General features: G+C 40.1%; 13 protein-coding genes across 18 annotated transcripts; 9 read left to right on the top strand and 4 right to left on the bottom strand.

The window, feature by feature from the left end:
* The first annotated feature begins 49,700 nt into the window (after positions 1–49,700).
* LOC134671197 (interferon regulatory factor 2-binding protein-like A) lies at positions 49,701–57,051 on the top strand. Its single transcript, XM_063528986.1, has 4 exons — positions 49,701–50,688; positions 53,553–53,786; positions 54,129–54,370; positions 54,475–57,051. The coding sequence occupies exons 1-4, from the start codon at positions 50,019–50,021 to the stop codon at positions 54,598–54,600; spliced, it is 1,272 nt and encodes a 423-aa protein (XP_063385056.1). The 5' UTR covers positions 49,701–50,018; the 3' UTR covers positions 54,601–57,051.
* A 10,050-nt stretch (positions 57,052–67,101) lies between these two features.
* LOC134671071 (uncharacterized) lies at positions 67,102–69,806 on the bottom strand. Its single transcript, XM_063528854.1, has 4 exons — positions 69,697–69,806; positions 69,060–69,224; positions 68,656–68,793; positions 67,102–67,269 (listed from the first exon to the last, which is right to left on the bottom strand). The coding sequence occupies exons 1-4, from the start codon at positions 69,757–69,759 to the stop codon at positions 67,165–67,167; spliced, it is 471 nt and encodes a 156-aa protein (XP_063384924.1). The 5' UTR covers positions 69,760–69,806; the 3' UTR covers positions 67,102–67,164.
* A 4,185-nt stretch (positions 69,807–73,991) lies between these two features.
* On the top strand, positions 73,992–83,414 carry LOC134671528 (uncharacterized). The gene is made up of 6 exons (XM_063529386.1): positions 73,992–74,143; positions 77,245–77,343; positions 78,272–78,422; positions 78,998–79,750; positions 81,601–81,801; positions 83,203–83,414. The coding sequence occupies exons 1-6, from the start codon at positions 74,135–74,137 to the stop codon at positions 83,412–83,414; spliced, it is 1,425 nt and encodes a 474-aa protein (XP_063385456.1). The 5' UTR covers positions 73,992–74,134.
* Positions 83,415–86,289: 2,875 nt separating this feature from the next.
* LOC134671072 (WAS/WASL-interacting protein family member 3-like) lies at positions 86,290–90,645 on the top strand. Its single transcript, XM_063528855.1, has 7 exons — positions 86,290–86,473; positions 87,097–87,163; positions 87,443–87,491; positions 87,988–88,025; positions 88,362–88,571; positions 89,278–89,336; positions 90,430–90,645. The coding sequence occupies exons 3-7, from the start codon at positions 87,484–87,486 to the stop codon at positions 90,547–90,549; spliced, it is 435 nt and encodes a 144-aa protein (XP_063384925.1). The 5' UTR covers positions 86,290–86,473; positions 87,097–87,163; positions 87,443–87,483; the 3' UTR covers positions 90,550–90,645.
* Positions 90,646–97,462: 6,817 nt separating this feature from the next.
* LOC134671198 (potassium voltage-gated channel protein eag) lies at positions 97,463–124,805 on the top strand. 2 transcript variants are annotated; one of them, XM_063528987.1, is made up of 9 exons: positions 97,466–98,412; positions 111,897–112,029; positions 115,108–115,208; positions 115,538–115,670; positions 121,151–121,282; positions 121,983–122,095; positions 122,708–123,103; positions 123,199–123,622; positions 124,597–124,805. In XM_063528987.1, the coding sequence occupies exons 2-9, from the start codon at positions 111,951–111,953 to the stop codon at positions 124,803–124,805; spliced, it is 1,587 nt and encodes a 528-aa protein (XP_063385057.1). In that variant the 5' UTR covers positions 97,466–98,412; positions 111,897–111,950. The 2 variants fall into 2 exon arrangements, with proteins under 2 accessions (XP_063385058.1, XP_063385057.1); XM_063528988.1 differs by lacking the exon at positions 124,597–124,805 and having other exon boundaries at positions 97,463–98,412; positions 121,983–122,116; positions 123,199–124,587.
* Positions 124,806–124,824: 19 nt separating this feature from the next.
* LOC134671200 (potassium voltage-gated channel protein eag-like) lies at positions 124,825–135,619 on the top strand. The gene is made up of 6 exons (XM_063528989.1): positions 124,825–125,137; positions 125,788–125,999; positions 126,172–126,606; positions 128,238–128,507; positions 128,885–129,001; positions 132,054–135,619. The coding sequence occupies exons 1-6, from the start codon at positions 124,909–124,911 to the stop codon at positions 132,213–132,215; spliced, it is 1,425 nt and encodes a 474-aa protein (XP_063385059.1). The 5' UTR covers positions 124,825–124,908; the 3' UTR covers positions 132,216–135,619.
* A 4,354-nt stretch (positions 135,620–139,973) lies between these two features.
* Positions 139,974–158,712, bottom strand: LOC134671237 (RAC serine/threonine-protein kinase). The gene is made up of 7 exons (XM_063529035.1): positions 158,132–158,712; positions 152,213–152,354; positions 148,738–148,935; positions 146,773–147,027; positions 145,677–145,850; positions 142,813–143,031; positions 139,974–141,498 (listed from the first exon to the last, which is right to left on the bottom strand). Exons 1-7 carry the CDS (start codon positions 158,443–158,445, stop codon positions 141,265–141,267), a joined length of 1,536 nt encoding a protein of 511 aa, XP_063385105.1. The 5' UTR covers positions 158,446–158,712; the 3' UTR covers positions 139,974–141,264.
* Positions 145,994–229,753, bottom strand: LOC134671260 (large ribosomal subunit protein uL14m). Of its 2 annotated transcripts, XR_010099199.1 has the most exons (3): positions 229,513–229,753; positions 228,475–228,793; positions 145,994–146,008 (listed from the first exon to the last, which is right to left on the bottom strand). XR_010099199.1 is itself a non-coding variant. In XM_063529073.1 (2 exons), the coding sequence occupies exons 1-2, from the start codon at positions 229,694–229,696 to the stop codon at positions 228,525–228,527; spliced, it is 453 nt and encodes a 150-aa protein (XP_063385143.1). In that variant the 5' UTR covers positions 229,697–229,753; the 3' UTR covers positions 228,471–228,524. The 2 variants fall into 2 exon arrangements, 1 of the variants encoding a protein (XP_063385143.1); XM_063529073.1 differs by lacking the exon at positions 145,994–146,008 and having other exon boundaries at positions 228,471–228,793.
* Positions 163,148–166,395, top strand: LOC134671202 (protein stoned-A). Of its 2 annotated transcripts, none has more exons than XM_063528993.1 (2): positions 163,148–163,374; positions 164,056–166,395. In XM_063528993.1, the coding sequence occupies exon 2, from the start codon at positions 164,087–164,089 to the stop codon at positions 166,367–166,369; it is 2,283 nt and encodes a 760-aa protein (XP_063385063.1). In that variant the 5' UTR covers positions 163,148–163,374; positions 164,056–164,086; the 3' UTR covers positions 166,370–166,395. The 2 variants fall into 2 exon arrangements, with proteins under 2 accessions (XP_063385063.1, XP_063385064.1); XM_063528994.1 differs by having other exon boundaries at positions 163,148–163,317.
* On the top strand, positions 166,401–177,647 carry LOC134671201 (protein stoned-B). Its single transcript, XM_063528990.1, has 13 exons — positions 166,401–168,018; positions 168,311–168,479; positions 168,746–168,891; positions 169,246–169,414; positions 170,172–170,387; positions 170,814–170,958; positions 171,141–171,375; positions 171,934–172,102; positions 172,715–172,829; positions 173,312–173,475; positions 174,480–174,634; positions 176,671–176,881; positions 177,365–177,647. The coding sequence occupies exons 1-13, from the start codon at positions 166,401–166,403 to the stop codon at positions 177,501–177,503; spliced, it is 3,651 nt and encodes a 1,216-aa protein (XP_063385060.1). The 3' UTR covers positions 177,504–177,647.
* Positions 184,740–198,605, top strand: LOC134671203 (serine/arginine repetitive matrix protein 1-like). Of its 2 annotated transcripts, none has more exons than XM_063528995.1 (5): positions 184,740–185,364; positions 185,589–188,268; positions 188,632–188,869; positions 189,604–189,700; positions 194,290–198,605. In XM_063528995.1, exons 1-5 carry the CDS (start codon positions 185,260–185,262, stop codon positions 194,323–194,325), a joined length of 3,156 nt encoding a protein of 1,051 aa, XP_063385065.1. In that variant the 5' UTR covers positions 184,740–185,259; the 3' UTR covers positions 194,326–198,605. The 2 variants fall into 2 exon arrangements, with proteins under 2 accessions (XP_063385065.1, XP_063385066.1); XM_063528996.1 differs by having other exon boundaries at positions 184,740–185,352.
* On the bottom strand, positions 199,717–211,767 carry LOC134671242 (elongation factor 1-gamma). Its single transcript, XM_063529046.1, has 9 exons — positions 211,656–211,767; positions 211,390–211,539; positions 211,231–211,297; positions 209,636–209,919; positions 208,555–208,725; positions 207,662–207,801; positions 202,841–203,010; positions 201,077–201,288; positions 199,717–199,887 (listed from the first exon to the last, which is right to left on the bottom strand). The coding sequence occupies exons 1-9, from the start codon at positions 211,665–211,667 to the stop codon at positions 199,819–199,821; spliced, it is 1,275 nt and encodes a 424-aa protein (XP_063385116.1). The 5' UTR covers positions 211,668–211,767; the 3' UTR covers positions 199,717–199,818.
* Positions 212,060–227,806, top strand: LOC134671204 (calcineurin subunit B type 2). Of its 2 annotated transcripts, XM_063528997.1 has the most exons (6): positions 212,060–212,255; positions 212,550–212,589; positions 212,850–212,885; positions 215,671–215,834; positions 219,031–219,165; positions 220,506–227,806. In XM_063528997.1, exons 1-6 carry the CDS (start codon positions 212,253–212,255, stop codon positions 220,674–220,676), a joined length of 549 nt encoding a protein of 182 aa, XP_063385067.1. In that variant the 5' UTR covers positions 212,060–212,252; the 3' UTR covers positions 220,677–227,806. The 2 variants fall into 2 exon arrangements, with proteins under 2 accessions (XP_063385067.1, XP_063385068.1); XM_063528998.1 differs by lacking the exon at positions 212,850–212,885 and having other exon boundaries at positions 212,066–212,255.
* Positions 229,754–288,358: the final 58,605 nt, after the last annotated feature.

Genomic DNA, 288,358 nt, shown 5'->3' on the forward strand with positions numbered 1-288,358 from the left:
GAATATTCCGATACAATGTCTTGAGTGCTATAAAATTATGAGCACCGTCTTGTTTTTATTCTGTAGGTATATTAGCCAAAACATTAAAAACTTTTTCTTGACGCTAGCCTATTTTGTGCATCGCTTCCTCCCTTCGACAATCAACAGTTCCACTTAGTACATCTACCCGTACAGATTAGATTTAATTGGCTGCGCTATATTAAGACTGAAGACTCATACATTGAACCTCCCACGTCAATAAGACCTGACCTTGCTAACCAGTCGATACATGACTCAATTGAAGATGTGGAGATTGAGCCGGAGCGGAGCTAGACTCTCGATATGCCTTATGTTTTGGTAATAAGATTTACAAATGATCAATAAAAAGTTAAGATAGTGCCTATCAAGATAATAAAGAACATGATTGGCTTAAATTGTGTGTCAGTAACCTTTGTACTGGTTATTAAATTAGAAAGGTTTGTTATCCGCTTTATCAAAATCAAGCAGACGTTAATGACATGAACGGAGATAATACAATGATTAGAGGATATCAATAAGTAATTAAGGGCACGTTAGGCACGTTTAGGCCCAAGTAGGCTAATTAGCTACATTTTAAGATTTTTAAGTACAAGTAACAGATATACAATACAACTTTTATCATGAATTTGATCAAATTTTATCTGTACAGAGTCACAGAGTAAGCATGATATTATAAAACTTAAGTCCAGGGTCATAAGATGGGGATAGTAGAATAATACATTCCCTCTCGTCCACATATGTGAATAGGAGTAGAAAGTATATAGGCTAGGAACGTAGATGATAATAATGAAAACAAAACACATAATTACCACTCACTTAAACAAATTTTCCTCTGCGATTACGATAAGAAAATTAGAAATAGTTTCCGAATAGGAAGGTAGGTGGTAAATAATGAAATCCCTAAGGAAGTGAATAATCGTAGTTTAGCATAACGCGAGTCTAATCAAATGCAAGGCTTATCACCGTTAAGTAATGGGAACAGTCAGTAGAGCTGCAACCTGCAGCAGTGACGTGCGGCACGCGAGGGTCCCAGCCATAACACGCCACGGCTTCTGGACTGCTTTAGACACGCTACAAGATGATGGGATTGATGAGGCATTTTAAAGAGATTATTTATAAAAGAAAATCCAAAAAAACATAAAGTAGGTTTAAACCCAAACGCCCATATTTGGAATATAGAAAAGCTCAAAATATTTATCTCAGCTATGCTATTTAAACGAATAGAATATTAATTTGCACTAGACTCGAAAGCTTAAGTGTGTAGATGTCAAAAAGACAAGACAAGACAAATTATTTATTTGTAAACATATGTAACAACGTAAGATTTAGCATTCAAGGATAAAATAAAAGTGTTGTTTGTTTTTAGCGGTTGAATAATAGTCTGCTTTTCTTTCAGCTAACAACAAAAAAGCTAACCGTACTGTTACCGATTTCAGTTCTAAAATAGACGACGTAAATAACGCTCGTAACGGTACTAACGCACGAACATCCGCAAGAAATGTCACGGAAGATCAAAAAGAACAACACTCACACCTTACAAAAATAAAACTATGAACACCGTTAGCATATTCAGGTTTCGGGACCATAAACGAAGATAATGTAACTCTTTCAACTAAAATGGTAATTTCAACAAAAGTAAAAGCTTGTTTCATGCCCGTTTATAGCGTTTTAACGCCTCGGCTATTGTTAGTATCACCATCTCGAGTTTAGCTTCAAACTGACAGTACCGTTCAAAAACGCCTAACTGTTAACTTTTTAGACTAGATTGTGAGACCACCCAAATTTCAACACCTTTTGTTTTGCGTGTAAGAACAATGTAATGTTTTTTTGGTATGAAGAGAATAACTGTGCTGACTGACCTTTTCTAATACGTTGAAACCTATTGTTGGATTATCCTATTGCTTTTGTTGGATCGTAATGATCTTTATTCTTGTAAGTGTTATTTTCTTGTCTTATCTTAGTATAATCCTCTATGAAATCTACGAGTATGTATTCGTTTTTATCATTTCGATATTGTATATTTTTTCTTTTATTGGAATTCGAGTTGTTATTACGTACCAACAGGTTTCTCGAATAATCCGACCGGATTTAGAGTATTATAGTAGGTATTCAAAAAATAAATCGCTTAATTTATAGTTTGGTTTGTCTATCATACCTTGACCGGTTTCGTTTCCTTTTTTAATGAAATAAATTTTCATGACTAAAAAGAAGCGAATAGAATATCCTAAAAATAAATTTACCGAACCGAAAATAACCGACATTGTTTAGGATTGTTCACTCGGTTATTTTCGTTGTACTTATTATACTTGATTGAATTTGTTACTGTATTCTTAATTGTATTAACTTTTTTTTAACTCTCCTTGTCTTTTGTTTCAGGTAATGGAGGAAGCCCTTGCGTTTTCTCACCCTTTTCAACTTGCCGCCCCAAATCTATTCCCGTCCTCACGTGGCTTTTTAGATACCATTTTAAATCGCGATTCTTGGAAGTGTCTTGAGTGATATGTTCCGACGTAGCTTTTACGGAGTTGACAATTTGTTTGAAAAGATATGACTAGTTGTCACAAAGAGATAATTTTGGTCTACGAGATGATACAGTGCCTTTGTAATCGCGGAGTTGACGTTTTCTTTAGAATCGAAATCAGTGTCAGGAGTATAGTCAACTTTTATTGTGACTTTCAACCGGGTCATAAGTAGCAGTACTTATACTGCAGTATCTACATGCAGATGTAGAATTTGAAAGAAAGCGACAGTACCATAAAGTATTAGGTAGCTCTTCCTATCATTGCAAATTTGCCATGCAGTTGAGTTTGGTAACTTTTAGCTGGAGTTACCATCAAAACAGACCTGCAGATAATTCTACCTACATCATTTTGTTATTAAACAAAATAGATTCGGCCCCCGCGATGATACATCAGCAAAGCTCGAACAATGGCAATAATGGCGAACCAAATCCTGCCTACAAACCGTAAACAGCTACATAAAAACTATTCGTAACGTTCACATCGTGGCGTAACGTCACGTTCCGCGCGGTCACGTTCTTTTATATTTTTCTACATCACCAAATACAATAACTTAGATCCAAAAAGCCATATCTATACATGAGTTTCATAGTGTTTTAAGGCTTTTTGGTTTGGACGGTTAGTAGAGATGTGTGCTTTGTCCGAAACTGGGCGGTGAAGGCCGGCCACTATCGCGACTCGCTCGATAGATCACGTTGTTGAAACTATCTACACAAAGGTTAGATCAAGTTTTTGTGCAAAACAGTCTCACATGCGAACGCTTGGTCGCAGATTACATAATAATTATTAGCTAAAACACCGCGCTCTCGAGAAAGACACGCAAATATTAACGCACAGTCGTTTAAACTCCGAAGCTACTGGTTGGGGGCTTCAGCGGTGATAGGCCTTCTAGATTTAGATTTCGAATTTCGAAGCTTATCATTAAGAATATGATATTTAGAATAAACAATTTAGAATTTTGATTGAAATCAGCGCTTTATATTAAAATGACACCGGGCGGTGGCAATATGTAATCTGCGGCTTGTTTCGTGTAAATATGTTTTAAGTTTCCTTGGAAAATATGCGGAATTCTAATTTTGACTTCATGTTTTTTGTCTCTGGTACATGTTCTATTTAAAAGTGGACTCAGCTTTGTTTTCAAGACTAATTGCAAACATTCAGAAATCAGAATCAAACAGGCTGTGCAATTAAATAATTTTCAGTTATAATTTGATACTCAATAAGCTCGCTTCCAACCGGTACGAATGGGGGTCCAAGGGGGAGGCCTATGTTCAGCAGTGGACGTCTTATGGCTGAGATGATGATGATGATGAAGCTCAAACAAACAACTCGGCGTCTGTAGGTACCTTCTGCATGCCGATGTCGTTCTAGATAAAAAGTGCCCCTCTAAAACAGGAAAAAAACATGTTTTTCAGTCCGTGTATGACCCAAATAGTATAAAACAGTGTCGTGACAATCATGTAAGAATCGCAACATAACGGGCACCCAACGATAAGCTGGATCGAATAAAATTAATAAACATGCTGGTATTTTTCCATATACTTATAGAAAATTGCCTTCTATGATATCTCGATACGTTACAACTGGTTTGTCAGGAGGCAAATTCGACTTGTTTATTGACAGGGGATTATTATAGCTAGATTGACCACTTTTTAGGTGAGGTAAATTCTATTATTAGAGGTGATTCTTCTTCATTTGGTGTTGTTTGCGCAAATGGATGATAGTTATGCTTACTAGCAATTTCCACCTCGACGCAGCAACCCTCTATTGAGCTGCCTTATCCAAGTCGATGTTGCGGTTTTGTAATATTTTTGGGAGAAATTTTCGCGAGTATACTGACTTTGTTCTTTAGGCTCCGATCAATAGTAGGTACCGCCTAGTCCTCCGACATATTGGCTGAATGATCTCTTGAATTTTCCACCTCCAACTATGACTCATAGTACAAACAGCAACACTCCTAACTGTACATCGGTGGACCTTATTACTAAAAGCATAAGGTCCACCGATATATTAACAGTGTGGGCGATAGTACTATTCTTATTTTATCGATCAAGTGATACACAACGTATCATTCTTATTTTTATAACTATAATACATAGAACAAGCAGGTTTTCCAGGACAAAGGTCAAGTAGGCATAATGGCATTTACTTAGTGATACCTGTCATGATGTCATGAATCATGGATCACTATTTGCAATAGCATAAAATGAAGTCGAGGACTTCAGTATAAAAAATTAGGTATCGCCCACACTTTTTCACTGTACATCGGTAGACCTTATGTCTTTTGTAATAAGGTCCACCGATGTACAATTAGGAGTGTTGCTGTTTATACTTTCGAAAATAGCTTAGCACTCACATCAATCTGGTTCTAAAACACGATTCGAAACAGGTTTATACTTTGTAACGAACACTGGAGCCAAAAATACACTGGCAAATACGGCACTTTGAATTATCAATTTAATTTGGAATTCCGGATTCAGGTTATACAACACAATATTATGGGCACTGGCGTCGCCTTATGAACATCAAAATGTTTCGGTTATTTCCGTTTATTGACTATGTTCTCAATTCTTATGGGGTAGATGTATAGTTTATTTTTTTAGCATTAGGAAGAACTTCGCAGAAGTAAGCTTGTGGTTCCAAATCCGACACTTATAGCGGTAATAATTTGAAGTAATTATATGTATTGACCATGCTACATTAGATAATTCAATAGTTATTAACAATTAAAGAGCCTGATAAAAACTGCACGCTTTCTTCTGTGGAGTTCTTTCTAATGCTAAAAAAACGAACTATAGTGAATGTGCCCCTAATTAGTGCGTCTTTAAATTAGTGTAAAAACTGTGCTTGATATGAGCTCAACTGTAAGCCCCCAAGGGGCATTTTCATTCGTTTGAGTGCTCGACTAGGCTGCAGTGGTGCGCTGGTGCGTTTGGAACCATAACCCAAGTTCGCGTGTACAGTGCAACCGGTTTCGTCATACAAAAAGTATCCTGAGAGCCTAGGGACGGTGGGAACCTTCTCACGGCGCACTGTTCCACCCCACTTCCTAACTAACCTACCATTACTCCTGTCTCACTAGAATGACGATGACTTATGGTATGGGTTAGAATTTAGAACTTAATTTGAATGTACACAGCAATCGTGGAAATGTTTCACAGTTTACCCTTCCTATTATTTCCTTATAGCACTTGCGATGTGTCATGAGTGTTATGACATAACACGAGTCCGACTTCTGAAGTAGGGTATTAATGGGCTGAGGCGTCCGGTTCTCTAAAATACCTTAAATTTTAGTTGCAACTTGCGATAATTTAATCTGTTATATATTTTAACGGGAGCGGAACGTAGTGATTTGAATCAGATCCAGTTGTATATATATATAATGTGTATTCAATTTTATTTTCCCGAAGCCACTTAGCAATATCAATACAACGTATTATCCGTATCACCTATCTGGTCGGTTTTGTGCAATACAGCCCAACTATGATAGTGGCGATAAAAGTAAAGCCTAACCTGGTTCGTTTCGGCTAATTGACGTAAATTTCCAGCCGACTTGTTTCTCACAATAGTCGGGGAACGGCGTAACATTTAACACAATCGGCTTGCGTGACGTGAGAAATCATTTAGATCACCCATTCTAATGGGTGGTTGGGTCATGCTTGTGGGATCTTCGAGCAAACTCAACTAACGACTGGTTGGGCTCTAGCCGCTCTAACGGGTCATCTGATTTGACGATGACGATGAGACGATGCTTTATCCAGACCAGATGTCGCCAAATTTGGCCCTTATAGATTCGTGCTCGGACCAGGCTTTTTCGTATACTTCCCACTTGTTGAATTGGAAGTGTTGTGACTGGAAGTACATGCGCAAGAGATGATGCGTCATTAAGACATGGTTCAGAAGTGGGATAGGCCTGCAGTTTCAGAGGCCTTATCACCATTGCCTCAGTTAGGCGACAATTGCTGCTGCTGTTACCGGATTGTTGTCGCTTAAATCAGTTTGCATGCAAGTTGCAGTCATATCTGTCGAATGTCTTCGCTCTGCAAGGATAACGGACAACCGCAACGTAAAACTGATGTCAAAATCTGCTGCTCTCAAAACGTTATCTACAATCGCGCAAGCAGACTAACAGGTACTATAACATCTCCATATATTTTAAGTTAGTCATTTTTAAATGATTCTACTGTGATTCAGATTTTACTTGGCATTGCTGTCGCATGGTTGTTGTCACACCATTCACAATAGCTGACACGTTTATAGTGTCTATGTTTATGGAAATTAATCATTTTTATTAATGGTCTACACCTATTCTGTCATAGTGGTTCATATACCTAACGGCTCTCTGCCTTGTTATTAGTACGTTACATCTGTTATTTGCCAGGTCGTCTATTCTGATTGGCTGCGCGAGCGCATGGTCCTGTCATAATTCTAACCAGTATAGTGTGACCTCAAGATCCTTAACAACTTCACTCAATCGCAAAGCGTTCTTATACTGGCAACCTTAGTAATTCTTACTCGTACTCGGCATATTTATTAGAATTACACTCCCTACTATTATTGTGTTTCAGTTATTTGAGTAACCGTTAGTTCCGCTTCATTATTCGTATTGTTGACGCCACCCGTATTCTGACGTCATCAACACACTCAAATATCAACGCCTACTCCACGCCTCTCATCAGGTGCTTGCCCCGTACTTTTGCGTATTGAATTATCAGAAGTTTTGCTATCAGCAGCCTGTAGTTTGTAGGTACTGCAATACTGTACTGAATAATGGCAAATTATCGTCGATATCATCCTACTCAGAGTACACTGAGAGAAAAATCATCACCAGGAATTAAAAAACAGTTCTGTACTGGGGAAAAAAATGAAGTTTTAGTAGTAATCATGGAAGTTTCACTATTTCTGTAAAATTTATTTATTTCTACAAACAGCTCAGTAATACTAAATCTAATTTCAGCAAACAGACTTTAGTAAATGGAGCATTAAACAAAGTTCAGTATTTGTTACAATCCATTTTTATTACTACTAAAATTCTCCGATTTTTACTAGTAAAGTTTGCGATTTTTGGAAAAAAGCATCTGTGATTTCAAGTTATGATTTTAGTAAATGTCTCACTTACATAGTTTTGTAATATCTAAAAAACGAGTTCGCGGGAATAACATTACCCCATTTAAAATAACAAGTCAGTTGTTACTATAGCGACATTACAAAGTTTACTGGTATTTAGTAGATAGACTTGTTGTATTTATGTTCATTGTTGTACCAATCACTAAACGAGTTTTGTAATACCAACACAGCGAAACGAATGTTAGTGATTTTAGTAAAATTTACTACTTGCTACGTTCATTTGGTTAGAGTTAGTATTGTGTCGGATGTCGGGCGGGCGTGTCTCGTGTCATCTTTGTTTAAAACATACAGTTAAATAATAAATTTAGGATATATTGTGGGCCATGGACATATTAACCCGCGATCTACTGTGTAGTTGAATATATTGTTCTGCTACTTCGAGCTAGCTGTTGTTATTCTAGTGATAATGACATCATAGGTAAATCTAAACTGTTTGCAATTCCAACCTCCCTAGCACAGGTGCGCCGCGAGAGCATGTTGCGCGCGTAATAACTACTAGTCTCTTTCTGACTGTATGAATAAGAGAGGAATGGGTAGAATATCTCGACAGGCTTTTATAGTGCCTCTTTAGTACAGAGATATACTACCAAATGCTTTTTTATTCATACATACAGAAATAGAGACGGGTAGCTACCACGCGCGTGACACGCTCTCGCGGCGCCCCTTTGCTAGGGGCGGTGGAATTGCAAACAGTTTAGTTTTTGCCTGTGACGTCATTATCTCTAGAATAACAACAGCTAGCTTGGAATCGCAGTACAGTTTAGTAAAACCTATGACGTCATCGTCTCCGATATTGCTAAAGCACGCTTAGAATTACAAAACAGTTAGTTTTCACCCATGACGTCATCACCTCCGATATTGCTAAAGCACCTCTCGGAATAACAAAACCAAATTTCTGAAATTACTCTAGCATACTTCAAATTACAAATAAGGTCAGGTGGGGTAAGAGAAACATACTTTACTTGTTGTTACTTATAAAACGATTTTACTCAGTTCTAAAGCATATTTTCGTTTTTTAATTAAGTGTTTCATAATGGTATAATATTAAGCTTAACGTACCCTTTCATCTAAATTTCCACATGCACTGTATAAAGCTGAAATTACCAAGTAAACCACATAGACCCAATTAGTTTCTCTTTCCCTTGTTTTGGGGTAAGAGAAACTGTTTTTATTACTTACCAATCTTTAGCGATAGCAGAATATCTCGTGGAACAACATTTTAAGGATAATTATCTTAGTCCAAAATATTACTTACTGCATTGATATAGGATCTAGTTTCCCTACCAGAGGTGACATTACCAAAATGGGGCAAGTGAAACATATAGGTCACAATCAGTCGTTTACAACAGTTGGTAGTGTTTTTTATAAATAAATAGTTGAAGTCCTTATTTAGAAATATATTACGAGAAATAACGATTGATTTTGCAAATCAGGGTAAAGATAAATAATTAACGCAATTATTTTTGTGAAAATACACCTGTATTACGTTTTTATCATTAGGTTATTATAGTAAGTACTTACGTAGTTACTTTAATCGTCATCTTACGGAGAGTAATTGGTATGCAACATGTAATTTTTTTTAAACATTCTGAATTCATACTTGCATACTTAATGGGAAATAAGTTTTATTTTAAATACTTTATAGGTTTTATGTCGATAACAAATACTAATATCAAAATAACGGTACATTATTGAATGTTATATGTATCAAAAGACATTTTGAAAATTATTTGTCCCCGACGACCAATATCTGGTTTTGGCAGTTTGATAATTATGTCTTCTGCATGACGAACTTCAGATATGTCATCTACATTAGGAAAAGTAAACACATTGTCGTATATATTTTTTGTCATAAAATATCCATAAGCTCAAAAATATTGAATCTCTTTAAATTAATGTTGCTACCATTATAATTTCTAAATTATTACGATTTGATTATAACAGATTTAAAATTTATTATAATTTTTTACAGGCAATGAAAATGTTTGTTACATCTGATACAGGGAAAGTGGGACATATGTTTCTCTTGACCCGGTATTACTAGACCCACTTCCCCTACTTGATATATCATAGGTTATATTTTTTCCACTATCAATAAAACTACAAATCAACGGTATTTCAATAAAATAACGCCAAGGAAACGGAACACTAACTATAACGTTGCACTTACCTTTAAAATCAGCTCCTAAGCACTTTTATTTATTATATTTACAGCAGCAGGAATATTTGTTCGACAACTCGATGTTAGACGGGCAGCTGACTGATTTTTTTGGCATACCCTCCTTTCTCACATATGTGATCTACCCTCATATTTTTCAGAAAAAATGTATCCAGCCTATAAGTACTATCTTACCGACTGGGTAACATCACGCTACAATGTTTAGTTTTTGATTTCTGACGTATAGGTTCACTTATCCCGTAGACCCAGTTACCCCACCTTAGGTTCACTTATCCCGTAGACCCAGTTACCCCACCTGACCTTATAGAAGTTGTATTTTCTACTAAATGGAAATTGCAAAAGTCAATTTGTTCCTATTAGTTGACTCTCCTTGTCCCCGGATTAAGTTTTATTTTTGTAATTCTAAGTGTGTTTTTGTTAGTTTTTTGTCTCAGTGTAAATACGTGCTACCCTTAAAAAATCCAAATGGATAGGTAAAAGTACCAATCATTTCGTCGTATGTCAATAATATTCGAGAGATTACATCATTCCAGCATAAGATTAGAGTTCTGACAAAAAATAGGTACTTTTGAGACCTCTGAGGTCACACGTACGTACGCAATTTTTGATAACATTGAACAGTAGGTTGAACTCATATTTTTTTGGATGTCCATCCACAATAACAATGACAGCATCGCTAGTATTTGAGTACCTGATTTAATTACGTAGAATATTACTATGTATGCGGATGATGTTCAGATGTACTACTCGGCCCGTCCTTGTGACTTTCCTGACTCAATTAATAAAATTAATGAAGACCTCGAAAGTATCTCCGCTTGGGCTGAACAAAACAGTCTGTTGCTAAACCCTATTAAGTCAAAGTTTATGATTTTGGGTAGTAAAACTCAAATTTCTCGAATCTTAGATGGTAGCCCTCAACTAAATATTAGAGGCTCATTAATAGAGCGAGTAGAGGAGGCCAGAAACCTGGGTATAATAATAGACAACCAGTTAAGGTTTGAAAAGCACATAGCGGAGCTAGCCAAATCATGTTTCTTTAGATTGAAAGTATTGTATCAAGTAAGAAACCTTCTAGATGAAAAAGTTCGCTTGACATTATGCGAATCGCTCGTATTGTCTAAGTTGAACTACGGCGATCTGGTGGACGGGCCTCGTCTGCAACAAAAGACTCGTCGATTAATACAACGAGTTCAAAACGCGTGTTATCGATATTGCTACAAAGTTCCTCCAAGGAGCCATATCACACCGTTTTTGAACAAATCTTCGACTCTGAATATGGCATCACGTAGACATTTACATCTTGCTTGTCTTCTCTTTGGCGTTATAAATTGCAAGTCACCCGAATATCTATTCTCTAAAATAAATATTTCTTCTTTTCACAACCGACATGCCACGAGATCTACTCGACGTTGCATTTTAGAAGTACACCCTCATAGGACGATTGCCTTTACCGGTTTTCCGTTATCTCGCGACCAAATGCTGGAATGATATCCCTCCGCCTTTAAGACAACTTAAATCCAAAAAAACATTTAAAAACCACTTTAAAAAACTTCTCCTTGAAAAACAAACCGCTGGGATTCCATTCGGCTATTTGGTTGCAGATTTTAGGATATAACATGGTGAGGCTGGTGTCACACAACTGGGAGACTTACACAGTACACACGGGTCGATTTTACCTACTAACTAAGTATTTTATCAAAAAATTATCACACGACATGCACATATCACACTTACACTGTACGATTGTTTCCGACGTACGTAAATACTTCTACATAAATATAATATTTGTTGTGACCTGGGTTCCGGCAGAAAATCAGTGCTTTGCTCGAAAGAGCGAAGCGTACCACTGAGCCGTGACCCTTTTGTCCTGCTGCAACGCACACAGTTTGTACTACCTACTTACCTACTTTTATAAAATTTTACTTTTGTACCTACTCATTTCTATGCTATTTTCTTTGTAACTCAATTTTCTTTGTTAGTGTAATAATTATTGTTTTTTCTTTCTGTTATGATGTGTTTAAAATTATATTGTGTGTCATTGCAGCTGTCAAATAAATGATTTATCTATCTATCTATCTACTAACACTAGTGTTAGTAATGAGAGCTAGTCATCCCAATGCATGTTTACTTGTATGACAAGTCAGGTCGTGGTTCTTGACGTTCCCTTGTCAACGTCTAGAACTAGATAAAGTGAGATAGGTCAATTAATTAATAAAAATGACAACCCGACTGACCAAGCTTACAGCTGGTTGGCAATTTAAATGATAAATGGTTGTAGGAAACGAGTCGTTTTTTCTGAGCTAAAAGATGAAAGTTTTTATAATAAAATAAGTACATAGGCATTGTACCAGCATCACTAGCATAAAAACACTTGTGCCTATTGAGTGTAGGTAATTAGGTATACACTGGAACATTATAGATCTATCTGTTGTGTCGTTCTATAAATGTAGTAACTGCTTTTGCCCCTTTTTACTATAATATTGCGTATAGTATAATAAAATAGTCGTGACGGTCAAAATCATTTCCCAATCAAATTCACCTTTCTAATCCTTTTCACGCTCAGCTTTCTAACGACACATCGTTTCTTAAACAATGAAGAACCACAATAAATCTCTCTCCCAGATAGTCTCGTACAGCGCCAATGAATGAAATTTCGCATCGATTGTCGTTTTGCCGCGCCGAATTAGCCCTTGCGGTGTCGCGTTACGGTCGCGGGTCGCGCGGCTCGTGACGTCACGCTGCGCACGGCAAATGGCGGCTGTGACGTAATGTGCGTTTCCTTTCGCGTTGCCTTCACCTTGACATTTGAATTTGATTCTCGGACGTGTCGCGCCGCTCGTCGCTTGTTATATAATTATTTGGGCGCATTTCCACATTGTATTTTGACAGCTTAGCTTAGACAGCAGTGACATTACAAATCCCCATGGTCCATGGACCTCTATGAGTTCTATGACACGTAAAATGCCAAATTTTCATTTCAGGTGCTGTGAATTTTGCATCTATACTTCGTTTTTTTAGCATTAGAAATTAAGTAAACAATCTTGATGTGTCTTTTAATTGAAAAACACATTTTAAAAATAAGTTACGGCAAATATGTAACAATTATGAATCTAATAAGTACGATCATTGATATTCTTCTGCTTTCATAAGTAATCGTTTTTGATTTTTAAAAAGCGTTTTTCAATTAAAAGACATGTCAAGATCGCTTACCTTCTTGCAAGTTCTTTCTAATGCTAAAAAAACGAACTATAGTAAGAGTTTGTTTGCGTCTAACCTAACTCTGCACCGACTTTGAAGGGAAAAAATGCCTGGAAGTGCCTGTGAAGTCATATTTTCATAGAAATTTGACTCTCACTGCAAATTATGATCAGAGTTAGCTTGCCCTGACTCTATTTTCCTAATATCTGTCATCACTTATCATTACCGCCATACATTCGACAGTTTGAGTTGGGTCAAAATACTCGTATAAATCAGATAGTAACACTGGCTCTGTATACAGTGGTTAATTAATCGCTAGTTAGTCATGACTCGACATGAAAACAAGTCGAGTTTTTTCTGTATGTGCTTGTTTGCTACAATTGAATCGACCCCCCGCGAGGGCTACACGCTACACTTGATTCGAGTAGATTTTTTATCATCTACAATAAATTAGTTTTTACCTACATTTTTTGTAGTGTTTGGCACTGGCAGGATACGCAAATGCTATTAATTTCATTAAGTTAAGCAAGGCTAATACTTTCAATAATATGACAGGTGTGTATATATTATCCGCTTCAACTAGCTTTGAGTTCATACTGTTCATAGGTACCTACATAAATCATATGTACTTATTAGTAATATAAATAATAATGTTCATGACATACCTTTGATTGATGGCATTTATCTCAGCATAGGCATATTATGTTTGCAGAGTAAACGATGCTATGAATTTTTTTATACTACACCAGCCCATCGACACCCCATACTTTGATAAATTATGAAAGCCCTTGTTACCAACATTGAGGCATAGAAATAATCTTATCGAATTAAAATGACTGCTGTTGCATTTTAGTGGCACATACCATACTTGCTTTTAACATAGACGTATTATACTTACTTTTCTTTAGGTTGGTATGATTGGTAGTAAAACGTCAAACGTCATTTGAATTGTCGTGAACGTGAAAATACGTGGTTATTTTTTATTGTAATTGGTAAAATAACTTTAGCTGTTATTTAAATGGGGGCCAAATCTTTAAGGAAATGTGAAGTTTGTAGTGGGTGTGTAAGAAGACTAACTACTGACGCATTTTTGGCCAAATTTCCAACTTGATCCGAACAGGTCGGTAAACTGATGTTTGTATGCAATATTTTCATTTTTTACTTTGAGTCGTTAACAGTTACTAATTTAATTAGTTTTAGTCGTGTACAATCCATGATTAAAACGAAAATATTTTGTGAATAAAGTATTTTTAAGTAAAAACTAAGTAACCTATGACACGAATAGTGTACGACCAATTTTATCGATAATCTCTTTATTTCAGATGTCGATTATGGGCAAAGCTGAGGAAAAGTAAATGAGGATTTGGCGTATTTATTTACCTATTCAAAAGCTGAATGGAAACAAGTTCATTTGTGGAAATCATTCTCCATCCAGTGCCTTCAATAAAAAGGGACCAGATTAAAAAAGAATGCGCGCGAATTCAGCATATTGTAATATGCCTACTTGAATAATAAACTATGTTATTTTTATCATGTAAAATAAAATTGTTTATATATATATAATGTTCTTTTATTTTATTAATAGGTAGTACAGTAGGTAAATACAGCAGCACGTATCGCACATTTATCGATATCGATAAACAGTAGGTACTGGAAGTGTCGAGCCCTAGCGTTGTTTTTTTGTGTTGGTAGTATTGTGTGGTTTTTCTTTTTTTAACAATTATGGCCTGGATGCGAGATCTTTAAGCCTGTATTTGGTGTGTTGGGATATGTACGTTCATAATTCGGTTCGAGGATTGTTCGAGAGTGCCGACTCTTAAAACGTAGTGATTATATGCTCTTTGTACTACACTACAAGTATAATACACAATTACATACGTCACTATCAATATTAATATTATTGACGGAAATGTTTTGTCATTAAGTAAATAATATATTTGATGTGCATGCATTTATTAGGACTATAAAATACTACGAAGTGTTCCATTTGTCGAGGGTAGGTCTGTCCTACACTGTGACCCTGTGGTCACCACAAAGATGACGGAAGGTTAACTGGCTAAGACTAGGTCCAGATCATCAGACAATATATAGCACAGATGTGATGCGGGGAGGAAGAGGATTAAATTAAAGGAAACTACCTAGCTATATCAACTAAAATTAAGGTTTATCATCCATCAGATGGAGATGTATAACGTAAACAGTATAGAAGCTGATATGTCAGATAATATCATGATCCCAGATCCGTGTGGCAATATCAATAGCAAACGAAACGATATCGATACAACGGGTCAGTTCTAAATAAAGGCCTACCTAGTATCAGCTGATAATTGGGATCTAGATAACATTCAGGTGATCCGTATGACGCAAATGGAGATTATGCTATCGTTTCGTGCGTCTGAAAACGAAAACATGACAAAGCCAAATGCTGAGATAGTCGCGATAATGCCAGTTTCAGCCTTCACCTATGCCGGTATTATATCAATTACCTTGTCATCTTGTCAACTTAAATACGCTTACTGGTTTTCTATGGATGGGCGTACTTCCTTTACATAACCTGTTATAGGAAAATGTGCATCAACTTACAAAATTAGTTGAATTTTTAAGGATGACAGACTTTTCCTGCAAAACACTTGCTCTGCATCATGTGACTTAAGTTAAACTTCTTCGGATCGGAGTCGCCAGAGACATTTGGCTCTTTTTAAAATATAATATAATCAATGGTTGCTAACGTTTTGGCAGTGGGTCTGCTATTGCCTTTGCCACTTTGAAACGCTATTGTAATATAAACCACCATGTTGTGTATAATATAGGTAAGTATAAGTGTTTCAACAAAATGTAATTCCACCCACGCAATTTGATGTCACTAGACTTACTTACTGGTTTTTATTTTACTTTCTTGTCTCAACAAAAGTTTTAGTTTTCATTCGAAGCAACTAACCGTTCCAGCAGCTTTCTCATGATCCCACATAATATTATCTCTTATTACACATCAAATATCCCCAGTTAAGGTACGAATTTTCCTTAATCAATCACAAACTAAAATCCTATCTTTTGCCGCAAAATATTCAAATTGTGTTGGAAAATTCAAATCGCAAAACGAAACAGGAAAAGCGAACCACATACTGCAGAACACAATTTTATTACTAATAACACTACACTGATCTGCAGAATAAGGAAGAGTAAGCTGACCGCAGGTTGAAAAGTTGAAAAGTTTATAAAAGTCCATGTCTTAAGTAAACTTAATAAGTAGCTAATAAAATAAGTCATAATCATTACAAGTTACATTTAATAACGATTTTTGCGCGGCCTACAATACTTCAGAGTTTCTTAAATGGATATAACCTGCACTTTTTTATAATTTTCATAAAAATAGTTATGCTAACAATTATAAAAAAAATACTTAGCGAATAAAGCCGTCGTAATTTGGGACAATGCTTAACCAATGAAATGACTTATAAAGAATATAAATATATTCTAGTTTAATTTTACTATAGAAAATGTTGTAGAGACGATTAGATTCAGTTGACATGCATCAGATAGTGATTTAGTGACATCGTATGATCGTTGGTATCATCAACTTTAATCAATATTTGGATAACGGACACATCAATCATCGGTGTGATAATACTGATAATGATTCCACTAACCCTATCTTTCTCACTGATCAAATTAATAAACTGCATTAATTATACTGATTTGAAACATTATGAACAAATAAAATTTAATGCTCGTAACCATGACAGGGGAAATATTTATCTAGTCTATAGCGATAAGACCATGCCTAATAATTTTAAGATTTGTTTGTGACAATTGTGCCCCTTGTGTCTTTTATTAAGGGTTGCAATTGAGAAACATTAAGTAAATTTCACCTGTGCCTTTGAATGCCGAAAAAATTATAAAAGTGCCAACCCTAAAAGAAACTGGAAGAAGTATAGAAAAACAAGAGGAGATGCAATGGAAGGGCACTCATTACCAAATTACCATCTATGGACTTTACTTCTTTACAATAAAATAAAGTAAAGAAAAGTAAACGAATATAAAGTTTACGAATTGAGAGTACGGCTGCCATTCCACTGAGGCGGAGATAAGAGGAGACGTGCGGGAATCGACCAATCGCATTGGTTGTAATTCAGGGCGAGGAGAAGAGTTGAATCTCGGACACATCCTTACAGTGTGTACGAGTAAGAGGGTGTTTGATGTGCTTTATCGTTCTATGCTATAACGCTGGGTGTGGTAATTACTGGGAACAAGCTCCTCACTGTGGCAAAACAACCATAACTCACGTAAAACACTGACGTGCATCCACGTGCTCTTATCGGTGCGATACGCAGTAGGTACCGTGCCAGGTATGCTCTTACACAAACAACTGATAACCCGATAACGATATCACAATCTGTATTAGATAGCGGCTGACACCCATTCGCTCGTGGAATGTTGAAAAATAACAAAAAACACTCACAGTTTTGAATGATTCACGCGTTAGTTTCACTAGACTTGCATGTAACTGCGTCGAAATATCGGGAGCTCGAAAACTATACCTACAATAAGGTAATCAACTAATCACGCGGTCTATATCCCGGTCGATGATAAGGCTAGTTAAAAGACAGTCAGCCAGTTTTGTGGTCTGTGGACATAACGCACAATGACTATTTTTGTTAAGACCTACTTGAATGGAGTTAAATTGAAATATTTTAAGGCAACTAAGCATAGAGCCAATGCAATAAGATAATAGAAAATACGTATATACTTTACTTTATATGTAATTGTATTCTGGCGACATATACCGATGTGTCTCCATTGCATTGCATCAGCTGCAACCGCTGATACATGATGTCCTTCTGCCAATACATAGACAAAGGCCGTATTCTCGACATCATCGTCTGCAGTGGCAGAGTGCACAGAATTCGATGTCGCACGTGCAAGTAAAAGAACTTTATTTTGGAGACACTTAAGATTTCTTTATTTAAGAGGCACACTACGCGCTTTTGACTGAGTAACTTACACCCAGGCACATACAATGTTCAATTGATATATGTACTTGTAATCATTTATTACTCATTACCAACCAATAGCACTGGTTTCTTATGGAAAAGTACACCAGGACTTTCGATTTTTTTCCGGAAGCAATGACTTATGATGGATAACATTGATTGATGGAACGATGGACAGTAAATAAATATGACTTATACGTGTCCCAATCAATCTTAAAGCTTTGCTAATTACTGATAGTACTATGAAACATTGGTACTCTGGTTATTTTTAAACAGTAGTAATCTATAATTAACATTAATGATGTTCCATTAAGTGTGGTCATTATAACTAGGTATCTACTTATTATCGATTCTCATTATTATAATATTTGGTCAACAGTGCCTCCTGTCTCACGTTATCACCGTTTCGTCATATAATAACTGGTCGTAAACAAGAAAATTTTAATTAACGCGGCTGACCCGTCCGCGCTCATTACGACTATTTTTAGTCGTGTTCGCCTCTTTGAGCTGATTAAGACGAAAAATATTGCTAGTAAACAGTTACGTTTTGTGGAACCGAATACCTACAATAACAAATTTGATACACATTTATTAACAATTCTGTCTTTTTGCCGCCAAACGTACCAATTTAAACTTATATTTTTTTGCAGCTTCAGTTTCAGCTTCAGTTGAAATAGTGAAATGCAGGCAGATGCAGCAGAATTTATAGCAGTCAAAAATTTGAGGTTTTTACCGACCGGCAGTATTGAAGATGTGTCGGAAGACCAAGGTCTGGCAAAGTTAGTCCATCTATAGGTCCGTGACTCATTTTACTTAACAAAATTGAATGAAAACTGGTCAACGCGATGGTTTTCTAAATTTAAATGATATATTAAAGGATCGTGTTATCTTTTTATAGCTCAATGCTCGTCACATTCATTGTGCAGTGAAGACATCTAAAAATCGTGTCTACTTCATCTACAAGTTGCATAGTGTAACGTAATATTTATCTTAAATTAACCAGACAGTTCAATGTGTGTGCAATTTATCTACTTAGCGTGATACACACGAATGCAACACGCGACTATTGCGTAGTATTCATTATTTATATTACCTACACAAACACATACATTATTCACACATCGCACAAGTTCTAGAAACGAAGGCGGTTTTGTAAATATTGTGATAAGACTTGTTATCGCTACTCGATTATTGAGTCTTTTAACCAGAGAGTCTACCGCGAAAATCGAAATTTCGTTATCTGCCTCTCTACCGCTCGAACATGCAAGAGTGATAGAGAGGCAGACAACAAAATTTCGATTTACTCGGTAGTCCCTCTGGAGGCAATGGCGGCTGTACACGTCGATATCATAGTTCACATATTTCTTAATGCAGTAATTCAACTATTAGGGCTTTCACGACCGTTTAAAAAGGCCATTAGACGTCTAGAATCATCGAAAGGTTTAGGACCTAATTGAAATGTTGTTTATGTTAGTGGTATTTACCAAGAACTAAACTATGTCTGTTTTAGTATGTAGAGTCGGACCAAGCTAACTCTGAACATACTTTGTAATGAAGGCGTGGAAATGTCACCATGCATAAACGTATTTTTTTAATGAAAATATGACTTTTCACTCGGCAATTCCACGCTTTGTCAAGTTAAAGTCTGTGCAAGTTAGCGTGAGTCTAATAGGGTAAACGCGCACTAAGTCGTAGTACAATCTTTCCTGTTTTAATAGTAACTGTTACCACGAAAGTGATTTTAAATACTCGTATGGGGCTATTCATAAATTAGAGAGGGGCAGGGGGGGGGGTCTGGACATCGGATGATGTTAGCATGTCGTAGGAGGAAACGGGGTCATTCGAAGCATGATTTTAGGGATGGGGGGGGTCAAAAATCGTCAAAAATCGATGACGTAGCCCCTATTCTCTACTTGACTACCCAATCGCAAACGCGCCAGCTAGCCTGTGAAAGGATATTGTAAATGTACAGGAATGTTTGTGTACAGTTGGGTTACTGCTTTAAGCTCCATATAAAAGGTATCGACACGTAGGTAAACAATTAAAATATTCACAAATATTATCTGTCTGCTGGCCTTGACTTTACATCGAGCGAGCATTCGCCTGACTTAATTATAATCATAATGATTTTATTTACAAGACCAGTAAGTATTTGTGTTCACTTCATTGTAGATATATCTTATTTATTGTAAATAGGTATCATTTGAATGATACGAAATAAACGATCATCAAGTTAATACACAATTATATCGTACCTATTACATAATGTTATGTGACATAAGACGACGCACGACGAAAACATAATAATATGTTTACCTACATGGAACTTATAATGAGCGTCGATGAGATGAGCAAGTCTGTAGGTGCAGACTATAATTTTAAGTAGAGGTCCTCCATATGCGGAAATCGTCAGTGCATAGTAAGGACATGTGAATACTTACATCACGACTCCAAGTCATGAAGGAACGAAGAAAACTGTAGGGCTAGGCTACCTTCAACAGCTCGCCACGTTCCGCAGAATGAGCAGTCTGAGCGTCAATAACATTTGAACAACGCTCTTGTCCCGGTGAAAGACCGATGATCATTTAGTTGGATCAAGAAATAAAAACGAGAAGAGACTTAAACCGAGCACCTAATTACAGATCTGCTAGAGCTGAAGGTACCTTTCAGCTGGAATTATTATTATTAAGAGTTTGTTGTGTCCCACTGCTGGGCAAAGACCATCCCCCACTTTTTCCAGTTTTCTTCGGCCATTCCTTTAAAATGCTAGCGTGTCTCAGACGTGCCAAATCTCTTTTTTGAGCACTCTAATGCGACGATCTTAGCCCACAGCTCTTCGGCATGTGGCAGACATGACCAGCAGTCAGTGAAACAAACTGCATACTTACTAAACTCCTTTTTCTTGCAGAATTGCACTGCAAACAAGTCTTCTACTCGAAGTGAGTAGGTACTCATCGAGCTTTGTTAGTAGTTGAAGTCTATCCGGTTCGATTACGGACATGTAAATGTAAACAATGTTATCAACGCCCACGTACGCCGCTATCTGTATTACGCTCATTATGTTGATGTATCCATGCGGACTGTCATTACACATACATAAACATCAGTAAACATATCGTGGTACTAAAATAAACAGTCGATCACTACCTACTTTAAATTGTGACGTTTTCAGGCTCTAGCGACTACACTGTCCGCTCTAGAATGATGTACTCTAACTCACCCTTGCTTGGTAGGACGGGCATTGCAGATTAACTACCCCATAGTCCGCATACTAACGGTATTATGGTCTCCTTAAGAGGATGCATTAGACGCCTAGAATTCTAGAGGAACTTAGCATCAGGGATGTTGCGAATATTCGCATCCGCATCTACATCCGCATATTGATGCGGAGCATCCGTATGATGCGGATGTCGACCAAGTCGGTAACAGGAACGTATTAGCGGCAGCGCTGGTGGCGTAAGTGCTAGGTAATTTCGTCATTACATATATAACGAAATCGTCTAGATCACGAAAAGTCGGCCAAGTTACTGTTTATTAAATAAAACGCACCTCATATATTCTTGCTCAAATACTAAACGTTTCGTTTTTTTTTAAATAAAAAATGCTAAAAATATAATATTTGACGCTTTTTAAGTACCAAATCTTGACATCCGCATCCGCGGATGTGAGGCTTTAAATATCCGCATCCGCATCCGCGGATGTCAAAAAATCTGCATCCGCAACATCCCTGCTTAGCATCATCAAACGTCTCCAACGCATTTTCGTTCCTCGTTACATTCTCTATTAGTACCTCTCCTTATTAGTCTCCAATTTGTCACATTAGTAGATAAACAACGTTTATCGCTCGTTATCTGTCACAAACATCGGGTCAGTAAAATCACACTGTAGCCAGTTTAAAACATGATATGCGGTGGAAAGTTCCGCGAGATAGGTTATCGCGCATGCGAGCCTGGCGTGCGTCGGCGTCAAACCGTGTAGGATAATGCATTCAAGCTGTAACTGAACTGCTTATTACCATTTTCCTTTTGTGATATACCTACAGGTAAAAATGATCCTTGGGCTTGGAAACAATCAATATTACAGTTGGAATCAAGCCTTGAGTCTCAGGTTACATCCGGAAACATTGGGATATTTAAATACTCGAGCGCGAGAGACACAGAAAGATAAAATGAGTTTCTCGAACTAAGTTCTTAATTCTCTCATAAGTCTCATTATAACCAACTCTCTTGCAGAAATATATAATATTGGAAGAATCCAGAAGATTTCCTAATGACTTTTTTTTGACATTCGTCTCTAAATTCGTTTTATACATAATTTCAAAATCTACATAATATTATTATTAAACAGATTCTATAACCGAATATATCGAAGTTACCAAACGACGTGACCAGCCTCAAGTTTCTTTTCTGCGAAAATTGCGTCAAACGAATCAACGGCAGCATTTAGTTCATGGATCTAAGAGGTGTGGTATAAAACGGTGGAGCATCTCAAAAGGAACTGCTGCTTTCCTGAGTTGGAGTCTTTAGGCAAGTGCCATAGCCTTCTGCTACAAAGAGATCTGCCAACCCTGGTGATCCTTCTGTAGCCCATCAGTAGACAGTAGACAAAGTGACTACAGTTGACTGGGCCGACTAACTCGTGTCGCTGCTGTCATCAAAGTCCGTATAGCTTTTCTATTATGTATAAATGCAGTTAAAGTCGTCGGAAGAGATACTGAGTAGTTTCCTCAACCATCACTAGGCCTAACATCTTGACGATGATTTACGCAGCGTCTGTAAGCGAGGAACAACGTCTCTCATGGCTGTATAAGCCAATGCGGGACCGGGATGAGACATTAGTAACTCTTTAGTTAAACCTAAGCTATAGCGGCACATAAAACATCATCAGCATATTCAACATCACCAACATTTCTGGTAATATTGTAAGTAGAAAAGGATAGCCTTTCTGGCATAACGGAGTCGCTCAATATGTCGACCCGCTGGCTGACTCGATGACGATGTTTCACTCTTCTAATTCAACTAATAGAATCACGTGAAATTTGATTAGATAGTGCCGGTAGAATTAGCACGATTTCGCGAATCATGTTTATAACTATCGTAACTCGTGTTATGTGTCCGCTATCATCGTACTGGAATCAGTTATGTAACGCTGCCATACATGACCCAAAAATTTTTTATCAAGCTATGAGCTTCATCACATCTGATATTTGAGTAATTCTAAGCATTTCTAGCCTGAAGTGGGGGGGAGGGTGGGGTACAAAGACGGCCGCCACCCGTCATCTTAAAAAAAAATCTATTCTGATCCTGGTGGGTACTAGGGCAAGTTTGGTATCATTTTCGTATAAACCAAAGACGTAGAATTCATTGCTGATATTTGTTTTTTTCAGTTTCATAGTAATTTTACAAGAAAAACGTAAAAAGGTGAAAAATTTGGTTGGAGATTTTTGCTACGCGGAGCCGAAACTACAAAAGATAGAAAGTTGAAATTTGCACACTAGATTACATTTATAAAGTTTACAAGAGATAAGAAGCGATTTTGAGAAATTCAACCCCTAAGGGGGTTAAAAAGGGGATGAAAGTTTGTATGGGGTTCAAGTTTTATTTTAAGCTAGGAATTTGAAACTTCGTAAAACGATATATTATTAAAATACAAGAAAACTAATTTCAGCGTTTTTGAAAATTCATCCCCTAAGGTGGTGAAAAAGGAGTTGAAAGTTTGTATGGATATCAAAAAAATTTTGGAACGCGGGACTTGAATCTTTGTATTTGGGGATATTATTAAAAGACAGGAAAAGTAATTTCAGCGTTTTGTAAAATTCATCCCCTAACAGGGTTAAAAAGGGGCTGAAAGTTTGAATCCATTACAAATCCGAGTAGACACACATTTCTTATTGCCTCCCAGGCTTGAAATGCTTAGAATTACTCAAGGAACATATGTGATGAAGCTCATAGCTTAATAAAAAATTTTTGGGTCAACTTTATAACTGCTTCCGCTATCGCGGTTACATGTCCGGTTATCATTGTCACATGACACATTAGCATATGGTTTTTGTACACAACTATTAGGGATATGACACCATCAATTCCTTATATTATAGTGGACAAACATATCGTAAAACTGCGAAAAAAACTAACGGTTAAATACTATTTATAATTGTTACAAGTTTCTGAGACATAATGCATAGAGTCTACAAAGAACATGCTGGCATTTATAATTTTAATGTGCTGTTTACCACAAAAATGTGAAGAGTAATGATAAAATCGCAAAAAACAATGTCAACATCCCTATTAAATGCAGTGTCTGGTTACATCACATGATTTATTCATTTAGCGTGAACATTTGCTGATTCGTGGCCGTTACGTAGCCTGTTTTTATGTAGTTTTATAATTATCGTAAATTGACACTGAGTAACACGTTTGTACAAACATACTAAAATAATCATGATAGGTACCTATTCTCAGAAAATTGATGATGTTTGAATTGAAGTATACCTATTTATGTCGTTGCGTAATGTCGATATGAAATGAAACATAGTATTACCGATAAGACGTAGTGTACATAATACCTACCGTTAAATTGATGTTAGATATTATTAGTTTCTAACGTTGCTGATAAACTAATGACACGCCAATGAAAATAGATGTCGTGTCTCGATCCATGTTTCAATACGAAAATACCAACATGATTGATATTTCTTGTTTCTTATGTTTGATAATTGACATTTGAAATTAGACCTCGTTAGCATATGATGAGGTGTAAATTTTTATATTAAATGGAAATGGAAAAATTCTCCGCTTCGGGCACGATTCGAACTTGCGACCTTATGAAACACTCGGTCCAATCGCTCTCAACCATCTGAGCTACCCAAGTTTACCAAAAGGGTGCGAATTTTTTCATTCCTTCCTTTTTTTACACGCCTTAGGCAGGAAAATTCGAGTTTTGCCCGAAGCTATGATTCTTTCCTTTAGTTTAAAAATTTGTTGTTTCATTTGCCTATCTGCTTGATAAAAGATAAGGTAAGGCTATAAGGTGTAGTTTCTAAAAAATTCTAGGTGCTTTCTTCTTCATCTAACCTAGCTGCCCTTGCACTTCTAGTCTTGCTGTTGGTTTTAACTCTCAAATCTTGGACAGTGGCTACAGGGTTATCGAGTTACCGTAATTTCCCAAAATTTAGGCATCCCAGTCACATGTTTCGATTTCCATAACACCTTTAAACTTCCAAAGTTTTATATAGTTGTTACGAAACTAGATGATAACTACACAATTACACATATCTATGAAATATTTTCATTGCACAATAGAGTCATTAGAGACCAACAACTTAGGTTATCAATCGCCGGCGTGCCCTTGAGCAAAGCCATCTGAGTCGATAAGTCGGACCACTCATAAAGTAGTGTAATGCTTAGTTGTTTACCCTTGTGCCTTATTCACGAGCAAAACACGTTCATATGGTACCGGCCGACGCTAGATCATAAGCCTAGTCAACTGTATACTGTATGGGGCGTGCCCGCTAAAAGAACCATAGAACGCAGTAGAATGTCTGTATTCTACTCTTTGTTACGTCTATTTTGCTATTAATTATTGAAAACTTTGCATACCTAGTGCATATTCACTGTGAATTTGCTTTGTGGTGGCGTCTTTTCAACCAATTCATTCTTCTTTACTCTCCAGAATTTATTTGACATACTTCGTATCTTCGTATAGTATTCGTGATAATTCGTATCTTTACAATGTGCTTAAACTCTATTGGCGATTCTTCATAAACGCGCTACAAGCCTCAATCAGCTACATATTAATTGTTTGTCTTGATGTTTCATTCGACGTAAATAAGTACTTATGTATTTGTAAGAAAGTAAAACATAAAGTAACTAATTCGGGCTTGTAAAGTTTTATGAATACGAGACAATGTATGTTGTTAAATGTTCAATACATACGCAAATACCTCAGACACGTTGTATGGGGAAATCATCTCTTAAAAACAATTACCTACATTTGGAAATATCATACTTTAGCACCTGATGTTGACCAAGTGCGAATGTTCGTTTCAGAATACATATGAATAAAGCCCCTTGTGTCATGTAGGTATGTGTATAGTTCTTTATGTAATGTTTACCCACATTGCTTGCATGGTGTTATTGGTGATTGCGTTAGGTTACGCGGTTATCACACTGATATGGATCCGCAGGCCGTTCCGAAGTATAAGCGAGAGAGCGCTGTGTAAGTGGCTGCCTTTCCACTGTGGCGGGGATGCGCGGAGATGGGAGAAGAGTGCGGCAATTAACTAGTAGAATTGTATTTCAGATTTCAGTAGGTTGTATTTCAGCGGAGCAGTGAAGAGGTTACAGCTGGAGATGCATAGAGTATATTGAATATTAGGTATAGAGTTATCAGTCAAGGTTTTCGAATGCAGCGCCATCTATTGATAGTTCACTGCAACTTTTCAAATGTGTATATATCCATACCTATTAATACAGCTATACAAGCAGTGGCAGGCTTTTTAAATAGCTAAGGTTTGACGTTTGCGTTCTGAGTCCGTGCAAACGGAACCAGATCACATCAAGTGTGAACCTTCATTGTAGTCCTCGCCAGGAAACCGCTAACGAAGATCACACAATGATGTGACCTCGTTCAGTTTGCCCAGACCAGTAATTGAAAAACAATAAATGTGATTACAGTTTTATTTTTACATTACAAAATCAATGCTAATTGACAATATTCATTCATAATCATCGCTTTTAAGACAAGCTATCTATTAAAAGTATAGAAATAAGTAAAAACTTCTATCAAATTAGACTACACTCATATGGAAAAACTTATTTAGCTCACTGTTCATCGATTGGAGCATTTCCTTCGTTTTAAATAATAGTTCCTCGTTATTTCTCGCATTCTGTCTTCTGTAACGTCGGGTTGTTGCTTCTTGCACCATGGCTTCTCACACAACCAAAAAAGTTTTCAAGAGGACTCCACCAACAGAGTAAATCCAAGTACGAAACCGAGCAGCCTCATTAATTGGGCAGGGAAATTTCTGAAGAATCACATTATATAATCCTGAAAAAAAAAGAAATGTATATGTATAATTACAGTAACACTAGTACAGACTTAAGTAGGTAGGTACACTATCAGAATGATCTTTAGATGTTCAATGAATGTCTATATTAACTTAAATAAGTTAAATAATATCACATATGAAACTGCACTTAAGTCAAGGTAAGAAATGATAAAAACCTAGTGTTGATATTGTGTTTTTTAACAATGCTAAAGAAAAGCCTTTGAAGGACCCGGTCCTTAATAGGAAAATACTTCTACTCTATATAACTTATAACACTTATTTTGAAAAATACCCAGACTGCGTATATACTGATAGTGTTATATGTATTAAAGAAATATAATCTAAGTATTATTACAAGTCAATAAAATACCACGCAGTGCTAATAAATCATGACAATTTTGTCAAAGTTATATTCGAAAACGCCAAGTTATATTGCACATGAAGTAGGCCTTACTGGGGTCATAGTTCCATATTTATATTTCAGGGTTAAATATTATTGCCCCACACTTGAAAATGAAAAATATTCATATGAATACTTACGCGTTTTACCGCAATTAGGTACACAACACATCGCACTGTTTCGAACCATTGTCGCAAATAACCAATCCAAGCAGCAAATCAGAGTCCGTTGAACACACCAGGTATATTCACATAAAAACAGATTTATCAGAGTCCAGGGCAAGCGCAGTCGTATAAAATCACAAGAGAATCGTTTCAGAGCACTTTCAAGCATCGAGAAAAACAAGACAGAAAAATATTGAAATAAAAACGTCATGGCGGGTCTGTCAATAACGTTCCGTTCCTTTCATATTTATCTAAATTATACAAGATTTGAAAGACTTATAAAATTGGTTTTCACGCCCTCTGTCGTTAAGTTTCCCAAGCATATCCGAGTACATCGGATTCACTACTTCTTTGAACTGAAAACACTGTGTGGAGATGCCACGAATATTCGGCAACTATTCGGTATTCGGCCTATTCGGCCACTTTGCCGAATATTCGGTATTCGGCCAAATGTTGCCTACTATTCGGCCGAAGACCGAATATCTGTTGCACCTACCTAAAAAGAAAAATTACACAAAAATAACCAAAAACTAGGTATATTTATGTTTAAAATGTATTCTTGGAAAGTAGCTACATACGAAGGCACGTTTTTGAGCATTTGTTGATTACAATATATGTATTTTATTTTTATCATGGGTCTGATTTGATTGACTGTAACTACATTCATTAATTCTGTTAATCATAAAACTATAAATCTTAGCAAACGTTGTGCTTTGTTGGCGAACAGTTTTCATAATAATTGTGACTCAAAATGTTCGCATGTCATGCCGAATATTCGGTCGCCGAATATTCGGTATTCGGCCGAGAGAGGGGCCGAATATTCGGTATTCGGCCATATTTACTATTCGGGGCATCTCTAGACTTACAGCTAATGCTTATTGGACACAAGAGCGCATGGCGAAACTGCATCCAATGTGAAGACCGCTTTAGACGGGAAAAACAGACTGGGCTGTATCGTTTATGCAATTTGCTTTGAACGTTTCGCATGTGTTTTATGGGCGTTGGCAATGTTGCTTTTTGCCGTTTCAAGCGGTATTTTAATTTGAGGTGTGATTTTGGATGACAGCAGCATGCGACTGAGGATATACTAAATTCTAAAAATAAAAATTATACACTAAATTCGTAGGTACACAGCAGAGCTCATAAGCTATGGATGTAGGGATTAGGGATAGATGTTCAGATTTGTCCGGTAGATATGTCTGGCGGAAAAATCTGTCAATGTATGACGGAAATAAGGCAAAGATGTGTCTACCGGGATATGTCTGCAGACGTGTCTGTGTCTAACACTCAATACCCTAGAATGCTGTAGAGTGATAAAATAGCCAAGGTAGAGTCTCAAATAACGTCGTTATGAGTATAACGACGATATACGAGATAAACATATCGTGCACTCGTAAATCTCACCATACTCAAAAATACGTCGTATAGCTCTTATTTATGTCAGCGAATTAAGAACTATGGGGCTTATTTTTGAGTAAGTTGTACACCCTTATTTTTACACTTGACTGAACAGTCACGGAATTTGAAGGTTTGTCTCTTTTGAACCTTAATGCCATTACATAAATAATAGAATCGAAAATAAATTTACATAACTGATACAGCGTGGCACATGGCAGCTGAGCGGAAAAGCGTAGAAAATAGATTTAGTATGGAAATCATTTGATTGCAAATTGCAGCCATACCGGCTAATTAAAAAAAAAAAACATTTAACTCCGTAGCCTTTTCGGATGTTTTCGTTGCCAAGTCATTCAGAGAGCAGTCGCGGTGTGGATATTTAATTTACCCAACAGTTCCCAACAATCGAAGTTACGACCCCATTTTAAAACCACATGATGTTTAATTTACATGAAACTTTGTATGAACAATTCGTAGCATATACTATGTATGTATGTCTGGTACAAACAATTTAATTAGAGCGAGTAGAAGATTTACATGCATAAATAAATGCTCTTACCGAGATCCAAACCCAAGACCATCGCCATCACAGGCATGCCTGTGAAATGAAAAAGTAAAATGTAACATAGAACCATGTAATATTGGGCCAGCGATATGTCAGTCTAGGTACCTACCTACCTAACTTTTTTAGCATAAATAAATATTGAAAACATGTCTACAATCTACACTGTACGTTCAAGGTTACTCGTGTAAATATGTTATCGCCAAACACACAGACGCACCCACAGAAATGTTTGCCACCAGTTCGTGGTAATCCGATATGCATTTGAGGAAGTAATATCAAATAGCGCAGACAAAGTGGGGCCTTGTTGTTTCATGAACATGCCGGGACTAAGTAGAACATGGTACTTAGAAGCTAGCGGAAATGTAAAAAAACTGGCCAAGTGCGAGTCGGACTCGCGCAGGAAGGGTTTCGGTTTTTCATAATACCATTATGCAAGAAACGATTTAAAATCACGTTTGTTGTATGGGAGCCCCACTTAAATATTTATTTTATTTTGTTTTTAGTATTTGTTGTTATAGATAGCAGCAACAGAAATACATTACATCATCTGTGAAGATTTCAACTATCTAGCTATCACGGTTCTCGAGTCACAGGCTAGTAACCGACAGACGGGCAGACGGACAGTTGGACAGACGAACAGACGGACAGCGGAGTCTTAGTAATATAGGATCCCGTTTTATCCCACTTTAATAGGCTAGTAAAAAAAATGGCTGACAAACGTAGAGCATAAAGCGATATCTCGGCAAAGCCCTGCGAAATGATTTTGATACTTGGACAACAACAATTCATACCAACTTATGTAAAAACTAAATTACTCTGGAACAGCGAACTGATATACATGGAAGTATTCTGTCCGCTCAGTTATGACCCAACGTAAACTATTCGATTGTAGGCGGTGCTTACAAACTATTCGATTCGCAACTTCAGTTCGTCCGAGATGACAGTCAGTGACGGATGGCTAAATTGATTTATAAAAACAACGTTTTTTTGTAATTAAAAATGTCTTCATGTGTCGTGAAGTGGTCCAGAAGTTATTTTAGTTCATACCAAGGATATTGGAATCACTTTTCACTTGTAGTAAACAGATAACTTCAGTAAAATTTGGAATAAACATGACGATTTGTTTTCAATACTACCGTGCTAAGCTAAAACGTAATAACTGCATACGACTTTCATAACAACATACGACTTTTTAAATTGCGAGGATAATAGGGATGGTGTTATGCCAAATGAAGTAGACTATTTTATTAACTTGTGCTTGGTTTAGGTATTTTCTATATAATTATAAATGTAGTAATGAATTCTTTCTTACAGATTTGTATTTTCCTTTTTAGGGTTCCGTACCCAAAGGGTAAAACGGGACCCTATTACCAAGACTTCGCTGTCCGTCCGTCCGTCCGTCCGTCCGTCTGTCTGTCACCAGGCTGTATCTCACGAACCGCGATAGACAGTTGAAATTTTCACAGATGATGTATTTCTGTTGCCGCTATAACAACAAATACTAAAAACAGAATAAAATGAAGATTTAAGTGGGGCTCCCATACAACAAACGTGATTTTTGACCAAAGTTAAGCAACGTCGGGCGTGGTCAGTACTTGGATGGGTGACCGTTTTTTATTTCATGAAATGGAGCTGTAAAAAAACTACCTAATTGTTTCAAATTAATAATCAAATTTGATATTATCATTTTACATTACTTTCCATTCAGATTCTCACAAGATGCTATTCGCAGAGAACTATGGAAAAAAGCTGTCCAATTAAAGAGACATGAAATTAAGTGGATGCCTGGAAAGATATCTAGAATATGTTCTATTCATGAGATATAACTCGTGAGATAATCATACCCGGTCTTCTATATTACACTGAATTAATTTAACAAATACACACATTATCTGAAAATGTTGATCATTCGAATCCACCCTGTACCGTCACATATATGTAGGTTCTCTCTCAAGCCATTTCCGACAGTAGAAAAGAGCGGCAAATTTAGAAAATGTAAGCGCGCGAACGGGTGTGGTCCCATACAAAATTTTTATTTTGCACCTTTTTCTACTGACAAACTTGCTTGACCGGCTATATACATATAAAATATTTCCATTGGAACTGAAAGTGGGGATTTATTGTGACTTCGCCTATTCAAATATTTTTGACCCGATTCGTGTACCCATGTAAATTTTGCAGGCTGTATAGCCAGTCCGAATTCTAAGATCAAGTTTACCATACATTTACAATGGCGTACTTGATCTTAGAAAAACGGACAGACTATACCTGAATGTGACTTCGCACTGCCATACAAATTGATAATAAAATATACAAAATACTTATTATAGCGGAATACATTTATACAACAATGATATATTTACTTATGTTGAGTTAGTCTGGCATTTCACAACAACATTTTAACTAGTTATCTTTTAATCTGCATTAAATTATTATACGTGTATTATTTGACTGGTTCTTCAATGTATAAATGTATACATACTCAAAAATACGTCGTATAGCTCTTATTTATGTCAGCGAATTAAGAACTATGGGGCTTATTTTTGAGTAAGTTGTACACCCTTATTTTTACACTTGACTGAACAGTCACGGAATTTGAAGGTTTGTCTCTTTTGAACCTTAATGCCATTACATAAGTAATAGAATCGAAATAGTACATTTCGATGCTAGTGCGGAAGGTATGTCATTACTTCACGAGTACCGAGATATCTTGCCACGAGCCGCAGGCGAGTGGCAAGACTCGGGACGAGTGAAGAATGACATTTCCGCACGTGTATCGAACGACGTTTTTTAATACAGTTGCGAAAAAATAAGAAAAACATTGTTAATCGTACACTAAACAAAAGTGGTAACAGTGACAGCTCGGTTAGACGTCGTCTTTAAGTATATTATATCTATGGGCGTTTGACAGCTATTCCGTTCCATTCAGTCAACTTATTAAGAACGGAATTTTCAATATTGAATATTAAAAAATAAACGTGTTATAATGACGAAGAGGTAAGTAATTAAATATGAAATATGTAATATTTTTCGTATTCTTACATGAACGGTAGGTTTTTATGCTGATTACGACGTTTAAAGGAAAATAATATTAACACTCATCAATAAGTAGTCGTGAATTGGAACAAATATAAATTTAAAAAAATTGGAAAAGTAAAAAGCACTAGTTCGAGATAACCAACTTTCCGCACGCTAAACAGCTACGTAAAGTAGCACTTTTTGAGCAACTGTATTAAAAATAAATTTACATAACTGATACAGCGTGGCACATGGTAGCTGAGCGGAAAAGCGTAGAAAATAGATTTAGTATGGAAATCATTTGATTGCAAATTGCAGCCATACCGGCTAATTAAAAAAAAAAAACATTAAACTCCGTAGCCTTTTCGGATGTTTTCGTTGCCAAGTCATTCAGAGAGCAGTCGCGGTGTGGATATTTAATTTACCCAACAGTTCCCAACAATCGAAGTTACGACCCCATTTTAAAACCACATGATGTTTAATTTACATGAAACTTTGTATGAACAATTCGTAGCATATACTATGTATGTATGTCTGGTACAAACAATTTAATTAGAGCGAGTAGAAGATTTACATGCATAAATAAATGCTCTTACCGAGATCCAAACCCAAGACCATCGCCATCACAGGCATGCCTGTGAAATGAAAAAGTAAAATGTAACATAGAACCATGTAATATTGGGCCAGCGATATGTCAGTCTAGGTACCTACCTACCTAACTTTTTTAGCATAAATAAATATTGAAAACATGTCTACAATCTACACTGTACGTTCAAGGTTACTCGTGTAAATATGTTATCGCCAAACACACAGACGCACCCACAGAAATGTTTGCCACCAGTTCGTGGTAATCCGATATGCATTTGAGGAAGTAATATCAAATAGCGCAGACAAAGTGGGGCCTTGTTGTTTCATGAACATGCCGGGACTAAGTAGAACATGGTACTTAGAAGCTAGCGGAAATGTAAAAAAACTGGCCAAGTGCGAGTCGGACTCGCGCAGGAAGGGTTTCGGTTTTTCATAATACCATTATGCAAGAAACGATTTAAAATCACGTTTGTTGTATGGGAGCCCCACTTAAATATTTATTTTGTTTTGTTTTTAGTATTTGTTGTTATAGATAGCAGCAACAGAAATACATCATCTGTGAAGATTTCAACTATCTAGCTATCACGGCTCTCGAGTCACAGCCTAGTAACCGACAGACGGGCAGACGGACAGTTGGACAGACGAACAGACGGACAGCGGAGTCTTAGTAATATAGGGTCGAGCTAAAATGCTACTGCCTTTTATCCCACTTTTATAGGCTAGTAAAAAATTGCTGACAAACGTAGAGCATAAAGCGATATCTCGGCAAAGCCCTGCGAAATGATTTTGATACTTGGACAACAACAATTTATACCAACTTATGTAAAAACTAAATTACTCTGGAATGATACGAGTTAGGTGAGTAATTTGATCTCCCCCATTAAATTCCTGTTGTCATTAATAAACGAAGTTGATTCGATTCAAAATGTTAAATTCAAATTGAACATTGTTGACATCGTCGAGTAATTCTTATATGTATGTAATATCATAGTATGAAAATTGATATGTAAAGACGCAGCGTTCCTATTAAAATCATTCAATCATCAAAATTTAAATGATAATGCAAATATTACCTATATGGCATTGCAAAGCTACAACTCAACACTACCTACAAGCAGTAGAGAACCTACCTACCTACCTACACAATACTACAACATACAGAATTTAAACTGCAAAGTTGGTTCGTTCGTTGTCTTGTTGTCAGTGATGCTATGCGGCCTCTTTGAAAAATAGAACAGATTTTTCAATACCTTCATATAAATAGTTTCTGACCATTCCTTTTAATTATATTTTCCTCTATCTTTATCTGACTGATAGTTTCACTGGGCTTCAAGTAAAGCCAGGCCTCAGTTTCAATATTTGTATGTATTCGTATAAAATTAATAATATTGTGCCTCATAACATAACGTACGCAGCTGTAAGCACAGCAAATACTGATAAATACGTCGGCCTGTCGGCAAATAGATACATCCTTAAAACGGAAAGTCGGTGCAAACAGATAAGGTTATCAACTTATCACTTATTACTTATCTACGCCATAATACCTAGTACTGCGAAGTGCCAGTACTTAACTGCTTTACAATACATAGGTATAATAGAATTGAGTTTGCCGAACGAGACGCAAAGACGCCAGTGAAACGCGGCAATGAAACTTTATGAGCATATTCACTATTATACTCACCGCAAACCATCTGGCGACTGAGGTCATAATGATATCTCCTTTACCCTTGTAAAGACCAACCAAGAGTGAAAGAGATGGCATTATGACTTCAGTTGGCAGTTGGTATTGCGGCTACTATAGCTGAAAGACGTCCACGACAGGATAGACACTTTCCATAAGAATCTCTATACTTACTGTTTGATTTCGGATAAAATTTGATATTGGATAAACTTTATCTGACATTATTTCACCTTGAACAAGTAATTGACTCACAATAGCGCAAAAGTTATCGTCTGCCTTGACATTGGTGAAGTTTATTACCTATCTCGGGATATCCGGCATGATCGATTTCTTGGAATTCCAAGTAAACATTATAACAATAACATTGTGGGATAAACAAGCCGTGGGCTGTTTACAGCGCGGTCGTGGACCTCGTGTCAACTGCCAAGAATCCGGGACACCATGTCACATTTAATTGTATTAATATGAAAGAGCTGAAAAATAGACGGTTTGAAAATGTACGGAAATTCCTGGAACATGACTGGGTGCGAAAATTACAACATAATTTAGGAATAGAAGGTGACTTTGACAATAACTATGAAGTCGAAGCATCATTTTACGAAAACTACTTTTTGTTTGCAAAATTAGTAAAGGGCGTTGTATACTTCAAGTCTCTCTCTCTCTTCAATCGGTCCCTCATTGCTGAGGATCGTGACTCCGTTTGATTCCGTCAACTAGTTGTCTCCATCGGTCCCGTTCTGTAGCTTGGTGGAGTGTGTCCTTGACAGGTATTTTTAGTTCCTCCGCTATTTGGTCGGACCATCGTTTGGGACTTCTACCCCTAGGCCTTTTTCCCTCTATTTTACGGGTCACGATAAGGCGTTCCAAATTGCTGAAACTTTTCCTTTTTAAATATTCAAAATAGGTACTAATAATTATGAAATTAAACCATCCAAGTTTTTCTGTGTTAAAATATGACCAATTTCGTTACATTGCGAAACATACGATAACGCAAGTTTACAAAAACAACACAATCACTATCTACATAGGATTAGACAGATTAAATACTGTGATAAAATACGAGTGGTTACACTTTTGCATAGTATTTCTAATAGATAACAACTGTTACATTTACAAGGAAACTTTCACAAACACTACTGAAAAGAAAACGCACGCCTTGACGCCTTAGTCTGATCTGATTCAAATTGGCTTAATTAAAGGACTCGCATCCAGGCCATAATTGTTAAGAAGATATACTACAAGTTGTCTTTAAAGTATCGTAGTTAAGTAAATACTTTTTAATGTTAAATATTACACCCTGATATCCGGAAGCCAAGTATGTACCTATTATTTGTTGCCTAGTTAAAATTTAACTTATTTGTTAACCAACACATGAATGCAATTAATTAAAAAAGACTGTATTACGCCTTAGCCCATAACAATAATAATTTATCCTTTTAGTCATAACGTACAAATTCTAATTAAATACAATATTTTCCTTGCACAAGTTGTAAACAGGCAAACCGCAGGCTGTAATCACATTGGGTGAGCGCGTCATGACCTAATGCTTCTTTTTCATACCTATTCAATTCAAGCAGTGGCGGTTTTACAGTCTCTGCCGCCCTAGGCCTACCTGGCCCCTACATATTTCACCAACGTGACAGGTGCGACAATTCGACAAGTCTCATTGTTGCTGACGTCACAGGCATCCATGGGGTACGGTTACCGCTTACCATCGGGCGGGCCGTATTCCTGTTTGTCACCATCATTTTATTATTTAAAAAAAACTTTATTATATCGGCAAAAAACAGGTATTTCTCTTGTTATGTTTTTGATGATAATGATGACAATTGTCACAAGATTTCAAAGAACTTTCGGTAATTCTTGACAGCAAATGAGTTCTGTGTTGGAATTTCGTGACAATTGTCGTATTTCTTGTGACAATTGTCGTATTTCTTGTGACAATTGTCGTATTTCTTGTGACAATTGTCATTAGCTTCGCAAAATAAGTACTTATTTACTGGCGATATAGTGGAGTTTTTTTAATTAACATGTTGGTGGCAAACAACCACACTGCCCGTCTGATGGTAAGTGGTTACCGTAGCCTATGGAGGCCTGTGACGTCAGTAACAGTGATGTCGACAAATGCGACATTTGTCACGTTGGTGAAATAGGACCCTGCTAGCCGGCTCTTTCTCAGCACCTATCATACATATAGGTAGACTGCCGACTGCGGCCCCCCTAAATATCTCGACGCTCTAGGCCGGGGCCTACTTGGCGTTAGGGTAACTCCGCCACTGAATGAAAGTATAGTAATTTTACAAAATAATTATTGTATTAAACCAGAGGCCGATTCTATTTAAAAAATTGGATATGGTTCTAGTTCATTTTGATACGTTGAGTCAGTCATAAGGGATTATGGGTTGGAAGGTCAGATGGCAGTCGCTTTCAGAAAAACTAGTGCCTATGTGAATTCTTGGGATTAGCTTGCCGAACGGACCCCAGACTCCCCAAGTAAGCCGTGGCAAAATACAGGGACGGTAGGAGGATAATGAAATCATTATCAAAATTGCTACAAATTAATATTGATATTATTGATATCCCGACAGATATTACCAGAATCTTTGTTTTTCTACTCTCCTCCTAGCTTCAACTCTACTAGTTATGCATGCATGTTACCCCAGCCGCGCGAGATTCGGGCCAAGGATCGCCGGCTATTGATCCCTGACCCGCTGCTGAAAGTTCATTGGTTGCTATTCGATATCCCGACAAATGATGCCGGTGCGTCTGCACGTAAATAATACGCTATTTAGTCATCCCTAACATACAAGTTGCTTGAAATCTTTTTTTTTGTTTTGTTCAACGACTAGGTACGCGAATATTTGAGCACAAAACGTAATAGATAATTTCTTAAGTACTGGACACTCATCGAATATAAGTTTCTATACTTCGTTTTTTTTAGCATTAGAAATAAGGTAAACAATCTTGATGTGTCTTTTTATTGAAAAACACGTTTAAAAAATAAGTCACGGCAAATATGTAACAATTATGAATCTTATACGATCATTTATATCCTTCTGCTTTCATAAGTAATAGTGGTAATAGTTACTGATTTATAAAAAGCGTTTTTCAATTAAAAGACTTTAAATTATGTAGAATTCTACCTTTATTATATTTTATAGAATTAAACTATATCTAATAATATCAAAAATTATTGTGCGTCATACACTAAAATATATTATAAGAATTTAAAATTCTTTTTGAAATAATTTAAATTTCTATTTTAAATTTTTTTTTATTTAATTCAAATAAAATATTTTTTATGTTTATTTTATTTTTTAGAACATTAATTTCCATCCCAAATCCATCCATCCATTTCAAATCGCTTCCCTTCTTGCAAGTTCTTTCTAATGCTAAAAAAATGAACTATACTTAATCTTTAGTCTTCGCTATTGAACTTGGAGAAAATATCAACTCGTTTGTTGCGCTAATAGGTACTCGTACCATCTACCATGTTTAAAATGTCTTATCGAAAAATTCCCAGTCTAGTTTTCTCTAAAAACTCCAATTTCAATATTATCGCTACAAAAAACACAGGCAAAATAAGAGTTTTATCTTCTGGTAATCCCCATGTAAAATTTCACCGTTGGGGCTTATACTAACGTTATATTTCAAGGCCTCTACTCACCACACCAATAATTGCATGCGATTTTTGATACATTGCGGCTTTTGATCGATCAATTGAATTCATTCTAACTACTGAGCTAGTAATGTATTAAAAATTGCATGCTTTTATTGGTGATGCGAGTTAAGGCCTTCAGTGTTACTCACGTTATATCACCGTAATAACAGATGGTCTGACGTGGCTGTGTGTTGTCGATTGAACCAATTCGGCGAATTGTCGCTGTCTGCGGGGCAATTGGTACCGCGTGATCGGGGCACATTTAGAACTGATTCACCTCAACTTATTCAATTGAAGCTGACATCTGGATCGAACCTGTTTGGGAGACCTTACTGTTACTTTACCACCGTTTAGGCGTTTACCATAAGCCATTGCCATTATTGATAAAGTTCCACTATAGGTAGAAATCTAAACTTAAGGAAAAAAAAATGCATTGGACTACAATAACAAATAAACCACAATGAAATGCAACAAGTGTTCTAAAATAAAAATAGTAAAAATAATTTCTACATTCTTAAAAACATGACTAACCATGACATGAACAATTTTCTCTACAGCTTTTTTACTCTTTCTTCTCTCTGATATTTTAATCACTTTTATCTGTCCTTGGCTGATATTGCTGTATACCCTATCTGATACACAGGAAGTTAAACATTAATATTTTTGTGTCCACCTGGTAGATAACCAGTATCTAATCTGACTTCCGCTCATAGCATCCAAATTGCTTTATCGATCGCTTAGCCACGCATCTTCGACAGCTTGAAACGTTGACTAATGGCCGCTCTTAGAGTTTTGCATCAATCATCTTACATCATCGTATAGTCTAGCTCCACCAAGATCGATACCGGGATCCTTGGCCCCGTTCCCGGCGACCCGGTCCTTCCCCCAGCGAACTCGTGTCAGCCTCGCGCTGCCCAATCTGGGGTGAAGTTGGAATTTTGTTTAAATAAAGTCTAATCCCGGAATATGCAGTGAGAAATTACAGCAGTCTTTATATACCTGCAATGTTATGTTATGCAGTGTAATTTTGCTATGCATCAGCTCATATACCTTAATAGCCTTTTTATTTGTGTAAAAGTTACAGTCATAGTTTATCGCCTTTTGTTGAATCATCATTTACTTTTGTACGTACTAATGTTACGCGAGTCACCAATACCATCAATGACTACCAGGAGTTATAAACTTATTCAAACAAATTTTTTTTTATAAAGTCCTGTCATCAGAATACATTCCTCCCAGCACTGCGAACATTTTTGTCGTGAAATAATTTCTCAGACATTCCTGTCCTCTAATAAAGAATGCCCTGCACAATAAAACTGGGACACCTAATCAACACGTGCAGATCCAATAGGAGGCCGCGCCATCCTTGGCCCCGTTGCCTATTTAACGAGGCCTTCACCTGTTGAGCCAATATTCTACCTGGCCAAAACGACACCCAACCCAACATAAACCTAAAATTTAATGTACATCGCACATTTCGCAATACACGATGATTTCGGGGTCGTGAAGCAAGAGAACAAGACATCATACAGAAATCAAAGAGGAGCCTCACATCACTTGATTATTATTGTTTATCACCAATAATGATGGTTATTTTTCAGTTGACAAGTAGAAAAAACATGTCTGCATACAATATGGTCATCCTACTCAATATGACGTCTAGTCAATTTCCATGCAGCGTATGCCAAAAGTCATAGGGTGACCATGATTACTTAGTAGGGTACTTATAAGATTAATTTTACGTGAAAAATAATAGTCAGAAACAGTGCTTTTGGATAACGTCCCAGAAGTCATCCTCTGTTTCTGGCAGTAGTTGCGCTGTGTTCAGGATAAATTCCTCCATTATGAATTCACCTCAGGAAATTAATTGCCTCCGTCGGAAATTAAGGTCTAGGAGATTAAGATGAGACGAGTGTTGCGCATACATCTTAATAGCACTGTTCGACAACGTCTTGAAGAGATAAAGTACCCGTTGTGTTAACAACATCTACTTTAACTTAGTTGCATAATTGGGACCATTAGGTTAACAATTAAATTTATAATTTATCGACGTGACCTCATCTCATCACAATCTTGGAAATTAACATCTAATACTTAGTCGCTTTACATCTGGGTCGACAAAAACATTAAAACAGTTATTACGTATCATCTTACCTTACCTACTGACTTAATAATATTCTCCTACTATTCAAATCAATTTCTTTTTTAGAACTGTCACAACTATTTGCTAATATGGAATTTACATGAAAACTAATATCTAGTGACGTCACGGTCAACTCGCCTACTTCTTATATTTCTATCCAATTTATTAAATAGAAATTGTAATCTAATAGTTATCTGGTGCTTTATTTTTGTTGGTGCACGGTGTGAAATAATTTGTTTTCAATACAGGTAACATCCCTATTAAGCATTTGTCAAATAAGAACTGTAAGTTGGTCGAATAGGGGACAAGTCATTCATTGCCAATGTTCAGGAAGTTTTGGAAGCTTTGCAATGCAGTCCTACCGTTTTAAATGCCTCAGTTCAACGTAGGGTATTGATCCCGAAACCGTCTGCATATTGCACGCTCGGCACATAGGCCACACTATAGCCACGTTTACAGTCAGCTCGCCGAGTAATGCTAACCCGCCGTTTCCTGTTCCATTTCCAAGATTCGGCAAAATTTTCCGGCATTGTTTACTTAAACTTGTAACTAGAACGAAACATCAGCAAAACGGAATTCCTTACTGCCTGGTGTCAGATTTCACTTGATTGAAATTTTAATATAAATCAATAACATCACAGAAATAGTTGGCTGGTGTGTGTATTATTCCGAATTAATGATCCTTCAATTATTATTGGAGTATTCCACGGGCTGTCCCGTACAAACGCATTTAATTTTCTGTGTTTCGAGTTTTTTTTCGGCGGTTAAAGCAGGCAATTATTTTTCTGTGCATATTCTTGACCATTTGTCATAGAAAAGGAAACTCTTATACCTGCATATCGTCAGAAAATTCGCGTTTGTACGGGACACACGGTGGACAATTTCATGGAATGCTCCTATTATTAATTCTTTATTTCAGATAAATGTTATCCATAGAATTGTCAGTCAATGAATACTGAGATCATATAGTTTTCTTCCATCTCAGCCGCTTTAAAAATTGATCCTGTACAGTAAGTTTCATGACAGCATACAAAGTATCGTCTCTTGTAGACAAGAGATGCGTAGCGAGCTGTAGGCTAAAATGATGATAGAACATATAAAAATAGCTCAAAACATTTAACCCGACCCGTTGTTATATCATATTACATATTAATGCACTAATTTTTTCCCAGTGCTGGTTGCTTCGAGGTCGATAGTCGATGGGCTTACACAACTTCTGCTTATTTGTAGGAACGTGCAACCCGCCCATCCACTCAGAATGTGACTAGCACGGGTTAAGTTAACCCGGTTAACCTTGTTTTACTCCTGTCACATAAGATCTCTTTGTCACATATGTGTTCTTCAACTTGTAAACTAACTACGGTATTGGTAAAAGCCTGATCTTCAAATTCAAAATTATAAAAGTATTATATATTTTAGTTGTATACACGTTGTAATGCATTTGTGGTAGACAATGCCCAAGTCCTAAATCTACCTGTAGACATTTGACGATGAATGAAACTCAGTTATTTATTTTCTTTCGAAACTTCTTTACTCTGCATTTCTGCCTGTAACATTTTGCCCCATAGGTTCAGCACATTGGAAAGGCTGGAGGAACACTAATAAGATCAAAGATATGAACCGTTTCAGTTTAAATTAAATATCATCATGCTAGTAATGATTGCCTGCAACTTCTGTTCTCTGCCAATAAACCTTTATGATGCCTCCCAGTAGGTGTATCATGCTAGAGGATCAATGGCTCGGCGCCTGCGCGCTGCGCCGCCTCCCCGCTCGATACCAGGAGATTAAACGTCACCCCAGCGGTGCATTGTCTGGGGTAAATGACCAGCGCGCGTTACGATAGGTCTAGATATTTAACCGACAAACAAAAGCTTGATCAACTGTACCGCTTCGCAACAATATTTAAAATAATTTACTATAAATATCCATAAAAAAAATCGGCCAAGTGCGAATCGGACTCGCCCACCGAGGGTTCCGTGATTTTTAATTTTTGTTGTTATAGCGGCAAGAGAAATACATCATCTGTGAAAATTTTAACTGTCTAGCTATCACGGTTCATGCGATACAGCCTGGTGACAGAAGGACAGACGGTAACGGACACTGGAGTCTTAGTAATATAGGATCCAGTTTTTACACTTTGGGTACGAAGGGTGGTATTCCATCTATCCATTTTCTTTGTCCAATGTCAGTGCGTCTCATTAAAGCAAAATGTGAGACGCAATACACATTGGACAAAGAAATTGGATAGGTGGAATACCACCCAAAGACAAGGAAAATGGAATGATAATGACAGTCTTTTTTCTCTATTTTCCTCTAGTCTTTAGTCTATTTTCCTCCTCCATTTAGTAAATTTTAAGCAATTGAGTTTCAATTCCAAATACTTATGTATTCTGATATTTCTGATTCATAAACATGAAAAATAACAGAAAACAGGATAGAACAGGAAACTCAGAGTCCTAAAGAAGCACATCTATGTATAAGATGATAATGTTGGACACTACTTATTGTGTCAGGCCTATAGCCCATGGATTAAAAGATCATGGGTCTATATTGGGTCGCATAATAATTGATTGTTCTAATGTAATGTTACGCAGAAAACTCATTTCGCATTATTGTTATTGTGCTAAAACTATTAAGATTTCTGAAAAATTATAAAATAAACCTAACGTAACCTACCCTATTCCGCAGAATAAATAATAGTAATAAGTACAGAAGACTCACTCTCGAACACAACGCGTCTGTTACGATCAGCACAGATATGGCCACTAGGTGGCGACAACGCCACGCGCGGCTTATGGCAAACCCCAAAATTGGGGCCGAACGGATGTACTTTTAGCTACCTGTAGCAAAGCGACGAAATCGCGGAGTGAGACACGCCTGCCTATTCTAAACCACCTATGCAAAATATTTTCGAAAATACCTTCTGTTTCAGCTGGAGAAAAATTATGCGAAAAGAGTTTTACGCGCAACATTACATTAGGACAATCAATTATTATGCGACGAGGTAGGCACCGTTAAATTACATATGTATACAGCATTGGTATTGATACAATGTAGCCATGTAGCGTAAATGAAGAGGACGTGGCCATTGCGACGGACTTCCTCGCAGTCATCAATGTCATCGTTGATCACTTATAGCGACATTCCTGCTGATCTAGCCACTTATTAGTGTCAATTCAACTCCACTGGATGCTGCTGAGTTGGCGTTTCCTGGAAAATTTAATTTTATTAATGGAAATAAATTTGCATTAGCTCCAATTAACTAATAAAAGGAATTATTGGGCCTGTGGCATATAGCACTGAAGTTGTTAGAATGTTTTAGTTTAAATTCAAACACAGTGTAAACAGTTTCATGAAATTACATAGCTAGCAAAGATTGCGAAATCTTATCTTACCGTGTACTCGTAGTAAACACTTTTTCCTTTCGTTGTAAGAATGTTCTTCTTCTTTCTCGTAAAACATCCTTTTAGTCTGACGCTAAAAATATTTCAAAATAATAAAAAAATAAGATGATTTTACATGTAAGAGCTTAAAGGCGATTTGTAAAATGGGCCTATCTGAGGAAAAAATACAGCTCAAAATCTGCTTCAACAAAAGTATAATAATTTCGTCAATGACCTAACAATACGAGTGTATCATTGGTTTCCTATAAATTTTACTCTCACTTCACGCGTGATCTGTGCCGATGGCGATGTTATTTGTAAAATTTGGGAGCAGACGGCAGGCATAAGCAGGGATTACCGGGGGGAGTGACGTCACGGATCAATACTCCGCTGATGTAACGCTAGTTTCGGTTGTGTACACGCAAATAACCGTTTTACGAGTATGACAATCTAGTTTGATAATAAAAGTTAGCATTGACCTTAAGAAACGGATTGTGTTATTTTTGAACTGGGGCTTTTGTAGTTTATGAGCGTTAAAACCAACTGTGTCTTATAAGCAGCAAGCAGCAACTCGTGGCTACATTTTTATAATAAGCGAGGAACATTTATAGAGAAAACTCCCAGAATTTCTTGGTATTTTACTACCACAATACTTAAACAAAGATAGGTATAAATGTACTTTTGTACTTGAATCAACTCAAGAGGAAGTAGCTGTAATTTGGACGTAGCGCGTGGTCTTTGTGGTACCTACTTATATGTTTTTTTTTCGCTGAGATATGATGAGCTCCAGATGATTATTTTTTTCAACTTTATATAACTTACTACTGTATGAAATGAGTCAATCGGCTGTGTGTGAGCCTGAAGTCATCCTGCTGTGTATTTAACATAAATTCATAAACCTTCTTGGATTGACGACGACAAACCTAATTTGTTGTTGGTCTAAATAACATCCTGTCTTCATTAACACCAATTTAAGTTATGCAATAAAAACATCTACCAAGCGGTGTTTTTGGATTTAATCACAAAGTTCTTGGTATTTTAAGCAACAACAGCCTTCCACACCGAATACACCAGAACTGTAACCAGAATAACGGGTTACCAGGTAAATTTATAGAGACCAGTCCTAGTGGAGTTATTTTGAAACCTTAACATTCTTGTTTCTTAATTACTTGCACCTGAGCTGAGTTCTGACGTCTGTTGGATCCATTAATAGTTTAAAATATGTACTTCGGAGCCAGAAGTGTCGTAGCAGTTACGTTGTCAATCTGGTTGTCTGTTTGTCACCTTAATTGCTTCAACTTAGTTTTTATTTTAGAAAATTATATGTATTAGGTATTATAGTAACAGCACCAGTCATGGGACATTTAAGAGGAAATTTGGAGTATTTATGATATTTCCCGTATACATGTAAATGGTCTACCGCTTAGCGTGTTAAAAAATGAAAGTCCTATCCGTCTTTCATGTTTTAGGCGTGTTGTATGAAAGATACAGCAATTAGTTACCACATATTTAACAAATTAAAAGTATGCTTTTTTTCTCCAGTCATGGACACCAAAGCTCCAGTAATGGGCCCCCGGTAATGGACGTGGATCCAGTAATGGGCCCCCTATAATGGACATTGCTCTATCAGTATAAAATATTGAAATGGGGAATAAGTTACGGCGAATAAATCAATGTTTGGTATAATCTTTTATCGCTGAATGTATTTTTCTTTCTACAGCCAATTATTATTGTATTAGATCCATCCAGACAATTCTAATATACCCAAACAAAATTAGTTAGGGTTTATTGCGATAAAGTTCCCATGGCCACCTCCTGTCTCCATCATCAGATTAGGTCCATGTTATCATAATATTGCATTATCATCCGATTTGCATACTTAATTACGTTCTTACACAAAATTTCAACTGAATCGGAAATCGAAAAGTGGCTCAAATTCAGCTACCAAGATTGGACCCACACTAACTAACAGGGCAAGTTAAATAAAAGTTTGGAAAAACGATATTAATTTATCCGAAGTCCGAGAATACCTCCTGATTGACATATTTCGTAACTATTTACATTTTACTTCTGTATTGTTTAAACATGAAATTATGGCATGGCAAGCATCATTCTGTCAATTGTCCCATCATAGGAGGTACGCAGTTTTACAGCTCCTATAATGGGATTGGGCCAAATACCACTATTTTTTTACATCTGTGGAGTCACAACATAGTGTGTTGTATACCTTATTTCATGGTAAATTCAATTAACAAAACGCATTCTAGTTTTCATCAAGTATTAATTAATTGAAATTTAATAAATTAACTCACCTCTCTTAGCGAAGTTGTTAAGAATTCGTAGTGGTATTTTTTTTCAGTGACACGACAACTTTTGGGTTGACGCCAATTTCTTAAAAAGCAACCAAATTTAATGAAACTTCAAACATAAATAAGGGCCCTAGAGCTGTTTCAACAGCTCTAGGGCCCTTATTTATGATAATATACAGCCAGTGTTTATAAACTACTTTTAGATACTTATTTTAGAGGAATTATGTTTTTTTGTCCCATTACTGGTTCCACGTCCATTATAGGGTATACTACTATATCACGTTTTGCCACCTGTTTGGTCATTTCTAAATGGTTTGTTAATTTGTTACGGGTGTGGTTACGTATTAGAATTAAAAAAAATCATGTTTTTGACTTGACTATTTTTAACTTCGTACTAAAATTTTTATGAGCATGGTTTGCTGATTTAAATTGGTAATAGTCACGCAAACAGAACATGTTATCACTAATTAATATGAAACCCGCATAACAAAGTAATTATAGTAGATTTTGGGAGTATGAGTACTTTTGATTTGTATTTGCTCGTCAATTTAATTAGTTTTTATTTTAAAAGTACACACTTCAAACAAAGCTAATGAGAGATTACGACATTACTGTAGCGATGGTGTTCTAGCGAGCTGCAGAATCAACATTAACACGCTAGAAATGACAAACTCGCCGTACGTGCTTGGAACGTAAATAAACATTGACACGTGCTCCAGGGTGCTGGCCCGCGCAGGCGCCGCGCCATCGATTCCCCGTACGTGATGGGACGGGAGTCGGGACAGCTATCCTCCTAACCATTCTAATGTTTTTTGTCTATCATTAAAACAGTAACAACGTTTATCAACGATACGCTTTAGATTACATGCGATAAAGGTAATGCGAACGATGATTTAGAATTTGGAGCGAGTCCAAAGTACTGTTGACTTTTAAACGTAATCAACGAACAATTTACTAAAGTAACTTGGGCCGTTACGTTTTACGTTCGATGATGCCGTTGTTAATATACATTTCGATAACTCGTCTGCTAAAGTTGCTGATAATGATGATAAACGATGTCGTGACAAAGACGATTAATAGAACGAAGACGAAGTGGAAAATCAATAGGCATGAAGGGAACCTAAGTTGGAAAATGAAATGAGTTCGCTAGATTAAAATGTAGATGTGTGTAAGTGTTGATAAGCATCTAGATGTAAATAAACATCGCTGGCACGTGATTGACCAAATAAATTCGCGCAGGCGTGCTTAGGAGCCGGGGTCGGCGCGTCCTGGCCCGCAGCCTCTCAGGTCGATACTGTCCGCGCCATAAATGTGTCAAATGTAATGTAATCACTTATATTATCAGACATTCCAACAGGCAATAACTTTCCTTTTACTGTCATGAAACAACGCATTGCAGATATCAGTTTCTGCTATTATAAAGCGGATGTTTATAAATTGGAGTCGAATTTCAGCTAAAAACAAGTCATGAAACTCACGCCAATGTTCGCTTCCAGCACTAACTAAGTTAGCGACAGCACCGAGACACCTGCCGGAATTTGCTTCAACCAAATCAAATTATCCCTCCATCCGCGTCGGAAAAACGAGTCCAAAGTCAAATTCGATTACTTGATTGCAAAATTCGACGTCATCCAAATTGCTAAAAGGGAAAAACGGAAATTAACTGCTTTTGGACTTAGTTTGGCCCCCAACAAAATTTGGTCTTCATTAACTCCGGCCTTTTACAATCGCAGGATCACAGTGGAACTAATTTAATTTCGTCCTAAATTTCATGATTGATGTTGACTTTTAAGTTCCAATGGCTTTAAAATATTTTATAAAGATAGTTAAAAGTATGTATCTGCAGGTACATTGACTCCACGTTATCGTGACACGCTTACCTCTCAGCGACAGATCGTCAGGGAATGAATGTGTTGACACAGTTTCAATACGCTGCGTCTCTTTTGTGCCAACAAATTGTACGATGAGATTTATCTGGCCGAAATTCGAGTGTATCATCCATTCGTCAACCGCGTTTACCTGGCCGCATAACTGTTTTTTCTCAGATCCTCAGTGGCATACAAAAAAGCGATAAGCTGCTTCGCTGCGTTATTACTATAGCACAATAGAACGGCAACATAGCGAGAGAGCGGGCGATGAGCGATGCAACGTTGCCACGCCGCACGCTCGGCTGACTCGTCACGTGACGTCACGTCTCAAGATGGCCGCCACACCGGTCGCGTCCCCCGGCCCCCAGCTTCTGCCCCGGCGTACCCCGTTCCCGTCTTCCAGCCAGTTCCGTTCGTGGTTCTTAGTAATAATAAGTAGTATGCAGCCGTTCGAAAGGAAACCGACCGAGAATAGATTGAAATTTAATGCGTCGAGCTCGTCGAGTATAATACGCGTTAACACTAATTGTTATTCTACAACAGCAGCTGTTTACTTTCGTTGAATATAGACTTACTTAGCGGAATCGAAGGCCCGACGGAATGCGGCTTTAGAGCGTGATTCACCTTACTGCGGTTCGCACCTACCCATTTACTGATGTAATCTTGGAGGAAATTTCTCCCTCACCTTGTTCCTTCAGTACAGAACTGGTTGCATTACTTGTTATTAAGTATAAGTTGTTATACCTACTCCGGTTATCGGTTGGGTATTGGGGAATGTAATAGTGATTCAACTCTACTTTCCTTTATTCGATTCATTATTCATTATACACCCAAATTCAACTACAGTACCTATTAGTTTTGGAATAGGATGTGGTAGGTTAGCTTTGCAATTCAGCAATGCACAAATTTCTTAGAATCCAAGAATTTTGACAGATCCGTATTTCATAATTTGACTTCCTTGCTCTGTATAAATTATAATAAAGCACTAGTTGGAGTTATAACAAAGCTTGTCGAGCTTCTATGGACAAAGGATGAATTTTCAACCTGTTCATTGGTTTTTTACTCAGTCAACCTTTTGTTTTCAAAATTTGCAGCGCTCTTTATTTTCATTCTACTCGACTCTACTCCAAATGTGTCTTAATCGTATAATGCCTTGTCATTAGAATTAACTAGCGACCAAATTTATTCGCATAGGATACGGGATACGGGTCATCTATTGAATCGCAGATGCTCGGCATACATATTATAATAATTACTGTCATAACAAACTGCATAATTTTTGCATGCGTTGCATCTGGCTCGGCAGTGATCGCAGTGTAGTGCATCCAACGGTCTCATTATCGTACGATAAGGTTGTTGTGTTGTGTGGGGTCGGGTCGAGCGCTGCGGGCTGCGGCGGGCTGCGTGGCGGGCACATCCGCGTCGCGGCTAACGGCTCGTCCTCGCCGCGTCGTCGTGCTGCGCGCGCTGACGTCACCGCTCGATAATGGCCGCCCGGCCCCGCGCCCCGCCGGCCGCCCCCCACGCTCCCGCGCGACGCCGCGACCCCGGCTCAGTCTCTCCTCGACCCGCTCACGGAGCGAGTGCCTTTCCTGCGCTGACACACACGACACCCGGCATCCGTGGAAACTAATGTGAATTCTATGTGCCCGTGTAACATGGTGACAGTGTTTTTTCTTATCGGTTCAATAAATCTGTGACAATTTACAAGAGAAACGAAGAAAACCGATCTCTCGCGCTCCGCTCGACACCCGGCGGCGAGATGTCGGTTATGCAGAAAAGGCAGCACTGCTACTTGTGCGACTTGCCCCGCATGCCGTGGGCAATGTTGCACGAGTTCTCGGAGGCGGTCTGCCGAGGGTGCGTCAACTACGAGGGCGCGGACAGGATCGAGGTGGTCCTGGAGTCAACGCGGCAGTTGAAGCGCGCCCATGGCTTCCAGGAGGGTCGCGGCCCGACACATGCCAAGGGTGCCCATCGGGCACCTCTGGAGGCCCACCAAAATGGAGCCGAGACGGCAGCTAGAGGACAGCCAGCGCCGCCAGCTCACCATGCGCCTACGACTGCATTTACCCTACACCACCCACGTCCGACGGCTAGCGCTGGTCTTCTGGCGGAATATGGTGGTCGCCGTGAGGAGCTAGAAGGTCGAAGGCTAGCGCACTTGCCGGCACACCACTTGCCGACGCACGGTGGCGCACGGCTAGCGCCTGGCCTTACGTTGAAGCGACAGTTGGATGACGATGACCACCAGAACCATCACGAGCCCGCCAAGCGGCTGCTCGAGGAGCATGCTCGGCCGCCGCTAACTCGTGGCGATTCCTTACCTGCGGTCTCTCTCGCAGCTCCGTTTGCCCCGGATCGCGTTTTCAAACAAGAAAAACACCCTCACCGCACACCGTCTTTTGATGCTTCATCATTCAAATCAAACGGTAAGTCACGTTTATCATTTTAAAAAATATACCCAGTTACTTCCTTGGTTAAAACAGATTTCGAAACTCAGTTTAATGTATAACGAAAGTGAAACTAATCGTTACACTGAACACTCACAGCTCTTACTCATCGTCGCCAAATCGTTAACCGAGTCATTAACGAACCTCGTGACACACGTCACATCATTTTATTATTCAAGCCAATTTGTTATGTAAAGAAAGACTCGTTCCAAAATAACAACATATTAAAAACAATCTTAGATAGACATCATAAGCTTAACTAGATAGTTAGATACCTAAAATCAATGGAATTCTCTACTTATTTTTCTTCCTTGTTGTTTATTCCCAGTTCCATCGTGGGATTCGTGGGTTGCTCTGGTTTGTTGAGTCCTTGTGATTACAATTGAAGCCTGAATTGGTTCAAAGGAATACCACAATACAGTTAAAATTCTTCATAATCTCCTTTCAGAAACATTTGACCTGACGACTGTCGCCAGATACACATTAAAATTATGTCGAAAATCGAAACAGTAAAATCATAGTAGGCAAGTGGACCAAGCTTTAGAATCAGGGGATATTAGCAGTCAGATTTTCTGTTAATTAAGTAACTGCTTATTATTACTTATATATTAGCTGCATTTAGACTAAAACATACAAAACACGTGAGGATCTTCATTAAAGCCTTTATATTAGTATACTTCTTTGACCGGAATTGTGATGACAACGTTACATTATACATCACTTGTATCCTCCTTCAAAAAATTCAATTAAAATTTTTCTGTTTTCGGTTTTCCAGCTCCTGCTGCCAATTGCTACTGTAGAAATATGAAATATGTGGTTTCTGTTATTTCTACTATAACATCCATGGTTTTTGCGTTCGTCAATGTGCTGAAAACATCATTCATCGTCAAATCGAATTTGGAGCAAACGTTCAACTCCCTTGGAATGTACACTTACATGAAGAAAATACCAACATTCCTTCTAAATTGTTTTTTTGGAGGTATTTATGAAAAATTGGGTACTTCTTTCACCAATCATCATTTTAGCAGTATTGTTTTAAGGGAAACCATAAACTCAATAATAATGATTGTTTCCCGAGGGATAAGCATGGATATCCACTTGCTTGCTACTCTTTCTGATAGAAGGAGTTAATTTTCTTTTCTATAGGTATTAACCGTCATAGCTAGCCATAGCCATAATTATTCTCATTTTGCATGGTGGTCAATTAAGGGACATTTCTTGAATGAGTCTTCGAAAAAATCGTCAAGAGCTATATACAAAATAATTAGCATGTGGTTTATTTTCGATCATACCCATTCATTAGGTTATAAAAAACCAAAAGATGAGCTTCTAGCTCTTGTTTATTGCAATATATTTTACTACCGTATCTGCTATACGTTTTCTTATGGAAGGGAATGGGATAAACTCATCCACATCGTTTTAAACGAAGTAAGGTACGAGGTAACGCGTGTATGATGTAACTCAACGCATTCTGTTGTTTACTAATAACAATGTAGGTTATTATTATAAAAATAGAGAAGTCACGCGTAGAGCGATAACACGAACGATAGCGATTGAACGTGCGCGGGCGGCGGACAGTTTGCGCAAGCCGCGGACTCGTATCTAGGTAGGTGCATTAACTCAGTCCATAAATACGAAACCAGTCCCACTGGTTGAGCGTTCTCGAAAGCGAGCCCGCGCCCCGGCCTCTCGCACACCACGCTACGTACCAACACCCACGTAATGTAAACGGCGCCGTGAATGCATGTACAGCGGCGTGGCAACGTCGCGTGACGACATTTTCGCTCGCGTACGTATGTAGGTAGGCCGTCGGGCGAAAAAATATAGCGCCTGCCTACGCTTGGCACCCGCTCGACCACATTCCGTGGAGCTAGTGCGCGCCGCCGGCCAAAAAGGTCACACGGTGACGTCACTCCGCCATATGGGCCGGGCCTTCACCGCGCCACATATCAGTCTCATAGGCTCACGCACTTTTCGCGGCTCAATAAATCAAAATTTGTTTTGTAATCGCACTCTCTGATGATAAGTTTCGACCAATAACGATACTAAAAATGATGATATAGGTATATTTTCACTCTATCGTGTTCTTGAACTTGAAACGTTCGAGGCGCATTGTACGCGACGATTGTGTATTTTTATATTGGTCACGTAGTCCAAGCTCTGTTACAGCAACAATTATTAAATGTCAAAATGATACCATGTTTCCGATAGCCATGTTCGCATGGAGCGTGGATAAACGCCGCGTACAGCGCACACATGTGGGCCTCATATCGCGACTTCTGGCAACGTCGCGTCCGCGACACTGCGCCGTGTTCCACTATCAGCGTCCAATATTATGTACTTACTTACCTACCCGCCTACAGGCGCAGTTGGCCCGCCAGCGCCGCTTCCCAGTGACACATCGCGACGTAACAGTATTAACATACAATACTATTTATAAGACATTATATTCGTATGTTTACTATACGCCGGTCGATGTGTCATCCGACGTTGGATACGGGATTCGGACAAAGCGCACCAACATCTAACCTCAATACAAGTTCCTCCAACAATTCTGGAGTCATTGAGCGCACTTTACAGTTCATGGCCGCGCGACGAGCAAGTTGCTTTATATATAGTCCCCATGATATCAACTATGTATCCATAACATCCATCCTTAAACATTTTACACTAGTTAAATGTGTATGGGCTTAGTAAAATTTACTTAATTTATGACTGCCGAGCTTTAAAACCGGTTTGACTTTCTGAAACATCAGGAACTAGCTTTCGAAATCTGTTTTTAATTACTGTAGCTATTGTCGTATTATGTGTTTTAACGCGTACTAATGTTGTCGGATATCCAGGGTACGGAAACAGCGCTCCACTAACGAACGGCTCGGCGGGTTCTCCTCTCGGGCGCGCCGCGGGATCCCCGCCCGTGACGGGCGCCGGCGCCGGGCCCTCGCCCATGGCCGCGCTCATGTCCGTGGCCGACACGCTGCCCCCGGGCTCCCCGCGGTCCGCCGGCGGCTCGCCCCCGCAGCCTCCTCCACAGCGCTCCGCCAGCCGCTCCAGCCAACACTCACCCAACTCATCAGGTACGACAAAAAACATGTAAACCTTTCGAACCCCAACTGTGGTACACATAAAAACTGTCTTGAGATACCATTAATTTTATTACAATTATTACATTTGAAATTTGCTCCAAACGATTGAAGATTGCATTCCGCACGTGCGTTTCGTTTTAGAAGCTTTCTAATATGAACAGCGTTTAATTGACTGTCTAATCGTATGTCGGGTCGGACACGGGCGGGCGTCCGACGCCCGACGACCGCTTGCGCCCCGACCGTCCCGCAGTCTGCTGACTCAATCGTAGCCCCATTACTAGTAGCTAATGTATTAAAGTACCGGTAGTTAAACATTTTCCTCCGGTCCGGCAGGCTCGAACGGCGGGCGGCGGTCGTCGGGCTCGCGGCACGTGTCCTCGACGACGTCGGTGTCGTCGACGGAGGCGGGCGAGGGCGCGGACGCGGCGGCTCCCGCGCCTGCCCCGCTCCTCAAGTGCACGCTCTGCCAGGAGCGCCTCGAGGACACACACTTCGTGCAGTGCCCCAGCCAGCCGCACCACAAGTTCTGCTTCCCCTGCTCCCGGGACTCCATCAAGCGACAGCAAGGATCTGAGGTGAGCTACACTCGAATAATGCAACTTTGTGGTCCCGCACATTTTATGTCACTTATGATTTATAAATGGGAACCTTTTCTGTAATGCTTTATCTTTGTTTCCAGGTATACTGTCCAAGTGGAGAAAAGTGCCCATTGGCAAACTCGACAGTTCCGTGGGCGTTCATGCAGGGCGAGATAGCGACGATCCTCGGCGAGGAGTTTAAGCCGAAGAAAGAGAGGGAGACCTAGGGCCGCGTAGCGGCGCCCCGACTCTACCTCTTGTCCCTCCCGCTGTAGCGGGGGCGCTCCGCGGCACGCGGCCGGCCTGCCGGCTCCGCGGAGAGTGGCTAGGCCACACCCGACGATACCACTGTTGTACATAACATTGTAAATAGTCAATTTTGTAATTTAGTTCGCTCACCGTGAGCTGTCGAAGCTTGGAAGCTCGACGCGGCGGCGAAGATGTGGGCCGTATTCAGTGTATTGGATCCGTATTCTCTTTATTTATTTATTAAGAGTTTGTACGACTCGAAGGAGCTTTGGTAGATTTTAAAGTAATTTTTAATTCTACGAGTTGATGGTGCAATATTCTGAATATAGTACATATCTGTTTGAAGGATTTTTCGAGGAAGTTTAGTCTCCGGGGCGACTCGGGCGCACGTTCGCGCCGGCCTCGCGAGACCGGAGGTTTCTGCCGCTCCGAGCAGGATTTCTTCGGATGCCATTTTCTTAGTTACCTTTAGGTCCGGAACCATAGTGAACTTGGCATTTATTAATGTGATGATTCTTATTATACTGTACGAGTATTATGCGATATACGATCATGACATATTGTATGTAGTCGAGAGAGATTGTAAAGGTAGTCCGAGAGACGGAAGTCCGCTCGCCCTGTCCCCACTCCTCACTCTGTACAGTAAGCCCCTAGCTCCCTGTATATTTGTATTTACCGCATGCGAACATGCGATATAGCCTTCTTTTATCTTTGAGGCGATTTATTCAGAGTGGCTCGAGTTCCGTTACTGTCTTGCATTCGATGACAAAATTCGGTCTGATAATGGATTTACAGTTGTTTGCGTGACACGGTCGCAGCATTCTTTTCGATTGGATGATCTTTCAAAATTGTAGTTTTGGACGTTCTGGCTCCTCGGAGCTTTCGTGTTTGAGTTGATTATTTTGTAAGGATAAGTTACTCGTTCGGGGTGAGCCGGCGCGGCGCGCGCGTTGTGCACATGCGGCGGTGCGCGCGCCGCGCTGGCGCAGTATTGCGGGATCGCTTGGCAACGTTGGGAGCGTACCTAGTCATTTTGTGAAATGTCAAATTGTCAGAACCGCGAACACGCGGCCGTTATAGGAACTCTTAAAACTCGCTGCTATAATTGTATAAAGTGAAGTAATTATCATTGTATGTCATAATGTTAAACAGTTCGTAGTGTATGTCAATTTCGAAGGCTATCAGACGACAGCCGATTAATATACAATCTTACGCATTTTAATAGTTCGAATAGGTTCTAGCGATTTGATCGAGACTTGGTTTAGAGAAGTAACGCCGTAAGGGACCTAGGTACTACAATTTGGTGCCGATGCAGAGGCTAAAATTTCATGCAGCGTTACTTTTTTAAGCGAAGGACAGAACCTCTTTAAGCTGCATTCGTCTTAGTACATTTCAATTAAATTGATATGTCATTTATTTATTTTAGTCATATTTGTGTACATATACGTACGTTGTATATACTTTATACTTGTAAATATAATGTAGATAGACGGAATAGCCGCGAAGGATCTTGAAGGCTTTCCATCCAGTATTACTAGGGACTGTCAGCCTTTTAGATGTTTAATTTTTCTTTAAAGGTTGCTTTGTCACGGGACGCTCGCGTCCGGAGCAGACTGAAATCTTTTATTAATCTATCATTTGTTAACAGTTTGTGTATTGTGAAGCTTAATTTTTGGAACGCATTATCGTACGGGTACTGCACCCATTAATATTACCGCATATTTATATTTTCAATGACGTGGTTTGACAACGTGTGCTTGGTATTTAACGTTTTACTTTTACTGATTGTGATAGTATTTTAATATGGCTCGGCGTTGTCAAACGACCTTATTAACTGCTTAACGTCGTGTATCTGATAGATTCGAAATTGGTAATAATCTAGTATTATCAGTGGAAAATGTCCGCACGGGCTCAGCGTTTGATTAGTTCTCGCCAGAAGGCAAGTTATTGTAAGCACGAGTGTGCTTCTCTCGTCCAGTGGTGTACTAAATGGATGCCCATCTTCCCAAAGAACGCCTTTCTCATTATTATTATTCATTGTTTAAGTCATACTGTCTTCCCATTAAGTGATTTATTATAATTAGCATTGTAAACTGTCATTTTGATTTGTATTCGTTTATAAATAGTTTAACTTATCAATAATCTTTATCTAATTATAAATTTCTGAGACTATTGGCGTTCCTGTGGGAGTGTTTCTAGGTATTTTATTGTTAGTCTTAAAATAAGTTTTTTTTTGCTACCTTGTGAAACGCTCATTTAGTACACTGGTGGGTCATAGTCCGCCTGTACCCATAGGCTTGTTCGTAGATGTCGTTCTGACACGGGAATATAATTTTCGAGACTCGTCTCTTTCTTACTGTAAGCAAGTGAATGCTTCGATTAAGATGTTAATATACATGTTGGTGAAATACAATTGATGTGATTTTGTATTTTGTACTTTCATTTGAAACAACCTTTGATCCTTATCCATTACCTATAAACATTCCTACACTTTAAGAAAAACACTTACTTCTTCACACTAAGTACCAACAGTACTGTTGTAGCTTTTACTAAATGCTTTCAACAGTCGAAGATTTACCTACTGATGCTTGAGAAGATCCTATGGATGACGGCATACAAAATTTTCTAATATTTTGTATACTTACGTCAGAATTTTCTGCATCTAATTCTATCAACTTAGACAATAGCGATAATCACATGATTTTTAATCCTTTACCCAGGCTGACGTTTCAAAAATGATAATTAAATGTCAGGCATCGAAAAAGAACACATGTTCGAAGTGCCGTATGTGGGAAATATATATCCCTTAGCCTGGTAAAGGGTTAATGGAAAGAATATGAGTTTGTATAAGGAGAGCGCGATACAATTTTAGCTTTGCTCTGGCTAGTAAAGTGTACGATAATGCTTTATGTCGTTCTGAGATAAACATTATGGTGCAAATGCAAACTCATGTTCTTGTTAAGTATCTACATAAATCCTGTCTACAGACTGTCTACTACCGGAAAAAGAAATGTGGTATAATATCTTATATAGTTACCGCCATTTATTACGAAGGGTACGATTACTTTGGTGATTTAATGTAACACCAGAAGAAGAAGATACAATTTGAAAAAACTTATTGTGGCAAATATTACTTGACACATTTTTGCTTAACACCATCCATTTATTTTATGGAAGCAGAAAGTATTATTTTAATAATTTTCGAATTGTGAAATCATGCAAAGATGACTAAAACTGACAAAAATACTAGCGACCCGCCCGGCTTCGCAAATTAAACCTTCCTCAAGAGGCACTCTAATTAATGATGGTGAAAAAATGAAAATCCGTTCAGCAGTTGCGTTTATCGCGAATATACAGACAAACGGACGCGGCGGGGGACTTTGTTTTATAAGGTGTAATGATACTAGTGTTAAACTTTTAGGTAGACTGTGCTAGAACTCGCATGCTAGTTTTGTGATATTTGAACAATCTGTTGTATTGGTTGTATTATACGTGAGTAATCGGAAATGTAACAAACAACTTATGTGAGTTCTCACACCGCCTTTAGGGACATCGCAGTTCCATAAAACAAAGTATAACACCTTTATTTCACCCCACTTACTAATGACCATGCAGAAAAGATAGGTAACTAGTCAACATAAGGAGATAGCTTATAAACTTAGATAGGTATAGTAAAATACTCGAATACTAAGGAATGCGTACACGCTGGTGTCTTATCTTAGTCAAATTAGTTAGGGTTTGACAAAACTGGTGTCTTATCTTAGTCAAATTAGTTAGGGTTTGAAAATGCGCCTATTAATAAAAAGCCTACAAGAACAAAACATCTTACTAAATCACGCACTAGAATAGTTCAAATTGATGCCACAGATAGTACAAAGCAAGAAAAAGGAGATGTCATAAAAAACCTCATAAACAAACTGTAAAATACAATGAATTAACTTTTCAATACCCGACCGTGGGGTGAAAACCCCACTTACTAATAGCCATGCAGAAAAGATAGGTAACTAGTTAGCTTATAAACTTAGATAGGTATAGTAAAATACTCGAATACTAAAGAATGCGTACACGCTGGTGTCTTATCTTAGTCAAATTAGTTAGGGTTTGACAATAACAAAATAAAACAGCGCTCTCGCTACATTTAGGTATTCGTTTTCATTGAACAACAAAATGAATGAGTTTTTTCTTTGAAACGGTTGTGATTTTGAATTGCTCTTGAATATTATGTATGGTTGTTCACGTGTTGATAGCTGTGGTGTTTGTTTCAGAACGGAGCGGCGAGAGGATGCCGGAGCCCCTGTGCCTGACCAACAGATGAGGCCCGGGCCGCGGTACCCCGTCGATCGATATTTGGTAAGTGTAAAAAAAAACATTATTTAGATATTTACACTTTTTTATTTATTTCACGGGGCTATAAATCCCGGTCTTCTGATAGGCTTGCGTGGGGATATAAATCCAACACGTAGAGGCCCTTTGGAGAGGTTTAATGTCATGTAGAAATGTCATCTAGAATCTCACAGGCGCAACAATAGACACCCATGAATCGGTCTCATCACTCATCAGGCATTGGTGTCATTTTTACACTATTAGGTATTACACTGCAATATTAACCACTGCCACTGTTTTACCACGTTGACAGTTGGCATCTGACATTGACAAATCAACGTAAATTGCTGGTTCAACAAGTATAAACATTGACGTAATATACCGTCGTTACGTACCAATCCAGAGTGACGACGACATGACGTTTTTGTGTAGGGATTTGAATGAGATGTAGTTTAAGCTAATACAATGCATAATATTTTACAATTCCAGTCACAAGACAACTTATTGGTAATTTCTTGATTTCAGGTTGAGCGCAGCAAGATTGAAATGGTAAACATCATAGACGACGATATATGGAAGCCGGAGCCGGCCCTTCGGCCCGAAGAGGAAATCATACTCAGAAAGTTGCATGAAATGCTGCAATCGACTGCAGACGACCTGAAGCTGCTATCCGGAGAACTGGCGCCGCGCGAGCCAGGGATGCGCGAGCGACCGCGGGCACCCCCCGCGCCGCTCGACGACGACTTCAACGAAAAGATCCACATCGAAGAAGTCGTTAATGCCAAATTTCACGGGTACAAAATTATCGATAATCCCCCTAAACCGAAACTAACAGAAAACATTAACAAAAATGATAAAAATGCTTTAAACAATAACATTCTACAAAATGCGCCTATTAATAAAAAGCCTACAAGAACTAAACAGCTTACTAAATCACGCACTAGAATAGTTCAAATTGATGCCACAGATAGTACAAAGCAAGAAAAAGGAGATGTCATCAAAAAGCCTCATAAACAAACTGTAAAATACAATGAATTTATTTATCAATACCCGACGATTAAAGAGAAGAGTTTTGTTAAGGATCTACAAGTACAAACTATGCCTAGCATTAACATTAGAGGAGAATTGAAGGAACAAAAAGTCTTACAATTAGATATAGAACCAGAACCTGATAAAATTGAAAGTAATCCAGAACCTAAACTTAATGTTGGTGTCATTTCTGTGAATCATGATATTCCTTCCTTAAAAGCGCCAGCAATGAAAAACCCACAAACATTTGAATCCTCCCATTTACCAGCTACAATACATAAAAAACCAACCAGAAAAGTCACAAAAATTGTTACTTGCGGAAGTAGTACTTCAACTAACAATGGTAGTTCTGGTTCCCAATTAATTTTAAACCCCCGCACAGCAAAAACTACTAGAGCTTCTTCTACAACTTCATTACGTTCAAATCAAAATAAGAAAGGAAGCATAACAACTAAAGCTGAAACACAAAAACGAGCACATCTCAATTTGGATGAATGGAGGAAAAAACTAAACTCCGTCTATGGACAACCGTCAAGTTCCAAGAAAAATAAATTGCCGCCGAAATCAAAGGGAACCGGCAAGAAAATAACACCTAAAAAATCTAATGTACAGCCATCAAATCTTCCAAAGCCAGAACCAAAATTATTGAACAACGCTCAGTACATTCCGTATTCACAATTAACTTTAGGAGGTGTTAATGTTAGCGATATTGAAAGAGAAATATGTAATATACCGAATGAAAGCAATATACCACTTAGCTCTATTCTAGACAAAATAATAAGTAGTCAAGAAAATTCTCGCAATAATAGCCCAAGGAAAAAAGGTAAAGAAGACAATTCGAAAATATTAACAACCTCAGATGAAAACTTGCTGCAAGAAGTAATAGATATTGAAAAAACTGTCAATAAAACTTTATCGAAAAATACTGAGATAAGACTCAAAGATAATAAGTCTCATAAGGTATCTAGTGACAGTACCAACGAAGATACAAATGAACCTGATAGTTACGCAGACGACTTTGAGGACGAGAAATCAGAGCAATCAGATAAAAATAGTCGTGACAGCCAATTAAATTCAGGTAATAAATCTTCTGATAAAGCTAATACTAGTGGAATGACTGATAACAGTGCTGCCGCAGAGGAAAAGGTGGAAGGTCCTAAAAGTAAAACAAGCATCCATAATGCGACGTATTCGAAAACTCCCAAACTTTCATTGAAGAAACGTGTAGATATTTTCGAGTTTGTACACAATATTGATACTGAAGATACTGCAACGCAAAGCCAAACCACTAAAAAGATATCTTTGAAAGAGACCCAAACTTCACCTAGAAATGACAGTTCAAATATACCAGTACAACCTATTCACAACGATTTGTGGCCTTCTATGGATCCTAGTAAGGAAATTGAGAAAATGTTTAAATTGGAGAAGGAATTAATAAAGAAGCTAATCATCGACGAGTACGGTGATTTACTACAAAGCTCCATAGACAAACCTTCCACTTCAAAAGCCAATCAAGAATCGTTAAACGTGAGTCTAAACGTAAATGCGGTGCAGAAGGTGACGCAGACTTCACCAAAACATGCGAAAAGTGTGATGACTTCTCCTACACGAACCAAGACGAGAACCACTTCTCCTTTTCTCTTATCATTGCCCGTCGATCATCAAACAAGTCCTATTATATCTGTCACAAACGAGAAGGATGTTAAAGCCGAATTAGAACAGGAGCCCGAAGACCTCGGGATATCCATTAACCTCTCGTCCCCACGATTTAGCCTCCGCTTACCAAACACATCAGTCGAAGTTCTATCGAATTTGGAAATCTGCAGTCGCTCGGCTCATAGCGCCGGAAGAAAACGAGAAAGTAGTACTAGGATATCTAAAACTGTAAAGCAAAATATAACAAGTTCAACCTCAATAGATGCTGACAATTCTTCCTCGGAAATTAGTAGTTTAGGGGAAGTAAAGTTGAAGCTTAAAAAGAAACTTAGAAGAAGGGTTTCTTCATCAGAGTCTAGTAGTTCTTTGTCGTCCATTTTAAGTGTAGATATTAATTCTCTTGGTATACTGCCTTTGAGGAGTGAAGGAGAGCTTAGTTCAATTCATAGATCTAAAAGTAGAAGCGCTAACTTACCTAGTAAAAGTGAAGGCGAAATAAGCTTTGGTAAAAAATGAATGGTTCTTGTTGCATCGTATCTGATTTTCGTTGTGTCTATAGCCCGACCATACAATTCAGACAACTCCAGTACCTATGTGTACCTATGTGTAACCATTCTTAAAATGCACGCGCCTCTACAAGTATTGTTTTCGTATCCGAATTGTATTAGTAAATTCTAGTTGGATGTGGACTACAAACTTTAATCCTCCTCTATCGACACGTTTAAATAGGTATGAGTGAACATCGTCGGAGCGGTGTGATTTTTATAATTGGCTTAACTGTAGTCCTTAAAATAATAAGGCCTAGTTAGAAAGAAAATACTGGTAACCGAATTGAAGACATTTTACTGTCTTTCTGACAGGGTCCTCATATATTGTAGTAACTGCTTTCACTAAATTATTGTAATACCGAAAGAGGCGGAGATAGATTTTGGCTTCACTTTTTGAAGGTTGTTTCATGGCTGCATGGATCAGCTTTATCATTCTAGAGTGTAAATTTTATTTAGATTAACAATTAGCCTTATATTTTTCTGGTTCTATTTGTGAACAGTCGTGGACAATGCAACAATCTGGAATTCAATGATTACGAATAAGCCCTTAGTGCCTTATCTATAGAAAAAATTTTATATAGCTGAAGTATGTTTTCACCTTAAGTACAAATTAATGATTATTTCTATATTCGCTTGTTTTGTCGTGGAATGATATGTGCATTTTCTGTTATTTTAAACTTTATAACGATTGCGTTGTAAATGTTGTAACACAATTGGGTAGGTAGGATGCCTATATTTGTGTCAAAGTCTAGTGAAAGGTCCCACTTTGTAGCTTACCATAAGGACGAGATTTGCTTGGATCTTTATACATAGCCTCAATAGCCTGTCTTTATGGCATGCGACAAAGTGGGACCTTTTGCTTGGAAACGACACATTTAATGATATACGAATTTAAACTGATGTTGTAAATATTTTTTTAAGTTGTCTGCTTATTATGCTTTTGATCAAATGAACTAGAAATAAAATTTTATTGCTGAATGTTATTGAAACCTCCAGTTATCACAATATTTTGTGATATTATTTTTTATATCGATGTAATATGTATCTAGTTTAGTACCAGTTATTGTTATTAAGTAATATTAAGGATTGCCATTTAGATAATAATTAAGTTACAAATTATTTTACATTATAATTAAAAAATATATATGTTGCTGAACATGAGAATGCCTTTTATTTAATTATTAAAAAAATGAAAACTTATTAAAACACAGATAAAGTAGGTACAAAATATTGCTTATTAATTGTATTTTGCTAGTTGCTACATTATAGGTATATGTTGCATTCTTATTCAAGACTTATTAACAGTTTTAAATGAAGCGGATTAAGGACTATGACACTAAATTCAAGAAACCCCAACCTAAATTTATAATATTGACTGGCCTGGCTGTAGTGTGTAAAACTAAAACCATGTAAGTAATAAGTATGTATTACATATAAAAATTCAACTAAATCTATTGATAGTAGAAGCGATGTAATGGCTCCTCTACACGATGGCCCAACGCTGGCCACTCCAAGGGACGCATTTATGCATTAGAGGGAGCAAGTGATATTGCTATCTCATTCTACCGCATGGCTGCGTCCCTTGGAGTGGCCGACGTTGGCCCATCGTATAGAGGAGCCATAAAGTCTAAGAAAAAATCCCCCTTCTTTCATAGCTGAAATAGATTTCGTTGTACATTTGACAACGATTGCATACACAACACCGAGACGTATTATTATAACTACCTACGTAAATAAGTACCAATACAAAACACCACATAGATACCTATGTAGATAGTTGTTTGTTATTCGAGCTTTTGGCCATGGTAGGTATAGACACAGAATAAATAATAGTACTAGGTATAGATAGGTAGGTAGGTAGGTACTTACTAACCTATATAGATCTGCAAACTAAAGATTTCATGAGTTAGAATCAGACCAAAATTAGTCTGCAGCGGATTTGATAGCCCACGCACACAGTGAAAGTGTTATTTCAAACTTCTATGAAATTATGACGTATAAATGACACTTGCATTGCACTGCGTGGGCTATCTAATCCGCTGCAGACTTTTTTTGGTCCGATTCTATATTCGTATCGAGAATTAAACAGTAAACTGACAAAATCTGGGGGTGTATTTCATGAGATTTCAGTAATAATTAAAGTAAATCTATTTATTTTTATAACACAAAGTGGTCACTTGCTCCTTCTCATATATATAATTACAATAATGTGATGTGCATTTTGTTGTTTTGTATTCGAACTGCTGTCAGTTTAATATTTTCTGCAGGTGCATACTTATATTTAGAACTAAATAAATGAATAATTTAGCTTACCATTGCCGCTGCCACCGACGACGTGTAGACTGCTCAGACTTGCCAGGTATTTATTTCGCTTGATCCAGAACACTTATTTTATCTTAGGTTTAATTATGTATTTAATTCGAAGCTGATCCGCCAGTTTTCGAAAGAAGACAGCGACATGACAGCCTAAATTTTTCACTAATTGGACTTGCCAGTCTGAGTTTTAACTATTTTAAATGAGGTTCAATACTTATCATCGTGACAATCGGATCCACAGTTCCAATAATAGTTTTATGACAATAAATTAATATTTTCTCAACAAAATAAAAATAATGCGTGCAAAGTTAGATAAGCATGAAGTTAGCGAGCGAATGTCATTGTGTCGAAGTTATGGCGTTCGTGAGTAACCAATCACAGCAAAGTAAACTTTCGTAGAACGAGTACCGTGGCGCCATCTCTTCGATTAGAGCGCAGTATTTGACAGCTCGCATAGTTTACTGTGGAACAACTGCGGTGTCTTTAAATAGGGCCGCCAGATGGCATTAATGTAACAAAGTTTAGACTACTAACTGCTACTAACTATAGTTCGTTTTTTTTAGCATTAGAAAGAACTTGCAAGAACGTAAGCGATCTTGACATGTCTTTTAATTGAAAAACGCTTTTTAAAAATCAGTAACTATTACTTACGAAAGCAGAAGAATATAAATGATCGTATTAGATTCATAATTGTTACATATTGGCCGTGCGTGACTTATTTTTTAAACGTGTTTTTCATTAAAAAGACACATCAAGATTGTTTACCTTATTTCTAATGCTAAAAAAAACGAAGTATACATAGAAGAAAAGTGGAAATAAGTACCTAAAATAAACAAGATGTGCTAGCCTGCTAGGGATTCTGTACCTACCTAACTATAGAGTCTGTGCGGAAAGAGAAGAGTCGTGGGATTTGAGGGCGCGCCAGTGCTATTTTAAGGTTTTTGCTACGCTGACAACACTGGTCACGTGATTATAGTACGACACTAAAGGTCATGATACTTGAATCCCTTTTGTTCCGGTTTTTTACCACGGCTTACTAAACAGAGCCTGGTGGTGATGTCGGCTTGTCAACTCAATCCTCTGATTTAGCGCAGGCACTAGTTTTCTTTTTAAAACACACTTGTAGATACTAAAAAGTGACAGTGCGATTGACAAAACTGCTAAAACTAGTTAAGAATCTGCCCAATACCTACAACTGTAATTTTAGTACCAACCAAAATAGAGTCTCATTTATGTATGCCTAATCTGTGCAGTCCAACAGTTATTAAAACCGGGTAGATCGGGTAGAAATTGGGCAATAGAACTGTAATTTTATCTGGGATATATTTCACCCATTGTAAACTTGACTTGTAATGTATGTGTACATTATTAATAATAAATATGAATATGAATAAAAATAGTGCATAAGTAGGTAGGCCTTATTGGGATATGTCCGGTTCTCTCATCTCACGATATTTTACTTCGCCGAAAAGTCACTGCTAAATATGAAATATAAGTTCGTAACTAACAGAACCTACAAATAAAGAAATATTTTATTAGAAAAAGTTTTATTCAGAACCTAGTAAACGAACTTACAAATAAAGAAATATTTTATTAGAATTAAAATATTCAATGTCACTTATGTTTGAGCTAGCTTCAGAACAACCACGGACACTCATAGAACTATTTTCATCTGAACTGGATGTGCTTGAATCCGGCACGTAGATTACGAATTCTTGCATATCACCTACTTAGCGGTCTTTTATTCGAGATACCGTAGGTACTTTTACACAATCCTGAAAAAGAAATTACATATAAATATGTGCTTAAAAAAAAAAGATAAAGAAAAAAAATATATATATAAATATGCATAAAATGGCAAGTATCAAGACTATTTGTCAGTTATTTTAAAGATCATGAATGACCTGCATATTTATGAAAATTAATATATTTTGAATGAATATACTTACCGATTATGTACCGGAGACAAGTTACTTAGGGGGCTTATTAAATAGGTAGTTATTTAATATTAAATACAACATCAATACCCGCGAATAGCGGAAACACGTTCCGCGACTTTTAGTAAGTCGATAGTCGGCTTTTAGCCGTTTTCTTCCCGCTGACAAAACCGGACAATGTTAAATATAACTTTCCTTGTGGTTTTATGTACGGTTTTATCGTGTTTTGAAAATATTATATACATAAAACTTGCGGTTTTTGTTAATAAAAATATACAATGACAGAAGTTTGTTTACTTTTTACAAGACAGGTGTCAAAGGGTTGATTGCCATATAAAATTTAAAATGTTAGTTCCCGTTTCTGCCACGACTCTTCTCTTTCCGCACAGACTCTATCTAAGTAATGAAACAAAAGCAGGATATTTTTTTTTATGAATTTTAATTTGAATAAAAAGTAGTACAAAATAAATGATTTGAGAGACAACACAAAGAACAATTTATACATAGGTATGTAATGTACCGTATGTACGTATTTAAAAAGTCACAATATACATGCAGCAAATCGACTAAACGAAACAGGCATGCCGCGTAAGTTAGTACTAGTACCTACATAAACATTCTTAAAACCTATAAAACACTCCCCATAATACCTACACAAAAACCTCATTAAATCTTTTTCTTTTTTTTTTTTCAAAAAATAAGTGTGGGTCGTAGTGACGTTGTGGATGATCGTCTACACTTGCAAATTTTGCTGACCGTTCTTCTCAGCGAATGCGGGTATCGGGCGGGCATGGCCGAGCCGATAGGACATAGTCCACGCCAACATCACTGACACTATCTGAAATGTAGAAAAGACTATTGTCATCATCTGCACAGAGTGCAAAGTGAGAGAGTAGCGGTCCGTGGTACCTACGCTAAGTCTGCACCAATACAGTATGCATATTAATTGAGCTTAGAAACAAATTAAAAGTGGAAAAAAATCAGTAATCACTGTCTTGGGTTGCATTTGAACCCACGACGACTGGATCGCTAGCCCAGTGCACTGCCATCTGACTATGGGTTTGGCAACTGTCAATGGTTTGCATAGATGGCGATATCATAGCTTTTCCGTTTTTCTATGAGATTTGGCTTAATTAGCATCCAGGGCGTAAAAATCCATTTAAAAAAACATAATTTTGACATAATTCTAGGGATTGACAGGGCAATTAAGCTATGCTGGCGCCATTTGCTAAATACTTCGACCAGCCAACCCCATTCGGTTGGATTCCAAACACGAATGTCTCCGTCTCCTAATGGATACGAGTATCTACATCATTCACACACCTCTTTCAAGCTAGCTTAGATTCTCTGACAGTTTGATTCACTATAGATTCACCTTCGAGCAACACGGAAGGGAGGCGGCATTCGCACTATTTCCCCTCTGCCGAGGTACAAGATTAGCGTGTCAATCTAATCTAGCGCGGATAATAAAACTAGTTGCACTTGGATATTTTACTAGACCGAGTCCAGACGCGCGCGTGAACACTGCTGCACAAAAATGCCTGTTTGCTCGGTTTTTTGTTATAAAAAGAGATCGGGGACATCAAATTTACAAAAAGAAAGTGTTACATTTCACATGTAATATTTTTTTTTACATATCATACGTAAATTACATTTAAATACAATTATTATATTTTAGTCTCAAGTAATTGTTGGATTTATCGATTTTGCTCGCTCAGTACAAATTGCGGATCGGTCGAGCGACAAATCCGACTTCTCATCTCTCAGAATACAATGACATACTTCAACGAAAATGTGTTAGTGTGCGTGTTGTGACACTAGTCGCTCGTCCGTACACAAAAAGAGAACGAGGTTTGCAAGATTTGTCTTTGACGTGTGTCATTTTCTATGTATTTGTGTCGTCATTACAGAGGGCCTACCGCGAACCACGTTCGACGTGTTGCCTCCCTGTCACACTTACGTATGAATTTACAAGTGCCATAGAGAGGCAACACGTCGAACGTGGTTCGCGGTAGGGCCTCTGATTGGATTTTGTATGTAAGTGTGTGAGAAGTGCGACTGTGTGCACCTTCCCCCCGCGAAAAATGGCAGAAAGATTTGTACGGTGAGATATCGCTTGGGCCCCTCCCTTCCGACGTGTCGGAAGCCGGTGTTGCTCGAAGAGATTCACAAGTTAGCATTCATTTTATTTATAAATGAGTGAAATCACAGATTAGTTTCTCACCGATATGGAGATAATGAAGACCATGGTTACGAAATATGCTCTCAACAGGATGTCATCGGCACGCCGAAAGGGTGCGTTGCTCAACACGACCAAGTGCACTATCTCAGCCGCCGTCAGCATTACCATCCCCGACGCATACTGTGAACAAGAATGGTTAATATTGAATAACTAGCGACCCGGTTCAAAAATTAATCAAATTATACCCTTCCTTAAGAATCACTCTATTGATAGGTGAAAACCGCATGGAAATCCGTTCAGCAGTTTTTGAGTTTGTCACGAACAAACACACAACCAGAGAGACGCGGCGGGGCGGGGGACTGTGTACGTAGTGGTACAAAGTTAATAGCTTTGCTGATTGTATGTGGCAACTAGAAATTTACTAGTTACGTACCTATAATACTCACCAAGTCCACTTTTTTCTTGTGCAGTGTAATAGCTCCACTGCACCCGACCACAGACAAACCGATAATTGCGGCACCAATCGCTATGCAATATGCAAACCCTTCGGTCATGCCCACGATGACTCCGCTTCCAACGCCGAAGGCGAATAGGAAGAGGCCAAAGCCAAACTGAAAATAAAAGTAAAACAATCTGAACGGGAACTTTCTAAGTGGAGACTCGCATGAGAACTTTCTTGTGAATGTTTCCAGAAATTTTGAGAATGGTTTGCGACTTGCACTAAGTCTAACTAACTTATTCATATCTAGGTAGGTATGTACTTATATACACGGTGGCTAAAAAATAACTGCATTGGCAACGGGCATTGCAGTTATTTTTTAGCCACCCTGTATATTTGAAAAGTCTAAATAATTTGTCGCCTCATTTAGTTCGTATAAAGAGTTTAGTTTATTCTTTTTATAGTTTGGTTTTTTGTAGGTAAGTATATTTTATAGTTTGTATTTTTATTTTATTTCTAGTTTAACTTTAGTTTTAATATTGTATCCAATGTAAGTATTATGTTTATGGTTTTAAATAAAGAGATTTATTAGTTCGTATAATAATTATTAACTAAGTTATTTTTATTTGAAACATTCCACTCACCCCATTAAAAGAGTTGGAAATCAGAAAAAGTGTTATGACATGACTTTTGGCGTCCAAGCTCATCTTGAATTTATTTTCACGCGCGTTCACTTTACACACACAATGGCTAATTGAACTGACCCAACTATACTGAACTGACTTCAAATAGTGTGGGCTCCTGAAGCATTCAAGCTTAAAAAAAACAACTTATTTGATATTTCACATTCCTTGCAGTGCATCTCACCCGTACTCATATACATATGTATTGGCCGGTGAAACCGAGTGATGTCTGATGTCAAGTTGATATCAGATTGAAAGCATTTTTATAAGTTCAAATGCCGCTCCCGTGTAACGTGATCTTAAAAAACATGATAATCGGAGTAGGTAGGTAACGCGAACTCTCAAGTTTGAATTGTCTGCATCTCCGTCTCTATCACTGCTACAATATTGGAGTGACAGAGATGAAGATATCGTTGAAATCGACTGACTACCTTTGCCTCGAGGTTGGAATAACACTAGGTTGTGTCCAGTCCACTACTAGGTAACGGAGCGATTCGTAATAACAATGCTTGTTATTTATAAGGTCCCTTCTCCACTGGCATTGCGATGCGCTCAGCTTTAATTTTGTTTAGTCTTTTTACCCAACTGTGTAACCAAGAGAAACCGCGAAATGTCATCATGGCATAAGGACAAGGTGTGATGATGAAGAATGTTCCAGAAACGGTCTTCAGGTCTTCATTGTAAACTTTCTATGCTACCTAGATTAAATTAGTCACAGTCGGCTACTAAAACGAGTAAAAGTAAGCGTATATTAAGTTAAAGTAAAAGTAAACGTAACTAATAGGTATATATATAATCACTATACCTTATTGACCTAATAAAACAAAGTCGCCCGCCGCGCCTGTCCGTTTGTGTTTGTTTGTATGTTCACAATAAACTCAAAAACTACTGAACGGATTTTCATGCAGTTTCCACCTAATAATAGGATTCTTGAGGATTTTTAGGTGTATAATTTAATTTGTTAACCCGTACAAAGCCGGGTGAGTCGCTAGTTATAATGAAAATTTTAAATTTGGACTGAAATTTGTCATACAGTCCAAAAATAAATATGTGTAATTTTTATTCGCTGCCCGCTGCCAGTGTACTCCAAGCCTGACCCGATGATTTCTCGGAAACCTTACCACACTTTAACACTCTTCAAAACAATACCATCTCAGTTTGAAGTGTTCTGAGAAGGGAGATCCAGTTGCAGTTGCACTCATACCGGATGGCATAGGGTGACAAAAATAAATGAGCTCTGTGAATAAACATGAACACTAGCTGGCTCTTATACTTACTAAAAACTATTAGCAGAGAGTATATTATCTATTAGGTACTTTAGGTAGCCTACTATGCTAATTATAGTAATTATACCTACGCTTCGCTATTTGCCAACTCTTCATTTTTAGGGTTCCGTACCCAAAGGGTAAAAACAGGACCCTATTACTAAGACTGCACTATCCGTCTTTCCGTCTGTCTGTCTGTCACCTGGCTGTATCTCATGAACCCTGATAGCTAGGCAGTTGCAATTTTCACAGATGATGTATTTATGTTTTCGCTATAAAATACTAAAAACAGAATATATATAAAAGAAGAATATAAGAAAAGTCTGCAGCAATTTTTACAGCGCTCGCAGCGCCAGTGTTATTTTAAACGTCAAACTTCTATGAAATTATGACGCATAAATAACACTTGCACTGCGTGGGCTGCAGACTTTTCTATAAGTAGTTCGTTTTTTTTGCATTAGAAATAAGGTAAACAATCTTGATGTGTCTTTTAATTGAAAAACACATTTTTAAAATATGTTACGGCAAATATGTAACAATAATGAATAGAATACGATCATTTATATTCTTCTGCTTTCATAAGTAATAGTTATTGATTTTTAAAAAGCGTTTTTCAATTAAAATACATGTCAAGATCGCTTATCTTCTTTCAAGTTCTTTCTAATGCTAAAAAAACGAACTATAGGTCAACCTCTATGAGTATGTATAAAATGAATACAAAATTAAAATTAACTTCAACTAAAAACTAAAGCTAAAAATTAAAAATGAGTATGTGATCATCGTCAAGAAAAAAGTTATTGAGAATGAGCGCGATTTAATTTTTATATTGCACGCAACAACGACATCTAGAATTTAGAAAGAAAAACTTCGAAAGAGCGATTCAGAATGTACTCCACATAGAACAGCGTTAACTACGCGCCATCTAGCGGGCGATTAGTGAAGTAAATCAAATCTAACAAATACACAGACTTCTCGTGACATTATAATTTACGTGACGTGACTCTAGCTGACTTATAAATTCAATTTGTGCTTTGCTCAGTCGGCAAAATACATAAAATAAAATAAAAATTATATCCATGAGTCAAATCGAAAAGATAATATTTCTGTAACTTAACCAAGGCCTGTTCACTTCCTAAGAAAGTTATGTCCCCAAATAATTGCGCATGTGTGGGCCTTAAGCTTCTATGTGTGCGTTGGCCTCCGGAAAAAAGTTGCGAGTAATAAAAATAAAAACATTTTTCTACAGCAACATTGCTCCCAACTCTGATTTAAATTATCACCAATTTTATACAATATTAATCATAAAACGGGACTTAAAACGCTTAAAACTTAATTACATGCGATTAAGTTTTATAATGAATATTTGCTTCCAACTGTCTTTATCAATGTTCATAAAATATATGGAGGGTAGGTACGTCTACCCACCATAATAAAAAATATATTTGTCAATGACTCTGTCCAACTGCTGTGGTTAAAGTTCATAACGAAAATTTTATTTATTAACTCTTTAAATAATACATACAACGTGTACCGCTACGTACCACTTAAGACTGTAAGTCTGTACCTACATGGATTACAGCAATGCACATAGAAAATGTGCTAAATGCGGAGCAACGGCTGTTGAAGCAGCCAGAGTGAAATTTACAACTTTAGTGGGTTCAGAAGGAACCGAGTCATAACGCATCTGGAAAGCGTATTAATTAACCGTGAAGAAATGTATGAATACAAGTTGGAAATCTGTGTAAAATGCCGTGTGTAAAGTGTAGTGTATCTGTGTGTAAAGTGTAATAGGTAGGCATGCCTAATGTTATTTGTATAAAAGGTACTGAAAACTTTGTGAATGCGCTTTATTAATGTCTATTTTTTTATTAAGTTGCCAGTTGCCAGTTTTCAGTGTATATTTTTATAGAGTCTGGCTACTGAAATTTTACCTAAGTTACTGGCGGGAAATTCAAAAAATCTCGGGCTGGTCATACTTTGTGTAGTAGGAATTATAGGTTTGATACTAGACAATATTTTGACAAGTAAGGTACCTAAGGAAATAAGTTAAATAAACGTTTACGTGCTCTCAAAGTCAGCTCACATAATTTCTACCACCATTTAAAGTACAATCAATGACAAACACATATGTTTACGTTCCAATATTTAGATTTTATAGATATATTTCAGAACTTTTAGTTTATCCGTTTCTTTATACACTTGTCCTGTTTCTGAGATTCAGGCATTAATAAATTCACGTACTTAATCAAAGTAATAGGCAAATGTTAGAACTAGTATTTAAAGTATCAAAATATTTATAGAGCACCAACCTCATAATTTGTTTACATTTGGTTAGGAGTTGTAAACATTGCAGTTTTTCGTTATACAACGCTACACGTCGACTTCGCACATTGTCGTAATTATTTACGTGTTTAAATAATAGTTTGCGAACCTCACTCAGTATAGAAATTATTAATATTATTTAAAATAGACCCCTTAAATCCAGCAAACAATTTGAATGAATGACATAAATTGACAACTGACTTTTAGCTTTTTTTAAAATCATAGACAATTGGTGATACAACAACGAAATATCTGTCAACAATTTTTGGCTAGCCAGACTCTATGTAAAACATTTTTTAATAAATAATATATATAATGTTATAAACATAAACATGCCTTTTATTTAAATCAATTGATAATACCACAAACAAGGGGTAATATTTGCATCTTGCATATATTTCGTGATATGAAGATAACAAATATGTTTATCAACAGAATTACTACCTACCAATACCCGCCAGGCTAAACCGGTTGTCAACTTTAGTTCCATTGGTACACAAAGACGGCGCCACTAGTATAAACGTATAAACGGTTGGGGACATTTTTTTGTATGGAGTTACCGTTCTTCTCCTAGTGAGTATTATATTCTTTGAACTTAACGCACTCGACGTAGCTGTCATATTCATATCTGTCAATGTCAAAATCTAAAAAAAAACATATAACCTCTCTTGTTCATCATTTGTTTAACTGCGTTTGCTTGTTGTTGACATTATAATTTATTGCGTGCGTCGTTGATATAACTTTTATTATTGTGTTTACGAAACGAACGCTTGAAGGCCGTTGGCAAACCGTTGAGCTGAGCTGCCAAACTGATGCTACCGGTGAGTTGCACAGCCAATTGCACAACCCTCGGTCAACTGCATTTGTAAATAAATGAAAATATTAATTTCATTACACTTGCTGATCATGCGTGATATTCCATTTGGGAGTAGCGAGGGTTATAGCTCGATTTATTCCTTGGGGTTAATTTTTTTTGTAAATGTGATAAAAAACATTGCATTTAACATGAACCATGTGCATTTATCCTGAGTGGTACAAGGGGGAGATAATTCGGAATATCAAAGTTAAAGCTACCCTTCATAAAAAGTATAAATCTAGTAAATCAACCTTAGATTACGAAGCGTTTACTCAGTGCAGGGCTCGATTGAAAAATCAGATTAAGCAAGCGCATGAACACTATCGAGACCGGGTACAGAGTCATATGGCAAAAGATCCTAAATCATTTTGGAATTATATGAAATCAAAAAGAAGCAGCAGAGGTAAGAAAACAATATTAATGAATGGAGAACCTCTGTCAAGTGAACAAGTAAGTAGGGAATTTGCTAGGTTTTTTCACTCCGTGTACAGCGTGGAGGAGCCAAAGTTGGAGGTAAGTGCCGCAATAGTGGCAGCGGGCCCCGAGAACAGCGCGGCGCGGGTTCAGGTTGACAGACTAGATATACAGGACGTGCGGCGAGCCCTTCAAAAACTTAAGCCAAAAAAATCGGCAGGTCCGGATGGTATTCCATCGTACGTATTTAGGGACTGTAGAATGGTGCTGGCAGAGCCGCTATTGCACATCTTTAACCTCTGTCTTAAGTTAGAAGTATTCCCAGAAATTTGGAAAATTACTCGAGTAATACCGGTACCGAAAGGTGGATCTGGAGATAAGGCAGAGGATTATAGACCGGTGGCGGTTCTGTCAACACCGGCAAAGGTATTTGAATCGGCTATTCACAAGCGAGTATACGAGCAGGTGAGCGCGCAGCTCGCGGACGCGCAACACGGGTTTCGCCCGACACGAAGTACGGCCAGCAATCTTCTGAGTCACGTAGCGCAGATTATACCTATAGTAGATAGCGGGGGTCAAGCCGATACTGCTTACTTTGACTTCAAAAAAGCTTTCGATCTCGTCGATAACGACGTCTTGTTGTCAAGGTTGGCAGGCTTCGGTTTTACCCCCCACTTACTTGGTTTTTTTGCAGACTATATGAGGGACAGACAGCAATATGTAGAATATGAAGGGCACAGATCGAAACCTTATTTTACTAGATCAGGCGTAAGCCAGGGCAGTAATTTAGGGCCTCTCGAATTTTTATTAATGATAAACGACTTGCCTAAAACAGTAAAAGATGCAAAGTGTTTATTATTCGCAGATGACCTTAAGTTGTCCCTGGCAGTAAATAGTGAGGATGACTGTAAAACTTTGCAGGCGGATATCGACAGAGTCGTACAGTGGAGCAAGAAAAATCTTTTACAATTTAATACCAAAAAATGTATGACTATCTCTTTCTCTCGGGCGCGTACTCCCATTCAAAATAGTTATAAGGTAGATGGAGATGTAATGGTTAGAGTCACAGAAGTAAGGGATCTAGGAGTTAGTTTTAACACTGAGTTAACGTTTCGAAATCACATTTCGAATATTTGTAAAAAAGCATTCAGGAATCTAGGTTTTGTACTAAGGATGGCTAATGGATTCACAAATATGAAGGCTATAACATCTTTGTATAATGCATTAGTTAGAAGCCAGCTGGAATACAATGCTGAAATATGGGCTCCACACGAAGCAAAGTATATTTTTATGTTAGAGCGGATACAGAATAAGTTTATTAGGTATATGTATATGAGGCAATACGGCGTCTACCCGTTTTATCCGCTGATGTATCCGACATTGTTTATTTTAGGCATGGTCGGATACAATCAGCTGAAAGTCAGAAGGGAGCTAGCACTCGTTACATATATCTTTAAGCTGCTTAGAGGAAAGATATACAATGCGGATATATTGGGGTCGGTGGGTATTTGTGTTCCGCGCGCTTGCGTGGCGCGCCGGCAGCCCGGGCTGCTGGCGGGGCCGCGCGCGCGCACCAACCTGCTGCGCGAGGCGCCGATGACGCGCGCCGTGCGTACCCTGAACCTCATAGCCACGCATATAGACCTATTCTCATGTACGATGAGTGAATTCACAAAAGACGCATTATTAACTCTTTGTTATAATAGTGAATAGATTAGTATGTTATGTAAAAAAAAAAAGTCTGTTAGATATAGGTATGTACTTGTTTTTGTTTGTCTGTTTATGTTTGAGTTTTTTTTTTTGCAACAATATCGCATTGGGTTCTGCCTGTAATGATATTTGTATGTGTGGAAATAAATAAAAAAAAAAAAAAAAAATGAGTGATATTAAAATTTGGAATGCAAGTTGAAATCGTCTGCCTTTTGAGCATTGTGTTTCTATTGGCCATATATTGACAATATTGACCATACGGCTCATCTCTTTCTAAGGGTGGTATTCCACCTATCCAATTTCTATGTCCAATGTCTATTGCGTCCCACATTTATTTTTGCTTTAATGAGAGAGTGAGACGCACTGACATTGGGCTAAAATATTCGGCAGGTGGAATACCACCCTAATAAGTCTCAGTTTTTCAAGTAGCCATGTTAGGCCTGCAGGTTGTAATCATTTCATCAAGTATAATAATATGTAAGAGGGAAAAGGAAAGCCGAAGAAACCTCTAATGAGATGGGACGATGACATCGTGCAGGTAGCTGGCCATACCTGGAGCAGAGTGGCAATAGATCGGAGAGAGTGGAGAAGGTTGGAGGAGGCCTTTGCCGAAGGGCAAGCAGACAAAGAATACAAAAGATGGGAGATAATAGAGGGCTAATGTGCAACTGTTCTGTAAATAAAGGCTATTTTATTTTATTTATTTTTATTTAATAATATGTATATTTTTCTAGCGGAATGGTATCCTAGAGATGGAAAGAGGAGAAAAGGGAGACCAATAATGAGGTGGTCGGATGACATTAAGAAGCATGCAAGAAGCAAATTTATTAGGAAAGATATTGAAACTAATATAATGATAAACGAAATGTGAACTAATTTAAATGCAATATGTACTAATTCTATTTTGGTCAATAAAGGCTATTCTATCTTACATTTTTCTAGATGGATGAGGAGAACGCGGTTCCAGGGGAGGGGGAGGAGGGTAGCGCAGCGCTACATGCTCGCCTAGTAGCGCTCGTGCGCGCCGCCGGCGGCGAGCCAGTGAGTACCAACGACAAAGGAGATAGTGTGACATACAGAATTGGGGATTGGGCTATAATAAAAATAAAACATTTGCACACACATGCACACATTAATATAAAACAAAAAATAAAACATTTACATACAACGAAAATTCAAAAGTACTCAGAATTAAAGTGATGAAACAAATAGTTATATTTATTTTACACTTTTATCTATTTTTAATCGTATGATGATGGTGATGCATTCCTGTTATCCCTCATCAGGGACATAGGGCTCGCAGAAGATTCCTCCATTTGTCACGATCTTGAGTGGCTACTTTGAATCGTATAGAAAGAATTAGGAGGGTTGACTGCTGATGTGTATGTTAATTTAAGTATGCAAAGTTCATGGACGAATTGTATTCACATTTAGTTAATAGGTAGTAACTTATTAGACTATTCAGTCATTCAGTCCCATCGATTCAAATCAAGACCTGTGCCTTATTACTCCTACTACTGGTCGGAAAGCAGAGTAAAATCACCCACTTGATTTTAGACACACAATGTTATATGTAGTTCGTTTTTTTTAGCATTAGAAAGAACTTGAGAGAAGGTAAGCGATCTTGACAAGTCTTTTAATTGAAAAATGCTTTTTAAAAATCAGGAACTATCACTTTTGAAAGCAGAAGAATATAAATGATCGTATTAGATTCATAATTGTTACATATTTGCCGTAACTTATTTTTAAAATGTGTTTTTCAATTAAAAGACACATCAAGATTGTTTACCTTATTTCTAATGCTAAAAAAAACGAACTATAGACTCTTTCACTTGCACTATTTGTTCGTAACAAGGCATAGGTACCCACACATATCGGTGGACCTTATGCCTTTTGTAATAAGGTCCACCGATGTACAGTTCGGATTGTTGCCGTATGTATGCAGCATTAACATGAAATGTATTCACAGGAAGGTCGTGTGGGGGTATGGATGGAGCACTCGTATGCGCGCGCCAAGAGCGGCGCCGCCGTGCGTGAGATGCTCGCGCGGCCCGCGCCCGCCGACCAGCCGCTCGACGTCGGCGGGCCCGGGGACTGCGACCCCGTCCCTGACACACAGGGTGAGTTTACTGATGGGACTACTCTGAAACATAAGTATGAATTTATGTTTGTAATAGTTTAGTTATCAGGAGAAATAATTTTTCATATAGAAATGGTTACTTCTGGTTTTCCAGCACTGCACAAGTGGTTCTAATTTTTGTTCTTGACAGTGATAGTATGTCATGGCAATACTTTTGTGTCAATTTTGCAGTAATTCAATTAATTTGCACTTAATATTATATAAATATGTACTCGTCGAGATAATTAATTCTTAGTATAAGTATGTTTAACTTGTGTAAGTGAATTGTAATATTCTTATGAGTAATAAAATTTCTTTAAACCTAATACGCTAATATCAACAGTCAGAAACATTTATTTTAATAGCATTAATGTGTGACTCTCCACGGGAAAACGTGCCTTATGACGGCTGGCTTACGTCGCATAGTACCGCTATAGTATTGCAGTGGCTGTAATAATAGCGTCAGCACCAACCGCTATAAGATACCTTTACCCGTGGGACGTCACACGTTGTGATTTTGTACAATAGCCCGGTTGAGTCGTCTATACACATGATTATAATGATGTTCTCTTGCAGAACCCGAAGACATTGACCCTGAGTGGGAAGCGCGTGTGCTGGCATTAGCGCCGAGCGCGATGCACGCCCGCGCCGCGCGCGCCGCGCTAGAGGCGCTCCGAGCCTTCCGCCTCGCGCGCCTCGCCTCGGCCGGCCACGCCGACGCCAGTATAAAGAGGGACCAGGCGCGAACCGCTTCAAGAGCTGTGCGGCGCGCATTGGCGCCGTTATGGGCGGCTCCCAACGGTATGCTGTGTACTATTGTCTTTTGCTTCACTTCAGCCGGCCACGCCGACGCCAGTATAAAGAGGGACCAGGCGCGAACCGCTTCAAGAGCTGTGCGGCGCGCATTGGCGCCGTTATGGGCGGCTCCCAACGGTATGCTGTGTACTATTGTCTTTTGCTTCACTTCAGCCGGCCACGCCGACGCCAGTATAAAGAGGGACCAGGCGCGAACCGCTTCAAGAGCTGTGCGGCGCGCTTTGGCGCCGTTATGGGCGGCTCCCAACGGTATGCTGTGTACTATTGTCTTTTGCTTCACTTTAGCCGGCCACGCCGACGCCAGTATAAAGAGGGACCAGGCGCGAACCGCTTCAAGAGCTGTGCGGCGCGCTTTGGCGCCGTTATGGGCGGCTCCCAACGGTATGCTGTGTACTATTGTCTTTTGCTTCACTTCAGCCGGCCACGCCGACGCCAGTGTAAAGAGAGACCAGGCGCGAACCGCTTCAAGAGCTGTGCGGCGCGCATTGGCGCCGTTATGGGCGGCTCCCAACGGTATGCTGTGTACTACATATTGTCTTTTGCCTCTCTTTAGTCGGCCCCGCCGACGCAATTATAAAGAGAGATAAGGTGCGTACGACCACACGCGCAGTAAGACGGGCATTATCGCCGTTATGGGCGGCTTCCAACAGTAGGGGGAAGCGGGGCAGCTTGGTACACCTTTTTTTGAAATCGATTTTAGACCCCAAAATTAACTCAAAATACATTTCTTTTGTACTTAGTAGATGACAAATTTACTAAGGTATACAAAGTGTATCATTTCTTCTTATTAAAGTTAGTGTTCTTATTAAAGTTATGGCCAGTAAAAGAGATATATGGATTTTAACAAAAAATGGGATTTGTTCAATTGTGCCCCACCTGCAGGGCACTTTGATACATTACATGGGACACTTTGATACATCATTTTGGGGTACTTTGGCACGTGAATCAAAGTGCCCGGTAAGTGTTTCAAACTGCCCCCCAGAGCACACTTTACAGATCAACTCAGTTAGCTGACCAGTAGTAAACTTTTTAAACATTATAAAACGTCTATTAAGTGCATTGCTATTAGAACATACTACAGTTATTTATTAAGCAGCAGGTGCACTAACACCACAAACAACAACTTTTAATGAAATCAGTGTCAGTTTTTGTCAAAAAGCTACTTTGGTTGTTTTAACTTTTCTTTGTTAATTTTCTTTCTCTTTGTACGTGCGCACTACATACAGTAAAAAAAATATAAAAAAAGAATCACAACAAAAAAACTGGCAGGGGCACTTAGATACACTAGAGGGGCACTTTGATATGTTCAAAACTGCCCCAATCTTCATTGTACCAAAGGTCAAATAAATTTAAAATAATTTATTAAAAATATACTATTAAGATTACTTTAAAATAATAAGCTAACCCTATTACTGAATAAACGTACTAAGCGCTCATTATGATGTTCATCCGGTAAAGTCTAAAATTTCGCACCACAGCTCGATAAAAAAAGTCATAATTTATTTACTATCCGACCCCGGAAATACGTTTTCACGCACCAAGCGGCAACGGCTGTTAGGAGAGATGTGCCGAAGCTCGTATCTCATTCACACATACAAAGCCACGTTTTAGTGTTGCAGAAGGTGAACATAAGTTTTTAGTTAAGGAATTAGTGTGGGTGTTCAAATTTGCCCCTTATGCCTATCTACCCCGCTTCCCCCTACGCTGTTTATTTACTATTTATTGCCTTTCGCCTCGCTTCAGCCGGCCACGAGTATAGAGATAAGGCGCGTACGGCCGCACGGGCAGTAAGACGGTCATTAACGTCGTTATAGGCGGCTCCCAACGGTATGTCGTTTACTGTCTTTCGCCTCGCTTCAACTGGCTACGCTGACGCGAGTATCAAACGAGATATAAACGGCCGCAAGTGGCAGGCGGTAGAAGGCGGCTCCTCACAGTAGGATATAAGTATACTGTCGACTGTGCCTCGCTTCGGCCAGCCACGCCGACGCAAGCTGCAAGAGCTGTGCGTCGCGCTCTAGCTCACATTTCTATACACAGGACCGTATCGTATATAACTTAAATAATTTAAGTATCCATTGGCGTTTGCTGTAAACCAGCGGTCGGCAACCTTTTAGCAGCCAAGGGCTACATAGTAGTTAAGGAAGTTGACGCGGACCGCACTTTGGTAATACATATTTGTGACTTTAGCAAACATTGTCGTTCTTCAGTATTACAAAATAGCCAGGGAGGTTCGCGGGCCGCAAGTGAGAAATTCGCGGGCCGCTGGTTGCCGACCGCTGCTGTAAACGATTGTTAATAATTAGATGTCATAAACTGCTATCATGATAATCTATCCCATAATGAAGTAAACATTATCCTAGGTGGCAGCGGCGTAGCGCCATGGCTGCACGGCGCCATCCTGGCGCACGGCAGCCACTGGGCGGCGGCGCTGTGGCGCGAGCTGGCGGGCGAGTGGCGGCGCGCCGTGCCGCGGCTGGCCGCGCGCCTGCTGCCGCCGCCCGCCGCGCCGCCGCGAGACCCGCTGGCGCGCGCGGGCCCGCCGGTCGACGCCGACAAGCCAGGTATACCTCACTTAGGGCCAGTTGCACCAACCACATTTGACAGACTGATCAACGTCAGCCGGCGCGCCCCGGCGCTTTCCTATGAAACTTTCCATACATAAAAATTTAGCAAACTGTTTAACGATACGAACAGTTTGATGCAACCGAGCCTTAAACTACTATGTGTATAGGGTTGCCATATGGAAGAATTGAATGTCCTGATAAAAATCCGGGCATCATCCTAAAAATCCGGACATTTCTTGTAGCAGAGATTTGGCGTAGCTTGAACGACGCCCCGGCGGCGCGCTGCTCTCTGTGGTGTACTGTATCGTGGATCTACTTTTCCCTTTCCCTTCGCCCGACCCCTTAGCCCCCTCCCCGGGCGCGCATTTTATTTTTATAAGGTCATTCCTACAAATCCGGACACATGCCAAGTCCAGCCGCAATCCCGACAAAGGGTCAAAAATCCGGACATGTCCAGACAAATCCTGACGTATGGCAACCCTATATATGTATTAGATACGTTCAATATTTTTCTAATGTTGGTGTAGTGACAAATTTTGTGTTTCACTCAGAAGCAAAGAGAGGGTTTCAAGGCACGAGGTTAACCCTCAAGGCGACGCTCAAGGCAACGTTCAAGATACATATTAACTCACATTATTTATTTATTTAATCTTTATTGCACATAAGGAAATACACTGTACAAAAGGCGAACTTAATGCCATAAGGCATTCTCTACCAGTCAATTTAGATTTAGAGGCAAACAGAGATTTTTTTTTCCATACACTTCGTCGGGTAGATGCACAAATCTCTGTTTTGACATTTTGCTGGGACAATCAGTCAGCCGCGACCACGACCAGTGAAACCTGTGTCGAAACGTCGGTAAATAAAGGTAATTGAATATAATTCGCGTTAGACCCGTTTATAATGTGAGTTAATATGTATTCAAAACGCCAAAGTTTAAAATATTATAACGTTCAAGATTCCACAGTAAAATTGTCCTATCTCTCTCTCTTCAATCGGTCCCTCATTGCTGAGGATCGTGACTCCGTTTGATTCCGTCAACTAGTTGTCTCCATCGGTCCCGTTCTGTAGCTTGGTGGAGTGCGTCGCTGACAGGTATTTTTAGTTCCTCCGCTATTTGGTCCGACCATCGTTTGGGACTTCTACCCCTAGGCCTTTTTCCCTCTATTTTACCGGTCACGATAAGGCGTTCCAAATTGCTGGTATCCCTGCGTGCAACATGGCCAAAGTACCGCAATATTCGTTGCAAGCAGGTTGTGGATAGACGTTGAGTACTGTCTTTGTCTTACGCTAGTACTGGCACCCAAAAGAAAGGGATTAGTATAGTTTTTCTTCTTCTTATTTACTTAATGAAAAATTTGGTTTGCCAAAGTATGATTAGGTATATTTGTTCACCAGGCCCCTGGCTAGTGTGGATCTGCGCGCGCGGCGAGGACCGCTGGACGCGGCGGCTGCGCGCGCTGCTGCACGTGCGCGTGGTGTGCGGGGACGCGACCGGGACCGGGCCCAGCGCCGGCCCGGGCCCCAGCACCGGGCCCGAGGCCTGGTGCTCCGCGCTCATGGGCGCCGCTAGGGCCGCGCTGCTCGACGTGCTCGCTGAAGCCGGGTGAGAATTACTTTAAAAAAATGCCACTTTTTTAACTGTGATTTTTTTTGTAAATTCCTAGGAACAATAAATCCCAATGTTGGCAACGCCAACAGAAATGAAAGTAAGGTCATTAGATAGATATTTCAATGTACTTCATTTTGTTCTATGGGCACCAGCGAAATTTCATTGCAGAACTGAGATATTGGTATTTTAACCAAAATGTCGTCACCCTTATTACCTAGGCAGTGCCGGCAGAAATGAAAACTTAATGACAATGACATCGAATCTGTCGGTCACGTGACTTGTCGCGATTATGTCATTTTTTCCCCATCACAAAAAGTGCACAGCGCCGCTAAAGAAGTTTTTACTTTAAAAAATGCGTTTATCTCTGTAATAAAATAACGATCTCGTCGTCGGTAACGACATTGGCAATGTATTAGTAAACGTTAGGGATTTACTGGATGAGTTATTCCTACAAGTGATATCCAGGTCCCACCCGGTGGTGGTGGGAGGCGCGGGCTTGGGCGCGGCGGTGTGCGGCGCGCTGCTGGCGGGCGGCGGCGGGGGGGACGCCGCGCTGGCCGCCGTGCGCGCGCTGGCGCTGCTGGCGCCGCCGCTGCTCACGGCCGAGGGCGAGGCCACGCACCTCAACCGGACCGAGGTACCTATTACTATACGTCATTCCTTATTAGACCACCATCAATTATCTGAACCATCGATTTAGATACTTTTTGTACACGACTAAATTCGGAGAAGAATTGCCTTGTATCAACAATATCAACATTTTATTCTCTGCGCGCAATGTGGCCTGCCCATTGCCACTTCAGCTTGCTAATCCGGTGGGCTATGTCGGTGACTATTTGCGCATGACACATTGCGCGCAGAGAAGATGGCCGATGGGGTCGAAAAGTGCTCGAGTGGAGACCACGGACTAGCAAGCGCAGGCGTAGGACGTCCACTCACCGTTACGGCCGCCGGAAGACGCTGGATGCGGGTCGCTTCCAACTGGTACGAATGGAGTTCCAAGGGGGAGGCCTATGTTCAGCAGTGGACGTCTTATGGCTGAGATGATGACGATGATGATGAACATTTTATTTGTTACAGATGGAACTCCCACTCCTAGTGGTGGCCGGCAGCGCAGGGGCCACGTGCCCGCGCAGCCTGGCGTGCGAGCTGGCGGGCGGCGGCGGCGCGGCGCGGCGCGTGCTGGTGGTGCGCGGCGCCGACGACGCGCTGCGGCTGCCGGCGCGGCTGCGGCGCCGCCTGGTGCCGCAGCACGCGCTCGACGCGGCCGTGGCGGTGAGTGTACTCCCACTCCTAGTGGTGGCCGGCAGCGCAGGGGCCACGTGCCCGCGCAGCCTGGCGTGCGAGCTGGCGGGCGGCGGCGGCGCGGCGCGGCGCGTGCTGGTGGTGCGCGGCGCCGACGACGCGCTGCGGCTGCCGGCGCGGCTGCGGCGCCGCCTGGTGCCGCAGCACGCGCTCGACGCGGCCGTGGCGGTGAGTGTACTCCCACTCCTAGTGGTGGCCGGCAGCGCAGGGGCCACGTGCCCGCGCAGCCTGGCGTGCGAGCTGGCGGGCGGCGGCGGCGCGGCGCGGCGCGTGCTGGTGGTGCGCGGCGCCGACGACGCGCTGCGGCTGCCGGCGCGGCTGCGGCGCCGCCTGGTGCCGCAGCACGCGCTCGACGCGGCCGTGGCGGTGAGTGTACTCCCACTCCTAGTGGTGGCCGGCAGCGCAGGGGCCACGTGCCCGCGCAGCCTGGCGTGCGAGCTGGCGGGCGGCGGCGGCGCGGCGCGGCGCGTGCTGGTGGTGCGCGGCGCCGACGACGCGCTGCGGCTGCCGGCGCGGCTGCGGCGCCGCCTGGTGCCGCAGCACGCGCTCGACGCGGCCGTGGCGGTGAGTGTACTCCCACTCCTAGTGGTGGCCGGCAGCGCAGGGGCCACGTGCCCGCGCAGCCTGGCGTGCGAGCTGGCGGGCGGCGGCGGCGCGGCGCGGCGCGTGCTGGTGGTGCGCGGCGCCGACGACGCGCTGCGGCTGCCGGCGCGGCTGCGGCGCCGCCTGGTGCCGCAGCACGCGCTCGACGCGGCCGTGGCGGTGAGTGTACTCCCACTCCTAGTGGTGGCCGGCAGCGCAGGGGCCACGTGCCCGCGCAGCCTGGCGTGCGAGCTGGCGGGCGGCGGCGGCGCGGCGCGGCGCGTGCTGGTGGTGCGCGGCGCCGACGACGCGCTGCGGCTGCCGGCGCGGCTGCGGCGCCGCCTGGTGCCGCAGCACGCGCTCGACGCGGCCGTGGCGGTGAGTGTACTCCCACTCCTAGTGGTGGCCGGCAGCGCAGGGGCCACGTGCCCGCGCAGCCTGGCGTGCGAGCTGGCGGGCGGCGGCGGCGCGGCGCGGCGCGTGCTGGTGGTGCGCGGCGCCGACGACGCGCTGCGGCTGCCGGCGCGGCTGCGGCGCCGCCTGGTGCCGCAGCACGCGCTCGACGCGGCCGTGGCGGTGAGTGTACTCCCACTCCTAGTGGTGGCCGGCAGCGCAGGGGCCACGTGCCCGCGCAGCCTGGCGTGCGAGCTGGCGGGCGGCGGCGGCGCGGCGCGGCGCGTGCTGGTGGTGCGCGGCGCCGACGACGCGCTGCGGCTGCCGGCGCGGCTGCGGCGCCGCCTGGTGCCGCAGCACGCGCTCGACGCGGCCGTGGCGGTGAGTGTACTCCCACTCCTAGTGGTGGCCGGCAGCGCAGGGGCCACGTGCCCGCGCAGCCTGGCGTGCGAGCTGGCGGGCGGCGGCGGCGCGGCGCGGCGCGTGCTGGTGGTGCGCGGCGCCGACGACGCGCTGCGGCTGCCGGCGCGGCTGCGGCGCCGCCTGGTGCCGCAGCACGCGCTCGACGCGGCCGTGGCGGTGAGTGTACTCCCACTCCTAGTGGTGGCCGGCAGCGCAGGGGCCACGTGCCCGCGCAGCCTGGCGTGCGAGCTGGCGGGCGGCGGCGGCGCGGCGCGGCGCGTGCTGGTGGTGCGCGGCGCCGACGACGCGCTGCGGCTGCCGGCGCGGCTGCGGCGCCGCCTGGTGCCGCAGCACGCGCTCGACGCGGCCGTGGCGGTGAGGCAACCTCACTTTATCTTTCGTATGTGACTTCTATTTCAAGTTACAATTTATACAGGGTGTCCCTAGCCATTAGACAGTCGAAATGTACATATGCATTAGGGTGATTAGGGTATTTACTCGTAGAACCAGTATACCGAGTATCATAACAATCGGTGTAGCGATTACGAAGAAATTTACAAATTACGATTTTTTTACTTTGGAGCAACCTGTATGTGTTAGTAGCTCGTGAGCTAATAAATAGTATGAAACCTTCGACCGTTTTGATTACTTTTTTTATTTATGACAATAAGATTCTGACTTTTGACAAATGTCATCATTGCCGCACATTTTCAAACAAATTGTCAAAAGCACTGCCAATAATACAGTATATTTCTTTTTGCTGACGATTATTGGAAATAAAATAACTTTTGTTTGATAATTTTATAAATATTGCCGTTAGAGCATTTCTTAGCAGTACGTGGGATTTCAGGGCTTGTCCAATGGCTAAGGTAACCGGCACCCTGTATAGTAGTGTTTTACTTAAAATAGCACAAATCCAATTATTTTTTATAAAAATACACTGGGCAAATATTACACTAATTTGTATACTCATGTTCAATTGTTCATGTCATATGCAGGAGGAGGTGGCACGCTGGGCGCTGACGGCCGCCGAGGGCGATGCGCTGCGCCGACCTGCCAGGAAAAGTACGTGCCTTTGTTCTCACTATCTATAGCTGTCTTGTGATTGGCGGGGTCGCCATGTAACGGAATTTGAAGGAACAATTAATCAAAGTAACAGGTGGAAAAAGCGGGTAAACTATATGTGCAAAATATCAATTAAAAAATGGTTTCTCCGAAACTATTAATAATCACTGAACATCATCATCATCATATCAGTCAGAGGACGTCCACTGCTGAACATAGACCTCCCTCACTGAACATATATGGAGGGTTAATTTCTACAAGAGTTTGTAAACTCCACAGGCGCGGGTGCGGGTGAGGTGGTCGAGGAGCGACACACGACGATGCAGAAGTGAGTTCATCCTTATATTATAATACCTATTAAATTTATACGAAGAATTTCGTACATTGATTCGATGATACTGGCGATAGAGATGGCAAATGGCCTGTCAATGTACGAAATTCTTGGCTTACATTAATTAGAGGCATTTGGTACAAATCCAGCCCAGAAGAAAAATGATGACAGTACATGGCAATTATACAAACAAATTTTAACGAACTACGATGACAGATAAAATCCGCCTATAGTGTAGGTCTGTAGGTAATAGATTTTTTACATTTAAATTGCTGTTCGTATCATAACTTTTGAATTTAAAAGAAGAACAGGGAATGTGGTTAAACTTAGCCTATTTCTTGAATACTTGTTTATTATATGATTTGTTTAAAAATTGAATTAAAAAAAATGACTCGAATAGTCTCCGCTGTTTCTTTAGACTAGACTACATATATCGTTTATTGTATTAGACAATATTGTATGTATTGTACTTATAATCGAAGTATATTTTCAGTGCCCGCGGCTTGATACGCGAGATAGAGCCTGCTGCTGGTAAGTGTCTGCCCTACAATAAAAATTGTCTACAATTTCTTGTAGGATCGTAACTAAAGGTTAACATTTGATTTGATGTAAATGATTTTGATTTTTTTAAGTACATACTAAATAATTAAATAAAATAGTATTCGACCGTTAAAATTAAATTCAAAATTTTTAGCACTTGTAGATTTATTTTTGTATTTTTTTTTCATTACATCAGTCATTTATTCAATAACAAAACTTATACAAACTATTATTAAAATTAAGTATAAACTAAATAATTTTATATTTTAATGTCACTAATCTTAATTCATTTTAAGATTCGAATTAAATAAATAATTGAAATGGTAGTTTCCACCGAGAGCGCGCGGCCGGTGCCCCGCGGGCCGCGCCGTTCTCTCGCCGCCGTCCCGCCGCCGCCGATCCCACCGCCGACGCCGCCGACGCCGACGCCGGTGAACGCCGAGCCCGCCGTGGACGAGCTGGACATCATGCAGCTGCCCATCGTGTTCGCCGACGACGAGCCCGCGCCCGCGCCCGCCCCGCCCCTCCAACGACATGGTGAGACACCACACCACTCCATAACGGAACATAACATACAAATGATCAACGATGTGGCTTGTCGTATTTTCATGCTGAGCCAGCGCCTATTCTCTGCCACGACACATGGTTATGTCCTTTTTTGTTCATATCGTCTAATTTAAATTATAATAGTTTTTCTTTTAATTTAAGCTGCATGTGAATGTTAATAAATCTCTCTTTGTAATTACCATGTATGTTGTGGAAATGAATAAAGTGTTTATCTATCTATCTAAGATAATAGAATAAAATAGTCCACTTGTAATAAAAAAATCAACCTCACACGGATCGTAAAGACACCAAGATACTTTAGATTATTTCTGTCTATAACTAAAATTAACGCGCTCGCACTATAATAAGTACGCTTACGCTGCATTACGCTGTTGGGTAGGTATTTCATATTGCAATGTAAATTGACTAGTAATTTATCCCAATTTCGCCTCAATGACATTTGCCAGTTTATCAACGTCCAGTCAGCAGCAGAAGTTGCTACGCGAGCCAGGTGTTCAAAATGATCTTGACGTGACTATTGATAAAATAATAAGAGCGTGTCATAGTAATTTTGAACACCTCGCCCGCTTAGCAACTTCTGCTGCTGGCTGTATAATACCGCAATACGTAAATAGCTTTCATTAATTTAGCGAGTCGTCACAATAAAATTACAATTACTGGGTTTGTTTTTTAACAGCGGCGCCGACGCCGGCGGCGCGGACTCCAAGTGTCACTGTCACCAGCGGACATCCAAGGGTGAGGCATTTTATTTCGATACGAATATTTCACCAACCTCTTTCTACTCATTGCTGCTAAATTAAATAGTTTCTTTTTCTTTTACCAAATCATACAAAAAGAATCGCGCGCGTTTTCGCAGGATGTCATTTCTAAACAAGCTAGCAATTTTTTTTACGTGATAACGTCTTATAAAACGATGAAAGTGTCACGTTGTGGACTGATCTCCATGGTAACGTTACGGCCAAAGTATGCAATGTTTCATCAATGTTTTCTTAAGGTATATCACGCAAAATTATCGTCAGTAAACCGACCTCACAGGCAACCATATTTTTACGATTTTTCGTCGGCAAAAGTGGCAATCCTCGTAATTCCTCCCGGAGGAGTTAAGGGGTTTGCGGCTTTAGGTATTTTTGGCTAAGGTAGCAAATCCCTAATTTCATTCAATTGGATTTACGAGGTTTGTGACTTTAGCCGACGTTTTATATATTTACACAAATTGAGTGGAAGAATTAAATACTTTTCGAAAATGTTCATGATTTAGGGTTCTGTGCCAAAATGGTACAAAAGGAATCCTTATGGTGCGATTCTGTCGGTCTGCCTGTCACATCGCTAAATATCTCGAGAACGACTGAAGTTATCGATTTGAAATGGTTATGAACAACGCTAACCCGAACGCATTGGAAGTGTAATAAATAAATATTATGGGACAATTTTACACACAATACAATACCATTTTTTTTAATATTTTTACAAGCTTTTATTTACTTTCACCTGACCGTAAATAAAAGCTTAAATTTGATCCACTTCCCGGTTTCCGATTGAACTGAAATTTTGCATGCATGTATAAATTGGACGACAATGCAATATTATGGTGTCATCGAGCTGATCTGATGATGGAGACCGGAGGTGGCTATAAGAACTCTGTCATTTTTATCACGACCTGAATGACACCTGACACGATTTACCTACAACGAAACCTAAATGTGTTTGGGGTTTTTAGAATTGTCTCGATGAGTATTAGTTGCCCGTGGAAAGAAAAGTACAGTCAGCGATAAAAGCTTGTACCAAAATTGAAATTTTTGCCAAAAACTTATTATGTTATTGTGGTTAGGGCGGGCGCGCACTGAACTACACGCGCGTGATCGTGGCCAAGCGGCGCGGCGCGCGCGGCCCCGCGCCCCCGCGCCCCGTGCTGCTGCGCCGCACCGTGCGCCTGCTGCGCGACAACTGAACCAACTGACCCCCGTTACAATGACAATACTTCCTACATTTAGCTGCTGAGAAAAGGTACCACCCCTGCATCACAGTACACTAAGAACAGTAGTGAATCTAAGGCCGCTCGGCCTGTTCTTAAATTATTTGCCTACTCTTGCGTTGGCGCTTAGGGTTGTCACTTTATTGTACCTTCATACTGATACGCGACCCGGCCGCCGCGCCCCGCGCCCCACGGCGGGTCGGTCGACGACACCTTCTCGTAACTCATGAGGCCCTGGTACTTGTGTAGCGCCTGTACTGTGCCTGCATGTAGGGTTGCCAGATGGTCGGGATTTGGCGGGATTCTCCCGATTTTTAGCATGTGTTCCCGATTCCCGACAAAGTGAAAACTGTCCCGAAAAACAGCTTCACGTTATAAAACAATAATTTCATGTTCCGAACTGTCGTGGAGCGAGCGAGCGACCCGCGTTGATTATTACGTTTTTTTGTTTGTTCAAGATCTCAAAGAATTTATACTATTTACATATAAAAACGTCTATGGCCAGAGCAACAGACGTATGGCCAATAATGTAAAATGTCGCTGTATTTAATACAATTACTTTAATTTCAATGTTTTATTTTCCCGACTTAAGTCCCAAAATCCCGAAAAAGTGATATTTTTTCCCTATAATAGCGCCTTTCGATCTGGCAACCCTACCTGCATAGAAGTTTGTATACATAGCTGGCCCAACACGTAAAGATTTACGCTAGGTGCCGGCGCTAGAGAAATATAGGGGAGAATGTTCATTATAAGGAGACATTTCAAGAACAGGGAGTTTTACTGCAATGTTCTGCCGCCCAGTGTTGCCAACTCGTATTTAGAAAAAAATGCTAGACTAATGTCTAGATTATGCCAAAATTATGCCATAGTTTTTTGAAATATGCTTAAAAAGCTAAAATGTCACTTGGAAAAAATAGACATTAAAATAATATGGTGTCTACAAATATTCAGTAAAAAACAATTAATTGTCTCTGATCAAATCTGCAAATGTGTCAATCCACGAAAACATCAGAGGTCAATTTAACTGAAATTATTTGCTATTTTTTTTTATTACACATATATAGTCCGTCGACGTCCATCCGCTCACAAAAGTTTAAATTCATGTGAAAATATGAACCACATAAGGCGATGGTGCATATTGTTCCTGCCAAGTTGGTGCAAATTTGGCTTAGACTACTTTATACACATAGCATAACCACAACCGAATACAGAACCTCCTCCTTCTATGAAATTGAAGTCGGTTAAAAATATGCCAAATGCTAAATCGAAAATTTTGGTGCCGTGCGTGGAGCGAGTGACAATATGCCAGATCTGGCATCATTAATGCCAAGTTGGCAACACTGCTGCCGCCAGAGTGCAGCATTGATTTGTTTAGTAAACCGTAGAGTAACGTATACATACTAGGCCTTAAACAGTTTTTTGACAAGTTTTCACTATGACAATCATGCACCAAGACGGTTTGTTTACAGGTCTATCTGCCTCTCTATCGATCGAATAAGCAAGAGTGATAGAGAGGCAGATACCGAAGTTTCGGTTGTCGTGTTTCACGGTAGGCCATGTGATTGACCTAGTGACGCATGATGTGTCATTGATGATGTCAATGAGATTTGTTTACTGTATGTGCTAGTGGTGCCACCTACGCAGAGCTTTGCCTAATATTCCCTAATGATTTAAGATTAAGATACACGGTATTATAACTAAGCCCTTGTAATAGTTATTAATTATTAAGCGTAATGTGAACCTAATAAATATTTTTTTTCAACAGCAGTGTATTTGATATTACCTAATCCCTGTTTTGTTTTGGACTTTGGTAAAAATTCCAAACTATAATACTAATATCCAAGTTTGAGTAGTTAATAAACGGTCAATGTTACGCCGACTTCACGCCGATGATTTGTCGGCGGCGCCGACGTGGGAAAAAAAACCGGCGACGGCGGCTCGCCACCCCGCCACCCCAGTGCACACTTCTATAGTACAGTCAGCAGCAGAAGTTGCTAAGCGGGCGAGGTGTTCATAATTAACTTGACGCGCTCTTCTCTTAACAATAAAGTCGCGTCAAGATTGTTTTTAACAGCTCGCCCGCTTAGCAACTATTGCTGCTGACTCTGTAACTAAGTACGAACTGTTAACAAAATCGCTGCAGAGTTAGCTGGGTCTGACTCGCTACGCGGAGGAGTATTTTGTGCCACACCACACGCCGATATGGAACGTTTTTTTCACGCCCCTGTTCGGAAATATGGCAATAGATGGTCTAAAACCAAGCTGGAAAGTAGGCAATAGCTGTAACACCTGAACCACCACTACTACAATGTTTCATTGTTATCATCATCTGTCATTGGTGACAGTTCGCTACATCAATGAGTATCATTAAAACATAAAAATGAATAAAAGGTCTTTTTTTGCGCAACTTTTTCCTTCAAAAATAAAATTAGGTAATTTATAGAACTAATTTCTTGTATAAAAAATAGGTATCTCTGTCAAACGGTCTCCGAGAAAAACGTATTTAACTGATTTGCAAGACCGAAGTGATCCCATAAGTGTTCCGTAAACAAAGTTTTGTACGGAACACTAGAAAGAAATGTCAAAACGCACTCGTCCATCTTTTAGCGGTTTTCCGTCCTCTCCTACAATGTACTATACCACAAGACGGAAAACTGCTGCTACGCGCTACGACGTGCTACGCCGCGTAGAGCACCAATGGGTTAAGGTGAAGAAGGAAGTTACGTTAAGACTAAGGGCCATTGCACCATCCCACTAACCCAGGGTTAACCGGTTAAACCGTTAACCCAGTGTCAAATTGTACTGGTAACCATGGTAACTCCGGGTTTAACCGGTTAACCCCGGGTTAGTGAATGGTGCAAGTGGCCCTTAGCATATTCATTGCCACTAAGTCCTACGGGTTACGCTCGTACCGCGTAGCCACGATTTCGCCGTATGGAGCGCGTAGTCGCTACGAACAGTGTACCCGAATACACAACACATTCGTAGCGACGCGTAGTCGCTACGAATGTGTTGGACTTACAGGCCAATTCGAACGTAGGTACACTGACACCAAAATGACATCTAAATGATGTTATTCAGTTATCGTGTATTTCGCTCGTACCTACTTGTACATACATGTATTGGCGCGAGAGAGGCGCACGATAACTAAATGATATTATTCCGATATCATTCTGATGTCAGTGTAGGTACGTTTGGCGAATTGGTGTAGCTTATTTACTGAAATTCTAAATTGGTATAATGCAAATTACATATTAGAGATAGAGATCTTTATTCGCATCCATTACTATGTACTCGAAAGATAATTTCGTTAATGTAGCAGTATTTACATATAACCAGGTTTTAATTATGACGTCTAATTTTTGGTTTGACACGAATTAAATAAGTGTAGGTACACAAGTACGTTTGTATATAGAGGCTTACGGCTCGATTCGGAAAATGAATTAGATTTCTACTAGACTTCAACAAGTTACGATACGGATAATTATATTTATTTCATTAAAAACAATTACTATACATTTACAAACATATTAAAAGTCGTACGTCACAAAAAATAAATCACACTTAAAACTAATTACTGCTACTTAACCTTAACCTTACCAAGCTATAACTAGATAAAACTAAAACATAACTAAATGGGCGTTTTTAGAATTAGAGTCCGTCACGTAATGGAATTCCACACACTAAAAATGGGTTGAATTAAATCTACTATTTATATATTTTATGAAAATGTTACTTTCTTTCTATATAAATTATTTATATTCCTAATAAATCACTTTAAACTGAATGACAGCGAATGTGACGATCCATTACGTTACAAGTTTTAGGCAGGTTTTAAGTGAAGATCGGAGTGTTTTAAGTGAACCAGTTTTTATTTATTGAAATACAAAACAATATTAATTTTCTAAAAACGAATAACAACTGCAATATTAAGTATTACAATAAAGTTATTTAAAGAAGTCTTTCCAATACGTCACATTTTTCGTTTTAATTGTTGCTTTGCAATCATTTTGTTATAAAAAACGTAAGGTAAAGGTATTATAAAAAGATATTTTTAATAATTATCATATATTATTCTTGCAAATGAGATCGAAATCAGTATCAATTATCCTAAAAATTAATATAAATTCTAATAAAATCAATCACAGCCACAGTAGGACAAAGTGACGTTATGGACCATAATATCGCGTTTAGGAACTACATGAAGGGTTTACATGTGCGGAAAATAGCTACTTAATTTAATACCTACTTAATGTTGTACTAAATTAAATAATTTAGTAATTAATACCTATTATTATAGTTTAACTTAACAGATTTTGAAAATTCCTGCAGTAATTATGCTTTCGACTGCAGCAGTATTGCAGCACGATAATACTGCCGACTGCATTACTGCTACAAAATCAAAATAGATGTTGCTGCCCAGTTTTTTGACATTTACAGTTAGCAGTATTGTCGTACTGCAATACTGCTGCAGTCTAAAGCATAACCTGCGCCTGCCAGCGTTTCTTAGGTCGAGCCGCCACTGGTGCTAAGTAATTACTAGTAGGTCGAGTAGTTAGAAGAATATAGCTAGAATAAAATTATTTGTGTGTTTTTAATATCACTCTACCTACTATATTTTGGCAACTTAAACTGACGGCATGTAAACCGTGCATTTTCATTCCATACGTCACGTTTTTTTGTTCCACTAATACGTCACGTTTTTTTGTTCCACTAATACATCACGTAACGTTTTGGATGTGACGTAGGCATGCCGGTTGGTTAATAAAGCGAAATAGCGGTCTGATCGTTTGAATTTTCTTAATTATAATTATTTGATATCATACAACACATAGTAATCTAACGTAATTCATAAATATTTAGTCAATAATTGACTCCTTATCTTCAGTTTAATTCAGTTCGTTGTGGAAAACAAATTTCTGCACATCGTGACGCACAACCTACACTAGCTTTTTTCGAGCCCAATTGCCTTGTAAAACCTAAACACCGGGTAATTATAGGAACATAATGTTACGATCATGTAAAAATCCGTATGATATTAGTAGATTTTTGCTACTAAGTTGGTAAAAACTCCGTGACGTTGGTGGAAATTTCCACTACGTCGATATTGAAGGACAACAATAAATTAAACTTTAATGCATATTTTTACTTTAGGTGCTAAAAAATAAGGTTTTTAATAGATTTTGGCTGGTACGATCTTATCACACAACAACCAGGTTCGGGCCTAGAAGGAGGCAGATATATAATATTTGGATCCAAAGTATGCAAAGTGTGCATGGGACACTCAAAAATCATCTCCCTTTCTTCAGTTTTTGTACATTTTCTTTACTTTAAAGTACCATTTAATCAGTTTTTTTACCATAAATACTGAGATAATAAATCACTTTACAATTTTTGTATACATGTAGTACACTTTAAAACAGTATTTGACGGTAAAAAAGTATACCAAAGTCGTAGGACAGTGATATTTTACCCAAATATTTTTTTCCGAAAACGCCCAAATATAAAAAATCTCCCTCAACTCACCCGCCTCCGGGAAACTCCCCAAAATGCTGGCGACATTCCCCCTCTGAATCGCCACGCCTAGCCTCTGAACAAAAAACGAGCCCGCTCTTGGGTCGCCTGAGACGCCTACCAATCGAGCCGACACTTCCTTCATAAATTTCTTGGTGTCGGTCGACCAAGGACCCATTGTTTCCACTGCAAGCGCCGCAAACTCGTATTCGTTTGCTAAGAACGCATACTTCCGGCGCTTCAGTGTCTGTGCCTGGTCCGCGGCTGTCCCAGGCTTCCGAGCAGACCTCTCAACGTGGGACGGGGCCAGCGTATCCACGCAGGTAACGTCCCACGCTAAGGGGCGACCCAAGCTCCATGGCACGAGAGTGCAGCCGTCAGGTCTCTTGCCGTCAGCCGCCGAGAGGCCTGACGGCTCCAAAGTCGCGGGAAGAGAGGCGGTGCTGAGGGCGCGGCGGATTAAATCATTCAGGGTAGAATGCCTATAAAAACTACGGATAATTTAAATATATTTGTAAGATAGATATGTCAAATTTGACGTTTACGCTATTCTGGAGGTCCTCTTGAACGATTTCGACAAGTTATGACTTAGTAGTAGTAGTAGTAAAATACTTTATTGTACAAAAAGAAACATAAAACATGAAAGAACACACATCATTAGTACAAAGGCGAACTTATCCCTTTCAGGGATCTCTTCCAGTTAACCCTTACTAACTTGTTAACTTAGATATCCAAGTCACATCTAGTCGATATCTAATGTAGATCTAGTTGATCTCTAAATCGTCTCTAGATCTTGTGATTATCTCGAAATCCGAATAGGCCTGTTATTTATTATCACCTTTTATAATTGTGCTGTACAGTACATTTTTGTTGACAAAACAAAGGTTGCTCTATGATGCGTGCATACGTCTCGACGGCACGTGCGGAATGCCGCGGCACGCACGCGCGGCCGTGCGCGGCGCGCGCAGCCGCGCACGGCCGCGCTCAGTCGCGTGTCGAGCACCACCCGGCGAGGTACCGTGTGGTCCTGCCCTAACGCGCGGCGCCGCGCGGGCTGCCCCGACTTAACCTACTCTACCCTACGACCCGCTTGCCCTACTCAAATCCCATTAACTGTGGTGCTAATCGGAATTTAGACACCAATTAGGATTTAAGATCCTATTAAGACTTTTCCATTGGATATGTGCAAAGTAATCTAAGTTAAAAGCTATGAAAACCGTTTCTAGCAAAGCTAAGCTGTCACAAAGCAAACGATTCAATTGGTATCTATCGTGCATATTCTTACGATACGCAAATAAGGATGTAATTTTTAAAAAATCAATCTTTTAATCGGTTACTAATAAATGAATCTAACTAATGGATATCCTAAAAAACCCTTTCGGACGCAGTTTACCAAATATGGCATTAAAATTTCGTTGTCTAGTCCTTTAGTGGCTGACATTGTGGTCAAGGGTCAAACGTGTGGCCACGAGAGCCCGCGGGCGGCGGTGCTCCACTTTCCGCGGTTCGATCGCTTGCTGTAAACACCGCATGCAATCGGAGCCACCCCGCCTCCAAGCGGATTACTTAGCTACCGACTCTTATATAAACTTACTGTTTATATCTTTATATAAGTGATTCACGTCTATCAGTGCTCGGAATACAAATCGGACCTTTATAGTGGTATGGACCCTTGAGTTGGGTAACATACTAACTAGGTGTGTATAATACATACGATTGCGCGAATGTACTCCGTTTGTGTATCTTTGACGATTGACATTCGGTCTACGTAAGACTACGTTTCTACAAGAGATCTAGTAGAGCTCTACGGTAAATAAAGAGAAAGCGTTTCTAGATTACCAGTGCGAATCGTGAAAAAAGGATCCTTATAGTTGGATTCAAAGCGAACTTAGCGAACACATAACAGCTATACGCATCTTTGTACAATTGCAGTGGAGAAACAGCTAAACGTTCTATTGCGGTGAATAATTAGCTAAAGAAAACGGGATTTCTGTGTAAGCAGGTCTGTAAAGGAGTGTGGAGTCAAGTCTGGGCGCTTGTTGTGTTAATTATAATGCTATGAGTTAGGGATTAGTCTCATGATTGAACCATTTAGGTCAAACCTTTCAATGCGCATGCATTACTCGCGCTCGTAGTAATTATTTTACGACAAAGATTGAACGGCGTTGCAGTTATTGCCAAGAATGAAGAAGGCTGGCTCTAACTCAACAACAGTATAGCCGTGTGTGCTTTGAGCTGGTGATGGTGGTGTATTCCAGACGCAGGAGCCTTGCTGCCCCATGTCCTGACGGCCCGGCGTCGGCGATCCTCGCGCGGCGGAGACAGGTACCTACCCATTTTTCTATATAGCTGCTCTATGTGTAATCTCAGGCCTTTAACATCTTGACAGGTGATTTATGCAGCGTCTGTAAGCGAGAAACAACGTCTCTAGTGGCTGTATAAGCTGCCACAAATGTCGGTCCCGCATTGGCGACCGACATTTGTGGCAGCTGAAGCAAGGGAGCCATGTCGGCATCATCAGGTGGATTGTGCCTCTGCGCATTTTCGGGCAGGGTCTTGGAACCATGCGTTGTCGATTTTGTCTATCCATCGCGATCTGACGCGAGCTCGCGAAGTGTCCCTATCGATAAGCTATGTGTAAACTGACGTGTGAAACTGATTGTGTAGTTAGGATTAGCATTCAGACAGTTAGGAACAGTTTTCCCCTGGTGATGACGGCCAAGCGTTGACAATCTTCGTGCAGCGGAGGCTGACAAGAATCACTCTATTTCTATTATAGCTGTGTGAGAGCTTATCTGGCGATAGTTTAGGTATTGGTACCAGGCATGAAGGATCAGCTTTTCCCGTATATATTCTAATGGTTCAACGCCAGCTGCCCTCATGCGGCGGTGATTGGTTCTCAATCCTATAAATAATTACAAATAAATGTAATGTATATAGACCTGTGTGTATGCAAACTCATTTAGTGATAAATGTTGGTAGGTATACGAGTTAGGTACCAGACAGACAGGATAAGCTTTCTAATAGCTACATATCCCAACGGCCCGGTGTATCCCCGTGAGGGAGACACGTTTGAATCCAATTAGTCTAAGAAGCCGGCATTGGCTCGGCGATTTAAATCTTGCTCTTACTTATTAAGGTTTATCTACACCTTGGATTGGATGCCCTTTGCCGAGGTTACTTATCATAGGTACTTCCGAAGACGAAGTGTGTAAACTAACTCATTGTTATTTGGATTTATCAATTTTATCATTTGCTAAACCTCATTAACTAAAGTGTCATTCTATGGAACTTGCTAACTATGTAAACAAACCGCCGTATTGAAATTGTCTCTAAATCAGTGGTTCTTAACCTTTTCAGCCCGGTCACCCCTATGACTAACTAGGGAACCTGATTTTACCCCTCCTCCCAATGGTAATAAAAAATAAAACGCGTACGTTTGTTGTATTGTTATATTAGGTCAGCTTATTACCCCCGTAAAATACCAGTTTTACCCCCACGGGGGTAGGGCATGCTCCCGGGAATTCCCGGTTCTCTAATTCCCGGGAATTCCCGGGAATTTTATAGTGTCAAAAGAACCGGTACTGAAGACCCGGTACCGGTACTTCCCGGTTCTCATCATATGACTATTTATTCCCATTTCAATAGTAGTAATGTTTTAGTACTTTAGCTTGGGACATTAAATAACATTTAATAATGGTGATATGAAATGGGGGACGCAAATAACCCGACCAACTAACCTAGTAAAGTAGGCATTCTAATATTTTCAATCAATATTACGGATTACGGATATGGGAAATTGTAAAAATTCACGCAGTTTTCTATTTCAATTTTTTTTTATCTGAAACATCGCTCAGTAAGGTATACATACTGGTGCTCGACGCGGTCCCAGTATATGTCATCTTGAAACTTAAGTCATTGCCAATAGAGATGACAGCAAGGTGTCATCTATTGGGTATATTAGCATTTCGAGCACTAGTACGTTTACCTTACTGTACTCAAAAGCCTTACTTGTACTGTTACTCGTGCCGATTACATAAATTTCGTAAAATAGGTTGGAATGCCAATTAAAAGTGTCTTTAATTATTAAAATAGGTAATTTATGAATACTTCCGCAATTATTTATATGAAAATAAGTCATTTATACAGATTGTAGGCTAACACAAACAATTTCTTAGAAATTATCATAAAATGCCTTGGGAACCGGGAAGAACCGGGAATCCCGGTTCCGGCCATGCCCAGAACCGGGAAATGAAATTCTTGGTACCGGGACCGGTACTGCATGCCCTACACGGGGGTAATTACCCCCAGGTTAGGAACCACTGCTCTAAATGATGAATTTACTAGTCATCAGTCATGAGGGAGCGACCACAGAGAGAGAGAACAGAAAATAGAAATGTTGTATAATTTGTCATTCGTAGAATGCTCCGTGTTCAAACATGAAAAGTTGAAAAAATGCATTAGACGAAAAAGTACCAAAACATCATTAAGTTTCGCTTTGGCGAGGCCAGGCTTTCTGTAGCGGTGACGGCGGCGGTGGACCTTGGATTCGGTTTCGTGCAACAAATTGAAGCAAGGTCCTACCGCAAACACCGCTACCTACCGGTATACCTTTACTTTAAGCGATCACGGGGAAGCGAAATGAGGGTTATGATCATTGACGTATATCTCAGGACTGGCCTTACGGGCAATAAGACCCAGACCAAACGGACGACCGGGGTCGTAAAACTTCTCATTCGCGCTCGCGAGTCTACTATAGTACAGTGCCAGTACAGTGGTGTGACACCGCTACTACGCGATTAGTTGTGTCACACCGCTATACTGGCCTCAGTCATGCCTCAGTATTATTGCCCGTAAGGCCAGTCCTTAGATATCTACGTCAATGCAATAAAAAGAATGTTATGTTTCCACCAAAATTGTTGAATAAATTAGGCCCTGTTCGCTTGCTCCTTAAAATGCACGTATAATCATACTGATCATAGTCTCTAGGAACAATAAAATTAACTTTATGTCAGAATTTATGGCTAGATATATTTTTCAATTTCCTTGACTATATAGATAGGTATTGTAGGTAGGTACATATTAATTAGAAATATGTACATACATATTTCCCCAACGTATTTAAAATTGGGTGGTTTCGTCTATAAAGGTTACTGAAACGAGTCAACCAGTCGGGTATTCGGTTGCGTGTTTAATGTCAATCGCCACCGACTTCTATAGGCTATATCTAAGTATTTATGTAGTCAAACGGTAATAATTTTCACCTTGAAAGTCATGGTACATAAACATTATCCATGAAAAAATGTCTTCATAATAATAGTTATTACAAAGGAGCTCGGATTTAGTGGAATATTTTTGTGAGTATCGGCAATTTTTGATTTAGATATAGCCTCTGGTCTAACCGCCCATACGTCAAACCTTGCCAAGCAAAATGAAATTTTATATTGTCAACACAAAGTGCAAATTAGAATGGAACAGGAGGCCTTCTTATAGGTCTCTGGGCGGCTAGAGGATAAAGGTGTAAAACAAGGTACCTTGACAATATATAAATATGAATGGGGATTATATTAACCTTTTTTCCATGTTTATTTAGGATCCTGGCCACATTTATCTTTCACCTTTTTTCCATTTTTATGCAGGTTTTTGCTGATATGACACGATCACGGTAATTAGTAAACCGCCCACGATTTTTGTAACCCCCAAATATGAAATGTTAATTTGAGTTTAAGACATGGCTCTTTATTAATTGTTGATGATGAAAATAGGTATGATTTTATTTTAATATGATTAAAATAACATCAATAACAAATAAAAAAAAATTGTTTAAAGTTTGCATTCCGCTCCTGGGGGCCTACCGTGAAAACCGAAATTCTAAAATTCCGGGGACTTTTCTCTTTTAGAGCGGTTAATTTCGCACTACGTCCGATCCGAGCCCGTGAAAATATGGTCCGTAATAGCCATAGAACTATTTCTATGGTAAAATGCCCACAATTAACGAACTTCGATTTTCGCAGGTACAGCCGAGGTTACAAAATTGGCTATAGTTGCATTCACAAATCCTATATTTTGATAAAATCTTAATTGAGGTCGTATTAACTAGTTATAAAGGCAAACTTCGTGACGTAGAATTAGTTCGTGTCACAAGGTTAACGATGTCACCAGCTGTTTAAATCCAATTCGTGATTGCGCCCCTGTGACGTTCTTCTTCCTAGTCGAATCCTCATGTCTGAGGGTCGTGACCACCATAAGTCGCTCTGTGCTGTAGTGCTCTCCATCCTGGCCGATTCATTGCCTTCCTTAAGCTGGAACCCCTCGCGTGTAACATCTTGAATGGCGTTGAACCAGCGTGTGGGTATCCCTCCCTGTTTCCTTCAACAGGCCCAACTAGCAGAGCCTTTTCCAGGCTATCAGGTTCACGCCGGGCCAAGTGCCCAAAAAAGCCAAGCATTCTTCCACGGCAAATAGCAGAAAGACGAGTCTGGATCTTGAGCTCCTGCAGAATAGACACATTAGTGCGACGTTATCAATTTGTTTTTATTATTTACTGGAACCGAAAACAATTTACATAAGAACATTTCTTGGAATAACAGCGAACGTTAAACTGAATAATTTAGTAAGAAAGTTTCTCTATGCTACTGTGCAGCGAAAGTCGATTTCGCTGCACAGTAGCATAGAGAAATAATGTACCTAATTCCTTATTAACTACTTCGATGATAGTAGTATAAGACTGCTACGATTTGCTACGAGCTACGGCGTAGCACACATTCTACGAGTAATACTTCTGAAAATGCTGAGAAAGTAATATTTCGTCTGTTAATATTTCATCACTTAGCTAATAAATTGACAGTAGGTTTTTATTATATATTCTCACGCATTTGATTGAGATATAGCTGCCATAAAATAAAAGTCAAATCCACATCCATTTCGTAAGCATTCTCGTGAAATGCCCCTCATCTTGATTTAACATTACTCGCAGCGCCGAGATTAATTTATCTACTTACATGACTGTTGCTGTACATATATGTAATTGGAAACCGAGACAGACGAGTTAAATAGTAACCAAGTGTAACTGCAATCTCGGAATGCATATAAAATATTCATAGGTAATCATAGAGTGTGTTCAGTATGTATTAGGTACACTAGGTAATATATATCATATAACGTATTCTAGTATGCCTACTAAGCAGTGCCATTGGATGACAACATTCCAAATTTTAAATTGAAGGAAAAAATCTAAAATTTTGCTTAGGCAATAGTTAGTCGATAGACAGGCGATATCATTAAGTAATCAATTTTTTAAACTTCCGAAGTTTGCTTTGCGACGGTAAATCGCTCCACCAGTTTTTTATTCTTTATGTCGAGAGTTGAACTGCATTCTGGAACACCGGCCCCGATCTCCGGTCCCAAGAGATCAAAGTATGGGATTTTTTCTTTAATTTACACATCACATACTCGTTCGCCATAAATGTTGGAATGATAACAAAAAGGTTGTATATTAGATACTATGTTCGACTGATTGTCTATAATGTTGTCAAGTTTATGAAAATAAGTATATCTGTCGTAGCCCGTCATCCGTGTTGTTAATTATTTTCATCTGGTTATGGGCCCAGCACGCTTCCACTGCGCAAAGAATGGACTATTGCAGTGGCCGGCAACAAGCGGCCCGCGAACCTCTCACTTGCGGCCCGCGAGCCTCCCTGGCTATTTTGTACGTAATATTGATAAGCGTTAATGTCTGATAATGTCATAAATATTAACAAAGTGCGGCCCGCGTCAACTTAACTACTATGTAGCCCTTGGCTGCTAAAAGGTTGCCGACCGCTGGACTATTGGAACCCGCAGTTGGCGGCGCGATGCACTCGGTGCAAGAGTGGGCGGCTATCTTATCCAGTAGTGCACTCAGCGTGGAGGGTGCTCGCGTGCAGGGCCTTTGGCTAATGTTACTTCTTTGCATACGGTGACGTCACTACAGCGTTTGCGTTTTTCTCAGTTTGTGTTTGATTAAGAACATAACTAAACAACAATGACCTTAGGGGTCATCCATTAATTACGTCACACGAATTTCTAGGTTTTTTGACCCCTCCCCCCCCTCCTTGTCACACTTGGTCACATTTGGCAAACCCCTCCCCCCTAGTGTGACGTCACATTTTTTCTACGAAATCGCCAAATCGAATTAAGTAAGTACCTAAGTATTATTAATATTTTATCAAAATATTTTTGACGATATAAATATTAGTAATTTTATAACCCAAAACTGCTTAGGAAAGAAAATTAAACGAATATAAACGATTATCGTTTTAAAAACTTGTTATTCAAAAGTACAACAATAAAATAAATTAAATAAATTTTCGGTTACTGATGAAGTTAAAGTGACGTCACAAAGTTTGTGTCTCCCCCCTCCCCCATGTCACAATATGTCACATTTTCTTGACCCCCTCCCTCCCCCTAAAAGTGTGATGTAATTAATGGATGACCCCTTATTAATTAATTAATAAATATGCTACCAACGTTTTGACATTTACTTATACATCTCTTCTTTAACTATTGTCAAGTCCCGAGGTAATGGTATATCTGAAGAAAACTAAGGACCACTTAAATTGCACCATTCACTAGGTCGTTTCTCAAAAAGTTGGCACCGCCACCTGTAAATAGGTTTATGTTAGAACTTTTTTTTCGTTATGTACTATTTTTATATATAAAAAATTAATGCATATTTAGAGAGACTTTTTACACAGAGGCCTAATACTTTGAAAAAGATTTAATAAATATTGATTACAAAAAAAAATATTGTAACTACGTTTATCCGTTAACCTGCCGTGTCCCAACGCGAGGTACTGATGTTCCGAGCTATGAAAACCACACAAAATATTAACTTAATTTAACGGCATTACCGTATTTTATTAACATATATCCTTAAGTTTTAAAGTATTACTATCGCATAACAATATTATACTTATATTTTAAGTTATTCGGCTTCAAAGTTTGTCCAAGGCAATTCTTAACAGTCACCTGGCGCGTCACGTTCACGACGATTGTATAACCCCCACCGCACCTTTCCCGTCTCACTCCGCACGAGCTGAAGCCGTCACTCATCAGCTATCACCTGGTAGGACGAAGACGTGGTTATTGTGCTTCGCAAATAAAACACAAACGACAAAGTATCGGAAATTGGAGTTTGTAATGGGTAAGTACTCTTTATCCTGGAGTCGATATCTTGCTAATTATGTAACCTATCGCATTACTATCAAGATATGTAACGTAAACAATAGTTTAGTTTTATATGCCTAAGTATGGAGTTCATCAAGCTAATACATTTTGTGTATTCGCGATATAACTGCCATTTTCCCCATCACCTGCATATCGTCCACCTGGCTAAAACTGCCAGGTGGATGAGATTTTGCGGCAGGTTAATGTCACTGATACCACAACTAATACTCGTAACTATATAATTATATAGCGGTTATATCGCTTTTGTGTGTTAATTTAGGAATAAAAACTATCCTGTCTGTTAAAGCTGCATATTATTGAAATTTTTGTACTTTTGTCTTAAGTCTCGTTAACCTGTCCAAAAAAGTCAGGTGAATGATGCAATGGCAGGTGAACGAAGCGTCCTTCACCTGCCATATGACAGGTGATCGATAATTATTTAAAATCCACGTTACATATACTCAAACTAGATTTGTGACGTCCCACGGGAAAAGGTACCTTATGAGGGTTTTTAGTTTTAGACTAGTCGGTAGTGACCCTACCTACGAAGCACGAGGTCCCGGGTTCGAATCCTGGTAAGGGCATTTATTTGTGTGTTCTTCACAAATATTTGTTCCTGAGTTATGGATGTTTTCTATGTATATAAATATTTATATATATGTGTATATTATATATATCGTCGTCTAGTACCCACAACACAAGCCTTATTGAGCTTACTGTGGGACTAGGTCGATCTGTGTAAAATTGTCCTATAATATTTATTTATTTATTTATTTATATTAAAAATTTGTAAAAAGTATAAGTATATGAAGATTAGTCCCGTTCTTGTCAAAACCCAGTTCTGATGATGGGATCTATGAAGAATCGAGGGAACTCCTCAAATCTTAAAGGCATACATATAGTGATTTTTGTGTTTTTATTTACAAATCAAGCATATACATTCACAAAAGTGACATTGGATGAAGTGGAACTGCTGATGAAGATCAGAACGAAACTCTTCAACGACGCATAGTTCACGTTAGACGATTTGTCCTCTTCGTTATGTTTGTTAAGCAAGATAAGTTTATAAGCTGCATTTTTGTCAATCTCGAGTTCTGATGATGGGATCCATGAGGAATCGAGGGAACTCCTCAAATCTTAAAGGCATACATATAGTGATTTTTGTGTTTTTATTTAAAAATCAAGCATATACATTCACAAAAGTGACATTGGATGAAGTGGAACTGCTGATGAAGATCAGAACGGAACTCTTCAACGACGCATAGTTCACGTTTGGCGATTTGTCCTCTTCGTTATGTTTGTTAAGCAAGATAAGTTTATAAGCTGCATTTTTGTCAATCTCGAGTTCTGATGATGGGATCCATGAGGAATCGAGGGAACTCCTCAAATCTTAAAGGCATGCGTATAGTGACTTTTGGATTTACATCAGAAAATCAAGTATTTTCATTAAAAACTGTCGCACTTGATGAAGTGGAACTGCTGATGATGATTAGAACAGAACTCTTCAACGATGCATAGTACACGTTTAGCGATTTAGATTTTGACTTGGATTGGGACTGGCGCTGGGACCCGGACCCAGACTTGGGCCCGGACTCGGACCCGGACTGTGACTCGGACCCGGACCTAGACTCAAACCCGGAGTCGGACCTGGACCTGGATCCCGGCTCTTATCTGAACCTGAACCCGGACCTAACCTGACCTGACCTTGCACCAAACCTGAGTTCCACTAGGTACTGCGAGGGTTCAACATCAGCTCTATCTTGGGTACTGCGCTCCCAAGTGCTCATCAAGACGTGTCGAATGACCAAAACAGCATGTGTCTATGTTGCATCAAACCTGAGTTCCAGTAGGTACTGCGAGGGTTCAGCATCAGCTCTATCTTGGGTACTGCTTTCCCAAGTGCTCATCAAGACGTATCGAATGAGCAAAACAGCGTGTGTCTATGTTGCACCAAACCTGAGTTCCACTAGGTACTGCGAGGGTTCAACATCAGCTCTATCTTGGGTACTGCGCTCCCAAGTGCTCATCAAGACGTGTCGAATGACCGAAACAGCATGTGTCTATGTTGTATCAAACCTGAGTTCCAGTAGGTACTGCGAGGGTTCATCATCAGCTCTATCTTGGGTACTGCTTTCCCAAGTCCTCATCAAGACGTGTCGAATGACCAAAACAGCGTGTGTCTATGTTGCACCAAACCTGAGTTCCACTAGGTACTGCGAAGGTTCAGCATCAGCTCTATCTTAGTAACCACTTTTCCAAGTGTTCATCAAGACGTGTTGGATGACCAAAACAGCGTGTGTCTATGTTGCACCAAACCTGAGTTCCACTAGGTGCTGCGAGGGTTCAGCATCAGCTCTATCTTGGGTACTGCTCTCCCAAGTCCTTATCAAGACGTGTTGGATGACCAAAACAGCGTGTGTCTATGTTGCACCAAACCTGAGTTCCACTAGGTGCTGCGAGGGTTCAGCATCAGCTCTATCTTGGGTACTGCTCTCCCAAGTCCTCATCAAGACGTGTCGAATGACCAAAACAGCGTGTGTCTATGTTGCACCAAACCTGAGTTCCACTAGGTACTGCGAGGGTTCAGCATCAGCTCTATCTTGGGTACTGCTCTCCCAAGTCCTCATCAAGACGTGTCGAATGACCAAAACAGCGTGTGTCTATGTTGCACCAAACCTGAGTTCCACTAGCTACTGCGAGGGTTCAGCATCAGCTCTATCTTGGGTACTGCCCTCACAAGTCCTTATCAAGACGTGTCGACTGACCAAAACAGCGTGTGTCTATGTTGCATCAAACCTGAGTTCCAGTAGGTACTGCGAGGGCTCAGCATCAGCTCTATCTTGGGTACTGCATTTCCAAGTGCTCATCAAGACGTGTTGGATGACCAAAACAGCGTGTGTCTATGTTGCACCAAACCTGAGTTCCACTAGGTACTGCCAGGGTGAATAGACAGCAAGATTGAATGTTTACTTATTCACAGAAACTTGTTGTTAAATTGGGAATCGAATCGAAGGTGAGGTGGGTCAGAATCCAAAATTTTAATCATCGTGGTGGACAATAAGTTCCCTTTTTATCGAAGATGACACATTTTTCGATTATTTTTAGAAGGCATTGAAATGATGTGGTGGACAGGTGGATGACACTCATTACAGGTGAATGATGACAAGAAACCAGGTTAACGGCAACGGACACAGGTTAATGACGCCTCTCGATAACCTGTCAATATTTTCATTGGAATTTGTACTTATTTCTCGATAACCTGCTTCTACTATCGATAACCTGGAGACAAAATATCTTTCACCTGCCCTTGATATCATTCACCTGAATTTCAAACGCCTATATCTTCTAAACTAATTGAAGGAATTGCTTCCCTTCCACATTTTCTAATAGTTTAAGTTGCCTTTTAACGATCCCAATAAAAAAAAATGCGAAAATGCGAAATTTTTGAAAAACATAACTTTAACCTGGCGGTGCCAACTTTTTGAGAAACGACCACTAATATAATAACCAGCGGCCAAATTCGACATGTACAAGCTTACAACTGCTAGATTTCGCATCCACGTCAAATCAACAGTTGATTTTATTGCATGTTGATTCTATTCAAGTGTTGATTCGATAATAATATCATTTTGTACAACCAAAACTCATTAGTCATTACTCATTAGACTCATTAGGTACATGAAAAAATCATTAAACAAAAATCAACTTTGTTTTATTACTACTAGGTATACGGATTACAATGGCTTTGAACTCGGGTTGGTTTCGTTTGGTTTGGTTGTCACCTAACTGTGGATTGTTAATGTAAAAGTAAAATTAATTATTGTTAATGTTGAATTTTGACATTCCAACAACAACAACAACAGCAACAGCAACAGCGCAGGATAGAGAAAAATGGAAAAGACAGACAAGGAGAGCTGACCCCAGATGATGGGAAAAAAAGCTTAGGAGAAGAAGAAGTTGAATTTTGACATTGTACATATTCGAGAACTTATGATTTTTCCCACATCAACGGGAGATACGTCAAAAGTCGCTTGTCGAATAGAGGTTCAGAAGTTAACTGGTTAAGTTACTAACCCCGGGTTAGTGGGATATTGCAAGTGGCGCTAAGAATTTCAAACAAGAAAGCCACGCTTCTTAGTGACGTCTTTGTCAATTAAAATGGTTAAGCGTGCAGCCCCGCCCTACGTCCTACGGCTAGGGTTGCCAGATCGAAAGGCGCTATTATCGGGATAAAATATCAAATTTTCGGGATTTTGGGACTTAGTCGGGAAAATAAAAACATTCATATTAAAGTAATTGTGTTAAAAACAACGATATTTTACATTATTGACACTACATCAGCTGCTCTGTCCATAGTCGTTTTTATATAAAAATAGTATAAATTCTTTGAGATCTCGAACAAACAAAAAAAATTCGCGGTGGCGAGCGGCTCGACGCGGGTCGCTCGCTCGCTCGACGACAGTTCGGAACTTCAAATTAATGTTTTTTAACGTGAAGCTGTTTTTCGGGACGGTTTTCACTTTGTCGGGAATCGGGAACACATGCTAAAAATCGGGAGAATCCCGCCAAATCCCGACCAAAGAGTATTGTAATATATATCCCGACCATCTGGCAACCCTACCTACGGCGCTAAGGTCATGCTGCAGGGAAATAAAAAGCAACGGCTTTTAGCCAACAACGTAACGGAGCGTTAAGCTCGGCGTGCCTTAATTATTCAGGGCTCCGGCGCCTGTAGGCGAGCGTAATTCGATGCACTCGTTACTATTTCATTTGGCTCCAAAAATGTATTGTGAGAACACTGTAATGTCTAAGTCTTAGGGTCTCTTAGGCGTCTGAGCCATTGGACAACTCATCAATTGTTTAACATATTCTCGCAAACTCTTCTTCGATGTTTCTGCTATTGTATAAGTAGCGGATGAAATAACAATTCAATGATAGATATATCTCTATGTAAAGTCCGCGCTCACAATTTGGCATAATAGATCTAATTGTTTTACATACACTGAGAAAAAAAATCGTTTAAAACAATTGAAATCGCATTAACGTTCAATGCTTTAAACAGTTCCATATGAGCTTATCGAACCAAGGAGTAAAGTTAACTGTTCGTATTACGTTACGTATGTCGTACGTAGTACGAACATACAATTGTAAAAAGCTGTTAATCTTAAATGAAATAAATAACTTTAGTGTTTGCTCGACAGATCAGATTTTTTTCAGTGTACAGAGGGTCTACCGCGAACCACGTTCGAAGTGTTGCCTCCCTGTCACACTTACGTACTAATTTACAAGTGCGACAGAGAGGCAATACGTCGAACGTGGTTCGCGGTAGGCCCTCAGATACATAACTCTTTGCGTGTTTAAGCTATTAGATAATGGTAGGTAGATACATTACTAATAGAGAAACTTGTCTGAAATTCGATGTTATATGTATTCTTTAACACGTGTAATGGTAAGTTCCTTTCCTTGTCAAGGCAAAACGCGGCCATGCGTTGATAAATCCTTTGCGGATCGAATCGTTTTCGTTGCTATTTGAAAATATGTAGGTTAGGTACTTAAACCTATTTTCCTAGCAATAAGATCAAATATTTATTCTAATTATTGGTATTGTACCCTACGAATATATATTCTAATCGAAATTAATTTTGAACAATTTAATAAAAAAACAATACCCGCCATTTTTATGCAGTTTACGAGCCGTGGCAAACGAGACAAAGGTTTAGTTTAGGCTGAAGATTTTGATTTAGATTCATTTTAAGGTATTTATTATAATATTGTGTGTAATATAGATGAAGTCATGGTCATAATTCTTCTCCTTTTTTGGTGCTACTGGTCAAATTGATTCAAATGCAATCATACCGAGTTTCATACCTTTAACACCATTTGCAGCATATTACTGAATTTCGGGGGGTAACCGCTAACACTGTAACACTACATACACTGCTTGCGTGTTTAATTTTTTTTTTTATGTAATAGTCGGCAAACGAGCAGACGAGCCGCCTGATGGGAAGCGGTCATCGGTTAATTACTTTACAATCTTCCTATTTAAAACTTAAAGCATATTAATTCAGTCCAAATGTCTACATTAACTCTCTAGATTAATTTTAGCGAACTAACGCTCTTTTCTTAGCTCTACCGGGACACCATACCACTCCACCGACTTTAACGACTAAACTTTGTATCAGCTAATTCAGCTCGTTTAAAAGGCTATCCACCTTTATGGGAGAATGCCATTAGTCATTATGTAAAAACACCCGCGAGGTGAATGATTTCTCTCTGCTCATAGGCGCTTTTAGCTCCATATATACGGTTTTCCCTTGTTATCCCTTTTTTCCCTTGTTACGCTCGTATCGCGTAGCTCGCGCTGGCAGAGAATATCATAACCAATTCAAAACCTAAATCAATTCTTGAATGAATCGGTCGCTATGGGCCCTTTTTCTCGAACGATATTAGTCTAATATTATTAGTGTGTTGTCATGGCAACCCATACGATTTAACAGTTCGTGGACTAATAATATTAGTCTAATATCGTTCGAGAAATGGGCCTTAGGTTTCTCCAATAATATTAGTTTTAGTTTAACAAGTATATGTAATGTTTGTTGCAGAGAGGCGTGGGGGCGCTTGCGCGGGGCATGTGAGCGCGCGGGCGCAGCCGCGGCATGCCGGGCGGGCGCCGGGGGCTCGTGGCCCCGCAGAACACGTTCCTAGAGAACATCATCCGCCGCTCCTCCAGTCAGCGTCAGTATACACATAAATACACACTATTCTTCTTGAGACGCTCCACCAGACCACCGCACCCACCAGACCACCACTGATCTGGTGGTCAGCAGAGCTGGTGTGGTCACCAGACTACCAAACCAGATCAGACATCACCAGAATCAGGCCCACCAGACCAGACCAGTGACCACGACACTCTACAAAGAGTATAGCGACAAAGAAGAAGCCCAGCCACACCAGCCTTCAACCACCGCCAGCCAGCCTGGGGCAGTGGAGGCCTTGGTCACTTTTTAGGGTTCCGTACCTCAAAAGGAAAAAACGGAACCCTTATAGGATCACTCGTGCGTCTGTCTGTCCGTCCGTCTGTCACAGCCAATTTGCTCGGAAACTACTGGACCAATTAAGTTGAAATTTGGTACACATATGTAAGTTTGTGACCTAAAGACGGATATGTAACGTCAACAAATGAATTTTAAACATAAGGGCTACTTTTGGGGGGTAAATGATAAAATTAAAAAATAAAGTTTTGCAAACTATATCGTGTTACATATCAAACGAAAGAGCTCATTATGAGAATCTCAAATATATTTTTTTTATAAATCTACGATAATAAGTTTAGAAGTTATTCAAGAAAATAGACAAAAAATGACCATTCCCCCCCCTCTATCTCCGAAACTACAGAGGCTAAAATTCTGAAAAAAATACACTAGATAGTCCTTTACCTAAAGATGACAGGAAAACCTATTAGAAATCTAGAGTCAAGCGTGAGTCGGATGTAAGAACAAAAATGCGGTTTAGATTATTTTAGCGACACAGCCGCAATGGTTTAAGTGAAACGTGATGTAGACAGCTTTTGCAAAGGCCCTAGGCCGATATCCGCATAAGGCCGAAGACCCGAAGCGTCCCAAAGAGCCTTTAGCTTCAAGCTTGAGTCGGACTGAAGACAAAAAATGCGACTAGGCTGTATCTGGCACACAGCCGCAATAGTACTTGTAGTACTGATTGATTAGGTTACTATTGTTAGGTGTTTTAAAAAGCACTATACAGGGTGGCCAAAAAATAAACTAAGTGTATTAATAAACTATGTTGCCAAGGTGCAACCCCGAACTCGCGAAGAAAAATTTGGCTGTTTCATAGATTTTGGCTGGTCCGTTTTCTATGGGAGGATACATTTTTTTTTTGCGATTTCGGCATTGGTCCCATAGTGAAAGTTGTAATGCTCAGTAATTCTACTGAACATCCCTGGCAGAGGGAATGCACTTATTTTTTGGCCATCCTGTAGGTATTTATCTCTCTTCGGCCTTCGCTTTTAAAACACTTGCGAATGTTGTAGGAAGCGCGACCCGTCGGACGCTCCGAGCTATCAGCCCTACGCGGAGCTCGGTCTTCAGTAGGGTTTCTGGTTTCTCGGCCTTTTTTATTTCTCGAGGCACGGGAATTCTCGACCATGATTTCTCAAGTTTCTCGAGTATCTCGAGAAATTTTGAAAGTTTCAACAAACACCATGTTACATATTTAAAAATTTTGCATTTTTTACAAATCAGACTCATAGGAGTCGTAGGTGAGATCAATAATCAAACAAATGGTAAAATTTTAGTTACCATGAATTGCACTTAATAATAAAAAATTCAACAACGAACAATAAAGACAATATAGCAAGCGTACGCGCCAGCGATGTGATATGGTGTAGTGTATTTATTTAGGTATTTAAAAAAATTTAATCAAACCACAATTATTAGGAATAGTATTTTTTAAGCAAGAATATTCAAGTCAGCATTCAAGTCAATTTAACTCGATGTGAAAACCTTACAGAAGTTTTACTATCTACGTAATATTAATAATTACTCAACGTAACAATGAAGCAGCTAAAATTGTGCTATTTTTCTTAGGAATATATCGCGATAATTTGATTAATCAACAGTAATTTAGTTTTGTAATATTTGCTACTACCTGGCCCTATTAAAGACCCTAAAACGAGACGATTTCTTGAGACATTTGAGGTTAGTAGTTCAAAACATGAAAATCGGTTGATGCCAGGATGATAGAGTTAAACCAAGAAAAGTCTGCAGCGATTTTGATAGTCCGCGCAGTGCAAGTGTTATTTATACGTCATAATTCCATAGAAGTTTGACGTCTGAGAGTCTTATCTTGGTCTAACTCTAGAGGACGGATCAAGGCAGTTTTTCATATGTTTGGTTAACTAATAAATGTTTTAGGTACTTGAAAATGTTAAAAAAATATTGTTTACGTTTATTTTACTACCTAAAGAAATACACTATAGACAGATCACGTGTTATACACGTGTTTTTTTTTTACTTATTACATGAGATTTATTTCTCGAGTTCTCGAGGCATTGAATTTTTTTTTCCCGTCTCGACCAAGGACAAATTTCTCGAGATTTCCCGCCTCGAGAACTCTCGAGCAGAAACCCTAGTCTTCAGTCTTCGCATTTGGACACTTGTACTATTGTTCGGCATTTAATCTTCCTAAGCTACTTTGCATAGTTGCAGAGATATAAGCCACCACGTTAGAAAACTTCATGTTACATCTGGTTTTAATTTTTTTTATTGAAAATTGTGTGATGTACGGAACCCTTGAAACGCGAGTCCGACTCGCACTTGACCAGTTTTTTTATCTTTTTTTTTGGTATATACCTATGACATTTATTTCAGTTTAAGAAGAAGAAGATTCTATTTGAGACGCGCCTGGGGCTTATGTTTCCCACATATCGTCATACTTTGGACATGACCTCCCCCATCACTACATAATCATCGCAGCGTCCTTAAAGCAGTCATCATCACCGAGAAATCTACCTACTGTGTAGCTACCCTTCTGATGGCTGTTTTGATTCAATCAGAATATCAGCTTCTGTTGTACGAGCTCTACTCCAGAGCTTCCGACGCCATTGCATCATTAGCATCGTCGTCATTAACGAATTACACCTTGAAGTATAAATACCTACATATTATAAGTAGGTACTTATTTGTTTCCTGGTACGAGTAGGCACAAGTAGTTCTCGCGTAAAATGAAATATAAAAATTTCTGGCTTGGATGTCTACAGCATTATGAACTGTCGTTCACAAACTGTTTCTGTTGCAGCAGACAGCAGCTTTCTGCTGGCAAACGCGCAGATCGTGGACTATCCCATCGTGTACTGCAACGAGACCTTCTGCAAGATGAGCGGCTACAACCGCGCGGAGGTACATATAATTAGTCAGAATATGTACTTTCCCTTAACATACGACATGGAGATCACATTTGGTACCTTTAACACAGAATCAATAGCCGAGGAGGTTTAAACTCACGACTTTCCACGTTTTCCAGTTGCACCAACCACATTTAGCGGCCGGTTTATTGTCAATCTGCTGATTGATCTGTTGATCACACTGCTGTGTGGTATGAAACTCCCCATACAATAAAAATTAGCGAACGCTTTAACGGTTTGGTGCAATTGACCCTAAGGGCCTAAGTGTTATACGTGGTGGGACAGTCCTTTTAGCAGTACTTAATGAAACCTCTGTCCACACAGGTGATGCAGAAATCATGTCGCTGCGCGTGGATGTACGGCGAGCTGACGGAGAAGGAAGCGGTGGAGCGCGTGGACCGCGCGCTCGACCACCACCTGGCGGATCAGTTCGAGATACTGCTCTATAAGAAGAACCGTGAGCTGTTTTACAGTTTTATATGTATATTATGCTCCGTTCGGCAGTCACTTTCGTTAAAATTTCTACCTTAACCTTCTACCTACCTACCTTAACCTTAACAGGACTCCAGCCAGGCTGCCCCAGTGAGCCATGGAAAAAATTCCGGGTCAATTCTAGACGACTTATAAACCGATGGTCGCAAGTTCGAACCTTAGTTCGTAGCACTGATTTTCACGGAACTCATTGTCAGATCATCTGTTCCGTGAAAATCGACGAGCTAGATTTCTAAGTCGTATCCTGGTTTTCCTCTGGGTTGCAAGGTCAGGTGGTAGTCGCTTTAGTTTAGTCAAAACTACTTAGAGCTTGCTACGCAACTTATTGGGATTATGTTCTCCTTTAGTATGCAATCGGGCAGCGGTAAGATTTGGAGGATTAACAAATTTCTGTGCATAGAAGCCGTAGATAGAGTTATATTTGCTGAGCGAATGCATGACAATTTTTCTCCACTGTGCGTAACATACTCGCAACGGTTTTCAAAGTAGTTACGTCGTAGCAAAGTTCTGCTCTAATGCCACAGAGGATTAAGCTTTATTGAACTATATAACTATTGCAGTCGTGGCCAAATTCCACGCAGTCGTTACCTCAGTACTTTACGACTCCGTTACCATGGAATAGAGCATCTACGACCATTGTGCGCTACTTAAATTTTCAATTCTACAGTATGTCTTTTATTCAACGTATTTCTTATTCTTAGAGAACCAAACTTTATCTAGTCACAATAAGGTGTACGAAAGGCCAGTTAACGGTCCTCGGACCCAATCAGCCCAGGCCGTTGTTTATGCAGCGTGGGTATGTTAATAAATGAACGGCCCCGGCCCGCGCCCCGCGCCCGGCCCTGCAGTCTGATTAAATTTGTCCGCTCCGTTTCGCATTTTATTTTATTACTGTTGTAGGGTGGTTGTTATTTCGTGAAGTTTTCATTTTTCGCGGGGCCGGCTAATTGGGTTTGTTTTTTTTTGTTGGAGTTTTGAGCCAAGTCATGTTTAAAACGTAACGCTTTAGGAGCATTGTCTACCGTGCGGCCCACTTGCACCATCCCACCAACCCGGGGTTAAGCGGTTCAACCGTAAAGTTGTACTGGTAACTCTAGGTTTAACCGGTTAACCCCGGGTTAGTGAAATGGCGCAAGTGGGTTTAATGTTTGGCGTGCTATGGTGCTAAGAGAAAGGGACTAGGGGCCTGCAGTAATCTGTTGCAGCAACCACAATTGACGGTCTGATCAACGGTAAATAAGGATCAGAATTTAGGAAGTTTTATTGGGAAGGTTCAGCATACAAGTATTACAATCTTCTCGACTTCAAGCATTCCTGAACTCAAGAGATCCGGTCTCTCGACGCGAACCTTTTTTAGGGTTCCGTACCTCAAAAGGAAAAAGACGGAACCCTTATAGGATAACTCGTGCGTCTGTCTGTCTGTCTGTCTGTCTGTCCGTCTGTCACAGCCTATTTTCTCCGAAACTAATGAACCAATTAAGTTGAAATTTGGTACACATATGTAAGTTTGTGACCCAAAGACTGACATGTATCGTAAACAAATGAATTTTAAACATGGGGGCCAATTTTCGGGGGTAAATGAGAAAATCAAAAAATAAAGTTTTTCAAACCATATCGTGTTACATACCAAATGAAAGAGCTCAATATGAGAATCTCAAACATATTTTTTTTATAATTTTAGAATAAACAGTTTAGAAGTAATTCAAGAAAATTTATAAAATATGACCATTCCCCCCCTTTATCTCCGAAACTACTGAGTCTAAAATTTTGAAAAAAATACGTAAAATACGTAGGGTACCTATAGATGACAGGAAAACCTATTAGAAATATGTAGTCAAGCGTGAGTCGGACCAATTACTTAGTTTTTGATCCGACCCCTACGGGTTTTTTTAAAGGCAATTCACTCGCGTTTCACATGTATATAAAAAATATATTGTTAAAAATTTTGTAATGTACGGAACCCTTGGAACGCGAGTCCGACTCGCACTTGGCCGGTTTTTTTAAGCATCTACAGTACTTTAGCGGCCCTAAAATGTGATTGACGATACATAAAATAGGTAATAAACTAATAAGAGAATAGAAAAATAAAAATTGCCTAGAAATAAGAGGCACCCTAGTGTGCACGACTGCACGTGTTGTCTTTTACGTGTCACGTCACAACGTTAGGACACGCTGTACGGACAGCAGCGCACCGTAACTAAATTGAATTATCTACTCCAAACCTGCACCTTACTTTCATGAACACAAGGTGTATTATTGAACGCATTTTTTAAATGTACTCAGAATGGATATATTTATACCTGTACAGTGTACCCTATTGCATGAAAATAAGGTATATTATAGAATAACAATTGAAAGTTAGTGACAATATGTTTGGGCAGTGAGGCTTCCGGCTTGGCGGGCTCCCATTAAGCACATTTAGCGGCTGTTTACGACTTAAAGTGCCCGCTTCCGTAGCTCGATGGATTTCCATATTGTAAATGTAAATTGGTTGCAGCTCTCGTTTTGAGGACGTTCACCAGACTGCGGAGAGCAAACGACCCTTGAATTCAAATCTTTTGCAACAATATCTTGTACGAAATGATAATATAATTTTAACAAAAGTACCTTACATATTTTGCTGGAATTCACATGAAAACTTGTGCGAATAAAGCGTCATACGTGGGCCGTACTGAAAATTTCTGGATTCTGATATATAAGACGACTTATTTTTTCTAAGTGGCCAGTCCAGGAATTTTCAGTATGCCCTAAGTAAGTACTTACACCACGATTTCCTCGGCCTGGCCTTAACCAGATAGGTATTTGCCCTTATTAGGTTAAGGTTAAGAACCTGGCCGAGGACCGCGAAAACTGGCGCATACTCCACCGACAAGAGCCATGCTCTTAAATTATGATGATGAGGTTAAGGTTAAAATTACTGATTTGTTGAAAGGAGAATCTAAGTAAAATGAAGATATTATGCCCACTCAGCCGACGTATCAACCCTTGTCATTGCGTATTAATGTCAAATTAAAGTCGGCGCCAGCTAAGCCTGTAATCCTTTTTCCCTCCTCATCTTTTCCGGTTCCGGTAGAAACATAAAACGCTTTTTACATCCGAGTTTACCATCAAAAGAGGAAAATAGGTCAGGAGCTTAATCCGAACACCTGTAAATTCTGTCCCGACATTTAATAGCCCAAGTTGTAGGTGTAAATTAAAATTTGAGTTTGATTTTTGATGCCATGATAATAAAATTGGAATGCCTTTTTAGGTTGTCAAAAACCATTCAACCTTTATAAATAAAACACCATCTTCACTCACTACACAGCTTATTAAAATGCCAATATTTTTTTTGATTAGCGCTTTCATTTCACCGAATGGTGCTGGAGAGTAAATGCACGATTTATGTACCTACCTACTCCAACCCACTGATAAAGATAAATACCTACATAGTACAGAAGTTTCCTTCCCCATCAAAAAAACAAACAAAAAATCAAATTCACAAACTCCAACTTCAACTGTTTTCGAGAATACGCGGAACAGAAAACATCAAAACAAATCCGGAAAACTTCCTCCTTCGAAGAATATATAGGTATAGGTATATCTTGTATAGGTATATCTTGTAGAGTTGGACTAATCTAACTCTGAATGGCGTTTGTTGAGAAAGTGTGCCCATCGGCGCGATTCGCGAAATGAATTAGAGATTAACGTACATATCTTTACTATTTTATCTAGTGAATCTCTAATTCTTTTCCCGAATCGCGGTGCCTGCTGTCATAAGGTACCTTTTGCTGTGGAACGTCACATATCTGGGTCAAACAGATCACTGTGTTACGTCTCTCCTGTAGACATACACAAGAGTTAAGGGCTACAAAGGTACATTTTCTTATTTAACCCTTATCCACGTGAAAAGGTCCTCCTTTTATAAAATCATTACTTACATACCCACAAGCTGTTAACTATTGCCCACAGGAGAGAAAACTAGTGTGTTCGCGCGAACTTTTTTTTTTTTTTTTTATTATGCATGGGTTTACTCATGGCCACAGACTAGCCGAGGCGTAGACGTGGCCTACGATGGAGCGAGCTCGCCCAGAAGGTGCCTGTTCACTCTTGATTTGAAGGTTGCCGGGTTATAAGAGCACGGAAATATAGACGCCGGCAAGGAATTCCATTCCTTGGCAGTGCGCATAAGGAAAGTAGAAGCAAAGCGCTTAGTGCGAATTGGCGGAATATCTACCAAGTAAGGATGGAAACCGGCCGTGCGTCTAAAAGTCCGATGGTAGAATGGGGACGGTGGAATGAGCTCGTGTAGCTCTTGAGCACACTCCCCGAAGTGCAACCTGTAGAATACCGACAGGCTGGCGACTTTCCGCCGATGGGCCAAAGTTTGAAGCTTACTATACATTTTTCTAATGAAAACCTCTATAATTGACATAACGATTTTTTGAACCTCGTGAATTGACACGACATGCTAAAATGAAAAACCTGGTTAACTGACAAAAAATGGCCGGTCCCTTGAGATTGCAATTATCCAGGTTCCAGTGTATCTAGTGAATCTCTAATTCATTTCCCGAATCGAGCCGTATGTCATCATTAATATTTGAAAATATGACTTTTAAAAAGACACTGATGCCTCACATAGCGAACTTTATTGTGCTCTTGATCTTCACTTGTGACTTACTCTTGACATATTTACCTAGTGTCCGCTATGATTCCATGGCTATAAATATGCAGTAAGCCAAGCAATGCCTAGGTCGTGCGCGTTTAACCTCACGTGCGGAGCCTAATCTGAAACCCTACAGTGTAGTTAATAATGGGCCTCGAAAGATTTATGTCTTGTGTATCTGCGTATTATTATCATGCGTCAGATTTTATCATTAAGACCACCAAAATATGGCTTAATAAACATAACTAAACTAATTGACTAATATGATGATCTTGGCCTCCGAAACGAGAGCAAGCCACTTTTCCCGATCCTGCGCCGTTTCCTGCCAATTATCGGCTTGAAGCTGACGCAGATAACTTAATAAACATGCTAATTGAATTTAATATCAAATATATAACTCGCACTAAACACTAATCAATGTGTAGAGTTAGACCAAGAAAAGTCTGCAGAGATTTGGACAGCACACGCAGTGCCAGTGTTATTCATACGTCATACTACTATTTCATAGAAGTTTGACGTTTAAAATAACACCTGCACTGCGTGTGCTGTCAAAATCTTTGCAGACTTTTCTTTGTCTATCTCTAAACAGGGTAACAAGTTTGAATAAGCCTTCAAGCCTCTTTTATTTCAGGTTATGTTTGACCAAAGCTGTAACGCGATAGCCACTGTCTCTGAATACTCATGGAACATTTTCTATCATCCTGAACATTTCTGACAACCTTAAGAAAAAAGTTTGGAAACTTTAGATAGCCACATCAGTGTCACTTTCGAAATTCTGTCACAGAAAATCTCTATTGCAGGAACCCCACTATGGCTGCTGGTGCACGTGGCGCCGATCCGCAACGAGCGCGAGCTGGTGGTGCTGTTCTTGCTTACCTTCCGCGACATCACGGCCCTCAAGCAGCCCATCGACCAGGACGACCCCAAGGGAGGTACGACTTACTGTAGGCACTACGGCTGTGCAGCAACCATGAGTTGAGGTTGGTGCTGCTCACCTTCCACATCACGGTCCTCAAGCACTAATCCATCGACCAGGACGACCCCAAGGGAGGTAAAAACAACTTCTGTGACTTCTGTCACATACTATTGCAGGGACTCCACTACGGCTAGTATGATGACCCCATAGAGGAGGTAGCAAATACACACGTCCATTACGACAAAAGTAATTGTGTTCTATTTCATTGAAAAGGATTCCCTTTGTGAGTTTTCGCCTAGGTTTTAGCATCAAATAGGTTTGATTGTAACTCCTTTAAAAAAAAGTCGAACAACTGAATACAGAACCTTTTTGGACTTTAAGTCGCTTAAAAAATAAACTGAACTGCCTTGAACCGATTCTATTGTTCCAAAGCACCTAAGATCTTAACTAAAAGGGGTGAACCTATCTGAACCTAGCTTCAAGACACCCAAGCATTTTAACTGAAAGGTACCTACTAAGTGTCAGAACCCCACACTAGCGTCGTTTGAGCGTCGGCGTCTAATCAACTCTAAGTGCGCTGTTTGACGCAAAAGATGGCGCAACTGCGCAGCGACGCCATTTTCCATAACGCTGACTAGACGCCGAAAGACGCTAGCGTGGGATGGCCCTTAACCCAAGCGACTCAGCTGAAAGGTACTGCCTGACGTGTGTTACAGCGGGGCTGTCAAAATTTGCGAAGCTGGCGCGCTCCGTGACGCGCTCGCGCTCCGTGCTGGTGTCCGCGCTGCCGGCCCTGAAGGAGCCGCAGCGGCAGAGCCACCTCGCGCATGTCAGTACACAACCCCACCATGTACGAGCACGCTATCTTACTTCTTCTATACTGTATCTGTATTCTAGCTTCACTAGGCCTGGCGACCTGCGGCCACACCAGTACTACACCATCCAATTTTCAAAGACCGGCGTTGACATTGACAGGACCGGGGAATGTAAATAAAAACACAGTTACAACATGTATTATACTGATTGATCATTTCCATTAACAACCAATGCCCGCTAATTGCAGGCATATTTTAATTTGCTAAAAATATCACGCTTAAACCTTCTGCTCGGTCAACTTCACTTCACATTAAAGTTCCATCTCGATACACTACACCATCAATATTTCGGTATCTCCACTGTACTTTAAAAATTGGATAGTGCGTCCGAACTCATGGAATTGTAAATATTGATAAAAAATTAACACGACCGCTGCTACTTCATGATATGACGCAATCTTTCTTCAGACTTCATGTCGTCACGTGTACAGTAGGTATTTTTATATGCTTCCATCTTTTTTGTCTGTCAGCACATATTACAATTGTTGGAATATTGTGGTAATGCGGCTCGTGGCGGGCACCCGCTGCGGAGCCGTGCATGAATCGCTGGAGCGTGGTTGTTGCAGGTGATGTCGCTATCCGGTGACGTGCTGCCGCAGTACCGGCAGGAGGCGCCCAAGACCCCTCCGCACATCCTGCTGCACTACTGCGCCTTCAAGGCCATCTGGGACTGGATCATCCTCTGCCTCACCTTCTACACCGCAATCATGGTCCCATACAACGTAGCCTTCAAGAACAAAACCTCCGAAGATGTCTCCTTATTGGTTATCGACTCCATCGTCGACGTCGTCTTCTTCATCGACATCGTGCTCAACTTCCACACCACGTTCGTCGGCGCCGGCGGAGAGGTCGTCAGCGACCCCAAGGTCATCCGCAAGAACTACTTCAAGTCGTGGTTCCTGATAGACCTGCTGTCGTGCCTGCCGTACGACGTGTTCAACGCGTTCGACCACGACGAGGACGTGAGTGTGCGCCGGTGTGTCGGTGTCGTGCGTGTGTGCATGCTCGGTGTTGTAGCGTACGGAGCAGGTATACAAGGCGATGTGTGTGTGTGCAGGGCATCGGCAGCCTGTTCTCGGCGCTGAAGGTGGTGCGGCTGCTGCGGCTCGGGCGCGTGGTGCGCAAGCTGGACCGCTACCTGGAGTACGGCGCGGCCATGCTGATCCTGCTGCTGTGTTTCTACATGCTGGTGGCGCACTGGCTGGCGTGCGTGTGGTACAGCATCGGGCGCTCGGATGCCGACTCGGGCCTGCAGTACTCGTGGTTGTGGAAGCTGGCCAACGTGACGCAAACGCCGTACTCCTACGTGTGGTCCAACGAGTCGGACGGGCCCGAGCTGGTGAACGGGCCCTCGCGCAAGACCATGTACGTGACGGCGCTCTACTTCACCATGACCTGCATGACCTCCGTGGGCTTCGGCAACGTCGCCGCCGAGACCGATAACGAGAAGATCTTCACCATCTGCATGATGATTGTAGCAGGTGCCGGACTCTTCTGTTATTAGCCGGAGCACTGTCCCGTCCCCCGCGCGACCCCCGCGCAGCACACTCTGCGACGGGCGCCGCGCCCTTCCCGCCCCTCCGCCTTCACCGCCACTCCACTCCTTACATAGAGCCGGACCAAGCTAACTCTGAATGGGCTTTGCAATGACAATGTGGAAGTTTCATCATAAAAGTCCAATGTCTATGAACATATGACGTTTATTATGATACTTCCACACTTTATTCTGTCAAAGTCGGTACAGAGGTAGCTTAACCGGATTCTATAAACATTTCAATAATTTACTTACCTACACGATTAATCACTTATCTGTTTTTTGTGTTTCCGTATAATTTGTTTATCGATATGCTAGCCGTTTTGTTTGTTTTCCAGTCGCACAGTGTGTGTGGTGTGTCGAGCACCGCTAGCAGCCGCGTCGCTCGGTGTACGTATTTCATTTCATTTGTTTGTGTTGATTTAATGTCGTCGCGTCGTTTGTTTGTTCGTTTGAGTTGTCCCCGTGTGCCGTCCCCTCCCGTCCTTGTGCAGGCCCACGAAGCGTCTAACGCGTCACCTGTGTGGTCGGAGCGCCCGTGTGCCCTCGCCGCGCCCGCTCGAGCCTAGCCGGATCGAGACTAAGTATACTGGCCGACCCCGTCGCCTCCATCGCCCTTCGCTAATACTTGACTAAACGGAGGAGGGCGAAACATTAACATTTTCTAAATTAAACTGCATGCAATAGTTCTCGTAGCAAATGTTCATGCTTATCGTTGTCTGTTTGATCGATGTAAGAGGACGGCGATGGCTCGCGAGCACTAGGAACACCGGGGCCGGCCGGCGACGGCGGGCGCGGCGGCGGCGCGGCAGCGGACGCGAGGTAACGCGTCGGTCGCGGGCCGCGCGCGCCGCCAGCGGTGCGTGCGGGCCCTACGCGGTAACAAGCGAGAGAGCAGGCACTGAGCCGAGGTGTCCGCAGCGCTGCTGTACGCGACCATCTTCGGGCACGTCACCACCATCATCCAGCAGATGACGTCGGCGACGGCCAAGTACCACGACATGCTCAACAACGTGCGGGAGTTCATGAAGCTGCACGAAGTTCCGAAGGCGCTCAGCGAGCGCGTTATGGACTACGTGGTCTCCACTTGGGCGATGACTAAAGGACTGGACACGGATAAGGTGAGCTGAGTTCCAATGAATGATTTAACTTTAAATGCCTGACTGAAGCTAAATAAAAGGGTTGTGCGGGGGCTGTTCGTGTCGGCAGGTGTTGAACTACTGTCCGAAGGACATGAAGGCGGACATCTGCGTGCACCTGAATAGGAAGGTGTTCAACGAGCACCCGGCGTTCCGGCTGGCGAGCGACGGCTGCCTGCGGGCGCTGGCCATGCACTTCCACATGTCGCACTCGGCGCCCGGGGACCTGCTCTACCACACCGGGGAGTCTATAGACTCGCTGTGCTTCATTGTGACGGGCAGCCTCGAGGTCATACAGGATGATGAGGTCGTGGCTATCCTAGGTCAGTGCAAACAACTAAATTAATTTATTTTGTGATTATCTGAAGTCTCTTTCATCTAACCCAGCGGTCGGCAACCTTTTAGCAGCCAAGGGCCACATAGCAGTTAACGAAGTTGACGCGGGCCGCACTTTGTTAATATATATGACTTTATCATACATTGTCATTTGTCGATATTACATACAAAATAGCCAGAGGGAGGCTCGCGGGCCGCTGGTTGCCGACCGCTGATACCTATATTGCACGATTAACTAAGAAATACCTGCCAGTTGAGGTAGACACTCAAACAATACTTAGTAAAGTGCAATAGTTTTATAGATACGCAGTTCTTAACAATACTTACAAACACAGGTTCCATACAGCCCATACAGGTGGAGTTATTCTCACTTGTCACATTTTGCTACTATTGGATAACAGGTGGGAATTTTCCCATCGGTTACACAGAAAATATTAATAAGGTTTGTAACCCTTGTAGTCTATACCACGTGTTGGATTCATGGGAATACAAATCCCAGCTGTTAGCAATATCTGACTGCTTCTAATATATTATTTATTTTGCAATCCTATGCTGGTTTTTGTTACTTTATGTAGATAGGTAGGTAGACAGACTAGGTACGTATTAAATCTCTCTTTAACCCTCCAACTGTCGTCAGGCAAGGGCGACGTGTTCGGCGACTCGTTCTGGAAGGACAGCGCAGTGGGCCAGTCGGCGGCCAACGTCCGCGCGCTGACCTACTGCGACCTGCACACCATCAAGCGCGACCGGCTGCTGGAGGTGCTGGACTTCTACCAGGCCTTCGCGAACAGCTTCGCGAGGAACCTGACACTGACGTACAATCTGCGGCATCGACTTATTTTCCGCAAGGTAAGACTATCGTGTCGACTTTGTCGACGAACTTGTCTATCAGCTGTTGATAGTTGGACTGTGAGAGGATTATCAAATGTGTGTTCACGTAATTGCGACCTGCTCAAATGCTCATCTTACAGCGATATCTGCTGTAAGATCTCATAAATATTATATTTTTATTGTACACTAGGTGGCGGACGTGCGTCGCGAGCGCGAGCTGATGGAGCGACGCAAACGCGAGCCCCAACTCGAGCAAGCACAGGACCACCTCGTGCGCAAGATATTTTCGCGCTTCCGTCGCGAGCGCAGCGTCGCCGCCGCGCCCGCTCCACGGCCGTCACTCGCGCCGGCGCCGTCTAGTGACGCCGAGCGCGGCGAGCCGGCCGCCGCGCCGACGACGACGCCGGCGCCCGCCGCCGCCGCCGCGCGCGGCAAGTGGGGCCGCCTGCTCGCCGGCGGCTCTTTAGACGCGGGCGACGCACCGCGCGCCGCGTTTACGCGTAGCCTTAGCGCGCGCGACCGGCCTTCGCTCGCCGCGGCTGCTGCTGCTGCTGCCGCAGCTCCTGCCCCGGCGACGACAACTGTCGCCACCACGACTGCTCCCGTTACTACCCTATCCTTTAAAGTGAGTATTGGAGCAAGACTACCTAAAGTTTATTTATTTATTTATTTATTTATGTTATGGAGATCCAACAGCTATCTATGCAGAGTATGCCACATTAATAAGAGATGGAAAGCCAATTACAGGATCACACATGTAGCTACAGATTGTACATTCAAATTTACTTGAATGAAAAGTGTCGACGCTCGGACACAGCAACACACAACATAAGAGTTTTTTCTTTTTTTTACAGTAAATATTAAGTACAATCCAAAAATGACAATATTTAAAAAAAAAAAGAAAAACACCTACAATCAGAAATACAATAGAAAAGTAGCAAACAAATACTTATTACACATGCTCAATCAAAACATTTTAGCGTCAAATAATGTTTAACCAAAGGTATCTTACAATTAAATATCTATATCTAATTGGTTTGCCAGATTGTTTAAAGCTCTACTCGCACGCGACAAGAAACTATTTTGTCTGTATTTAGACGATGAAAATTTAACGGAAATAGGAGGATAATACCTTTTACAACGAGTGGGAGTATTAAAAGAGATATTGGAAAGTAACTCAGGACTATCCACCAAACCAGTAGTGATACTAAGTAAATAAGTTATGTCAGCTATTTCCCGCCGTTTTTGAAGTGGAACTAAGTGATGTCTTTTACAAATAGATAGATAGTTAGATGAGCTATAAGGAGATTTAGTTTTGAAACACAGAAATTTAATGAATTTACGTTGAATACGTTCTATTCTTTCAGTATATGTAGAATAGCAGGGGTTCCATATTTGAGATGCGTACTCCAGCTTGCTTCTGACTAATGAGCAGTATAGCACTTTCAATGTTTTTGCTTGCTTAAAGTGAGTGGAATTACGCATTATGAAGCCTAATGACCTATATGCACTGCTTACTATACTATCAATATGCTTATCAAATAGCAGTTTGGAGTCTTGGATGACTCCAAGATCCTTCATAAAGGGTATTTTGACAAGAAGTTGACCCTTAAGCCTGTAAGAAGTAACAATTGGGTTATATTTGCGCGAAAATGACATTGAGAAACATTTGGAAGGATTCAGGTCAAGCCCATTAGCTAGGCAGTACTCATCTAGACGTAACAAATCAGACTGTAAGAGACTTGAATCATGGGGATACTTTACTTTTATAAAAATTTTCATATCATCGGCAAAGCAGAGTAGGTTAGAGTAGGTGAAACAGTTCCCAATGTCATTAATAAAGATATTAAAAAGTAACGGACCCAGTAAAGATCCTTGGGGGACTCCACTTGGAACCGTTACCCACCCTGACATGTAATTGTTGACAACTACGGCCTGAGATCTATTATCAATATAGGATGTGAACCATCTCAGTAGATCTCCATTGATTCCTATATTTTCAAGTTTAGAAATTAATAACCGGTGGTCAATTTTATCGAAGGCCTTACTGTAGTCTGTGTAGACTACGTCAACTTGAAAGCCGTCATCCATTGCCTTAGATACATATTCATTAAATAACACAAGATTTGAAATAGTAGACCTACGTTGTAAGAAACCGTGTTGATTTAAGATAAATGAGTGTTTGTTTAAACAACATGATGACATTCTTCGATCATAGGTAAGAAAATGTTTATCCTACAAATATTATTTGTGCAGGCGACGTTTGCAAAGGCGCGATCGGCGAGCGCGCTCAGTGCCTTAGGCGGCAGCGGTGGCAGCGGGCGGCAGGACACGATCGAGGAGGAGTTGGAGGAGCGCAAGCCCGCGCCCGCCCCGGCGCCTGCGCCCGCTTCAGCGCCCGCGCCCGCTCCCGCTCCCGCGCCCGCTCCGGCGGCGGTCGCGGCGGCGGCGGCGTCGGCGCACGAGGCCGCGCTGGCGGAGTTGCGACGCGATGTGCGGACGGAGGTGCAACGGTTACAGCAGAAGGTGAGACTTTATAGGCAATACATAGTTTAGCAAGTTTACAAGTAAGGTACATTGACAGTTACTAAATTTCACTTAGAGATATTTTATCCACCTAGTAACTTGAACACTAAAACTTCATTTTACACTTGACATAAAAGTCTATTTTTTTATTCGGTAGACTAAAATGACATTTCATAGTATGAAATGACATTTTATGTTCATATTATGAAATGTCATTTTAGTCTACCGAATAAAAAAATAGACTTTAGAAAGTTGACATGACACAGTTAATTCCAGAGTACCTACAATTGAATGTTTGCTTTTTTAGAAACGAATATCTAGTTAGGTACTTACACGTATGGTCGAACTATCAATTGATGAATGTAACGTATTTGCAGCTCGGTCGCGTTGAAGAATTGCTGACAGCGCTAGCGACGCGGCTGGGCGCCGACGCTGGCGACGGCGAGGAACCGCGCGCGCCCGCCGACACCGCCGCGAGAAAACGGAGATCTAAGGTGATTATTAACTTTTTTTTTATTTTATTTTTGTGAGAACGCATTCATAGTGAACGCAACCTAATATGCAGCTCTATAGCCCCCTCCAGACTGTGCGCGTGAATCGCGGGCGAAGCCGCGAACGCAAGTGTGGCGTCGATTTCGCAGATTGTTCACGCCTTCGCGCCTTGTTCTCCGTTTTTTGTCGGTATCGTGTATGGAGTATTGCAGCCACCTGTGGGATGGCTCAGCTAAATACCAACTCGCCGCTTTGGACTCAGTGGAGCGCAGAGCCAGGAGGATGATTGGCGACAAGAAGCTAACGGCTAAGCTTCAGACTTTGGCCCATCGGCGGAAAGTCGCCAGCCTGTCGGTATTCTACAGGTTGCACTTCGGGGAGTGTGCCCAAGAGCTACACGAGCTCATTCCACCGTCCCCATTCTACCATCGGACTTTTAGACGCACGGCCGGTTTCCATCCTTACTTGGTAGATATTCCGCCAATTCGCACTAAGCGCTTTGCTTCTACTTTCCTTATGCGCACTGCCAAGGAATGGAATTCCTTGCCGGCGTCTATATTTCCGTGCTCTTATAACCCGGCAACCTTCAAATCAAGAGTGAACAGTCACCTTCTGGGCGAGCTCGCTCCATCGTAGGCCACGTCTACGCCTCGGCTAGTCTGTGGCCATGAGTAAACCCATGCATAATAAAAAAAAAAAAATTTCAACCCGCGTCAAAGGAGACGCGAAGCGCGAACTTGCAAGACTCCACATTACACAATATTTTGGCTCCTCTGTGGCAAGATAAATATAAATTATATTATGACTAGCTGTTGCCCGCGACTTCGTCCGCGTGGAATCTTAATATCTTAAACATTTTACATCATTAGTACCTATAATTTTCATATCCAAGAAATGTTGACATTAAGTACTTTTCTTTTTTAGCAAGTTGTATGAAGTTTTAAGTCAAGTGGATTTTGATGTTGGTTGCTGAAATTACTTTTCTTGTATTCTCATAATAGGTACCTATGCCCTTATACAAAGATTCAAGTTCCGCACTCACAAAATATCTGATCTCCATACAAACTTTCAACCCCTTTCTCACCACCTTGGGGGATGATTTTCAAAAATGCTTGAATTAGTTTTTGTAGAAAACCGCTGAAATTAGTTTTCTTGTATTTTAGTTTAAAAATAAAAAATACAAAGTTTCAAGTTCCTTGCTTAAAATAAAATTTAATTAGGGGTTGAAATTCCAAAAACGTTGCAATTACTTTTTTTTTGTAATCGGCTATTATGCCTTTCTAAGAAATTTCAAAACCATTTGTAATGGATTCAAATTTTCAACCCCTTTTTAACCCTGTTAGGGGATGAATTTTACAAAACGCTGAAATAACTTTTCCTGTATTTTAATACTATCCCCAAATACAGAGATTCAAGTCCCGCGTTCGAAAAAAAATCTTATATCCATACAAACTTTCAACCCCTTTTTCACCACCTTACGGGATGAATTTTCAAAAACGCTGAAATTAGTTTTCTTGTATTTTAATAATATATCTTTTAAAGAAGTTTCAAATTCCTAGCTCAAAAGAAAACTTTAACCCCATACAAATTTCACCCCTTTTTAACCCTGTTAGGGGTTGAATTTTACAAAACGCTGAAATTACTTTTACTGTCTTCTAATAATATATACAAAGATTCAAGTCCTGCGCTCGAAAAAATTTTTGATATCCATACAAACTGTTGGGGGATGAATTTTCTAAAACGCTGAAATTAGTTTACTTGTACTACTTATTACTTTTTTTACAAATACTTTTTTACAAAGTTTTAAGTTCCTAGCTTAAAATAAAATTTGCACCCGAAGACGAACTTTCATCCCCTTTTTAACCCCCTTAGGGTTGAATTTCCAAAAACGTTGCAATAACTTTTTTTTGTAATCGGCTATTATGCCTTTCTAAGAAGTTTCAAAGCATTTGTAATGGATTAAAATTTTCAACCCTGTTAGGGGATGAATTTTACAAAACGCTGAAATTACTTTTCCTGTCTTCTAATAATATCCCTAAATACAAAGATTCAAGTCCACCACTCGAAAACATTTTTGATATCCATACAAACTTTCAACCCCTTTTTCATCACCTTAGGGGGTGAATTTTCAAAAACGCTGAAATTAGTTTTCTTGTATACATATCTTTAATAATATATCTTTTTACGAAGTTTCAAATTCCTAGCTTAGAAGAAAACTTTAACCCCATACAAACTTTCATCCCCTTTTTAACCCCTTTAGGGGTTGAATTTCTCAAAATCGCTTCTTATCCCTTGTACAATTTATAAATGCAATCTGGTGTGCAAATTTTAACTTTCTGGCTTTAGTAGTTTCGGCTGTGCGTTGATGAATCAGTCAGTCAGTCAGGACACTTGCATTTATATATATAGATTATTATATTATATTAAGCAGCTATATTTTACGGTTTTACAATAAAACATAATGGAAAAACAGCTAAATCACGTATGATGCCATAGATAACTAACAGTTAAACTCGATCAGCTGATGCTTTTCCGCCATATTGCCGCAAACCAAACTGCGAAATCGCCGTGAAGTGTGCGAGTGTGGAGTCATACGTCAACTTCGCGATATGTTCGCTTCGCGATTCACGCACATAGTCTGGAGGGGGCTTATCGCATCGGGTTGTCTCGCTCTTCGTTGGGATAGACGTAGAAATTAATGGCCGACTGGATGTAAAAACATAAATTAAATAATAAAGTGCTTGTTAAGGGCCCCCCCACATCTAGCGTCTTTCGAGCGTCGGCGTCTGTCGGCGTCTGGTCAGCGCTATGGAAAATGACGTCACTGCGCAGTTGCGTCGACGCTGCGTCGACGTTGCGTCGAGCAGCGGCCATAGAATTGTAGACGCCGACGCTCGAAAGACGCCAGATGTGGGGGGGCCCTAATAAATCGAGTATCTTTTCTCAAAGATTACATTTTTCATCTATAGATTTAAACTATATGTACCTAAACCAGGATACTAAGATGAAATAGACAAATTATAGACATTACCGTTTTGTATCGTGTAATTCCAGGCGCGGAGCAAGGGCGCAGCGCCAGCAGTCCCGACGCCGACGACCCCGGGTTCAGCGCCGGGCAGCCCGCCGGGGTCGGCGTCGGCGTCGGCGTCGGCGGCGGCGGCGGCGTCGGCGTCGGCGGCAGCGTCGGCGGCGGCGCGCCGGCGCGACTTCGTGTAGCGCGCGGCGGCGCCCGGCGCCGATGCGCGCCGGGCGCCCCGAGACCCTGAAACTCCTCTGTAAAATATCTCGTGATATGACTGTTAGTGCGTCGCGCATCGATACGATATCAGAAGTATCGGAACAGAACATGTATTTAATTATTCGCTTTTCACATTGCCCGATATCGATACGGCAACCATGGCGGAAGTCTGGCAGGTAAAGGATATTTTGTTTGGGGCGCGTAATCACAGCCGCATGATCTTGAGTAGGTATAGTTGGTTATTCCCAACTATTACCGTCCAGGTTTTTCGCACGATGGTGGTAACTATTTACTTACTGGGAAATTTTATCTTACTCATTCCCAGTGGTATTTATAGAGGAAACAAAAATACCAGTTTTTACACTTTTTACCACTGGCAACAACTTGGTGTTAACAGCTGGGAATAACCCGTAGATATAGTTGGTAGTTGGTTATAGTGAGTTACACTTGTTTTAAAGTTGATCCGATGATATCGGAAGTTTGTAGATTTTATTATGATGCCAGCTACAGATTGGATATTGAAGTCCAATATTGATATATGGTATCGGATAATGTGAAAAGGCTTTTAAGTTAGGAATTGTCCGCCCGCCGCGCGCAGTCGGGGCGGGCTTGGGCCTAGGGTTGCCAGATCGAAAGGCGCTATTATCGGGAAACAATATCAATTTTTTGGGATTTTGGGACTTAAGTCGGGCAAAAAATACATTCAAATTAAAGTAATTGTATAAAAAACTACGATATTTTACATTATTAGCACTACGTCAGCTCGCTCACTCGACTACAGTTCGGAACTTGAAATTATTGTTTTAACGAGAAGCTGTTTTTTGGGACTGTTTACACTTTGTCGGGAATCAGGAACACATGCTACAAATCGGGAGAATCCCGCCGAATCCCGACCATCTGGCAACCCTACTTGGGCCTGTACCACGAAATTCGACTGTCGAAGTTACGATATCTACATTTTATATCATATCACTCAAGTAATAAGCAAAGTAATAATAATGCAATATGTCCTAGACTGAAAACCTCACGCACTTTACGAAAATTTATAAAATGTAAACGTAGGAATTCGCAATGTCAGATGACAGCCGCTTTCGGTGAAATCAGTGCTTGTGCAATTTTTGAGATTAACAGACACTAGGCGGAGCAGTAAAACCAAAGACATACTTATGTAGATTTTGACAAATACCTATACGGATGTCCTTATAGGTATTTGCCAAAATACCTACGGCAAAGTAAATTGAATAGGCTTTAGGCATGTAAGGAATTGAGCAATAATAACTAAATGTAAATATCATAATTTTAGTGTTTTATAAATACTTATTCAGTAAATATATTTGATGTATGTCGACTTTAAGTCGGCTAAAGCTTTATGAGCTCGAGAGAAATGGAGATATCGTATGTTCGGCCTTCGATATCGCGGTCTCGCTCCTGCATTAGTGCGGCGCCACCGCGCCTGCCGCTTGCCGCCTTAGTCGCCGGCTGATATTATAGACTAGGATATTGTTGACATTCTAAGAGTTTGTATAAAGTTATTATAAGTGACGACTATTAGACACACGTTTTAAAGCTCCCCACGTTTGTTTCCACCTTCTCTTTTATCTATAGTACACGACCGACCAAGACTTTTGTATTACAACGGCATCATCTAATCTGTACGAGGCTACATTTTATACACGCTTGGAGAATATTTTATTGTTACACTTATGAATGAAAGAATTAAGTAGAGATATTTATATGTTAGCCGCGCCGGCCAGCCGTTCTTGCTGTTCGACGATATTTCACCTTTTCAACAGTTAACTGTACCTAAAATGTTAGGTGAATACATTTCACAAAGCTGTAAACTAAAATTTTATAAGTAATTTAAATCGACAGTATCTAATGACGACAATATTTTAAAAAGTATCCCTACAATGGTTAATCCCCAGTGAAAGTATTCAGTGTTGCCACTTTTGAAAGCTAACTGTCAATTCGATTGTCTATTGGTACCTCCGAATTCCCTACAGAAAAAAGATCACCGTCGACGGTAATCCCTTTTTGGTGTAGAATCTTGAAGCGCCATCTATATACAATTTGCTTTTGCCGGCATTCCGCAATATAATGCAATCATGAATGGCATTATAACAAGCCAAATAAATACTGTTTCGACAGCAAGAGTTGGCACGAAGCCCGGCGCGGTGTGTTAGTGGTCTTGTTAATGTTTGTAAAGTTTATCGCTACGCGCGTCCCGCCACCGGCTCCGGACTGGTCCGGTGACACAACTACACTAGGTTGATTGCTGCATTCAACAAAGTGTTAAAGCATGGCTACACTCTGTGTAAACGTGCCCTTACATAGGGTTTCCAGATGATAGGCATGTATATTTCCCCAAAAATCGTATCACTATTAAAAAATTGTTGGGAGGATTTTATACTAACCTAGTACAAGGTCTAAAATTTTCCCACCTTGAATTTTGAGACAGATATCTAGTTTATTTTATCCTGACGCGAAATCACAGTTTAATTTCGTCCAGATATTTGTCCTCTAATTTGGCAACCCTTCAAACTAACGTCGGGTTTAACAATTCCAGCGTTTGATTTGTCATCACTTGCAATTTTAAGTCGATTTTATCGTTTTTTCTGCAAGATGTTGAAGAGGAGACGGTTTAAAAACCGGAATATACTCGATCCGGGAACGGACCGGCGTCCGGAGCCGACGCAGGCCGTGCGACGCTCGGAGCGTGCGCTCCCCTATCAGAGACGACTAAAATAATGCAGACTACCAATCCTCTAATGGAAATCGAGTTTATTCATTAAAGTAGAAATAGCGATTGCATTTAATACGTATTTGTAACTGATTCGACGGAAGATATTAATCCATCAAATGTCTTAAAATTTCAAGGTCAGCTATAAATCTGAAATAGCCATTCTAACTCTACTAATTTGTCAATTATCAGAACATTGGGAGTCTGTCTGGACTTGTTATCTCCCATTTATTAGCAACACTTCACAGTCCTAACCACCTTAGAAACATCAACTTTGTCACTGACGATGGTGGTTTTTAATACGTTCAATTATCTACCTTATCATTAAAATTATAAAACCTATATTACCAAGCATCGGACCATAGGTGGTGTTAAAATATACTTTATTCCATTTGTGTTAAAGTACAAAATCAAATGCATAAAACCACCGGTTAATCAAACCAGATACGACTTACCCGTTCTTCGATTGAACATAATAATCGCTTGAATAAAGATTACCAGTCTATATTATTTAGTCGTCTGTCTCTATCATGCATGACGTCACATTCGGCAGACGAACCACTACGTTTCTCGCCTCGCTAAGCCACTGCTACTTATGATCTTTTTTATTAAAATATATCAAAATGATGAGAAACTAACAAATTGTTTCATTTCACTACAATACCCTTTGTACACCGAGAAAAAAAAAGTACAATCTAATCATAGTGTGTTCAATTTGTAGCATTTTGTCTTGTCCGACCGATATATGTCATTTAAAAAATAATTGGTTTTGATAAGTAATACCTAATTATATTCTCGATAAGCAGCTTTCTTGAATCGAGTCTATTAGGTCTCGTACGATATTTTCAGCATATTTCAAAAGGACATAATAAAAACAAGATGCAGTTTAATCCTAACTTTAATATATACAAAAGGAAATACATTAGCAAGGAGTCCCCAGTACATAATGTTCATATAAACATGCGGGCGCCACATGGTACGCGGTAAAGTATACATAACACAAACTGCACTTAGCCTAACGCGGCCTCGGCGAACAGGCCACGGTCTCTCAGACCGCTTCGGCCCGCGGTAGCGGTACTTTCGTAAAAACGAATTAGTGTTAGACCGTAAAAAGTCAGCAGCGATTTTGATAGCCCACGCAGTGCAAGTGTCATTTTAAACGTCAAACTTCTATGAAATAATGACGTATAAATAACACACTGCGTGGGCTATCAAATCCGCTGCAGACTTTTATTGGTGCGACTACAGGCGGTCTTCACGGTCCGGTGTATAAGCGAGAAAGCGTTATGATGTCTCGCTCGCACACCGGAGCGGAGTGCGGATTCGTATTCTGTGTGAAAACCGCCTAAACGGCAAGAGTATTAAACACGAGTTGTAGAATAATTGTAGAGACTAAGAAAAATCGTGTATCTGTCTATTAATTTCAGGTATCAAACTCGGGCTCGATTTTTCTTAGACTTCACGACAGTCAGAAACTTTTTATGTAGAGTCCGTGACCGTCACTAAATCAAAATATTAGTTTTTGGAGTAGAATCGATATCGATAGTCAGAGACAATTTGTATAGTGACCATTAAATGAACGGGCCGCCACCGCAGGCCGCTGCGGTCTGAAAAACGTTTTAAAACATACATTATTTCATAGTGAAAATATTGTGCTTCTTCCTTATCTAAGGCCGCTCGTTCTCGCCACCGTCCGTCGCTTTATGCTCTAGTTTCCTAGGATAGCGGTGCCGTCATATAGCGGCCGTCTCCATACAAATACTACGACATCCATATTTAGCCGTATTATTTAGTATGGAGACGGCCGCTATACGGGCGCACCGCTATCCTAGGAAAACCGAGCTTTACGGCCACGAAACGCACGTTAAACGCTGACGCCTAACGTCATACATTTGTATTAAGTTTTATAAGGCATAGGAATTATATTTCCCACAGTTATTTAGAACTTTATTTCAAAGAGATAGGGTTCAATATTGCATAATTTCTTTCCGTTAAAGGGTTAACCAATGTGTGGCAGTGGGCGTCAGCGTCGAGCGTTCGTTCCGTGGTTAGGCTTTGCATGGGTATACAGGGTGGAATAAACCAAGCGAGTATAACAGATTAAAGTTTAAATGAAATAGGCTAATAACTGAGATTTAACCATTGTGACTGGGTAATTTTTTTTTTTTATTATGAATGGGCTTACTCATGGCCACAGACTAGCCGAGGCGTAGACGTGGCTACGATGGAGCGAGCTCGCCCAGAAGGTGCCTGTTCACTCTTGATTTGAATAATATAATAATAAATAATTGATATTTTATTTTTGACAGTTACCTATATAGGTTTTATCCATTAAGACGATGACATCAACTTCTAATGACATTGTTGATTTTAAAATAAATGACCTTTAACAAGTTTGACTTCGTTCTTCTATATATTTCCGAAAATTTTCATGGCTACTGTGAGACACTTTTAATTTATAGAAAACAACTCTATTGGCTATATTCAATATTAGGATATTTTATTTATCAAATCAAGTTTCTTTATTCCATCCTGTATATAAAGTTAATGACTTGCGACGTCATTGTCGGAGCGTCAGTCTCTGTCACTACAAACCTGACCACATAGCATTACAGTCCGGCCACGACATTGCGCGATCGGCGACGGCGGCGGCTGCAACCATAGGTGGAAACGAAAGGTCCGATCGCTGTCTCGCTCCAACCTATGGCTGCCGCAGCCGCCGTCGCCGGTCGCGCAATGTCGTGGCTGGGTCGTCATGCTAAGCGGTCTGTAGCAGTCGAGGGGCCACTTAGAAACGTTAGTCGACCGTTAATACGCATTTCATTCGATTACATACATTCAATCAACTCGATCGACCCCGTCCTTATTGTAACAATACGAAGTGAAAACTTAAAATATTATCGATATAACCGCAACTGGCAACTGAAGTCATATTGTTATCTCTTTCGATCTTGTTTAGTCTTGGCAAGCGTGAAAGAGACTGTATAGGGCTTCAATTGCCAGATTCTGCGATTGGTACAGTCGGAGTCGGGTCCTCCCGTTTAGTAAATTATGTGTTGGCAATGCGATTGGTCATTGATTGATTTTCATTTGTGCTTTTCTACTTAGGGTACCGTTAACAGCAAAAATTGCTATTAAAACGACGATCTGCACATTTGATCTTCTACTTAACTAGTTTTGTTGTTAACTGTACTATTTCTTTGTACAAAACAAACCATACTATAAAATGCAAATAAGTTTTGCGTCTGTAGATTCCAAATGTTATTACATTTCATACTATACTAATTTACATAATTAATCTAATTACATACAAGGGTCCGATATCTCACACGCGTCTTTCAAAACATTCGGAATCTACGGAACACATTTAGTAATTCCACCAATTTATAATTAATTTGTTAGTGAATTACTCCGTTTTTAGTCTGTACAACAAAAAGATACATGCGTAGATGTTAGGTACATTCAAACCTTTTAAAAGATACTTGTGACACATTAGCGACCTTACCGCGCGGCAACAGTGTTAAATATTGCATATCCGCGCTATAATTTACATGTAAAAATGCGTCTATTCTCAAATTTATCGTTTCTTAAATTGTAAAAAAGCTCAGTTAAAAATCAATCATCAACACATTCGCATGGACAATCAGATTGCGAGGCAGTTACATTGACAATCGGATTGTCGATTGGCGGCCTAATCGCGAAGCAGACCGCTGTTCGAGGGCAGAATAAGACGTATAGTCGTTAGTTTTCAAGCTGGCCCTTACGCCTAACTCTTCGTCTATTGTAAGTAAAACCGCACGCGCTACGTAAACCTTTTTTAATGCAGGTAGCACGTGCGGTTTTACTTACAATAGACAATGTTAGCCGTAAGGCCCAGCTTAAAAACTAACGAGTATACTTGAAACTAGTGACCGTTCAAAGCAGGCTCAGACACATAAAGCCAACGCCATCTAGTGAGCTCTCTAAGTTATATGGCGTAGTGTTTTTGTTCCTTTGTCTAAGTGGTATCTGCAACAATGATGAGAATCAACCCCTAAATTCCAAGGAGAGTAAATTTGCCAGCCAAAAAACGACCCTGAAGTTTTAAATTTAGAGTTGAATTTTATTCCTCATTGCTGTCCCGATATCGTGTTCCCGAGTTCAAGGCTTGAACTTTGGACCTTTTTGATGTTTTTTTGCCAGTTTCAGAATTAATTCTAGCCTCAACAGCACATCCTTTGCGATTAGTTTTCTGTAGGCGTTCACGTTCGTGATGCAAGCTGTACACACTCGCCGAGAGATCCCGAGACAGGCCGAGAACGAGTGTGTACATGCTGCTCCGTTCTCGTCTCGCTCTTCCTTGTCTTGTCTCGCGCTTCTCCGATTGGATCAGAGCGGTGCCGACACTCGGCGAGTGTGTACAGCCGACATAATAAAGCAAGACAAAACATCTGACTCTCGTGTTTCACTTTTATACAAATTTATCGTTGAAAGTATACGGATAAAATAAATGCAGATCGGCGAGGTAACAACTAAAGATAAAGAAGAGTACAGATGTGGTGCATAATTGTCTTCAATCGTATTTTCTCGGAAACGTTCGTATGTCATGCTACTTCAGTCAACCTCAGTACTTTTTGTACCGAGACTGACTGAAATAGCAAGCTACGTTCGTACGTTTCCGTGAAAATACGAAGCAAAAATTATGCATTACTTCTGTAGTTGGAAAGACAGATGTTTTATTTTGTTTATGACGGCAATGCGATATGCCTTCTGGTTGTACAATCAGGCACAAACTGACCATTTGTAGACGTTTTTATAACAATATAAATTGCTGATGTTGCGACTGAAACGGGTTTTATTTAATTAAAAAATAAAATGTTGAAGCTCTTAAATAATTTAGTAGTCGTTACGAAAGGTTTAAGTTTTGAGAAAATATGTTAATGATACCAGCAAATTTATGTTCATACATCGGGGTTTTTGGTGCGGGAATGCTCTACACTAACCAAACAATAGGTAAAAAATGTAAAAACCGATACTATTTTAACATTTCTAAGCACATTTGAAGCTTCTTACCTATTTGTAATTCATAGTTCGGTAATTATTGTACAATAAACAAAGTTATAAATACATGAAATCATTCCCGCCTAACCCTCATGTATGTTCATGTTTCACTGGAATTATTTAAGTATAGGCCGTTAAACACATGGCTAAATTTAATTAATGTCAATCTAACGGGTAAGGGGTCTAACGCGACATCTGTCTGCGGGGTTAGAGCCGTTAATGACATTAATTGTGTGCAAAATGCGAGAGTTTAAAGTATGGCTAAATTTACCTTAACGAATGAAAGACTGAAAAATAATGTTCGTCAAGGCAGATAACATGTCATAGAAGACAGTACAAAGAACACATTTAAGCATGCTAAGTTTAGGCATATCTACAGCGGGCTTATCTACAAGTGGTCAAGTGTGTCGTTGTCAGCGAGAGGCTTATAATTCCACTGGAGGTTGCATGTACAACAGAATTTTGAAGCGAGTATATTCTCCTATACCGAACCAACCCACGGTATATTTACGGATACTTTGAGGATGATTCTTTTGAAAGTTCCTAACAAACTATATTACTAAGTTAACTTACAAGAGAATCACCCTAAAGAACGAATTTAATGCGTTTCATAATCGAGCGGTTTCAAAAATAAATATTGAAAACCTGATTCTTTCAAATCTGGACGTTTTCGGTCTCATTTTACTCAGAATCGACAGCATTAAAAAAGATGTCCCAAAAGTCCATTGCATCACGTCACGTTTTAGTATGAAAAAATATTTCACTTGTATGTGCGCGACGTAGTGGAACGTACAATTTTCATACAAATTTTTGGGACAACTTTATTTACCATCAGAATTGAATACGCTAGTGATTCTGAGTTGAAAGAACCCAAAAACACCAGGATCTGTGAGAGTCAGGTTTCCGATATTTGTTTTAGAAAACGCCCAATATCCATGGTGATATTTGCCTACCTCAAACTTGATTGACGTGCAACCTCCAATATTTACAAGGGTATTGTTTCCCATCAAGTTTTAAGTCATAATGTATTGTTTGTCATACTATCGTTAGACATAAAACTGAAACAGTTAACTTTTCAGGATTTTCGTAAGGTTATTCTGTAGATACATTAGGTTAGGTTTATTTTATGGCAATCCTTAAAAATTACGCGTTTCTGAGAAAAGTCAATAATGACTAACGAAAATTCGGACAAACAATACATTATGACTTGAAACTATTTGGGAAACAATAGAGACCCATTTCCAAGCCTAGGCCCAGCCGGGCGGCTGCGGCGGGCTGCGCTGGCGGGGCTGCAGCGGCTGCAGGGGCTGCAGCGACGACAGCGCGGAGTGCGCGGAGGAGCAGATGTCCTGGTAGGAGAACTCCGGGAAGCGCTCCTCCTGGATGCGCGCCAGCGCGCCGTCCGGCTCGGGCGGCGTCAGCTCCACACTCTCGCCCGTGAACTCGGAGTCGAAGTAGCGCGTGTCCGTGTCAGATTCCACCTTAAAGTTAAGTTAGATAAACAATTAAATAATACATACCTGCCTGTGCTGCGTACATCATATAGTTACAAGCTCAAAAGAACTGTGTTATATTTGTTAGAAAATAAATAAGTTTTGGCAGAAATTTCATTTTTGGTACAAGCTTTCATCGCTGACTGTACCTTTCTTACGACAGACAACTAATACTCATCGAGACAATTCTATAAAACCCCTAACACAATCACAGAGTTCCTATGGTCTCCATCATCAGATCAGCTCGATGTATGCAAAATTTCAGCTCAATCGGAAACCGGGAAGTGGATCAAATTTAACTTGCCAGATTTGATTACAGACAACGGGACAGGTGAAACTAAATAAAAGCTTGTAATAACAAATAATACCTACCTGCGTGTGGGTGATATTCTACCTGTCCATTGTCAGTGCGTCTCACTCTCTCATTAAGCAAAATGTGAGACGCAATACACATTAGACAAAGAAATTGGGTAGGTGGGATACCACTCTGTGCTGCGGGCATCATATAGTTACAAGTTCTTTTATAATGGTATAACATACAGTGACTATAGTCTGTTCGGAAAGAGAAGAGTCTTGGAATGTATTGGGCCCCATACATCCCACGAATCTCCCTTTCCGCAACTCTAGCTTAATTACATAGTAAAGCTTTCGTTCCGATTAGTCAAAATCATAAAATAGCAAGCAACCTCATCAGGAAGCCTAGAGTCACACTATGGGTATATTCTTATCTGACCATACTTAAACGAAGCTGTTCTCACACCATTCATGTCGACCCTGCCAACTACATTTTATAACATCTGAAGCTTGAACCGTGGCAGTATTGACGGACGAGAAGAAGGGATGGGCCATGATCTTTATGGCTATCATCAGGTCCACCGCCCAGTCTTAGGCTAACGAACAGGCTTCGTGTCATACTACAAGTCATATTCGTACCAGACGCTGCTTAAACGAAGCTGTTCTCACACCATACATGGCGACCCTGCCGACTGCATTTTAAAACGTCCTTCAACAAGTTTTATATAGTAGTATATAGACTTCATACCTGAGGTTTGAACGGTGGTGGAATCTTCTTGGCGAGCAAGTCCGCCCAGTTGACGGACGCGAAGAAGGGATGGGCCATGATCTCATGGCTGCCATCAGGTCCACCGCCCAGTTTTAAAGCAGGCTCCTTAGTAAACAGGCTTCGAGTCATACTACAAGACATATTTGTGCCTGATGCTACTTAAACGAAGCTGTTCTCACACCACACATGGCGACCCAGCCAATGTCCCTGTGTAGTAAAGGGCCCTTAACAAGTATTACCTGAGGTTTGAACGGTGGCGGGATCTTCTTAGCGAGCAAGTCCGCCCAGTTGACTGACGCGAAGAAGGGATGGGCCATGATCTCATGGCTGTCATCAGGTCCGCCGCCCAGTCTCGATGCTGGCTCCTTAGTGAGCAGGCCAGCGAGCAGGCTCCGCGCGGCCGCGGAGAGGGCCCGTGGGAACCGGACCTCTTCTGATACGATGAGGGCGAATAGCACCTGCATAAGCGTAGATAGTTTTGTTATTAAATTGTATGTAAATTGAAATAAAATTAGATGTAAAGCTGCCGCGTATCCATTAGAGGCAGCCTCGGGTCGAGCAGCTGCCTCGCCCTGAGGCCGCGCAAGTGGAGACGCTTGCTCAACCTGAGGCTCGCCGCGACACGAAGCAAATTCGTCGCTGCGAGCCGAGCCATATTTTGTCGGTTTTTTTACCGTGCTCAAAGGAGCCTCAGTCCGAGCCGTGCATTTGATGGAGACGACCGACGCGTTTTGGCTTTAAACTGCACACGTTGCGGATCAAGCTGAGGCGATTCGCCTCGAGCCTTTGCCTCAGAGCGAGCAGCCTCAAACTGAGGCTGTTTGCTTCAAGTTGAGGCTGCTCGACCTGAGTTTGCCTCTAGTGGATACGCAGCTGGGGTAAAGCTCTTAAAGGCTTCTAAGGCCCTGACATAATAGGGTTCCCAGTCAAATAAACTGAATTGGTCTGAACACAATTACTAAAACCAAGGAGCTATCAATACCTCATCAGTACCATCGCCCACACTGTTAACTGTACATCGGTGGACCTTATGCCTTTTGTAACAAGGTACACCGATGTACAGTCAGCAAGCGGGCCAGGTGTTCAAAATGATCTTGACGCGACTTTATTGTTAAGAGAATAAGAGCGTGTCAAGGTAATTTAGAACACCTCGCCCGTTTAGCAACTTCTGCTGCTGACTGTACAGCAGGGATGTTGCGGATATTCGTATCCGCATCCGCATCCGCGGAACATCCGCATTATTTTCAACATCCGCATCCGCATAAAATCGATACGGAGCATCCGCATGATGCGGATGTCGACCAAGTCGGTAACAGGAACGTATTAGCGGCGGCGCAGGCGGCGTAAGTGCTAGGTAATTTCGTCATTATATATAACGAAATCGTCTAGATCCCGAAAAGTCGGCCAAGTAGTAACTTAAACAGTAGGTTAATTAAATAAAACGCACCTACATTATTGCTACAATACTATTCTTTTCGTTTTTTTTAAATAAAAAAATGCTAAAAATTTAATATTTGACGTTTTTTAAGTACCAAATCTTGACATCCGCATCCGCATCCGCATCCGCGGATGTGAGGCCGTAAATATCCGCATCCGCATCCGCGGATGTCAAGAAATCTGCATCCGCAACATCCCTGCTGTTCAGTTAGTGTTAGTTAGGAGGGTCGCTGTTTGTACCTATTTCTAAAACGCTTTGACGCATGTCTGCGTCCTAACAGGATGTTTTGACCGATCAACAGGAAAACGAAATTTAAATTATGGTTTTATGATATTATGCAACTAACTAACAAAATATCCGGTGGCCAAGAAAAAAACTACGGTATATACACATAATAGGATGTAGGCATATAAAATTTACGCCATTTTCCTGTAGTATTGACGTATATGCCGTATGCACCCGGATCGTTGGGCCAAAGTGGCTACCGAATGGACACCGCAGATTAGCCGGGGCAGAGGTAGACCAAAAAAGAGATGGCGGGATGACCTTGACGCTTTTTGCAGCGACTGGCGGGAACATGCACAAAACCGTGACGAGTGGCGGAAGAAGGGGGAGGCCTTTGCCCAGCAGTGGGACACAAACTAGGCTATTGAAAAAAAAAATTGAGGTATATGCACTAATTAAAAACTAGCCTAGTTAGTGAATAAACGTTGAATTCATTAAAAATAGAATTTTAAGTTAATTACCCAAATTTCGCGAGCGAATTTCGCGCGAGCGAAGATAAATGAGTGGCTTAATTTCCAACTCGGGTAAATCCATCTGTTTGATTAAACGGTTTTGGTATTAAGAAAAGGTAAATAGTGTAGATATTTGCCGAGAGGGTGGAATGGATTTACTAGTTTGAAGTTAAGCGAAACCACAGACAAAATATCCTCCAGACTTAGCATAGTCGCGCAACTCCCTCTGCCACGCATACGGTAATTTTACTCCATGTTCGAGTCGAAAGTGTCTTTGTGTGACGTCCGTGTCCGTGAACGGATCAATCACGGCACGGGACTTCGCTCACCTCGTCCCGCGCACCCCCGCATTTTTGGCATCATCGGTTGCATGAAATAATTGCTTTAAACTCGGTCTAGAGGATTCCTAGTCTATGAGCGATACAAATGGAAGAAGGAAAAACTATCACGAAGAAGGAAGGAAGAAAATGAATGCACACTCTCAGTGAGTGGAGAATGCATACGGATCCCTTTGCTTGACATAATGATTGAAAATCATAATGTAATAATGATTATCAGATTATCATTAGTCATAATTCTGAAACCGTTAGCTTTTCAGGATTTTCGTAAGGTTATCCTATACATAGGTTAGGTTAGATTTGTTTTATGGCAGTCCTGAAAACTTACACGTTTCTGAGAAAAGCCAAATTATGACTAACGAAAATGCTGAAAAACAATACATTATGACTTAAAACTTTATGGGAAACAATAGAGACTCGAATGCATAACCCGTATGCGGCCTGTCAAATATAATCATTGAATAAGTGACCTTGACATTTAAAACAATAGATTTAAATTCACACGCACGGATTCGTGTCTAAGCATACGAGGGGATAATGAAGCCTTGATCCAGCAGTGGGTGGAGACGGGTAGATGATGATATTGGTACCTCGTGGTCTCGGTTGTAGAAGGGCAGCCGGCCGCAGACCATCTCGTAGAGGACCACTCCGGTGCCCCACCAGTCCACGGCGGGCCCGTAGTCCGCGTCCTCCAGCACCTCGGGCGCCAGGTACTCGGGCGTGCCGCAGAACGTCTTCGTGGTGCGCCCGTACGTTATGTTCACCTAAACATACAACACATAAAAATTGGACTATTGTGTCAATTCAATTTGGTTCCCGAACTATAGTTGCAGTAGCCTGACAACAAAATCTCCGCCCTGTAGAAATGCGTCCTCTTTAGAGAAACAATTGCGATATATTTAAAAGATTTTTTTTAAGAAGTCTGTAAATTAACCTAGAAATCGGGGCAACGAGATAGCAAGACGGGCCAGCTAATAAGGTAAGCCTACAAATTGTGATCTATAAATTAGATGGTACAAAATCACCTAATTTCAGAGAGCAAGTTTACAAGTGCACTATCGATCTCAACGCCATATAAGCACGTCTTTTCCTCAAATGGAATAATAGCTGTATATATTTTACCTTGCAGAGTCCAAAGTCAGCAATCTTGACGTGTCCATCTTTATCCAACAGCAGATTCTCCAACTTCAGATCGCGGTATATAATGCCCCCAGTATGCAAGTATCCAAGTGCGCTGACAATCTCAGCGCCGTAGAATCATCCTCTCTTCAAAGAAGCGTTTGCGAGATGAATAGTTGTAACTAACGTACCTTGCAGAGTCCAAAGTCGGCAATCTTGACGTGTCCATCTTTATCCAACAGCAGATTCTCCAACTTCAGATCGCGGTATATAATGCCCCCAGAATGCAAGTATCCAAGTGCGCTGACAATCTCAGCGCCGTAGAATCATCCTCTCTTCAAAGAAGCGTTTGCGAGATGAATAGTTGTAATTAACGTACCTTGCAGAGTCCAAAGTCAGCAATCTTGACGTGTCCATCTTTATCCAACAGCAGATTCTCCAACTTCAGATCGCGGTATATAATGCCCTCAGAATGCAAGTATCCAAGCGCGCTGACAATCTCGGCGCCGTAAAATCATCCTCTCTTCAAAGAAGCGTTTGCGAGATGAATAGTTGTAATTAACGTACCTTGCAGAGTCCAAAGTCGGCAATCTTGACATGTCCATCTTTATCCAACAGCAGATTCTCCAACTTCAGATCGCGGTATATAATGCCCTCAGAATGCAAGTATCCGAGTGCGCTGACGATCTCAGCGCCGTAGAATCGCGCCCTGTCTTCGGTGAAGGAACGTTCGCGGGAGAGGTGGAAGAAAAGTTCGCCTCCGTTGGCATACTCCATGACGAAGAACACCCGGTCGGCGGTTTGGAACGAGAAGCGGAGCGCCTGCAACCAATAAACAGTTACAGATGTAGTGCATAATTGTTTTTCATCGTATTTCCTAGGAAACGTACGAACGTGTCTTGCTATTTCAGTCAGTCTCGGTACAAAAAGTACTGATGTTGACTGAAGTAGCATGACAAATACGAACATTTCCAAATACGATGGAAAAATTATGGGCTACATTTTTAATAATGTATGCCTTTACTTATGCCAAAGACGTCAACTACGCGCGCGCTACAGCCCAATATCAACTTTCGTGCATTCTGACAAGGATCATTCTGATAAGGATCATTTTGACAAGGATCATTCTGATAAGGATGATTCTGATAAGGATCATTCTGACAAGGATCACGATGACGCGCCGCCAAGGGCGTGGCGTCAAAGGGTTAAAAGAAACGCTATTGAGTGCATATAGAGTTCGGCTGAAACCTGTTTCTTCTGTTTTTTTGGAAATATCAACATACACTATAAATTCGTCAGGGTTTTCAGATGGTGAAATATCGCAAAATGCGCTATCTTGCGCGATATTTTGGTTGCTAGTCGCTAGGATTACTAGGGACATCTGTTTTAAGTACTTAACCACATAAAAACCTAGTCATTTGGTACCTAACACCAAATAAATGGTACCTACTTCTTTATGTAAGGGCAAAGTCGATATAAATAAACAGTAATCTTACACTTAAATAGACAGTTATTATCACGAGGAAAGAGGCAGATATTCTAAAATAATGAAGTTTCCTTGAATACTTCTATTTAGGTTGTTTACTTTTCCTTGTGTCTTGATTAATTATTGTCCTATTATGATAAAATATATTTAGACACTAGCGCGACCTTTGTGACCGCTATTCATGCACTGTTAGTGCTTGAATACCTAAGCATTCCGAAACATGTCACGCGAGTAACTAAAAAAAGACTAGAACCACCTCCATTGAAGTCTGTTAAAAAGACGTGAGTTAAACCGTTTTACTAACTTGCGTCGTAAGCCTTTAAGAGATTGCATACACTTAAGAAAATTCGACCCATGCCGCTGTGAGTCGGGTGGCCGCGTGATTGAGGAATCTGCCGCGAATGCAGAGGACACTGGTTCGGTCCCAGCCCTGAGCACTGGAGGCCTTGGTCACTTTTTCGTTCGTATATGACATCTATTTCAGTTTATAAATGCTCTAACTGCTATTCATCACGACTTCTGAGCCAAGTTAATCACGGAGACCTCGTCGGCAATGGCGGGATAACTTGGACTCCTTTTTGAGAGGCTGGCCAGATATAGCACTAAACAGAGACGAGTGGAGGGAGGCCTTTGCTCATGAATGGAACGCAGTGGGCTTTGAATAATAAATATAATAATCCATACTGCTTCCACATGCGAAAGTGTGTCTGTCTGCTGTCTGTTACCTCTTCACGGTTAAGCCGCTGAACCGATTTAGTTGAAATTTGGTATACAGATAGTCCCGGGGAAGGACCTAGAACAGTTTTTATGTCGAAAATCATCCCTGAAGAGCAAAGGGGGGGCAGAGAGTGCAAAGGGGGGTGGAATTGAAACAGTTAATGAATTGCCTAATAATCGAAGTAAACAATGCGCGAATTGAATGATTGCTATTAGCATTATCGGTATTTACATTTAGGTTAGGCGATATACCTATTTTAGCTGCTGTCACTAATTCCACGCAGACGAAGTCGGGGGCAAAAGCTAGTAATAAATAATTCATCAGTTACCGTGAGAAAAGGATGCTTAGTCTTCTTAAGCACGTGGTTCTCTGTGAGCGTGTGCGTGACCTCGTCCTTCTGGATGATGAGATGCTTCTTCAGGATCTTCATGGCGTACAGCTTGCCTGTGCCCTTCTCGCGCGACAGGACAACTTTGCCGAACGTCCCCTTTCCGAGCACTTTCAAGAACTCGAACTTTTCCAAAGTCTGCAGGCAAAAAGGTTTAATTAAAATAAATATCGATGTAATAAATCTGTATTTCTAAAACAGTTTTTTACCTCATAATATTATACAACATTTAATTTTATTAATGCGTAAAGGAAAATTAAAGGGAAAGTAAAGTTATTGTAGGAATGAGGATATTCAACATTTGCTATATATATCATGTTTCTATCAGCGGTTAATTTTAATTATTATTATATTTAATTAGTAATACGACGGGTTAATACGATGGCAAGGATGACTGACTACATCTGTAGATACATAATATAAGTACCTATCTATGCTGACTGTATAAATATTTGTGCTACCTTGAATAGCCTAGGGTAGATACGAATTAACAGGAAAAATGTTAACATTTGCAGTGAGAACGATTCTAAGAATTAACCTTTTAAGAGCCAAAGCGACGACCAAAAATTTGCGCCTAACTGCTATGCACCAAAATTGATAACAAGTTTTAGAATCGATCGTAGAAATGAACAGGAAAAGATAAGATATACGCAGTACGGTTCTTGGAACCTTTGTTGAAGAAATGCTACTTTATTTGGTCTATAAAAGGTTCTATTTAGATTGAAACGGAGTGTACATTGTAATGCACATTGGGCCTTACGAGGTTATAACATCGTCCACACCGTTAACTGACTGTAGACCTTATTGCAACAACATAAAGTCCATCGATGGTCTTTCAAGAGTGTTGTTGCAGACACAGGCCGTAAAAGGGCAAGTAAACGCAAACATCCTCATCCCGTTATCGCGGGCATCGTACAAAATAAGCTGAGGTTCTACCGCGAACGACGTTCGACGTGTTGCTTCCCTGTCACACTTATGTACGAATTTACAAGTGCGACAGAGAGGCAATACGTGGAACGTGGTTCGCGGTAGGCCCTCTGTGTGACGCGCGCTGAGTCAGCGCGGTTTTCCTGATCGGCGTGCGTCAGTTGCAGGCGATAGTGCAGTGGTTATACTTCGTTTTTTTAGCATTAGAAATAAGGTAAACAATCTTGATGGGTCTATTTATTGAAAAACACGTTTTAAAAATAAGTCACGGCAAATATGTAACAATTATGAATCTAATACGATCATTTATATTCTTCTGCTTTCATAAGTAATAGTTACTGATTTTTAAATAGCGTTTTTCAATTAAAAGACTTGTCAAGATCGCTTACCTTCTTGCAAGTTCTTTCTAATGCTAAAAAAAACGAACTATACAATTGAACAAGAATTCATTCATGACCAGACATAGAAGTTTTTGTGGCAAAATAAAGTGATTGAAATGAAATATCGACATGTCTGTTATCGATGTTACCTTAACTTTGTATGTATAGATGGACAAGCAAATCTTGTCAGTAGAAGAAGGCGCGAAATTCAAATTTTCTATGAGACGAAATACGATAGGTATGAGACGATATCCCTTCGCGCCTACGTTTTTCAAATTTGCCGCCTTTTTCTACTGACAGTAAAGATTGCTTTAATTTTCTATAAAAACACTCGTAAAATACATGGGTCACGGAGTACAAGAATATGAAGTGACATTGGACATAAGAATCGTCAAGTGGGAGACAGATTCAAATAAGGCGCGAAATTCAGACGCAGATGTTTATTAAATTTTATAAGAAGATAAGCTACCGCGAAATACACAACACGTTCGAATATCTTCTTCTCTTTTGATTTATTGGTAGTGTTCTATTCTTTTGGCACTATATTCAGTCTACAATTCATGTTTAATTTTTTATTTAAATTGCAATAAAAGAAACGTTTAGGTAAAAGACGCATTTACCTCAAGTGATGCATTTACCCCGGTTGACCCTAGTTGTTTTTGGATTTTTTTCTGCGCAGTCAAGAACATTTTTAATCGATACGACTTTAACTTAAAAACTTATATTTAATAACCGCATGAAATCTCTAAGCTCAACTAATCCTGTGGATTCCGTTCAAGTTTTCCTTTAACTTTTGCACTGCAAAGGTTCTTTAGTTATCGTTTTGGAGCCACGATAAAAACTGAAGGCCGCTAAACCATAAACGACTACCAGGAAAAATGGCAAACAATGCCAAAAAGAGGAGAGCGGGCGGCTATCGCAAAAACGGGAATACCAAATTAACGGGGCCTTTGGTCGTTTCGCGCCAATTAATTCAAATGGATGCAGGCGAAATATGTTAAATAAAATTAAAAATAACAATGTATGGTCGACAGCAAAAATATCCTTCATTAATAGGGGCTTAGGGAGTAGGCATGTTTTTACGATATAGCCGCCAAACGAACAGACGAATCTACTGATGGTAAAGCAATTAAGGTCTCTGCCCACTACACCGTATCATACCATGACCGTGCTATGAACGTGTCAGGCAAAAAAATATTCTTTGTATGAAAAAGTATGAGACTATGCCCACTAGCCCGTTCCGTCACCGACCATACTCGTCGCGTGCCATGCACGGACCGTCAAAAATAGTCGGCGAGGATATTTTGCCGGTGCCGAAACGCTCCGTGCATGGCACGCAACGTTGCCAGAACGGTGCGTGCAGGCGGCGAAACGGTGGGCATACGGGGTTTAACCGCATATGGTGTTTAACCGCATACTGTTCTAAGCCCGTTATAAACGCGTTGCTATACATATTTCTTGCTCGCTCTTACCAGTCTGATAACTATTCGCTGGCTCTTTCTGACGAATATTCTCGCGAATAAAACGCGGGTACTAAGGGGATGAAACGCGGATGCTACGGGGATTATATAGGCGGATATGCTATGGGGATGATGCGCGGTTACTACGGGCACTAGTTAAACCCGTTATGTACAATGTGGATACGGTGTAGTGGGCATAGTAGGCCGTATCGCGTTACATTCCGTGCCTGATACGTTCATAGCACGGTCATGGTATGATATGGTGTAGTGGGCAGAGACCTTTATGGACACCTGTACCACCAGAGGGGCTGCAATTGAGTTGTTGGCCTTTTAAGATGGGAGTACGCTCTTTTTTTGCAGGTTTGAGCCACCTGGACATTATGACTGGGCCATTTATAGGACACATGGAACTTACTATACGGTGCGGGTCCTCGGCTTGTGCCCAGTTGCGCGCGATGTCGAGGCCCTCCGCATCTTGTGCGAAACCCAAGCCCGACGCTCAGCTGAGACTAGCATCTCCACCGTTACGTAGAGAAAATAGTAAAAGAACCCGCACTGTGGGGCCCCCAGCGCTCAGCTAAGACCAGCATCTTCACAGTTACGTATAAAAAATACTAAAAGAGCCGTAAAGAGCCCGTGGGTACTCACGATACGGCGCGGGTCCTTAAAGCTGGTGCCGAGCTGCGCGATGTCGCGGTCCTCGGCGTCCTGGGCGGTGCTCGAGCCCGCACTGGGGCCCCCCGCGCTCAGCTGGGATGACACGAAGCGTATCGCCGCCACCCACTCCTCGCTGCGGAAGATACAGATATTAAATCAGGAAACGAAGAAACAAGATGCTAAGCATCTGGTGCTCTCGTTTCGGAAAGTTTCCAAAACGTTGGAATTTTCCTAGAAAATAAAGGAAACCTTCATTTTGGAAATAAACAATATCCTACCCCATACAAAAACAAATGACGTGTCTGAATTTTTTTTATGTGGATATTTCGCCGTCGGAAAGTTCACAAACTTTTACAAAGTTTACAAACTTTCCGACGGCGCGTCGGTAACCGAAATAAATTAAAAACACGCTCGTCTACGTAAGTAATTTCCCGCCGACAGCTTTGACCGCATTGACCTTATAATATATCATAAAAAGTATAAAAACAAGTTCATGGCACAGAGCAAAGATGTTTAATTATTTTATTGTAAATAAGGGTGATTTTTGATGGCATTTTTATAAAGTAGTAATCACTGGTAGGGTCTTATTCACAAGTTGACAATTATGATAAAAAAATACAATCCAGATAGTTAAAAAATTAAATGAAGGGCAAACAGGCATTAAGACCGAGTGGGTCAGGCCATAGAGAAAAAACTACATAGAGTGCTCACTCCATCCATACATCAGTTTTAGACAATTTTCAGCTAATATTATAACTGGAACTTTATTTTCAACTCCTTCTGCTTTTAATATTAGTTGTAAATTGTTGTTCAATACAATTTTCGTGAGTCGCGACACGAGAGAATACTAGTATCAAGTAGCAGTACTGATAATTCAGCTATGTCGACTACGAAAATAATAGTCTCTTTGTTACCAAAACTGATGTATGGAGTGAGCACTCTATTCTTACTATATTTCTCTATGGTCAGGCTTACGGTCTTTTCTGCCAATTTGCATCATGTAAACAAAGTCATTAAGTTTTTGTATACAGGGTGATTCATGAGACGTGAGCAGGACTCATCCTACACACTCAGTAACTGATAATTGATCGATCACCGTAGTATTTAGGTGAAACAACCACACCTTTTCCTATTTTTTTACTTTTTGGTGAGAGCAAATCTAATTCTCTACAATCATGGTAACCCTACAGAGCATTTTGATTACGAGGAAAATAAACTGTCAAACTTGAGTGAGATACGAGTTTTCAAAAGTAACCAGACCGTGATGACAGTTATGACATTCAATTTGACACAGAATATCGGTAGTTTAGTATTCTAATTTTAGGGTGACCATTCATGTTGTAAATAAATTAATAACTTTATTTTTTTCAACACGACTAGAACATTAACGTTAACCTCACTAATACTGATACGAAACAGTTGCTTATAATTTACGAAATCCACAGTGTTAGTCCTGCTCACGTCTCCTGAATCACCCTGTATGGATGCCATTGTATGGCTTTAAAGATATTGCACCTGATAAGCTAAGTGCCCATTTTACAAGCTTTTAGTTATATTGCAATGATTGTACAGTCGCCATCAGATATATCGGAGCGGCCAAGGTGATCACAAATATCTGAACACGTCTCTATTGTCAGGGCGTTAGAGTGCGTGTTCAGATATTGTGAACACCTTGGCCGCTCCGATATATCTTATGGCGACTGTAGGTATGTATGTAAATATGCTCGGGTAAAATCTTTTGATAGATTTTTTATATGTATGGGTTTTTGAGATTTTTTTATACCATGTCGGTGGCAAACAAACAAGTCTTTGTTAAATAAAATAAACAATTTCCTTCCTTCTAGCCACCAAGAGCCTATAAAAAGGATTTCCAAGGAAATTTTAAACTTTTCTAAGTTAAATATATTGCATTTGTTAACATTATCCTTACATTCATATATGTACACAACTGATTAATAATTATGCCTTAATATTAGCTTTACTGTTAAGTTTCCTTGTTATATGAGGAAAGAATATGTTTCCGCAGCTAACATTGATTTGAGTAGATCTCTAACATATTGTTCTGATAAATTATTCAGTTTATAGGTTGCATAGTGTTGGTCTTTTAATACTCTACACAGACAGGCCCTGGCTTTGCATGGCTTACACAAAACCTACAAATTATACTCTCTTTGGTTGGTCCCTCATGTCTGAGGATTGTGGTCAGTACAAGGGTTGCATCTGGAGCGGATGATCTGTCTCCACCCGTTTACTGTCCAACGCGTCTCTGACGATCGTGTAGAAAGCAGAGGATGTAAGTCTTTAACTTACAAACAAAATACCTAAACCTTCCTCAAGAATCACTCTATCGGTATGTGAAACCCGCATGAAAAGTAGTTTTTGAGTTTATCAAGAATATACATACATACAGACAGACTTGGGGACTTTGTTTTATAAGGTGTAGTGATTTGTGCTTCAATAGGTCTACACAGAAAATATCCACCATGAGAGAAAATTACTTTGCCAAACAGCTAAGTAGGGTAATTCGTCAGTAACTGGCCACACTACACTAAAAATGAATTCTATTCACCTATAAATATAATTCATTTTAGTATAAGGTGGCTAGTTATTGAAGGCTGGCCAGTTATTGAAACCTTATACTAAAATGAATTCTGTTTATAGGTGAATAGAATTAATTTTTAGTTTAGGGTGGCCAGTTATTGGCTGGAGGCCAGTTACTGGCGAATTACCCTACCTATGTAAACATATGCACTAAAATGTCTAAGCCAAACATGTGCATGGCCAATTGGCCACTAATATAGTTGATGAAATATAATTTGCACTAAGCTCTCGAACTAAATTTGTTAAACCAAATCAATATATGCAATGTGGACCATTTCGTGGTAAACTATTTATTTATTTTATGTTTAACTTTCTTTGTTGTTCTTAACTTGTGTATGTTATAGTTTATCACGAATAAATGAGATGATTTATGATTTATTTCAATAATAAAGGCTAATTAGGTGTGCTATTATGGCAGGTGTCCGACCTCTTTTACAATAGCCCAGTCTCATTGTCCACCCAAACATCAATCCATAGACCGGAATACTGTTCACTTTTTCTACAATAGTCCCAATGCCTGCTGCCTGTGAACGGGTTCCAGCAGGCATTCTACATGACATTAAAGCTCTCCAAGGGGCCTCTACGTGTTGGATCTATATCCCCACGCAAGCCTATCAAAAGACCGGGATTTATAGGCCCGTGAATTCCAAAAGGCTAATTACAAGCTCTCAAACTACCAGCTTCAAGGACCCGCGCCGTATCGTGAGTACCCACTGGCTCTTTACGGTTCTTTTACAATTTTCTATACGTAACATTTTCATTTTCTATACGTAACATTTCATTTCATACCACCATTTCTTCAGTCAGAAGTAGAAAAAGCGGTTAGCACTCAAAAAATCGATAAGGCACCAGGACCAGACCAGATAACGAATGAGATGATCAGACATTCTATAACTACTCCGGAAAACTTGAGAAAACTCACAGAGATATACAACACCGTTTTAAGTGCGGAACTTATACCATCTCAATGGACCAAAAGCGTCATTATATTACTACATAAAAAAGGAGACAGAAGCATGATTGAAAACTATAGGCCCATAAGCCTTATGTCTAATATCTACAAAGTGTTCTCTAAATTGCTGCTAAATAGAATAGAAAGTGTACTGGATGAAGAACAACCCATGGAACAAGCTGGCTTTAGAGCAGGATTCTCAACTGTCGATCATATGCATGTTATAAAGCAACTTATAGAGAAATGCCAAGAATACGGAAAGGCTTTGTACATTGCATTTGTGGACTATAGCAAAGCATTCGATTCAATCAACCATGGTTCGCTTTGGAAAGCTCTAATCCGGCAAGGAGTGCCAAAAAAATACATACGCTTGATTAAAAACATATATTCGAATAGCACAGCACAAATAAAATTAGAAACACTTGGCGAAGAGTTTCCAATAGCTAGGGGGGTAAGACAAGGAGACCCATTGTCACCTAAACTATTCTCTGCCTTACTGGAGGATATATTCAGAGACCTTCAATGGGATACACTTGGCATAAATATCAACGGCTGGACACTTAACCACTTGAGGTTTGCTGACGATTTAGTCCTGGTAACTGACAACGCTCAGACGCTCCAACACATGCTGCAACAGCTGACAGAGGCAAGCAGAATAGTCGGACTTACCATAAATAAATCAAAAACGAACATAATGACAAACAGAGAAGAAAGGCCCATAATAGTAGATAATGAAAATATCGAATATGTACAGAACTATACTTATCTAGGACAAATTATATCATTCAGAGACCAGACAACTTTAGAAATAGAGAGAAGAGTATCAAGTGCTTGGAAAAGATTCTGGTCGCTTAAGGAGATACTTAAAAGTAATCACTTTCCAATGTCAGCTAAGAAAAAAGTTTTCAACTTGTGTATCCTCCCATGTATAACCTATGGCTGCCAAACTTGGGCACTGACTCAGAAACATCTCCAAAAGCTTAGAACCTGCCAAAGAGGAATAGAAAGAAGTATGATGAACATCACATTAAAAGATCGTAAAAGAGCAGATGAAATAAGAGCAAAAACGAAAATAGAAGACGTAATCAAGAAAGTAAGAAAGTTAAAATGGCAATGGACAGGCCATATGACACGGGATAGTAAGGAAAAATGGACCAAAATAATTACAGACTGGCAACCACGAGACGGTAACAGAAAAAGAGGTAGACCAATTAAAAGATGGATGGATGACATCAAGTCGATAGGGGGCGCCACCTGGACCAGAAAAGCCATTGATAGAAAGGAATGGAAGCAGCTGGGAGAGGCCTATGTGTCAGATGACACGCTGAACACTAATCCGGTGAATACGATGTGTTAGTTTTTAAGTAAATTTGTTTATATATTTTTTGTAATACTGTTTTAGTTTTTGGCAATAAAAGGCTATTATGATGATTATGATGAACATTTTCATAATTATGAAAATGTTTTTTGGCTGCCACCAAATACTAGTTGATTGAGTCAATCAAATTTTAAATTAAACTTTTGCCATAAAGATGTCATTCCTGAAAGATATCTCACCTGGAGGCGGTTATGAAAACTTGCCTAAAAGCCTAAAGGAAAGCCATGTATGTAGGATATTAATTAAGATTTTACTATAATTAAAGATGGCTAGAAGCTACTGTAGCATTGGCGGCCAGTGCCTTTGTAAACATTAGGGTTCAAAGTCCAATCTGTAAACTGCACCTGCATACAAACACCCGAACTGAGTCTTGTTCGAAATATACAAGGAAAGGCACTATTTCTGAGAGTAATTAATATAAAATTTAATTTATATAGGTGGTCAAGCAAATCTTGTCAGTAAAAAAAGGCGCGAAATTCAAATTCCCTATGGGACAATATCCCTTCGCGCCTACATTTTACAAATTTGTCGCCTCTTTCTACTGACAAGATCTGCTTGACCAGCTGTAATAGTGTTTTTCTGGTAAACCCGGGTGGTTTAGGTGCCAATATTAACAAACAAAATTAGCATGCATGTTTGTAAGGCACCCATCACTGTACATTAAATACAATTGGTCATGCTAAGGGTTCCGCTAAATTGCAAATGTAGCAGCTGCAACGACAACAAAAATAACTCATATTTATGTATAAATACTAGTCATATTGTTACACTCATCATGATGAGTATAATTAAATGAGTGTTTTTGATGACAGTTGTTTACTTATTGAGTGTGCCGTTTTAAAAACAACTTAGTTTAGGTATAATGTGCTGTTTCATTGATAAATGAGCATAACATGTTTTTATGTCATCACATCATCAAAATTGATACTTGTTAGACTGGCTACAGCAGCAGGCGAGTTAATGGCTATAGCAAACTTACCGTTCCTTCTCGGTATCCACAGAGAAGTTGCGCTCGATGACCGTGGTCCACTGGAGACCACGGATCGTGAAGGTGTACGGCCGTGGCTTGTCCGTGGCCATGATCTGGCAGTCGCGCACCGTGAACTTGTTCAGCGGGTCCCGGTAGTGCCGCCGCTCCGGCTGCGCCTTGAAGCCCACCAGGTCCCCGTTGTCAAACAGCACGAAGTAGCGGTCGCGCCAGTTCCGGATGTGCTCGCCGCGCTTCTGCAGCCAGCCCTCCTTCACGATGCCGGCCGGCTCCTCGCCGACGACGCCGGGCGCCGCCTCCGCCATGCCGCCCGAGCCCGAGCCCTGTTTGATAACAGACGCCCGACGGCCGCCGTGCTAGTTCGACACCACGTTTCCCCGTCGCGGATCGTCACGCGTCGGAGTCCTGACTTGCCCGGGTCTTTCACCTAGACTGGTTCGACCCGCGCACTGCGCGACTACACATTTTCACGTTTCAGGAAACAATAATGCACTGATTTCGACGTATTTCTCCTCACGGAAAACGACACGCACGTAAGCGACGTAGCCTTGCAGTACGTTATGCGGATAAATTACAAAATAATGTCTGGAACACGATAACAAGCGCTTTGGTGCGATAAAACCTACAAGAGAGAAAGAGAGACCCGATTAGTTTACAAAACTTGACACGGACTCTTTTACGTAGTCGGACTGTAACCTATTTTGACAAATTAGTACCATATGTCTGCCACCAGGCGAAAAATGGCGTTGTTTCATTTTTTTTTAAAACGTTCCGTTCTGCACAAAATTATTTTAATTCAAAGCTTCATAAGAATTAGATGATAAAATAAAGAAACTAATGTAAATCTAATAAAGTCATAAATAACAGTCCTGTATACAAATTAGCAAACTAAACTAAATATTTGATTATTAAATTTACATAGGTTCAAAATATATACAAACAAGAAAATCTAGGTCATGATTAATTTTATGGCAAAGACATTAAAAAATAAATTTGATAGACACATTTTGTTGTAAGATTCATTCAAAAAGCATATACCTATTGTATTTATAAATACCTAATAACTACGTGGATCGGATTCATTCTGATATTTCTCATTTACTTTAAGCTCTTTAATTTTTGTTAAATGAAACGGGGTCAAGGTTACGCCCGTAAGGACATGGTCGTATCCATATCGTATCGATGTTATACAGTATAGTCATACGGTTACGGAGCTTTTACAGGAAACAACGTCGCCTAATGGTCATCCCCTTTAACTTCGTTCCGGATCCCGATGTAATATGGTGGGTGGTAATTTATATTTTAATTTCGATCTGTAGGGGGGCGTCGTGTGAACGAGGGTGCCCGCGGTAACTAGGTCACGGGATCCCTTCTTCGCTTGGCCCTTCTAACACGGGGTCTAAAAGAAGTTACTCCATATAATTATGTGAAATAAACTTATACAAATGGGCCCCATTTCTTACTCCATATAAACAAACTCGGAGTAATTAACAATGGAGCCGCCATTAACAGGCATTCCCCTCTGTCGAAAATAGGCGGCCAATGGTCAACCATATGTATGGACTGACGTTTATCTGATATGACGTACCTATACATTTGATGTGCCCCTCCCCCGCAAAAAACGGCAGACTATTTTGTACCGAAAATTTTAGACATGGCGTCTCCGTTGTTAATTACTCCGAGTAAACAAATGAGCCCCATTTCTTATTCCCGCGGTAGGTAGTTTTAAAATTCTTGTATTAGGGTAGTATTCCACCTGGCCAATTTCTCTGTCCAATGTGTATATTGTCTCACATTTTGTTTAATGAGAGAGTGAGAACCAATGACATTGGACCAAGATATTGAACAGATGGAATACTACCCTAAGGGATGAAATGGGCGAATTAAATGATGGATTTCAATTATTAAGGGATATGCTAAAGGTAAAGCAAAGGGGCCGTGGCGAGTAGGTTTTGTGAGGTCTACTTTTGATTTACGCGTAGCGATAAATTTGGACATGTATTTCCTAAAAATGGTTCTTAAAATTGTAGTTTCTATGAGGTAGAGAAAAAATAGAGTTGCCTTAGTATGTCCATCCTATGTCAATCACACCGACCCCGACCCCGAGCTTTTAACATTAGTACCTATTTAGTTTTATGTTCAAATTTCCTAGAAGATGGCGCTGTTCCAGGTGCAAACTAGGTAACGATAGTTTATCATAGAACCTATAGAGAAAACTGTCAAATATGGAATTCAAAGACTGATAACTTCACATAAGGTAAACGTAGCAACATGTTTAAAAATACCTATAAAAAATAGCCACAACCAAATATAGAACCTCCTCCTTCTGTGAAATTGAAGTCGGTTAAAAATAGTGGTCCTTCGAACCGAATGGAAAAAATGGTTTAGTAGTTTAGCCCCAAATATATATTTACATGTAAATATTTAAGTATATGTACTTGTTGTGCTGCGGCCTTTTTCGTTCTTGTACAGTCAGCGTCAATAGCAGCGGATGAGACAACTCGCAAACATTATACGTATTAAGTACTTGGATACCTATATACAGTTCTAGTTCAAAAGTTTCTGTCACAGTCTAAATAATCCCGGAATAAATGGACCCGGGTATGTCCTTAAACCATGTCCAAGACCACCGGTGGACGGGCAGCAGCGTCCCGTAAATTCGGTGTACTCGACTGCGATCGCCAACCCGCCTGCCAAGCGTGGCGATTATGGCATTCACCCCCCAAAAAAGGGGGAGGCCTATGTTCAGCAGTGGACGTCTTATGGCTGAGATGGTGATGATGATGACAGTTCTAGTTCAAAAGTTTCTGTCACAGTCTAAATAATCGTTCTACATCTCTTTTTTGTTGTTATTAGAGAATATACTTTTGACACGTCTAATCCGCTACTTTTGACTCAGACTGTACAAAGCCATCCAGTTATACGGCCTGGTTTTCGAACATTATTTAAGTATACCTCGCCTATTTTATAACCACAGACAAAACATCCTCCAGACTTAGCATAGTCGCGCTACCTCCTCTGCCACGAATACCATCCTCTCTTCATGTTCGAGTTGAAAGTGTCTTTGTGTGACGTCCGTGTCTTTGAACGGACCAATCACGGCACGGGACTTCGCTCATCTCGTCCCGCGCACCCCCGCATTTTTGGCATCATCGCACATCATCGGTTGCATGAAATAATTGCTCTAAACTCGGTCTAGAGGATTCCTAGTCTATGTTTATAACTTAATTTGGCATCATCGCACATCATCGGTTGCATGAAATAATTGCTCTAAACTCGGTCTAGAGGATTCCTAGTCTATGTTTATAACTTAATTTGGCATCATCGCACATCATCGGTTGCATGAAATAATTGCTCTAAACTCGGTCTAGAGGATTCCTAGTCCATGTTTTAACTTAATTTTCCGGCTATTCCTCTCTGACCCGCTGGAATTGCTCGCCCTGAATACAAAAGTAGGATAGATTCCTTAGTGGATATCAGTGGCAGGGTATCAAATATAATTTTGAGCAAACGGAATTTAGGTACCTATATTATACATACATCACTGGCTCAGTGACCCAAAGAGGATCTTGGCCTCTGACACAAGAGAGCGCCATTCTGCCCTATTCAATACAATTATACATATACTTACAATTAGGCCTGCCAAATTTAGAACAGTTTGTAGTGAGTAGGTAGTTTGGGACTAAAGTTTAGTATTTCACAAGCTTTTATTTACTTTCACCAGACCGTTGTCTGTCTGTAATCAAATCTTGCAAGTTAAATTTGATCCACTTCCCGGTTTCCAATTGAGCTGAAATTTTGCATGCATGTATAAATCGGATGACAATGCAATATTATGGTACCATCGAGCTGATCTATGATGGAGACAGGAGGTGGCCATAGGAACTCTGTGATGAAACAACGCAACCTAATTGTGTTAAGGGTTTTTAGAATTGTCTCGATGAGTATTAGTTGTCTGTCGTAAGAAAAGTACAGTCAGCGATAAAAGCTTGTACCAAAAATGAAATTTCTCCAAAAACTTTTGACTGATCACATGAACCAGTCTCATACAATTAAGGGCTTAGCCAAGATGACATCGTAGGTACTGTCACCACACGGAATTGTTATGCCATTTAGATTTCTTGCTAAATTGGAAATTCTAATTTATCGGAAGCGCCTTCCCGATATCGGATGTCGGAAGGCGCCTATGACAAAAACATCTGCAGGAGAGTGCCATTGGCATTAAGTCCGCCTTTTTTGTGCTGTCTATCGTTTTTTAATAATTAATACTGTATTACTGTATTATTACTGTATTGTATTATGCATAAGGTTTACTCGGGTAATTCCGAATGTCGAAAACTGTCGGATAATTCCGAAAAGAGACTTTTATTATGATGGAATTAAGGGTGATTTTCATCTGAATTTCAGAATTATCCGACATTCGGTATTACCCGAATACACCTTAAATAAATACAGAGAAACACATATATAATATACCATTTTACTTCCTTTTCCGATATCCGATATCGAATCGAACAAATGTGAAAACGCTAAAAATATTCTCGACAGGCTCTTACTTTCGGAAATTAAGGGTTGTTGTAATCCTTTCAGTAAAGGGTTGATATCATTGATTCGTATTTGCGCCCAGCCGCCCACAATCTTGGCGTGTGATTGACATTTTTATATGTAGGTACATATACCTATGCACAGTACAGGTTCGAATTCCGGTAAGGTTCCGGCTGGTTCCGGTAAGGGTTTGTGTAATTTGAGCACAAATATTTATCCCTGAGTGTTTTATATGTATTTATGTATTATATAAGTATATCGTTGTTGTCTAAGTAGGTACCCACAACACAATATTAAGCCTTGTGAGTTGTGAGGCTTACTTAGTTAATTTTTGAAAGAATGTCCTATTGATACTAGCTATATTTTTAAATATTTGTTATTAATGTTATAATATATTTTTAAATATTTGTTATGATTTTAAAGAGTTAATTGTCTGTCATAAGGTGTGAAGATCGGTGCAGGAGGCTGCCTATTACATAACACTGCAAGCGTAGGATGTGACTCTTGAACTTTGCGAGGGCGGGCGGGGCTGCGCGCGGCGCGGATCGATGCGGCCGCCCGCCCAGTAGCCCGCAGAGCGCGCCCCGAGCGCACGACTCGACAACCGGCGATCTTCTAGTGTTGCGATGAAGGTAGTAGTAGCGCGGTAGCGGTATGATAGCTGTAGGTAGCGGCGGTAGGATCGGCCGGTACGTGTTGCTGTTGTGCCGCTCACCATCACCGGCCATGCGACCATCTTCATCCGATCGATTGTTTATAATGTTATACTGACGTTTTTAAGTGACCTTGTCTTAAGTGTCTACTCCAAGGGTTTTCTCACGAGCTTAATATGTCTCACCATCATTTGACAGCTTTAAAGCTGAAGGGAGCGGAGGGTAAAAGGCCAAGGCCGAAGGGGATGCTGCGTAGCGACATCTTACTAAATTTTCGGCCATTTTTTTCTTCAACTGTCACACCATTCCCATTAACCGTTGGCTTTTTATGTAACGCATGATTTTTACTTCATTTTCACGGCACTATTTACTTATTAATTGTAAAATATATATGTATAGATGAGTTAACGTCAGAGCTATTAAGCGCTCACCACCGCACCGGCGTCCCAGAGGACGTCACGTCACGGCCATCTATCGATTAAACTTTCTATATCTGTATTCTATAAATCTACTTACTTCAGTGAAACCTCAATATGAAGAGTATATTCTTTAGAATGATTGATTGCGGAGTATGGAACCTCTAATAAGTTGATATAACCAAGGACACCTTACCCTAAAATTTTTGTCTAGAAAATTATATGATGTTTCTTTATTGAGGTTCCACTGTATTTATAAAGACATTCAGGAGTTTAATCGATATCATTTGTATTGTTTCAGCAACGCAGAGACCTCTTTATAAGCACATATAATGCTAAAACTACCCAAAGGCCTTAAGAAGAAGAAAAAGGGAAAAAAGTCGAAACGCAAAGACGAGGAGTTATTTACCGAAGAGGAACTCGAAAAGTACCGCGCGGAGCATCAGCAACCGGCTGAGTCCGGCGAACCCTCCAAGGAGAATGAGGAGTGGTCCAAGTTCAAGGACTTGACCACTGGTATTGACAGTGTACTTAAGAAGACTCAGGGTGATCTTGATCGTATCAAGTCCACCTCGTTCTTCCAACGCATACCTGCGGGCGTCAAGGAGCTCCCGCCATCGCCGCCGCCACCTCCCCCCACCCGCCAGGTGGTCACTGTCACCGCCGCCGACTTCCCGCAGCTCGCCGCCGCCGACGAACACGACGACGCGAGTGACATCGGCGTCACAGACGACGAGTCCGAGGAGGACGACCAGGACGATATCTTCGATACTTCATATGTCGAGGCTGTAGAAAGGGGAGAAGTCAAGCTTGCAGTCGTCCCCGACTCGCCGGACGACGCGCAGGACGACGATCTCTTTGATACATCGCACCTCGACGCGCTTATCAAGGGACAGGACCCTAAAACTTCCACTGGGAAGAAGGGACTAGATATTGGAATCGCCGTATCCGTTCTTACAGGTCGGATAGATAACGTCACTGTCACTACCAAGCGGTCGCAGAAGAGGGCTATACCGGCGGACTTGTTGTTAGAGGGTGACAACAGTGACCCTTCAGCAGCTCCCCCCGTAACCCCCGTCGCACCCAGCGAACCTGAGGAGAAGAGTATCCTAGACATCGATGCGGACATACCTATCAATACCCCGATAGACCTCAGTGTTTCGCTCCATACGTCTTTGATTCAACAAAATAAAGCTCAAGAAGATCCTCTAGAGGCTGAGGTTCCTGAGCCTCAACCGGTAGAAGAAGAAGACGACGAATTTACTCAATTAGCGGCACAGTCCTTAGGGGTTAGTGCGGAAGTAACCAAGCTTGAACAAACGGAAATTGTTGCCGCGCCTGTGATCCAGGAGTCGTGGTCTGTATTTGAAGCCGACAAGGTATCTGAAGTATTCGCAGAGGGTGTCGCGGAGGATCAGATCGACGTTATCGACCCCTATCTTGACCAGGACGATCCGTTTGACACTAGCTTTGCGGACGCTGTAGTACCTGTAAGCGCAGCTCCTATTAAAAAGGAGGCTGTTATTTTAGAGGACGACGACGATTTCGACCCTCGGGCCGAGGAAAACCGAGCGAGGTTAAATAACCGACGGAAATCTTCCGTACGTATTCATTTGACTGACCCATCTGGCATCCGGGAGTCCATCACTTCAGACGACCGAGACCTTGGGGATAAAGAGGAGTCGATCCCAGCGCGCGACTTACTGGGCGGGAGCACCACCGATTTAACTGCTCTTGGTGATTCACCTCTCGATCCTGTAGACATTAATAACGATGAAATAGATCCTTTCGATACTACCATCGTCGATAAAATAGTCGCGCCCGGTAGAGTAGAATTGAAATTATTGGAGCAGGAGCTGATAGGAGCTAAGTCTGTACCGGCAGCGCCCGTGTATCGTGTACCCAGCGACCCGGACTTTGACCCGCGTGCCGAGGAGCCCGTACCTTTATCCGAACGGCGCGCCAGTCGCCCTGAGAATCTTACTTACAGCAAGAGCGTAGTGTTTGACGTCGAACCCACGCTTCAGCCCAACAAGCCCAAAACCGTTAAGCCTGTCACGCCGTACTACACGCGCGAGGTCTCCATCACAGAAGACTCTGAGGACGCCGAAGCCAACGACACCGTCCCAGAATCGTTAACAAGAACTCGCTCAGACGAGGATTTGGCGCCCAAGTTCACCTATCAGACGAAGAGGCGACATTCGGAGCTCCCTCAGTCGAGCCAGAGCAAGACGAAGCCGAGTCTGCTAGAAACGGCCCCTATCCCCATCCAGACTAAGGTACTGACACCGTGCAACCCCAAGCCCCAACCGCTCGTGGAGGAGGAACTCGACCCTTTCGACACTTCGTTTGCCGGTGAACTAGCCCCAACTAAAACAGAGTTAAAGTTGCTAGCAAAAGAGTTCTCCTGCGACGAGACTAACGAACCAGAGGGACCCCAGGACTTATTGGACCCGTCAGACGATATATTCCAAATAAAAGCGCTCACACCTGAGCCCTCGAATATTTCTCGCCTGCCAGAGGAGGAGTTAGATCCTTTTGACACCTCGTTCGCGGGCGACCTTCAGCCGGGAAGAACTGAACTTAAGTTGCTCGAATCGGAGTTTCTTAATTGAGACAAGGGGGGGCTTTTGAAAAGAAATCAAAATGGCGTTTAATCCATTTTTAAGCATGGGGGAGCCGGTAGCGCCGGTGACGACGGAAGCTGTCAATCCGTTTATGATGACGACGGACGAGGCGCCGGTGGAGTACACCGGCGATAACCCTTTCGCGGCTAGCAACCCGTTCTCGGACTTTGGGTACGACCCGCCCGCCGGCGACGTGCCATCTGATATCTTTGGCGCCGAGCCCACTGGTGGGGCTACCCAATTCGACGGTTTCAGTGCGCCCGCCGAGCCTGCCGGTGGGACCACCCACTTCGAAAATTTCGCGACGCCCGCCGCACCCGTTGATCTGTTTGGCGCCCCGCCAGTCAAGCCGACCGAGCTCGAGCTGGTCTCCACGACTGCGGACTTTTCGTTCGGAGAAGATCTCAACAACGCGGTACCACCTCGCCCGCTACCACCGGAGACGCAGAATCTTATTCTGACAGTGACGGGACAGATGGAGTTCACGAGCTCACACTTGCTCGACCGTATTCCACCGACACGCACGCCTAGCCCTGTGTCTGTGCGTGACATACACTCGGCCTGTCCTACGCCAGAGCCTGAGTTGGAGCCGCTGCCATTGGACGAACCCGCGCCGGTGCAAACGGCGGCCCCCGCCGCTCCCGTGCAGACAGACTTTGACATCAATCGCAATAAGCCGGTGCGACCGCCACCCGCACGGCCTCCCGCTGCGCGTCCTCCTCCCCCGCGCCCCGCGCCGCCACCAGTTCCACAGGCGCCGGTACAACAACAGCCAGCTACGGACGATATTAACCTCTTCGACGCTCCAGTTCCCGTAACCGTGAAGCCGACAAAGGAGGCAATTTTGAGTTTGTACTCGGCACCAAAGCAGGAGGAGAAGCCGATTGATTTCCTAAGCGATGATATTGTAGACGATGTCCCGGCCGTAAAAGCTGAGGTGCCGACCGTCACATCGGCGCCGGTTCCGGCAGCCCCGGTAGTCAATGAGCCGGTCGCAGTGGTACAGCAGCCGTCGCCACCGAAAGCTCGCGAGCCACCGCCATTGCCACCAGCGCCCGCTGTGGCAACTGCGCCAGCCGTTCCAGATGCAGCACCTATGGACTGCTCCGAGCCACCCGAATCTGCACCCACAACAAACACGACGCCGTTCACCGAGGTCACGAACGACAATTTCTCAGCGGAGCCGCGCGACGAGGAGATGAACCCATTCGAGTCCGGTGCTAATACTTTTACGGACTCCACTCCATTCACCGATGCAGGCACTAACATTTTTGGCGTGCAGGAGGAAGCTTTTCCAGCTCAGAATAACGACACATTCGGTGCAGCGGATAACGGTTTCGGAGCCGTTTCTAATGGAGCGTTTGAAACATCAGCAACTAACATTTTCGCCGCGTCAAACGACGCGTTTGCGGATAACGCGAACAACTTTTGTATGGAGCAAGGCGGCGCGTTCGACGCGCCGGCATCGGCGACAACGGCGGCGTCGGCGGGGTGGGATGCGGCACCGGCACCTGCGGCGGCGGGTTGGGACGCCGCGCCCGAGGCCATGGCGCAGGACGCCTTCCCGGACTCACAAGACGCTTTCGACGCTTTCTCCGCCAAATTCGACAACACCGCTGCCAAACATCTGAACTCAGGTAAATATTACAAATTTTCGAACTAACTAATTGCTTACTAAGTACAACTATTGTTAGATTGCCTAAAAGTCTACATGAACATCCTCGTCCAATTAATTTGATAGCGCAGACGTGTCCGCAGAAAAGAGGAGTGCAAATCAAAAGAAAATATGTGAGAGATATGGATGGAATTGGATGGATGCTAGAAAGTGTGACGAAAGAATGCACAATATGATATTTGTATTGCGCACAGCCAGAAGTAACTAATGTTGATCTAGACAAGGCAATCTCAACGGCTGTGTTTTGTTTGCAGGGGCATGGGGAGATGATGGTAGTTCAGAAGAGACCCCAGGAGGCTTCGAGGCGGAGGCGTTTGACCCGTTCTTGAGCATGGGGGCTCCCCCGGCCCCCGCCGCGACACCGCGCTTGCAGTCACAGGGCTCTAAGGACTCCGCTGATGACTCGTTCTCACTGTTCATCAGGTAATTTAACGTCCAACTGGATCTAAACCTTTCATCGCTAATCAGTCATGGGAATGGAAGTTCGTGTTCGTTTTCTTGGTAGTACTATGTAGTTTGCTGTAGTCTGGTCAACATCCCAGAAAATATCAAAAAATTCCGATCCTCCTGAATAAGATAAGAGATGAGATAAGTCCAGCCATTGTGCTGGTTGGACCAAAAAAAACATTGCTCGTCGCAACGACGGAATAGTTCGTTGGACCCAATGTCATTAAAGGGTTTTTGCGCAGACCGAAGGACAGTACCGGTGCGGACGCGGGCGCTGCAGTGCCGGCGTTGGCGCCCCCGCCGCGCCCGCAGGCGCTGCCCGAATCTCCGCGTGCTAATCCGTTCGACAAGAGTGCCGAGGCGCCAATTCCACGCGCCGATGCTTACGGTAAGCAGTCACTGCCCAATTAACTACATTTTCGATTTTCTATCACCAAACACAACTTTAATTTCGATATGCTTGTTTCCTTCACACAAGATATTCCTAATAGAGCTTAACATTGTGAAAGCCAACTAGGTACTAGGCACCAGAACAAAGGAAAACTCCAAACGGTTGGATTAAAAAATAACGAAACCTACCTAACAATCGGCTGTCCTGACATCGTGTGCGTCCCGCACACGACACTAGTGGCCTATTTTATATAGCTACAAGTTACAATTTACAAGCGGAAGTCTCTTTCTAGTTAGAACGAGACTTCCGCTTGTAAATTATAACTTGTAACAATTGTTTTTTTATGTGCAGAGGAACAGCGGCGCGGCTCCGGCGGGTCAGGCGGCGAGACGCCACCGACGCCATTGTTCGACGACGATGTATCCCAGCCACTCGAGGACTTCCCTCGGGTCAAGTACGACGGGCCGGGCTGGGAGATGCAGCTGAGACAGCCGGTGAAGAAGAAGATTACCGGACAAAGGTGAGTCTTCCTAAAAGTATAAGAAAAGAGTCGATAATTTTAGTCTGAAAATATTCGAATCTATTTTTAACGATATGACTGCGTTTGTAAACTACCTGCGTAACTTACCTATACTTAAAACTTTTAAGCTTTCATGGAATTTGAGAAGTCTCCCTAGCTATTATAATGTTTCAGGGATGTACAAACAGTTACACTGCTATTGGCGGATTGTAAATCTTTGCAATAAGCTTTACGAACTTAGAGCATTTAGTATCTGGAGACGATATGGCTGTCATTTTCTGTACAAAACAGTCTGCAGATTTTTGCGAGGGAGGGGACGTCAAATGTATTGCTATTTCTAATGATTTCTACGTAACGTACAAATAGCCATGTAAGTCAAAGTTTGCATAATTGTGCAAGGTTTTCGGCAAAGGGGTAAGCTCTTAAAGGAGATTCCAGTTTTTTTTTTTCATAGGCCATAAATTGTATGTGTACATGTTGATGTTAGGCAATACAGTGAGAATCAATACAATTTTACCCAGTGGGTGTAGCTACATATTTACTTACATACCTACTTATTAACTAACCGTTTATATTATAATATTCACTTAAGCTGTAGGGGCATAACTCAATGACAATTTTTTTAAGTGCTGTCACAAATTTCAAGTCATCGAGTGACTTAATTTCTACGGGCAACGTATTAAACACTTTAGCAGCTACAGTTATTATATTTATGCTCTAAGTTAACGAATAGTGAGTATTTGACGTTGTTCCGCAGATTTTGGAAGAAGGTGTTCGTCCGCGTGTCCACACAGGGCGAAGCGCCTGTTCTCCAACTCTTCAAGACCGCGCAAGACAAGGAGCCATACCAGGAGCTACCTCTGCAAGCCTGCTACTCAGTGTCGGAGGTCGGCGCGCAGCAGTTCGATACCTTCGGCAAGATCTTTACGGTCAAGCTGCAGTATGTTTTCTACAAGGAGCGCCCCGGTGTCAGGTAAACCATTGCAATGTTGACAAATTAATCATAAAGCGGCTAGAACAATCACCATTCATCACCATTATAGTATCACCATTTCAGTAACCCGGGGTTAACCGGTTAAACCTAGAGTTACCATGGGTACCCAGTACCTACAATATTTTTAAAATTTGTAATATGCAATTTTGCATTATTAATTATTGTAAAATAAAAACAATGACCACCGAGCTGATCTCATTCTTTGATCTAAAGCGATCCTGTCCTGAACATACTGCATCCTGATCCTGGTCATGCTGGTCCTTCGAGCCGGATTGATGGAATTCGTTTTTTTCTCTTGCTCGTTTCTTCCCAGAAAAGCCGACGTAAAATGAAGAGGGGTCATCCCCTTTACTTCTAATGTTTCTACTTTTTTCAATTAAAATAATATTTTTTGTGATTCTACAGGCCCGGGCAGGTGACAAAAGCGGAGCGCATCACGAACAAACTGTCACAATTCGCGGCATACGCCATCCAGGGTGACTATCAGGGTGTCAAGGAGTTCGGTAGCGATCTCCGCAAGCTGGGTCTGCCAGTGGAACATGCCCCGCAGGTACGAAATCAACACACTTTACTGAACATTCTTGTACAGTCGCCATCAGAAACCACATCCAAACCAACCACGCCAAAACTTCTTGAGCAATTGGTCAATTTTAAATTCTCTTGGTTAATTAATCTTTTATTACCAAATGTCTGCAGTAATTTACGTTACCTTGACTAAGTTTGATCTCGCAGGTGTCGCAGCTATTCAAGCTAGGCTCCCTCAACTACGAGGACATTATCCAGTTCTCATGCTGCATAGAAGAGGCGCTGTTCCGTCTCTCAGCGCATCGCGACCGCGCGCTCGCTTACAAGATGGAGGAAGTCCAAGTGACAGCTGTCGATGAATTGTATGTCGAACAGGACGCGGATGGGTCTGTTCAGAAGCAAATTGCGCGTGTCAGGCTGTTCTTCCTTGCATTCTTAAGCGGTAAGTGACAATTAAAAGGTGTCATATTGTAGGTCATTAGCAATTATGATCGAGTTTTCGTTGGAGTATGGATGAGTAAGTATATAATACCTACAGCCAGCGTCATATAGTAGGTATGATAGCATCCTCATCAGTATTTAAATGTGTACCGAACTATTTGAATACTTTGGATGCTACCTACTATACGACGCTCATCTTCTTAGGGATAGGTACAGCCGCCCTAGCCAAGGTGACAATCGCTATCGCTTCGCCATCGAAGCGCTTTGTGTCTGTCTATAGCCCCCTCCAGACTATGCGCGTGAATCGCGGGCGAAGCTGCGAACGCGAGTGTGGAGTCGATTTCGCTGTCTGCGAAAATCGACACCACACTCGCGTTCGCGGCTTCGCGCCGCGATTCGCGCACGAGTCTGGAGGGGGCTTATCACTCTTCCATATTGGTGTGATAGCGACAGTTGCGTTTCGTTCGCTACGGAGCGTTAGCGATTGGCATGTTGTCTATTACGGGGCATGTAATCGCTCAGACATCATTTAAATCTGGTTTTAACTAATATTGCACAGGCATGCCGGACATCGAGCTGGGTGTGAACGACCTCCGCCGACAAGGCAAGGAAGTGGTCGGTCGGCACGACATCATCCCCGTGGTCACGGAGGAGTGGATCCGCGTCGAAGACGCCGAGTTCCACGCTTGCGTGCAGCCAGAGGAGTTCTATAACACGCAGATTATTAAGTGAGTACGTTTGGTGAACCAAACACGAGACTCTCTTCTCTTCTTCAGCGAGTATGCGCCCACTGTTGGGTATACGCCTCTCCAAATCTCCTCCAAGCCCGATTTGCTGCTTCTCTCCTCCAGAGTGGGCCTGCAATTTTTTTAATATATCCTCCCATCTTGTTGGAGGTCTGTGATCTGGTCTTTTTGAACGAGGCCTCCACGCTAGGACACGCTTGCTCCAAGACACGAGGCTAATGAGTTATAATAACGTAGCCAAATACTCGTACGTGGTACTGTCAATAACTATCGCGGTCGCCATGTAAAAAAAAAAAATGTAAGGAGGTGATACAAGAGAACAACTAGAACAAGTGAAACAGTGACTAGATTATATAGGATAAACTTGACTACGTCATTGCTAAAATAGTCATCTCTGCTTTTCTGCATTGCATAGTCTCAACTCAATGTTGTCGGCGGCTTTACTACACTACACTATTCTGATTCTATTCGTCGGACGAGAAAGCTACCAACCTTTGCCTACATGCGAATCATATCCCATGACAAAAAGTGCTAGCAAAACCTAAGGCAAAACAAGGCTCGTGGAGTCTTATGACGTATCGTGAATTTGTGCAGGTTCAAGCCTCCAGACGCGTGTTACATCGAACTGTTGCGCTTCCGCGTGCGTCCGCCTAAGAATCGCGAGCTGCCGCTGCAACTCAAGGCTGTTTGGTGCGTCACTGGGAACAAGGTTAATCATTATTTATTTTCTTTTAAATTAAAATTCAAGCGTTAGAGAATTTCAATATTTTCGACTGTGGCGTTTGCTCTACAATCCATCTGTAGATTCTGTAGCAAATCACCTTGCCAGTCTGCTTTCCGAAAACTTACCGAAATTTGGAAATTTTCTTTAGAGACTATTTGTAGGTTTAACAAGCCGTGGCTGTTACGTGGTAGCTATAGATGGATTCTTCAAATTTGTGATCAAAGTTTGATTGTTCATATAACGGAAGATTTAACTCAGAAATACGAGTATGGATTCCCCATACTCGTATTTCTGAGCTTTTTCGATGTGAAAACTTTTCAGAAATTTAGAAATATTCCATCGGGACATTTTCGGTGAGGGTATTCGGATGAGAGTGGCAAGGAACTGAATTTCGTATAAATTTTTGGTACCTTTATATGTCCAGTGTCAACGTCATGTAGGTAATGATGATGAAACTATATCTACAGGTGGAGCTTCGAGCAGATGTATTGGTGCCAGGCTTCGCATCGCGCAAGCTAGGACAGGTGCCGTGCGAGGACGTTGCTATCCGCTTCCCCATCCCTGAGTGCTGGATCTATCTGTTCAGAGTCGAGAAGCACCACCGTTACGGCTCTGTCAAGTCTGCGCACAGGTACTTAGAGTACTACTACTGTAATCACTATATGGCTCTAATGGACAATGTCTTGAGTAATACATATAGTCCCAGTAAAAATACGTTAATGGAATATTATTTATTATTATTTTATTATTTTATTTGATACACTAGCAGCTCTTAGAGCTGATGCGTGTATATCGAAGCACTTGTATTTTATTTTGCACTTTTTAAAGTTCTAAAATGTGTATCCAGTCTATTTTTGAAAGTGTTGACCGACGGTGCACTAACAACAGTATCTGGTAGAGAGTTCCACACATTTACCACACGATTCGGCAAGAAGTGTTTTCTAGGGTTACTAGCACACGGAGGTTTGACAAGTTTTTTAGAGTGTCCTCTCAACCTTACATTCTGACTTGATGTGTATAGGTCTTTAATATTTGGAACATTGTAGTGACCGGACAAGATTTTGTAAGTCTCAATAAGATCGCCTCGCTTCCTTCTGTCCTCCAATGTTGTAAGACCTAATTCTTGAAGCCGTTCTTCATATGGTTTGTCTTTCAATGAAGCAACCATTTTAGTTGCTCTTCGCTGAACTTTTTCCAGTAATGAAATGTCCTTTTTAAAGTAGGGGGACCATATCTGAAAAGCATACTCAAGTAAGGGACGAAGATATGATTTGTATATTCTAATAAATAGTTCCTTAGTAATAACATGGAATGCTTTCCGGATCATATACAGCATAGAGTTTGCTCTCTTGGTGATTTTGGTGATATGTGTGTCCCATTTCAAGTTATGCGAAACAGTGATGCCCAGGTCTCTTTGACTAGCTACAGCTTGTAGGGTGTAGGATGTAGGATGTAGGTCGCTAACTCCAACTTTTATCAAGCATCTCGTGCATTCAGGTGAACTGGCGCTGCTTAGGTAAGTTTTTGCAGCACATGTACCTAAATATGGATTCTTATGATATTGGCGTGTTTTCTCAGCCATTTACCATGTTTATCTAGCTGATTCTAGTGACATTACCAATTCTTTGTATGCAGACGTACGGGCAAGATCAAGGGTATCGAGCGGTTCCTCGGCGCCGTGGATACGCTGAGCGAGTCCCTGATCGAAGTGACGTCGGGGCAGGCCAAGTACGAGCATCAGCACCGCGCGCTGGTCTGGCGAATGCCAAGACTGCCTAAGGAAGGGCAAGGTACATATACCGCTTCCATGCACATTGTTGTGTTACTAAAGCACGTTTTCAACTACACCTGATACGCGGCGTGTCAATGTCGACCATCGTCATTCGTTTGAGACAAATTGTAAATTGGAGTTTACGATAGATTTATAAGAAGGATAAATCTAGTTTCTTCACTTGGCAGGTTATTAAAACGTGCTTAATAAACCTGATGCTGATTTATATAATTTTTGAGAACTCTATTATTCATAGATTTAATAATCTCAATTCAAAAAGAGAGGGCTTAATATAGAGCCTTGAGGTACACCTCGAAGGAAATGCATTCAACTAATTTCGATTGATGATCAAACCTTAGAGATTTATCTTAAAGATAAATATTAGGAGACGGTTAAATTTACCATATTTATTTCTGTACTATTTTAATTACAAAATTAAAGTCTCGTTATTTACGTAATCAAATGCTTTTGATAGTTATGTCTGACGAATTAACTAGGGCAATTCAGGTAAATGTAAATCCCATTAACGTAACGACAATCAGCGTAGAGTCCGTCTAAGCTAATCTGCACCAGTTTTGATATAACAAAGTGTGGAAATGCCACAATAAACGTTTCTTTGTCATTGCAGTGTGATGCGCGCTTGGAATCGGACGCGTTTCACTGCATAATATCGAATAACATATTTATTCGCGATCGGCGTGACTTAGGTCGCTGCCCCGTATATTTCGCGATGGGTTCGCAACAACTCATAGCGAATGAATTACTGGCGTTTGTACAGAATGCCATAGACACCATGGATGAAGTCAGCATCAGGCAGATCTGCAAATCAAGTTTCAGTGAAGACGACATTTGCAGTGGCAAGGCGCTGCTCTTCCAGACGCTCGGCAAAACTGACCAGATGCCACCCCGTCGGAGGGATGGGGGCGTGAAGAGTCTCCAGGATATAATACAACTGTTCAAGGAGATCGATCCAGACGACGTGCCTGCCTTCGTTGCGAAGCGGCTAGACCGGTTACCGCCGGTTACCTTTGATCACGTCGATGTCACCAGGCTGCTGAAGGACATAACATTCCTGAAGACGAGTCTGGCAGAAGTGCAGGCTAAGTTAGAGGTATCTAATAATGCCATCAGTGAGCTACGTTCAGAATTGGCGTTATTACGTAGCGCACGTTCGGAATGTAGGTCAGATACCTCTAACATAGCCGTGTGTCACGTTGCGCGGAATGTGTCCATCGGCGGTATTGAACCCGCGAATTTGGATGCGTCGGCGATTGCTGAGCAGGCGACCGCCGACCCGCGCCCCGCCGCCGCCCGCCCGTCTACGTCACCGGAGACGCGCACGTCACGCGAGAGTACGTTAACCCCGAAACGTTCTTACGCTGCTACTGCTGCTAAGCCGCCTGCTGCGTCCAAGCCTAAGCAGCGGCCGAAGAAAGGGGTGCAGAGCCTTCGTGAACCTGTTCACAAGGACCAATCACAGCCGACTCTAAGGGAGTCGCGATGCGACGCGGACGGTTTCAAGAAGGTGGAGAAGAGAAGAAAACCGGCTCGTCAGAATCAGTGTGGTACCGCACCGACTGGACCCAACCATTTGCTGCGTCCTGCAACACCGTCGACGCTGCTGTATGTGTCCCGTCTACATTACCTTACGAAGGTCGACGACATCGTATAGTATGTGAAAACGAAGACCGGCTTCATCCTGAGGGTCGCGAAGTTGGAATCTCGACACAATGCGAATTTTAATTCGTTTGTGGTGAGCGTTCCGACTGATCATCTAGCGACCTTCACCAAGGAGGAGTTTTGGCCGAAGGGTGTCAAGTTTCGGCGGTTCCGCGGTTGGCTTCCTGACACTGCGGGGTTGCGTAATGCATCGCAGCCATAATGTGATTTGTAGTGTTTAGTTTTAAAATATATTTTTATAATATGTATGCTAGTTTTAAGGTATTTATGTACGGGCCACTAGTTGCCTGAAATAAAGATTTCATTCTTTCATTCATTCATTCATTGCAAATTCCGACTCCCGTGTGACGCTCACCTTATTTTGTTTCTTTTCAGGCGCATACACAACGCACAACCTGGTCTGCCGTATGGCGCTGACCTCCTACGACCAGATCCCCGCCGAGCTGGCGCGCGCCGCACACGTGTCGTTCACGATGCCGGCGACCCAAGTGTCGCACGTGACTGTACGCTCCGTGTCGCTGCAGAACCACGACCGTGACGACCCGCCGGAGAAATACGTGCGGTATCTAGCGAGGCACGAATATGTGTAAGTGTCTATTTAAATAGGTACCTATAAATAAAACAGAATTAAATAACTGACCTATAAAACTTAAAAACGAAATCTAAAGACAAATAAAACGAATCTTAAAATCAACTTGCTCGAACCTAAGAACTTGCCGATCCCACTTGATTCGATTGTAAGATTATGACACAGAATAAATTATGACCGATCAAATCAGAAGGTGCGGATGTAAAAATGCATATTTTCGACGCTTAGTATGCGCGTTTGGGAGCCGTCTTTTGATTTCGAGCTATCACCATAAATCTAACATTAGTGATTATAGTGTGTACGTGTATGGATTCTATATATATATGTATGTATGTATGTGATTGTCGCCAATTACTTTCAGGATTAAATTAACAATTTGATTATCCCACATGGACACTGCTTAAAACCGTTACAAATCCTCGCCCAGATCCTGAAGAATAATCAAATGATTTTTGATTATTTTTCATTTATTTTTTTCAGCGTGGGCATCGAGCGTACAACGGGCACGGCGAACGCGCCGTCAGCGTACGCGGCCGCCGCCGCCGTGCCGCGCGCGCCCGAGCCCGCGCCCGCCCCCGCCGCGCCGCAGCCGCCCTCCTCGGACTCCGACTCCGACTGAACCGTCGAAAGCCACTGCTAATCCTACAAGGTTGGCGAGGCTTTAGACCGCTTCGATCTTGGTAGTATCCTGTAGGTTGGCAACCGAATTGTATTGTGGTCGGGACCTTGGACCGTTGGGAGCACGGTTGCCGGCCGAGTGCAAACTGAGCGGACGCTCGAGCGAGGCGACCAGCGGGGCATGCACCCAATTTCGAATGTCAGTACGCCTCACTTTATCATTAAAGCAAAATGTGAGACGTAAATACACATTGAACAAAGAAATTGGACAGGTGGAATAGCTCCCTTAGGCCCCTCCCACATCTAGCGTCTTTCGAGCGTCGGCGTCTGTCGGCGTCTGGTCAGCGCTATGGAAAATGACGTCGCTGCGCAGTTGCGTCGACGTTGCGTCGAGCAGCGGCCATAGAATTGTAGACGCCGACGCTCGAAAGACGCCAGATGTGGGGGGGCCCTGAATGCTCGCCACTGTGGCACCTAGAACTGAAATTGCGAGAGATCTACTGAGCTTCTTCGCAGTGCTTCTTCAAGAACGTTGACGCTAGCGTGAAATGACTGACATGCAGAAGGTCGTGGTAGAATTTTTCAGATTCGGTTTTGGACCAGAACATATGGCCCGTCATCAAAGCGGCATATAAATCTCAATATGATTTGATATCCCATAGTGCATCTCCAGTGGACGTTACCAATATTGAGCGTCAGACACTGCGAGTAATTTTAAATCAACATTTAGCTGAGATTTGTGAAGTTGTAATCTGGCTCCGATGGAGAGACGAGAAAATGTAACATTTTCCTACATCGTCACGCAGAAGAATCATGGTACTTAGATTACGTAACACACGGACCGTGATATTTTGTGTTCTGCTCCTATTAAACCGGCAAATTAACTAGGTATTAATAATATAATCTCATAATGAATAAATACAGGAACAACATAACGTCAGATATTTTTTGCATTATATATTTTCTACACATTGTGGACCCTGAAAGTAGGATTTTGAACGAGTATACCGATCTCCCAGGTGATGTTATTTTTATTTTGTATAAAATTATTGTACATATTATCTAGGTTGTATTTCTGTTGATTTACTTTAGGTAGTGTAAATTTAATTCAATTTAGGTACTTACTCTTACTTTTTCATTAATTTTCGACACAGGATGCTAGCATAATTTTGTATGAGTATAAAAGAATATAAAGTATTAAGTAGATAAAAGTCAGTTCGTAAGGCAGAGTTAGATTTCAATAATGGTCCATTTAATTTAAAATCAGTTAGTGATTTATTGAAGTTGTACTATTTATAGGAAAATTTGTTATGATGTTGTTATGCTTCGATCGTTTGTTTGCGCGGAGAGCTATGAAGGAGTGAGTAAAATAAAAGTTTTGAAAGAAAATACATACTTTAAGCGGCGCTGCGACCCATTATGAAAACGCCTGGCATTCACAACAAATACGTGTTCTGTAAAAAATGACCACTATGGCTCCTCTACACGATGGGCCAACGCCGGCCACTCCAAGGGACGCATTTATGCGTTAGAGGGAGCAAGTGATATTGCTATCTCATTCTACCGCATGGCTGCGTCCCTTGGAGTGGCCGGTGTGGCCCATCGTGTAGAGGAGCCATAAGCTACGCTACTGAGTGGTTCTAAATATTGTCATATGCTGCTATCTGTAGAGCCAATGCGTTTTATAGCGTCATTTATTAAGGTATGGGTACTCAGCGAGGTCAACCAGCAGCAAAGACGTTCTAGAGTTAGACCAAGAAAAGTCTGCAGCGATTTTAATCGCATACACAGTGCAAGTGTTATTTAATACGTTATAATTTCATAGAAGTTTGTCGTTGCAGACTTTTCTTGGCCTAACTTTATTGAGCATAATATCTACATACACGAAGGCTACGAAAAATAAAACGCTCCAAAGGAATCCGCTAGACGCTTACGCTAGCAGCGTCAACCCAACCGCCATATATCTAGGTACTATGGCCCATTGTGTGGGACGGATGAATAGGAGATTCGCCTGGAGCGTTTTCATTTCACTTAGCCTCGGGTTATGTGTCATGGCTCCTCTACATGATGGCCCAGCGCTACGCCAGCGAGATGACCTTGTGGTGATTGGAATATTGGACCAATAGGTTGGGCCATCGTGTAGAAGAGCATTCAAAAATGCTGCTTCGTTGCGTTGTATTGAGAGCCTAGTGGCAGGAGTCTCCTGTACATAGTAGTGATGATAATGAGCTTCGGACGGAACCCCGCCGACACGTGTCCAATTGTTTGCTACTGTTACTATAAAAATGTACTCTATATTTTCATAAAATACGTACTAAAATATATCAACATTTTTGAGATTACATACATATAAATTAAATTATAAATATTACGTCTCCCGCGTATATCGAGAAAGTGTAAGCTTTAAAAGCTCGAAGCGTCAGCGAATCGCGAGGCAGGCATGTATGTTATACCAAAGCATAATAAACTAAATATAATTGCTTATCTAGTGTATGTAATGGGTGACAATAGAGGTAGCGGTGTTTAAATATTGTAAGAAAAACATCAAGTGTCTAGAGATGCTCCATTATCATAACGATAAGTGGACCGATATTTATTCTGTTGTCGTTTTTTTTTCGACAGATTTCGGTAAGATTTGCTAAGTTTATAGAGCTCCTTATTCTGGGCGGAATAAACACGAAAACCCAATTTGGGACTTAAAACTAATGTAATTTTCCGTTGAGTTACGAAAGTTCCATATATATTTTCGTAGGTAACTCAGAGGAATATTTTTAGGACATACAGTGAAATTGCGCATATATTGTACAAAATAAGGAACTCTATACATCACCTATCTAGTACTTATCTATCTCTATATAATATATATCGAAATCTAAAGCCTGCTCTACACTCGCGCGCGAATCGCGGCGCGAAGCCGCGAACGCGAGTGTGGAGTCGAGTTCGCAGATCTGCGTGTAGAGCGGGCTATCGAATAAAATATCGACAACAAATTAAAAATCGGCCCTAGTAGTGTAAGGTAGGCTAGACGCGGCGACGGCCCGGCACCTACGATTGTGATAATAATATCATCTCCATAGTTGTTGATCATTATATTAATGTATGTTACTACACTTATAGCAATAAACTATCCGTATAACGTGCTAATTTGAGGTCATTTTAAGTTGTAATACTCAGTCCAATGAGACTTAGGGCACGTTTAAACTAGGTATACTTTATGGCACCTCTACACGATGGGCCAACGCCGGCCCCTCCAAGGGACGCATTAATGCGTTAGAGGGAGCAAGTGATATTGCAATCTCATTCTACCGCATGGCTGCGTCCCTTGGAGTGGCCAACGCTGGCCCATTGTGTGGAGAAGCCATTAGCATTCAATGAAGTGTAAACGCGCTCTTATCTCTGGCATAGAGTAACTATTAGAAATAACCCTTGACCTTTGCGTCTGTCTGTGTGTCTGTCTGCAGCGTGCTTCCGGTGGGACGAGCTTCGCTCGAAGCACTACCCTGTACGTATTGTATAAACTCACAAACCTAGTACAATTTCCAGTAAGTAGCAACCTAAACACTTGTTCGAATTTCTACTATATCTGTATGCCTATTGGGAAAGTATATCTATATTATAGTGGTGTTCATGGCGATTACAAGTTAACGGTACCTATATATGCATAAGACTAGTGGTAAGAAAGAACCTATATTGTTTGCTCGCCGCCCGCGGTGGGGCCCCACAGTGAGATGATCGCATGTAACTTGTAACCACTCAGATGGATCCTATGTTCTGTTGTCAATAAAAAATATGACTGTGATTTTTGCTATTTTTTGCATCCTAACTGAAACACAATCAACGACACAACAACAACGCAGCGTAACCACATTGTGGCAGTACGAACAATGTTTGGGTGTACGGATATTTTGTTCGGAGAATTGAACGGATAACTGATCGTAACATTTGTACGTGTAACAAATTCCGTCCACACTATCGGTACAAACTCCCGGCTCTGTCACGGCCACGGTGTTCGGTTCGGCGGTTTGTCACAAACGTGGACCCGGCTAAGTCTCGCTTGCGTCATTAGCATTACAAAGTGTACGAACTAAGTAGAGTTAGATCGAGAAAAGTCTGCAGCGATTTTGACAGCACACGCAGTGCAAGTGTTATTTTAAACGTCAAACTTCTATGAAATTATGCCGTATAAATAACACTTGCACTGCGTACGCTATCAAAATCGCTGCAGACTTTTCTTAGTTTACTTTATGAGAGAAATACACTCAATAAATGTTGAAATGTAAGTTCGAGATGTCCTCCGATTCTACTCAGACTACCTACAGGCCTATTCGGATTTCGAGATGATCACAAGATCTTGAGACGATTTAGAGATCAACTAGATCTACATTAGATATCGACTAGATGTGACTTGGATATCTAAGTAATAACTTGTCGAAATCGTTCAAGAGGACCTCCAGAATCGCGGAAACGTCAAATTTGATATATCTATCTTACAAATATCTTTAAATTATCCGTATCGTAATTTGTTGAAGTTTAGTAGAAATCTAATTCATTTTCCGAATCGAGCCGTGAAAATAAAACGACGCTGCGCTACGACTGCTACGCTGTAGCACACGTAGTACCTATTTTTCCGCTACGTAGCGAAAACTGTTCGTAGACACATGAGTCACATGACACGGTGCATCATCTCCGTCAAGCGCAGGCGCAATAAAAGCTGAGATAATGACTACTTCATTATTATTTTTATAATAACTACTTTCATTATTTTCATAAATAATAATAACAACCGTCGAATCCTTGAATTTCTCACAGGCTAGTGCTCATTTCATAGCTATAACTGTTAACAATTATTATAATGGCGCACTTGGATAATGGCCATATCTGCCGAAATATATATTGCATGTCGCGTCAGTATAAGTACATATATACCTAGTTCCACTTGAGTTGAGGTGAATGATTAAACACACAGCTACATGAAGTATATACTGATTGCAAAAAAGTGAATGAATGAATTTAAATTAGTGAGTGAATGAAAGTAAAAATGTAAATAAAAAAAATATTTTAATAGGTATAGGTATAAAAAACAGTAAAAAAAATACTTTTATAAACCATCGTCACTTAGCATATCTTCATCTGATTCGTTAAGATTGATTACGAGGATGATTGTCATGTGCGTGACTTCAACTCTGGTGAAACTATCTATACGAGCCCCGATGCATATGTTTTCGTCTGGTGACCCCATTTTTTGAGGTTCTCGCGTTTGTTCAAAATTAATGTTTTTGTTTAAAAATTACTAATATTTAATGCTTATACTAATGTAATTTAATTTTATATGGTAATACTCTGCAATAACTCAATCCAAATACAAGAAATACCGTTTGTACTGAAAGAAAAAAAAAAATGTTTTTTTTTGACGGGTTGGATTACAATATATGTGAAAAGGGCTATTACCAGGGAAAGCAATAGGGCTCTGCCAATGTACTGAAAATTTTGTTTCGAGCCCATGCATGCAGCAGTGCTGTAAGAGAGGACAATATGATTTGGACAACGTTTTTGAAAACTCCTTTTTTTCAGCAATAAAAGTCTCATGCATTTTTATTATACGATCAAAATAAACTACATTAAACATTGCTATTACGGTTCCCATTACTGGGTCATTATATGTTCATGTGTAAAAATTATTAAAATAAACAAAATTGTTGCGTGGAACTAGACGAAATCATTTGCATCGGGGCTCGTACCTACCAATTTAAAATCGCAAACAAAAGTGCCACAAATACCACTCCGTGGATATAACTAGATTGGCTACTCTACAAAAGTTAAAAATAAAAGCTCGTAAAATGGGTTACCCGTTTCTAGGTTTCTAGGTCAACCAGGCGATGACACGAATGAAAGCTAGTTACGAATGCTTTAAAAGGGTCACCTGTAGATCTCCGATCTACATCTACAACCCTAACTAAGGGGCTGTCCATAAATTACGTCATCGATTTTTGACGATTTTGGACCCCCCCCCCTAAAATCATCCAAAAATCATGCTTCAAATCACCCCATTTCCTCCTACATCATGCTACCATCATCCGATGTCCAGACCCCCCCCCCCTAATTTGAAATGACGTAATTTATGGATAGCCCCTAAGTAGCAGGGATGTTGCGAATATTTCCGCATCCGCGTAACATCCGCATTATTTTCAACATCCGCATCCGCATGAAATCGATGCAGAGCTTATGCGGATGCGGATGTTGAAAAAGTCGGTACCTACAGGAACGTCTTAGCGGCGGCGTAAGTGCGTAAGACGGCGCTTCGTCATTACCTATAACGAAATCGTCTAGATCCAGAAAAGTCGGCCAAGTTACTGTTTATTAAATATAACGCACTTATATATATATATATTCTTGTTCAAATACTAACAATTTCGTTTTTTTTTTAAATAATAATAACTAAAAATGTAATATCTCATGTTTTTTAAGTACCAAATCTTCGACATCCGCAGCCGCATCCGCGGATGTGAGCCTTTAAATATCTGCATATGCATCCGCATCCGCGGGTGTCAAAAATCTGCATCCGCAACATCCCTGCTAAGTAGATACCTACTTGACTCAAAGTTGGTTCAAGATACGTCTAGACGTCGCATAGTTAATAAGTATGTCTGATGTTGGCCGCGACTGACCCCTGACGAGTTTGATGAACTAAGTTTTGATGGCAATCATGACAGCGCTTTTTGGAATGTGGAAGCGAAATAGCTGAGTCATTGTTCAAAGAGTGCTAAATTAGGGGCATCATTAAAATGATAAACCCTTCAAGTCCAGTCAAGACGGAAAGTTTGTAAAGAGACTCGTTTTCGTTGCTCTTGGGTGTACCTCGCTTGAATTATTTGAAATATTAGCTAAGTAATTATTTACAACTTAAAATGTTAGGTTAAACTATCTTAATTGCTTGATGCATATTTGAGTTACCGGTGACCTAGTGAGTGGTGACCGGTACCCCAATTTCATGTTCATTGATAACATCAGGGTTCGCGTTACCATGTCCTTCGACTCGACACGGATTCCAATATAGGTTTAGGTATGTGTAATAGTAAGCATGGGTATCGATCGGGCGTCATCGAATCAAATGCATCGCAAACTAAATAATGAACGCTCGACGCGCGGCCAGGCGACTCAACGACTAAACTAAAAATCCATATTTTAGTGGAGGGCGCTAAGTCGTGTAAGGGTGCAGCGGGCGCGGGGCGGCGCGGCGCGCGTGCGCGGGCAGCGCGCAGGCGCGCGGGCGGGGCCATCGTGACATCACGCGGCTGGCGGCGCCGCCACGAGCCCGCCACCACCAGCCCGAGCCTGCGACCACGGCGCCGCCGCCGCCTGGGGCACCCAACACCGGTAGCTGCACTCACTCGCCTTCCCGGTCACACACTTTACACACAGTGACGCGTTACACGTTTCCGTTCGACCACCGCGAAGGTACCATGTACCAGTGTTCAGATTATGTGCGTCCATTGGATTTGGTCGACAGCTTTACATAAGCGGATTTACATAAGCTTGCCGAAACGCCCGAGCTGGTATGTTAAGACGGTTGAAAACGTGTTCCAATCGGCGTCAGATTTTAGATGAGTGAGAGACAAAATCAGGAATGCAGTGTTCGGAAGTTGTTGCTCGAAACGTGAAGTGATTGTTAAGTCGCAAGTGTTCGCTGCTGTGTGCAAGTGATATTCACACACAGGGTGACAGTTAGTGTTCCCAGTGTGACGGATATGGTGTAGCGCATGGAAGGCGCGCCGGCGCCGGCGCCGGGCCCGCGCCAGTCTCGTCGCGGGCCCGCGCCATTTGCCTCCTTCGACCACGACGTCTCTGACGAGGTGAGGCAGGCAGTATGTATCTCTCTTTCTCCCTTCGCTTTGCTCTGTGACTCAATTCTCTGCATGCGGCTGCATTCGGTTGGAAAACGATCGCTCGCCTGATGCTCTCTGGGAGCGAATGTTAACCGATCCCAATGGCAGATAAATTCATCCATTTGTTCGTGTAGCTTTCCGCCTCTGTATTGTTGACCAACCATATGAAAAAATAATGATCGCTTGATCGGTTTCTTCTACAGTCGAGCCCTGAATCGAAGCAGACGTTCCAATTGCCTGAAATCGTTGAGGACACGGCCGCTTCTCCTGGCGGGACCCTGGCGCCCCCGGAGCAGCGCGCGCGTTCGCACTCGTCGCCGGCTGTAGCGGGAGCATTGGGCGCCGCGCCACGCATCGACATCTCCCGCGCCTCCAGCTCCAGCCACCACGACTCACGAGATTCGTCGCCCGAGATGGCACTGTTCGCGGGCACTGCCGAAGACGCCGATACGCGTGGTCGTCTCGATATCGGCTTTCGCGAGGACGGTGCGGCCGAACTGCGCTCGTCTACCGAGGAGCTCGCATTTTTAGAAGGCGCCCCCGGAGAACCTAACCGCACACAACAACCGCAACCGCCGCCTCTGCCGCCGCCTAACACGTCCGTGTCACGTCGCCACTCGCGTAAGGACAGCCAAGGCTCGGAGGCCGCCCTCCTCGCCGTGTCCGGCCGAACGAGCCGTCTGTCGAGCGTGGGCTCGCAGTGCTCGGCCCACTCGGCTCTTTCCGGCTTCAGCGCGTCGCGCGTGTCCCGTCTCTCTGTCGTCTCGGGCATGTCACGGTCTCCTTCGCCACACAAAATGCTCCTCGAGACGTCCTTCTGCGGGCCGAAGCCAATAGAGACCGATCCTGAAATTTGCGCCGCCGCTGTTGAAGAGCGGCTTCTGGAGTTAGTGCGTGCGACGGACCCCGCGCCTGCGCCCGCGCCCGCCAACACGCGTGACCGCCGCGAGGTGCGAACCGAGGTCACCGTCGAAAGTACAAGCACCAGGCCTGCTGCTCCGCGCGCACCCGCACCCACGCCCGTGCCCACGAAGCCTGTGGCTACAGAACCTACGGTAGTCGTTGCAATTACCCCCGCCGAAGAAAAGCGGCAAAAGGAAACCAGAAATCAAGCTCGGGCGGGGCGCTCAAAAGAGCGCTCGTCCGAACCCGAGGTGTACAAGAATAGAAATCGCTCCAAGGACATTATCAGAATAAAGCTCAAACCAGATTCTGATTATGAGGATGATGATGATGAGAGTGAGCACACGTTAGTGGCGGGCGAGGCGCGTAAACCGGCTACACTGGAGCTAGCGGCAGGGCGCGCGAGTCCCTCGCCCCAGCGGCGATCTCCCTCGCCCGCCGGCGGCCCTACGTCGCGAAAATCCTCCTTCTGCTCACTGTTCAAGTCGCGTGAGACTATCGCTTCGCCGGATTCGCCGTCGGGGCTGCGACGCAAGAAAAGCCTCACGGAAGGCCGCTCGCGCAGCAAGAGCCGAGACCGAGACCGAGATCGTTCGACAACTCCTTCCTCAGCCGGCAAGCTGCGTGGCTCTGTGCTGTCGTTGTTTAAAACACCACGCCGCAGTGGCGCGTCGCCATCGCCGGGTTCTCGCACCGGTTCGCGTTCCTCCTCACCCGGGCCTCCGTGCGTGCCACCACCTGATCGCTCGCGCCGCAGTTCCGAGAAACTAAAGTACTATGAGGATGGTGGCATTATTCACATCCCGCTGCGAACGCCGCCAGACGAACGGCCCAGCTCGAGCGCTCGCCGACCAGGCTCGGAGCCGGATGCACGCGTGGAGATTCTATCGGAGCCGGCGCGGCCCGCCTCGGCCCCACACCCGCGTGAGCGCCCCGAACCACTCCCATCCGTATCCTCCGTTCACGCGCAAAAACCTGTCCACCGCACGGTCCTGCCCGACGGCAGTATCATCATCCCGCTGCACTCCCCTACCGAACGGACGGCCCCGAGGGAGCCGGAGCCACCCGTCACCACACCCGCACCTGCACCCGCGCCGGACTCCGATACGGTAACCCCAGATTCGCGCCGCAGCGTCGCCTCCTCCGAGTCGCGGCGCAGCGTAGTAACGCCTGACTCACGAGTCGGCACCACTTCGGAGTCAAAACATGTAGACGATAGCAGAAATGGTGACATGCGGACATCAAGTTCGGACGAGGGACGAGTCGAGGTAGCCCCTGAGACGGCGCCGACGGCTGAGCGTCGTAAACAAAAGCTCGTGTTCACCACGCACGTTGGCAGCCGCGAGCAAGTATTCAGCACACAATTCAGCATCACCAAGACGCCGAGCGTCACTAGTGAGATATCCGAGTCACTACCCAGCTTTGAGCCGAACCTGCCCGAGGAGCATCCGCCGCTGATACGCGACACGCACATTACATGCGCCGAGCCGGCGCCTTGCCCCGCACCTCCAACGCCAGTCGTGAAATCCCCGCCCGGGAGTGATGCAGAGCGTGCATCGGTCGGTTCGCGGCGGTCGCTCGCTGAAACCCGCTCGCCTACGCGCGGTTCTTCCGACTCGGAGGGCAGTTCGGAAGCAACACCGGCGCGCGGCGGTAGCGACGTGGAACAGCGAGGTCTAGTGGTCCAGGAGTCTTTTGAAGACGAGTTGCCTTACGTGCCGACCACCCTGCCACTGGAGCGTTCGCTGGCGCTGCCCATGATCCCGGTCCGCGAGCGAGGCTCACGGGTGACGACGGCGGGTACGCGGCGCCCGCGCGCGCCTCCCGCGCCGCGCATGCCGGCTCCTCCTCCGCCGCCGCCGACGCCCGCAGCGCCGACGGGCGAGAAGCTACGCATCAAGCTGCCTCGCCGCCCGCGCACTGCTTCTGCAAGTGGACCGCCGCGTCCGGAACGGCCCAGAACAAGGAGCGGAGGAGACGGTAAATATTATCCCGACCCCTTTATAAACATCTCAGTTTTAGTTGTAAAATACACCAACTTTGTCTTTTTTAACCAAGATCATAATTAACTAAGTAAGGGTCGGTTGCACCAAACTGTTTTCTATCGTTAAAGAGTACGTTAAATTTTAATTGTATGGACAGTTTAATTCATAGTAAACCACCGCGGCGCGCCGGGTGACGTTAATCAGTCCGTCAAGTGGGGATGTGTCTAGACAGCTGCTTCTGGATAGGATTCAAAAAACTACATTTAGTGCCAATTGCATTGCGGATGATTTTTAGGTAGGTATACCTACATATATCCAAAAATCATCCGCCGTACTAAAAACGCAAACTGTTTGTTAGGTCCGCCAGAGTCCCGCGCGAAGCCGGAATGGATCGACTTCGAAGAAGTCCCAGAGCGGCGCAAACAGCCGAAGCGGATCCAAACACTACCAGCGGCGGCCGCGTCGGAGGCCCGTGACGTGGTGTTCAGCTACGTCGAGCCCGAGGAGTGCCGCTGCGAGTGCCATGCCAACGCGCGCCAGGATGACGAGTTGCCGTTGCTGACGGGGCCTTCTGACTCGCAGGAACTCGACCTCAGGTATACATCTTAGGTTACACATTTCTGTATCCGAGTTTCAGGTGCGCCAGAGATGATGATGAGCTGGCATTGCTGACGGGGCCCTCAAACTCGCAGGATCTTGAACTCTTTTTCAAACTTTCCTTTTTGTTACCGCCCTACAAAGTATGGGGAAATATGGGGAAATGGTAACACAATAGGAATTAAAATCTCTGGGATTTTTTTTATCCCAGTAGAAATAACACATACTTAAGTGGCAAAAAAGGTCGCAATATATAAAAATGGCAAAAAATAAAAGAAACGCTCACATACTCGTACTTATATCGCAACGTCCTAAGGTCCTAAGCGTGACTTCGCACCGCTGAAACCGAAGTTGGGGAACATCTCACCTTGTGGGCATCGAACGAAATTCATATAGGACCAATGACCATTGCCTATGGTTTAATTACTCTAAAGGGGTATCCAGACGGGACTGACAAAATCAGCCGATTTGTTCAGGAAAATAATTGGTCGATCTCATCTAGCGTCCACACGTACACAAATTAAATCACCAATTTGCATTCTACTATGAAAATTCGCATTTTTGTGTCCGCGCCTGCTGATGTGATCGGGGAATGAAATTGGTATTTGCGTCCGCACGGCCCTGTTCGATCGGAGAATTTCATCAGATTGGCGAAAAATTGTCTCTTCTGGATACAACTTAAGTCCATGAAGGCAGAGGATGGATGTAACTGATAACTTTGTGTTTATTCCAGCTCGCCAGAAGGCTGTTCAGTAGAGCTGCGGGTAGCAGCGCGGCCGTTTGTGGCAGACTTCGATCTACGCGCGCCTGACGTCGATCCACCGCCCATAGTGAGTACTTATTATTCTATCTAGATGAAACTACGACTTTGAAACCAGGCCCAGGTTCTCAAGCGCCGCATTATTCGTCCTTACTTACCCTAATAGCATTTTCTTGTAGGGATTTTGTTGGGCCTTAGTTTACGTATTAGTTGGGCAACCGTTATATTTGGCCGTACGATTTGCTGGAGGGCCCTCGACAAAGGCCCTCCCGAATATTCCCAACAGAGGGCCATTAGAGTAATTTTTTCGTTGGGCCTATTTAAATAGATTTTAGATTTAGATTTAGATTTCTTTATTTCAAGATGAAAATTACACTATAAATTTGCTACATTCGTCAAAATTATGTTTATCTTCTCATCATGATCGTCAAAAATTACATTATATATTTAAAAATAAAAAATATTAAGATTAATAAAATTATGTCTCCCAATAAGGATCGTCATGTACAAAGAAAAACATGTCAAACAATTGAATATAAGTAAACCAAGTTAACATTAAAGTCGATGTCAACATAAATAATTTGTAACTGTCATTAAAATGTCGAATTTAAACATAAAAATATCACAAAAGAACAAAATGTCATGTTTAAAATACAAATCTACAATTTAATAATAAATAAAATTACATATGTTGTTACAAATTCAATTCCATGTACTCATTTACAGAGTAGGTACAGAGGGTTATCTAACAAAAGGTTTCTCAATTTGCGCTTAAATGTTTCGTCACACGGCTCATTTCTCAGAGCGGCAGGTAGGTGCTCGTAGTAAGTAGGGCCGATTACTCGTGGGTTCTTTCTTGAAAGTGCCATGCGACGGGGAACTGTTCTCAGACGCCCTGCAGCTCGAAGCAGTTTGCCCGGAAAGTTAATGCGTGCAAATTGGGATATATTCTGTCTTACATATATCAGTACATCGAACAGGTACTGTGAGTAGTGCGTCATTATACGTTGAGAACCAAAAAGCTCTTTACAAGGGTGCCTGTCTTTCACACCGGCAAGTGTACGTATTGCGCGTTTCTGCATTATCAGAACTCTTTTGGCATCTGTTGAATTGCCCCAAAGCAGTGAGCCGTATGCCATGATAGAGTGGAAATGCGCAAAGTACACCTGCTTTAAGGCTTCAGTTGTTGTTAATCTTCTCTGTATCGTTCCAATTTTAGTATATGTACTGCCGAAGCAAGTACACTTACTATACACTCTAACTTGTATATATACTAACCGCACTTCGAAACTTCGTAAGCGAGATTTATGTTTTTTGAGATTTAAATTGAGAAAATGTTGGTAAAATACAATTTTTTAAATTTATGTATAAATTTTATAGTTATAGCTATTAGATTTATAAGTTACTTTTAAAAAATATTATGATTATATGCGGAATAATCGAGAAAATAAATCATACAATTATCCAACGGTGGTGGTTTTGGTTGGGCCGTGGTTGGGCCTATACACATTTGTTTGATGGTTGGTTAATTGTTACATTTGGCCGTACGATTTGCTGGAGGGCCCTCGACAAAGGCCCTCCCAAAGATTCCCAACAGAGGGCCATTAGAGTAATTTTTTCGTTGGGCCTATTTAAATAAATCATACAATTATTCAACGGTGGTGGTTTTGGTTGGGCCGTGGTTGAGCCTATACTCATTTGTTTCATGGTTGGTTAATTGTTACATTTGGCCGTATGGCTTGCTGTAGGGCCAACTGCAAAAAAATAAAAAAGGGCAATTTTTTCGTTGTGCTTCTGTTTGCAAATTCAACAATTACCCATCGGCAAGTCAGGTAGGTCGGTAGGTAGTCGTGCACCAGGTTGAAGGCCCAACACAGCTTGTCCCACAAAGGGCCAACATTGTAACTTTAACGTTGGGCCTTGTGTAGGATTCTTACAATACTACCGTAGGTAAATAGTTGTGTAATTTATAGTGTGCCTACAGTCTAATTATGTAATGGGCTTTTGTTTACGAATCCTACAGTTACCCTACGTTAAGTGGTTGTGTAATACGACGTTGGGCCTTTGCTGATAAATATTACAATTACACTACGGTAGGCATTGGTTGTATCCACATGAAGGCCCTAGGCAGCAGTTGTTGTTAATCTTCTCTGTATCGTTCCAATTTTAGTATATGTACTGCCGAAGCAAGTACACTTACTATACACTCTAACTTGTATATATACTAACCGCACTTCGAAACTTCGTAAGCGAGATTTATGTTTTTTGAGATTTAAATTGAGAAAATGTTGGTAAAATACAATTTTTTAAATTTATGTATAAATTTTATAGTTATAGCTATTAGATTTATAAGTTACTTTTAAAAAATATTATGATTATATGCGGAATAATCGAGAAAATAACTATAACTTCGATGTTTGGAGACAGTAACGCCATCTAGTGACGCCACAAGCAAACTCAACTGGTATTGTTGGGCATCAGTACCACAGCCAATGTTGGTAAATGCGATATTTGTGCTCACTGGGCCAACGAATGTTATCGTTGTTTAGCCACCGGTACCAAAATACACAAAGGCCCATTGTTAGGCGTCAGTGCCACAGCCAATGTTGGTAAATACGATATTTGTCATCATTGGGCCATCGGATGATATCTTTGACTAGCCAACGTTACCAAAATACACAAAGGCCCATTGTTGGGCATCCGTGCCACAGCCAATGTTGGTAAATGCGATATTTGTCATCATTGGGCCATCGGATGATATCGTTGACTAGCCAACGTTACCGAAATAAACAAAGGCCCATTGTTGGGCATCAGTGCCACAGCCAATGTTGGTAAATGCGATATTTGTCATCATTGGGCCATCGGATGATATCGTTGACTAGCCAACGTTACCAAAATACACAAAGGCCCATTGTTGGGCATCAATGCTACAGCCAATGTTGGTAAATGCAATATTTGTCGTCATTGGGCCATCGGATGATATCGTTGATTAGCCAACGTTACCAAAATAAACAAAGGCCCATTGTTGGGCATCAGTGCCACAGCCAATGTTGGTAAATGCGATATTTGTCATCATTGGGCCATCGGATGATATCGTTGACTAGCCAACGTTACCAAAATACACAAAGGCCCATTGTTGGGCATCAATGCTACAGCCAATGTTGGTAAATGCAATATTTGTCGTCATTGGGCCATCGGATGATATCGTTGATTAGCCAACGTTACCAAAATAAACAAAGGCCCATTGTTGGGCATCAGTGCCACAGCCAATGTTGGTAAATGCGATATTTGTCATCATTGGGCCATCGGATGATATCGTTGATTAGCCAACGTTACCAAAATACACAAAGGCCCATTGTTGGCCATCACTGCTACAGTCAATGTTGGTAAATGCGATATTTGTCGTCATTGGGCCATCGGATGATATCGTTGATTAGCCAACGTTACCAAAATAAACAAAGGCCCGTTGTTGGACATCAATGCCACAGCCAATGTTGGTAAATGCGATATTTGTCGTCATTGGGCCATCGGATGATATCGTTGATTAGCCAACGTTACCAAAATAAACAAAGGCCCATTGTTGGGCATCAGTGCCACAGCCAATGTTGGTAAATGCGATTTTTGTCATCATTGGGCCATCGGATGATATCGTTGACTAGCCAACGTTACCAAAATACACAAAGGCCCATTGTTGGGCATCACTGCCACTGCCAATGTTGGTAAATGCGATATATGTCATCATTGGGCCAACGAATATTATCGTTGTTTAGCCAACGTTACCAAAATACACAAAGGCCCATTGCTGGGCATCTGTGCCACAGCGAATGTTGGTAAATGCGATGGTGGGCCAATACAAAATTAATGTTGGCTACGGAACGAACCTCATCCCAACGTTTTCCCTACCGTTGGCACCGTGGGCCCCAACGAAAATGCTACTAGGGTAAGGACTACGAGTTTGCGGCGCTCGCGGTAGAGACACTGGGCCCTTGGTCAGCCGACATGCAGGCCTTTGTGAGGGCCCTGTCGGGGCGGCTGATTGACGCCACAGGGGACCCCAGAGCTGGCGCATATTTCTCGCAACGAATCGCCCTGGCGGTTCAGCGAGGAAACGCCGCCAGCGTCATGGGTACCATGCCACAGGCGGACCTACTAGAGGGGGTATTCTTTTTATAATTAGGTTTTTTTTATTTTATAGGTAAGTTTTAGTGTTAATTTTATTTTGTTTGTAGTATTAGTTTATTTTAATAAGTTATTTTAAGCACGGTATATAGGGTGTCCCGATCATGGTGTTTTAAAGCATCTTTGAAACCTATCAGCTACAAGAGCAAACTGCGGGGTATTGTCTTCCCCCATCGATGACAAAGCGCAGTCAGGTGCAGTCTTGTAGAAAGTCAGTCGGTCAGCCAAGAAAGTGGTCTACCACTTTTCGACTCTATCATTCAGATGATAGAGTCGAAAAGTGGTAGACTTTCTTGGCTGACTGTACAGTAAATTTTCAGTTTTCAATAAGGCACTTTAATAGGAGATCAAGTCTTTAAAAAATCGCGAATATATAATTATTATGCTGATGATATCTAATGTGGCAAATAAACACACATAAAATTGGTTGTTTTAAATTATTTCTTATTATCTTCGGGATTAATTTCTTATTAATTTCAGGACGCCCCAGCGCGGCCCACCTCGCGGCGCCACTGACGCGCGGCCCGCACTCGCGGCTCGATGCTCACTGCCCGCTAGGGGGCCTCCTTCTAGCCCTTAAAGAGTTTTATACTTAAAACAATAAAGCCTAGACGAACAATTAATCCAGTTTAACTTTGCCATGTGATTAAAGTCTCTGAACTCTATCAGACATCTCAAATTCAGAGACGGTTCATTCATAAAGTATCAAGACGCTTGTGCAAACACCGATGTTTACAGGTCACGAAAATCTATCAGATTAGACTGTTCAGAACTAAAAAAATCTACCAGGGTTATAAAACGCGAATAACCACTCCATTCGTTTGTTCGACTATTTGCCCCTTTATCGATCTCTCGCATATGTACTTTTGAGAAGTATTCGAAAATTGACTATTTTTGCGGATTTTCGTAGCCATCGACAAAAGTTTTGTACGGTGCTCTAAAAATCAGAGCCAATAGACAATCCGGCTCTGAATTTCATATTGTGATAGTTATTATGATTTGCCTTTGGATGGATGGTATGATGAACAGAGATGAGGGTATGTACCTACTTATGTTATGGCTTCAATTCAACAAATCGGTTCCATGGAATCAAACTTCTAGTCTTTATTGTTGTAAGGTTTTATAAATCATATTCACTATTGACTCGAAGCGAGTTGTTATCATTTTTGAGATGTAAATTTACCCCGTTCTATATATATTTATAGCGTCGTTTATATCTCTCCTATTAGCCACCGTTGACCTTGCATTTTTTGATGTTTATTGACTTGTTCGGATGTATATTGCGGTTGTTATAGTACGTGTATAGTGACGTGGCTCGGCGCGTGAATGTTTGTTTGCACGTCACCTATGTACCTGCCGCTAAGGTGCGTATAGTTTCAAATGGTTTCCTTGGCCGAATCTCATCTTAAATCTTGAGTGAAGATTCGACTACTATACAAAAAACGCCACTGACGCCACCAACTGCATGGTATTGGCAGCTATGGCTAAGGCCGAAGTGCTTCGACATATTTAATTGATATCAGCGCTATATGCGACATAGGTAAATGTATCTAGGTAAGTATGTAACCTTTAATTGTTAAAACTTAAACTTTTATAACAATTATATTATCAACTGTCTAATAATTTCTCTGGTGGTCTATGTGAAATAAGCCGCTAACATAATAGTTAAAATATCAAAGTTTAGAGCTAGATAGGAGTAAATATTTCACAGATCTAATAATATTTAATTAGCTCAATAATTTAGACGGCGCGATTCCCGTCATAGTGATTTGACGTCTTTGGCGCTCAACAAAAATGCTCATGTATTTGCACAACTACGCTGCTTATATTTTTGCAGCTTCCCACACCATTTATTGAAATATATGAAATATATTTTTGATCAGATTTGGTCAAGGAAACCATTTGAACTACAGCGGCGAGGACGCCGGCGCGTGAATTGTATTTTCTCTTTATGTATAGTGTATAAACATTGCATGAGTACAAAGACATTTCATTAAAGACCTTATCTCGTTGGATTAAGGTTCTTATATCCATAAGTGTCTTCGGAGGTGCGAACGTAGCGCCGCCGGCGCTCCTGCGTCGTTTTTGGGTGTCATCACGGATATAACAACAAAAGCTAAGGCCTTCGGCACACGAGGCGTAGGCGTGAGTGGCGCGTGTTACGAGGCGTAGAATTCTGGGTACCAGGCGTCGCGTAAGCGTGATCGTTGGTTGTATGTATACAAGTTCTTCACGCTTACTGAGATAAAAGTATAACAAAAACACACTTAGAATCACAAAAATAAACTTAATCCGGGGACAAGGAGAGTCAACTAATAGGAACAAATTGACTTTTGCAATTTCTATTAGTTCTTGCAATTTCTATTATCTGTTTGTTGAAATTATATTTGGGATTAGCTGTTTGTAGAAATAAATAAACTTTACAGAAATAGTGAAACGTCCATAATTATTACTAAAACTTCATTTTTTCCCCCCTACAGAACTGTTTTTTAATTCCAGGTGATGATTTTTTTCTCAGTGTCTCGTAATGACGACTGAGATTTCATACGCTAGGTACGCTACGCCTACGCTTCGTGTGCGGACTTGTGTGAGATTGTACGTGCTCTTAGCGCTCTCGTTCTACCAGCGTATTACACCACACTTACGCCTACTACGCCTTGTGTGCTAAGGGCCTAAGTATAAGAACATAGACAAAAAAGCAGTAGTTTGGTCACTGTAAGGTCTTTTATTATCTACATTTTCGTCGAACACTGTCACACTGCTGGGAGGGACAAAGAAATAGCATAAACCTAGGTCTGTCCCTCTGAGCAGAGAATGGCCGGTTACAGACTAGCGTTTTATACGAGCGTACGCGTACGCGCGTGTAATCTCGTATAGAATAAATGTAAGAAAGTGTAACGCGCGTGTAAGCTCGTAATGCCGAAACGACCGTATACGCGCAGAAAAATACGGTATTCTACAACCGGGGCTGTTTTGTAATCAAGAACTAACATTTAACGAATGTACAGGGCCACAAAGCGCCATCTACTTTAGGTGTCAGCGGTAATATTTTTACCTTCACCAGATATACTAAATAAGCATTATTAAGAGCTCGATCGATTCATTAATAGGCCTTGATAAATACAATACAATGTAATGACAATATCCAATGTGTTCGCGAAAATCACAAACTATTCTATCTATTTAATACCTGAAATGTTTACAAGTTAATTTTTTTCGTATTCAATCTTTATAATATACCTACTTCTAAATGAGCATAAAGGTGATGAAAGTCACAATATTCTACATCAGCCGTTCTCAAACTTTTTTGGTGACGGAACCCTTTTGGAAAGCGCAATATTTGACGGTCCCCAAATTAAAAATTTTCGTTCGTCACTGTGGACCAGATATACCTATAGAAGTGCTGGTTCTTTTCTTATTATTTAGTAATAATATAGTATTTTCGCGGAACCCCAACAGAGGCTTTGCGGAACCCTAGGGTTCCGCGGAACACACTTTGAGGATAGCTGTTCTACATCTTAGGGCAGACGTTCAGCAGGCGTATTATGGATGGCTTTCTCCACGTGATAAAATGACCGTCATTTTTTAACACCGCGGGATTGAAGTGACGAATACAGTTTTATCACGCTATCACGTAGACATAGCGATCATCTCCGTGCAGAACTTTTATTGCTGACTTCGTGACAAAAAAATCTTCGTGCCTCCCTTTAATGGTGTGGTACAAAAAAATCGTCAGGAAGGGCCCTAGCCCTAGAGTACAGTTAGTTGATTTAAATTTGTTGTTATATCATGTGAAACACCCTTTAGCTCATAGCTTCTTCGTTGTAAAGATATCACGTCTGATCTTGTACTGTCTGTTCCCTGTAAGAGTATTTTTTAAACCTAGAAATCATCATGGCAAAAATGAGTGCTCGGCAAAATTCGACCAATGTGATACGTCAACATTTCTCATATCATAAAATAGCAATATAGTAGGTGCGTCACAAACGTTATTTTAACGAGTCGAATAGGCTCCTGGGCGACGTAACTTTTGACATAATAATTGTTACATTATTATGTCAGTATGAACAAAAAAATGTTAGGTCTCTTCAAATTTTGAAAACCATTTTTCGTCCACTTGTAGGTTTCCAATAAGTGAGACGAAATGGCATATTAGTGACAATGAAATATTATCAATATTATGACTTCGAGCTGGCCGCCTAGCCAAGGTGACTATCGCTATCGCTTCGACAACGAAAAGCATTATGTATTTCTATCACTCTTCCACATGAGTGTGACAGTGACAGTTGCGTTTCGATCGCTACGGAGCGTTAGCTATTGGCATCTTGGCTACGCGGCCTGATCTGATGATGGGGACAATTCGCCATTGAAACTGTGATAATACAACGCACCTTCGTTGAGTTTGGACTCTTAAAATTGCCTCGAAAAAAAAGTAGTGCTATAAAATCTTGTACCTAAAAGTTGTAAAGCATTAAATTTTAGACCGAAAAAACTTAATTTATAAACAAAATAACCAAAAACAAAGATTATTTTATTTATCACCATTTTTGCCATCAAAATTTCTAGGTATAATTTTTGTCTAATTTACGAAACGTCGCACACCAACGATGCTCACGAACGAAGGAGACGGGTGCATGTGTTCTCGCTCGCACGGCGAGCTTTACTTAGCGACTCGCAGTTAGTTGGTTTTATTCATGCAATAATATGTAATAATGTACCTATGTACTAATGTTAAAGAGATTCTATCAGTTAGGCAAAAGTCTGAAATGTAAAATATATAAATTTTTGCTTTCCAATGTTTGTTTTAGTTCAAATCCATATTTCCCTTACGTGTCGTGCTCACAGCGCCAAGAACGCCAATAACAGCCATGACATACTAAACGAACTTTCGTTGTGGTTATATTCTGTTTCATACTATTATATCATCAGCATATCAGCCAGAGGACGTCCACTGCTGGACATAGGCCTCCTCCACAGTGCCACAATGACCGCTTGCGTCACCCGCATCCAGCGGACTCCCGCGACCTTTACCAGGTCGTCAGTCCACGCTCCGTAATAGCATTAGAATACTATCGTATCGTGGGAAACCGCGTATCCGACTGTGCCAGACAGTCTGCCAACAGGGAGAGATGGCGGGAGATCGTGCGAAGAGCTGTATCCGCCTCTACTACCGATGCGGACGCCTCAACGTGACCACGACCGCTCTGTCAAGAGCGATACGACAGAGAAGAAGATGTAAAAGTTTTTACTATGAGAGTTGAACCAGATAAAGCCTATAGTTCGTTTTTTTAGCATTAGAAAGAACTTAAAGAAGGTAAACGATCTTGACATTTCTTTTAATTGAAAAACGCTTTTTAAAAACCGGGCAAGTGCGAGTCGGACTCGCGCACGAAGGGTTCCGTACCATAAAGCAAAAAAAAAACGGAAAAAATGCTAAAAGAAAACGGTCACCCATCCAAGTACTGACCACGCCCGTCGTTGCTTAACTTTGGTCAAAAATCACGTTTGCTGTATGGGAGCCCCACTTAAATCTTTATTTTATTGTTTTTAGTATTTGTTGTTATAGCGGCAACAGAAATACATCATCTGTGAAAATTTCAACTGTCTAGCTATCACGGTTCGTGAGATACAGCCTGGTGACAGACAGACGGACGGACGGACAGCGAAGTCTTAGTAATAGGGTCCCGTTTTACCCTTTGGGTACGGAACCCTAAAAAGCAGTAACAAATACTTATGAAAGCAGAATATAAATTATCGTATTAGATTCGTAATTGTTACATATTTGCCGTAACTCATTTTTTAAATGTGTTTTTCAATTAAAAGACACATCAAGATTGTTTACCCTATTTCTAATGCTAAAAAAACGAACTATAAGGTATAAGCGGAAATCGTACAAAAACTCCAAAATAGTAAATAAACGATTCTTTAATTACAGACTCCTTATCATGAGATGAGCTTCCGCACCGCTTAAATAAATGCAAGTTTTTACAATAACGTACAAAAGGCAGTTTACTTGAAGATCTTGCCCTGGTTGAACTTGCGGCCTTGCTTGTCGGTGCCGCTCCATGAGAAGTAATCCTGAAACAAACAAAATGAAATAAGGAATTTGGTTCCGTATGTCCCCAAGATTTGTATTGGTACCCAAGAGGCTGTACACGGAGCCAGAGGAGGCCTCGAACAAGATGGGAGGATGAACTCAAAACTCGCAGCGGGCCCGAACTGGAGAAGAGAAGCCCACGACAGACCTCAATGGAAAGAGCTAGAGGAGGCCTTTGCCAAGCGGCACACTGAGATTAGAGATATACTCAACTCAGAACAAAGGGGCTAGATAGATAGATGTCCCCAAGGGGTTGAGATTTGATAGCCTGCACGGATATGATGGTCGGTATTGTCTACGTGAAAGCGTGCAAAACGGGATACCGTCACTCTATCCCACGGTGTTAAAAAGTGACAGTTATTTTATCACGTGGATAAAGCCATCCATAATACACCTGCTGGCATAGTACCTACCATCTTACCATCTTCCTCTTTTACCCCAATTAAGACTTAATTAGAGTGACAGAGGAAGATGCCCGCAATTTGCGAACTTCGGTTTGCGAACTTCGGTAGGGTTGCTAGATGGTCGGGATTTGGCGGGTTTCTCCTGATTTTTAGCACGTGTTCCCGATTCCCGACAAAGTGAAAATTGTCCCGAAAAACAGCTTCACGTTATAAAACAATAATTTCAAGTTCCGAACTGTCATCGAGCGAGCGAGCGACCCGCGTTGATAATATAGGTAGATATGAGAAGATTTTTTTTTGTTTGTTCAAGATCTCAAAGAATTTATACTATTTTTATATAAAAACGTCTTTGGGCAGAGCAGCTGACGTAGTGCCAATAATGTAAAATATCGTTGATTTAATACAACTAGTTTAATTTGAAATTTTTTTTTTCCGACTTAAGTCCCAAAATCTCGAAAAATTGATATTTTTTCCCGATAATAGCCTTTCGATCTGGCAACCCTAGCGGTAGGCCCCCTGGCGCTAATGTGTGCGACTTTCAAAGTTTGCAAGGATGTTTTTTGCATTTTGATACAGGAATGAGTAAGTTTTCATTACCTGGACAGCTTTCTTGGTGGCGGGGTCAGCGGGGTCCAATTTCTTCCAGTCATATGACTCGTAGTCGATCTGCCAGTCCGGAGACAGGGGGAAGGCGAGCTCCTGTCCGTGCCACACCCACACACCGGAGATGCTGGAGTAGTACTCACTAGACAGGGGGACGGCTTACCTGGACAAGTTTCTTGGTGGCGGGGTCAGCGGGGTCCAGTTTCTTCCAGTCATATGACTCGTAGTCGATCTGCCAGTCCGGAGACAGGGGGAAGGCGAGCTCCTGTCCACGCCACACCCACACACCGGAGATGCTGGAGTTGTTGTCCTCACCGAACAGACAGACAGACGCGAAGGCCTGCTTGCGCATCTTGTCCAGTCGCTGGAACATACCTGAAATGTATAAAAACAAATAATTTATGGATAGGTTTTTTTGGCAACTGGAAACATTCCAAAAGGAATCATCCATTAATTACGTCACACGAATTTCTAGGTTTTTTGACCCCCCCCTCCTTGTCACACTTGGTCACATTTTGCAAATCCCGCCCCACCTGGTGTGACGTCACATTTTAGGCAATTTTGTTTTCAACGAAATCGGCAGTACTAACTCGGCATTATTTTTTTTAATAAAGAATATTTTTGGTAAAAGAATTAGTAATTTTATAACACAAAACCAATTAGGAACGAAAATTACCTACATCCAAAACCTCATTATTTAAATGTACAGCGAATAAAAAAATATAAATTAATTTTCGGTTACTGATGAATAGTGATGAAGTTAAAATGACGTCACAATGTTTGTGACTCCCCCCTCCCCCATGTCACATTTTCTTGACCCCCTCCCACCCCTAAACGTGTGACGTAATTAATGGATGACCCCAAACTGGAATAACTGATGTAGTTGAAACTGCCGCCAAGCTCAAATAGGATTGGGCAAGACACGTCAGCCGTATGCCGGATGACCTGTGGGACAAAACAGCCGCCCGTTGGGTCCCACAAATTATATTATAAGGCGTCATGGTAGACCTCGTCGGAGATGGCGGGACGAGCTTGACGCTTTTGACAGAGACTGGTGGGAAACTTCTGAGGATAGGGATACGTGGAAGAGGGAGCTCTTTGCCCAACAGTGGGACAATATGGGCTAATAATACTAAATAGGTTTTTTTGCAGGTCAACAAGCAGATGAATCTCTTGGCGGGCAAAACGAGTATAAAAGCAGTTTGGTCTCTGCAGCGTCCGAAGTATTGTGTCCGCTCGTGCCTGGCTTGGACGTGACGTCTTCACAGAAACAGCTGCTTCCCGGGATATTTTTTTACGATCTAAACTATCACTTTTTATGGTTCCGTACGCAAAGGGTAAAAACGGGACCCTATGAATAAGACTTCACTGTCCGTCTGTCTGGCACCAATTGTGCAAAAGTCTGTGACAACCCTACTGTCTTCTTGTACGGCATTTACGCAAACATCAAAGGCGTAGGTCCACTGTGACAGTACTGACCAGTGATAAGGTTGCAGCGTGTTACAGATAGCCCCCTCTGCAGAGCATGCATGGAGGCAGAGGAGACAGCCGCCACGTCATTCTCGAATGCCCAGGGGTGGCAAAATACCGGGCACAACACCTCGGCTCACCAGGGTCTCTCCCAGAAGTCGTCGGCAACGTCAAGGGTCTGCTAGGCTTCTTGGTAGAGTTGGGTTGGCAAGAATAGTGCCGCCAACCCATCACGCAAAATAGGCGCAATAATATGACGTCGAGTTGCGGAAACCAAGCCCGCGAAAACCTATAACCTATAAGATTGCAGCTCATGAACATCTTGGCCAGCTCCTCGGGGTACTCGTACTCCGCGTACCAGATGGAGGAGTGCTCGGGGTCGAACATCTGCCAGAAGTAGGGGACGGACACCACCTCGTCCTCGTTGGAGTAGCAGCGCTTTTGTGACAGTACTGACCAGTGATAAGGTTGCAGCTCATGAACACCTTGGCGAGCTCCTCGGGGTACTTGTACTCCGCGTACCAGATGGAGTAGTGCTCGGGGTCGAACTTCTGCCAGAAGTAGGGGATGGACACTGCTTCGTCCTCATTGGAGTAGCAGCGCTTGAAATCGTCCATGTTGAATGTGCTGGAACAATATATTATACTTATTATAAACAACCATCACATAATAAAATAGACAACGAATCAGTCAACTTTAAACCTAATGAACTGAAAATCTGTACTTATAATGTAAGATCATTATCTTCGCCAGAACGGCTACTACAATTAACCTATGCCCTTAACAAAATTAAATTTGATATATTGGGTCTCAGTGAAGTACGGAAACTAGGTTGCCAAATCGAAGAACACCAAGAATACATACTTTGCTACAAAGGAGAAACGAAAGGGCTCCATGGAGTGGGTTTCCTTATCAAAAAGACCTTCTTAGAAAATATTGTTAGTTATAGTGGAATATCAGAACGAGTTGCGGTTCTAAAACTCAAATTTGGAGAAGTCCCTATAACAATAATACAGACCTATGCACCCACTGAATCAGCAAACGAAGATGAGGTTAATAAATTCTATAGTGACCTAAGAAAAGCTCATGAAAATCAAGACAAAATAGTAATAGTCATGGGAGACTTCAATGCGAAGATAGGCCAGCCCAAAAAACATGAAAACCTAGTAATGGGTAGATATGGATACGGAACAAGAAATAAAAGAGGTGAAAGACTCGTCCAATATGCTTGTGAACAAAAACTGTCCCTAATGAACACTTACTTCAAAAAGAAACCTAACTGCAAGTGGACGTGGATATCTCCTAATCAAAAAATTAAAAACGAAATAGATTTTATAATGTGCAACAAACCCAAAAATATAAAAAATGTAGAAGTACTAAACAAGTTCGCATTTCCATCCGACCACAGATTAGTGAGATGTACCTTCACAATGAATTGTCCTAAATTAAATAGAAAAAGCTTTTCTTCTGTACCCAAAGCACCTGAAACAGACAAACAAAAATCTACATACATAGAAAAATTAAGAGAAATTTTAACTAAAGATTTAGACCTTACAAAATGTGACAATAACAGCCAAACTTTCTATAATAAATTGGAATATGCTATGGTAAGCAGTCTTAAGATTGCAAAATCAACTCCGGAAAGCAAAAAGACAAGAGAAATTTTACAGGAATCAACTATAGACTTAATAGACAGAAGAAATGAACTAATAGCAACCAAAACCAAAACAAGAGAAACAAAACAGGAACTAAAACACCTATTCAAAATAACTAACAAGGCAATTAAACAGGACTATAACAATCATAGAAAAATTGTCATAGAGAAAAACTTAAATAAATTCAGAAGCTGTAAAAGAGCGTATAAAGAATTAAGTACACACAAAAACTGGATTGATAAACTAAAAAATGGCCAAAATGAAACCAAGACGAGAAAAGAGATCATAGATCATGCCACATCCTTTTACGAAGAGCTTTACAAAAAACCAGATAATAATGACGAGAATGAATTCACAGAAGACCTCAACCTGGATCCAATTGAGTCAATTACGGAGAAGGAAATCCTCAGACATATAAAGAACTTAAAACCTGAGAAATGTCCGGGTCCGGACAACATAAGTAATGAAGCCATCAAAATTGGAGCCCCTACTCTCATTCCTTACCTAACAAAACTGTTTAACATGGTCCTTGAAACTGGAATAGCCCCTAAACAGTGGTGCTCCTCGGAAATCATACTTCTTTACAAAAAAGGCGACCCGGCAGACATCGGGAACTACAGGCCAATAAGCTTACTGTCCAGCGTCTACAAACTGTTTACTTCTGTAATACTAAGCCGATTAACACCAACTATCGACAACAACCAACCAATCGAACAAGCAGGTTTCCGCTCCGGTTTTTCCACTATAGACCACATCCACTCACTAGAACAGATACTTGAAAAATGTAAAGAGTTCAACCACCCGCTATATATTGGTTTTGTGGACTACACAAAGGCATTTGATAGTATAACTCACAACTCAATTTGGAAAGCACTTCTATCAAACAAAATACACAAGATCTATATAAACATTATCAAGAACATCTACTCACAAAGTACAAGCAGAGTAAAACTAGAAAGCAAAGGGAATGAGATAATCATTGGACGGGGCGTCAGACAAGGCGATCCTCTGTCACCAAAACTATTTATAGCTGTACTGCAAGGAGTATTTGAGAAAATCAACTGGACTAACAAGGGAATCAAAATTCAAGACTGTCACCTTAGTCACCTCAGATTTGCGGATGACATTGTTATCTTCGCCGAATCAGCTACTGAGCTAGAACAAATGCTACAGACCTTGGATACTCAAAGCAGATTAGTAGGACTACAAATGAACGCCAAAAAAAACCAAAGTAATGACAAATTATAGTGAAAGAAAGCAGATACACGTATCAGGAAATCTCATAGAATATGTCAAGGAATATATATATCTAGGAAAACGAGTATCCTTTAACGCAGACAGTAACGAGGAGGAAATAGACAGAAGGGTCAACTGCAGTTGGAAAAAATTCTGGGCACAAAAAGAAATATTGAAAGGGGATTACCACCTAAAACTAAAGAAAACTGTAATGGATACATGCATTTTGCCCAGCCTAACATATGGAAGCCAAACATGGACTTTCACCAACAAAATAAAACATAAAATTGCAGTTTGTCAGCGCTCGATGGAAAGAAGTCTATTACATTTAAGGAAAATTCACAAAGTAAGAAACGAAGATATAAGAAAGAGAACCAAACTCACAGATTCCCTTCAGCATGCATTGAGACTCAAATGGAAATGGGCAGGCCACATTGCTCGATTTAATGACAAAAGATGGACACTTAAAACAACAACATGGTCAGGGCCTATAGCACAAGGAAAAAGGAAACCAGGCAAGCCACGAAGGCGTTGGGCAGAAGATATTCATAAGGTCGCAGGTGCAAGCTGGATGGAGTCAGCCAAAGACCGTGAAAAATGGCATGGGTTGGAGGAGGCTTTTACCCAAACGGGGTCCATATAAAACTATCATTATCATCAAATAATATATTTATAAAACTGTTAAAACTATGGAAGAAATAAAGCTTTAATAATAATAAAAATAATAATACGCCATTCCTTTTAGCTTTTATTTTTTTTTCAATCCAATTACAAAAATCAAAAGTGTTTTTTTTGTATCAAGAGTGAATTTTAACAAAGCACGTAATCTTAGAATTACTTTGAAAGTTCTTCAATATTGTGTTATTTTTATTTGTGACGTTTTCAATCAAAAGGTACCACTTTGCCGCTTACCCGCTTATTTATACGAATAACCTTATGGAAAGCGATAACGTGGTACTTTTTGCTTGAAAACTACACGTTTACAGATGATTTAGGGCCCCTTGCACCATCCCACTACATCGGAGTTAAGCGGTTAAAGCGTTAACCAAGGCGCCAAGTTATCGTAATTATATTTAGGTTAATCTTACGCAATTATGAATGGGAGAACGTTAATATGGTTTATGGCGTAAAATGTCCAACTCATATAACGCTGTAACGATGTGAAAAACGAATGGTCGACGAATATAGAAATTATCTAAATATTGACATTTAGTCCAATATTTTATAAATAAAATTCCGGTAATGTTACGTGGACTAAAGATAATGCATCAATATTCCAACTGGCAAACAACAGTGTTCTAAATGAGGAGTATTTTCTGATCAAAATACTTTCTCGAGTCTCTAATTTTTAAAGAAATCTTTATGCCAAATCATTGCAGTAAGATATGACACATTCAAATAATTTTCACAACTCAGTATGATCTTCCGTGTCTGCTTATGCTTATTGCATTGCATATGTATTGTTTTATTTTCTTCTAATTTTGATTGACTAAAGGGGATTCGAAATGATAACCATGCAGTAGATAAAAACGGAACCATTCACCATATTTATTTAGCAACATAATATACATAAACATAATACATATGATGGCAACATAAAATAATGAGTGAAAATAGTACAAAAAACAAATGATCCCATAACCAAAATGAGAATATACTGAAACACACTCAACTTGTCAGTAGAAAAAGGCGCGAAATTTACATTTTCTATGGGAAGTCCCACCTTGGCGCATATTTTCTAAATTTGCATATTCGTCTTTTTCTACTGACAAAGTTACTGTGCCAATGTGTAAAATAAATATGAAAAATTCCACAAGCATGAGAGATCAATAACAGTGACAAGTGAGTGAGAGATACCCTAAATAATATATCCATTTTCTAATCTAAACTACTTGATGATAAAAAAAGTATAAAAAACTAGCTACCTTTTCCCTGGTGATACCAATTAAATGGCACATGCACTTATAGACTGGCATTCAAACTTCCTGTTTGATAACATTTTTACATCAATTAGAGTCTATCTAGCCATCTTGAAAAATCAGCTGTTTCATAGAATCTTACATTTGTTTCACGTAACAGTAAATTTTATTTCGCGTTATAAAAGTTGTTCAGCATTAACTATAATCTGTATCACTCTTCAGGTATTGCCAAACATAACAAACTCAGTTTGTAAATGGGTGCGAGCGAGATGCGTTGCGATTGATATCAAATAGTAAGTTTGAATGCCACTCCTGTAGGCCTAGCACAGAAGTGGCGCGAGAGAGCCCGTCCCTCTTTTTTATATAATTGAAAATAAGATGGATAGTCTATGTCGCGGGCGAGATACTGTCGCGCCTACTGTGCTAGGCCTACTAGTCTTCTAAGCTTCCCCCGTGTTGGGTGCCTACCCTTTGGGCATGGAGTCGAAGGGGTCCTTGGACTCCTTGGGTTTCTCCTCCAAGTCCCCATCGTCAGCCGGCTCGGATACCTTCTTTTCCTTCTTGGGCTGTTCTTTCTTTTCTGCCTTCTTGTCCTTCTTGCCGGAGTCCTGGAAAATCAGGGTTTAAATGAGTTTACTGGATGAAAATATTTTACTTCAGTACAACTTTAGTACAGAAAGTTCTGCACAAATGCGTGGTACGTAGATGTAGCCTGTGACAAATCTACTATTGATTTTGATTGTATTTCTGATGGTCAGTAAGACGTGTGTTAAAAGCGGCATATTAGCCAAGTCGGTAGTGACCCAGACGGAAAAATGGAGGTCCTGGGTTGAAACTTGGTAAATTATCTAGTATAAAATTTTGTCCACAAGTGTTTCCTCATAAATTCCCCAGTAATGACCCCATTGCCTGTGCCTGTCTAAGCGTGATTTCTTGTTTTGTTGGGCCAGCTCTTGGTACTCAAAGTGTAAACAAAAGTCACTAGTAAATTCATCATTCAGAGAATTTCAATATGGCGGTTTGTTTACATAGTTAGCAAGTTCCATAGAATGACACTTTAGCGTCGTACACGTAAGGCGTGGCGTATATTGCGATGGTTCCCACTACGGCAGAGATCTACGACTGGTATGACAGGGGCTGGAACCGGCACTATATTTACGAAGCAACTATTAGAATGTATAACACTTTAAACTCTCGCATTTTGTACACATATTTAATTACACAAACGGGTCTATCGCGATATAATTTGCGTGAACACAGCTGGTGCAACTCAGCTGAAACGTCGGAATTTAAGGTAAAAAAAAAAATATATATCGCGGTAGACCCGTTTGTGTACATTAGAGTGTATAATCGGACTTTACCTTCTTGCTCTGCTGGGACAGCTCCTGGTACTTCTTGGCGTCGTACACGGGTGGGGCGGTGCACAGCGCGATGGCTCCCACCACGGCGGAGACCTGGGGCTGGTGGGCGAGGGTCTGGAACCAGCGCTGCACGTTCACGAAGGGCGCGCGCGTGGCCGGGTCCAGGACGTGCTGGAATATGAATAATGGAGCTGATTATATACAAAGGAATAGTGGTATCAAAAGAAATTAATATACCTTTACCTTTGACAAGCTACAGTCTGAATTTGATTTGATATTTTTGGAACAACTCCATTAAGCTGATCTATTAAAAACAAAATGTAATTCCAGGAACAGATCTCCAAGCTATGTAAGTGTGTGAAACTTAAGTGGCACAAAATGTGTTAAAACCTGACGCTCAAGTTATATTGATTGTCAGTTTTAAGATGAACATTAAAATACCAAGTTAGACAGAAAATAAGCAAATAAAAGTACCTATGTGTCATAGATAGATAAGTAAAAGAATTTAATTTCACACAGCCTGCAAAGCTTCCAGTTTGGGATAGAGAATATAATTTCTGATAAGATAATGATAACACTTGACATTGATACTTAAATAGATAAGAAATCAGTAAATAAAGTGATATGGTTATCATATTATGCATCAAACATTTTATGCAAACTATGACTGATAAAATAAATATTTATGTACTTGCCATAATGTAATAACATTACAGTATTTAAATATTGACTATTAACTGCCTCTTTTGCAGCAAAACCAGGGCCTGTAAATTGGTGCCAAGTTCAATCTGGGAACTTTTGGCTTGTGGAAAGGAAGCCGAGATAAGAGCTGGACTGGCCCCATACAGGGCAAAACATCTCGGATCCCTCGGATCCTCGAGGTCCTACTCCTCGCCAATCCAGCTCCTCGCGGAATCCTATCAAAGGTTTGTTAGGATTCCTCGAGGAGCTGGGCTGGCAGGACTAGCCCACCCGTTATCACGCAAAATAGGCGCAGGACGTCGAGTTGCGGAAAATCGCCCATACTACAATACAATACAAGAGCTGGACTGGGACTTCAAGGGGAGGAATATATATTTACCTGGAAAGCGTGGATGAGTGTGGTGAACACAACAATGTCGGCCAGCGACACGCGCTCGCCCACCAGGAACGTGCGCGTCAGCAGGTGCTTGTCCAGCACAGCCAGGGCACCGAGCAGGTCCGTCTTCGCGCGCTCCACGTTCACTTTGTTGAACTGCATGATGCCGAGGTAGGGGAACACCCAGGCGGCCGCGGCGGGGAGGAGCTCGGAGTCGGCCCAGCACGCCCACTGCAGCACGCGCGCTTGGGTCGCGGCGTCGCCACCGCGGAGTGCCGCATTCGACACTGCGAATTTATAATAATCAATTCTCTCTCATCTTAGAGCCATCCCACACTAGCATCTTTGAGCGTCGGTGTCTAGTCAGCATTATGGAAAGTGGCGTCGCTGTGCAGTTGCGACAATGTTGCATCGAGCTGCTGCCGCCATAGAGTTGACTAGACCCCGATGCTCAGGAGATACTAGTGTAGGGAGGCAGTTAGTGTTTAACCCAGTTGCGTCATCATAAACTACCCGCAACCCAGCCCAGTGGAGTATGAAGCCCATTCTAAACTTTCATCTCTTTACATCATCATCATTTACAATAGTTATGTAATTAACAAGGCACTGCATGATTCATCCAGGGTGAATGCATCAAAATATAATGTAAAGATAAATGTATAGTCAGCCAAGAAAGTGGGTCTACCACTTTCTTAGCTAGTAAAACGAATTGTAGATTCTTTGATAGTTGAATGAAGAGTTAAAAATATCGAAAATCATTTTTATACACAAACAAGATGAAAAAGGATGCTTATTAATGCAATTTTTTGAGATATTTAATTATTAGCTTAATCAAAAAAGTTAAATATAACTCATGTACAGCCCTTCCTTTTTTTAAACTTTCTGTTCCCATTAGCTGTAAGTATGCAGTCTAGGGGCCAGTACAGATGGACTGCAATGTGTATTAGAACTGATATTGCAGTGTGTGTGTGTGTGTAAAGTAAATACACTTTATTGCACCATAAAAGAAAAATTCAATAACATATTTACAATGTAAATAAAGGTAGCATCAGGCGGTTGTGTGTGTGTGTATTGGCTGTTAGCTTTTATAATCAAGGTACCCATATGTTTAAATAGAAACTCAAGTTTCAGTAACATTTTACTATCTAGTTTTTCCTTCAAATTTAATTAGAAAGTCATAATCATTATTTATTAATAATACACACAATTGGTTTAGAAAAAAATTAAGTCAAGATTCAGTAGGTAAACAATAGCTGCCATATGTTGTATACAAAAGGAGTAAACACAATTGTTTTATTTATTAGGTACTCAGCAAAATTATGGTTTAGACTACAAGATTAATATATAAATAAATAAAAATAAAATTAGACGTTACAACAAAAAATTATCAGTGTTAAGCAGTTGTGGATAAAGGTTACATTTTATAAAAGAACAAATTTGACAATTATTTTAGTAGTGAACAATGCAGGGTTCATTCTGCCCTTTGCAAAAAAACGGTTAGGTCATTCAACTGTTACCAAACTTGACCGACAACTTTCATCACTTCGTTTAGAGGTTATCGGCGAACGAAGTCGTGAATATAAGAATGTTGGACTCACCATAATATGCGATGGCGTTGCTCTCGGTCAGCAGCACCTTGCCGTCGGCGCTTTCGAAGGCAGGCACCTAAAATAAACCACAAACGTACACGTCATCGCACCAGCCGTTCACGCGAAGGCATAACCAAACAACAAAATACAACTTAGCACTGCACTCACTTTGCCCGCCGGGAACTTCTTGAGGAACTCATCTGACTTGTTGGTCTCACCGAACACGAAGTTCGGGGCCACTTTCACATCGGCCCCAGAGTACTGTGCGGCGATCAATGCCTTGTAAGCACGGAAGTTTTCCGGATAAGTATAGAGTACCTACGGAAATAAGCACACACATAGTCAGCGGATATTTCAATGGCACTCATTTTATTCATTACGAGCAGGAATTTAATCTGATTCACATGATAATTCACAGTAAAACTTAAACCTACCCCGGCCGCCATGGTGGATTTTTTCGAAGAGACTTTTGACAGCACTGATCAGCTGTCAACGTCAAATTCTGAAGCGTTTTTTCATTTACGCAAACTGGTTCGAGTTTCAGAACCGCGAAAATCGAAGTTCGTAAATTGCGTGTATCGTTCTCCATCACTCTAATTAAGTCTTCTTTGGAGTAAAAGAAAAAGATCCCCGTAATTTGCGAATTCCGGTTTTCGTGGTAGCCCCCTGCCCATTATTAAAAAGCATTTAAAAAGAACCAGAAACGAAAAAAGCATAATTTGTAAGAAAAAGAAATATTTCAAACAGATATTGTAAGAAAATTGGTAGAAAATAACACTTGCACAGTCCGTGCTATCAAAAGCGCTGCCAAACTTAACTTGGTCCTGATCTATGTTTTTTGAACGCATCTTAACATTTGACGTTTTAATTTTTAAGTTTGGCAACATAATTTCGCAATTTCTAAAAGAAAGTTTAGATCGATGGTGTAGCGAGGGTTTTTGCGATTTAACATAATTCGTGATAAAATCACAGTGTTCGACTGCACCGCAGTTATTCTTCTTTGCTTACGAGTGATTTACTAAAAACTCAAAATGGTAAGTGTGTATTATATTGCGGGCGGGCTAAATTTAACTCCGCTGGTGCTGTTTTGGCCAAGGTGTTGTCTCGCTGCGGAGCGAACGGCGGACCGGCACTGCCCGAGGCCCGCGGTGCTCAAACTGCTATCCGACCTCATTGATCTCTAATTGCAATAATGTGCATAATCATTCTGAATTCAATGTGGGTACCTACTAATTTGTGTAGCCATTCTCACTACATACGTGCTAAAAAACCAAGAACCTAATCAGGGTCTAATTTTGTAAACTGACAAGATGTAATCTAATTTTCAGGGCAATGAAAACTCAATTCCCATGGAGCTCTGTTCCAACTGTAAGTAATTATTTTTCTTACTAATCTATACTCTTCCAGTCCGTCTCATTCTTTATGTACCTTTTTACTGTTGGTATAAAAATCTAATAAGATCAAATAAAACTAATAATGAAATTGAAGTTGATTCCCATGAGTTGCTTTCTGTGTCTCTAACTTGTTCTGTTTGCTTCCCTACTGACCCGCCCTTCCGACTAAACTTGTTGAGAGTGTTACAGATGGTATCATGTAGGTTCTGAGCTTAACCGGAGGTTTGTTTTCAGCGCGTGTTAACTGCATTGATTTTAAGGTGGAGAACTGTGAGTGTGTAGTGACACGGAGGTGTCCCTCATGTTGCATCTCGCACGTCACGTCACTCGCGTCCAGAACAATTTTTCAAACTAAACAAACATCTAGCGCCACATTATGTTCTAGAAATACATGCACAATAAGCTGTACCCATGCTATGTGCTAAAGTAGCCGAGCACTGTTAACAGCTATTTTTCATCAATAAAATTAATTTAATGGGATTTCTCCCTAAACAATCAAGTTTTCTTAATAAAGAACTTGCAGTTAACATACAGAAGTTAGGCAGGAGTGTATTCTCCGCTGACCGCTACCTCCAAACTCTTTCCACACCGGCCACTCACGCCTGTGCATCTTCTGTGCCGTCAGTCCGTGCCTCACCTTCGGACCGCATACATGTTTCTACTCTATTCTAGAACAACTCTAGGAACATTTCCGTGCATAATTCCTCCATCCTGATGTTGAACGCGTTACACAAAAATTGTTCTGGATGAACATACATGAACTAGTTGTTGGGTAGTGCAACCCGCGATAGTCCGGCGTGTGTAGTTTACATTCTGAATGTTTGTTGCGATCTGTTAGAGACGTTACTGCCACTCAGGGGCGAGGAATGTATGCGAGAGCGGCCGCGGCGGCGCGGGACTTCGCATATACAGTCAAGGACTATGGCAGGGTCGCCATGTAACTATGTCGAAGGAACATTATAAAGTGAAACAAATATCTTTATGTTCGTCAAAGTGACATAGTTCTGTGGAGCCCTAGGGTTCTATCTTCAAGGTTACTGCCGCCGCCGCGGCCCCGAGTTAGTAACGTGCCGCTTTCTGCACTCGGACGTAATGTATCGTTCTAGATGGCTTTTTATGTTTATAGAATAGACCGTGAATATTTTGTATGATATGTGTATATACGGTGTACATATCGCGTTCGGCGAACGCTCGGGAGATGCTCCTTTCTCTTTCGTTTTGCATGAATAGATTAACGTTTTGAATCGCTGTTCGTTGTACTCACTTTACATAATTGATAGTTTTTCTTCATAGTTGGTGTAGCGAAAGAGAAAGCACGCAAAGCACGAGTGAGCACGCGAGTGTTCTGTTAGAATAGACGCTGTTTTAGCGCCAGGAATAGGCAATAGGTTGCCGTGGCGGCTGCAGGCCAGACCAGGCCAAGCTCAAGTGTTAGCAGAACTGGCCAATATAATATAAAACAACAATATTCGAGTGTTATTATGTTCATGGACTTAATAATTCTGTGGCCCTAGTGAAAAAGGGTACAAGTCTCACAAAGCTTAGGAGTAAAAGGGCATAGGTGTTACTTGGAACTTATACTCATTTACAACCGCGCTGCTCGAGACTTATACCTTTTTTCACTAGGGACACAGTTGGATGGTTGAAAATAGATCGTCAATATATACTCGTAGAGAAAGACCTTCCTAACTTGCTATTCATAAAACACTTTGAACGTCAAAATCCTGAAACCACATACATTGCCAAAAAGCAGTGTCCGAGTCAACAAGTATCTTCTCAAATTTTTACTAGAGTTAGACCAAGAAAAGTGCAAAGATTTTACAGTCCACGCAGTGCAAGTGTTATCTTGCACTTTAATGAATCAATTATGTAACTGGGCTTGTGATACTTGGAGTTGCATTTATTTTAGAGAACATATCGTTATCGTATCTTCGTGATGACTAAAATATATCTAATAGATGTCTATTTCAAAATCCGAATCGGGCCCATAACTTACTTTCCGAGCACTTGAACCTGCGCTTTAAGTTTTTTAAGCTTACATTTACGTCTAAAGTCCATGAACACGAAAAACTCGTACTAAGATGACATTTGCTGCACGGATCATCGCACCTCTTTCTCTGTCGGGCGCATAGGCTCTAAGCTCGTAGGACAGAGATGGAAGAGCGACGTGTAGACGTTATGGTCTGGTCGGCTGTCGTCCTCGCATCCAAACGCCATTAGTCGCATGACACATACCAGGGTTAAATAAGAGTTTCAAGACAGGGGTGTCTTTATCCAAGTTTATACTTCTCCATCTCTATTGTTCGATCGTTGCGAGCGATAAAGATGAGAGCATTGAGAATAGACGATCTACGAATATGTTCGGTCAAGTACAGTGGCGCGACGTTGACTGATGAGATTTTCTTGTCATCCAGCCATCCATCCAACACTGGTAAACCATTTCAAGATATTCAGTGTTCTCTTGCTCAAACTCTTCTCAAGTTTGGGGTCCTGTCCTTCAGATGTTTACGAGCAGAAAATAACCCAATGCAACAGAACAATGATAGCTTTGAGCTGGTAGATCCATCAGATCAATCTGCCACGATTAACTGTAGAAGCACACGAGGTTAATTGGAGCTTACGTTGTGGCACAAGGCACGTCGCGCCACTGATACAACGGATGAAACTATTAGACAGAACAGAAATACATTTAACAGACCATAGGTAGACCCTATATCGTTGTGGTTCGGTGTACCAATGGTCAGTTAAATGTACCCATAATAAAACCCCTGCACTTGGCCGCGACTTTGTTATTAAATACAGGAGCACATGTAAATGTGTGCCTTAGAGATTCATTACTTCAGTTAATCCTTGAAGTTGTCGGTCACAGTAAACTTAGATTGCGTATTCTCAAGGTTGCGCGAGCTTATGCCAGTCGAATGCTTAGGCAAACCAGTAACTTACATCAAAATCCTCAAGTTCTCAACATCTACTTGTGATGGGAGCTGCTGGTATGCCCAAGGCGCCCTGGTGTGTGCCCCACTCCGGATACGTGTTGCAAGTGTTCATGTTTTAGTCGACGCCGACGAGATCCGGCGGCTGGGCAAGCGTTTCCGCAAGCTGGACTTGGACAATTCGGGCGCCCTGTCCATCGATGAGTTCATGTCGCTGCCGGAACTCCAGCAGAACCCGCTGGTGCAGCGCGTTATCGACATCTTCGACGCTGACGGCAATGGAGAGGTACGTCACTAGCAAATCTTGCATTTAAACCTTGCTACACGGTGACCAATCAAGCTTCCATGGTCACCCGGACCTTGGTGTGCAATAGTTGAAATTCAGCAAGGTAATCTTTGCCGGAAGCTTTGTTGGTAACCGTATGGAATATTAAGAAGAAAAGTATCTCCAGACCTTGTGTGGACGTCGACGTAATATGAAATCAAATGATATTACTTGACGTCGCTGCTGTTGCCATGGCTCGGGAGTATATTCGTCTACTAGTCTATTTGTGATATTTTCAACTCTTTAAACTGCTCAATATGGATTTTTTTTACTAACGGTTAAAACTATTTTAGGTTAGTCAGTTCGACGTAGAAGCCGGTGACCACAGAGATTTAAGTAAATTACAGTTACCTTGCATTCATAAGCTGTTCTTATGTAACCTCTATTGTCTTACAAAGCGTTTAACTGTGCGATAAGATACAATCATTTAGTGGCCGAAAGCCGACAATAACGATAATTACACAGTTGTTTTGAACTTTAACTAAGGTACTTACGCATAAAAATTACGGGCGAAATAAAGTAAAGTCCCGCCCGACGTTGCTTAACTTTGGTCAAAAACGTTTTTTGTATGGGAGCCCCACTTAAATCTTCATTTTATTCTGTTTTTAGTATTTGTTGTTATAGCGGCAACAGAAATACATCATCTGTGAAAATTTCAACTGTCTAGCTATCATGGTTCGTGAGATACAGCCTGGTGACAGACGGACGGACGGACGGACAGCGAAGTCTTAGTAATAGGGTCCCGTTCTACCCTTTGGGTACGGAACCCTAAAAATCGATGGGTAAAGAAAAGACGCTTACCACAAGGATTTTCGTAGATTTACGAGTACATTTTCTTTACAAAATCTATTCCATCTACATAAATTTTACTTCGCATTTAAATGATATTAAACAGATTCATAGTCGCGTGGGGAATAATGACAAATAGCCTTGGTTGTTGTTGGTTACATTGTTATCGAACATTGAGGGTGGCACACTGGCACATGCAACAGGAAAATGTCCAGACAACACGCGATTCATTGCGGTAATATTACGATATTCGTGCTTAATAATAATAACACGAAGGATTAGGCTTTACACTTGTACAATACATAACTTTTACTCGTAATGATTTATTTGTGTTGATTGAATTATCTACCTAATTTTATTCAATTTTACATATTATGTATGTATGTATAAAACTTAACAAACTAAAACCCGTTCTGAGCCATGCCGGGTCCAAAGGTCCCCATCACACTAGCAGCGTTACCCCGCTGAATGGCGATGGAGACCTGTTGGACAAGCCATGACTCAGAACGGGGGTCATTCCCCTTTTCTCTGAGGCGCTTTCCAAGCTTTCTACCTAATTAATAAAATAAGTAATGACTTTACTTTGTTCCTTTTCTTGATATATCATTGCGTCTTTAAAAATACACATTTTAACTTATTCAAAATTCCAACTGTCTACCGATCATTAGACCCGCTGACAAACGGGTACATGGACAGACAGAAAAACAGCAGTTACAGAATAGGTATAATACGGAGAACTCCATAACTTTATGGACACAAACATGATAAGTGATAACTTTCGGACAAAAACAACTGAATTTTAAAGAATATTCCCTTTTACTAGCCCCTTTGTATATTCCTATCCATCCACGTTTCACGTTTAAATAGTAGGACCATTTCGTATTTCGACGTAAGATGAAATTTCGTAAAAACTTACATTCTGAAAAACATTTTTACGTAAACATATTAACCTCTATGTATGACATTACTTGAACATAGTATGTAAAAACACTAAAGTCAGGTAGTTCAAGTTGCGGCCTCGCACTGTTTGTTGATAAACAAATGTGACGTCACCGGCGGCGCTCGCGCACCTTATCGCGCTGTGTCACTCGATAATCCACCGTAACGGCTTTTGAAAAGTCGCTCGACATATTATGTACGTACTTACTTGTTATTGTTTGAGCATAAGGCGTGTAATTGAATGAGTTTTTAAATTAGTAGATGTGTTTTGCGCGGCATTGTTACGCGATAATTATTTTTGTTGACTGCCTAACTGTAACCTATAGTAAAGTATAGGTAAAGTTGTCAATTAAAGTTTAACTCAAACTCAAAAAGCCTGAAGGTCTCTTTCGTAGGATAAATCTAAGCCTTGTTTGTAGCTTCCTAATACGAATTCCTTTGTACAGTTCGAGTAAGGCGCGAAGGTCAAATAGACATTAGATACGAACAATTGGTTTTAAAACCGGAAATGCCAGTTAGGTCTCTAGTCAAACATCTGTATCGAAACTGAGTAGATGTGTAGTTTTAAAATTAATGAGATCTCCTCGAATCTTTTTTTCCAGAGACTGAAAGTTTTATTATGCTAGCCGATGCATGATAAAGTGTACACTGCTACAGCAATTTTTAAAACTGTCGAACCTGACTAAAGGGGGCCACTGATTAACAGTCCGCCGGACGAAATCGGCCTATCAGTTAGAACAAAAAGTTGACAGTTCCGAACAACTGACAGGCAGATACCATCCGGCGGACTGTTAATCAGTGGGCCCCTTTACGCTAATTACGTTAGCAAATATTATATCTAAAATTGTCATAATCATAAGAAAACATCCTTGGTGCCCTTTCCTAAAACAAGATAAACTGTCTTCCAACTACTAAAATAATAGCTTGAAAGTCAGAACAAATGGCGATTTCATAGAGCAAATGAACCTCATATACTCCTTGTCTCCCTTTAGCTGGCTTTTTCTGTAGTTCAGTCAACTGTAAAAATATGGGTGCACAAATAATCTCAAGAATAAGTCTCATAGCTAAGAGCTATGTCAGCGAATTAAGAACTATGGGACATATTTTTGAACAAGTTGGCTACACCCATATTTTTACAGTTGACTGTACTAGTATTTTTGTTTTTTGACGACCGGTCTGGCCTAGTGGGTAGTGACCCTGCCTATGACGCTGATGGTCCCGGGTTCGAATCCTGGTATTTACAAATAAATGCCCTTTTATTTGTATGATGATACAGATATTTGTTCCTGAGTCATGGTTGTTTTCTATGTATTTAAGTGTTTATATATTACATATATCGTTGTCTGAGTACCCACAACACAAGTCATTTTGTGTAAAAATTTCCTATAATATTTATTTATTTATTATTTATTTATTTATCTGTCGACAGGTGGACTTCAAGGAGTTTATCCAGGGTGTGTCGCAGTTCAGCGTGAAGGGAGATAAGCTGTCCAAACTGCGCTTCGCTTTCCGCATCTATGATATGGACAATGACGGGTTCATCTCCAACGGAGAGCTCTTCCAGGTAATTCCTTCCTATCCTTGGTACTTCTAGGTCATCCAGGGTGTGTCGCAGTTCAGCGTGAAGGGCGACAAGCTGTCCAAACTGCGCTTCGCTTTCCGCATCTACGACAATGACGGGTTCGTCTCGACAAGGAAGAAAGCTTTACCTGGAAGAGCTCTCTCCTCTCCTAGGTAAAGCTTTCTTCCTATCCTTATTACCCCGGGCACATACTCGACGAATGGCATGGGAAGTAGGCAGAGACGTAGTGTGGCCGCGCTACTCGTTATGCCGGTCGTTATGCCCACCGCCCCCTATTTTGTCGGTTTTTTGGCGTGACAAAGGATCGGCAAGGAGCCTCTCGATTAATCGCGCGAGTAGGGTATTGTGGGGCTCGAGCAGCGCGTTGAGCATAGTCTGTCCAAGGTATATATAAGATCTTAAGATGCATCCATATTTGGTGTCAGGCATTACGTGGTCCGGTGTAGTGCGTGAAATGCTGAGCGAGTAAGACGCCCTAAAACAATAGCGACTCATGTACTTGGCCTTGCGCGAGATAACGAATATAACGATACTTGCGGACAATGCTTGGACAATTATGCAAAGACGTTGTCTTTACTTCACAAGTATTTGTAAGTCATGTGAGGCATCCGTAATTCATAGTGGAGTTCATAAATATGTATATATTTTTTCACCTTATTTCAATGGATTAAGGCGAAGAGATGTATACATATTTATGAACTCAACTGTACCTCGGCTTTCCTCTGACATGCCTGTTTTAAGATATATTAAGAAAACATACTACAGTACTTATTCTATTCTATTCTATATTTTTGGAAAATATTGTCCCAATTCCCAATAGGCAGGAAAAATGAAACTTAGTACCTATGTGTATTTAGAGCACAAAAATAAAAGGAAAAATAACATCGATTGCCAAAAATTTGCGCGTCGTATAATTTCAAAACAACTATACCTCGTTTTTTTTAGCATTAGGAAAAAGGTAAACAATCTTGATGTGTCTTTTAATTGAAAAACACATTTTAAAAATAAGTTACGGCATATATGTAACAATTATGAATCTAATACGATCTTTTATATTCTTCTGCTTTCATAAGTAATATTTTTTGATTTTTAAAAAGCGTTTTTCAATTATAAGACTTGTCAAGATCGCTTACCTTCTTGCAAGTTCTTTCTAATGCTAAAAAAAAACGAACTATAAGCATTGACCATTAACATTGTTAAGTTTTTTGTACCTACCGATAAAAGTTATGTGGCAAGCGAGTTGCATGCCGGATGCGGCCATATTTGAAATTACGTACCCAAACGAAATGACAAATATTAACCTGCGACCATAACCTCCACAGGTCCTCAAGATGATGGTCGGCAACAACCTGAAAGACACGCAGCTGCAACAGATCGTCGACAAGACGATCCTATTCGCGGACCGCGACGAGGACGGCAAGATATCGTTCGAGGAGTTCTGCTCCGTGGTTGGCAACACTGACATTCACAAAAAGATGGTCGTCGACGTGTAAACCGCTGCGGCCGGCTCCGTGTTGCTTCGCGTCTTCTTTGAGTTTGACACGGGGCCTCTTGGTCACTGGCCACACTGGGCTTTGGGAGTTTTAGTTTAGATGGTACCTGAATCTTTAAGAAAACAACGGGTTGCACTCCGGGAGTGCCGGCAGAAGTGAAAACTCAATGACATTGTAACAGTTTTTCGATCAGGTCACGTGTCCGTCTTACGTCTTACGAATCTTACGGTTACGTGACCTGTCGCGAGTTTAACATTTTTTCCCCATCACAAAAAGTGCACAGCGCCGCTAAAGAAGTTTTCACTTCAAAACTGTATTCGAATAGTAAAATCTAAGAATCTTAAGGTGCGTCCATATCTGGCGAACGCGCAGCGATTTTGTGTCTGCGAAAGACTCGGTGATGGCTCGCGTGCATTACTTAGTACGATGTAATCGTCGAATCAGTAAATTGACTGTTTGTAATCCTTATTGCAACGAGATAGGGGGCACCAATGGTCAGTTAATTGTATTGCTTATTACAGTGTGCGAATGATACGTAAATATCGTGCTCGCGGCGTATTCGCCAGTTATGACAGACCTTTAAATAGCGTTTGGACCAAAAAACACAAAAATAAATTCAAAATATTACCTACCGTCACATTTAAATTTATCTTTGTGTTTTATACAAAAAAAAAGTAGTAGGTACTTACTCAAGTGATGAATGTGATTTGGTACCTATCTATATGAAATAAAACTCAAAGTCCAGTGTGGCGGGTCGCAGCGTCCCGTAGTAGCTAGAACACTATTCAATTGCGTCGGTCCGGGCGAGGTCGATCAAATCTATATCGAGATATCCAAGTGCCGTATTTGCGCAGTTCTCGGCTATGCCTTTTTGAACAAATTTAAATATGACTCTCAAAAACGCTACAGTTTAATGTTGATCTTGTGGGTTTTTCTTTGTACATTTAGACGGTGATAACGTTTTATAGGTCAACAGAAACATCTTTGCCGATATACGTAAAACTAAAACACACACAGTAATCGTTTACTGTTCGATATGAAAGATTTTAGAAGAAATTATAAACCCGGGTAACCTAAAGGTTAACCCGTGTACCCCGATCCAGTTGCAATGTGGATTGTGTAGTGTACCACAAATAAATGTCGAGAACTGCGGTTAGCCCGCGACCGAAGCTCCTATCATTAAATCATTATCGTAACTCTTCCTAGATTAAGTAAAACATACATTTTAATAGTTATACGACGTCATTAGAACTTTTATCATAGTCGAAACGTGAGTAGATTTTTATTTTATAATTTTGTTGCGGTATATTTTAGTCGGTATTGTTATTTAGTATTTTATTTCTGCAGTAGGTGTCGGTCGAGTCGCAAGGGCCGCCAGTAGGGCGGCTCGTTACAAACTATAGTCAGGTGTTAGCGTAGCGAGCGGAGCGGCCGCGATGATAGCCCATACAATATTATGTGACGATATATACGCTTAATGTAAACAATATACGGGTAATGTGTCGTTTTCAAGTAAAAAGTCCTATAGTATAAGAGTAACGTAAGGCTTGATTTTTGACAGTTATGATTTGACCCTTATGTAAAGGTAAAAGAAGCTATGGCTATCAGTTAAATGGTAGGTGTTAGTTTCATAACTGTCTAAAAATAATTCTTACGTAACTTCGACTATAAATTGTCGGTATTCAATAGTACTGCTTACAGGCATAAAGATTGCATACTAAAAATCCATATTTATAACCGACAATATAGTATATTTTCCTTGAAATAGTGACAAATAAGCCCAAATAAAAACCTTGTATTTTCAGAGTTTCGGTGTTGTCTTGTAGCCTTTATATAATCATATTATATTAACGCCTAGTAATATTGAATGGGAATATATCTGTGTACACGGGTAGACGGCATTAAGACAGTTAGCTGCACGATAACAGCATATAATCTTTTCGACACGATATTTGTTATAGAGTAGTAGGTGTACCCGTGTACCCGCCGGGTGGAAACCCGGGGTTTTTAAAAAAGGTGTACTAATTACTTTTATTTGAATAACTAACAACTTTTGAATAATTTTGACTCAGGATCACAAAGACTAGTGATTTATTTAATTGATTTTGAAAACAAGAAAAAAAGTGTTCCAATTTTTTTATACAAAAATTTTGGTGTCCGTTTTGTGACGGTACATTCAAAATGTATGTGAAAATGTGTCAAAAAACGGTAATTTTTTTCGGACACGTTTTTTCCTTTATAAATCGATAGTCCTTGTGATTCTGACTCAGTTTTTCGGACTATCGACTCAGAATTTCTGAGTAGAAATAACTCAAAAGTTGATAGTATTCCACAAAATAAATGGTACACTTTTTTATGAAAATTCTCACCCGTATCGCGGCCGTCCGCTCAGTATTTACTTCTACTATACTGATCTTATCGCCTTATCCGAATTTTATACAATTAACTGTAACTTTTTAATGTTAGCTTGTTCTAGTGTCCTATTTACTACTGTAATATAAGGATGCGGTCGTTTGTATGTTTGTGTGTACGCCTCTCACCCATCCTTCCCTTCCCTTCCTTAACTACACTAATATTTATTGATATGGTCCCTTTTTAACTTAGAAAGGAAGAAATTATTTACTGCCAGTATTTCCAAATTTTATACGGTATTTTACTACTTAAATCGCCGAAAATCTAATTCAATTCGCCCTTTACTCAGCTTCCTTCTTACATACAAAGTCACCCGTCTGTTTTTCAATATTTTTTGGTAAATAGGCCGAATAATTTACCGGAAAAGGAAACAATAATTTTCCCCTTATTTTTTTATATTACACTTATTTGCATTGTACCCCCTCCTGTAATATCACAGTTTTAACTCTGCTATAGTTGACTTGAATTATATTTTCTTAATATCACTGGGTATATGGTGATGGACAAAGTTTATTTATTGGTGGATCGGCCGAGCCGGGTAGAACACAAATATTTATTAAAAAAAAAACTTATTTATTTAAAATAAATGATGGATGATAGCGATTCGCCATTGGCGTTAGTTAATCCGGAAAAACAGTAGAAGATCGGACTGACTGGTCAAGGAAATTGTACAGGGTAATTCGCCAGTAACTTCAAGGTTAATAACTGGCCAGCTTTCAATAACTGGCCACCTTATAATAAAATGAATTCTATTTATAGGTTAATAGAACTCATTTTGATATATAATAGTTTAGAGCGGCCAGTTACTGGCGAATTATCCTACTTAGTTACTTTTTTCGAAATGTAATGGACAGTCCGTCAATGCGATTGGACCATAAACGGCGTCATACGTTGGTGATAATATTTCAGCATTCAAAATGCCTCAATTATTTCATTATTGAAAGACTAAAAATCTTAGAAATCGCAGTGATGAGCAACTGATTATATTTACGATATTTACGAGTTAATGTAAAAAAAAACATTCTGACAACAGTCCGATTCTCTATTATTAACATATAAACTATCTTAATCCTCTCTCCCCTCCCCCGTCCGTCCTCACCCCCCTCCTTTTCCGCAGGTCCTGACCTCTCTGAGGCGCCCCGGCGTGTAATGACGTCACACTCACTGTATTTCGTCCAGTTAAGATATTTTTCGACCGTTTCCGACAACGTCGACGAGCTCCATTTATCGGTGAGGGTTTATTGTATTGGTTATTCCTTGTTTTATATCCTAAATACTAAAATTTCAGGACGATTGCCCCAAAGTCCAAGCGTCTTTTACTTACAGCTTTATGAGGATGATTGGGTTTGTCAGAGCACGCTAAGTTTTCATGCCAAGTGATATGTTAAATATGGCACTCCTATGGTATATTTATGTAATTATGTATTTATGTAATCATTGTCACTGGCAAGTCAGTGCAAACTTAGCGTGGTCGTAGTCTAGTAAATTGGCCGATTGAACTGTTATTTCAGTACCTGAGATATAAAAACAGGGTTTAGGCTTTGGGTCTCCGGTTGATGTGCAGAGCCACGTTGTATGGCAACATTCTATAGCCTCCTAAACATCATACGAGAAAAAATTACATTCGAATGTGAAATCAATAGAGAAGGAAATATGGTTGAATTTCTTTTGTTTTGATATCGAAAGGTAAAATAAATTCAACTCTATTCCAATTGGAAATAGTATAAATTACAATTACAATGAAGTAATTAGTACAATGGATAGGGCCGTGGCCTTAGGATGATAAAAAGTAGCGTACCTACATCAACCATAGACTTGAGGCTTAGACGCGCGAGCGGCTCGAGTGATTATTACGAAGTGTACAAATGAGTGCCATTAATATGGCGCCACCAACGCGTTCCGCGTCCGCCGTGTGACATGCCAATCGTTCTACCGTTTACACTTTCGCAACCAGGCAAAAAACGGCGCACTACCCCAGAAACCGGTCGTCTATATCTGCGTACAAAACAACCCGCTGGGCGGGTTCTTTTATCTGAGCAAACATTACGAGTGCCTACCACGCGGGTTCTCGGTAGTCAAAGTGATTTGCAAGAAGAATAGACTAAGGGTTTATTATAGGTACGAGGGGCAAACTGAAAGTGTTTAGAATAGAAAAAGCTGAAGTAATTAGGACGTTACTCTTTATTTTAATGCGTGCTTTACCTCTTTCTGACCACGCGTACAAATTTTCATTAGGATAGGATTACCCTGAAGCGCACACAGCTCATTCTTCCAATGCCTTTTTTGTATGGCGATTTTAGGTCCTCGGAGGTTTTGTATGAAATTCATGAGGTACCCATCGGGATTCAAGCTTTTTTGACACAAAATAATTTAAGCAAGATTTTTTTAACAGTGTCATATGAATACTGAGGGATATCAAAAACTACTGATAAACAATTTTTTGCCAGTATTTTTTATTAACCGCACAGCTGTGCGATGTTAACTTTTGACGTCACTCTTGAATGACATGCTTCTCTATGATCATCCGTTGAATAACTACAAAAGCGATTAAATGTGTAATTTAAAAAATAAACATACGTACAAGAACTAGGCTTCATTATAAAACTATAACTGAAGCCTACTGTAACTCTGTTGTTGGCTGAGGCCTCAATGAAAATTGTTATAAATAGTAATACGAAAAAATTGTTACGTTGAAATTGGAATAACGCTCGACGTACAATTTCCAAATTGCCCTAAATCCTGAAACACAGATAACGACCAAATTGCATATACCTCAAAAAAAGTATAAGGAGTTATATTTTCATAAATAATATGCCTCTTTTTGTTATATGATCTCTAAGTAGCCTTTTCTAAGAACTTTCAGAGTTGCCTACGTACCTACCAGAGAACGGAATGGGTAACGATATGTGTGCGGATCGATATCTGTTCTAACGAAACGAATGTAACAATTGGATCCGTTTTGACATACCGTTCTCGACGCGTTCGGTGCAATAGTACGTATAATAATCCCTTATAAATGTAGTTTAACGGGTATTCAGAATACCCAGTGTATGCGCAGCATGAAAATAAGAAGCGATGAACGATCGTGGAGGGGCTCCTAAGGAATCGCCAACACTGACCAAATTTTTTGTCAATTCCCGAAATATGCGTACTGTCTTATACTAAATTAATTTTAGCTAGATAATTGTGATACCACCAAGCCTCTAAAGTATAAAGTATCTACTCAGGTTGGGCTGTACCCGCAGGTCTCGCTGGCAAGTGGTGCGGCGATGGACAACGTTTCTTTATTGGTGGAGCAGCAGAGCTGGAGAGATTTGATTGATTTGATTTGTACTAACCCTGTTTTTCATACGCAATCTCATTTCTAAATAGCTTAAAGTATGTTGGTGGTAACAGGGGAGGTCCTAACTGTTTACAATGGTACCATGGAATCTTAAGTGTTATGTTATGTCATACGGCGGGCACTCGGACGCACCGCGAATCTTCATCTCTAGTCACAGCTGTTGTGCATATAATATACTAAATATATAAAATCATGTTATCCATCATAAGTAGCGTCTTCGGCGCGTCAATAGCATTAATCTAAATAAAATTCTTATCTTATAAGTATCGTTCACAGTTTTAAACAAATGGAATGTAGCAATATACGATTTTAAAGCCTTATTAAAATGGCGGCGACTTGTCAGATGACTCGCGAATGTCAGGCCAGCTAATCGTGGTTGTAGAAAGTTGCTGAGGATATACCCATGGATATAATAGGTTAAGCTTAGCGCTGGTTCGCTATAATAACTAGGCTCCAATGTGGACACAGTTAACCGATTCGGGGCTGATGACACGCCTGCCGTGTCATCAATGTTTTTACGTGTGGCGTATGACACGGGAGGAGTGTCATCATATTCTATGGCGCATGGCGTGGCTGCCGTGTCATGAAATGATTGTTCCGCGCTACAACCAAAAGTTTTCGAAAATGGAACACGCAACGAATCGGTTAACTGACCATAAGTAAACTTTATTGCGACGAGATAAGGGCTACCAATTGTCAATTAACCGTGTTGCTGTTAAAAGTATGAGGCGGTGCCTCTGTCAAGATACTTCCATCGTTTTCTTTATCATAGCACCCTGATTTAGATGTCACCGACCCATTCATTCAATTCTCTAAAAAGTTAATATGGCACATAGTGCAATGAAGGGTATTGTCTTGGGTCGTCCCATTCGTTTTTCGTCAAGTTCTTAAATTAGTCCTATTCTGCTTTCGTCACTCATTCTACATTGAAAGCCACCGACGATTGTGACGAATGTAGAATGAGTGACGCAAGCAGAATAGGACTAATTTAAGAACTTGACGAAAAACAAATGGGACGACCCAAGACAATACCCAATGAAGTGGTTTTGGGTGATATAAAGGTTTTGTAAAGAGGGTGTTACATCTTCCTAGTTACAGCATCCGAAATGCTTTTGTTGCGTAATTTGGGAAGCTAAGATAAGCAGCTAAATGTTTACACTACTAAATCAGGAAAGACAGTATACACAGTCTTCAAAGAGGGGTACCTAATATGTCAGCTTCTTTCTACCGCCACGGTTAACGTGGTGGAGTCAAGCGGGCGCCGCCGGGACGTGTTCTGTACTTACCGCGCCGTGTCGCCAGTCGGTAGCATGTCGTGTCCTTACTCTACTTTCGAGTGGAACTGAATTTAGTTTTTATTAAATTTTCAAATTTCCATCTCTGTTTTATTTTTACCCCATACTTGTTAGAATGTGACAGGCATGGTGACAAGCAATAAAAATGCAGCCGTGCTAACACCGCTCGATAAACATGCGAGCATGCAATCTTGACATGTCTTTTAATTGAAAAACGCTTTTTAATAATCAGTTACTATTAATTATTAAAGCAGAAGAATATAAACGATTGTATTAGATTCATAATTGTTACATATTTGCCGTAACTTATTTTAAAATGTGTTTTTCAATTAACCTTTTAACCGCCAGCAATTTTTGATCGAGCGTGCTCATGTCGCCACCGAGAGTAATTGTACCACGGAGAGTAAGGTTGGCATAGTTACGGGAGTTATAAATGTGCTGTAAAAACCAAATCAGATCTTTGTCTTATTTATCAGACTGTGGCGAAATGAGCTGGATATGTAATGTCTTATATATCAGACTGTGGCGGTTAAAGGGTTAAAAGACACATCAAGTTTGTTTACCCTATTTCTAATGGTAAAAAAACGAACTATAGCAGTTACACCTGCTACTTAACCTTATGTCTAAAACAACTTAAAAACCTAACTTTCTACATTCTATAACACTACAAAACTTCTAACATTTAGAGAAATTATAATTTTTCATTATCTTAGTCAAAAAGGAATAAATCAATACATTATTGTATAACAAATAAATTTATTCAATATCACTACCTATTTACAAACTAGAACTAACAACTTAAACAAACCTAGTGGCTATTCCGAGGAGCTTTGTGTAATCTGCGCCCTTTGAGTGTGTTCTCTCCTTGAGAATGGTGCGCAGAATGGTCGGGATGGGCACATGAATACGGGTTCCCAGTGGTGTGCCATTGTCATCTATGAGCACCACATTGTTGCTGTCAAACTTGGGTACCTTCACCTTTTGCGTTTGCTTCAGACCCACTAGTATGCCCTTTTTCTTTTGTCCTTTGATTGCCACCATCACTCGGTCTCCAATGAAGCCCACTCCTGCAAAAGATTGTAATTTTACGTACTCACTGCGTTACTTAAATAGGCCTTACTGTCAAAAATTAAGCCTAGTTGTAACCAATTGGAAGCGGTGGTGGCCGACTGGATATGACGTCCAACTTTTAATCCGGAGGTCGCAGGTTCAAATCCTGGCTCGTACCAATAAGTTTTTCGGAACTTATGTACGAAATATTATTTGATATTTACCACTGGAGAGTGAGAGGTGAGAGGAGGCCTGTGCCCAGCAGTGGGACGTATATAGGCTGAGTTATTTATTTATTTTTCTTCTTAGGCTAGGTCATTTATAACATGAATATAAAAGTAAAATACAAAAACACATAAAAAACAACAAAAAATAAGTATTAACACATTATAAAAAACCTAACCTAGGGTGCCGCCAGCAGCGGGGCAGGGCCCAAGCTGCCGGTGGTCAGGGCCGCAGAGAGAGGAACCGGCGGACTATCCGCGCCGTGTCCAAGATCACCGTATAGGCTGAGTTATTATTATTATTGTAACCAGATTCTAGAATCGAGTTGATTAATTTTAGTCTGCCAATTTGGTGTGATACTTTACATTCTGTGCGGTGTTGTGTATAAAAGTTCAGTAAGTGGTGGTCTGATTGTGAGCATTATTTTGACTTCACAGCTGAGTTTACGAGGTACTGCAGGTCAGTATAACATTTCCCGTGTAAATAATATAGAGAAAAACCAAGGGCTTACGTCTCTTGTTATAAACGCAGATGATCTTGGGCGGTTTGCCTTCTGCCATGGCTCGCTTGCCGATCTCGGAGTTGTCGACGACTCGCAGTCTTGATAACAACCGCACCTCGCTCAGACTAGCCGTCGTGTGGAACCCACAGGCCTGCCCGGCCGGCATTAACTTATTAATCAGGGTTTTAAACATTACTAAATGTTTAAACGTAAATAAATGGTAAAAGTGAGGTTATAGACTGTTGACGTCAAATTGACTTTGTTTAGAGGCTGAGTTGCGTTTAGTTTCATCTGGAATGGGAACAGTTGCGTTCAGCGTAAGTGTAAGGCCTGAGTGGACGCTCGAGCGGGGCGGGGCGTGCGGCGTGCAAATTAGACAAATGCAAACGTATAGGAGCGGCCTTAGTGCACGCTGCTCAAATCACTTGTGAGCCCGACGCCACGCTGCACGCCCCGCCGAACGCTCCGCTCCGAGCGTCCACTTAGGCCTTACACTAAGGTTCCAAAAAAGTCTTCATCAACATTAGGAGCAAACAGTAAGGACCACCACAGACTTGGATTCAGATCTAAGTGTTTTTTTCGATTAAGTTTTCCTATAGGCTAGCACGCCGGTTGCGTGTGCGTAAACGTGCGTTAAAATATTTGAGCCGCGCACGCAGACGTCACGCAAGGGGTGACGTCTGCGTGCGCGGCTTGTGTTATATTACAACATGCACATGAACCTGGTGTGCACAGGCCTTAAATCTCAACAAATTATCGCTCTACCTAGGCAGATGCTATGAGTAAACTTTATTCCGCTCGCTCGATAGAGCTGGATGTGATAACATTCATCAACAATTACTACAATTAGTTAGGTATTAAACTAAACCATGCATATTGAGAGAGTATTGTATTCTTTGCCACCCTAGGCCCCAGGCCCTATAGTCGCCCCTTTCGCATCACTCATCAATTAGACTACATTTTTAGTTATTTCTTGTTGTCATCAGCGAATTTTTGTCATAATTTGCCGCGCCTAATTTTTTGCCGCCTTAGGCCCGGGCCTACTGAGCCTTAGGGCAAATCCACCACTGGTTTTACCTATTTAAATAGGCGAAATCTTTGATTGTTGTTTGTAATTTGATACTCAATTGATATCCAGAAGCGATCCGTAATTTCACAAAGGCATAAAACCGTGCTAAGTATTAAAGGTATTAATAATCGCGCAATTGAAAGAAAGGGGAGCCTTTTTAAGTTAAACGTTCAAAAGGCTTTCATCAAACAATTTAGTGTCATTACGGCGTCAACGGTATCGGCGTACCATTAGCGATCAAGCGTCTATAAGGCGTCAATCTTAAACTTCCACAAAGTGAGTCGGGATTCAATTATTTTTTATTTGGCGATTGAAAGGGTATTGATTACGCGACGGGGTCATTAGGTGATGGTGATTAGAACGAAAGGAAGTGTAATTTGAACTGACAGCGTAGGGGAGTCAAACACGGAGGCCGACCAGTTTCCTGTAACTAGACTATTAGTCCACCATACAACAAAATGCAAAGCAATTTGACCCATATTGATCTGTTTCTGTAGTAACACACGTCTGGTACTGAGTCGCTACGACCCAGATTGAGTTAACATCGCACGTGTGACACTAGGGCGCTCCACGGATTAAGGGGAAAGGGGACGACCGCTTCTCTATACAAACGCATTATCCTCTCTGGAATCTCTGGATAATTAACAGTATAGAATATATTTTTACAAAATTTGATGTACTTAAAGTAGGTATATTAAACATTCCTATGCAATGTATGGAATTTATTTTCGCTCCTAAATCTTATACAATAAAAGAAATTGTGTACCCTTACATTTCATTAAAGTATCAAAAGGGCCTCTACGTGTTGGCACCGGCTCCGCGCACGCCTTCCAAAGGTCCGGAACACTATTGTTTCGTGGTCCTGAGTGTTCGTCTCGTCTTGGCCCCTTTGGTAACGACGGTGACTATTGTAACTAGGCGGAAGAGGGATAAGTCTCGGTTTACGTCGTTAGAGGTGTCCCCACCTCGCGGCCGCCTGTGGGACAGTACGATAACTTGCCGTCTGTCTTTTTTTGATTATAAACAAAAATATAAATAATATCTTTTTCAGCACACCAGCTCGGAAAGACTTACTTTGCACTTAGCAACGGCAATTTTATTCACATATATGTCAGGCAAAGTATAATCAAATGCAACTTATGAGTTGTTTTCTTATGTTTGCTGGTAGAATTGACTTTTAGATGATGATTTTGGATGATAAATATTTAATAACATTCATTTGCTTCGGGATTGTGTGGTGAAAAATTTTGCGTTTCACTCGGGGGCAAATTTTGTTTAACCCTCGCAACGCTCAAGATTCCATTAATCGAACGGTCAAACCACTCGCTACGCTCGTGGTTCAATTTTGGAATCTTTCGCTTGCACGGGTCTCAATATTAGCACGAGCGGTTAAACAACAACTTTGCCCCCTTGTAAAACAATAGTACATTTCGATGCTAGTGCGGAAGGTATGTCATTACTTCACGAGTACCGAGATATCTTGCCACGAGCCGCAGGCGAGTGGCAAGACTCGGGACGAGTGAAGAATGACATTTCCGCACGTGTATCGAACGACGTTTTTTAATACAGTTGCGAAAAAATAAGAAAAACATTGTTAATCGTACACTAAACAAAAGTGGTAACAGTGACAGCTCGGTTAGACGTCGTCTTTAAGTATATTATATCTATGGGCGTTTGGCAGCTATTCCGTTCCATTCAGTCAACTTATTAAGAACGGAATTTTCAATATTGAATATTAAAAAATAAACGTGTTATAATGATGAAGAGGTAAGTAATTAAATATGAAATATGTAATATTTTTCGTATTCTTACATTAACGGTAGGTTTTTATGCTGATTACGACGTTTAAAGGAAACTAATATTAACACTCATCAATAAGTAGTCGTGAATTGGAACAAGTATAAATTTAAAAAAATTTGAAAAGTTAAAAGCACTAGTTCGAGATAACCAACTTTCCGCACGCTAAACAGCTACGTAAAGTAGCACTTTTTGAGCAACTGTATTAAAAATAACTATTGTGCTTTGTCATTTTATGATAGAGCGGACTAGGTTAAATAAAATCTGAATAAGTATGTACTACTCTTGTGTATTAGGTTGGTAATGGCACGCGGGAAGGAGAGGATATCGAACGAGGGTTGATAAGAAGCCCGAGCGAAGCTGAGAGCCCAGGTAGGTGAATACCTATCTACGTAGTTCTAGGGCAGGGGTCGCCAAATGGCGGACCGCGAGAACACAGCAACTTTTGCACTACAGAGTACCTACGTAATTTTACTCCAAACTTCAGACAGATAGTCCGCAACAAAAAATGACATTTTTAGTGTTCCGTACAAAACTTTGTTTACGGAACACTTATTCTCATTGATATGTAAAAAAATACCTTTGTTATTTCAATAATTACAATTGTTTAATAAATATTTTTTCTATAAAATGTTGTGCGGACCGCGATGGCCATTTCATTTCTTAAAACATACCCCGAGCGAAACTAATTGGTGATCCCTGTTCTAGGGTGTAGGTAGGTTTAGGTATTACTTGAGCTCTGAGCTTAGATCGGGTTTAATAGCAATCCTCGTTTGCAATCCTATCGTTCCTTATGGACTGAATCGACCCGGTTATGACTTTTGAATGGTCTGATTTGTTTTGTTCCAATATCAGTCGTTCCTGTAATGTCTAGTAAAAGTTCCCATTTAACATCAGAACCCTTACCTTAAAACCTTCGCACCCTGGACCCCAAGACTTCCCATCCGGGCCATTGTGCCGCTGTCCAAACAGATCAATTACTCCAACACCTGTGCTTTGTGACTCTTATTCCGAATGCTATAAGAGTGTTTTTCAGCTCCTGTATTCGCATTATGAATTACTTGCAGGTTGTTAAAATGGCGTAAATGTAGTACGCAGTGTTTAGGCGCTTAAAGCGTTTTGGAGAGTATTGTGTGCAATGTGCTCTGTCAGGCCAATTCGAGTTGTAATTATTCGATCTGTTTCCGATATAGATCTGTCAGTGTCAAAAGTGACATTTCTTCAACCATCACTTTCGACACTGTCAGCTCCGATCCATATTTAGGGGTTATTCGTCGACCGCCATATTGGTAACATCGCCTCGTGATTCATTTCTTTGTTTTTGCTCATTAATGTTGTTTAAAGTGTAATATTGATAGCGTGTTATGCAGTAAATTAATGTGGAAGTGTGCAGATAATGAAAAATTAATCATGAAACGCGTTTAACCACCATTCTGGCGTCAACGCCGGGTAGCCCACGAGGGTCCTTGTAAAGTCCAGCTATCACCTTACAAGAGCTCATAACCCTAATACCGAACAACGTCGTGCTCTACGAGCATTTGGTATTTCTACCTCTAACCGTGGCTGGCTAGAGCCCTAGAGGCCATAATTTGGTAGTTTTATACCGTACACTGGCTAAAGTTTATTTATTACAAATAATATTAATTCGATCCCACGTGGGATCCACTTTGACGTTGGCGAAATCATCGACAGTATCGATGGAGCCATATTACCCAAAGATTGATTGATTGATCCATATTTAATCCAGATCGAATACATAATATTCTATAATTAAAATTTGAATACGCCTGGAAGGCTATAAAGGTGCGTTTGCGGTTCCTGTTTTCGTATTGTCAATTATTTGAAGCTTTAGCAAAATAATGTCATTAACGTACACGTCGTCTTAAGAGACTTAATGCGTTTTGGTTTTTATTTTGTGTATTGTGCGTGCGTGTGTACTGACATTCGTGTCAAAATGGAGGCTTTTAAAGCAATATCGACGCGGCTCGGGTGTCGGTCTGTTCACACTGGTTGTTTGTAGTGACAGCTGTCTAAGCAGAATTGACATGTCTATTCTGTTTGCCATTGTGCGGTGATAATTGACGAAACCTTATTTCCTAATGCGGGTTAGGCGCGCCTATAAATGTCTATAAATAGGACTCTATGGGATTTTAGTGTAGATGCTTTGTTTTGGGTTTGCTGACGTTAAACTGATATACATTACTAGCCTTGGCCCGTGATTTCGTCCGCGTTGATCTCGTTAAACTGATCTCACCTTAGAAAAAAATTGTCAACTTATAGTGCTCGTGCTCGATGACTACTACCCTTACCTTGTTACTAATAAGAAGTTAGATGAGAGGCACGGTAAACCATATTAATAACTTTTAAGCGAGCTTAATACAACATATGTTTGTTTTTTTCGATATTTAAATAATATAAAAGTAAGATTTAAAAAAAAATTGTACCTAAATATGTAATTCGGTTTCAGCTCCTAAATTTTCATATAGAGCTAAATCTAAAAAAATGTATTACCTACACACAACTAACACTAGGTTTAAACAGTATCTAAAAATGAAAAAAATAAAATAAAAACAATAGTTTGTTTCTGTTCAAAAATAAAGGTTAATTTAGGTTTATTAATACCATACTAAAAGTACACTACCTTGTGGGACACCAAGAGACATTAAAGCTTTAGTTTAGGTATGTATTTATCAATTTTTACATGTTGTGGTCTACTATCCAGGTAGTCGCTTAGCAGAGCCAATGGTTCACCTCGAATACCAATGTGTTCCAGTTTACATATATTTCATTTCATTTCATTTCATTTATTTCATGCGAAAAACCATGGATATAAAGGTGTTACATATAGGTTTGGTACATGGTCACCCTGCAAGGGCGTAGCACTGTCTTAAAAACTAGTTAAAAACTAAACAGTTTATTTATACAAAACAAGATATGTTTAAATTGGTAATTGCAGTGGAAATATAATAATAATCAATTGGTAATAAATATTTAACATTAGTGATTTATCATAATTATCGTCATACATTATTATTATAGTAAATTAGAATGATAACAAATTAAATAGTAAAAATTAGTTAAATGTCAAGTCGTTACAGTTAGAATTTGTTAAATTGTCATCAAAATATTCAGTAATAGTATAATAACATTTTGAGATAAGTAATTGTTTTAGAATTCTTATGAAGGTAGAGTCTAGTTCTTCGTTTCTAAGTGCGTCTGGTAATTTATTGAAAATTTTTATTGCCATGACATATGTGCTTTTTGAGTGCATTTTCAATGTTGATGAGGGCAGCATAAGCATGTTTCTGTGTCTGACTGAGTGAGCTCTTGATAAAACCTCTTCTCGTTTCTTAAACATACCAATATTTTTTCTAATGAACTTACATATTTCCAGAATATAAATTCCTGGTAGAGTCAGTAAATTATGTTTTTGGAAATGTGGCTTACATGTATCCGGTACATTGATGTTTGCTAGTATGCGAACGAGTTTTTTTTGGAGTATAAAGAGATCTGGTGCGTCCGTACTATTTCCCCACAAGATAATGCCATAGCTTAGCCATGCATAGGCGTATGCGTAATATGTTACAAGCGAGGTTTGTAAATCCGTGGTTCTCTTTATTTCTCCAAGTGCATATACAAAACTTGACATTTTCCCTCTAATTTTGTTTACGTGCGCTTTCCAATTTAAGTGCGTATCTAAAATTATACCTAGCAACGGAAATTCCTGTACTAGCTCTATCTGTATGTTATTATAATGGAAGTCAATTTCTAAAGGTTGTTTTTGCATTTTCTATATGAGTAGAGAGTGAAACATTATTATCAAAAGCTTTTTTGAGGTCTAGGAAGACTGCCAAACTTATATCACCGTTGTCTCCTTCTTCAGTTAGTAAGAAAGTAAATGCCGAGGAAGCAGCTGAATTCTTATAATCATTTGCCGACGGCAAACGCATTGTGTTGTCGCACAGTCAAGGCCAAAGATATCTTTAATTCTTTACAATTTTATTGAAAGTTACAAAAATATCTTAACGTTTAAATAAATTATTACACAGCGTGCCAAATACAGGCTTACAACGCACATTACAGTTTCATTATTCTACTTAATTTACCAAAGTTGTGTTTGTAATCTTTCTTCCATAGAAAAATGGTTAAAAATGGTTATAGGTAGGTACACTGTGACAAATATTTGTTTACATTAGCAGTGGCACTTGAAAAATTACGATTTTTTTTTAAAATTATATACCTACAACTATTGCTACTTGAATAAATAAATAAATACACACAAAATAAAAAATAAACCGACTTTTAAAAGACGTAGCTTCCTAGGAATATGTGGTGTTCATTTCATTCAGTCCATCCGATGCAACATTGAGTCCTGTAAGTTGTTATTTAATCATAAAAACGACACCTAATGAATTATTAAGTTGTTGAGAGCGAAACTTTGATTTTATGGGAGAGCGGCTTTTTGGCGGCGGATTCGTGAAACTCTTAATAGTAAATCAAGTACATACCTATTATGATAAAGTTAATCTTGCAGGTTTGGTTAAAAGAGACCTAGCATGATCACTAATAATCAGACAATGGCATGTACATATTTTATTAACCGACTTCCAAATCTCAAAGAAGGAGGTTATCAATTCGGTTGTATGTTTTTTTTTTAGTTTTATTGTTTTTCCTACTGACGCTACTGAATGGAATACATATAATTAAATGTCAAAATTGTAATGATTGATGACATGCTGTGTTGTAGTTTTTTTGCATTATAAATCCGCAGAACTGAATTAAGCATGAATAAAAAAGGAGGAGGCCTATGTTCAGCAGTGGACGTGTTATGGCTGAGATGATGATGATACCTAAATTTCTACGCCTATATATTTTTTCTCCAATTAAGATCGCTTGCTCGGGTATCAATATTAGCACGAGCGGTTAAACAACAACTTTGCCCCCTTGTAAAACAAGTAGAAGTTGCTTATGATTCGGTCTGCGCATAAATAACATAAATAGTTATTTGTTTTACAAGGGGGCAAAGTTGTTGTTTAACCGCTCGTGCTAATATTGATACCCGAGCAAGCGAAAGATTCCAAAATTGAACCACGAGCGTAGCGAGTGGTTCGAAAAATGGAATCTTGAGCGTTGCGAGGGTTTCAAAGCACGAGGGTTAAACAAAATTTGCCCCCGAGTGAAACACAAAATTTTTCACCACAACAACCTGAAGCAAATATTAAATGTAAAATATCAAACAAAATCAAACCAAATAAAATCCAAATGAATAAAAAATGATTGTTATTAAATATTTATCATCCAAAATCATCATTTAAAAGTCATTTCTAGCAGCAAACATAAGAAACCAACTCAAATTTTGCATTTGATTACTTTGTCTCACATGTGAATAAAATGCAACTTTGCTATCAGTTTTTAAAGTGCAAAGTGCAGCCTTTCCGAGCTGGTGTCGTGAAAAAAAATTGAATACGTCGGAAATGATACAAAAATAGAATGATGAAGATCCGATCCTGTAAAGTCAGTGTAGTGTAAAGTAGATGCGTTTCAATCACCAAATGGATCCATTAATTAGCAGGCGTGGTGTCTCAAGGGTGGTCATCAATTAGTCCACGTTCTGCCGCCATTTTGGAAAGGTGGCGAATCAAATAATGGGGAAATAATTTAATCAGCGGCTCACCGCAGTTGTGGGCCTTGTGGGGAGCCCGGAAGGTGCAATTTAGTGTGCGCGAGCGAGTGGGGGGAGGTGAAAAAAGCGTGTGGTTGTCGCGGCGTGTGAGCCGCCTTAATAGGTGACGCCGCCCTCCGCGCCCGTCCGTGACGAGCCCGCGAGTTGCACCTTGAGTTACCTTTCTAAATCTTCTGCTCTACGAAACTGTAAATTCTTTAATAAATAGAGTTCATAATCTGACAAAAAATTGTTGCTTTTAACCATGAAAAGCACCACACACCGTGGAATTTCGGCCCTGATAACATGTGCCCTTAAACGTAACGATCTTGGTTTTCTATAGGTACTTCCCACTGTACTTTCAAGTAGTTCACCCGTCTGTGGACGAAATTTTTGTCAATAATGAATAAAACCTGTTAGCAGTATAAGTGTTTATGTTACCAGATGCGGGAGCTGAAAGTATTAAGCCAGGCAAGTAGATACGGGCGAAATTTTAAGACGGGCGAGTAGGTACCTAAGATCACTATTATACCTACCTAAATAAACTATGTAAACTAAAAAAAACATATCGTTGCTTTAATTTCTAATAGTTCAGTCTTTGTGGCACCGTGACGAGTGGCGGAAAAAGGGGGAGGCCTTTGCCCAGCAGTGGGACACAAACTAGGCTATTGAAAAAAAAAAGTTCAGTCTTTACTGGAATCGATACCTTAGGTAGAGTCGTAATTACTTTCGCTCGTAATAGGCGATGCACTACAAATGGATTTGTTAATTGTGGTTTCAATATAATTGTTTGTCTTCATCTGTCATTTTGAATTATGTATGTATTTGTAAGAAAGGCAGAAAACATAATTTAACTAAATCAGACTCGTAAAATTGTATGAATAAGGGGGCTACTTTTTAGCAGGTAGGTATGTTGTTTTAGTAGTTCTATCTGGGAATTTAGCGCACCATTAGTGCTTTTTGTTTCTTACGTGGCAGTCAATGTAATTCTTGTAGATAATTGTAATACTTAATTGATTCAGTATGCTAGCTTACAACTTACAAATAAGATAATTATTATTCACAGCAACGGGACTTAATCGCGTAAAATTATGTTTTAAATTTGCCTCCGTAGTTTCGAGACCACGGAGACAACAAAGCCGTCCTCGAAACGTCGTAGATAAATTTAAAACTTAATTTTAAATATGATGAATAATAATGAGTAAATATCGTGAAAGTTTAAATCAGTTATTAAGGTTTTCATCTGTTTTTAAATCTACACTGTACCTCTTGGAGTCTCCCTCGGGAAACACCCTCGCGGATCTCCCATTAGGTCCCCTCGCACTTTTGCACCCGCAAATTCAAATGAAATTGCATAATTCGCGAGCAGGCCCCGGCGGGGGTGAGGCCGGGGGGCCGGGGAGGCCGAGACGTTTTTTGTGCCTAATGAAGTCCATTTAAGGCGGTGCAGCGCTGCATGCAGCCTTATAAATGAGAAAGGATGTCATTTAATTTCACGGGAGAATTTCGTGCGGGTAAATAAAGTGTTACTTTAATTTTGCGATTAGATTTTGGGGATTTTAGAAAGGGTTAGGTTAGGCTATTAATCTTGAATAATAGAGGAGGTTTTTATAATTGGTATGCCGGTTGAAATATTGACGGAGAGAAAACTGGAAAATTATTCCAGGTTAGCTAATAAAGTTATCATAGGGTAACTTCAGGACTTATAATATACATAGGTATAGGTGTATCCGAAAAATCTATCATTGATTTTCAAGTAGGAGCGACAGGCAAAGACAACTGATGTCAAAACGAGATCAATTTGTAAGTGCGAATTACCTTGCAGGGCATATCATGCTATATTATAATGTATACATACTTACATACCGTGAATATGTCGATCGTAAGATCAGGCATCTTTGACCCGTTCCCAGAGTCGACGGAGCCTCGCTACGCGGGGCTCCTATTTCTGGGCAGTTTGCCCTTCGGGCATCTGAAGCAACCTAACGAACCTATCCTACCTCTAGGTATATTGGTTTAATGAGACTCGTCAAAATATGACACAGGAACATTACGATCTGCCTGATCTTACGATCGGCCGCCGACATAATATATATAAGTTAGGTACAATAGGCTATAATATCTAAGTATCCTTATACAGAGTCCAGCCATATCGTTCCATGAGAAATGTCTACCTAACACTCCAATAATTCGTATCACTACATTGTCAGAGCTGTACATGTTAAGGAGCTTTGCCATTTGTCTTTATTTGTCCTACATTTCAAAATAACTCACTTAGTCCTAAAAATGCCTAAATGTCAAATAGGGTACCGTAAAACGGGGTGAGTAGGTTTCGCGGGGAGAGTTGGGTTATGAATGGGGAGAGAAGGTTTGAGAGGGGGGTGAGAAGGGATTTTAAGGCTACTGCTACAAAAATAATGTATTCCAATTTAAAATGGGGCTATAGTAATACTCATAATAAAAAAAAATCCATCCAACAATCTTCCAAAATCACCTTTGTATGGAAAACCCTCTCACCCCATCATACATCCGTCGACTCAGGGAACGGGTCAAAGATGCCTGATCTTACGATCGACATATTCACGGTATGTAAGTATGTATACATTATAATATAGCATAGCGAGGCACTACGGGGTGAGGTGGATTTTCCTCTTTATCGTCAAAGTTATGAAATGGAACTACCCTGGAAAATAAAATACAAACGTCCGAACCACTTATTATATACACCATTCAGTTTTCAGATGTAAAAATAAAATTGTATCGAGGTTTGAAAGTCAAATTTCACCCAACTCACCCCATTTTACGGTATTCACCTACTACTAGACGAATCAGAGCGGCTACCGCGAAAACCGAAACTCGAAAGCGGGGATCTTTCTCTTTTACTCCAACGAAGGCGTAATTAGAGTGACAGAGAAAAATCCCCGCAATTTGCGAACTTCGATTTTCGCGGTTATAGCCCAGTTTCTTTTTTAGAAAGGCCGTTCAGTTACACATCCAGGCGGTTTTGTGTTTAGTTGGTTAACAATAAATGTTAGAACTACCCGAAAATGTACAAACTGTTTTCATTTCTTATGCTCTAAAAGAGGGTCATTGTCGATTTTATTAATTATAATACGATGAGCAATTGAATCTTGGGTATGAATGTATTTGTTGTACAATTTCCAGTCTGATATTTGACTCCCCATTCCATAAATAACGATGACGATACTTTTGCCTAAATTGTTAATTACAGTAAGTAAGTACCCTCAAAAATACTATACTTACTCATACATATATGTTTTAAAAAAACACATGCATTTTACTTTCCTCGTATTCGTAATGAAAAGTAGAGCGAAAACTAAACTTTCTATCTCGGGTGAAAGGCATCATATCAGCCCCGGACTATTATCGCCTTGGCAGAAACGAGTGCCTTTCATCAGCTTCACCCCTTGGTTAACAATCTACTATTACTTTTATTTAAATACCTAAAGATACAGATTATAGTTCCTATAATTCATATTTTAATAATAATGAAATAAAATAAAACTGTTGAAACGGATTATATCAAGTACCTAATTGAATTCATCCCGATGTTTCGAACTCTTTACAGCGTTCGTGGTCAACGGGACTAGGAAAAACTACAATGTGCAAAAATTACCCACTTACAAAATAATGAATTTTAAACTATAAATTTTAAGGCTAGTTATACATGCAAAATTGGTTCATAAGGCTAGTTCTACATTACAACTAAGTATTATCAAGTAAAGATAAAAATACGCGATAATCTGTTTCAATAGTTTTATTTCATGAGTAACTATCGCGGTAACCGAAAACAATATTAATAATGACATAACTATGTGTTTATACTTATTTTTTGTTGTTTTTTATGTGTTTTTGTATTTTACTTTTATATTCATATTATAAATGACCTAGCCTAAGAAGAAAAATAAATAAATGGACATAACTATTAATTGATATAAATGAACAAAGAATAATTTCAAATGTTGTTTTGAAAATTATAGAAAGAAGTATTCGTCAGCATATCAACATAAATAATACCCATCACTACAGGGTATTTGGTTTCGTCTGACATGTAGGGGTGTACAACTGTACAGTTAGCCCCCATTCGCACGGGAGCTTTTTCAACGCGCGTTAAAAAAGCGTTTGAATGAACAACACAAAACAACAACAAAAAACGATATTAATTTATCCGAAGTCCGAGCAAATTATAAATTAACTCACCTCTTTTAGCGAAGTTGTTAAGAATTCGTAGTGGTATTTTTTTTTCAGTGACACGACAACTTTTGGGTTGACGCCAATTTCTTAAAAAACAACGAAATTTAATAAAAATTCAAATTGAGACAGCTCTAGGACTCTTATTTATGATAGGTAATATACAGCCAGTGTTTATAAACTACTTTTAGATACTTATTTTAGAGGATTTGTGGTTTTTTGTCCCATTACCGGTTCCACGTCCATTATAGGGTACACTACTATATATCCATTTGTGTCATTCAAACGCGCGTTGAAAAAGATCCCGTGCGAATGAGGGCTAAATCGAATTTAGAGTGCGGACAAATTCAAGCGTTTTTTTAACGCGCGTTTAAAAAGCTCCCGTGCGAATGAGGGCTTACCCGCAATAATAGGTATGTTACTCTTCGCTCTTATGGCTCTAAAAATAAGATCGTGTGAGATGTTCATGCGGCCTTCGTTGTGTAACATATTATTGCAGGTGACCGTACTGTACTTAACAACTTTTAATATAGAGCCAACCCCGAAATACCGAAAAAAAAAAAAGCTGGCGACCGATTTATAAATTTCGACCGCTCGATTTCGTGTAGATATTTCGTTCGATAATATCTCTACTACTTACTAGGCATTTAAATTCTGCTAATAGAACTAAAAACAAGTATTCAATACCACTAGATTCCCAATTTCTATCGGTCGTATTTAGAAAAAAACCGGGCAAGTGCGAGTTGGACTCGCGTTCCAAGGGTTCCGTACATTACACAATTTTTAACAATGTATTTTTTTATATGAAACGTGAGTGAAATGTCTTTAGAAAATCCGTAGGGGTCTGATCAAAAACTTAGTAATTAAGCCCGACTCACGCTTGACTTTACATTTCTAATAGGTTTTCCTGTCATCTATAGGTGAAGACCTATTTTATGTAATTATTTCAAATTTTTTGACCCAGTAGTTTGGGAGATAAAGGGGGGTTCCGTTTTTTCCTTTTGAGCCCTAATTAGCATTTTGTCGATTTTATGACTAAATCGAGCAATCGAAATTCAAACGTCGCCCACTTTTCCATAAAATCCATTGACATAATAAGTATAATTAATATTAATAAAACAGAAAGAAGGTTCTGTAGCTACATACCTACTAGTATGTATGTATCACATATTTATATTTTTTTACATAAATCATAAGCCCTATATATTTGTTATTGTGGAGTATTATTTTCATTTTCATCATAGCGATTATAATCATCTAAATGTTTTTTTTTTAATAATTATCATCCAAAATCTTCATTTCAATTTGATTTGATTTCATTTTGTTTGATGTTTTACAGTTGGTATTTTTCTCGCGTTGGTGTGGTGCAAAATGTTGTGTTTCAGTCGATGGCAAAATTTGTTTAACCCTCGTGCCTTGAAACCTTCACAACGCTCATGATTCCACTTCTCGAACCACTCGCTACGCTCGTGGTTCAATTTTGGAATCTTTCACTTACTCGAGTATCAATATTAGCACGAGCGGTTAAACAAAAACTTTGCCTTATTGTAAAACAATAGTTATTTACGATACAAGTGCGGAAAAGAGGAAATTCGAAACGCGTGGCGATAAATTATAACATGACCGAAGGGAGTGTTTTAAATCGACACGACTTGCGAATTACCTATTCGCACGAGTATCGTACAACGTTTTACAGTACATATGGCCAAAAGTGATATTTTACGCACTAGTGCGGAAAAATAGGACCATATGTACTGTAAATATAGACCAGCGGTGGAACAAAAATGGGTTTTGATAACATTAAAGTTTTTTCTTTTTTGATATGTTATTGTAAGCATGTTAAATAACATTCATGTAAAAAGTTAGAAAATTTTAGGTGGAGCGTTCGGCCATATTTAAATTTTCAATTTTTGCTAAATAACTATGTCAATATAAAATTAAAGTTACAAAAAACTTTAACATATTCAATAACACTTTAATTTATTCACACTATTCGGTTTTTAGAAATCTGGAACAGCTGCTTTCTGGTGAACGTAAAAACAGGAATTATTATGAAAATACAGAATTAGAGTAGCTGATATTGCAAAATTACGATATTATCTATCAACTTAGTATACATGTAAAAAGTTAGAAATGTAGACAATGTGCTTGTCTAGATATTGATTTCTCGTTAAGCAGTATAGCCAATATTGAATTAAAGTTTGTAGAGTTAATATTACACGGTCATAATAAAGACCTTACTTCTCACACAAAAGATTAGAAATATAAAATCACGGCGACACTAAATACTGATACGTAAGTATGCATTCCGAGCTTATATTAAGTTACATTTCAAACGCGCGGCGTTTGCGCGCGCCGCGCTGTGCGCCGTGGCAGGAGGCAGCGATCGACGGTCGCGGGCTAGCGGTTAGCGCGGTGCCCTTAAAAATACGCAAAGCGTTTATAAAATTATTATCAATGGTAAATAGTTATTTTACACAGTACACTAATGGAAACTTACCTTCCCTTATTTATTTCTATATGTACTAGGGATTGCCCGCGGTTTCGTTTACGTAGAATTCGTTATCGTGTTAAGTACAGAAATAATAGATACATTTGAAAATTATTTTAGGTGCATTGTCATACAGATAACTACCCTTGTTAAAGTATTCTTCAAATTCAATACACAGGTGTCATTTCAATATAAGTTTGCGTAATTTGGCGCTTTTAGGTTATAAATGACTAGCGACATATATTTTTTAAGAGCGATCATCTCCGATAATATTTACTTTATCTTTATCAATTTTTATTCAATATTTATCATTTTAAAGTCAATATTACCAACCAACTGATCCAATTTACCTACGGTAACAACTCAAAATTTGCATCAAATTAAATGCCACTTTTCTTATCCGTTACGAACAATCAAGAGGGCCTTTACGAGCTGATGTGGTGAAAATTTTATTTAACCTTCGTCCCTTGAAACCTTCACTACGCTCAAGGTTCAACTTTACGAACCGCTAACTACGCTCGTGGTTCAATTTTAGAATGTTTGAATTTGTGAATGTGCTTCCTGCCTCGCACAGCCAAACTGTGGAATGAACTGTCCGATACGACCTTCAAACCTTCAAAGACCCCCATCTTAAAGGTCGGCAACGCGCTTGCAACCCTTCTGGTGTTGCGGGTGTCCATGGGCGGCGGTAATCGCTAACATCTGGTGGTTATCCATCTGCTGTGGATCCGTCTGCTCGTTTGCCTCCTATTTAATAAAAAAAAATGTTTCGCTTGTTTGGGTATCAATATTAGCACGAGCGGTTAATCAACAACTTTTCCCCTTGTAAAACAAATAAATAAGGTAGGTGAGGTGCAGGCATATGAGGCCCGGCGGGTAACAAGGCCCAGCATTCAAAAATAGCAGTTGCTCCCTATTATTCCCAATTATTCTGAATTTGTACTTGTTGCTAAGAAGGCCCACTGTCAGTGCAGGTAAAAAGGTCTAGTCCCGGGCCTTATTGAACGTATGAGATGAAATATTAGATTAAAATATTTTAAGATAATTTTCAATATTTTTAATCTCTTATTAATAAGGTCGATTTGAAGAAACTTCTATGAAATTATGACTTATAAATAACACTTGCACTGCGTGGGCTGTCAAAATTGCTGCAGACTTTTCTTGGTCTAACTCTAATAATTTTTCACTTGCTTTATTGACCTAAAGACGTTTTAAAGAATCAAAAAGTCTAATAACATTGAGGCACTTATACTTTTTAAAGGCAGTAATTAATTACAAGTGACTTTTTTTTGTTAATACATATAGGTAGGTATTTACGATCATCATCATATATTTAAGAGTATGACTATTGTCGGTGGAGCAATTTCCATGTTTGGCGGTCCTCCGCCTTCTCTTTGACAGCCCGATACGACACGACTTTGATCTTTTCCTTTATTTGATCCATGTACGCAAAAAAAATACAGGCTTTTGATTATGGAATGTGACAAATGTTGGCGACAAATCGATCGTCTTTTGTTTTTAATGGCTTGTCAAAGTAAGTCAGTGCGTTGAACGTGGCTTTAACGCGAAAATATTTTTAGAGCTATGATTTTGTTATGATTTTAAAAGTTCGCTTACTCCGCAAGAGTGTAGTGCTTGCCTTCAAAATGCTTTTGGGATTGAAGCACCACATCTGAGCATCGTGAGGCGTTGTTGGTATGGTGAATTTAGTAGAGACAGTATTATTCTAGATAATGATTTTCGTGAAGGTCGACCGTCCACGGCGATCATTCAAGGAAACGTGGCTACTGTGAGACGACTCATTGAAGAAAACCCACGAATCACCTATGACGAAATTTGAGGACAATTAGGGATAGGTATGAGACAAATACAAAAGATTTTACAAGAATATTTAAAAGTCGGGAAGCCTTGTTGTCTTTGGATTCCTCACGAATTAACTTCAGTCCAAAAACAGGTACTTTTTGACTGGTGCCGAGAAATGCTGCGTAAGTACAAGCAAGAAAGTTCAAATGCTGTATATAACATCGTTAGAGGAGATGAAATCTGGATTTACTGCTACGATCCGGAAAAAAGGCATTAGTCCAGTCAATGGGTCTTTCGAAGGTGACCGGAGGCCCATAGAAGTTCAACAAGCCAAAAGCGTTGCCAAACATTTTGATCGTCTGTTTTTTTTAAACGCGACTTTTTTGTACCGTACTTTTAAATAATAAAAGAACGTTAAATACTGAGTAGTACACTACCATTTGTGTGCCCGCAGTCATTGAAAAAGACCGCGAGAGACGACCGAGAAGCCGCATCCTCCTGCGTCATAATAATGCGTCCACCGATACCGCAATAAAGGCAAAAACATTTTTTAATTACGAAAACGTGGAAAATGTCTCTTATACGGATTATAATCCAGACATTGCACCCTGTGACTTCTATCTATTTCCCAAAATTAAGGATTTAATTTGGGGTTTGACATTTAAGACCCCGGATAAGGCAGTTACTACGTTTCATCACCACGTCGAAAACATGCAGTCAAGTGATTGGGCCTCATGCTTCCAAAAATGGTCTGAGCGAGTGAATATGTGCATAGAATGTAAAGGGAAACATTTTGAGAAGCAATAAATGTATTATTATGGTTATAAATGATTTTATTCAAAAGTTACGCAAAACTTTCAGTGCGGCCCTCGTATGCGTAAAACCTCTTCGTTAGTTTTCTTTTCTTTTACGATAGAATTGCGAAAAATATATATTTTGCAACGAGTGACGAATTTTAAAACACGGTCAAAGGGAGTGTTTTAACGTGCTTATTATAGCACCGGTCGTAATGTAGCACCAGATGTACTGTAAAAATTATGTTAAAAGATAATACTTACTGTTACGAATAAATATTTTTACTGTAAAAAAATATCCCATCAAACACATTTTCATGTAAATTTTGTTGCTAAGACGAAACCATAAGACTCGCACTGTCAAAAAGTTGTCAGATCTCTTGTCGAGCCAAGCTTCAAACTCTACAAGCCCTAACTTCACTAACTCTACACCTTAGTCAAAATATGTGGCTTGGCTGTTTCGCTACCGCCACATGGGCATAAGGTGAAAAATTTATTAAATTCATTATTTTTAGGGTTCCGTACCTCAAAAGGAAAAATACTGAACCCTTATAGGATCACTCGTGTGTCTGGCTGTCCGTCTGTCACAGCCTATTTGCTCCGCAACTACTGCACCAATAAGTTGAAATTTGGTATACACATGTAAGTCTCTAGCCCAAGGACATACATGTAAAGTAAATAATAGAAATTCAAATAAAGGGGTCACTTTTGAGATGAATGATAAATAGAAGAAAAAAAAACTATATCTTGTTATAATTAATATAAGAGAATTAGAATATGAATTAATATAACAGAATTTTTTTAGAATTTTAATTAGTATAAGATAGATATGTATATTGTCATGTTATTTTCTCGAACTCCCCATCGGCATACAAACCTCCTCAAGGTTTTGCCCACGATGGGTCTTGTAATAATAATGTACTTTATTTAGCTTATTGTTCAATAAATTAAAAAAAAAATATATATATATATATATATATATATCAAACGAAGGGGCTCATTGTAAGAATCTCAGATATATTTTTTCGTAATTTTAAAATAAATAGTTTAGAAGTTATTTAAGAAAATACGCAAAAAATGACCATTCCCCTCCTCCCCCCTTATCTCCGAAACTACTGGGTCTAAAATTATGAAAAAAATACACATATTAGCTCTCTTCCTATAGATGACAGGAAAACCTATTAGAAATGTGCAGTCAAGCGTGAGTCGGACTTAAGTACCTAGTTTTCCGATACCTACGGGTTTTTTAAAGACTACTCACTTTTCTCTAAAAAAAATATATTGTTAAAAATTGTGTAATGTACAGAACCCTTGGAACGCGAGTGCGACTCGCATTTGGGCGGTTTTTGTATTATACTTACATACAATAGTTCTTGTAGAAACGAAACGGCCAAGCCACACACTTTTGGTGTAGAGCTAGTAAAGTTAGAGGGCTTGTAGAGTTAGAAGCTTGGCAAGAGATCTGATAACTTTTTGACAGTGCGAGCCTTATGGTTTCGTTTGGGCAACATTGTACATCAAAATGTTTTTGATGGGATTTCACTTCTTTTTGTAAGTTGTTTATGACAATCTTCCATCCCCTAATTTAAAGGGTTGGGGGTGATTTACTATTAAAAATCCTGAAATAAGTATCTGGGGGCATCTGTTACACAATGTACTTCTTACTGATTCCCCATATAACCCTTCACCCCGTAAGGGTAAACTTTGGGGTTGAAATCTGCCTTCACCCCGTAAGGGTAAACTTTGAGATTGAAATCTATTCTATATCCTTCCCCATAACAATACCTATCTACGTACCAAATTTCAACTAAATCGGTTCAGCGATTATTGATTTCCCATACAAAATTAAACCCCATCTTCATCCCCTTAGGGATAAATTTTTTTTAAATTTATTTGTTGTTTGTGTACTAAAACTATCTTACATACCAAATTTCAGCTTCTTAGAGGACTTCAGGAAGTACCCGGTATTGATGATCATCAAGTGAGTGAGTCAGTGACGAAATCGAAGTTTTTAGATATGAATAAAATCTAAAGTATAAGAGCTATGCAATTGGTATGCTTAATAAGTCCGAGAACTTTGTTTATCTGGTATAATCCAACCCCAAGTTATGAGGGTTCCAAAAAACGACGAAGCGCTTCGAGAAAAGGTAGATAGTGCCCTTGCGCTTTTCTCGTCTTGGCGGGGGCACTGCTGTGCCCCCAGATGTTAAAAGATGAGACTACTGTAACTAATAAAGATTTATGTTTAGTTACCTACTATTTTCGCGTAAACTAGACAATTTTTATATCTTTAGTTATTAAGACCCAAAATAATTATTTTCACTTATTATAAATAAATCCTCCTGTTATGAAGTATCAAATATTGTTATTTGTATATGTATAACTCTTAAGTTAAAAACAATAAAATCTGTTATTACCTACAGTCAAAATGATTATTTTTTGCGGGATTAAGTAATACACTGGTAGTGTTCAATAAGGCCCATAATAGGACTTTTATAAAAGGTATATTTTCCAAGAGTATCGTGATATTTTTATAACTATTTTGGTATAATGAAGAAACTTAAATAAATGAGAAACCTATTTGAGTGAGTTTTTCATACTTCATATCCTGTTTATTAAAAAAAAAACCATTTTAATTTAACCCTTTGACCGCCGTTGTCCGGTATAGAAGACAACGATAGACCGATACGCTGGCGCCGTCGTCTTGTATACAAGACAGATATTCAACCACTGAGTTAATGTGAAAATAATAACAATTGCAATTTCATTTACACTCGTGTTCATATTTAAGGTCTTTGTTTTTTCATTTATTTGCTTTTTAAGCCGCTATATAAATACCTTCTTTTATAATAAGGCATTTAAAAAAATTGCTCCAATTTTCAAAATTTTTATGTTTCTCGTCGCCGTTGTCTTGTATAAAAGACAGCTAGGGATGGGAATGTTAACTCGATATGGGAATTTTTAAAGTAAATATAAAGTCAGAAATATGTTTTTATCTAAGTATTTGAACACTTGTTAATCGCCAATTTTTTTCAACGAACAGTAGGTAACTACTTACTAGAATACGTAGAACGAGAGTCAGATAGGCATAACTATATTTAAAGTTCAGGCAGCTTCTTTAGCTCTATAAAGTAGAGTCAGACAAGTAAATTTGCCCTTGTAGATTGTGGACTATTTAATTGCAGAAGAGATAAATAAAAATAATAATTGATGTTATTTTATAGCTTAGTGGGAAGGGATACACCGCAGCGACCGCTTCGCACAAGAGTGGTACAGGGACATACCTGTTTATCAGACTTTAGTTTTTTGTTATAACATTGAAGTTAATGTGTAATTTTTTTATAACAAGTCGTTGAACGTTTTTTTGATAAGAGTTTACCTATAGATTAATGTAAACCAAACTGAAATTATAATGATAGATTCTAATTCCGGAATAATATCTTTCACTCATTAAAAATTCAACCCACGTGTAATTTTCACTAAAACAGTTCCGGTATATTGACTTTATCGACACATGATGCGCAGCTTTAACGTTACGCCAATAAAGTTTACGTACCAACAAGCGCTTACTCCGTTGACCTAGAGACTATTATTACTTGATCCGCGCGGAAACAGTCCTTGTCAGTCTGCACTGCGGGCAGTCCATGCGCGCCGTTGTCTTGTATAAAAGACTTCTCGTACAGCCTAGTGCGGCGATATCACGTCTTGAATCGACATTGTTTAGTGGTTGTTTTTTATGTTAAATCCCTATATTTTAAACATTTTCGGGTGCAAAATATATGTTTAATTTTGGCAATTTGGAATGAAATTAAAACAGGATAAGAACAAAGCTAAATTAAAAAGATTTTTACCATAAATTGTAAATATCGATATCACTATTTGCAATCCCTAAACTTTTTATTAGTTGTTTACTTAAAATTTGCTCTGGCGTGTGAGTGAGCGTCTTTGCGGACTAGGTCCGGCGGCCAAAAGGTTAGGTGGGCTGTATATAGGCATATACGGCCCACACGGAATATACAATAAGGTAAGTGAGGCCACTTACCTTATTGTATATTCAGGATGTATACCGTGTAATATTGATCAGTTGGTTTATAATATACATATTATGATATTGACGTTGAATAGGACAGGACATGACAATAGGAACCAGAAATAGGTATAGTTGGTCAAACCAATTTGTCAGTAAATAAAAACAAAAAAACTATATTCATCCTTTTCTTTTGGGTGCTAGTACTAGTGTAAGTCAAAGACAGTATGATGATTCTCCCTGTCTATGTTTGAAATGAGACAGTCCTTTGACAAACTATGTATAGTAAAAAATAGTTGTGAATATCTTGTACATTTTTATTACAATATTAGTCAAGATAATGAAATATAGCTGGTCAAGCAAATCTTGTCACTAAAAAAAGGCGCGAAATTCAAATTTTCTATGGAACTATATCCCTTCGCACCTACATTTTTCAAATTTGCCGCCTCTTTCTACTGACAAGATCTGATTGACCAGCTGTAGGTATTTTTACTTAATAAGATATTTTAATTTCACGTAATGTCCGCATCTAATTTATATATGTGCACGGTAAACAAACAAATGAATGATAAGAAAAGACAGACAGTGTTACTGAGCGGGAGGTGGGGCGAGGGGCGAGGTATAGGTAGGCTATGATAGGCTCTCGAGCGCCGCGCCGGCGACTGACGGACCAGCGCGGCGTATGTATGAATTTCGCGCCTTTTTAACTAGATTTTTCTATTACAATGCAAGCTACACACAGAAATTTCTTACTTTCCATAATATGGCTGCGTATATTATTTTATAGTAATAGACTTATTTTTACAGACTCTAATTCAATATTAGATCTTATAGGACAAAAAACGTATATTAATTCTAAAGCATATATCTTATTCTTCTAGCTTTTTAGCTTGCCTATTAACTTATAAATTTAGATATGTTGTTGTGGATTTATTAAACTTTAATTCAATATCGACAAAATAATAAGCTAATTGTAGTTTGACAAAGAAGCACGTTAAAAAAATTTCTAATAATTTTACATTATAAAGCGTCATACATATTATAAACAATGGAACTTAAACATTGCACTTTAATTCAATATTAAAAAATCATGACTAAAAATATATAAATACCTAATTTATATCTAACGCTCGTTCTAACTTTTCATCATATATAGCATATATGCTTAAAAATATGTCCTATATCAGATAAGTATCACTTTTTCAACTTTAGAATTATCAAAACTTTTAGTGCAAAAATCCGGTCCCACTATTGAGCTAATAACTATTCATGTAATTGTAATATAGTGCCTACCTACGAAATTCTATATTCTATTCTAAAAATTTCAAGACCTGCACTCAAAAAAATATCTGATCCCTATAAATACTTTCAACCCCCTTTCACCTCCTTCAGAGATGATTTTTTTTTATTATAATCAGAGCCCGGAATTTTCACGGCAAAATAACAGACTATCGCAATCTTGTTAAAGTTAGAAAATTTTTCTTCATCGATATCGATAGTTGGGTAAGAGAAGAAAAAGACGGTCAACCAAAATAAAAACAATATCTGCAAAAATCAAATTGTGAGCTTTGTATAAAATTATATAGAAACAGATATAATTAGTACACATAAAACAACGGTAGATTGAAAAACTTATCGAAATATATAGGTACGAAATCATAGGTACCGTCTGGCATACCTCGCTTTTAAGTAACAATTTACAGCAAAAAACTAGACTATAAAATATCTTATTAACTTAACGAACGTAATTACGAAACAGTATAAATTAACATGAATTATCAGAAATTAACATAATGGAAAGATTAGATACTATCGCTACCCAAATGCTAATGAAGTCTTATAAAAACAATCTACTAACTAAAATGGCTAGAAAGTAGTTAGTAGTTACGCCCCAGGCTAGGGTGTCCCTTATTTTCATACCCCGGCCGGCGAGAGCAAAAATGCGTCTGCTCCTAGTGCTTAATTAAATATCGACTATTCTATCGACATATGGATGTCGATAGAATAGTCGACTTTTAATTAAGCACAATTTTTTTTTAAACTGAGCCATTAGTATTTGTTATTTATTTCAACTTGATACCTCCACGCGTTTCTAAGAATAACCCTAAAACAATTTTCTATCAACATAAAATTATTATTATTATAAAGTTATTCACAATAAGTATCAGAATGTGTTGAAGAAGAAAGTTGGCATTTTAACTTTAAACAATTTAAATAAATTGATATCTGGCAGAGAAGTGGAACTACCTAATACAGAACAAATTCATAATCACTATGAATTATTTCGTTTTGCTCAGATTACTACAGTAGATTTAGAACGGTCCTTTAGTTGGATGAAATGGATTTTATCGGCAAGGCGAAGGAGTTTAAAATCAGAAAATTTAGAAAAAATGCTAATTGTATATTACGAAAATTACATAAAATACTGAATAAATACAAACACTTGGTTTTAATTTTGTTTACAACAATAATTAATACTTCTCCATATCATAACGGTGGTCCAGTACATCGTGTTGTTTTTATCGACATCGACCAAAGTGTGTGTCCTCGCACTATTAAGCTGTCAACGCATTTTTGCTCTCGCCGGCCGGGGTATGCTTATTTTACGATTTTCAGAAATAAATAACGCATACCCCCTAAATCAGTTTCTTTTATCCCATAAAAGGTTCTGTAATAATTTCAGGTAACTGTAATCCTGAGCGACTTTCATGAGATTTTGCCATACAATGTGTGAAACTAACATTTTTTTTTATATCGACCTTGTATAATACTGCCATATTTATAATTTAACAAAAAAAATCCGGATGCGAACACAAAACCAATGATCAAATATTGTCTATCTGGTCAATATTTTTCCATAGTATCTGTATGAGTTGTAAGTCGGCACAACGGTTCTATTACTAGAATATCCTGAAAAATATTTCAGAGTGTTTTGGAGTTATATCGTTTTAGTTGGGTGCGTATCGATGGCTATAAACATTTTTATTATAATATCAGTTGCAATAACGCTTATTTAGTATAATTATTAAATGATATAACAACACTTAATATATTTTTATATGATATAAATTATCATTTTATATAAAGATTAATTGATCTAATAACATTTAGCATAACATTATTCAAGTATAATGCATATTTTCTATACTGAATTTATGATATAAAGTTATTTCGTCTAAAGTAGAATTGTTGATATAATGTATTAGATAGGTATACTATAACACACTACAAAAAACGACTATTTCTAAATATAACGAACTGCTATTTATAACTAGGTAGGTTAGGTTAAAAACTGCAACCCCTACACAAAACCAACCGCTACCAGAATACTAGGTTAGGTTAGGTTAAGAACTGCGACCCCTACACTAAACGAACCGCTACCAGAAAAGTAGGTTAGGTTAGGTTAGAATTGCGTCCATTACACAAAACAAACACTACCTAATCTGCGTTAAACATTTACATATGTCGTCATAAAAATACCTTTACTATAATACATATTATACCGAATAATGCTTATATAATAATACTTGTATAATAAATGAGCATTATATCTCATGATCGTTATAATAAATGACTGTTATATCAAAAGATAATTATACAAAATGATATGAAACTTTTTAATAATATACCAAATGTACATTATACAAAATGAGTTATTATATTTTCTGAAATTATATTAAATGTTGTTATATCTACAGAAAATGGGGTCCCTTTGTTTCCCATAAAGTTTTAAGCCATAATGTATTGATTGTCATATTATCGTTAGTCATAAAACTGAAACCGTTAACTTTTCAGGATTTTCGTAAGGTTATTCTGTAGATAGGTTAGGTTAGGTTAGGTTTGTTTTATGGCAATCCTGAGAAGTTACGCGTTTCTGAGAAAAAACAATTATGACTAACGAAAATTCGGACAAACAATACATTATGACTTAAAACTATTTGGGAAACAATAGAGACCCACAGAAAATATATTAATTATTTTTATATCGATCATTACACACCCGTTTTAGTTACCAAGTACTTTTAGATGTTCTATTAAAATATTTACTTTTTTTTTCTGATTGCCAATGATTTGTATAAAAATCCATCGCATACATATCACAGTTTTTTATTGCCATAATATAAGCTTGGCTTCCATACTTTTGACTTGGGATGAAACTAAAAAACAAGAGCCTGGTAAATATTCGTGGTACCTAACCCAACTCAAGTGAATAATAAATGCAAGTCTCTATATATATTTAATGTACGCATACACGCCACTACAATATTATAATCCAGAGAGCCTGCTACGCCAAGGGAGGCACCTCCCCAACTATCTCCATCCCCTTTCTTCTCATGTACGTTCAATTTATGGCATCCTAGTCGCACGCTCGCAAAAGAAATCATTTACACTAAGAAAGGTGTAGTATATCATTAACTTAAATAATTATGTAGGCGTAGTTCGAGCGAGTCGCGGCCGCGGCGCGCGTTTGCGTCCACGATTCTACAGTGTATCAGATATATCAGAGCGACCGTGGTGCTCAAAATTATCTGAACGCGCACTCTAGCGCCTTGAGAATAGAGGCGTGTTTAAATATTTGTGATTACGTCGGCCGCTCTTATATAAGCGATGGACGTACAGCAAGTCATCGTAACGTTAACTTTCACGTTAACGAACCGAGGGGGGGATAGTTTCATGATTACAGTTCGGCATAATGGAGTGGTGGGGGGTTTTAATCATTGGGGAAATGTCGCGGTTGGATTTTTTCCCTCAAAGCTAAATATATGCGGTGATAATTGCGCAAAGGTCTAGCATACTCCACTAGGTGCCATTAATTTAGACGATTACTCCCTTTGAATAGTTTCGGTTGAATTTGTTTTGGAAAATGTTTTGTAAGCTTTAATTTGGTAGCTGTGAAAGCGTAGCCCTCGATGTCAAGATACGAGGCTTACATGCCGAAGGTGCTAGAAATCTATGCGATTATATTCTAATATATTTGTATTAGATATATGCCGTAATAATATGCCGATGACAGGGTCGAGTGGAGAAAACGAGGGGAGGACTTTGCCCAGCAGTGAGACACCAAATCACTGGAATTAAAGTTCACTGAATCACTTTTTAAAATGACTTTCATCATTTGAGGTAGCAATTCCCTTGAATATTCCTCTTTTTTGCGATCTGATGACTGATAAATACTGCCGTATTCTAACTTCAAGATATTCACAAGAGACGACACGTACTAGATCTATTCTAGATACGTTATAGTTTAGATATCAACTAGTTCTCTTTTGCAGCGCAATTCGGGCAACCAATTTCACTTTTACGTTAGATAGAGTAAGATATCTATTAGATATGAATTGGATCTCTAAGTCATATCCTGTGGAAATCGTTCAAGAGTATCTCTAGAATCGCGCAAATGTCAAATTTGACAGGTTAGATCTTAAACATATCGTTATGGTATCTTGGTGATGTCTAAAAGATATCTAATAGATGTCTATTTCAAAATCCGAATCGGGCCCATAGGCTTTTTTTTGTTAGCCTATGTGTGTGTGTCCCATTGTTGGGCAAACGACGGCTGTGTGAACTGCACGTGTTGACTGTTGAGTAACTCCTTGTCAGAACCTGTAGGTATGTGTGATCTTCAACTAAAAATTGTAGGGAACTCAAAATTATGATTTAATGGGATCCGGACGCAATCAAGCGCGTCTGTCAAGCACGTAAAATTGACAATCACGATTGATCGCTTATGATCCCGTTGTAAGCAATCTTCGGAGACGCCATGTCTGTAATTTTCGGTACAAAATAATTTGCCGTTTTTTGCGGGGGAGGGGCTCATCAAATGTATATGTAACATCAAAATAGCCATGTCAGATAAACGTCAGTCCATACATGTGGTTGACATGTGGTTGACCATTGGCCGCCTATTTTCAACAGAGGGGAACGCCTGTTAATGACCACTCCGTTTGGTTATATTCTCTAAGTAAGCAATTGATAAGCGCATTACGTGATTGAAGGCGGTTGATGGATAATTTTATCGACGCCAACCGATTCTTATTTATTGCTTAGTGTTTGTCTTCTCTCAATTTTGCAGGCTTGAAGATTCATCTAGAGTTAATTTTGGGACCATAGTTTCCCAAGTATGGACTACAATTGATTGGTTTTACGTTACTTATAGATAGTAGGTTTCTCAATAACGTGGGTAGGTACATAAGCGTACATCTACTTACTGCCGTATTCGAACTTCAAGATATTCACAAGAGACGACACGTACTAGATCGATTCTAGATACGTTATAGTTTAGATATTAATAAGTTCTCTTTTGCAGCGCAATTCGGGCAACCAATGTCACTTTTACGTTAGATAGAGTAAGATATCTAGAGTCCGGCTACTGAAATATTACACAATTTTTTGACGGGAAATTTCAAAAATCTTGGTCAGGTCACACTTTGTGTAGTACACTCTAAAAAATTAAGACCAACTAAGAGCAGTTTTCTCTTAGTTGGCGTTAAGTTAATTACAACAATAACGATCTTATATAAATCAAAGAAAGCTGATTACTTAAAACAATAAGTGTATCTGTGATTGAACTAATAAAGTAGGTATGTTATTAATCCTAACAATTGTATACTTTGCATCTATTATTAACTTGTTGGCATAATTATGTAACGTAGGTTAATTCAATCCTTAACAATTTAATTAAAACAGATAAATATGTTAATAGTTATGAACATTTTAATAGTTTATTTGATTATTTTGTCTTTGTTGATTTACATAAGATTTGCTAGTTGAATCAACTAAACATATAATATTTAGAACAACGAAGATAAAACACTCAATCCCATTATGATCAAGTTATTGTATTGATTACGAAACTAATATTCCATTCTACTAAGAATTATTTGTTAAATCGATTTTCTTAATAATTAAATTAAATAATCGGTTAATCCGATCAATCAAGAGATAAGTAGGGGGATCGCCTGTACACCCGCTCCCCGCCCCGCCCGCGCCCCTCTCGTGGCGCGTGCGACCGAGCAGTCAGTCTCTGTAGCACGCAGTTGCGTTAAGCTCATTCAACTACTTATTTATTCCTCTGGAAAAACCTGGTGTGTACAAAGTTGATTGCAGTTGTGGTAGTTCGTACAGTGGGCATACCAAACGCACTATTGCCTGCAGAATTAAAGACCACATCGCTGCGGTCAAGAACAACGACGCTCGCAAGTCAGCTATTGCTCAGTGTCACCTTGAGTCGGGTATAAGTCACTGGATCGAGCTGCATAGTCCCAAGGTCATTTCGACATCACGCCACTATATATACCAAGATTGGTAAGAGAAGCATCACAAATAGAACAATTTTAATCGTGAAGATGGGTTTTTAAACTGTCAAATGTGTGGAATCTTGTGATTTGTTTGACTAAAAAACAACCAGTGACATCCGAATCAAACTCGCGTAGTGACACTGTGAGTGTAGTGTGCTTGGATAGACCAACAAGTGTGAACGTGATTGGATCAACGAGTGTTAACCCCTCGTATGCTTAGACACGGATCCGTGCGTGTGAATTTAAATGCAAAACGTTTACTTTCAAAATGATTAAATGAATAAATAACATCTTATTATAATATTTTTTTGTTTTATTCATTTACCCCCTTTTTATAAAACTCTACGGGCTTGATTTAGTTTAAATATGTTTTATCCCTTTCTTTGTTGTTATATTTTATTCACTACTTATTCGTTTAAATTTTATAAATTTCCTTTGTGCTAGTTTTTATACGCGCCGTGCTGAATAAATGCTGGTCCTCGTACTCGCATTATACTCAAGGCATTAGTCTTAAATACTAAGTAGGTAATACAGATTACAGATTTATTTCAGATCTTTTTGAGGATCGGCCTAGGCCGATATGGCTTCACATTTCACAAGCACGCCTCCTCCCGTGTTTGTAAAGTTAAACCGGTCTAAGCCGATCGCCAAAAAGATCTAAAATAAATGTATAATGTATATTTTAGTATTTAAGACTAATTCCTTGAGAATAATAACGAGGACCACCAGCATTATTCAGCACGGCGCGTATAAAAACTAGAGATCTGAAAGAAATGTTTTAGTAAATGCGACAAAGTAAGTCATAGTACAATTGAACAAGAATGGTATTGTACTAAACAAGCTTCATAGTTGAAATGATTAAACAATTAAGATTCAAATTGAACTATATTTTAGTTCAGGCTAGTAAGATGCATAAGTCGATGTAATCATGTTCTTAGTTGAACTTATTTAGGTCAAATAGTTAATACAGTAATTTTTCATGTTAACATTGATTTACATCTTAGTTGAAATGATTAAACAATTAAGATTCAAATTGACCAATATCTTAGTTCAGGCTAATACGCCATAAGTCGGTGTAATCATGTTCTTAGTTGAACTTATTTGGGTCAAATAGTTAATACAGTAATTCTTCATGTTAACATTGATTTACATCTTAGTTAAACTAACTTGTTTGTTTTCATTATCAAGCCCTTAGTTGATCTTACTAGGATCAATTAGTTAGCATAATTATTTTTCGTGTAAATATTGAACAAGATCTTAATTGGTTCAGTTACCTAACAATAGTAATAGCAATCAGAATTACCTTGTTTGATGTGTTTAAGTTCTTGTTAGGCTCGTATGGAATCAAGATGCTTGATTACGGCCATCAAGATATTGATAGGGCCAACCAAATTTTTTTTAGAGTGTAGGAATTCAGTTCGACTTCGTACATTGTCGTAATTATTTACGAGCTTAAATAATAGTTTGCGGACCTCACTCGGTATAGTAATTAATATTATTTAAAAATAAACGCCTTTAAAACGTTTAAAACCGCGAACAATTTGAATGGATGACATAAACTAAGAGCAGACTTTTAACATTTTTTTTTAATCATAGACAATTGGTGATACAACAAGGAAATATTTGTCAATAAAATTTGGCTAGCCAGACCAAAGAGTAAAGTAAGTATATTGAGCCAGACTCTATTAGATGTGAATTTGATCTCTAAGTCATATCCTGTGGAAATCGTTCAAGAGTACGAGTATCTCCAGAATCGCGCAAATGTCAAACTTGACAGGGTTAGATCTTAAACATATCGTTATCGTATCTTGGTATTCTTGGTGATGTCTAAAAGATATCTAATAGATGTCTATTTCAAAATCGGAATCGGCCCTTTAAACACGGACTTAATAGTCTAGGGACTATTTAAAACTGTTTTATCTAAAGTGAATTTTCAGTAAATGGAATAACTGGGCAGCTCGATAATCTATCCCTCATTACTCAGTCAGCCAGAGAGTGGTAAATGATGTAAAATTATACCCCAGACCTGCCACCACCGCTTTTATCAGACTACCCTAAGTGTTCCTGCCGGCCTAGCCAAGGTTACAATCGCTATCGCTTCGACAACGAAAAGCATTACGTCTCTCTATCACTCTTCCATATTAGCGCGACAGTGACAGTTGCGTTTCGATCGCTACGGAGCGTAAGCGATTGGCATCTTGGCTACGCGGCCTGGTTGTAATTACAGCGTTTGTAAATAACTATTACGATTTTAGCACGGCATTTTTACGAATAGGTAGGTAGGGATAGAGTTAAAATTACTGTCTGACGCAAAAAATTTGAATGTTTTGAGTAAATCTTTACTATACTACTTAGTCCGCTAGGTATAGGTTTCTGAATCCCAAAAGGTGGTTTATTTATTCGCATTTTTACTAATAGGGTAAATTACTAATTTAAATTAGACTACTAGAAGTAGCTAAGCGGGAGTGATGTACAAATTGCCTACAGCCTCACGTTCTTATTTTCTTACCTAACATTAAAATTGCCTATTATAGGTAGGTCTTACGTAAGATTGGTATTGTAGGTATAATACCTTAGTGCTGATATACCTACTATATAATATTAATAAATTGAGGAGATTTTTTTGGCAGACTAATTCTTCTTAAGTGGTTCACTTTTCGAACGGCCAGTAATTTAATTTTACTTATACCTTACAGGGCCAGACGGAGATGGCGGAACGACTTAGACACCTTCATTGGTTTTGGTTGCCACTCTGAGTGAATGACCTCAATAACTGCTTATTTAATGACGAATAACATGTTACAAATATGGGGGTTTTCAGAAAAAATGGTACCATTTCCTTTTTTTCGAAAAAACATCAACTTTTGGGTTATTTAGACTCAGAATCGCGAGTACTATTGAATGAGACAAAGATATAAAATGTCCCTAGATTTTTATACAAATTTTGGGTCTCAGTTTTGTAACTTTGTTTTCCGCTTACTGCTCCTACACTAGCCACTTCAGATTAATAATTATTTTATTAAGGTAGGTAGGGCACTTAAGGCACAATTAAATCGATAGTTCTCGTGATTCTGAGTAGAAATAACCCAAAAGTTGATGGATTTTCGAAAAAAGTAAATGGTACATTTTTAAGTGAAAATGACCATACATATGTTACCTGTATAATCTATTTTTAGGGTTCCGTACCCAAAGGGTAAAACGGGACCCTATTACTAAGACTTCGCTGTCCGTCCGTGATAGCTAGAGAGTTCAAATTTTCACAGATGATGTATTTCTGTTGCCGCTATAACAACAAATACTAAAAACAGAATAAAATAAAGATTTAAATGGGGCTCCCATACAACAAACGTGATTTTTGACCAAAGTTAAGCAACGTCGGGAGAGGTCAGTACTTGGATGGGTGACCGTTTTTTTTTTGCTTTCTTTTTTTTTGCATTATGGTACGGAACCCTCCGTGCGCGAGTCCGACTCGCACTTGCCCGGTTTTTTCTCTTCTCTTCTAACGCTACTCGTGATTTTCTAAACGCGCCGTACATACGAGTTTTGAGACTAGTCAAAACAAATATTAGTGTCGAAAACATCACTTTCTGAAATGTTTTGAAATAATAGGTAAGTACCTAAGTCTAAAAATTGTAGTAGGTACTGTAACAATCATCCGGCGTATTATGGATGGCTTTATCCATCTTTGTCCACGTGATAAAATAACTGTCACTGTTTAACACCGCGGGACAGAAAGTGACGGACACCGATTTATCACGCTGTCACGTAGACAAGAACGACCATCATATCCGTACATAAGTGAAACAGTAGGTTAGCCATAAAGAGAGTTAACATTGATCATACTTTAGTTTCAATTTTAATAAATAGTTTATTTACCTATTGTGTTTCTTATATAAGTTGTATATTGTTGTTAACCATATTACCTATACCGGGCGTGGCCTGTAACACGAGCAAATAATTAAAACATGGATTGTACTCCTCAAACGGTGACACTTTTGTTCAACAACTTTAAAAAATTATGAAGTATAAGACTTCCTATTTTTCATACAAAAAAATATTATCTTCAATGGACGCCATCGCCACGCCATATCATTGTGATTGACGTTGCTTGTCACGCCTTAAACATAACAAAATTCGCAATACATTGCGTCTTCGAATAAACTTTAAAGTGTATTAAAAATGAAACCATAAGTTATTTTTAAAAGTCGCTGAATAAATGTTGATCAGTATGAGGAGTGCAGCCTACAGTTAAATTTTTAGCTAATGTTACAGGCCACACCCAGTATATGAATTATAAAAATCACAATGAATGTGCGTAAATAATATTTTAGAGTTTTATTAACACTTTTTCCTATATTTTACATATTCAATTAAATATATGCGCTTGTGTGATCTGTACAAACCTATTTATATAGTTTAATTATTTATTTTGTACCTACTTTTATGAACCTTAGTCTTATTAAGTAGTGTGTATTGTACTCTTAATAATACTTTCAGCATCATTATCATCATTTCAGCCTATATTCGTCCCACTGCTGAGCACAGGCCTCCTCTCATGCGCGAAAGGGCTTGGGCTATATTCCCCACGCTAGCCCAATGCGGATTGGGGACTTCACATACACCTTTGAATTTCTTCGCAGATGTATGCAGGTTTCCTCACGATGTTTTCCTTCACCGAAAAGCTAGTGGTAAATATCAAATATTCGTACATAAGTTCCGAAAATCTCATTGGTGCGGTCCAGGATTTGAACCCGCGACCTCCGGATTGAAAGTCAGACGTCATATCCACTCGGCCACCACTGCTTTAACTACTTTAGCTGCTTTATACTTTACTCTTAACTAACCTATCATATGGTTCAGGCTTAAAAGTTCAGTCAGCTTTAATAGTAGCGTTGGACCAATGCTCAAAAAGTATATTCAGTTACCTACAGATGTAGTAGGTACGGTCAGCCAAGAAAGTGGTCTACCACTTTTCGACTCTATCAATCAGATGATAGTCGAAAAGTGGTAGACCAATTTCTTGGCTGACTGTAAATAACTGTTTTCCAACTTTCCGGAAACGTACGAACATGTCTTGCTATTTCAGTCAGTCTCGGTACAAAAAGTACTGAGGTTGACTGAAGTAGCATGACAAATACGAATGTTTCCGAGAAAATACGATGGAAAAAAATCATGCACTACATATATCTGCTACCCTGGATTTAATTCTCAAACACAGCTACATCATCATCATCATTGTTCTTAAGAGCCTAGCTCTTGTCGGTGGAGTATTCGCCATTCCGTTCTCTTCTCTGCTACTGTTTTGAGTTCCTGATACGTCACTACATTAGTTTTCTCTTTGGCCTGGTCAATATATGCACGTCTCGGTCTTCCTCTGCCTCTCTGTTCTTCTATTCTGCCTTCAATTATAGACTTTATATGTAATTATCGTGACGTATCAGGTGCCCCAACATGTTTCCCCTTCTGTTTTCAATTGTTTTTAGCAGAGATATAGCTACATATACCTCCTCAATTCGCGTTCTTAAGTATTTGTCTAGTCTTAAGGATGACTCGCGCTAGACCGGCCGGGCCCGGGCCGAGGCATCCGACGTGTTATTTTCTATGATGGCTGATCGGTGATCAAGTGGTGCTTTTCATAGAAGCGCCGGAAGCTCCGGGCCGGTCCTGTCCGGTCTAGCGTGAGTCATCCTTTATTGTTCTACATACAGGGAATATTTTTTTGTTAAGCTATATAAGAAATAAAATACTTTTGACGTGTAGTCTTTAGTGACGTGTATGCTCACTGTTCAAAGTCTTTTAAATAGTTGGTAAATGAATGAACGAAGAGCATTCATTAATTTACTAAAACATTATGTGTATGCCTGTTTTGAGTCTGACAAGTACAAATAAAAATATACCGGGTGTGGCCTGTAATATGAGCAAAAAATTAAACTGTAGGCTGTACTCCTCATACTGACCAACATTTGTTCAGCGACTTTTAAAAATAACATGTGGTTTGATTTTTAATACACTTTAAAGTTTATTCTAAGACGCAATGTTTTGCGAATTTTGTTATGTTTAAGGCGTGACAAGCAACGTCAATCACAATGACATGGCGTCCATTGAAGATAATATTTATTTTGTATGAAAAATAGGGAGTCTAAATACTTCATAATGTTTTAAATTGGTTGAACAAAAGTTTCACCGTTTGAGGAGTATAATCTATGTTTTAATTATTTGCTCGTGTTACAGGACACACCCGGTATGTACGAATAAATCATATCACCTAACGTTTACACGTAGCCGTCCCCTAACGCACGCACAAAGTGTGGGTGTAATACTCAACGCATTATTCTGTGCTGTGCTTATGTAATTATGTACTAAGAACGTTGCATATACACTAGTACATAAAGCGGTGTATATAGGCTCGCAAGCGTGAGATGTATAGTACTGTATTGCTCCTTCCAGCATTGAAATAAGGCGAAATAAGTTATGTATTTTTGACGGGCACTACCTTTTGCAGTGCTCATGTAAACTCGCATAATGAGTGTTGTACACAAAGCCTTTGTACTTTGAGCTCTATTTTGGTCTGTTATAGGGAGTTTAGACGTTTGTATACTACATGTCTCATACATATGTAAGTAGGTAGATAGAACACTTTCTGTAGTTTAATTAAAACGACCACGTCTGAAAAGTTTTAATTTTGTTTTTATATTATTAGATATTTATAGAATAGAGAATAGATATCTATAGAATACAGTGCGTTTATTCGTGACAAAAATAAATATTTATTGGTAAGTTTAGGTAGGTAGGCGTATCTTATAAGTTTCATTGAAAATTTTATGAGAATGTTAAGTTAACCCATTTTGAACCAATTACATAGTGTACAATGCCCACTAGAATGCTCTAAGCTGAATCTTCCAAATTCTTTAATATTACTGTTATGCAGTACTATTAAATTATTGAAATTTTAGATTATTAATTATTAATGCCATATTTAAAATAAATACGAATTAAGATTAGGTACCTATGAATATGTATTAAGATTATTTTCCCCGGGCCGAGGCGCTAAGTACCGTAAAACGGGGTGAAAAGACACGATTTTCAACTACAAGGACGATTTTCACCAATAATCCAAATGATAAAAGTAAAAAATTAGACATCATTTTATGAGTCTTGGTTAGTTCTAGACTTTTGCATTTGTGTTGACCCCGTTTTACGGTAATCATTTTTGGAGTAAATTTTGTAGGTTGTTGTTCTACCTTCTTTCTAATGCTAAAAAAACGAACTATAAGTAATTGAAATCTCTAATAGTCTGCTAGCATCTGGTAAGTACCGGGAATAACCCTTCCTTTGACACTCGAGCGTACAGCGATGATCGCGGCTGCTGTCGGTACTCGCTATAATGGCGGGGCGGGCCGAGCGCGCTATTTACTCCTCACCGGTTTTGCTGACGCTTCACATCGTTGCCAAGCTGAATGCGATCTTATGTGGGAAGTGTAGAGTGGAGATTGGAGTGGAGGGAATGGGAGGAGGACACGTTTGTCTTAATGGAAATATACTCTTTGCACATATGTTATGATTGATGTTTGTATATAATTCTTATGTTGTGGTGAGTTAAGGTTGGCAGATATTGCCTAAAAATTCATTGAGAAACAGTACCTAATATACATTTAAAATTAGATATGACTAGCGGCCTGATTAGAACTTTACTATACGTGAAAAATTTACTCTAGATATGGATTGGATTTGTAAGTGTGAAAAGTGACGTTTTTGTGTGAAGAAAACTATTCGTTGTAGGTACTAAATTTCCTATGCATCTTGGTAGAGCTAATTTTTGAGTATATTAAAGTTCAAATCAGGCCGTAGGGCCATTACCAAACCGTCTGTGATTGTAATTTTAGGTACGGTCAGCCAAGAAAGTGGTCTACCACTTTTCGACTCTATCAATCAGATGATAAAATGTAAATTACAAAAATCATTTTAGTTTAAGTAGTTCGTAAATTTATTTAATTAAACACCCGTACCATTGAGAAATTGATAAAACGCGCGCAACATGCTTTTTTCTTTTGAATATAATATCATCAATTACCAATTTCTAAACAATATAACGAAACTCGTTTCCCCCATCCTCCTCGCGCTGGAAAGCCACCGCGTTTAGCCTCAATATAATTATTAGATGAATCGGCCCCGTTCTCCCCTGATAGCAGTAATCTCGTAAAACGCTGTATTCTTACAATTTTCTCAAATTCCTGCTGAGCAAAACTAGACCCTGTATCTTTGGAGGTTAAGACTCTGAAAGTTCGTATTCTTCTCTCACTCCCACTGTAAATAAATGTATTTTCATTTGTTGTAAGTTTTAGAAAAAAATAATAATTTAAGAATTCCCTACAACATTATTTTGCAAGTTTTTAGAAGCAATTTTAATATTTTTAGCTTTTGTGTATCCTTTTTATTGATTTTGGAATATGCTTTTTAGACCTATGATCGTGGTTTTTTTCTATCAAACGAAGTCATAAAATCAGAATTTGAATCGATGAAGTCACTAGAAAATATCGTCAAGATTGCAAATTTAAATTTTATCATCGTATTGTGATGTGAAAATGCGGTACGATTTTTCAAAAACTCCGCTCGCTGCACCTTCGGCACCTTAAGGCGTAGAAAGCGACGGAGGGCGACATTATGGTGAAAATTGCTTCCGATATTATTAACTGTTGTCTTAAGGTGAATTTACATTACGAAATTAGTGTCAATTGGTTTCGTGACATTAGTTTTACCAACAGTTTCACGTGTAATTTAGTACTTTCATAATGCATGCATTAATTTCACGAATGCAAATCAGTTTCGTGCTCTGCGCGATTTTTTGGTGAAATTAGTGTCATGCAACTAATTTCGTAGTGTAAATGCGACGTGAAAACTTAGTGTCGCGAAAGTGTCTGCGCTTTGCGGACGTGTAGCTTCGATGCTGATGCGGCCATGGTCACTGCGATACTGTGAATTTCACGACACTAATTATTTCACAAAATTACTTCCGCATATATCGAAACTACTTTCGTGAAACTGATTTCAACATGCATGACACTAATTTCGTAATGTAAATCCCGCTTTAGGGTTGGCTCTACTGGAAAATGTGTGAAATTTTGAAATATGTTTCCTATTTAAAAGAGTACCTATAAGGTTATTTTCTCTTATAGGTTCACTATCTTTGTTACAGTTCCAAATTATACCTAGCATAAACTAACACACTAGCTTTAAGTACCTTGTTATGGTTACTAACATAATATGGAACGTATCTTGAAATAAATGTCATTAAATTTATTTATATACGGGCAAAATGGTGCTAAGCATTTCAGTGTCCATTTCTAATCTTTTTCCTAGAGTTATTTCTGGTAAACTTCTAGTGAAAACGAAGTTATTAGACCCTGACTGGAGGCGCCCTGAGCCCCACTTAAACTATTAGGCGCGGCCATTGCTACAATTTGCTATGAATAGAACACGTTACGGGGATTATTTCCGGCAGCACCCATGAGCAACGATTTCGGTCGTTAAGTTCAAGATAACAGAACATATTTCTATTCAATTCATTGTAGCCTATACCGGGTGTGGACTGTAATATGAGCAAAAAATTAAACTGTAGGCTGTACTCCTCATATTGACCAACATTTGTTCAGCGACTTTTAAAAATTACTTGTCATTTGATTTTTAATACACTTTAAAGTTTATTCTAAGACGCAATGTATTGCGAATTTTGTTATGTTTAAGGCGTGACAAGCAACGTCAATCACAATGATAATGGCGTGGCGATGGCGTCCATTGAAGATAATATTTATTTTGTATGAAAAATAGGGAGTCTAAATACTTCATAATTTTTAAAAGTTGTTGAACATAAGTATCACCGTTTGAGGAGTACAATCTATGTTTTAATTTTATTATTTGCTCATGTTACAGACCACACCCGGTATACTGGCCGATTCGAACTTTAAGATACCTACGTCAAATATTACGGCTAGATACGATATGGATTAGATATGTCAGTGAGTGCCTGAGTGATTTACGCGTCCTCGCTATATAGGAACCCATGTGGGTTGCTCTGTGTGGAATGCTCTAAATTAATTCTCTACTAATAAGATTTTGATGTTTTTATTTATTTGATATTGATGTTTGATGTTGATGTTTGAGGCGCGCCCAGGCCCATCTCAGGCCCAGACGGAGATGGCGGGACGACTAAGATATCTTCAAATCGTTAATAACTGGCCGGAAAAAGCTCAACAACGGGAGTCGTGGAAATCAAGGGGACAGGCCTTTGCCCAACAGTGGGACACATAATAGTCTATAAAAAAAATAAAGTACCTACAAGTGTCAATATTACCAAAATACTATCAAGCTATAGCTATCTCAAGGTAAGTGAATATTTTTTAACTAGGTACATAAAAGCTAAATATTCAGTTGTGGTTTCGGGGGGCTCGTGGCAGCTGCTTTATATTCATGAGGCGTGTGTAAGTGAGGGGGGCGGGGGGTCAGCAAAATGCATTATTCAGGATCCTTCGGCTGCGTTGGCGCGGGATAATCAACAAAAAACCGGGCAAGTGCAAGTCGGACTCGCGCACGAAGGGTTCCGTACCACAATGCAAAAAAAAACAAAAAAGCAAAAAAAAAAACGGTCACCCATCCAAGTACTGACCCCTCCCGACGTTGCTTAACTTTGGTCAAAAATCACGTTTGTTATATGGGAGCCCCATTTAAATCTTTATTTTATTCTGTTTTTAGTATTTGTTGTTATAGCGGCAACAGAAATACATCATCTGTGAAAATTTCAACTGTCTAGCTATCACGGTTCGTGAGATACAGCCTGGTGACAGACGGTAGGTACGGAACCCTAAAAACCATGCGGTAAGTGCGTTCATTTGAATATCCGTAAATGTATAGGTAAATACTTCTACAGACCTACAGAGATGCACACAAAGCATTGACGTATATTGAGATTAATGATATATTGGGTGGGTACTATGAGAAGTGTTTATCTTGCCCCGGTGATAGTCTTAGCCCACCCTACCTTATATTAAATTATTTTAAAACTCGAAGCTTCGTTTGCTACGAACGCCTACGCGCGGTCAAAGTTGCTACGCCCGACGAGCTACGTTTTGAGATGAATGCTTGAGATCGAGCTAAATTATACTATAATAAAAATATCGCAGAGATGATTTTCACAGATATCATATTCTTTTGAGAACTACCTTAACTGACCATCCAAATTCTACTGTTCGCCAGTCGACCGTACGAAAGTTACAGGCCTATTCGGATTTCGAGATAATCACAAGATCTTGAGACGATTTAGAGATCAACTAGATCTACATTAGATATCAGTGATGTGACTTGGATATCTAAGTCATAACTTGTCGAAATCGTTCAAGAGGACCTCCAGAATCGCGAAAACGTCAAATTTGACATATCTATCTTACAAATATCTTTAAATAATCCGTATCGTAACTAGTTGAAGTCTAGTAGAAATATAAGATCAACTACATCTACATTAGATATCAGTGATGTGATATAAAAAAGCCTTTTGAGGTTATGTCTATAGTTTAGACAAATCTAGTTTTCACTGAGGCCTGACGGAAAACTAGTTTTAACTAATGAAAACGAGTTTTCACTGAGGCGATAGGAGAAACTAGTTTTAACTAGGGAAAACCCGTTATCACTAAACGGGTTTTTACGGTAACATATAGGTACACTGCTCAGAGCATCTGCACCATCAGCATCACTTAGCAAGGTTTATAATAATCAAAAGACACTAAGTTTCAATTAAGTGAATTGATTTCGAGGCTGGTAATTGAATTAACGGCCAGGAGTCATTTGTTTCAATGGTTTCACGAATTAGAGACGCCCTAAACTGTTATAACGGTGTGGGGCAAGAAATCTCGTCCTGGGGGCCTAGCTAAGGCGACAATCATCGATAGAAAACGCTAATAAAAACTTAAATAATGTATGGAAGACGTGACTTGTTGTAGCATCTGTCAACCTGATTCTTTTCGTTTGGCGTTTGATGGTCATCTTGACTTAATTTATTAAGTATTGGCCGGATCTTAAGCGGATCGAGTAAGAGTGACATTCCATTTCCAACTGCAGCTGCAATACTGTTCATTTTACTATGGAAATTGACAATGACAGCGACGCGTTTCCATAGTAAAATGAACAGTATTGCAGCTGCAGTTGGAAATGGAATGTCACTTTTAGTGTCTTTGAAAATCTGTGATTGTGTTTCTTGTCTTGTTAGTTCTTGCTTTGGTTCCGTAGATAAAATTACCTCTCTCTCTATCTCATTACTATGTATGTGATAAACAGACAACGTAAATTTTATAGCATTTTCGGTGCAGCGGAGTGGTGTTAACGGAATTGATTAAACTATTTCAACCCTAATGATTAATTAGCGTTAACTACATTAATATTAACCTTAATTTACCATTTCAGTTGGAATTATCTATACCAATGCCGTTAACACTCCGCTGCACTAAAAATGCTATAAAATTTACGATGACTGGTAATAACTGAGCCTAACGGTTAGCAAATTGTCAATTCAAAACCTCATGGCGTGTCCCAATCCACTTTTTATTATAGGATTGTTAAATTGTGCAACGACGTCCCAACTACATTAAGTTACAATAAAATTACATTAAGTTACAATAAAATTACATTAAATTATGGCTTGGTCCCGCCTCTTTCTTAGGAGTTATGGCTCAATTGCTAGACAATCTCTAATGGACTAACGTTTTCTAATGGACTATCGTTCTCTAATGGACTATAATCTATCTATCTATGGGGCTATTCATAAATTACGTCATTTCAAATTAGGGGGGGGGGGCTCTGGACATCGGATGATGGTAGTATGACGTAGGAGGAAACGGGGTCATTCGAAGCATGATTTTTGGATGATTATAGGGGGGGGGGTCAAAAATCGACAAAAATCGATGACGTAATTTATGGACAGCCCCTATAGCAACAAGCTATCTATCTATCTATACCTTTAAACAAGCAATTCTTGTTTATTTATATATTTCGGGATCTCGGAAACGGCTCTAATGATTTCGATGAAATTTGTTATATGGGGGTTTTCGGGGGCGATAAATCGATCTACGTAGGTCTTATCTCTGGGAAAACGAGCATTTTTGAATTTTTATATAAGTTTTCCGAGCAAAGCTCGGTCTCCCAGATATAATAATATTTCAAAAACGTTCTTGGCACGGAGGAATTGTCTGATAAGGCTATGGGTACCTACCTACTTCACAATGATATATATAGTTAATATGAAGTAATACATTAATACTTATACATATAAAACTACAACTCAGAGGAATTGAATTTATAATAAAAATAATTATATGTGTAGGAGACTGCACACATAATTACGGATAATTATTGTGTAACTATTATACTGTGGAGTAAAAAGCACGGGCGTGAAAAATAATGAACGAGCGGCTGAAAGTAATTAAGATGAAGCATTAAGTCCTCGTGTGGTTGTACGGGAAAAAAGGGGGAGGGGGGGAGATGATTGCGGTGCTCACTACTATACTACTCTGGCATAAAGAAAGAACTCTTCGAGCGAATTCGTTCTACGATCATGCTGGCTGGGACAATGCGGAATGATGTTGTTTTCCTTAATTTCGAAGGTTAACGTTGACATTTTCTGGATAGTGTTATATAAATAAGTAGATGAAGTTATCCTCACTGAGAAGTGTGGGAAAAGCCCTATGTATAACAGGTTATGCTCGGTGGCAACTTATAAAACACAAAAACTATCCGCTGAAATTATTTATAATTCTGGTAAAACAATTAGATTTGCTACATTTTTTTTATTTAGCTACCTGACGGTAGGTAAATTATTGATATGACCATATTACTAGCCGATTAATTTGTGTTTATGCCTTGCGTACATAAATGTAGGTACTCCTCCTTAAATGCATCGCAATATAAATTGACAATATTATCAACATATTTATTAAAAAGTAATTAAAACAAAACAAAAATACATCCCCAACGATTCAGTATGCCTACTTCTCCAACTAAATGTTTTCATTCTCGCAAGAACAAAAACTATTTTCACATAATTCACACACGGCTCCGCCCGCGGCCATCTTTATGCATTTTATGTACAGCACTTGCGCAAAACGCTCATTACAGACGCATTTACTAACGAACCACCCGCACAGCCAAAACGGGGCGGGTTTTTCATGATTTTAGAACAGGAGTTACCATACGATTTCTTGCAACATTTGAGTAGGCAGTGTGTTTTAAAAAATAAATATATAATATTTAATTATGAAAGGATTGCAGGTGACTGGACATCATTCGGCGGTTCGAGATCTCGGCCATTATGGTTTGTACTGCTGCTCGAGCTATCCTCCAGTGCATCATGAAGCCCTAATTACCGTACATCATGCATTAATACTTTGTACTGTGAAATGTTTTACTTGTAAGCTATGCTTACTGTATGAGGCTGCCACTTCTCAGCTGCAGCTTGGACGTGAGTATCTGAGTATGATTGGTTGCTTTCCTATACACTTCGCATTTCTCACCCGATTTTTGTGAAATGTTGTGTTTTTTTTTCAAAATGGCGAGCCATAAGATGAGCAATAATTATTAATATTAATGTTAATTTTCCCTCGTGGCTCCCGGTGTGAAGTTTCTCAAAATGGCCGCGTACATAACGCTTTGTCTCAGGCGGTAACGACTCCCGGTAATGATCTCGTGCGTCGTCATCGCTCCGCCTACACTCCTGAAATCTACACTTAGGGTGCTCTTATTTATAGTTTCTTTTAATATTTGCAAAGCAGGTTTTTATTATTAAACATTGTTAGCTACTAGGAAAATATTTCATTGATAAACTGCTAAATTTCTTGTTGGTTCATTAGTGAAAATAATTTATTTCAGTTTCCATCATCATCATCATCACTATATGATTCTGCAATCATTCTGCATAGTAACGCCTGAATAATTACTGATACCTTTTTTCTTATTACATAAAAAGGGGTCAGTTATATTCAGGTTAAATACGGTACTTATATATTTTCATGTTAAATTTTGCCAAGAGGAGACCATATGGCTCGCACTGTCGGAAAGTTATCAGATCACATCCAGGTCATTAGATTAGATTTTGGGATTAGTTGTCAAGCGGACCCCAGGCTCCCTTGAGCCGTGGCAAAATGCCGGGATAATGCGAGGAAGAAGAAGATCAGATCACATCTAGAGCCAAGCTTCTAACTCTACACGCCCTAACTCTGCAAGCCCTAACTTCACAAACTCAACACCTTAGTCGTCAAAATATGTGGTTTGGCCGTTTTGTTACTATTAAGACAATTGTATAACAGAAAAGTAATGAACAGTGAATAGGTAAATTTTTCTCGCAGACATCTCAGCTTGATAAAAATTAATTTCATACATAGATACATATATATAATCACGCCTATTTCCCGGAGGGGTAGGCAGAGACCACGGATTTCCTCATGCTACGATCCTGACATACCTCTTTCGCTTCCTTCACTTTCATAACATTCCTCATAAACGCTCGCCGGTTTAGGGTGCTCTTGACCTGGCCTTTCTTCAGGATCTCCCCGATCTGACCAGAGAAAGTTCGCCGAGGTCTACCCCTTCCAACTCCCACTTCCACTTCTCCCTTATATATTCACTCTCTTTGTTAGTTAAAAATTAATTATTTTAGTATCATTATCGCTTCATTCCTATGAACATTGGCATTATTTCAACCTGTAGCTCCAAGCCAGGAAACGAGCCCTTTGCTAATGGTTTTCATTTCGAAATGGAGTAGTTTTGAATAAATGATTCCGTTGACGCCGAGATCTCATTCCTGCTTGCAATTATTTTAATTGATGCCTACTGTTTTGTGCGGGGTAAATAGGAGTGCTATGTTATTTATGTATACATAAATGAAATAAAGCGTGGGTTTATATTTGTTTTTTACCCCTGTGTGACGTAGCTACATATAATAAATTTTGGTAAAAATTGTAACTTTGAACGTTTCTAGATTAGGGTTGGTAGGTATTTATAAAGAAATAAGTTAATACCGGGTGTGGCCTGTAATACGAGCAAAAAATTAAACTGTAGGCTGTACTCCTCATACTGACCAACATTTGTTCAGCGACTTTAAAAAATAACTTGTGGTTTGATTTTTAATACACTTTAAAGTTTATAATAATACGAAATGTATTGCGAATTTTGTTATGTTTAAGGCGTGACAAGCAACATCAATCACAATGATATGGCGTGGCGATGGCGTCCATTGAAGATAATATTTATTTTATATGAAAAATAGGGAGTCTAAATACTTCATAATTTTTAAAAGTTGTAGAACAAATATGTCACCGTTTGAGGAGTAAAATCTATGTTTTAATTATTTGCTCGTGTTACAGGCCACACCCGGTATAAATATTTTTTCTCAAACACCAATGAAATACTGACGTTATGTTACTCGAAGTGCTTGTTTCAGTAGTTTGTAGTTAGACTGTAATCGGATTTCATAAAAAGATTGAAGGCGCAAGGCGATTTGTCTTTTGTTGCAGTGCACAACGTCATTCATTTTGATTTATTGTTTTTTTACAAGCTTTTATTTACTTTCACCTGACCGTTGTCTGTCTTGTCTGTGTGTAATCAAATCTTGCAAGTTAAATTTGATCCACTTTCCGGTTTCCGATTGAGCTGAAATTTTGCATACATACGTAAGTTAAGTCGGGTGACAATGCAATATTATGGAGTCATCGAGCTGATCTGATGATGGAGACCGGAGGTGGCCATAGGAACTATGTGATAAAACAACGAAACCTAATTGTGTTTGGGGTTTTTAGAATTGTCTAGATGAGTATTAGTTGCCTGTGGAAAGAAAAGTACAATCAGCGATAAAAGCTTGTACCAAAAATGAAATTTTTGCCAAAAACTTATTTGTAATGGCAATGGCAGGATGGCTATTAAAGACGAGCTGAAATTAAATATCTTACAATCTTTATTGTTACTAGTTGTTGTGTTGTTAATGAATAATTTAAAATAAGTATTGGAAATAAACTGGTCATGTTTAATGTTGTCTTCGCGGAAAAACAAATGAAGTCCAAAGGAATTTATTTTATAAAGAATATCGACAATTCAAAGAAAAAACACGTGATTATATTGCTTACCCAAATGAATTTGCCCGAACTTTCCTACACCCTACTGAGCATTACATTATTCACTTTTAAAACTCGAATTTGAATACGAAATGAACTCAAGTTATGTTCACGAAAGTTGCAAGTTTCCAAGTATTTGCCGAGTCGAATGGGAAATGTATTTTTCCGCGCGGTCCCGCGGGAAATCAGCGCAGTTCTGCATAAGTACAGTCGTCTGCAATTATTTTTCAGAGGTAACATACTACAAGATAGGAGACGCATTTCATTTACGTCACGTCTAAAGCACTGTAAGTGTAAAAGCTTTGTAATGACAGGTTTCTATTACATTCGGCCTGGAATACTTTAATTTTTTTATTTTTCTTTATTTTATGTTTGCCCAATTCTGACAGTGACAAAAAAATCGATATTAGCAATCTGTGTAGAGTCAAGGAGGGTACAGTGGCTCGGGCCTGTTACGCGTCAATGGCTTGAGCCACTGCACACTGTAGGTGCCCGGTTATTTTCTACCGAGCCACTGTTCCCTTCTTGACCCTACGTTTAACTGCCTATGTATTATGTATATATTATATTATACCTATCGGCATCTAGTGCCCATAACATACAAGCCTTAGTGAGTGTGGTGTGGGACTAAGTCGATTTGAGTCCCATAATTAAATATTTATTTATTTATTTAAAAGACGGCTTGTGAGTTATTCGGAGTACGATGAGTGACAGAATAATATCGAATTAGTCCACACATAGGTAGATATCCCCTACAAGTATTTATAACAGACCTCAATAGAAATCTTTCTTCTATAAAATTCATGACCCATTCGCATATATTGACCTTTTTAATCTCTAAATTCTCCAGTAAATCTTGCAGACTGTACACGACCGGCGCTGATAACTTGTTATAACATTTCACACTCAGCGGAATATATCAACGATTTACTTCCTGTGATAATGTGAACTCGAATCTATAGCAAATAACGCTTCCTTTCTAGTTTGGAATGCTAAAAATGTCTAAATCGTCATAGGTAAGTAAAGGTACCTACCCAGTCTACCCACATAATTGAAGGCAGATTAGTAGATCTGTTAGGCTATGAAACACATCAAAATCACATTAGAATTAATTAGTAAAACCTTTATCCCCATTAAATCTACTTTTCATTATACATATTACACAAATCACATGAAACTATATATATGTATATATATATATATATATATATATATACTAGATATTTATCTACTCGAGATGTTAAAAGACATCAACGCACTCATGTGGAAAAGCTTTCTGAAATATATCTTCCAATATGATCTTTAAAATATCTGTACAGGAGCCTGAGGAGCCTGGGTTCCCAAATCTGCAATGGTGGCAAATGTGTGTCCGAGATAAGAAGGCGAATCGGGATGGCAAAGGATGCTATGACCCGTTTAAATAACATTTCGAAGAAAAGGGGAATTGGTATCAAAACCAAGATCAGATTGATACGAGCACTGGTATTCCCTATCTTCCTGTATGGATTGGAAACGTGGGCTATCCTGGCCAGAGAGAGAAAAAGGATTGATGCATTTGAGATGTGGCGCTGGAGACGAATGTTGCGAATACCTTGGACGGCGAGACGTACTAATGCATCAATCCTAACCCAGCTCCGAGTGAAAACTCGTCTATCCACCATATGCCAACAGCGCATACTGTCATATTTCGGACACACAGTGCGCAGAGGCAACGAAAGTTTGGAAAAACTGATTGTGATTGGACACACCGAAGGCAGGAGATCACGCGGTCGTTCACCAATAAGATGGAACGATCAAGTTAAAGTCTCGTCATCCTCTGCTTTCTACACGGTCGTCAGAGACGCGTTGGACAGAAACCGGTGGAGACAGATCATCCGCTCCAGATGCAACCCTGATACTGACTACGATCCTCAGACATGAGGGACCGACCAAAGAGAGAGAGAGACAGGAGCCTGACACCAAAGAACGCCATGCTTCTGTCCAACGCCTTTTCTGTCCAGTCGACGGCGACGTGTTCGCTAAGATCAGTTCGCACTTCGCCTCTCCAGCGGAAAACCGTAAAATTTGTTAAATCCGAAACCAGCTCTAGCTAGCATTTTAATAGGCACGTTGATAAATATATACCAACACTACGTAAATACATAGCGACGCCACCATTTCTCAATTCCCGCTCTCATTATGCTATGTAAGTCACCAAAGCCGCCTCTGCAATTTTCATTTTAAATAAGGACTCCAAATAAAGGCGCTATATACTGGCACATAGCTCCCTAATGAGTTCCAATTTCAAAGGCAGCCTTTGATCCAGCCTTCGTTACCGCGAAATGAGGAAAAATGAAACCAGAAACAAAATAATATGGAAATGGAGGACGAGCGGACCACTTCAATCACAATGCCGCTTTGTCAATAAATATCCGGGAAATCATATTCTACTCGTCGGGACATTTGTTTGGTGAAGATATGATAATGTTACTCGTTATTTTATAACATATTTACTAGTAAGTTCATAATCTCGTCGATATCGATTGTGTAGGTACTTATAGGAATTTTTTCTTGTGTAGGTACCTACTCACCTACATACGAGTACATTAAAATCATATCAGATGGAAGTAGGCACCTTAGGTGCGGTGATTTGGATTCAAATATTACTGTTTTAATTTTTTTTTAAATACGGATTCTTTTGAACATTTTTGGTGTCTGCGGTCGTGCTTTAATTTATCGCCACTCGTTGCGAATTTCCTACTTTTCGCACTTGTATCGTAATTTCTATTCCTAAATAAATGGAAGTGCAATAGTTTTTTAACTATTTAATTGTGTAAAAACACTTTTATTTCACATACAAGTGTTTTCGCACCATACTGTAAATATACCTACTATAGGTACACGTTCCGCGGCCGGACGTGTATTTAAGTGTAATGTCGCGGACACCGTTGTAGCTCCTCCATCAGCGAAAGGTTCCCCCTACCCCACTCCATCCCCCTCCCCCCTACCGGCGGAGTCTATTTCAGGTCTGGCAATGATTGATACGAACTACTTGAGGTTGAAAGTTCTCGTATTGGTAATCGTTGAATTGAACTTTTATGACGATGGAAAAGATCGAAGAAACTACTGTTAGTCTATATCTGAATATACTGTCGTATTCGAACTTCAAGATATTCACAAGAGACGACACGTACTAGATCCATTCTAGATGCGTTATAGTTTAGATATCAACTAGTTCTCTTTTGCAGCGCAATTCGGGCAACCAATGTCACTTTTACGTTAGATAGAGTAAGATATCTATTAGATGTGAACTGGATTTCTAAGACATGTCCTGTGGAAATCGTTCAAGAGTATCTCCAGAATCGCGCAAATGTCAAATTAGACAGGTTAGATATTAAACATATCGTCATCGTATCTTGGTGATGTCTAAAAGATCTCTATTTCAAAATCCGAATCGGGCCCATAGACGAGAGTCTGCAGTTTTTCTTATGGGTCATACACATTTTATTGTATTCTTTAGTCGTTCCCGTTTTTCCTATAGACATCGAAACGTTAAGATAATCCAAAGCAAATTTTTATATACGCTGCTTAAATAAGTAAAACATGATACTCGTAAGTATATTTGGACACGGGTCGTGAACTTTTACTGAAATATCTTCAATTATTGTCAACAGTGGGTTATCTGATCCGAAGGCTTAAGAGCCAACAGGAGTGGTCATTTCTCCATACAAACTTACTCGACTGTTTCTTCCGTGGGTTTTGATGCTAGAGCAATGATTTTTTCAACATAGATTAATATTGTCAATATCTGTGTCGGACCGTTTTGCTTTACTTGATATTTTTGTTTTTTTAAGGCGCTACTCGTAGAGCCCTTCAAAAATGGCCAAAATGGCCTCATTGACTATGCCGCAATGAGTGGCGTAGTTTTCAAAACAGATATCAATTAGCCAAAAAAGCAAAACGGTCCGACACAGATAATTTCATAATCATTTAGATTTCCAAGTTTGGTTAGGATTGGTTAAGTTTTGGAGGAGGAAACAGTCGATTACGAAACTTCGATTTTTAAGATTTTTACGTAAGGATTTTTCGCCTTGTCCTTATCGCACTAGTTTTAGGAGCCGCTTCCGTTAGCGAGACGGGTATATTTACCTAAAACATTTAAAACTCAGCTCCTGTTTCGTCTTAAATATTGCTTACACATGGCATTGCAATGGTTACATTTCGGTAACAACTTCATTTATTTTGTCCACCATTTATGGTACTACCCAAAACCCCATTCTATTTAGTCATTTGGTCACTCGAAGCGTTATGAAATCTAAAATCATTTAATGATCACATTGATCAAGTCCTGTTCAAAGTTGCCGAGGGCCCCTTTTCAACATAAAATAAACAAACCTAACGTGTTCGTAGCAGTCAATGTGTTAAGTAATCAACAAAATAAATCCAGATATCAAGCACGGCAAATCGCGGCCTCGTCGTCAAATATATACTTACTTAATTAGGTACTAGTTTGTCGTGATGACCCAAAATGAGTCTTGGCCTCCAACACAAGAGCACGCCATTTTGTTCGGTTCTGCGCGAATTCACGCCAGTTTTCACTGACGCGGAGCTCCCGGAGATCTGCCTCCACTCGATCTCGTCAAATATATAAATGGAACAAAATGGAAATGTCATAAATTCGCAATCACCGCCATCGCTCGCTAATCAATCGGGGGAGACCCCGCCCTCTGAGGGCTGCAGGCACGCACTTTTCGTAGATGGGATATAGGTTTTTTCACGCGTGAGTTTGTGGGTTAAGCGTTAGAAAATAGCGGAGAGTTGCTTTTACTAAAACTGTAAATACATATTTCTATCTCGTATGTATCTTTTGGCCACTGTAATGACAACGTACAACTAGATAGACGACCGGTCTGGCCTAATGGGTAGTGACCCTGCCTATGAAGCCGATGTTCCCGGGTTCGAATCCTGGTAAGGGCATTTATTTGTATGATGATACAAATATTTTTTCCTGAGTCATGGTTGTTTTCTATATTTAAGTACATATTTATATTATATATATCGTTGACTGAGTAGTTGAGTACCCACAACACAAGCCTTCTTGAGCTTACCGTGGGGTTTAGTCAATTTGTGTAAGAAATGTCCTATAATATTTATTTAATTATTTATATTAAACGTGCTTGCGATCTGCACTTCGTTGCTACATACCTTACATCACTGATGAATGTACAAACGAAAGTAAGATGGTGTTTAAAACAAAGAATCAAACGGTCTTCATTTAACTTTTTTAATACGTCTTCAACTTAACGAGGAAGGTACAGAGAAAATCAATTCCAAAGGTGTAATAAATCAACAACAGGAAAACATCGCTAGAAAACCAGACAAATACCAATAAGGCCTAGTTACTCTGGGTTGGAAGGTTAGATGGCAGTCGCTTTCCAGAAAGATCCTGGATAACGCGAGCAAAACGATGAATAAAGCAACAACGGTTTTTTTTTCAGCATTTTAACGTCTTTTTAAAAGGCAATAATAGTTATTTGTACAACAAGAGATCAAAGTTTGATATTTCTTCGAGTGCTTATTTTGAGTCCCGTGCAAGCGAAAGATTCTATAATAGATTCACGAGCGTAGCGAGTGAATCTAATTTAGAATCTTGAGCGTAGTAAGGGATTCAAAAGCGCACGAGATGTAAATAACTTTGATCTCGTGTAGTACTTACACAACATTTTTCACCCTAAGCAGTGAGAACATACCTAGAGGGACAGAGATAATAGAACCCAAGTATCGAACTTGTATTAGACCCCGCATGTTGAAATGACACTTGAATGACATTTTGTCTCACTCAGTGAGCAAAATGCGATTTTGCTCACTGAGTGAGACAAAATGACTCAGTGACCAAAATCGCATTTTGCTCACTGTTTTTAAGAAGCAAAGTACCCTTGTTCGAGCTGCTGAGGTGAAAAATAAATAAAAGCAGATATGCTGTACATAATGTAATGTTTTATACAGGCCCGCTGTCGCTCATGTCTCAAGTCAAAAATACCCAAAATTCACGAACACGATCAATTCGGGTCGAGGAGGAAATTATTTCTAGTTGGCTGACTCGCACAACCCATGATGCAATTTGGAGGGCAATTTGCAGGAAATTACCCGAAGATTCCGACTGGTTGACTCTGAACGATTTCTGATGATGAAATAGTGCTGTGATTGTGTGTAAATTCAATGTACAGATGTCGTATACTTTTATTACATTACATATTTACTTATATACCTACACAGTCAATAGCAAAAAGGGTGTATAGAATTTTAATTAGAGAAAATGTATACCTGTAGGTACTTGCACCTAATAAGGCCCAGTTTTAAAGCTTGCTCAATTTCAAAATTTCATACTTTTATAAGTGTAAATGAGTTTAAATTTCTCGCCCATGTTTGGTTAGTACCATAGACAAAATTGCAAGTTCATATCAAAAATGAAAAAAATAAAAAATAAAATTAAAAGTGGGCCTTATTAGGCGCAAGTACCTTATAGACCATGTACATTTTTGATAGACTGAATGCAACCAATGACAAGGATGCCACAATCATAAAGTCAAGAACATTTGTTTATAGACATGAAAGTGCTAGTCATTTTAAATTTAGAATTCTTATATGCATAGATTCTTTTTGTTTTCATTTAGAGTTAGACCAAGAAAAGTCAGCAGCGATTTTGATAGCCCACGCAGTGGAAGTGTTATTTATACGTCATAATTTCATAGAAGTTTTAATATAACACTTGTACTGCGTGGGCTATCAAAATCGCTGCTGACTTTTCTTGGTCTAACTCTACCTCTCTTTAAATCATCGGACCCATTTATGTTTAATCTACTCGTATATTATAAAATTGTAATACATGGAAATAAGAGCGAGTAGAAATATAATATACAAAACTTGTTAACATGACTATCGGCTCGATTCGGGAAATGAATGCACTAGATATGAAATAGTAAAGATATATGACGTTCCAATGCAAAAGGTACCTTATGGCGGCTGGCGCCGCGATTCTGGAAATTAATTAGAGATTCACTAGATATGAAATAGTAAAGTTATGTGACGTTCCACGACAAAAGGTACCTTATGGCGGCTGTCGCTTACGTCGCATAGCGCCGCAATAATATTGGTAATCGTAAGCGCCAACCGCCATAAGGTACCTTTAGTACCGTGGGACGTCACATATCTTTACTCTATATCGTATCTAGTTAATCTCTAATTCACTTCCCGAATTGCGCCGTATAATTCTTACCTAACAATACGTACCGTAAGTACATAGCTACCCCTACCCCTAGTACCCCTTTTAAGTAATTGTGAAATAGTACAAGCGTAGCATCGAGAAAACCAATTACATGTACATAATACCTATATACCAGATAAAATAATTGAACATCAAACGAGGAAGAGGAACATGGGTTCTCTTCCCGACGTAAGCACGATGTAATACACTCAATTGTGGGAGATCAAAGCAAAGTACCTACGGCGGTGAAGTAATGACATCAAATGGAGGGGTGGCTGATAAATGCGATCTCTTCCAATCAGGAAACTGGCTGCGCGGCGGTTTTATCCATCCATTTCCAAGATTAACTTTAGCTTGAGAGAATCATGCATTTATGTATGTATTACCTACTATTTGTACCTAAATATATATTTGTTGCTTCAGTACTAGTTGGAAATATTTTCCTTCAACTTACTTACCTAAATCAATATTTCCTGGACCATCGGCAGCCTGTGGAATCCGTACAACACACAGCCGTTTTCTTTACTTATCAGTCTTATCACCCTTCTATTTTAGGTCACTGTATTGGCTCGTATGCTTGATTTTAATAATGACAATTCCTATGGACTTTATTCGTGTGTTTTCTCAACGTAACGTTGATTTTTCAATCCTTAAATTAATATTATAAACTGAAATAAATGTCATATACCAAGAAAAATTGACCAAGGCCTCCAGTGCCCCAGGCTGGAATCGAACCAGCGTCCTCTGCTATCGCGGCAGGTGCCTGAACCACTCGGTCACCGGGCCTCAGCGGCATTAGTCAAATTTTTCCAAGTACATATATGCACTTCTTACTGAAGGCTTGTGGCGCCCCCTGGCCATCTCTAAGGTAGAACAGTATAGTCCTTAAATTAATATTATTGATCCTACGACAGGAATAGCCTTTACATAAAGGTTTTTTCTTCTACATAAATATAATTCTTATTTTTATTCTTCTATTTTTATTTCAAAAGCACATTCATGCGAACTAGGTATGCAAAGGCGGATGCACTGTTATATTGATTATAGAGGTAAGACATAAAGTTAACACATTATTGCCGTAGCCAAGGAACACGTCTTCACCGATCTAATCGATGGCGCTCGCTAAAAAGGATCGAAAAAATTCCGAACTGTGTCTGGAAGAGTGTGCCCGGTTACGCGGAGAGGGCTCGAGCGCTCTTCTCGCCACTTCTCGGTACTTCTCTGTACTTCTCGGCACCATCGGCGCTCTTCGGGCGTCGCAAATCGTCGCGCAAATCGAATAACGATGAAATTCACTTTCGGTTACAGATTTTATTGTGCACTGAGAAGGCGGCTCCTTAGTTTTTTTCGTTTAAGTCTGGGGATGTGGAGTAATTTGCTCTCAGCATTACAGTTCTATTTTTTACAGGAAACTGACCATTATAAGAAGAAAAAAATTGAAATTTGGAAATTGGCACTTTATAAGCGGTAATTTAAAATTACTTCACAAATCTAAGTAAAATATTATGAATATAACTGGGAAGAAAAATATATCTTCAATATAATATCTATTTTATTGTTTATGTTTTTAATTTATTTCTTAGTTGTGTATTACGCAGAAACTAAAGCAATGAGGCTAAATTTATTATGGTACTACTCCTCCTTCCTGGCGTTATCCCGGCATTTTACCACGGCTCATGGGAGCCTGGGGTCCGCTTGACAACTTATCCCATGATTTGACGTAGGCACTGGTTTTTACGAAAGCGACTGCCATCTGACCTTCCAACCCAGAGGGGAAACTAGGCCTTATTGGGATTAGTCCAGTTTCCTCACGATGTTTTTCCTTCACCGAAAGCGACTGGCAAATATCAAATGATATTTCGTACATAAGTTCCGAAAAACTCATTGGTACGAGCCGGGGTTTGAACCCGCGACCTCCGGATTGAAAGTCGGACGCTCTTACCGCTAGGCCACCAGCGCTTTTTTTTTATTATGGTACTACAAACTTTTTTTGAAATGTCCATCTTTATATCGATTCGCCCCAAAACTTTCTGATTCCACATTTTTTCTCACGGCGCGTAACACAGTCGCCTAAAGGACCTTTCTTCCTTTAACAATATTATCCTATTATAAAAACCATAATCTCATTATCACCGGTGATGTTTCGACCATTTCACGCCCGCTCTCAAACTATAATAGGATTTAAAGCATTGTGACGATCTTATCAACATAAATACTCGAGTAGACGACATATCAAAACAGCCGAATTCAGCTGTAGGATAGAATAACTATGTAGATGACAACAATGGCTGGTCCGACAGGAGGCGGGGCATGTCAACGTCATCCTGGACACGTGGTTTTATCCTCAACGAATACTGAAAACCAGTAAAGCGCTCCATGATTGCACACTGTTTTTGCAGAGATCGAAGTTATAGTTAATCTGGTTTTCGGGTTTCGAGTAGTTTAAGGAATATAGCCAGTACACTGCCTTCACAAGTCTTCAATAGCCTTTATCTAGTTATTGTGTTGTTTACACTCGAGTTTCATCAATTGTGACAGTTCACTCGAGATGTCTGATGTTTTTAGGATTTTATACTGTTGAATGTAGTTATTTATTTTGAGCCGCTGTAGATCACTAGTAAGTAAAACAAAGATGTCTGGGAGATAGAGTCGGCATAAGCTAAATCGGCAACGATCTTTTCATGGCACAGAATTTTTTGAAATTATAACGCTTAAAATAACACTTGCACAGTTTGTGCTGTGCTATCAAAATCGCTGCCGGGTTAGATTGGTCTGACTCTAATTGTCTGTAAAAACTTGACTTTTGACCGTATATATGTACAAATGTCTTAAAAATAAGGAAAAGATGACGAAAGCTACTCCATCAAATGTTGCTACTTACAAAATATCATACCTAAAGTCCTAACCATATGACATACTCGTATTCTTATGTTATTTTATTCGTATTCTTCGTATTCTTACCTTTAAACGAGCAATTCTTTTTTATTTTAATATATATTTCGGAGATCTCGGAAACAGCCCAACGATTTCGATGAAATTTGCTATATGTGACGTTCTACGGAAAAAGGTACCTTAAGGTGGCTGGCGCTTACGTCGCATAGATCCGCAATAATATTGGAGTGGCGTTAATAATAGCGCAAGCGCCAATCGCTATAATTACCCGTGGGACGTCACATATGGGGGTTTTGGGAAGCGAAAAATCGATCTAGCTGTCTGTGATCTATGGTCTTATCTCTTGAGTTTTTATATATTTTCTGAGCAAAGCTCGGTCTCCCAATTCATACCTAAAGTTTATTTCATTTCATTTCATTTCATTTAATCATTGCTTTGTGTGTACAAAAAGATCTTATGATTATTGTATATGTTTCAACACAACCCTGTAAGGGCACGGCAATAAAATTACAAACTAATGAACTACTTAACCTAATAACACTATTAAATATACAGTAGGTAATGACCGGCCGTAGATAAGGGTGGCAGAGAGGTCGACACGAATAAAGTTCTTTAACGATATGGCATATGGAACCAAACAATTACACGACAATACACGACACCACTGACAGCATACATGCCTACTACAATTACCCATTCAACGTTCTGTATGCATTTCAAATAGTCACGTATGATTCTAAAATATTCATAAGTACCTTTACAATTTCAAATAATATAAATATTTGCCATCAATAATATAATTCACTTTGTTAATAATAACGTAGGGTTCAAATTTGCTTGAGCTTTGTTACACCCGCATCGCACGACAAAGAGTTCGAATTTCATGAAACTATTGAGTAAATAATATGCATATTTTGCGCCTAACTTGTCCCCTAGATACCAACCTAGAAGAAACCTTATGACATTCAAAATAGAGTTGATATTTGTGCTGGCAAAGTTAACAATAAAGTCATATCCACGTTATAATGGTACTTTTGGCGTGTATGTAAAGTTCTGATGGGTCATGACAGTAGGCAAGGGTTTCTTTAGTCAAGTTGACAGTTTTCACTAAATGTATTCAGACAGAATGACAGACGTGCTTTGGGTTTCACTCTTGTTATATATAAAAGGGGTTTGTGGGTTAATTTTACGTCACATACCTATATTCTGTACGTATTTTTTTATTTTTTTGGCAAAGGCTTGTATCTGTTGGTAGGAGAGAAAGATAAACTTACAATAGTCAGACCGTAAAAAGTCTGCAGCGATTTTGATAGCCCACGCAGTGCAAGTGTCACTTTAAACGTCAAACTTGTTTGAAATATGACGTATAATAAATAAAAATAAAATAAAACAGCCTTTAATTCAACACAATTCTGAGCGGTCCTGCGCTACCTCTTGCCATTTGTGCGGTATGGTGTCGGTGACGTCATCGACCCATCTTGTGGTTGGTCTGCCAGGTTTTCTTTTTCCTTGTGGCCCTTTCCAAAGTGTCACACGTTTGGTCCATTTTTGGTCGCTCATTCTCGCTATATGGCCTGCCCATTGCCATTTCATTTTCAGACAGTGTTCTAATGCGTCGATGACTCTCGTTCTCTCTCTTATTTTTGTGTTATGACGTATACATAACACTTATATTGCGTGGGCTATCAAATCCGCTGCAGACTTTGGTGCGACTGTATAACTGTATTTCTGAAATCACATAAAAATACTGATCTCCATACAGTTATCGAATTGATCTTTAGTATGAAACACGTGATTTTCTTTTGCAATTTCAGGGTTGTCCTCACGACAAAAGTTGAAGTAATGAATCCGGATAAAATAATTAAATCTTTATAGAATTTCGCAGTATAAGTTTTGAAATACCTATATCAAAAACATATTTCATAATATTCATACGGCGGTTTTTAACGGCCTCCTAGCCTATTCGGTAGTGACCCTGCCTACGAAGCAGGAGGTCCCGGGTTCGAATCCTGGTAAGGGCATTTATTTGTGTGTTCATTACAAATATTTGTTCCTGAGTTATGGATGTTTTCTATGTATATAAGTATTTACATATATGTGTATATTATATATATCGTCGTCTAGTACCCACAACGCAAGCCTTATTGAACTTACTGTGGGACTAGGTCGATCTGTGTAGAATTGTCCTATAATATATATTTTTTTATTCATAACAACAACAAAAATAGTATGTTTACTTAATAAGTAAACTATTCTCACCAAAACAAATTGAATAATACAAAATTAAGCAACACTCGCTATTGTTTGACACAAACAAAAAATACAGGCGTCGTCAACCCGTCAAACTAACGATCGATTAATAGTTTTTGTTGTGAAATTCGATAATTGCTTGACACCGCGGCAATCTGATCGAACTTATCTTGCATAAA

Source organism: Cydia fagiglandana, chromosome 15 (genome assembly GCF_963556715.1).
Source record: "Cydia fagiglandana chromosome 15, ilCydFagi1.1, whole genome shotgun sequence".
NCBI classification, from domain to species: domain Eukaryota; kingdom Metazoa; phylum Arthropoda; class Insecta; order Lepidoptera; family Tortricidae; genus Cydia; species Cydia fagiglandana.

Excerpts from the sequence above, each read along its gene's own strand:
- LOC134671197 (XM_063528986.1), top strand. The coding sequence starts at position 50,019 with ATGTCGGTTATGCAGAAAAGGCAGCACTGCTACTTGTGCGACTTGCCC. Across the intron at positions 53,787-54,128 it reads ACACTCACCCAACTCATCAG|GCTCGAACGGCGGGCGGCGG; the intron begins GTACGACAAAAA and ends CCGGTCCGGCAG. Across the intron at positions 54,371-54,474 it reads AGCGACAGCAAGGATCTGAG|GTATACTGTCCAAGTGGAGA; the intron begins GTGAGCTACACT and ends CTTTGTTTCCAG.
- LOC134671071 (XM_063528854.1), bottom strand. The coding sequence starts at position 69,759 with ATGAGCTTGGACGCCAAAAGTCATGTCATAACACTTTTTCTGATTTCC. Across the intron at positions 69,225-69,696 it reads TTTCCAACTCTTTTAATGGG|TTTGGCTTTGGCCTCTTCCT; the intron begins GTGAGTGGAATG and ends TTTTATTTTCAG. Across the intron at positions 67,270-68,655 it reads TCTTCATTATCTCCATATCG|ATAGTGTCAGTGATGTTGGC; the intron begins GTGAGAAACTAA and ends TCTACATTTCAG.
- LOC134671528 (XM_063529386.1), top strand. Across the intron at positions 77,344-78,271 it reads GCGCCGCCGGCGGCGAGCCA|GAAGGTCGTGTGGGGGTATG; the intron begins GTGAGTACCAAC and ends ATGTATTCACAG. Across the intron at positions 81,802-83,202 it reads GGTCGACGCCGACAAGCCAG|GCCCCTGGCTAGTGTGGATC; the intron begins GTATACCTCACT and ends TTTGTTCACCAG.
- LOC134671072 (XM_063528855.1), top strand. Across the intron at positions 88,572-89,277 it reads CCCGCCCCTCCAACGACATG|CGGCGCCGACGCCGGCGGCG; the intron begins GTGAGACACCAC and ends GTTTTTTAACAG. Across the intron at positions 89,337-90,429 it reads TCACCAGCGGACATCCAAGG|GGCGGGCGCGCACTGAACTA; the intron begins GTGAGGCATTTT and ends TATTGTGGTTAG.
- LOC134671198 (XM_063528987.1), top strand. The coding sequence starts at position 111,951 with ATGCCGGGCGGGCGCCGGGGGCTCGTGGCCCCGCAGAACACGTTCCTA. Across the intron at positions 112,030-115,107 it reads CCGCCGCTCCTCCAGTCAGC|CAGACAGCAGCTTTCTGCTG; the intron begins GTCAGTATACAC and ends TTTCTGTTGCAG. Across the intron at positions 123,623-124,596 it reads CTGCATGATGATTGTAGCAG|CGCTGCTGTACGCGACCATC; the intron begins GTGCCGGACTCT and ends AGGTGTCCGCAG.
- LOC134671200 (XM_063528989.1), top strand. The coding sequence starts at position 124,909 with ATGAAGGCGGACATCTGCGTGCACCTGAATAGGAAGGTGTTCAACGAG. Across the intron at positions 126,607-128,237 it reads TTACTACCCTATCCTTTAAA|GCGACGTTTGCAAAGGCGCG; the intron begins GTGAGTATTGGA and ends TTATTTGTGCAG. Across the intron at positions 129,002-132,053 it reads CGAGAAAACGGAGATCTAAG|GCGCGGAGCAAGGGCGCAGC; the intron begins GTGATTATTAAC and ends GTGTAATTCCAG.
- LOC134671237 (XM_063529035.1), bottom strand. The coding sequence starts at position 158,445 with ATGGCGGAGGCGGCGCCCGGCGTCGTCGGCGAGGAGCCGGCCGGCATC. Across the intron at positions 152,355-158,131 it reads GTGGATACCGAGAAGGAACG|CGAGGAGTGGGTGGCGGCGA; the intron begins GTAAGTTTGCTA and ends TATCTTCCGCAG. Across the intron at positions 148,936-152,212 it reads TTAAGGACCCGCGCCGTATC|ACTTTGGAAAAGTTCGAGTT; the intron begins GTGAGTACCCAC and ends TTTTGCCTGCAG.
- LOC134671202 (XM_063528993.1), top strand. The coding sequence starts at position 164,087 with ATGCTAAAACTACCCAAAGGCCTTAAGAAGAAGAAAAAGGGAAAAAAG.
- LOC134671201 (XM_063528990.1), top strand. The coding sequence starts at position 166,401 with ATGGCGTTTAATCCATTTTTAAGCATGGGGGAGCCGGTAGCGCCGGTG. Across the intron at positions 168,019-168,310 it reads TGCCAAACATCTGAACTCAG|GGGCATGGGGAGATGATGGT; the intron begins GTAAATATTACA and ends TTTTGTTTGCAG. Across the intron at positions 171,376-171,933 it reads CTTCCTTGCATTCTTAAGCG|GCATGCCGGACATCGAGCTG; the intron begins GTAAGTGACAAT and ends AATATTGCACAG.
- LOC134671203 (XM_063528995.1), top strand. The coding sequence starts at position 185,260 with ATGGAAGGCGCGCCGGCGCCGGCGCCGGGCCCGCGCCAGTCTCGTCGC. Across the intron at positions 188,870-189,603 it reads TCGCAGGAACTCGACCTCAG|CTCGCCAGAAGGCTGTTCAG; the intron begins GTATACATCTTA and ends TGTTTATTCCAG. Across the intron at positions 189,701-194,289 it reads ACGTCGATCCACCGCCCATA|GACGCCCCAGCGCGGCCCAC; the intron begins GTGAGTACTTAT and ends TATTAATTTCAG.
- LOC134671242 (XM_063529046.1), bottom strand. Across the intron at positions 211,298-211,389 it reads AGAAGTTCCCGGCGGGCAAA|GTGCCTGCCTTCGAAAGCGC; the intron begins GTGAGTGCAGTG and ends GGTTTATTTTAG. Across the intron at positions 201,289-202,840 it reads GAGCTGCAACCTTATCACTG|GTATGTTCCAGCGACTGGAC; the intron begins GTCAGTACTGTC and ends TATACATTTCAG.
- LOC134671204 (XM_063528997.1), top strand. Across the intron at positions 212,886-215,670 it reads TGATTTTAAGGTGGAGAACT|TCGACGCCGACGAGATCCGG; the intron begins GTGAGTGTGTAG and ends TTCATGTTTTAG. Across the intron at positions 219,166-220,505 it reads CCAACGGAGAGCTCTTCCAG|GTCCTCAAGATGATGGTCGG; the intron begins GTAATTCCTTCC and ends TAACCTCCACAG.
- LOC134671260 (XM_063529073.1), bottom strand. The coding sequence starts at position 229,696 with ATGTTTAAAACCCTGATTAATAAGTTAATGCCGGCCGGGCAGGCCTGT. Across the intron at positions 228,794-229,512 it reads CTGCGTTTATAACAAGAGAC|GAGTGGGCTTCATTGGAGAC; the intron begins GTAAGCCCTTGG and ends AATCTTTTGCAG.